The 288358-nt window shown below is 38.2% G+C and overlaps 4 protein-coding genes across 9 annotated transcripts; 2 read left to right on the forward strand and 2 right to left on the reverse strand.

The window, feature by feature from the left end:
* Nucleotides 1-1447: 1447 nt before the first annotated feature.
* PHACTR2 (phosphatase and actin regulator 2) lies at nt 1448-196934 on the reverse strand. 4 transcript variants are annotated; one of them, XM_039869728.1, is made up of 11 exons: nt 196386-196934; nt 59173-59340; nt 34095-34175; nt 30024-30182; nt 24327-24566; nt 20093-20606; nt 14852-15057; nt 13458-13614; nt 9943-9998; nt 4808-4869; nt 1448-2542 (listed from the first exon to the last, which is right to left on the reverse strand). In XM_039869728.1, the coding sequence occupies exons 1-11, from the start codon at nt 196591-196593 to the stop codon at nt 2372-2374; spliced, it is 2022 nt and encodes a 673-aa protein (XP_039725662.1). In that variant the 5' UTR covers nt 196594-196934; the 3' UTR covers nt 1448-2371. The 4 variants fall into 4 exon arrangements, with proteins under 4 accessions (XP_039725662.1, XP_039725664.1, XP_039725663.1 ...); XM_039869730.1 differs by lacking the exon at nt 196386-196934 and adding an exon at nt 141013-141276 and having other exon boundaries at nt 1450-2542; XM_039869729.1 differs by lacking the exon at nt 196386-196934 and adding an exon at nt 88905-89177 and having other exon boundaries at nt 1453-2542.
* Nucleotides 196935-216408: 19474 nt separating this feature from the next.
* Nucleotides 216409-233112, forward strand: FUCA2 (alpha-L-fucosidase 2). Its single transcript, XM_039869732.1, has 7 exons — nt 216409-216801; nt 219686-219873; nt 223106-223445; nt 224744-224954; nt 225184-225374; nt 230985-231093; nt 232348-233112. The coding sequence occupies exons 1-7, from the start codon at nt 216560-216562 to the stop codon at nt 232486-232488; spliced, it is 1422 nt and encodes a 473-aa protein (XP_039725666.1). The 5' UTR covers nt 216409-216559; the 3' UTR covers nt 232489-233112.
* Nucleotides 233113-237882: 4770 nt separating this feature from the next.
* Nucleotides 237883-267008, reverse strand: PEX3 (peroxisomal biogenesis factor 3). Its single transcript, XM_039869733.1, has 12 exons — nt 266701-267008; nt 259057-259188; nt 253946-254027; nt 249297-249340; nt 247950-248074; nt 247600-247666; nt 247440-247494; nt 246708-246876; nt 245067-245137; nt 242892-243014; nt 241096-241192; nt 237883-238709 (listed from the first exon to the last, which is right to left on the reverse strand). Exons 1-12 carry the CDS (start codon nt 266771-266773, stop codon nt 238626-238628), a joined length of 1122 nt encoding a protein of 373 aa, XP_039725667.1. The 5' UTR covers nt 266774-267008; the 3' UTR covers nt 237883-238625.
* A 47-nt stretch (nt 267009-267055) lies between these two features.
* Nucleotides 267056-287255, forward strand: ADAT2 (adenosine deaminase tRNA specific 2). 3 transcript variants are annotated; one of them, XM_039869734.1, is made up of 6 exons: nt 267068-267264; nt 277158-277262; nt 279839-279989; nt 281251-281357; nt 285342-285414; nt 285529-287255. In XM_039869734.1, exons 1-6 carry the CDS (start codon nt 267169-267171, stop codon nt 285570-285572), a joined length of 576 nt encoding a protein of 191 aa, XP_039725668.1. In that variant the 5' UTR covers nt 267068-267168; the 3' UTR covers nt 285573-287255. The 3 variants fall into 3 exon arrangements, with proteins under 3 accessions (XP_039725669.1, XP_039725670.1, XP_039725668.1); XM_039869735.1 differs by lacking the exon at nt 285342-285414 and having other exon boundaries at nt 267056-267264; XM_039869736.1 differs by lacking the exon at nt 281251-281357 and having other exon boundaries at nt 267058-267264; nt 279839-280009.
* The last annotated feature ends 1103 nt before the right edge of the window (nt 287256-288358 follow it).

Here is a 288358-nt window from a genome sequence, read left to right on the forward strand (position 1 = left end):
AGTCACACTCCAAACAAATTAAATCAGGATCTTTGGAGGTGAGACTTAGGTATCAGAATTTTTAAACCTCCCCTGCTGACTGCAATTATAGTTAACATTGAGAACTACTGACATACAGGGTCATTAAAGCCTCTAGTGCTTACATTAGAAAATAAGAAAGGATGAAAATTAATGACCTAGAGCTGGGGTCCCCAAACCCCCTCCCCCACCTCCTCACCCTGGCCATGAAATGGTACTGTTCCTTGGCCTGTTAGAAACGGGCTGCACAGCAGGAGGTGAGTGGCTGGAGAATGAGCGAATCTTCATCTGTGTTTTCGCAGCCACTCCCCAGTGCTAGCTAGCGTCACAGCCTCAGCTCCACCTCAGATCATCAGGCATTAGATTCTCATAAGAGAACCAGTCCCTGGTGCCAAAAACGTTGGGGACGGCTGATCTAGAGAGTTCATCTTATGTTAGAAAAGAACAGCCAAATAAAGTTAAAAAAATTGGAAGGAAAAAGATAAAAGAGCAAAGAGCAACATAGAAAACAAACATATACCAAGGACGATCAACTAAGCTAAAGGCATATCTCATACCTTCTCAAAATATCAATTCTAGGTAAATGAAGAACTTAAATATAAAAGCAAAACTATAAACATTTTAGGAAACAGAATTAGGGAATACATTTATGACTTTGGTATGGGAAAATTTTTTTTAAACAAACAAAATCCATGCCTTAAGGGCACTGTGCTAAATTTAATAAGTCAGACAGAGAAAAACAAGTACAATATGATCTTATTTAAATGTGGAATCTAAAAAAAAAAAAAAAAAAAAGAACCTCATGCCAAAAGAGATCATATCTGTAGTTACCAGATTTGAGTATAGAGGGAACGTACCACAACATAATAAAGGTCATAGAAGACAAAATCACGGCTAACATCATATTCAAGGGCGAAAAGCTGGAAGCTTTTCCTCTAAGATCGAGAACAAGACAAGGATGCCCACTCTCACCACTCTTGTTCAACATGGTACTGGAATTCTTAGCCCGAGCAATTAGGCAAGAAAAAGAAAGAAAGGCACTCAAACTGGAAAGGAAGAAGCAAAACTGTCACTATTTTCAGATAACCTGATATAACATATAGGAAACCTTAAAGATCCATCAAAAAACTGAACAAATAAATTCAGCAAAGTTGTAGGATTCAAAATCAATACACAAAAATCTGTTGTGTTTCTGTACACTGATAATGAACTAGCAGAAGGAGAAATTTATAAAAACAATGTACTGTACACTTGAAACCAATTTAAATAAATAAATTTTAAAAAACGCTACTGGAATTATGGAGTGGAAAAAAAAAAAAAAGAAAAAAATACCTAGGAATACATTTAACCAAGGAAGTGAAAGACCTGCACATTGAACATTATAAGGCATTAATGAAAGAAATTGAAATGCACACAAATAAATGAAAAGAGATATGCTTTACATAGAAAATAAGACATCATACATAGTAGGTGCTTTACAGAACGAAGCCTCCTATTAAAAAGTGTCAGTCAGCACAGAGTATAATTAAATATCTAGTTCTAGCATTCAGACTGGGTGTGATGTGTGTTTATTCAATATCAAATTTTGCTTAGAGACAAAAATTAGAAATCATTTTTGGGATATGAGGAAAATCTTAAAGTGAAGAATTTAAAAACATAGTTGGCAAAATTCTTTGGCTATAGAATGATAGTACCCATAAAATAACTAGTCTTTCTCCATGATAGAATCCTCTAAATATTTCAGTTTTTCTGAACTGTAAGCCATGATATAGATTAGAAGTTGGAAAACCATGCCCCCTGCAGGCCAAATTTGACCCACCATCTATTTTTCTAAATAAAGTTTTTATTGGAACACATACACATCTACTTACTTACATGTTATTTCTGGCTGCTTTCATGCTACAATGGCAGACCTGAGCCATCGCAACAAAGACTCCATGGCCCATGAAGCCCAAAATATTTATTCTCTGACCATTTATAGAAAATGTGCACCGGTCTTGTCATAGATCAATACCTTTCCCACTGTTACATCCCTTTAAAATAATAACTGAGTATAAGTTATATTTTCTAAGAGTAAGGATAAATCATGGCTATGGGAAAGGCTTGCTCTCACTCCCCCTACACCCCCAAAACAAAATTCAGGTTTGAATACAGGCAGGTTACATGGTTACAAGAACTAGTTTTCTCCAGAGACTTAGTTCAAAGAACTACATCGATATTACTAAATCTATCACATAAGTAATCAAAGTCAAAAAATTATTGGGATATTTGCTAATATCTAGTCTCCTAGGATGACTGGCTGGGGATAGGTGAGGATTGGGGCTTTTAGAAAAGCAATAAAATCATAAGTAAATCAGGTCATGGCTAAAGCTACTAGAGTTCTTGCCTTGTCTGCAGGCGTCAACCTGGCCCAGGGCTTGTCTGCCCGGCGATCATAGTCGGGAGAATCGGTGACTTCTACGTACTCATTAAACCGCAGGATCCTTCGAGCTTGTAGCTCTGCCACTGTGGGTCTCAGGCTGAGCTGCAGGAGAAAAGGGACAGAGGGGTGAGTTCAGTAAACCATTTACAACTTCAGGGTGGCTAGTCTTCTATAGAGAGCTTCAAAGTTATAGTGAAATAAGGTCACTTTCAGATATCGGAAAAAAAAAAAAAGAACGCGGAAAAGGCAGCAGCATCTTGGGAGTTTCTAATGAGAACTAGAAAGCGGTGTGCCCTAATTTTGAGACTATAAAAATCATCATTGTTAGATAGGTCACAGTCTTTAGCAACCATCTGTATTATGCTATTTTCCTCAACTTGCCTGTTGTGATAAAGGTGCCTGTCATCCCTGACATAGGGAACATGAAGCGACACAGACACAATAGAAATCCAAATATAGGATGGCTGTTTTGAGGATTGAATTATCAAGACAAAAAGCCTGCAACTTGTAGAAACGAGAATAATAATCTTAGCTCCTATTTTACTAAACTTGTCTATTCAGAAATGCACCAATATATGACAAAGAAATGATCCAGTGAAGGGTATGCCTATGGCGGTCTTCCATGAGAGGCAAAGGATCCAGGCCCAGGTTGACATTTACCCTTGGCCAGAAAAGCTGATGTGCAGGAATAAGGAGTGGGGACTTGCTGGAGAACAGCACTTCAGGGGCCCTAAAACTTAAAATCAGCTGTCGTCTTTAAGATACTTCTAATAATGTGGATTCCTCCTGTTGTCTTTGTCAAATTCAGTTTTACAGTTACATTTATTCTACCCAGCTGTGTATGTATTTGCTTTTCTCTCTTGGTCCTTTCTCAAGCCCAAGAATGAGACAGAGATGGTTCTGAGAAACCAAAGAAACACAGCCCCGGGTTGGCAGGCATCACCTACTCTTCGTTATCGAGGTTTGTGGCTCTTCTGAGTTGGGAGATGTCTCAGTATTGTCAGACAGGTAGACCCAGGCCTCTGTTTTACCCATGGGGTCCATTTTCTTGGAGGTGTGTTTTATCTGCATAGCCTCAACTTTGGGGAAAATTAAGCACAATCACAAAAAATATTTTCCTGGTCAAAAACACACCATTTCCTGGGCCTCAGTTTCCTCTTAAATAAAACCAGAGGCTGAACTAAGTCAATGTTCTAACATTTAAGGCTTTTGAAGACTCTTAGAAGGCCTGGCACTATACCCTGAGCCCCCCTGGGCTGGGATATGGCAACTGCAGTGCCTTCTTGCTTCACAAAGTCCTGGTAGGCACTGGACAAACAAAGGAATACTCTAAGTGGTTCTGTTACGCTCTCAGTTCCTGTCCAATCTATACTGGTAGCTTCTTACTGCCTCTCCAGGGCAGGTGGGGTTAAGGAGGAAGAGAAACCTTTGCCTCTGGGGACTGCCCAAAAGGCAAGTGACTGGTGGATACACAGGTCAGAAACTCGTCATCCAGTCTTGCTCTTCAGGACTATGCCAGTCACAGGGTAGCTATTAGTGGCGTGGGCTGTCCCGCGCCTATGGCAGGGAGCTCTTCTTCTATCTCTCTTAGAATGCTTTTGCTGTGGACTCTCAAGCCAGCCCAGATAAATGTGGGCCAGGTCACACACTTCACTGCAGATGTCATACTTTACTCATCCTGCCTTATCCAGGTGTGAAAGGTATACCTGAAGAATTACTGAACAAAAATTTATAATGAAATATAAACTGGTAGTTTTTCCAAAGACTATCACTATTTTAACATTTACAGGAAAAAGCAATAGCCCTGGTATCAGATTTCTACTTTCACAAATGTGTGGAAACAACTGTCTGAAGTGAGCCATTTGTCAATTTGTGTAACACTGCAGTAGGCAGGCTGGATGACCAAGTTCACTTAAAAAAATTACTCGCCCAGCTCCGATATGGAATAGTGGCAAATAGTAACAAAATATTTATTTGATATATCCAAGACTACATTCACTGAAAGTGTTAGCATTTTTTAAAACTAAACACGGAAATGTTAATAATGGTTATCTCTGAATGGAAGAAATCTGTGTGATTTTTTTTGTTCCTTTTTGCTCTTAAAAATGTTTTCACACAGATTATATGTTACATTCACAAACATTAAATGCACTTAAAAACTTTTGATTGTTAACACCGAAATTAACATATCATGCAACTATAAACATAAACATAATTTACATTGATTTTAATGTCTACGATCAGTTAGTAGACTAATAGAAATAATATTCCTAAATACAAGATTTACATGTAGAGAGCTAATTCACAGTTAAAAAATGAAGTGTATCTCAAAACACACATGATCATTAACAGTCACAGTTTCGTCACCTTTCTGCTGAGTCTGCGTTTAAGTTCCATTTTTGCTTCTTGTTCTTCTTCTTCATTCTTTTCTGTTTATTAATGGGGGGGAGGAGGCATGAACACTTTGTTACTACAAATAATTTTATAATTAGAAAAGTAGATCAGGCCATAATTATTTGACTCTAACAGATATTGATCGCACACTCCACCAACATTCTTAAAAAGTTTCAAAAGATTTTGCAAAAAGATCAATCATTAATGTGTGCGTGTGTGATATTTTTCCTTACAGGACTAGTTTATTTACTCGTAAACCTTTTTGCTTCCTGACTTCTTATTCTATTCTGAAAAAACCACAATAATGCTCATATTTTGGTGAAAGCCTTTCACTGCTGATCGTCTCATGGGCTTATAAGCACAGTTTATCAGAATGCAGGTAAAAATTTACTGTGAATCTGGGCTTCATGTGAAAATCTGAGACATGTCAAAAGAACAAATTAGAACCATGTGATGCATGTTTGAGTTGCTTTTCATAGAAGCAGAATGTAATCATTTCTTTGGACTTTGCTTTCAATGACAATGTTCTGAATGGGGTTATGTTGTGCTGTTGATGGAGATGATTTATTTTCTTGTGACTTTGACTTTCCAAAGTCTTATCTTTTTTTTGGTCCTTTACCAAGTAGTACAATTTAATGGCCAACTTAAATAAATGGCATCCAACAGATGGGACTAAGAGAAAAATGTCCAGAATTTTAAAAGTAATAAACACCCTTTCAAATTTTATTGGTTGCTTATTTGATGAACTTCTCTGTCGCTTCCTGTAGCTCATCATTTGTCTGATAAGTGAGCATAGATTTTACTCTTTGGGTACCAATGCTTACAAAAAAGCATCTTTTAGAAAGTGCTGTTACGAAGTCTATTGAAGGAAAAATCACTCTATAAAGTCTCAACCAAAAGGGTGAAGAGATAATTGTATTTATTTTTAAAATTCAAACAAACTTCTTACCACTAAGATTAATTTTATTATGAATAAAATATCAGCATGCAATATTGCAATATTTGTATTTGTTAGTTGAACATGCTAAATCTCTATTAATTTTTCTTATGTGGATGGGGAAAGTATGTATATTCTTCTGAAATACTAATCTTAATTCATAAGAAAGAGGATGACCACTCTGAATATTGAGACAAAAAGTGAACATAAACTGAAATTATCCTGCAAGAAGAAACAACTAGTTAGTATGCTTTCATGAAGTGCCTGTGAGTGTCAAATAAATTTGGTTATAACTCAGATTTCTTCCTATGAAAATAATATAGGTATTATTTGACATCTTTAAAATATACCCTTAGGGTCAGATAATTACCTTGTATGAGTTAGATAAGGATTGCAAATGATACATAACAGACAAACACCAAATTTGTAGTTCCTGTGAGTCAAACTAGGGCTTTACAAGGTCAGGCCTTAGATGATGATATTAATAAGAAGAAAAATACAATCCTTAAAACATTTTAGTCAATTTTTCCTATATAGTGATTATGTTACATTTAAAAGGTACTTTTAAAAGACAAAAAATTGGATATCTAATAGACTCAAAGCTAACAAACTCTCCAGTTTTCATGAAATACATAAAATGTCATTTCCTTGATGAGAATCTTAGATAATTTTGCCTTATTAAGCATATTGTACATCTAAGTGACAGCCAGTGACGTTTTTAAAAAAAGAAGGGCCAACTGCAGTTAGGGGAGCAAAATAAACAAATTTTACCATTTGGGAATTCTTTTTTAACATCAGGAGCTGACTTCCTTACATTTTCCACATTAGAAATTGTACTTTTAAAGAAATTGGAGGAAGAAGGTGGAGGGAAGCCAACGTGACTGCTCTTCTTGTTAGTCACTGAAAAGTCTCTTACAAAGAGTCAAGGTTATATCTTAAACTAGTTTTAAAAAATTTAGAGGTTTTTTTTTTAATGTTTCTTTCCTTTTTTTCGGGGGGGGCGATTTATTAGAGGGCTAATTATGAAGTCGGATGCAAACTTTTCTGGTCACTTTAAAAAGACTGGGAGAATGTTCACGGAGGAAGTGACATGGCTCATTGACAAATCTTGCCCTCAGTAACTCATCAGAGCAGAGAAGGGGCGGATATTTCAGAATAGCCACAGGAAGCATTTGCCATAAACACACAAGCAATACATGAGGTTTAACAGGGTGTGCACTACAGGAACGCTGCTGAGCTTGAGAGTGTTGTCCAGAGCTTTTGGTGGATGAGTTATAAGAAGTAGAAAAGGCACTGAAATTTCAGTAACTGGAGTATTATGTTCTTGAGTCATCAGTTCAGATAAAATGGGGTTCAAAAGGCCAAACATTTTCTGTGAGTTTCTCTTTTTGCTGTTTTACATGTTTCTGTATGGGTGTTTTTAACAAATGAAAATACATTTATAAACCTACTTTGAAATACATCAAAAAAATGAATCAATGGATGAACAGATATGTGATAAAGCAAGACATGATAAAGTAGATGATAATCGTAGAATATAAATGGTAGATATATATGGGTGTTTACTGTAATATTCTTTCAACTTTTCTCTATGGTTAAAAACTTAATAATAAACATTTCATAATAAAATGTTGGGGAAAAATACAAGCAAAATTCTATAGCCTAATACATTTTTCGCCCTATAAAAGATATAGCTAGAATTATAGTCACAGCTAAATAGAATGAGAGGATCCTTATCTTTTATCCCTGTCCTGAAAAAGATGTTCCATCTACATCACTTTTCCTGATAAGCAAAAGCTGACCTTTCAAGCTCCTAAACTTGCTTTCTATTTTAACAATTTTAAGAAACTGGTTCTAAAATGCATAGCTAAATATAACTTAATATGTATTTTAAAATGCTAGATGCACTAAAATAGGAACAAATCAAGTAAGCTGTGGTACTGGGAATGATACTAAGAAATAAAATTTGTCCTGTGGTCTCCAATTAAAGCTATTAGCATTGACTGCCATCTGACTTATGTTTATTAAACTAGCAATGGGCTTAGGTTGGAGGATTGCTAAATATTTAATGCTGTGAATAATTTCCTTAGTTTGCCAAGAAAAAAATAACCTCATTAAAGTAAGCGTCCTTAAAAATCACATCATGTCACACATAGGCTTCTCTTCAAATAGACAATCATGTTGCTTTTGAATGAAAACTGGCGATGAACACACAAACAAACAAGAGCAATCTATGTGGAAGAACCCAGAGGCAAAGAGGCCTGAGTAAAGTGTCATAAGCTACGGCATTCAGCTCCCTGGCACTGCTCTGCAGAATGCTCTGGACGACCTCCGTCAGTTCTCTTTTCTGCTTCCCTTAGCCATACAATATTATGTCAGGAGATCATAAGCCAGTTATCAGCTTCTCCAGACTGGAAATGTGTCTTTTGTTTCCAGAAAAAGTATGCTTAAACAAACGGAAAAGGAAGTAAATAAGGCTAAAGTCAAATCTGAAGTTGACTTTGGCGTCTCACTCTTTCCTGAACCTCCAGGAAAATGGAGTAGAAAAGCCAACACAGCACTTAAGATCAATGTGTGACAAATTTCTAGATCTATGAAACAGTTCCTCAAAAAAACCAAACACCAATGTGGTTTAGTACTCTTTGTTTCACAGGAGCAGGAAAGGATTACCCAGAATTTGCTCTTCCTTTTTTCTAGGTATTGTATCAGGCATCCAACAAAATCTGTGTCTTAGGAACTTATGGTATACATTTGAGCTTATCTACAAGTTCATTCAACAGATATTTTCCAGGAACCAATTATCAAAAGCCATGAACCTTTTTGGTTCTGTTTTGTTGTCGAAATTAGATGTTGCTACCATCCTATTTTAGAAAGCTAAAATATTTTTTTCTTTTGTAGCCATGACTTTTTCCCTCTACAAAGTGGCTCTTGTACACATTGACGGTCACTTAAGTCCTTTCTTGGGCTCTATTCCAGATATGCTCATGCGTGCGCTCTCTCTCTCTCTCTCTTTCTCTCTCTCTCTCTCACACCACACACACACACACACACACACACACATACACACACACACACAAAGAGAAAAAACATTCCAAGAAAAAAATCCCATAGATTGGCAATTTCTCTCACTGTTCAGTCCTCATTCTTGGGTTGCCTTAGTAATAGCAACTGTAGTATAAATATGCTATTAAAACCCTTCTTGCCTTCAGTAAAGAAAACAACTCAGATTGGAGAACAGGGATCATCCAGACAGGCTAAGCTGACTCTAAAAGCCTGGCTGAAAAAGATTTCCCGCATGCCAGTGGCTCGTGACTATTACAGTACTATCCGGAGCTCTGCCCATCACAGCTTTTTTGATATTTCATACAACAAAAATCTTTTTTTGAAACTGGGTTAATAATATATAAAACTATAGTGGCGCAATTTAAAAATATCCATTACTTAATTCACTGTGGTTAATGACCACATTGATACACTACAGCATGACAAATTGTGTTTCCATTAATTTGATAGCTTTAATATATGAACTTCAATAATTTTAATATGATTGGACTGGTGAGTGAAAAGCAGAGTCAAAGAAAACAGAAGGAAATATAGAATGGGAAAATAAAGTAGGAAAATGAATGGAGAATTGCATAAGTACTGACAAAATATAAATAACTCAAGAGGGAAACAGTTATCATAACAAAGGAAAATGAAATGGATTGAAGAATTCTTTTTACCATAATAGTTTTAAATCCAGTCATTTGTTAAACCTGGCAGCAATCTGTATTATTATTCATCTTTTAGAAATGTTTGATTTATTTCTTTGTGGAATCTCTGTTTTTTTTCTTTGACATGTATTTGCAAGCAGACTAGAGCATTTTATTTTATTTCATTTCATGCTTTGGTGAAAGAATACATGAAATATATTTCATCTTTCTTAAAAATAACAGTCACATCCATGACTGGTCTGGAGGATATCAGGCTCGAAGCCATAAAATGAAACACAAACTTTAAGAAATTATTTTTTAAATTCTATAAATGATGGCATAGACATGTGATATAAATGGGCCATTTCAATCATTTGTGAATAAATAAATATGTTAAGGTTTCCTACTGATAAACAGATTTTCTAGAGGGAACAGGGTGGTAGTTACACAGGCATCACTGTATAGTACAAGATACTCACGTTTTAGGATGTTTCTTTGTTCTAGTTCTTCAGTGGTGGGCCTCTGGCTAAGTCTCCTATAATGACAAAAAGGATATACTGGAGGTTACAAACGAGGCTCCCTTAGTGGAAGACATAAAATGAAACAACAAACAAAGCTATATTTTTTCATGTTTTGAGAAACAAAAATCCATTTTAAACCTACAAAATAAAAGCTGCCTTTTCTGTTAGCATGGAGACTAGAGATTGTGGCTAAGACTGCCAACTATCCCACTGCCCATTCTCCCTTCTTCCTAGCAGAAACAGAACCCCGTGAGTTTTAGTGGTAGCCTCCCAGCTATAGAATTCTGCCTCCCGAGCAATAAGGTGTGGCTCTATGACCAAATTCTTGCAATGGGATGTGGGCGGAAGTGGTGCTTCTAACTGCCACTTTCTACCCTAAAACTGATGGAGTGTGTGTCTCCTTCTCTATCTTTCCTTCTACTGCAGACCAGAACTTAAACGTGGTCATGTTAGCCAGCCTGGATCATGAAGATGAGAGTGTCCATGGGGACAGAAGAGCAACAGAAGGAACCTGGATGCCTAGCTGACTGCAAGGAGCAATGCTCCCCAGCCATGCTGGATAATGCTCCTACCTCTACACTGTTATGTGAAAAAAAAAGAGACATGCGAAAGAGCCAGTTTGGACCACTGCACTTTCTGGTCTCTGTTAAAACAGCTTAGCTTTTTCTCTAGTTAATATGTAGTCATTAGGATCTAAAAAAGGTTGCTGCTCGAGAGTTCATATCAACTCAGAAGATGATCAATCTACACAGCATAGTGTTTTGGAAATGAAATACTGGTTTTGTGATCTCAAATGAATTTCCAATATATATAGTTATCTACAGATACATAGGCTCTTCCCATCTGCCATTAAGACGAGCCAGGTTCATTTGTGATTAGTAGCTACTTGTACACAAGAGCTGACTATTCTAATCACCCTTTAATAACTTATTAGTCTTGTGTACATTATTATTTGTTGTTAATCACAAACAAAAACTTCCTCTGGACATAGGCTGAGTTTTTGCAAATTCAACGAATATAATGAAAGGCCATTTTAACACAGATACTATCAATTCTAAATTTTTATTGCTGTGACAGACACGGTTGGAAGAACTGAAATCAATGATAGTTTAAATATCTCATTAAAAATTTTGTTAAAAGTTTAATCTTCATCAGAGTTACCTTGACATTAACTTGAGTAATTGAGCCCACAAAAGAACCCAGTGAACATCTATACCAGCCAGATTTTGTGCCATCTGTGTACCCAGGTATGCCGTACTACGTATCAGTAATATGTCGTCCTCCAAAGACATCATCCTTCCTCTGTTTATGGAGTTTCCTCCCTCTAGAATGACCTTCTCTCCTCCAACTACTGATATCTCAGGAATGCTTAAAATAGTAACTTGAAGGTGGGTATTTGAACTTTCCTGCAACTGAGAATTAAAGGCGCCTGGTTCTTTGCCCCTATACAGAGGTTATAGATAGATTATACACCTATTAAAGCACTGACCACAAAGCAGTTATAAAGATAATAACCATAGCTCTCATTAGTTCACACTTTTAAAGTCCCAGGTACTGTACTAGGTGTTTAACTTACCTTATCTTGAATCCTCAGAACAATTCATCAAGGTAGCGGGCTAGTTCCCATTTTACAGATGAGGAAATGAGAGATTAATTTACTTGCCAAAGATAACATGCTAATAAATGCAGGAGCCAGGATGCATAACTAGTTCTTCTGACTTAGAAGTCTGTGATTTTCATGTGGCCCCATCATGCAATACATAATTCTGTCTCTTTCACTTGACATAGAGTTCTCTAAGGCAGAACTGTGGGTGATTTATCTTTGAATGACAGTGACTAGATGTGTCATGTTCTTAGGAAAACAATTCAGTCAAAATTACATATTTATAATACTAAAAACCGTGCTCTGTTAAAATTTTTTTATACATGTAGTTTATGTGTGTACAGAGGCTCTCAAACTTTGGGAGGTTGGGGTGTCATCTTTATATAAAACAGACAGAAGAGGTGCTGTTCTGGTTGGATGGGTAGACCTGGGATGAGGGAGTCCCCTTTCATGCAACCTCCAAAACACACACACGCACACTTCTCCACGGAAGCCCAGTTATCACCTCCTTGCGATACACCTCCGAGTATGCAATCCTTGATGAAACGGTTAGACAACCGCTTCTGTGATTATTTCATGGTGTTAACTTTTCACAGCATTCTTCATCAGTCTCGTTTTTGAATGTTTGGTTGGTTTTAAATTGTCAATGCTATATATGGCTTAAAATAAACACTTTTGTAAAATATAGGTTTTTTTTCCTTTGTATTATTTCCCTCTTGTATAGTCTCTCAAGCAGAATTATCTTGTAAAGAAAGACTACTTTATAATTTTTTTCATACTGTTAAGTTGTTCTTCAGATACACTGTATAAGAGCAATCTGCTATACGTGTCCCATTTTCTCATAAAGTTGCCAACACTGGGTTAATTTTTAAAAGTGTTTTACTAGTTTAAGAGACATATAATGATTTAAATTAATAATAAAAAATTTAATTCTATTAAGTGCTTGCTACAATCCAGGCACTAAAGTACCTTCAGTGTAACAGCTCATTTAAACCCTCACAAGCCCGGGCTTAGCCCACCTGTAAAACAGATAATGGCCTCTGGAGCCCCAGCGGGCCAACCCTGCAGGTACACAGCAGAGAAGTCTTCCACTTCCAAGCAAGGAGAGGACTTCCCTCCTGCCTGCTCTGGTGTTCCAGACTGTTCCCGTCTCCCAATTTATGCAGAATGAGAGAAGTCAACAAAATAACTAATACTTAAATATGCTTCAAATGATGATAAATAAAAAAATGAGAGCGTCAGCACTCATTTCTATTAAAACTGCCAAATAGACCTCCAAAGTCACTAGTGGCCAAAGTAGAAATCCTACAATGGCTGGAGGCAGGAAGAGAAGTGAGATGACTATTTATTTGAAGTTAAAAGGGGCCAGTTTTAACATGGGGGCTATGGTTACCTGACTTGGAAGGAGCTGACCACTGACCCTAACTAATATTTTTATGGTACAACCCACAGGGCAGAACCCCCTGGAAATGACAGAAGTGCTAGTGAAGCCATAAAATAGGCTTATTGCCTGTTTTGATGAATCGCATTTCATTCATTTGTTTATGGTTTATGGCTGCTTCGATGTTACAATAACACAGTTGAGTAGCTGCAACTGTGACCTTCTGGCCAGCAAAGCCTAAAATATTTACCAACTGGTCCTTTAGAGAAAAACTTTGTCAATACTTGGATTAGGCTTTAGCGACCTCCGAGCCACTGACTAGTTACCGAAAGGCAGATTCTCTGAGTGCTTCGCCATCCAGGACCCACTTTAAAAGACCAGTTAGGCCAAGTGGGCCTTTACACAAGGAAGTCACAATGACTTCATGTAGGAAACTGCGGGAGGGAAAGTATGCATTCGTCGGTGCTGTACTGAAATTTCAGCAATTACCTGACGAGCTTGGTTCCAATTTGTTGTCGGATTTCCTGCCTCTCTTCTTCAGATGTACGCTGTAAGATGTTTTTGTCCTCTAACTCTTTCTTAGATGGTCTGTTGCCAAGTTTGATAGCAAGAGTATCCCTTCGTCGGATTTTACTTGCCAAAGCACCTGAGGATTGGAAAAGGAAGAAATACAGAGAAAGAGGGTTTTAAGCAAGCAGCACTCAAGGCTGCAGATGGCACAGACTTTAAACGGAGCCCAGACCAAATTCTTTGTCCACATGCAAGAGCGGAATTTTAATTAACTTAAGAAACAGTTTTTAGTTGGATGTAGTTCATTTTGAAAAACTAGAGAACTATTTTTAAAAATCTTGGAGTACCATGAAAAAACTTGCAAGTATCACCTCATCATTTGGAAAATGATATTTGAAGTTTATTTTGCTGAGTTGGCACATCATGGAAATTACTGATTGCATAATGCCTTTCCTTCCTTTTTTCGAAGTCTTAAAAACTTAATCTCTTTACTTATATAATACAGTACATCTTGGTTTTCCCTTTTCTTCTACTCAAAAACCACACTGGCAAAAGTCTGCCTTTGCTACTGTTTTAATCTTACATTACCCAGGAATCCCTGACATCTCCACAGAAGATAGTTAATACCAGATGAATAATAATGATCTTTTTGTTGTTGTTCGGTATGAACTAGGAGTTTGAAAAACTGACATTTAATCATTAATATACTAATAACTTTCCATACTCTATCAATTCAGTTCCACAGAGAATATCCTTCCCAAGTCATTCTGCTAAGAAGATTTTTAAAACATCATACTTTCGAGTTCCATAAGTTACACATAAATGGTTGGCTTTATCCATTTTCCTTTCCTTCTTTCCTAGAAGGCATACATCTCACTTACTGTGGATGAGTGATTGTTTTTAATTCTTAAAAGGTATTTGTCATTCTTGACTCATTCTTCCCTGCCCTCTCTTTAAAGCCCAGCATAAAAATAAGTGAAACCCTCAAACATCTCCAGTGAGTAATCCAGGGAATTCTGCACTGATGTGCTTTATTCAAGAAAGGCCTGGGGGAAGGGCCAGCTCTCCTCATTCTGAGAAAGGCCTCCATAATTAGAAAGCTTCGACCTTTGTACAGATACAAATGTGCATATCGGCCTCAGGAACGAAGACCTGTCCCCTGCCTCCACCCTACAGAATCATCTTTTGGAAAGGCCTGTACATCATCAAAAGCTAAACCTTAAGATATACACATTTCCAATCTGAGAAAGAGACTATGAGAGAAAAGGGAGCACCAGATGTCTGGTTCCTGATGAAGCTTTTGTTCTTTACGAAATGCAGCTAGTTCTGTCCACTCCCCACTTTCCTTTCTACCTCTTGGAAAGAAGCCTTACTTTCTCCACCGCCATCTTCGTCCTCATCCTCTTCGTAGTCATCGTCATCGGTGTACAAGACGGGCCCATCGGAGTCAGAGTCATTGGCACGGTACTCTCTTTGGCCCTCGTCCTCCAAGGCACTGAAGGATTCTAAGGATTCTCCCATCAGCCCGGGAGCCAGTAGCTGAGGTGCTGCCTTTCCCAGCTCGTCTTTGGTTGTGACACTGTTAAAGGCACAGAAACACAGGGGTGGTGTGAAGGTCGGGGCAACCCTGGGGGATAACACCACCATCACCATGAAAAGGAGTGCTAGTTTCACGAGCAGCCTTCGGGCTGCCGAAAGGAGAAAGCAGACAGTGGCCAGCGAAGCCACTGAAATGGAAGAATGCTATGTGTTATTTAATTCTTTGTTTTACAGTCTTCATCTGTACATGGAAAAGATTGACTGGGTGGTGTCTGATATATTTAGTACGTGGATATGGTCAAACTATATTTTGCGAATTTATTTTTCTGTAGCAAAGGGGGTTCAGTGGAAAGAAAAATGGACTAGAAGCTCCTGGATATCTGACTTTGTACTTTTTCTTTGACCTGTAAATCCCATTTATCCTTCAAGTCTCAGTGAAAGCTTTAGCTCCTTCAGGAATCTGTCACTGGCCTTCAGCCTAGTTCCTCATCCCATCTCCCCGCTCCCATGGTGATCTGAAGAAAACCCCAGTGGAGCATGTGGAACGCTGCACCTCAGCCACCATTCACTTGTCTGCCTTCCCGACCGCCAAAGTTCCTGGACAAGTACGACGCACAATGTTTTGCTGCCCAACACCTAGAACGGTAGTGACATAGAAAAGTCTATCTTCTTTCATTGATCTATGAATTAATCCTATTTTCCTCAGAGCCAATGAGTTAACAGTAAAAAAGTCACGTATCCTCCCTGCGCTTAGGTTCTGCACTTGTGAACCCTCCTGTCACAGGATGATATTAACAACATGAGATGGAAAATGTGAGAGCTGAATGGACTCTTTAGAAGAAAGGTGATGTGATCATTTCCTACTGTGTAGCTTGAGTCTGGTTTAAGGTAACTATCCATATACAAAGCTTGCCAATTTTCACAAACTAGAATCAAAAAATATACTTCACATAAAAAATGTATCATATCGAAGACAATATAATCTTCATTTTATGATACAGAAGATCCTCACATCAGTTTCTGATATAAATAGAATCCAAATTTGGATGTCACACTTTCAAAAGGCCGTTTAGTGCAAAACATGTGCTTGCTGTTCTCACGAACTAAAAAAAGCCTCAAACCAGTTCTTTTTATAATAAAAACAGGTAAATTTTGTCAGAATCTGAGGTATTGAAAATTCTACTTTGTGGTTATAAGCCCAAGTGCTCTCAAAATTTTCTTTCACATGCTAGAAAAATCCAACAGCCAAAACTCTTGTTTTCAAAGGGAGAAATATGAAAATTTACTTTTTATTGTGGAAAATATACATAAAATTTGCCATTTGAATCATTGGTAAGTGTATAGTTTAATAGCATTAAGTATATTCACACTGTTGTGCAACCATCAACATCTTCCATTTCCATTTATCTTCCCCAAACTCTAGACCCATTAAACTCTCCAGCCGTCCTCCCCTGGCCCCAGGCAGCTACTACTCTGCTTTGTCTCTATGAATTTTACTATTCTAGGGGCTTCATATAAGTGAAATCATACATTTGGCTTTCTGTGTCTGACCTACTTCACTTAGCATGTCTTCAGGGTTCATCTGTGTTATAGCATGTGCCAGAATTTCTTTCCTTTTTAAGGCTGAATAATATTCCACTGTATGTAGAAGCCACATTTTGTTTATCCATTCATCAGCTGAAGGACATTTGGGCTGTTTCTACCATTTGGTTATTATGAATAATGCACCGATGAATGTAAGTGTACAAATATCTGTTCAAGCATACGTTTTCATTTTCGGGGGGCAACAGACAGAGAAGTGGAATTTGCAGGATCATGTGGTAATTCCATATTTAATTTTCTGAGGAACCATCATACGTTTTTCACAGTGTGAAATCTCACTTTAAATGAGAGAAGATCTATTTTATGAGAAACTTTTTCACATTCTGGATTTCTAGTCCATTGCCACTAGAGGCCATTCTTGTTTGTAGTTTGCCACTGGGGGTGACCACAGCACGTGTAGAAGATATGCCGATGAGTAACACATTCAGAAGAGCAGAACAAAAGATCCTTCAGGGTTGAGCCCTGGTATTTGTATATGTCACAGCTTACTGATCTATTATGTTATCAATTATTTTAATTATATCATTTGTATTTTACAATGTTTTGCAGTTTTCAAAGACTTCTGCATACACTTACAACTGTCCTATAGTAAAAGGAAGGCAGAGAATTTATAGTCTGTGGCACCCAGGAAGGCTATGTATGAGTGAGTTGCCCAGCTGTGAGCGCCAAGTCCAGGAGAACCCAGACTTAAGACTCTTAAGCTTACCTATTAAATGTTACGCTATATTTTATTTTTACTTCATAAGATATATTATTATTATATTATGGGTTATATTTAATGGTAAATATTATACTTCAAATTTGTATTGATTAATTCATAACTTGGCTCTTACATGTCTCTAAGGTTCCAGGACATCCTGGACAATACAGTGCACTCCATCAAAGTTTGTGGAAAGGGACTAAACAGAGTCAAGTCTCTTTTGGATATGGGCTCCGGATGGGCTTATTAGTTTCTGCCTTAAATTGTAGCAGACACACACGTTAATGATGAAGCTGCCAATGAAATCTACTAAATAGCTACTACCACATAATATGTGAATAGAGGTAGATATTTTTGCACATGGCCACTTGTCTCCTTTAAAGTTTTGTTATTTGTATTCCAAACAGAGCCTCTTCATAAGATGACAGGATTTTCACACATTCGTTGACTAAACTTAACTGCGGGAGAGTTCTAAGTAAAGCGAGTGACTAAGAGCCAGAAATTCTAATTCGAATATCCACTTAAAAACAGAAGAAAGAATTTGGAAGGGAATTTGAGAGACTACTTATTCCAGCCTCATTAACTCAAGAGCAAACACAAACCACCCCTGTGGGATGAACTGCAATTTAAGTTTTTTTATTTTGTGGAATATACAGAGAAAAAAAACAAAAAACAAAAAACAAAACTCTATGCCCTCTTCTAGGAAAGCATGGTAGTTACCCTGACAGGAAAATCTATTATAAATACCTCAATGTCTAATCATGTCCTCAGCTTGCTCTCTGATCACAGTGCCAGTGGAAATGGAGAACAGATGCTCAACTCTTTTGTCTGACAATCTTGCACATACTTGGGCTGAAGACGGGTATTAAGCCCTCAGCATGCAGCACGGTGCCTAGCAGAACACAGCTTTCTCCCTAAATGATTGTGGAAGTGGACGAGGCAGAGTCAGGTCACTTTGGATACAGGCTCTCAGGGCTTAAGACCATCTAAGGAATCATTTTACATGTTGCACCTCATTCTTTAGTATATTCAACGATAAACCCATATACTCTCTCTATTATCCCGTATTTAAGATATTTATACTTCCTGGGCATGTGAGACTACGGTAAAAACAAATGTTAACTATAACGTGTTGCCCACTTTTGTATCTTTGGTGCTTAGCACAGTGAGTGGCACACAGAGGGCAAGCAAAAAGATACGCTGAAAGAAAGACCGTTTAGGTCCAAAGGTGGGAATTGATTGCAATGGCGGAAAAAATAGTCACTATAAATAAAAGAAGACATTTGCTATGCGCTGGAAGTATTGGGGATACCATAACTCTTTATTTCAATATCTTCTTTTCCCACAGTATTAACCAAATAAAGTAATTTGCAATTTTGCATTTATTTATCTTTCCTTGGCTTTCCTTTGGATGAAGGTGCTCAAGGTGATAAAAACAAACAAACAAACAAAACCAAGTAACAAACACAAAAGAAACAACAGAAGAAGTGGGAGTAACTACTTTGGAAACTTACAAAATTACTTAAAACAACATGGAATTTGGTGTGCAACTCTGGGTCTGCATTCCAGCCCCGCCACTTAGTAACTGGGTAACCTGAGGCATCGGTTTTCTCATTTATTAACCAGAAATATTTCAGGGAAACTCATGTGAATTAAATAACTGACAGTTCCTGACATTAAGTAAGTATTCAATAGATGGTTATTATCAGCAATTCAATAATTAAAGTTGATATTTTAGTCTCTTGATCCAAATCAACTTAATTAATGTACTAAAAATTTTTAAGTCTAATATGACAAAGACTTTTTTGGAAGAGGAAATATTCAATTAAATGATCTGAATTTGGTTTTATTCTTAGAAACAGAAGATACTGGATCTAAGCCTTCCCTAGACAGAACTGAATATGTCTACCATACTCTGACAGTTGTCCCTTCATACCTGTGGGACAGGTGAGCTACATGGCTTGTTTCCCTTCACGTAGAAAATTGATAGGACTTTATGAATGATTAGATGCAGGAAACGATGGAGCATGAGGACCCTAGGATGAATTACAGGTTTCCAGCTTGGGCAACTAGATGATGGCATACCTGTGGCATACCAGCTTCTGTACTGGTTGCTGGGAATATAGAGGTAAATAAAACACGTTGGCTAGTTCTGTCCCCCAGGTAGGAAAACGAGCTGTCAGAGGATAATAGATGCAATAACCAATTCTGTTTGGATGCCCATTGAAAGGCTTCTCAGGGGAGGTAACATTGGAACTGGGTGGGGGAATTAAGGAAGCAAGAAAGGAGTGTCCCCGAGGTTAAAGGAAAAGGAGTTGGAATTTGAATAGCTCTTTCCTGATGGTCTTTGTTTCCTTGGAGAAGGGGAAGGCTGAATAACTTGGTGACACGAAGGTAGGCAGGAGTGGGTGAGCAATCTGGACACGTGGTAAAGATTTAAAAGAACCACTATAAGGAAAGAGAAGCGACTGTCTAGGGAAAAGACTGTTGAGTAGTGATGAAACAGGCTCTAAATGTACTTGAAAGCCATGGATCGGAAGTGGTATCTACCTGTAGGACCAATGGCGCTATCTCCAGAAGCCCATGGCATTCCCAGGGGCAAGGCTATGAAAAAACCAAGGGTTGGATGACATGGGTATTTATCTAACAATCACTAGATTAAATTATAAAAAGCAAAGTAGGTTCCTTTATTTCCAAGAGAGCGGTTGAGTGATCAATAGCACCCAGTTCATAGGGAACGCAGAGGGAATATGGGGTTTGGACCCCGACTCACCATTTTGCATTTTCTCTGCTAACACTTAAGCCAGTGCCTGAGTGGACAGTGGTTCTGTTTGTCGGCTCTTCAGTCCAGAGAAGCTGACTTGGGTCTAAGGTGGGGATGGCCAGGTCAGCTCCATTGCTGACCAGGACAACAGGAGTGTCCAAGGCACTCTCCTCCGAAGCTAGAGGAGGGGCGGGGAGTGGTGGGGGAGGGGCCACAGGGTGTGGAGGAACGGCAGACTTGGATTTGCCTGTGGTTAGCTCCTCGGTCCCAGGGACAGTCTGCTCAGTTTTGAGACTCTCCACCCTGGTCTCCGAAGGCTCGGACGTGCCAGAAGTGGTTGCATCTGAGGACGGTCGAGACGCTGGCTGCTTGCCAGTTTTTTTCTTGCCCTTCGTGATTCCCACAGGCCCTGTTTTGTTAGAAACCGTCTCCTTTGAAGCTTTGGGATGAGGCGAGGTGGAGGAAGTAGATGGTGAAGCTGATGCTTTGGAGCCAGTTGTTTTTTTTGAATGAGAGGAACCAGCTAAAACAGAGAGATTTTGCATTAAAAGTCAAAGAAGACAACACACTTACAAAATAAACTGAATTGCTATGGTCAATGACAATGTTCCCTTAAAAATTTTTTAAATGTGTTAAATAAATGAATAAAAGAAAACAGACTAGTAATGATAATGGTTTTGGTTTCTGCCGCCTCTCTGCCTCTACTCTAGGAGGGAGCAAGTGATGCTTGAGGCAAAACCCTAAGGGACAAGAGTCCTGTCTTCTCCCTCCTGTCTTTAGCCAAAGGTCAATCCTTAGTGCCTCTGGGCTACCCGAAAAAATCCCTGTAGGCTCCAGAGAAGGGACAGTATCTTGTGTAGAGGACAGACATTGGCAGCTATGTGGAAATAATACAAGGTTGGGTTCATCACAAGTTACACAAGTTCTATGATGTCTTCCTCGAAAAAGAGTGGCCCACATTCAGAAGAGGTGGAGTATGTACCACCAGCTCCCTTCTGGGCCCAAAGCAAATTGTCTCATCTTATCGCTAAAAGAATAAACTCCAAACCAGCTCTCCCCATGGCTCCAGAGAGAACAGCTTGCCAAGCTGGCCTCTACCTCCATCTGCAGTGGCTACGGGGCAGAGTGAAAACAGATGGCCGCATATAAAAGACAAGTCCCCTTCAAAACATCAAAAGGCAGAAAAAATTCTTTTCTACCAAAAAAAAAAAAAAAGTCTAAATGGGTACCATTTGAATCATTTGGAGGGAAAGAGTATCATTCTCAGATCTTCTGACAGCTGCTCGTGTTCCTGGAGGGTCTTTTACAGAAGACGGCAGTGGTCTATTTGCCTGTTTCTGGGTAGGGCTGCCTTCAGCCAAATCATTCTCAGGAAAAGAAAAAGCTAGGTCTCCTTTTCTACAGATCATCAGAGGAGACACCTGTACACTCCCATGAGAGTACACTTTTGTTAAATGATCTGCATGCCCTAAAAGTTCCTCCTAGCTGCGGCTTCTGTTATAATGCTGTCCGTCTCTTCTTTTTCGTGAGGGGTTTAACTGGCTTCCACAGAGCTATTAGAAAATATCTTGTTAGTATGATGAAGCCAATCTACGATGCATGCAGACATTATTGTAAGTCACCTATGGTTATGACTTTATTGACGTCAATTTTGGGGGTCAAGAGATGAAGAAGAAATGAGGAATAGACAATGAGATGTTAGATTTCACTAACTTCGATATACAACAAGAAGCCAGTCTCATTTCATGACAATATTCAGGCTTAAAAGAAGTCTCTATGGCTTAGGGCTTTATTACTTTAGATATACACAATAACTATAATCCCCCTACCCCAAGTCTGGGCCTCTTAATACTACCTTTTTTTTTTTTTTTTTTTACAGTTTTATCTTTATAAACTCTGGTTCTAGAAACAGGTTACCTATGGCTGGCCAGCTGGCGTTAACACTATTTTTTAAAAGTTAACAATCTTCACTTGTTTTATAAGACACACTTATTAAGCATATTCTTACAATCTAAGTCCATTCGAAATTTCTTTTTTCACAACAAAAATGCTAAGAATTTTATGTCTAAACATGTCCAATTACTTTCTTAGGTAAACTGAACAGAATCCCTTCCACATATCAATTCTAATAATTTTTTTTAAAAGAAAATTCTGTCTATTTTGACAGCATGGTTAGCTTTAGCATGGCTTTAGGGAAAAGATAGTTTTTTCAAAGCCTGGAATGTGAATTCAAGCCATGTTATTATAGTTTTTAAGTATCTTTTAAAATGATGGGACTTTGCTGAAATCAACCATGTAGTTTGAGTCATCTTGAATTAAGACCATGACTAAAGAGATGCCACGTCTTCTCAGTTAAGTACTCATGCAGTACATAATACAGTATGAGAAAGAAACATTATAGATTTTGCCTTACTTCACTGGTAAATCAGCTGAACGTGCCAAATAGATATCTGGTTATCTGGAAGTCTATACTAATTAAGTAATAGAGGAAGAATCTAAACAAATAGCTTTTTTAAAGAACTAAAAACATCTGACTGAAAATTAAGAGCTGCATTTGAAGTAACTTCTCCAGAAGGTCACCATTATTCAAATGAAACGTTACCATGCAGACAGTTCTAAATGGTTACAAAAGGAATATCAGTTGGATTCCGATGGAGCATTATCAGCGTCTGATGAGAGGATCCTGGTATGACAAGCTTGTTGGTAAACTACAATGCAGTCCCTGTTTCTCTGTGGTAGCAACATTCTTATATACACTGTGGACTGGTTGGGCCTCTTTCAATATGATGGATAACAGGCTTGTACTATTCTCTTAGGAACATCATGAGTCTATATATAAATCTTCAAATCTCTGGAAATCACTCAAAAATCTTTCACAGAAGTTGTCCCCTGCTCTGGCTTAATCAGCTTTCTTGTGAGAGAAGCAAGACAGAGTCGACAGTGAGCCGCTACCATGTGGGGCATGAGGAAGTGGGAAAGTGTGCAAGGCCGCGTCTTAATTCCAAAGGACAGGGTGACAGTTTGGGGCTTTTAAGAAGTGGATCCGAGCCTGCCTCACTTCAAGCACTGATCCTAGGGTGTGAGAGGCAGTTTGGGAAAAAATACAGACACCACCGAGAATAGATGATGACACGTTGAGGGCAGCTGGTCTCTGAGGAAATGGCCCAAAGGCACTGTTTGCACAGCATTCTGAGACATTTCACTTTAGACCTTATTAGAAGAGACCCAGACACTCAAGGTCAAAGGCAGAAGAGAGAAACACAGGGAGAGAGACATCTATTTACATTCGGAGGTCTATCACACCGTCCACAAAGCCATTTTCTAAATTTGAGCATTTCGGGTATGAAAAAGATCAATACCAAGGCAACTATGAGAAAGTTGCTGCTGATTTTAGGGAAGATAAGGTTTGTTATAAAACAGGAGAATTTTTATGCATAGAAGCCACCCAGCATGTATGTTCTGACTAATGTCCTTTAAAAGCTGGATGACATGGTAGGCTTCTTCATTCCATTTCACTAGAAGAATGAAAGCTCTACTTGGGTTAAGCATATCTGAGTTGAAAGGAAAACTGGATATACATTAGTTACAGTTATTGTAAGTCACCAAAACATCCCCCTGGTGATTTGCAATAGTGACTTGTAACCAACCACTAGGCTGCTTTTCCTTATAACAAATTGAAGTCTTCTTTTACTGTTTGTGGGGGGTGGGGTGAGCAATGAGTATGTAACTTTCAACTCTGCTGAAACAGTAGTGATTGGATACAGAGTGGTGGGGTGGAGCTGAAGCAGATGACAGGTGCCTTTTTGAGTAGGTATGTGGGCAGATGCCAAAGATACAAGTGTCATATTCTTATGCGAAAACTTAAGACATTTTGAAAGAAAACCAAAGCCCAAAAGCCACCCATAGACTTAAAAAGGCAGAAGGCCAGTTGATGTCTCGATAATGTCACATCAGATCATCGCACTCATCAGGCACCCTACTCCGTTTCCTTCTACTGGTCCTTGTGCAGACAGCGAATACTCAGGATGAAAGAGGTCTCTTCACCCCAAACGAATGAGGTCAACTAATCAACTCGGTGACTTTCCTTAGAGGTACCAACAAAAGAATCTCCTAGGCATTCTCCGTGTCAAAGCTGATTCCACTGGTGTTACATTCTGACACCAGACATCATTCCTAGAAAAAGCAATTAGCCCCACCCCAAAGTAGAGCACCCCTAGACTCAATCCCCCGGGGGCATACTCACCAGCCTCTCGGGTCGTGTTTCGGCTTGCTGGCTTGGGTGGAGGGACGGGGGCTTGCTTACCAGGAGCCCTGGTATTTTTTTTAATAGGAGGCACTTCATCACCCTTGGGGCTGGCCCCAGCAGCAGCCCCTTTTGGAAGCACAGGTGATTTTTTGGGTTTAGGTTTGGGTTTAGGCTTAGGAAGAGTTGAAGGAGGTGGAGCAGGAGCTGCCGGTGTTTCAGAGTGGTTTTCAGTGTTCTCTACAAATGAGAAAGTGAACAGAAGCAGACTGATACAGACACACACTATATCAACAGAAGGAGCGAGACACACAGTGACAGTGATACAAACAAGCGGCTGCTTGGCCCTTGGGAACCAGAGTGGAGTCTGCACCAGAGAAAGAACAAAGTTTGGGGTAAAAACAAAGGCTGAAAGCCACATGGGTGTGTTGTCCGGCTGCACTGAACACTCCTGTGATCCAACAGGGTTGCACAAATTACTCTGATGAAGTTATAGTGACGATGAATGTAAATGTCCACCGTCAGGGGCCGACACCAGACTTGAACTGGTGGTTGCTAAATGATGACGAGGACTTGAGTGCTAAATTGAATTAAACAAAACCGAAGGGCCCCCAAGAGTGGCAGATGAGCGTATTACACACATCTCCATGGGGTAAGGACTGACCATGCAGCAAGGACTGTGGACTCACAGTTACCTTTGTCCCCTCTACCAGCGGACTTTCTCTGAGAATTCAAACCCGTTAATCTGGAAGAGATTTGTGCTTTGTCCCATTGTGGTCAAAAATCAGTCATTTTTTAAGCTAAGGAAGACTGTAGAATCTTTTACAGGAAACACAATGCACTGGAGAATAAACTCTTTTCTACTATTAAAATTTTCTCAAGCTCTCCCAGTGCAGTAGGGCAACTTCCTGTTTTGCAATAACTTCCTCTGATCTTCTCAAACAGTGTCATGATGATAGGTACAGAGGGCGGAGAATCCTCTCGAAAATCAAACTTGTTTTGTAATGTAAATTTGCAATGTAAAAAAATTCTGAAAAGACAAAGGTTAAAATTCAGTTTTTAAAAAATTCACATCTAAGTACAGAAATCTCTCACAAGGTTTAAATTAACTGGAAGAGAAACAGAATCAGTCTCTCGTTACTGACAGTGGGGATGTTGAATGTTCATTTATATAGTTATATCTGTATTTATTCTAACACTGGCTGATTGTAATTAAAATAAATTAAAATATAGTTCTGGTCCAAAGAGCTAAGCAGCATTTCTTTAAAAATGAAGCACAATTAAAAAATAAAAAATAAGACAGTGTTAAGACCAGACTAAGCCTTCACTGGATATATCCTCCCGTTATTGAATTATTGAATGAAGAAAGGGTTTTAATATTAGAACGCATCACATTTTATTATTTCTTTTATTTCATTTCTCATGCTAGTTAGTGTGAAGTGAGGACTTCACCCTCCTTTTTTCTATATCCCCATAAATTCACATATATAACCACCATAAAATGATTTAAATTATGGTAGGTAATCAGTAAAACTTTTCTTTTATTCTCCCTCAGCCACGAAATCCACCCCAGTCACTGGAGCCCAAGTTCACCTCTCCTGCATCTAATCTTAATTGTAGCTACTGATTCAACATTTATCAGAGGCTACTTTCTGTTTGCCTTTCTGTTTATACATCTGTCTCTCCAACTAAGTAGTGACTCTCCTAACCTTCCTGGTCTGAACCAGAAGGCCACTTAATCACGAAAGTCAGTTAGGGTTGAAAACAATACAAGTTAAGGCACATCTAAAACATTTTAACACACAACATATAGAGACACTGACACAGGGCAGAAGCCTATTCTTTAAATACTTCTTTACACTATTCTCTGTAAGATTAGCTCCTAGCATAATACCACGCACAGAGATCAAGCCCAGTGATAGTGTCTATGGTGAAGGCCAGTCAAGCTGAACTATAAAACCTGCTATCTTTATTCACACTACAAATCCTCACTTATCTTATCCTCTGACTTTATGGCATATCACAGAGGGATCTTTTTTTCTTTCTGCCTAAGGTTTTAAATTCTAGTTATACCCCCAAAGAATCTAGCTTCTGGGTATGCGAAGCAGGAGATGGTTGACATTTGGGAATGACAGTCCCTACTGGGTTGAAAATGGACACACTGCACGCAAACTCTCGGCCAGCTCCTGGGGAAGCATGCTCCACGCCTTCTTTCTCTGAGAATTCTTACCAATTGTCGGTGTATGTCTGCCACATGGCCAGTGTTTATGTTTACTCTGTGGCGATTCCTAAGGGAATCGCACACAGTATGCTTTTCTGACTAAATTATAAACTCCCTTTGCCTGAACTTTGATATCCCATCAAGCATATGCTTTAAACATGTCTATTCAATGAATGTGACTAATTGGCAGTTAGTTATTAACAACACACATTTATCTGGGAGGTAATGAATTCAGTCAAGTTACATTTTTTATTATGATCTGAAGACGTGACATAAACGGATGAATTCTATGAGTATTATCTTTTCAAGAGGAGGCTAAGAAAGGGCTGCCTATGCACTCTGGCTTGAAAACAACAGCATTTCACACGACAGTCTGTATGGTAGCTGTTTACTATATTTCTAGGTCTGGTTCCTTCCATCACATGAAGAGCTTAGTTCAGTAACACTGTGAGCAAACCCGAGAACTGCATGCATCTTCACTTTGCCTAGAATGCACTTCTGCCCCCATCCTTCTCCTTCAACTGACTGCCTCCTTCTCGTCTCCTGCAAATCACAGTTTGGAAATATCTTCCTCTACGAAGCAGTTCTGGTCTCCGCTGCCAGCTCCCCTGGCTTGCTGCACTCAGGCCTTTCAGAGTACTTGGCATCTTGTATTGCAATTGCCTGTTTGCATGCTGGTCTCCTCGTAGGCCATGAATTGCTTGATGGCGAAGGCCATTTCTCATTCACCACTCTTCCTGGCCCTCCGTAGAGTCTTACTTATGACAGACCTTCATTATTATGTGTGGAACAAATATATTAAGTCACTTCGTTGAACGTCCTCAACAATAACTCAGTAGAAATAAAATCACATAATTTTCAGCCTTCTCATCTTTTATGCCAAGCTATATGTAACAGATTGATGGTCAGCTTTTCTGCCTCTTCTATGTTTAAGGGCAGCTGCTGAGATAGACTAAAAAGAAACAAGGAGCCCTGAAGGCCTTAAGGGAAAAGTCTCCAGGGCTGCCGGAGGAGGCCGAAGACCACTGTACCCAGAGGCGGGTGCCTTCGGGAGCTGCAGCAACACTCACGTATCTTAGGTGGGGCCTAAGAGCAGTGTGCAGGCCACTGGCCATTTGTTTTGTTTTCTATGACACTGATGTTTCAAATACTAAAGTACTGACACACGGTCTTAAAAAGATATAAAGCATCTGGGATTTTAAAGGCATGTGATGTAGTTCTGCAACTATAACCAATTACTAGATGAAATAATGCTCCTGGATACATTTATTTAATGTAAAAGGAAACAGCGCTACATCCCAAGATAAAAGGTGAATTAAAATCGTGGGGCGGTGGATTTGCACGGCAGTGAGCTCAAACAAGGAGTGAGATCAGAAGAGGAGCAGGGGTAAAAGTGAATCTTAGGGCGTTTTTTTTTTAGAATTAAATGGTCTCTTTCCAGAGAAATGAATGGTTACCTTTGTTCCTAAGATATTTTCTATTTAACGTAATACTACGTGACGTGAGTTATGAGTGACATGCATCTTACTCTCCCGAAGTGGCTTCCATATCGGACGCTTCCCCTCACTCTCGGTGTGGCTCAGGCAGGCGCACGGATCACACAGCGAGAGGGAGGCGACTCTGTCTAATTAGCGGTGTGGCAGCATGTGGAGCATTTCCATTTCCTCATGTGCAGAGCAGCCAAGCAAGATGCTATCTTGGACCTTATTTGACCAAAAAGAACTGAATGTACTAATTCTAAATAAAGAATAAGAAAACAAAAATATCTCTCAAATATCCATGGGCCTATGAGGCCTGCCATCATCTTTTCAGAACATCGAGACCTGCTGGTTTAATTAACATAAAACTGTCAGCGACTTTTTATTAGGTTGATAAGAGACATGCTTCCTCTGAAGTCTGGCCAGTTCACTGACTGATACCCCACACGGACCAGACAAGTACTAGAGATGGCACTGTTACGTAATGAAGGATACGATTCTTGAATGTGAAAAGGCTGTACAAGACACAAACCACAGATGGATTTGAAATGTAACAGTTTGGTGAGACAGGACAGTTGGACTAAAAAAATAAAAATAACAATAAAGAAATCACTACTTGCATTAATACTTTCAACTGATTCCTCTTAAAATCCATTTAGGCGTGTTTCTATTTATGTTCCAGGAATATTATCATAAAAATATTAGTTAATTTCTTGTAATCAGCATTCATAAGCTTAGCCAGAGTCCTTCAATGGAACAAGACTGAGTAAAGCCTACTTAATATTAAATAAAGCCAAGTAATAAACTTCCAAGAAATTATTAACAGAGGCTTCTAAAAATTTTAAAGGCTAATTTACATGTCAATAATAAGGGGTTATGGACTTCCAGAGTAGATGATTTTAAGTTACAATGTCTGTAAAATGCTTTTTGTTCCTTTTCTCTTTGAAGGATTTGGATCAAGAACAGAGGAAGGGAATTCTGCTTCCAGCAGTTTCTAAGGGCTCTCAAAATGACTACAGAACCCAAACGGTTTGACAAATTTTTGCCATCCAACACAGAGGCATACATTATGGAAGAGGAAATAGCTTAGTTCCTGAGGATTCATTTCTATGCTGCATGGAAAGAATCTACCAACAAAGCCTTACTTTACGGGAGTTTCAGTTCAGGTTTGCAGAAGTATGAGGCTTGAAGGTTCTTACACCGTGACAGCCATGGTATGAAAATGTAATCAGTCAGTGCCCATGAACTTATAAATGTCCTGGTGGTCCCTGATTAACATGTATTTTGCAGTTATGCAATCTACCATAGCTTATTATTCACTCTAGAAACCTTGGTCTCTAAGGAAGCCTTCAGGGAATGGCATAATTGCCTCTGGCATATTTTGAAATTTCCAGTTGCACAAACAAATCATGGAGCAGACTATGGCCAGTCCAGCAACCCAAATCCCCAGCATCTCTGAGAACTCTTTCTGAGTCTTTCTCACAAATATCTAGAACCTAAACTCGAACCCTCAATTTTGGGTGTGTGGATGCCACCAGCTAAGCTCCCCCTGCTGAAGAGACAGTGCTGGGCTTAAAAAGCCACCTTATTTGATATTTGTCCATGCCTAGCTGCTCACAGCAGCCACTTCTAATCAGCAGAGAAAGATGTTCTATCTGCTGGCATTTTTTTTTTTTTTAAAGAAGATACTGAGAGAAAGCTCCTGAGGAAAAGATAAATTTCCAGATATCTCCAGTGATTGAAGAGGCCATCCTTTCTGATTCTTACCATTAATTAGCCCTCCTTAATAAAAAATTAAATGATGTGCTTAAAAAATGGATGCTATCTACCTGAAAAAAAAAGATCATCCAATTTCTCTTTGCTAGTTATCATTTCTCTCCTCTGTGTTTGCAAATGACCTCTCTACTGGTCTTAAGGTCACCATTTGGAACCTAAGACCTGAATCTTGACACTGAGCTGTGTTGAAGTAGAAGAATAAGGGGTTTCTCTTGATTTTACCTTTCTTATCTTCTGCCTTTTCCTCCAGAAGTGGTGCTTTTCCAGCTACAGAGCCATTACCTTCTTCAGATTTTACTACATTTTCCTCTCGGGTAGGTTCCTCTCCGATGGGTATCATGTGCCCGTTTGAATTTTCAAAGTTAACTGTTACATCTCCATCTAAAATAGGGAAAGAAACACCTAGATGTCTAATTTGATGGCTTTCTTAAAACCCAGTTTTCCAGTTACTAGGACTCCAGAGATCAGGTTCATGTTTCAGGCTCTAGGAATCAAATACATCCTGTACTGTTTCACCATGTTTTACTAAATAATTCATTCAAATGAAAGAGCTAAAAAATCCTGAGTCTTGGGGAAAGGAGCTATGGAGGGGCCAGATAGGTGCTGTTTCAAGACAGTAGGAAGAATTAGCCTGATTACAAATATAAAATATCCCTGAGCAGCGGAGTCCCTCTCTTCTTGTGCTTAGGTTTTGTTGAAGTCAGTACTTAGGAGTCTCTCTTTCATTCAGAAACTGACCCGTAAAAGGAGTAACCTGGAAAATGGAATAAACATTTTAACAAACGCCAAAACACAAGGTGAATGCAAATACACAAAAGAACATGAAATGTAATTACACATACAAACGATCAGCGGGAGATTATGAGAGTTTCTAAGCACCATCATCTCCAAAATATTACCTCTATGCTATGTTAATTTTACACAGTAATATAACTGCTACTCTACATTCAGGGAAAGATGGTAGCAAGGCTAACTTGTATTTCTGTTTTCTTATTTATGGAAATACTAAAATGCACTCAGGTAATTATTATACGTAACTGATCAAAGAGTCTTTAAGTTGGTCTAAAAGTAATTTGAAAACATTAGGGAAAACAATGTGGCACAAAGTAATTACAGAGGAATTTTTAAAAAATCACATCTGAAAGTAAAATTTCTAATATGTTATCTAAATCGGAAATAACTAATTTTAACCCCTGAACTTTCATAATTCTCTCATAGGAGTTTCTAAGGTGAAAGATTTTGCAGAAACTCTTATTTCAACAACCAAAATGCTTGAAAAGATTAGCTCTAATTCATATCTGGAAAATGTTAAGAGGCTTTGCTACCACTGTAAAACAAAAATTAATGAATTGAAGTTTTCACTTAGCAAACTTGAAGAAATGCATAATTAGACATCTAATGCAATTTTGAGTAATCTTATTTTGGCAACGATTATAAAACAGAGACCATCTTTCAAATTTTCATTAAATATGATTGAATGGCTTTGGTTCAACAATAAAATCCACTGGCCTTCCTGACAAAAACAAGCATGACATTTTAATAAGTAAAATGAATATTTTACAATTATATCATGCTGAAAATGCAAAAGCAGTTGTTGCTTAGTCATGTAACTTCCAAGCACCTATAATCGGATTCTGGAATAAAACTAAAACAGCCAACTGAAGGCAATGGCATTGTAAGTAAATCTTAACTATTTCAAGAAAATTAAGGTAATACTTTTTAAAGAGTTTAAGTGAAACCAAAAAGAAACCAAAAGATTCTTAGTTCTTATTATTGAATCCCAAAAAAAATTTGCCATAAAAAAGAATGAGGGGAGACACACTATAATGTCTGAACATTAGACTCAGAAAAAATAAAAACTAATGCAAGAATGGAAAATTCCAAACAAAAGAGAAAACCACTTCTCTACACAAAGATCTTCAGTTTTTAGGTATCCAAATATAAATTTATCTTTGTTTTCTATGACTTTAGTTGGTAATAAAAATGTTAAAGTCATGTTAATGACAATTTAATTCTCTTTTAACCATTATCATATTAAAATTCTTTAGTAAGTTAAATAACTGATCTCTAAATTCAGAGCAAATAAGTTAGAGAGAAAATTAAATAGTTGAGGCACAAGAAGAAACCGGATTATCACACGATAGAAATAGTTGGCCATGTGAAAAGATACTTCGAGGTACGAAATAAAGCTAGTGCATATGAAAGTAACTACAGAAAAAGGAAACATTTTTGTAATAAACAGGGAATTCAAGAAAAAAACAGAGAACTGAAGTTCCTAATAATTAACTGTTGTGTGATTGAGGCTTTTTAGTTTTGTGTATTATTTTAGAATTAAAACAAGTACTCGATGTAGTTTAAGTTTGTGAGTAAAATGTAAGTTCAGCAAAGGAAGGAAAAAGAAGATGCTGGTTAAAGTGAGAGAGGCCCACGTCAAGTCTAAACAGGAGATGTGTATGCAAAGAAAAGAGAAAACTCAGAAGAGTCGTGAGATGACAGTAAATCAAGAGATCAAGCGCACACAGAAGTCAGTAGTTAAATTAGGAGCCTGAGAATGTTTGAAGGCTTTCTCTCTTTCTGGTAAACAGGTATATCTGGGATGTAGTTAACACAGGAATAGAGACAAGGAGAAAATCATGTGCGAATGAAAGGTGAGTGACTCAGGAGGTTAAAAAGTACACCATCAAAGAAAAGGAAAGGAGGCTAGCAGGCAGGCAAAAACATCTATGTGCCCTTGTGTGAAAGCTAAAGGAAAAGACAGAAGTAAAGAACAGAAGATAAGAACCAATTGCCACCTGTTTTTAGAAAAAGTAAACTCTTTCCTAAATTGGATAAAAAGGAGGCCTTTAATCTCTCTAATACTCAGCAACAGTTTCGGTCATAAATTTCTTTATTTTTTCCCTTCTTTATAATATTTCCAAGTAAAAGAAACCAGACAAGGGCACTGACCCACCCCCCCATAGGGGTGACAGTGCAGTATTTGGCTTTCAGTGGATTTTTAATTTCTCTATTGCCTCCGGAGATTAGAGAGGAGACAAATTTGATACCGTAAGCTGACCTCCAAAGTAAAAAAGGTTAGGGATGTGCATTTTTTTATTTTTAAAAGTTCCAGTCAGGAAATAAATAGCTTCAAGGTAAAAGAAAATTAGGGAAGACATAAAATTCATTCATCAAATGGTGTGAGAAAAGTAGAACAGGTTAGAAATTGCCTCAAACTGTGAAGGCTCGAGGAAAATTGTAGGATTTACTTCAGACTTCCCTATTTTCTCTGAAGTAGGAGTAAAACAGTAAAGCATTTCCCGGCTCCATTCTGGAATTATTCAGATGTTGGAAAAAAACATGTCATTTGATTTATATACAGTGAATGCCAAAAGATGTTAAGTTCTTTGCGGAGAACATATATCAGGAAAAGAGAAGTACTATTATTCCAATTCCAATAACAGTATTTCATTTGTTCTCATAAAAGTACAATAATAATAATTTACCCCAGTAAATGTCTGGGGAGAAGGCATGAGGTAAAGCCACAATGTTGCAACAAAAAATTTCTTTAGTTGCAATAGTAGTGGGAGCAATGAAAATGATTCAGTACTATTTATTTGGAGAACTAAACCATTGTGCTGTCTTCTTTTAAGGGTCTGTCTCAGTTTCTATTTCATCTTTATCTTTTGAGCAAGATTCCCCTTTGGAAGGTTAGAGAAAAAAGAGAGGAAGATTAGAGGTAGGGAAAAAATACTTGGAAATAATAACAGTTAGTGAAAAGGTAAGAGACAACTAGAATCAAAGAAATGAAAAGAACGATCCTGGGAAAATAACTTGAGAGACCGCGTAAAGCAGATTAATTTAATTGGCCTATTCATGCCTTATGGATTGTACATTCTAGTGCATTATAAAGGCCAAGAGATGGCTCTCTTTTCTTTTACTGGTGGACGTAGGAAACCAAAGGCATGGGCCAAACTAAAGCTTTGCGTTCATTCAATCACATTAACTTGTATAGAAAAATTGAAGCTCAAGAACAGAGGAGTCACGTAAGCGTTTGTATCTTATCTGCTTCTCTAAGCTACAGTGTACCTTTGTAGATGGTTTTAGAGTGACATGTGGTGAAGGATTCACCAAAAGGGTCATTTAATTTCTTCTCTAGAAGACCACAAAGGCATTCTGAATTAAAGCAGGATTCTTGGAGTTAGATACTCACTGCTTTACCTCCCGAAGACCATGATCATCTTAAGTCTCAAAAGAAAACAAAAGACCAAAGAATGAAGGATTAAATTATTTTAAATGCACGGTTAATTTCCTCACCTTGATCAGGCAATTCCTTAAGAACTCCCCTTCTGATCAGCTCCTGTCTACTTTGTCTTGTGGATATCTTCCTTTCTAATACTTTTAAAAAGAATAAGCACAAGTAAGAATCAAGTCATTGTTTAAAATAATTATGAAAAACATTCCAATTAGAATTGAGCATATTCATTCTGTTCACTTGCAGACTCAAACTCCAGTTTTCCTAGTTGCCTAGAAAAACACGGTGACTGGAGTCAACGTAATTAGGAGAAGGACAACGACTGTAGCCCATGATCTGAAACCCGACCACTGCACCTCGTCTTTCAGTTGATGATGTTCAGCCAAGAATCCAGTCAAATTATTTCATGTCAACTACAGAGCAGCACAAAGGGTACTTCCAACTTGGAAATATTCCTTTCTTTAGTCATAAGGCATTCTAAAACAGGTTTCTATCAATGTGCAATGTATGTAGAGGATATGTATGCTTACATTACACACAAACAAACTTTCAGTAGATATTCAGGTAACCCAGAGAAAGGGACTATTTTCCAGTGTTTTCTCTCTCATACCGTCTATTACAAAAGTCCAACACATCTGATTTCTGTAACTCTTTTCCTTGCCATACTAAAAAATTCTAGAGTATTCTCTAGACACATCCTCTGACATATCCCAAGTCTTAAAAGGATGGAGCTGATTCATGCTTTCACAGGCATGTAGAGAGATGGGAATCGACACCGCTTCTGCTTCTTCTGGAAGAATCTAAATACTAGTTACAACTTCAGAATAGCGCTTAGGAGCTCCGAGTGGGACCTCAGTTGCCTTATATGTGGATAATGTTGGTTCCTGGACCCCATATGTCTGTGTAACTGCAAACTCCATTTCCTACTTTCAGGCCCCAGGAAAGTGTGTGAAATGAATACGTGGTCATGCCACCTAATCCTTTGAGCCAACATTCCCCAAAGTGTATTCTGCAGACTCTCCTTGCCCCCTCCCCCTCCTGGATGCCCTGTTGAAAAAAGCATCTGACAGAGCGATGAAGGGCCAGAGAAGGGGCTTATGGCTCTTTGGGGGAAAAGAAAAGGTACAGTGGTGGAGACTGGGCAGCCACAGCAGGACGAGATTCTGACTCTCCCTACAATTTCCATTCCCACCCTCATAACTTGAAAATCTTAGAAACACCCTGGACAACATAATTTAGAGACCCAAATTAAACCCCATTACCCCGAGCCACCCCCTGACACAAACAGAGCTCATGATAACACTAAGAACATGTTTCTTGGGGGCTGTGCCAAGTGGCCTGAGGCAAGGACACTTGGAAGAGAGCCAGCGAGAGCGCGGGGTGTTCTTGGGCCGGGAGCTCTGTGTGGAGCACGGGAAAGTCCTCGGTGAGCAGTGAGCGTGTCGTAATGCCATGAGCCCTAGGATAGCAACACTCAGTCTCTCTTAGAGAAACTGGAATTTTTTCGCCCTCTCTGGTCACTAGGAATTGTGTATTTCTTTTTAATCCTAGTTGCCAGAAAGGTCCGAGTAAAACTTAATACTTAACACAGATTTCACACGACAATTCATGGGTGAGGTCTGTTTCTCCCTCCTCAGTCGCCTGACTTCATTTTTATTTTATTTATAGAACATGTGCTGTTTGTTCTAAGTTTTGTCACATTTTTATCCAACATTTTTTTTTTTTGGATAGACTCAGAATGTAAACAAACAAGAAAATGAATAAATGAATGAATGAACAGTCAAAAGAATAACAACATTTTATTGGTTCAAATGGAGACACACGCAGCACCCTTTCCTCTTCCTTAGATTACCACCCACTCCCGCTCTCCACTCTCCTCCCAGAAGCAGTGACCGCTCACTTAAAAGCTGGTGATCTCAATGGACAAAGTTAACTGGGTGCAGGGGGCCGGCAGGAGCTGTTCTTTCATGGGAATTCTTTTATGTAAAAAGAATGCCGTTATTTAAATACACCTTCGATTTGTTCAGGCTTTTGTCAAAGAGGAGAGAACCCCTATCAGCACAGGAAGCCAAACAACGACTCCCGCAAGGACACTGTGGGACAAAGCTGGCATGGAGCATTGTCAGCTTAGAGGGACTCTGACCACCGCAGTCTCCCCAGGAATGAGCGAATCCATTCACACTTGACTGAGGCTCTAAGGGGAGGGAGGCAGGCCCTCTGAAAGCAGCCGTTTCAGCCTCCACACCTGGGGGTGGGCCCACAGCTTCCAGGCTGTGCTGCGCAGAGTGTGAGGATGCAGGAGGCAACCGCAAGAGCAAGTGCCACTGGGCCTGGGGATCGGGCCACATCCTGGGAGAGCAAATGCTCTGCCGATTCAGTATACAGTCACTGCGGCTGTCTGCCCCTTGCTCTTTAGGAAAACAGACCTTTCGATCTGCTGCTTCTGTAAAGTGGCCAATAACACAAAAACGGTTGTCAGGAGCTCTGGATTCTAGTACAGAACTTCCACAACAGCTTATGTGACACTGGGCAGTCCCTTCAAGTTCCAGGGCTTCTGATCTCTTATCTTTAAATTGAGAGATGAGATTCAGTGATGCTTACAGAATGACTCATCCAGCTCAGATGTTGTGTGATCCTGTATCACTCATCAAGGCCTTTCTGTAATCTCCACTTTGGGTACCTTCAAAAGCTTTCATTCTTGCATGAAAAAGTCACCAGAGAACCCAGAACATAACCCGTTTTTTACTTCTGCTTTTCTATCTTGGATCCCAGAGGATGCTTTCATTTGAGTTTTAAGTTTTCTGTTGCTTTAATTCTAACTTAATCTCAGCTAAAAATCCCTCCTCTGTTCTTCCTTGTAAATCCTGGAGCTTTGAAGCAGCAGCTTGGTTTCTTGCCAAGACTCAAAACTGACAGCTTTGTTCTTTGGCTCTACCTCCTACACATGGGCCCTGATAGGAAAATGCCTTTGGCTATTTGTTTGGTCTTTGGCTGAGCGCATTTTTAACACATAAAACAGATAACTGTAAATGTGGCCAACGAGAACAAACTGCAGGCGACTAGGCATGGAAGGTATGTTGTTGGGGCACAAAGTTCCAACCGCTGCTCTCCCCGAAGAACAAGTGCTTCACTCTTCATCTTTTAAAATATTTGCCTCCTGTTTATATAGTGTCTGTATGTTTGCAGAGCACATTCACGGGACATTTTTTCATAGGCTCAGAAGGGTTTTGCATTGGAATGAATCTCAGAGGCCATTCCAGTCCAACATGCCACACAAAGCAAGAGTCATTTCGGGAACATTCCTGAGATGTGCTCACCTGCCTGCAAACATTTAGAGGCAGGATGGTCACTATGGCAGAGCCCACCGCAGCTACCCACCACCCTCATTTTCAGGAAGGTATTTCTCACAGGTGCTGAAGTCGCACTTCCTGTAATTCTGCTCCTTACCCGAACCCACGTTCCCCATAACTCTAGACTAGACTGAGGGAAAAAAGCCTGAGTTAGCTCCGTGTTCACTGAGAGCTAGGTACGTTACTGAAGCCTCCTAAAATCTGACCCTAGGTACCGCACAGCTGCTCTATGACTGAAATTCACACGAATCTGTGCAAGAAAAGCAATCGTGTTGGAGGCCTCACTCACAGCTGCAGCAAAACCAGAATACTGCCAGGCAGGAGACTTAGCAGAGCACAGACAGCTGGATGCAGCAGCCAGGTCTGCCCCAGAAAAGTATTCTTCCTCACCGGGTGAGTAAATGACTCATAGTTATTCACTTTTATCCCAATTTAAAAACCACGCGTGATTTTTACACCAAGATCAAGTAAAACCATGATTTCTGTCTCACTCCCTGCACTGGATGAATTAAAGTTCTGACAGTTCATTCCTGATTACAACAGCACACTTTCTTCTTCTTTAAGACGTGAAGGAGGCACGGTCCCTCATTTTCCTGACTTCGTTCTTATACTGTTTTTTCAAGTATTTGAAAAGGATAAACCTCCAAAACTTCCAATAGCTGTCCATGTCACTTTTGATATCTCAGTTCCTTGGCATGGTCTCTTGATGACCCTGAGGCTGGTCCTCCCCCATCTGACTCCTCTCCTTACCACTCTCACCTGGCTCACTCTGCTCCAGCCCCTCTGCCCCTGGCTGCTTCTCACCTGAGACATGCACCTGCATGATGGCCTCTGTCCCTCTCTGGGATATGACTTCCCCAGAACCCACATGGATTACTCCATCCCTTCCTTCAAGTCTCTGCTCAAAAGTTACCTTATTAGAAGTCCTTTCCCTGTACACTGGTGTAGAAGAGCTTGTTCCCCTTCCTGTCTTCATCTATCTTCTTGCCCTGCAAAATATGTCATCGCCTCCTGACATAGGACCTACTACTTTGTGTAAGGGTAGCCTCGATGAGAACCAATCCTCTCTTTTGTTTACTGCTATATCCAACAGTGCCTTCCAGGTTGTTGGCGCTCAGAAACTGTGTGTATTTGTTGAATAACTTAATAAAAGAAAATAGGCTAATATGATCATAATGGTCCCGTTTTTCTGCCCCTTCTCCATCTCCAATCTAGGAGAAAGCAAGTGAGGCTTATGGCAACACTCTAAGAAAAAGAGTCTTCTGTCTTCTTCCTCCTCTACTTCTTGGCTGAGTCAGCCAAAGGGAAAATCCTCAGCTCTCTGTCCTATGGCTCAAATGAAAAAGCCCCTGTGTGCTCTGAAGAAGGGAGGTCATAGTGTGTAGAGGACAGACACCAGTCAACTAACTAGTAGGTTGTAGCACACGACTGGGCTCATCATAAATCACAAGTGATTTATGATGTCCTGCTGGGCATGGAGCCTGCATTCAGGAGAGGAAGCTGCGGCATATGCCACCAGCTCCTTTCTGGGGATGCATGGCCAGGATTTTATATTACTCTGGAAGTATGTGTGAGAGTCAGTCTTGCAGTCAACAAGCCACTTGTGTTTTCTTTTGGCCAGAAAAGAGAGTCCTAATTCCCAATTCTAACACCATTTAATGACGGAACAAAATAAAAGACGATTAAATAAGCGTGCCATGTTATCTTCTTGGTTCTGAGTATGAATGGCCTTACTGTAAAACTGACAGAAACAGAGAACTACTTGTCTTGTGTTGAAACTGTTCTATAAGAGCCTGGTTTTGCTTTACCTCTCCTCAACAGTAGTTACAGAAAACAGAATGTCAAGAAATGGTCTCCTTTTTCAAAAACTCTTCACTAAGGCATAGTTAGCCATTTAAAGCAACAACTACCAAAATGTTACCCAACAGGACATTTGTAAAAACCTTCCGAAGACATCCCAAGAATGTAAGCCAAGATCCCCACCTAAAAACACTCAGGGGTCTGGCCATTTTCTTGTTTATCCGCGCCACTCCCCTACTCCAAAATCCACAGACAACAAATAAGTCAAAGTCCTCAGAACAGCAGGCAAGCTTTGCAACTGGTCTCAAAGAACCCTTCTTCCTCTCACTTTGTTTTTCATGAGCCCAGTGTTAAAGTCAAACTTCACTTCTTAGCATTTCCTAAACATCTCCTGCACTCCCCTCAGCTCCAGTCTGTCCTTTATTATTTCTTCCTCCCAGAATTAGCCTGTTTCCCTATCTCTCTCTGGTGAAATCTTCCTTAGAATTTTAAATTCCCTTCAAATAGCACCTCCTGCGTAGGATCTCACTGTTTGTGTTGGCTAGAATTACAAATAACTCTGTATGCTCCTAAAGCACTTTTAAGTAATAACTTCTCTGTGCCTCGGCGTTCTCATCTACAAAATGGAATAATAGATACAACCTTTCTGGTTCTTTTGGCGATTAAACGAGTTAAAACAAGTAAAATGCTTAGACTAGCACTTCGAGTATAAGCACTTACCAAATTTTTCATTGCTATATGTATATAATTGCATATTCACGTGTTTCTGGTATAAGCCCTATGAGGGATGCTTGTTTATTATTCCATCTTCATAATGTCAAACATAATTTATTGCAGGGTAGATATTGTGCACTGAAGTGTATGTTCTTCTTGTGGGGGGGCGGGGATGAGGAGGAAGTCAGGTCTAGCATCCTTTTCTACTTCCCTTAGAAACAGTCCTCCTGAGATTTAGCCTTTAAGAAACCACCTTCCCCTTAGTCCATGTCATTTGTGTGAGGCTAACTGCATCCTTGGGCTCTAGGGCTCCCAGGCTTATCCAATCAGAGCCCAGTATCTCCCTGGCAATGTTGCTTGGTTCGGAGAGAGGCATGTGCCCAGGTTGTACTCATGAGATCGAGGCCCAAGAATTTTACTTTAACACTAAGAAAGGAAGGCTTTCTCTTTTTCTGGAACTGTTGAAACTAGCTGAATATATAAGCTTAGAGCTGCTAGTCACTTAGTATCCACAAAGGGAGAGCCTAACAAAAAAAAAAAAATACAAAGGAACATAAAACTCAAAAGAAGGACACAGATTCTTAATCATAGCTTCTAAGCACCTGGGTCCAACCATGTCTGAAGGCTGCTTGTCTCTCGGCTTTTCAGTTACATGAACCAACAAATTCCCTGTTTACTAAGCCTGTTATTACTCATCAGCAGTGAAGAGCTCTGACTAATCAAAAAAGATGTTAAATAGATACTTTTTAAAATTGAATTTTCTTCCAGCAGAGGGTAAAGATTCTCTAGGTTTTCAAGGCAGAAATATGAAAGGAGAACTACACAGATCTCCTTTTCCCTCACTCAAGAATTTGAAACTTGACCAGGCCTTAAGAAAGAGGAAGATGGAAAGATCTAAGTCCCTTCCTCTTCTTGAGAAATCAGTGTCACAATTTCCTCCAGGAACCTGATAGTGATCATCCATTTATTTGGTGTTTAGATGGCATTTTTTAGTATTTATTTTCTCATCAATCCTCCTAGTGTTTCTGAAAGATAGGCTAAGCAATTAGTTTTATTTCCTTAAAATAGATAAGAATATTGAGATTTAAAAAGGCTAAATACATTTTCCAGTCATATACGTAGAATCTGGTTGAACCCAGATGTGTCTAACCGAAGCCTACCACTTGCATTCTGCAATGTGAGTTGATAATTACCAAGATTTCAATTTTCCCATGAGAGGTACAGTGCTTTCTAGTTTTCCTTCAAGACACAAGACAGAAGGACAACTTTTAAAAGTTAATTTTAAATGGGCAAGTTTTAGAGGGTAGTATATTCTCATAGTTCAAATTATAAAAGGATACGATAAAAATCCTCACGCTCACTCTGTACCCCACTGGCTCTCACCTTGTCCCCCACCTATTCAAACTGAACCCCCACCCTAACTCCATAAGCAAAATACTTCTTTTATTCGGGTCTTGTGAATCCTTCTAGACTTTCTCAGGCAAATTAAAAAAATTCATTCTAATGTTTTCCTTTTTTTGAATAAAAGGTAGGATGTTTTACAAACTGTTCGGCATCATGCTTTTTCACTGAACAATGTATGTAATGCTTTTAAAATTTCGGATGACAGAGGTGACAGAAAAAGTGGGCAGTGGGAGGGGAAAAGAGGTGATGATCTTTGAACCCCATGCGAACAGCAGCAGCTGAAATCACTGTTTCCAGAGGGGGCAAACTAGGGACAGCCATAGTAGACCGACCCAAGGGGACTCGTGGCTTTTACTCCCAAAGGATGTTCAGGACTAGAACAATGAGCAAGTCCCTGATCCCAGATGGGCCAGGAAGTACAAGTAATCTCAGGAGAGCGATTAGAGGCCAGGATTTGTGAGCTACGTGAAACACTGCTTGTCTTTTCTTCTAGTCTGACTCTTGTAAACTCATGAGAAACAAAAACACATAAAACAGGTGCTTTTGGATTCATCCAGTTCCATGAAAAGTTTCCATTTCTTGTGTGTTTTCATTTCTTGTTCCTTCATATTAAAAGAGAACAAACCCAAGACAGAATGAGATCATAAAAGGGACAGATATTGAAAATTAGGATAAAGATAATCATCCTTAGAGTAATTAAATTCTAACTTCACACTAAGAACAAGCTGGAGAACTGACACAAAATGAATCTCAGCTCTAAATGGTGAAGAGGCTTTTCAAACTAGAAGATCGTAATACCTGTTAGAGAAGAAGCTTCTAGAAGGCCCAGGCTTCTAATTCTGATACCCTTCCCTACCCATGATCTGCTCTAGGACCATCTTACACATTTCAGGAACTCAACGATGTTGATCGAGATGGGATAATATCCCGTTTCACCACTGATTAGACAAATGACAAGTGAGAGGGGATATGATAGAGACCTTAGCAATACTAAACTCTCCTAAATTAAGACATTTCTCATCCACTTAAATACCAAGATTTTATTATCCGAGATTAAAGGCATCTGAAATTATTCAAATCTTACGCCAAATTTTTTGACTCGGTTAATGTATAATCTCGAACAGCCTATTTTACTTAGTTAACCTATGAACAGTACATATTAAAATGGTACCAACTCAAATTAATAGGTGTGAGTAAGTCGGTAAGAAGACTGAGTAGGCATTCTCCAAATCCATGTTTATTACTTTCTTGTACATATCTAATCAGAAGAGGTTTCTTAAGGTGATTAAAATTTGGTTGCCTGAGTATTTTAAACATTCCCCTCCTCTACCTACAATCTTGCCTACACAAGAGAATGTACAGTATTTGTAAAAAAAAACAACAAAAAAAACCCACATTATTTCTTTGGCAAAACTGGTCCAGGCCTAGACTAAACCAGGAGAGATAAATGACACCTGATTCCCACTTGACCCTGCAATAAGAGAACCAAGGGTGAGTGCAACTACAGTTTATATTTTCCAAGACATAATACCAGAAAATGGGGTTTGGGGTCATGTACCTTTTCATTACACCTGAACCTAGAACGCTTAAGGCTCGCTAGCAATGCTCCCTCCCTTTTGGTCACCTCCCTTTCCACTCTGTTTTAAATTTCCTGGTTATTAAGGTGATAACAGGGTCTCATTATTCTTCTTGATGACTGAAAAGGCTAGAAAGTAGGACCCGGATCAGGAACTACATGGTCTTGCCCTTTTAAGAATACATCTTGAGTTCAAAACCAGACCTTGCAGCTCATTAGCAGGCGGCCATAGGCAAGCTTCTAAACCCGCCCACGGCTTTTGTTTCTCATATGAAAAGAGAGGTAGTGAAACCTAACTTGGATGGACAGTAGGATGATTAAAACATTATGTAAAGTGTTAGACACAAAGCGGGGGCCACATAAATACTAGTTCTTTCCTCCCCACTTTCCATTTTCTCCGGTCTACAAATGCGTATCCCTGTGATGACATTCTAATGATATTTTTACCTGAATATGCTATTGATCTAGAAGGCAGCATAGTACAGGGGTTAAGAATGAAGACTCAGGCCAGGTTTCTGAGGTTCAAATACAGGCTATCCCTCTCACAAGTTAGGGCAAGTTATTTAACTTTTCTGTGTCTCAGTTTGTCCATTAGTGACATGGGAATTATAACAGCAACCTACCTCATAGGGTAATTGGGACGATTACAAGCATTTAACACAGCATCTGGCACACGATAAAATCTCAGTAAGGGTTAGTTACCATTATTATTAATATCTGCATATCTTGTTCTTTAAATTTAATCTTAAAAAAATACTTCAAATGAGTAACAGAAATAAAAAGATTTTTCTTAACTTTCATTTGTTAAAAAACACTTTACTTCATATGCCGCACATGTAGCAAATTATTCCAAGGGACCATGTTCAAACTTCGTGGCAGTAGTAACTAAATTGAACTTTTTAGCAATGCATTGAGAAACACAGCAAAAAGAAAAGACTACATAATGGCAGCAATATCTCAATATTAGATTTAAATTGGTGATTAAATTTTAGTTGGTGTCACTAATGTTTTACACTTGATTCGCCTAAGGTTTTCTTTAAAAACAAATTACAGTCCGGGGGGGGCGGACAGGCAATTAATGGGTAGAGAGTTTAAGCTGTGCAAGATGAAAAAGTTCTGGAGACTGGTTGCAGCTCAGTGGTGTACTTCAGTTGAAGACACTTAAAAATGGTTAAGATGGAAAATTTTATGTTATGTGTTTTCTTCCACGATTTAAAAAATAAATTGCAAGACAGTTTTGGACTACATTAATGCTAAGAGCCATATACCTAAAATGAAAACTAGATCACAAGGAATTTTTAAAGTATTTTAACCACACTGATACATAACGTGTTCATTTACTATTCCCCAATGTCCAGTCTTCTCTCCAACTATGCTTTTTATTCTCTTATATTTCTCACACAGCCTCTCATGCCCTGTCTTATAAAAGGTACTAAGGAAACACTTACACTTTGAAATAAAGAACTTCAAGAGTATCCATTTCAAAACCTGGAGAGTCTGGGTTTGGGAAAGCAGTTGAAAAAAACACAGGCTGAAAAAAGTGTTGGAAACCTAGAGAAGCAAACTCCTTTCACCTAACAAAAGGAAATAAGAATTAAAACTATAGTTTATATTCCAAGTGGGAAACAAATCAGGAAAATGTTTAAGCCAAAAAGCGGTCACTTTCCAGGACTTAGCCCTTAGTGATAAAGACCAGATTCCTATCACAGGATGAAAAAAAACAAAACAAAACCACAAAGGGAAATAATATGCAAAGGAAATAAAATAATGGACTTTCCTGACATGAGTTCTCTGACCCAGGCCAGAAGGAATTCTGTAGTACCTATAAAAGTGTTTAAAAGTGGCACCACTCCAAAGGAAAATGAAATTAGGAAATTATCCACCCAAGTTAGCGTTTTAAACCATCAGAACCCCTCTTAAAGCAATACAAACTCACGATGCCTCATGCCAATGAAAACTTTTTTGTTAAAAGATCAATGGGAACATTGCTCCTTTTTTCCACATCCTGCTTAGGAATTAAATGTGACAAAGAAAAAAAGAAAACGCAAGTTAACAATTCTACATTTCATTCTAGTGGGTGTGATTTTTCTTAAAAATGCCATTTATAATCAGAAATCAGCAAAGTCTATAGCATTCACAGCTCTTTTAAGAATGTTTTCATAGAATGCTCAGTGCAAATGCCTTGCTTATCTCAGCTCACTTGCTCTAGAAGAATCTAACTCCCCCTAGGAAGGCTGAAGGCCTACGATTTTAGTCAGCTCTACAGCTTGACAAATTTATACCTAAAGCTCGGAGTGGATGAAACAAACAATATCACATTTTCTAGAATGTACAGGAAGCAAGGAAGTCTCCTCAACTCCATTTAGAAATAAGATTTTATGGTTTATGTTTATTTATCTGTAGAAGGCGGGTCCTGATGATTTGGCCATTCATTGTGCAGCTGGCTATTTTAAACTAGTGATGGAAGGTTTCAATATTTATGAAACCACTAATTTCAATTATAATACACAAAAAGCACTCAAATCATATTACTCTTTCCCATAAATGGGTTTTACCCCTATAATGAATAATAAATGTTCCATAAATAAAAAAGTAGGGCCATAATGATTCTTCTATCCACCTACGTGAAGAAAGATTGAACGAAGAACAAATTCATTCTATTGGGAGGAAAAAAATTAAGAGGAATATTTAGTCTCCTTCATATTTAATGCATACAGAGGAAATTTGTTTTAATACCATAATTCATGTTTAGAAAAACAGAATAAAAGAATTTCTAGAAAGCACGTATGATAAAATTATATATTATCTCTTATCCACAGAATTTCTAATACTCATTTGGTCTAATTAGGTTCAGTTATAAAAAAACACACAGGTACACAAATGGTTGAATTAAAACACAACCCTATCCCACTGTCTTTCTGTGTCAATTGACCTTTAAAAGGCTGCTGCCACACAGAACAGACAGTAACAGTTACTTAAGTTCATTATCCATTCATGAGGGAATGGGCCCCCACCCTGTCCATTAAATTTCGTGAAATATTCATTTTGTTTATTTTGGCTTTTCAAGATTCCTTAAGGCTCTTACTAGCATTCAATGACATGAACACAAAGAAAGAATTGAAAACAGGTACTGTCTTTCTCTCACCCCCTCAAAAATTCTACCACTTTCCAAATCACATTCATTTGCAAACACCCCTTAGATAGGATGGGATAAGGCCCAACAAAAGCACTTCATTAATTTAACAAATATTTACTGAATGCTTAACATAAACCAAGTATTATTTATTCTAGTTGATTTGGGATTTTATCGGAGAAGAAAACAAAAATCCCTATTCTCATGGAATTTTAATCTAATGGGAAGGGGGTCCTGATACTAAACAATAGAAATAACTTATAACTGTTAGAAGGTAAAATGTGCTATGGAGGTTTAAAAAAGTAAGACAGAAAAAGAATGTCAGGGGATCTACTTAACACCCACCAGGATGACAATAATAAAAAAGATAGATAATAACAAACGTTGTGGAGAAATCAGAACCCTCACACACTGCTGGTGGGAATGTAAAATCATGCAGCTGCTTTGGAAAACAGTCTTGGCAGTTCCCCATATGACTCAGCAATTCCATTTCTAGGTATATAACCAAGAGAAGTGAAAACATGTGTCTACACAAAAACTTTTACACAAACGTTCACAGTAGAATTATTCACAATAGCCAAAAGCAGAAACAACTCAAATGTCCATTGACTGATGGATGGATAGAGAGTATGGTATGAATATAGAATAGAATATTATTCAACAACACAAAGAACTCAAGTACCAACACATGTTATATGAATGGACCTTGAAAACACTATGCTAAGCAAAAGGAGCCAGTCACAAAAGGCCACGCATTTATTACATGATACCATTTACATGAAACATCGAGAATAGACAAGCACATTGAGACAGAAAACAGAGCTGGAGGCTTGGGGGGGAAATGGGGAGTGACTGCTAATGGGATACGGTTTCTTCCTGGGATGATGAAAATGTTTAAAGTTGATTGTGATAATGGCTGCATAATTTGTGAATAATACTTATAACCACTGAATTACACATATTACATTGGTGAATTGTATGGTATATGAATTGTATCTTAACAGAGCTGCTAAAAAAAAGAGTGCTGGAGAAAAGAAGAGATTCAATATGGGGTGATCAAGTACCCTAAAACAACACTAACTACAGGAAAAGCAAGAATGTAAAATCTAAGTCAAGATAAAGCACAGATGCTCACAGACACAGCTGAAAGATACAGTGCTTAATGCTGAGATGCTGAGTGTGGCTCCTGAGGAAGGAGTTTGGGGGGCCCCTCCAACTGCTCGGGGTGCTACTGCCTCTATAATGGCTTGTGCAAAACAAATGCTGAACTCTATTTTCACTTTTCACCTTTTTTTCCCTAAAAGCAAAAATCCTCTTTGGATTCCTTTCGGTTAGCGAAACAGAAAAAGCGATGTAGCATAAAGCAAATTTTCAAAAGCAGGAGCTATGAATGTATGTATATACAATGAAATACTACGAGGTCTTAAAAAAGGAAGGAAATGCTTTCACATGCTTCAACATGCATGAACCTTGAGGATATTAAGCTAAGTGAAATAAAACAGTCATAACGGGACAACTATTATATGATTCCATTTATTTGAAATACCTAACATAGTCAAAATATAGACATGGAAAATAGAATGCTGATCATCAGGGATGGAGGAGATGGGGCAAAGGGGAGTTGTTTAATAGGTACGATGTTTCAGTTCTGTATGATGAAAAAGTTCTGAAGATCTGTTTCACAACAACATAAATATACTTTACTATATTGTACATTTCAAAAGGGTTAAGATAGTAAATTTGAAGATGTGTGTTTTTTACCTCAATTAAAAAAAAGTTTATGACACTATCAAGTGCTGACAAGGATTGTGAAGCAACTGGAACTTTCCTATATTGATGGTAGAAATGCAAAATGCTGGAAAATAGTTTGATAGGTGCTTAAAAAGTTAAACATGCATTTAACAAGCGACCCCCCCGAATCTCACTCCTACGTATTTTCCCTAGAAAAGTGAAAACTTTTTTTCATACAAAAACTTCTACATGAATGTTTATAGCTGCTCTATTCATAATTACCCCAAATTGGAAACAACCCATATTGTCCTTCAACAGGTGAATGGATAAACAAACTATGGTACATCCATGACCAAGAACACTAACGATCGAAAAGAACGAATCTCAAAGGTGCTATGCTGAGCAAAACAAGCCCGTCTCAAAAGATTTCATGCTGAATGATTCCAATTTTTATGACCTTCTTGAAACAACAAAACAATAGAGAAGAAGAATAGAGCAGTGTTTGCCAGAGGTTAGGAGTTGGGGCTTGGGGCAGGTACGGTGCGACTACAAAGGACAGCATAGGGGAAATCTGGGGAGTGATGGAAGTGTGGCATATCCTGATTATAACGGCAGTTACACAAAACTATACATATATTACTCATAGACCTGTACACACACACACACACACACACACACACGCACACAGAAAAAGAGAGAGAGAGAGAGATACCAGAGTAACAAATGACCAAGAAAATGACCTCTTTTGAGAAAGTCTTGACCATAAGTGATAGAGAGTGAACTAATTAGTATGTCTACCTCACTCATAAGCCAACCACAGCTACTTCTAAGAAAATCTCAGGAGTCCATCATTCGAGTGGTCAGAGGAGTAAGTACATTTTCCTGCGGACTACAGGCTCATTGGCGCATGGCCACAGTCAGAAAGGCAAGGCTTGGGGAAGTTGTGGAAAAAGCAAAACATATTTGCATGTTCTGAAAGGACTAGGATTTGACACAGCAAGCATGAGCCAGCGCTCAGTGAAAAGCCTCCTTCCTGGGGGCCCCGTGGGATGGGGAAGTTTACAGGAAATGTTTCCAGAGGGGCTGACAAAAACTGACCTCAGGTAACCTCAGGACCTGGGGTCTGCACAGTACAGAAACCATCCCAGCCATCTCTCAGCTGGGACCTCTGCTTTTCTTCTTTGGAGAGAAACCATCCATAGTTGAGCTATAAATATAAACCAGTTTTCACACTAAAAGGGAAAGTAAAAGGAGTTGGGGAACATATCCTTTTGCTCTGGTCTGGAAAAGGTGAAAGATATCTAGAAAAAAAAAAGGGAAAAATAACTCGGTTACGGAAGTTATAGAGAGAAATGTTTTGAGGAAGAAAAGAGGAATCAAAACTACAGTGTAGAGGTTGATGGGAGGAGAAAGGTAACACAAAGGTGAGGGGAGAGATGGGGCGCAGTGCGCATCTGCAGCTGGACAGCAGGTAAGAGAGACGGGAGAGTGGTCTACTACAGGCGCCAAAGAAAAGAGCAAGGACAAGGCCCTTGGGCCCGCAACCTTCCCCCTTTGCTATGGTATCCGTGTGCAAAGGGCAGACCTGGGCTCATGGCGGGGACCAGTGAACATTTGCTGTATGAATGAACAAGGAAGATTCTTCAGAGCCTGCAGGAAGGTCAAACAGTGATCCTTGGAAAGCTCTGACTGTGTGTGACCTGTGCAGCTCATCGGAAGGAATGCTATCTTCTTGAGGACACAAAGGAGGACACACCAGGATGTCTAAAATCCTCCACTACTGATTTTTAAAAACAGGAACAATTGTGTTTCCTAGAAGCAGTCAGACAGCCATCTAGTCACGGGTCCTGAATAAGAAACAGAAAGGCATGGAGGGACAGGTGTTGTTCTTCTCTTCTCTTCTGGCTGAAGATCATGATATATAAAAAGAATGAATAAAGAAAGTGCATAGCCATTTGAATTCACGGTGTCAAATCAGACGAGGTCTGATTTTCTGGATTATAATATTCATACAATCAATCTAAGCCTGTCAAGACATGCAGTCCAGTCAATGAAAACGGAAATGATACTCTGGGTGGAGTGACTGATCTGGCTTATTGAAGAGAACCTTAAAGCAGAATTAGGGAGGGAGGAAAAGCACTCAGATAATAGTGTAAAATCGGGTAGCAGCTGGGACAGAAAACATAGCAGTGGAAGCTTCTGGTGCTTTCAGAGAAAACAGTATCCAAGAAGTGTGGGCAGAATATGAATGGATAAAGGGATAGAAGAGCAGTGAAATAAAGGCAACCTGAGGTGTCAACACAGGAAAGTAACTCTTTGAGGATTTCTGACAACTCAAAAGAGACAGATCTGATACAAAGGGGAGGTCTAACATCGGGCAGGAGCATGTCTACCTGGACACCATCAGAACGGTGTGTGCATGAAGGAAAACACACACAACCTGGCAGGGACATGTGCCAGGGGCCAGAGAATATACAGACGTGAGTACATAGAAAGAACATACAACATGTTTTATAAGGGTAAAACGAATCACCTCGCTAAGAGGATCTGGGTGATATTTTTCTATATACACAACATTCAATAAGCAGAAATGTAATACAAACTATCAAGGGGGAATTTTCATTGCCCTACACATTTGTAAGATACTTCATTCCTACTGATAAATTCTTATCATTTTAATAACAAGATGAATTCTTAAACTGCACGTGATTCTAAACAGGAAAAATATGGTCGAAGTACGATAATAAGAATTTGGGGGAAAGTCATGTTATCTTAGCATTAAAAATAGCTAAGAATGGGAACATGAAATATAGCCAGACCCACGGGCTACCCTGTGGGCTCCATGAGAGCAAGGACCTCGTCAGGCTTGTTTGTCACTGTGTCCCAGCTCACTCTGCATTGGGCCCGGTACTCAATAAAAACTAACTGAATATTCTAGACAATTTAGTAAGGCCCCATGGTGAGAAAATCTGAACTGAAAATAAATCAAGAGGATAAAAGAACTTTAACAAAAGATGGGAGGATCATCATGAAACAATGTGATTAGTAGATAGACATAGATATAGATATATATTAGTGTAAGGAGAGAGTTAGAAAAACTGGAATTTGTTTCAGGTCAATGTAAAAGAAAACTTCCTTAATAACAGAGCTAGGAACTGGGAGCTCAGGAAGAAACTGAATGACTCTCTGTTGTCAGAGCTGCTGGAAACAGGGGGATTCCTGCCCTGGAGACAGACCTAGTTGACTAGTGGGGTCCTTTACAACTTTAAAATCCCCAAGTTCAATTAAAACTCAGAAAGCGAGTTACTATAGTAACAATAAACAGTGTTTGGCTAAATTTGGATGAGTCTTAATAGCATAAGGCTTCAGGTGTATTGTGGCTTAAACTGAAATTCTGTAAATTATTTTGGGAACATTCCTATATTCCAAGTAACCTCACAAAGCACCACTAGCATGTAAGTTAGGGGCTGTCTGAAGACAGAGGCAATAATGCATTATAACTTCAACGTACAAATGCATTTTCTGTTAGACTTGATACTTGGATTCAAAAAACACCAACATATGAGAGATGATAAACTTGGGCTCCATGAAGTTGGCTTTCTGACAGCCTGTCAGAATCTGGCTCTCAGACTTGAATTTAAGAAAGGAAGCCATAGATGGAAGGAGATTTGACTTTGGGTGGTGAACACGCAATGCAATATGCAAATGATGTATTATTGAACTGTACACTTGAAAATTATATAATTTTGTTAATCAATGTCAATCCAATAAATTTAATTAAAAACAGAAAGGAAGCCGTAATAATACGTTTATATTAGAGGGTTACATTCCTTTCCTGGACTTCTGCTCCTCTTCTAGTAGAGTTGTACAGAAGGAAATGCATGTGATTACTTAATAGGATTTCTTGAGTGCTTTTCTTTCCTTCTTCTTTGCTCAAATGTTGCTTTACCGACAAAGTTTCCCTGACTATCCTATTCCGAACTGCAACTTCCTTTTCCACATTCCATATTCCTTGCTTTATTTTTATCTCTCCTCACTTTCTACTACACTCTCTAACTTACTGGGTTTACTTTCTGCCTTCCACCCTCACTGGCATGTAAGCTCCATAACGAAAGGTGGGTTTGTCTCTTTTGTTCCCTTCCTGATCACTAGAGTCTATAATAGTGCCTGACATACAGCTGATGCAGATGCTCGATAAACATTTGAGAGGACACATGACTGTTGCCTAACATATCAGCAAGGAGCTCTGTGTGGACCTGGATGTGTTGTGTGGTCTGGGCTCGGGATGCAACTTCTCTCACTATACAAAATGGGAAAAGGGAGAGAGTCTCTTCTCTTCTTCCAGTATGGTGTGAAGGTGAATGATACATGAAAGCACTTTCATCTGCTCAGTGGAATGACATAAAGTCAAAACGATGTCATTAATAATGCAGCTAGGCCAGTCTTTAACAAATATCACCCTGGGCAAACCCTCGAACTTTGCCCTATTTTCTAGACATATAAAGTAGTCTCTAGCAGCAACATTATGCCTCCACAGTTATAGAGAATAGCATCTTTAATAAGACCAAACAAAATTTTGATCCTTGCCAACTATTTTTCTATGTACACTATGGAAAAGAGGCTGGTCAAGAAGAACCAAAATAATTACTGAGACAAAATCCTTCTTAGAGCAAAAACTCTAGTATATGAAGCAGACCCATGATTTAGGGTCACCTTTCAATGGGCAATACTTACTGACCTGGGTATGAAGTTATCTTTTAGAGATGCAACAGAGTGTGATGGTCAAAAGGACTGGCTATGGTGCCATACTGCTTGGGTTCAAATACTGCCTTTGCCTCCTACAAGGTGTGTCTCCTTAGGCAAGTCATGTGAAGATGTTGGTCTTAGTGTCTTCTTGAGTAAAACTGGAATAACAGTAGCACTTAAACTTCCTAGGTTTTGATGGTTAAAAGAGTTAATGTGAGTATAGTTCTTGGAGCAGGACCTGGCACATAATACCATTCAATAAAAATTAGCCGTTAGTATTATTAGAGAATGAGGAGTATCTTCAGTAAATTAAAGTTTTTACCAGATGACTCTCCATAAATTAATCTGATTAGTAGAAAGCTGGTAACTTGCAACAATGTTATCGAAAAATCTAGACTGCGATTCCTTCCCCATTACTAATGAAAACAAATAAGCCATAATTTTAATGAACATAAGTTGCCTTGATTTTCTTTACTTAGGAGTATAACTTACTTTTAAAAATAAGAGCAAAAGGCAGGGAAGGGAAAACTTCCCTAATTAATTTATCAGCTTATTAGTTGTAATGGTTGTAGTAGTGAGTACAGATGTTTTTGGTTGATATTTTAAATTATTGTCTTTCTCTTTTCCATTATTTTCCAATCTTTAGTTTCTTTTATAAAGTCCTAAAGCACCCAGTGCCGTATTTCTAGTTATAGTGGATATTCAATAAATAAGAGATTCAAGGCACATTTAAGTGTACATACCAGGTACAAATCATATAAAGCACCTGACGTGGGGCTAAGATGAGTGACACATTCTCTGCCCTTAAATAGTAAACTAGTCAACTTTACATAGCAAACTTTGCATAGTAAACTAGGAGCAGACACAGATAAACTAGAAAAGTCAATATGGAGGTGTCACACAGCAGTACAAACAAACGAGGGGCGGTCTGTACGCAGCTGATGCAGAGTCAAGGCCAGGAGTGTCTTCAGAAAGAAAAGGCACGTCATGGCCCTGCACAGATGGCACAGAGGTGGGAGGAAGGTGCTCCGAGGAGGTGGGAGGAACAAAAAGCAGGGCCTGGGGACAAGAAGACTTAGGGCACACTCAGCGAGTGACCCTGTGTGACTGCAGTCCAAGACTTGTGACTAAACAGAGAAAGATATGACAGGAAAGGTCAGTTTGGATTACTTTTTTAAAAATTAAATTTATTGGGGTTAATAAAATTATATAGGTTTCAAGTGTACAATTCAATACCACGTCACATGTATATTACATTGTGTGCTCACCACCCAAAGTTAAATCTCCTTCTGTCAGCATATATTTGACCCCCTTTACCCTTATCTACACCCCTCCCCACCCCTCCAAACACTAAACTGCTGTCCATGTCCATGAGTCTCTGTGTTTGTCTGGTTCATTTGTTCTTTTCAATTTTGAGGAGAGCTGAGAAGTCTGGAATTCATTTAGGAAACGAGGTGGGGTCAGCCACACTCTGAGTAAGACATGACAGGACCCAAGTCCCCCAGAGAGAGTCCCTTGTCATGGCATCGGGATGGTCTATAGGGGAGGCGAGAGATGGGCGCTCTGCCCACTTTCCCCCAAACCCGCAATGACCTCTGCTCTCTCTTCCCACTCCGTTCTCAAACTGTGCCATTCTAGCAACAAGAACCCCAACAGCTGAGGCCTGGGGTATGAGGAGGCCACGTCCACAGCCCCATCTCGTGTTCCACTTTATGTAGCGAGTTTCTGTCCCGAATCATACGGTAACTTCTTGTCCTAGTTACCAGCTTTATTCCCTGGTTTCTTCAAAAAGAAAAAAAAAGAAAAAAAAAAAAAAGGATGGAAGCCCTATTAGAATCTTGCTGATTCCTTTTACCTGGTACCCTCTGCCTGTGAAAACTACCACCTGCCTGGATTTCCCATCTCACTCACCTGTATGCTCTGTTATTCTACCCTACCTGGTGGAACATGTATCATTTTGCTGTGAGGTACCTACTGCTCTATTTGCCTGGCCTGTTACTTGGAAAATTGTTATCTTGCTTACTCTGGGGTTCCTGACAGCCTGTGCCATCCTGAACCTCCTCTGTCAGCCTCATCAACGAGGTCAGGTTCCCCTTGTAGGCTTACTGCCAGAACCCAGAATTCTCCAGAATTCTATAGCTTTCTATAGCTATAGAATTTAATTTTTAAATTTCCATTTCTATAGCTATAGTACAGCTAATACCTGAGTACAGCACAGAGGCCACCTGTGATAACTGAGACAGTGATAAGGACCAGACCATGGGGATGGAGAAGAAAGGCTGATGTTAGAGACTCTACACTAGGAGGAAATAAAGGAATGGTTCTGGGAACTAACCAAATGGAGAAGATGGTAACGGGCAAGGAAGAGTGAAAGAACTCCATGGTTCAAAGCCTGAATGCCAAAGAAAGCAATGTCTACAACAGCAAGGACAGCTGGGGTTGGCAAGGGATCTGTTTTGGTTCGGAACATGTTTGTACACAGTACTTTTCCACTCCCTCGTCCCTCATTCTCTGTGTTCATTCATAGTATTTATCAGTACATCTCACCTCTCTAGCATGAAAGCTCCCTGAGAGCAGGAACCTCGCTAGTTTATTCACCGCAGAACACCCGACTCCAGAGCAGTGCCTGGCGGGTACCATGTTTTCAGTGTAGGGTACATGGACCAAATGAATGAATTTTGAGTTAACACCCAGACCTCAGGCAGTGCTGCCCATCAGGTGCTCGGGGTAGAAGTGCTTGGGCCTTGGCTGGAGCCTGGGTTTAAGAGACGTGGGTACTAGAAGAGAGGGTGTGATGAGGAAAGGCACATTCGGAGAAAGAGAAAGGCTAAGACATGTGGCAAATCCGCCTCGAAGATTTAGGGGTGATAAGAAGGGGAAGAAGTAGGGCAAAAGAGAGAAAGAAAAGTCAAAGACAATCAAGATAATGACACCTTTGGTAAATCGAGGAAGGACCAAGCAGTAATGGCAAGTGTTGAAGACGGTGAGATGAATAAAAATGAGAGCGTAATACTAATATACTAATTTTCATGATTAGGAGGCTTGGAGTAACCTCTGTGGAGTTCTGGACGCCAGGGTGATTGCAATGGGAAGGGGGATGAGAGTGTGGGGAGAAAGTGGAAGCAGCAGATACAAGATGCTTTCAAGATGCTTGGCCCCGATAGTAACAGACGATGCAGACGTTAGAGAAATAACTATGTTAGATGGGGTGTTTGCTTGTATTCCTAGCTTTGGGGAGATGAAAGTATATTTAAAGATACAGAGAGAGGAGCTTCAGCACCCCTCTCCCCCAAAAAGGATGAAAGAAATATCAGATGTGATATTGATATTTTGAGTTCTAGGGATAAGGAAGGGACAGACCCTGGGAGGGCCCTTTCAGTCAGGAGAAGAAAACTAAAGAAGAGAGGCACCTGGGGAAGGTAAATGGACAGGCGGCTATTCTGCCCTAGAACCTAGCAGCCCACAGACTAGCTTAAACCAGAGGTGAGGATACAGGTGACTTTCTGCTTTAAAACATGGCCAGAGAACTTGAAATCGGGGCACAGTCCCAGCCTGTCTCACAGGACAAGACGGTCTTCCAAAACATAGTTGACCCAAGGACCACCAAAGCAGGCTGAGGACAGGATGCTTCTTAACTTCTACCACCATAGGAAATGTGTGATTACAATGGCGTTTATTACAATGGCATTAATAAATCAGCACTGCACCCTATCTACTACCGATCAAAAATTCCTACAGCAGAAGCCCAGACTAGGGAAGGTGGTATTAATCACTGCACAGCGAAACAGAAAAAGATTTGTGTCCATGTGACTATAAAGCCAGGAGTTTAAGCGAAGGAAAAACATAAAAGAGTTACTATTTTTTTTGGAAGGAATTCATCTTCATTCATATCCCAAGATAGTATGGGTCTTGCCTCAGGTATACTTCAGAGTTTGAGAGATAGCACATGGCCTCGGTCATATCCAAAAAGCTAGATTTCCCTGTTCCTGAGATAATTTATTGAAACAGAAAACACATTTTTCTTGGTTATTTCCGACTGCATCAGTTTTCCTCTAGATGTGACATCTTTCCTCATCGTGAAAAAAACATAATCTACCATTTTGTGCTTCCTTTTGTTTTAGGCTTGACTTATACATTCCACAAAGCTCAGCAGAAATTTAAGCCTTAAAATAAACATACATTTAAGGTGACGATAAAATACTTTATAATGGGACACTTGATAATCTCTTATAAAATTCAAGTAGAGCATCAGCAATAATATGGGTTTAAAAAATCATGCAAGTAAATGTAGGAGGCAAATTCATTAAGAACTGTTAACTCATCTACTTGGTTTATTTTTATTCCATTAGTCACAATTTTGATGAAAATTAAAAAAACAAAAGGCATGTAATAATTTTCTCAGGTTTTAATGTAGTTTGGAAGACTTTAGGAACTAGGGATATAGTATCCACCAATAACTTGTTGAAGCTAAATTTTGTATAAAATCCTGTGTGAATTTTAAAAGGAAAAAAGAGAACACAAAGACAGCCAGACTATCCTCGGTAACCATGGGATAACATAAAATAACACTTCAGGCTGTTTAAAATGACTTTTCTTAAATATTCGGGGTTGGTGGAAACATGTTACAGCTTCCCTACTGTTGAAATAATTAAAAGGAGGTGATAAGAGAAGATGAAGCGGTATTTCAGGGTATTTCTTTGTAGCTGTATTTTCTACTTTAGGGAGAGAGAAGTTAGCAGTCCAGATTCATTTTTCATTTTTAATAAACACTAGAAAGAGGCAGACTGTGTGTTATTTTGAAAGAATGAGCAGATACAAAGGTATCTTCTACAAAGGTAGAAAAACCTCTCAATAATGGAGCATCTTCTCTCAGAGAGAAACTGTCCTTTTCAAAACAGGAAACAGGCTGAAGAGGGAATCCAAAATCTTGGCTCAGGTCTTAGCTCAGGCACTAACTAGTTGTGAAAGTCAGGAAAATTCCTTCATTTCTTTGGGCTTCCATTTATGCTAATTTCTAGAATAATTATACTAATACTCTGAAAACTGTTCCTTCATTTTTGTTAATTTTCTTCACAAATGCACCGCACATGTTAAATAGTTTTTAGTCCAGTTTATTCTTTAAAAGGACAAGAAAGATAACTGAAGACACTTCCATCTTCTCTCTGTTACTGTCCAGAACCCTAATCCCCCCCATCTTGGGTAGCCGTGGTAACGTGAAGAGCCAGTTTCTCCAATGCTTAGGAAACCATGAAAGTGAGGCAGTTAAAAAGGCCATGTGTGTCCATTCACAGCTGAAGAACAAGGGACAACAAAGTGCCCAGCCAGGGGTTGGAAGGAGTCAAGGACCGACAACAGAATACGGAACTGAAAACACCCTAGAATTCAACTCATTCACCTCTGTAACCTAAGAAGCCAATTAGAAACTAAAGAGGACTCAACCACCAAGCAATCATTTCCCTCTAAGTCAAGTCTCTTTTCTGTTTCTATCTTTTTATTATAAAACTTTTCCAATATCTACAAACAGAGAGATGCAAATAAACCCCATGTACCCACTGCTGAGCTTAAGCAATTACCAACTTGTGGCCAATCTTCTTTCATCTATATTCATTCCTCTTCCAGGATTATTTTGAAACAAATCATGATTTCTTCTTAAATATTAAGTGCTCAAAGAAATTGTATAGCTACAAATGCATCAGAAACAGTTTTCTTTAGGAAGCTTTGGTGTCCCTAATCCACACACTCACGCTACTTGTGGTATTTCCTATTTTATTTAACCGCTCTTGAACTAAAGGCCAGCTCTTATCTCGGCACGGACCAGGAGGATGTGTTCTGTGACCCTGCACATACAGAGACAATATTAGACTGTGGCGCAATAAGGAATTTTGATGAAGGGACTGTTTTGGACTACAACCATGGAAAAAGCTGAACTTATATCAAGATATATAAATAAAATACCACTAATACTGGATACTTACTTAAATCGGGTTTAATTCTGGCCGGAGATTTAAAGCTAAGCTTCCTCCATGAGTCCATAAAAAAGGTACTAAATAATTCTTAAGGTTTAATGAATTCACAAAATAAAATAACAATGAAATATTTTCACACCAGTGGGGTTATGGCTCCCCTAGGACAGAGTCCAGTTATTTGTCCTAAAGACAGGATGGAAATTTAAAATTAAACAATAAATACAGCAACACTTTTTTTCCATACAGTCATTCACATTTTTCCCACAGAACACATTCGAAAAAGACATTAAAAATTTTTAATTAACAAATAGGATTGTGCTATTGAAACTAAGTAGATAAGTAACAGTGTGTGTATGTGGGGTGTGTGTGTGTGTGTGTGTGTAAATGGATACTTGCAGCTACAATGGTGACAAATATTACTTCCACTTCTAACTTTCATCTTACCTCCCTGCTCCCTGAACACTGGCATTTTATATGAATTTACGAGTATATATATAAAACTAAGAATATATTAGGGAGCCAGAATAGAAAAAGAAGGCAAATCAGAATTCTAAGTTGTTTCATCCTTAAATAAAATAATTTCATTTCAAATATGGATTATTTTTCTGAAAACAAAAAACAAAAACAAAAATAATAAACTCTGCAAAACACAATTTTTTTTGACTTTTTGAAGAATTTAACAAATTATTTTCCCTTCTAATAAAGCGATGATATTCATACCTGCTGAAGTTTCTCTAAATTTGTCACTGGTCTTCTTTTTCCTCCATTTCCAAGGCTTAAAGATTTTACCAATGGTAGAGAGTTTCCCCTTTCTCTTGAAGGGAGGTGTTTGGGAACCTGCTGTTGGGCCATCTGAGTTTGCTATCGAAGCTTTGTCCAGTCCATCAACTGTATAAGGAAAAATAAAGTCAGAGAAAACCTGTAATAAAAGTTTGAAACAACATCGTCTATTTCTCCCTGCACTGTTAATAGTGAACATGCCCATTTTAAGTGGCCTCTCACATGAACTATTTTTGCCTCATTTCCTAGCTGATAGAACTTCCCTGATATCAATCAATAAACCAATCACTCAAAAAGAAATGACAGTCCCCTTAGATCATCGTTTGGGAGAATAAAAAAGAAGCAAGAGACTTACACAATAGGTAGAATCGGACAAATAAGGGTCTGCAAAACACAAGCGAATCCACCTGCAACAACTACACCAATATTTTGTGCAGGAATAGAGTAGTCTAAGTATTTCTGAAATAGGGTGTTCCTCCAGAGGCCAGTCTGACATTCTCAGTAATGAAAATTTCTGTTGTGGTATAGATAAACCTATGGTTTCTCCTTTGGCAAATAAAATTTAGCGCCCCAAATCTAAACGCTAATTTTTACAAAGCCAAAACTATCTTTTGCTTCCATTACAAAAAAAAAAAAAAAAAAGTTTTTGGCTTCAAATAAACTGATAGCTATCATGAGTGATAAGAAATATGTGAAAAATGTGGGTATTGTGTGTGCCAGAACATATCTTCAAATGCTTTAATCATTTAACTAGTCAGAACATATCTTTATATGCTTTAAGCATTAAATTAGTCAAAAAAAGAGGCCTGAAACCTTACGTTGCCTTGCACTATGTTCAAAATAGAAGGAAGACAGTGATGACTTATATTATCCCAACTATCAAATTTTAACAGCAAAAAACTAGAAGCAACCCAGAATAAATTACAGTATTTTTTTTATGCAGTGAAATAGCACTCAGCCTGAGAAAAAAACGAGCAATTAATACATACAAACACAATACATACAAAAACATTGTGCTCGGGCAAAAAAGGGACAAATGAGTACATACTATGTGGTTGTATTTATATGAAGTTCTAAAAGAGACAAAATGAATGTATGGCAAATCTCGCCCCCCAAAAAAACAAAAACGAAAAAGAATAAAAAATTCAGAACAACAGTTACTTCTTAGAGTGAGATGGAGGTAGGAATTAACTGAGAAGCGATGTGAGAGAATTTTCTGGGGCGATGGAAATTCTATCAATAAGGGATGGATTATACAACTCATCAAATGGTATTTATGATACTGTGCATTTCACTTTACATAAAACTTACCTTTTAAAAAGCCCTAAAAAAGTAGCGAAATCCAATTAATAAATACATGCCGAAGTGTTTAGAGGTGAAGTGTACTGAGGTTGATCAAAAACAATAAATGAATAGATATATAGAAGAGACAGATAAATACACAATAAAGTAAAATACAGCAAAATGTTAAGTGTTGGATCTAGGTGGGAGATTTGCTGCAGCTAACTGCATAAGTCTCTCTCACATTCAAAACTTTCCTAACAAAAATAGCAGGAAAAGCAAAACCAATAAAGATGGAATGGCAAGGACTTCTTGCAGAAAGATGTAACAGACTTATTTTTTCCTATTCCTCCTGTGAAATACAAATTAAAAACCTTAGGTGTTATATATAAAACCAACAGAAGAAGACGTTGTAATGTGAAAAGAAAGTAGGCCAACCTGGGACCTCAGAACCCAAGAAACAAGGTGAAGGTAAGATCTCTGGGTTTCCTTTTTGTCTCATATAAACCAGACCTGTAGCTGACGCAGTCATCAATCTGGAAATACCAATGGTCACAGGCCACAAAAGCCTCAACAAAAGCTGCTCTCTCTAGCCAAAGGAGCAGGAAAGGAACAGCCTAGCAAGACAGAAAACTTTTAAACAATAACTGCTCTACTTCAGCCAAATACCACAGAGGAAACTATGACCATCTATGCCAGCAAAGATTGAGTGGGGAAACGAGACTTGTACTCTCACGAAGCTCTATCTAACAGAGAAGACCAAGTAAGGACCTTCACACCTGACAGCTGGCAATGAAGCATCATCTGTGTCAGTGGAGATCATGTGGGAGCCTGGAATTCCAACCCTGTCTGAAAGGCATCTCTCTTCCTCCATCCCCCTTAACACTGGGGAAGTAACAAGCCACTGCCCAGTGGGAATAAGACCATCCCCACCTACTCTGGTGTCGGTGGAGACCACGTGGGGATCTGGAAATCCCACTGTGCCCAACAGAGACATGGAGTCACCACCTCCCCCATTTCTGCCACCAAGTATCAACCAAGGGCAAGTGGGGAACCTGGATTTTCCCTCTGCCTGGCAGTAATGAAGTGGCACCCCCCAGCCAGTTAAAACAAAAGATTCAATAAAATTTAGAGTCTTATCATATAATACAAAAATGTCTATGTTTCAATGAAAAATTATTTGACATACCAAGAGCCAGGAAAAAAAATCTTAAACTGAATGCAAAAAAGAATCAGTATATGCTAATGCCTAAATCTTTATGAGCACTCCTTCTAAACAAATATGATAAATCCTATTCTTCCCATGAGTGAGATGAAAGTTCTGTGTATGGCTCCTAACCCTACTTGACCCTGCCCACGCTGGCCATGGTGCAATAGGCAGAGGGATATGCAATAGACTGATTTTAAAGCTAAGTTAGAGTGAAAAAGTAAAATCCATATTTGTTTCACTTCCACTCCTGTCCAAATGCCTTCGTTAAACTAGGGGCAAACCGAAGGAGGAACCAATGGCTTTTCTTCTTCATTGAGACTTTATGCTGTAGGGCTTAATTGTGAACATTTACATGTTGTGAAATATAAAAGGGCTGACTATTACGAACACAGGAAGTAAAGTCTCCATCTCGAATTCACCTCTGTGGCTATAGACGCACATCGAGTTCTCATTTTCTCTCAGCCCACATTTCTAGTTCCCTGACACTCCATAAAAATTCTGCTTTGGACCTAAACCATTTAAAAATGGTCTGTTTACTCCTGAAAACAAAAATAAACACAGGAAAAAAAAAACACACAAAAATTAAATAATTCCCTAGGTGACAGAAGGTGACAGATGGAGAGATTGAGTGAGGTAGTTGATGAGTGAAAAATGAAAGCCTTAATGTTAAATTCATAGCTGCATATGAAATTAACAGCCATTATCTTTCTTTGTTATGCATTTGCAATTCTAGTCTTTATCTCTGCTTTGGAAAGGGCCTGGGCGAGTGCCAATGACCACAGCAGCACACACACCCCATACTCCTCCCCCCCACTTCCCCACCCCATCGCTGCCCCCCAATGAATGAATCCACCTGTAATTTCATAATTGCTGGGCTATTATAGTAAATTACACTTGCGATTAGAAACCATATGTTGGCACAGTTGGTCAAATTGCCATTGTATTTCTCTTACATTAGAAACATAAAGGGATTGTCACCTGCTTTTGAGTAGTATAAACGCTCTCTTTTCCTGCAAACACCTAAGGTACTGCCAGTGCCATTGATATTTCTACAATTTTTCTTTTGGACCAACTTGCCATTAAAAACTAGCTTGAACTTTCTAAAAAAAAAATTCACAATTCCAGTGAATTCTGCATTTACACACAGATAAAAACAAGTCGCCAGGTAAATCCCAGATGAAAGGCAAAATTTCCTGACTCTTTTAAATGTTAATTTTTACCCGCTATCATAATAAGAGTGATCTGTCATACATCAAAAACTTTCCTTTTCACACTTGAGATCAGCATTTTAAAATATTTAAAATATCATTTAAATATTTTGAAATACAATAAAAAAGAAATAGCCATTAGTTGTTCAAATGCAGGCATTTTAAATGACACAGCTCAGTCTGTTTTCCCACAGAAACAAGCTCACACCTAACAGGACTTCCCCAGCCACAAACTGGTAAGAATTCAGATTACATGCAGGTTTTATTTTTTACTTAAACAGAAATTTATCAATTAAGCAGTTCCCAAGCAAATGTGACTACAGAAGCCAAAAACGAATGAAGCTAGATAATTACCAGATAAAATAAAGTATAGGTTTGGTCAGTCTTCCCTCTGAGATATGAGAATTTAATGACAAGGATTCTTAGAAAAATTAAATCTAATATGAGAGTTTGTAGTATTCTTGTAATATCAGGTAGTTATGTGATATTTTAGATATTTATTCTAGATTTTTCTCTGCACATAATTAGTTCAGCCCCTGAGGAAGTGAGACAAATGTGGCAGAGTATTCTACTTTTCATAATTTTGTAGGTCAAAGGTCATTAAAAAAAATAAAACAAGCAAACCAACCTTTATTTCCTTAAAATATGATTTCTAGGCTATTTTCTTTTTTCTTTTAAAATAAAAAAGTTTAATGAAATATTAAAAGGGTGAAATTATATAATATTCAGTAACATTCAAAGATAAAACATCAGTATCAAATACTGATCATTCCAGAAATTGAAGGCTGATTCCATATTTTAAGAATGAATGTAATTCATTATATTAAGAGATTTAAGAAAAACCGTATATCTCAATAGATGCAGGAAAAGAACAGGACCACATCCAACATCCAGTCCTCGTGTGCACGTTCACAGCAGGAACACAAGAGAACTCCCATAATTTGATAAAGTGAATTTCAATAAAGCTTAGAGCTAACAGCACACTTCATGTTAAAAGATGGTGTCTCCCTGATATCCGGCACTTGCCAAGGATACTCTCTCATCGCACCCGAGCAGGGGACGCTTCAGTTGTGGCCCAGGAGAGTGAGGGGAGAAGGTGACCATGAAGAGAACTCTTGGAAGGGCTGTGAGCTCTTGGAAGGGAATGGTAAGGGAGACCACCATTCAGAGGAAGCGTAGGCATACCTGTGATGACGCAGTACACATGCACAACACCTCTAGGCTACTCTCTTTGTGCTTTTGTCATTTATTATGCTTACATAGTATTATCATTCAATTTTAAATTTGTTTTACAGTTTTTATGTTTCCATTATAATTCTGCATCTTTCCCCTTTAAATTCACAGAACCTATGACATAGAAGCATTAGAGCAGCATATAGAGAAGATTTTTTATTTCCTACATTTACACGAGGCTTCTCTCTCAACTGACACATGACACAGGATATGTGTTGTCATACACAGGGGCGTACATACAATTTCTGGGCACAGAATCAAGTAGACAAGGTCAGAGTAAATGGATGCAATGAGCCATCGCAGATGAGACTGAATAATGGTTTTCAGACAGCTAGGAGCTACCCTGTGTTGAGCTGTCTAAAGGAGATCTTTATTCTCTTGCTCATCAGAGATGACACTGGGTTAGATCAATTCTCTTTTTTTGTGTGTGTGTGGTAAGAGAAATGACTAGTAGAAGGCAAGAGAAAAGGAGCAGAAATATCAAAATGTGTGTCATTACACAGGAGCCAAGTGAAAGAGTCCCAAAGGCCAAAGCTGAAATGATTTGAGCAACAAATTAAATAATGTAGTATTAGGTTATAATCTGAAGTATAAAATAAATATGCATAAGTCCATACTGATATAAATATTAAAGAAATAAATAAATGTGAGAGAGCAGACAAATCTGTAGAGAATTACAAATAAGTTATATATATACTCCCACTCCTTAATAGTAATGGACCAATGCTCCTTCCCTGGGTATAATAAATGTATCATAACTGATAGGAGATGAACAATAGGACCAACTAAGCTGGGAGTATATGAGAACTCTCTACTATCTATGCAACTTTTCTGCAAATCTAAGTCTATTCTAAAATAAGGGTTTCATTTGTTAAAATGTGGCATTAGCTAGCATGGAGGTCACTGAGGATGAGGATTTGGGAGACTCTTAGGGGAGAGGATATCAGCTCTAGAGAAACCTCAGGGCATACTGTTTTTTCTCAACAGTAAAGAGTAAATATGCTTTATAATTGCTCATCTTTCTCTCCAAAATCTCTCCCTTTATTAACGTTTTCAATTTCCTGTATTTTATAACTAAGAGAGTATTTCCAGGTCCTCGAATTGCTGTTTCAATACTTGTTAGCACATGACAGACCCAAATAAGGTAAGTTTGTATTCAAAATCTTACAAAAGGGTAGACAGTGGGCCCAGTTCCAGAATGGCAGCAGGAAGCACTCACTCACAGTTACTGTGAAACCATACAGAGAGATCAAAACTTATGATCCAGCACACGCAATGCACATACATGCACACACACACACACACATGCCACACACGCCACACACACCATGTACTGCTAATATAAAATGGAAAATCTGGGAATAAAAAATTTTAAGTTCTCTATTTCTAAATAACTGAAGCTGAACTGTTTTTAATCATACAATTTTATTTGGGAATCAAAAGTAAATTTAAAGGGCTTAAATTTGTTTATGACAACTGAGGATGCATTTTCTAGCGCATCCATTTTTCTTCCAGAACTCATGGGTATGGGAGAAGAGTGGCACAATTCGGGAACAGACACCTCATAGCTCACAGGGGTGTGAAAGTTCCGATGACCAGTACCCACCGCTGAACTGGCACTGACCCACTCGGTTTCATTCTCTCCTGAAACTGGAAAATTAGTGAGTACTTCATTAATAGCAGAACTAATAATCACTAATGTTTATTGAGTATTTACTGTGTGCCAGGCACTGTCCTAAGCACTTGACCTGTATCCGCACATGTTAATTCTCACAATAGTTCTGAGATTAGTAGCATCATTAGTCCCATTTTTGAGATGAGAAAACTAAGATTCACAGAGACTAAGCATCTATCATGGGCAGGGTGCATGTGCATGCATGTGTGTGTGTGTGCATGTGTATTTACATTCATACAGATAAATAAATAAATAGTTATTGATTAAATTATATGGCTGCATAAAGAATAAATAGGTATCTTCCTCAAGTGACACATCAAGTAGGCGGCAGAGTTTGGATAAGAAGTCAGTTCTGTTTGATTCCTGAGATAGGCGTCTTAACCACTGTACTGAAGCCTGCTTTAACTTGGTACCATGACTCACTCTGTAAGGCCCAGGCATCACAGCCAGTAAGACAGGATGCTTGCCCTTAAGCTCAAGATATGGGGTGGGGGGAAGCAGACACACCAGTGGTCCATGATGCCAGCCAGCTGGGTGGGGAGGCGCCGGAACACAGGCAAAAGCAGAGCAGCCTCGAAGGAAGCAGTAAACTGGGGGGATTGGGAACATTTCACAGACTGGGAGACTTGAACTAGGATCGCAGAGGTGAGTGGTCTTTTCAGTGGAAATCAAAGAGAGAATGGCCTGAAAGTGAACAAACCAAGGACGGCTGACCTTTTAAAGTAATCCCAAGAAAAATGTTCTCATTATCACAGTATTATGTTCATAACAGAGAGATGATACATATTTATTGAAAAAGCTAAAAACAAATTTATAAAGTCATGTCCTTGACCATGTGAAATGAGGTCAATGGGAAATTTAAAAAAAGGAATTAGAGCATTTTTGCATTTTTTTATGTATAAATGTATCAACCACTACTTAAAAATCTGAGAATAATATAATTTTAGAGTTAGAAAAGATCTGAGTTGGCACAGAAGAAAATTGCTTTTGATCAGCTGATAGTTTCAACATTAAGGTAATAATCGTGGCTAAAAATATTTTTTAAATTATTTAGCCATCATCTTTTTAAAATCCAGCATGAGTAAAAGAACAGAATGTAAACAAAAAATTAAATTTTAAAAAAAAGAATAGAATGTGAAAAATGTTGCTATAATAGAGTTAAATGAAGACCTTTTAATCCCCCTAGATGAAGATGGCTCCTATAACTTGCCTCCAAATTTGCCAATTTCCACTCTTCTGTCACTTGAAAGAAACTATAAAGTTCTCAAAAGAAACTTAAAATAAGAACAGTAAAATTAATAACATGGAGCTTCTTCAAAATAATTTTTGAGGTATAACACACATACAGAAAGTAAATGATTCTGTATCTGCAATGACCATCCAGACCAAAGTCTAGTTCATTTTCAGGCCAAGAAGCTTCCTTGTGCTTCCTCCTAATCAGAACCTACCCTCTCCCATCCATTTCCCCAAATAACCACTGTTTTGACTTCTAGCATCACTGATTTGTTTCACTTGATCTTGAACTTAGTAGAATTATACAGCAAATCTTTTGTACCTATCTTCTTTCACTGAATGTTATGTCTGAGATTCATCTAAACACACAAACATTTCAAAGCAAAGCTTCCTAGTTAGTTAAAATATAAGAAATATGCTTTCTCAGCAAGACCTCAGATGATAGAGTACTTGAAAATGGTGAGTTTCATTCACAGTTCTTTTTAGAAAGGATATCATTACCACTTTCCTTACCTCGAAAATGCAAATAATATCTCTTTTCCCTTACTGGGTTTCTGGGAGAGCTAATCTACCTTTCTTCAATCTTTTGAGATTACTCTGAGGCAAGATTAAAGATGGAGAAGTTTGTTTTCTGTAAATAATGACAGCTTTATGTTTATTCTTACTCTGCATATTAGAGCAAATAGCAGTTCTGAGCAACGCATTCCACAGAAACACTGAGTACGAAGCTATCGATCATAAGAACAATTGTGTTTAATAGGAGTTTTACATTATCATATATATGGCATACATATATATATGCCACATGTGTCCCCTTACACACACACACACACACACACATATATATATCTTATATATGAGGAAACTGAGACCTAAGATGTGGCTTCCCAAATCATTTACTTGTGGCAGAGACATGGTCAAGGTCATGATTTTGATCAAGGCCTTTTTTCCTCTCTCTACAAGGCTGTCCTTATTGGAATATGATAGCTGAACTCATGGTGAACCAGTAGCATCTTCTAGTAACTCTAAAAGAGCATTAAGACTCAGATTGTAGGAAAAAAAAAAGTAAAGAATACATTGCATATTCAGGACAGGCAATAAATCTCGGTTAATGTTCTGAGCTTTGACCATCCAATTTGATGGTTAACTGTTAGCCAAGAAGAGAGCTGAGTCTCAGATCCAAGTCTGCTACTTAACTAGCCCTGTGACCCTGAGCAAAACCCTAATATTTCACTGCTGAAATCAGAAGTGGGTTGGCTCCTCTCCAACTTTAAAGATTCTATGATTCTTGCACTGCTTTGTGCTGAGTATGTCAAGCTTACAGGCCACATTCGGACCTATTCTAAGTGCTTTCTGAATATTGCCTCAGTAATTGCCATCCTCTGAAGTAGGTGTTATTAGTATTCCCATTTTATAAATGAGGAAGTGGAAGCCCTGAGAGACCAAGCAACTTGCCCAAGGTCACAGTTAGTGGATTTTATACTTAATAGTTTGCCTCCAGGGCATCCTTTGTATAAAATGGGTCAGAGGGTCATGGGTGGGTATAGGGCTCTATTTTAAGAGAAGGCAAGACATAAACCCCAATGCCTAATAACTTAAATCCACCCCCAACCAATTCCTTGGACTAATCCAAGAGTTGGGGCAGGTACCGTTTTGCTCTCTAAAACAATGCCCAGTGTCATCACAGTCAAGTTACGCTAGGCAGAGCGTACGCTTCACTTGCATTGACTATGGTCATTTGATTGCACGGCATCCTTGTTTACCATAGTATTAATTTTAGAAATTTGATACTATCAGTTTTTTGATTTGTTTTTCTAATAGAGGCAGCCATTATTGTTAAAGTCCCAAAGGGAAAAGCTCCTAAGGACTTCCATCTGTCTGCAAGCACTGACAGAGAATTTCAGAGTTTAAACTTGTGGCTGATAGGCCTACAGAATGAATATGTTTGTGCAGCTGTATGACATCCTGATGCACTGACATGAACAATATCCCTTAGACCTGCTGCAGGATATTTAACAGATTAAATAATGCCACTCGGATCTGGGGTTTAAAGAAACCCTGATTAAGTAAGACAAGGGTCACTTTGCAAATGGAAAGTCCATTTTGATGTAAACAAAAGCATCTTGAGTTCTGAATATCATTGTTACCACTATTAGCAAAGGGTTCCACGAATAGATGTGATGACTGTGCTTAGGAACAGCAAGAAGTTTGCTACAAAGATGAGAAACGGGAAGGGAACCAACTCACTTCCTACCTTCCTTCTCTTCCCTAGCCATCTCCTACAACTATTCTGAGTGTAAAGTGAGGGGTAGGTCTCGGTGTGTGGAGGATGTGCTGTGCTTGTGAAAAGTAAGAAAAAGTCGATACATCTCCAGTGGACAAACTACCAAGTAAAAGAATTTCACCTCCTCTATCATGATAACGACCACTCAGTTTATGCTGAGCACATACATGGGGATGAAACTTTATGGGAGAAGCTGGCGGACCTTACATATAAATTGTAAAATAGAATCAAATGCAACTTCATGACTTTTAAATAAGTGGCTATATGTTCCTTCGGCCCAAAGTATTTAAAATTTCCCACAGAGGATAAATGTAACATAAGTATTATTAAAATAACACAATAAATCTGGACCAATATCTTTAGGTCGAAAGGTGGAAGGATACAAAAGAATCCTGAGAATCTACAGATAATGTAATTAACCCTGTCTGTGTAGTCCAATGGTTCCCTGGCAGTCACACCAAGTTCCCAAGGTTGGTGTCTGTGAACAGAGTTCTGGCTACGCATAGAATTCTGGACGCTCTGCCCAAGGGAGCAATGAACCCTACAATCTTATACAATAGAATGCAGGGTGCTGGGAGAATTTATGTCAATTAGTCATAAAAAGTACTCTAGGCATTCAGATTTATATCCCTGCCACTCGGTAAGAGGTGACTGCAACAATACAGGCATCTGAACTTGGACAGGAGCAGTGAAAATAAATTGGAAATGAAGAATGGACCCAAGGGACATTGAGGAAGAAGTAAGGAGACAGAGAGGTGCCTAGAGAAGTCACAGAGAGCTCCATGACCTATACCTCTCTGAGGATACAGTGATATGTCAACATGACACGGAAACAAGACCTATGGCTGTGTTCGGGCACCATGAACTTCAGGTGTTGGCAGGACATTCAGGGGAAGATGTCCAGCAGACAGTCAGAAATACATTACTGGCATACTAGCAAAAAGTCAGTGTTGATTTGTGATAATATTCCAAACGAAAGCAGCAATTGAGGACCGGAGGTAAACTCTAAGAGAATAATAGCACTTAGGATGCAGTGGGCTTTTCAGAATAAAGAACCTTGGACTTCTTTTGTACTGAGAATTAGCAGGTGAAGGAAAACATTTCATTATTTGTTTTAATTTCACAAAGTGTGGGGGGCTCTCAAGTGTGTTTATGGGCTGAGGGGAAAGAGCCTGCAGGGAAGGAGTGAAGGTCCAAGAGATGGGGACTGAAATCCCTCGGGATAATAGCAAGACCTGGAGTAGAGAAGGACAGCCTGAAGTCCACCTGGTAAATATGAGGAAGTGACTAGGAAGCCAGGAGATGCGCACAGCAGCAAAGACATGTGCAGAGAAACTCAGCGGGATGGCACGTACTTTAAATGAGAATACATGCAATACTGGAAACCAAATGGGCACGAATGACAGTCAGGAGTGGATTGAACATCAGTGGGGAGAGGTTAAGGAGAACAGAGCCTCCATTACAGAGAGTTGCAGGGGAAGAATTGACAAAGAGAGGCGGTTTCAGACAAAATGAGGAAGAGGAGCAAGGTAAAGTCCAAAAAGAGATGAGGATGTAGGAAGATGTGCTTACTGTAGAATGAAGTCATTCATTCTTAATTAGTTTACTGAGCAACCATTATAAACAAGGTAATGCACCTGGGCTATATAATGGTGAGCAAAAATGGACTGTACCCCTACCCTCAGGAAGCTTACAGTCTGTGAGGAAGGCTGACATTATCATTCAGTCATCTATTCCAATATAGAAGTACGCATGAAATGAGAGCACCGAAATGAGATGTGGGTGACTGACGGGCTACACTGTGGCAGCTGAGCAATAGTTCTAGTGACAAGTGTGACATAAGATGGTCTCCAGGTCAGAGATAAAATTCATGGTAAAATCGCTGAGGGTTACAGAGAGTTAGTCTACTTTCATAATGTTGCTGAAAAGGTAGAACTATCCTCTCCAAATTAAGCAGAGAACAATTTAAAAATTGCTGAAAAGCAAAGGATTAACATTCCTCATTTTACACACTCAGTGAGAAGGAGGGGGAAGAGAGAGAGAGAGAGAAAGGAGTAATTAATTCTATTAGTTGTTTTTTTTTTAAAAAATCATTTTATAGTAATGATTTTTTCTCCAACATAGTCACTAAGGAGAGTCCACTGTCAAGATGTTCTATTTTTGTTTCTTTCTTGCAAATGACATACACGTGTTTCGTGACGCAAGGATTCGGGAGGACGAGTCGCACCGCAGGACTTGACTGCAACACCACACAGAGAGCCTCGGAATCCAGTTAGGCCACCCTCGAGCTAACGGGCTTATTCCAAAATTCTCTCCTGATATAATTTTTATTAAGATTTTCAATATTGGCCTGAAGGAATGTTGAATGCAGACTAGAATGGAAAAAAAAAAGCCCTTAACTGAACTTCAGAAGCAGCTAGTTGCAGTGCACTGACTTTTCCAGAAGCTATAAAAATAATTTTTAAATGTTGTTAGTAAGTAGAGAAAAGAAGATTGCCTCTTTAAGGAGCAAGTATATGAATAAAATATTAGCTCTCCCTACTAGATCAGGAGTCCCGTGAAGACAAGGACCGAAAGGGTGTTGTCCCCACCCTGTACCTAGGCCATAGAATGTATTTAATAAATATCTGCAACATGAATAACTAAGTTATGGACAAATGTTTGGCAATAATGTACAAGGCCTGGCCTAACTAGGCTGTGATTTATTTTAGCTTAAGATTTTTCACACAGAGGAAACTGTTTCCAACAGTGCCTTCCTGTAGAATTCCAAATATTTTGAAAGATAATATAACAAACACTGAAGTTTGAAACTGAGAAAACATCAAAGCCAGCAGGAAGGATGATTAACACCCATAAGAATGGTAAAGACAATTTTCTGACAATTTTTTCAGGTGAACAAAACTTACTTGCTGCTTATTATGTAATTTTAAAAAGACAATCAATCAAAAGCAAATAACTGAAAAAAAAATTGGAATCATTTATAAGTGAAATAATCTTTTAAGAGCTTTCTATTTTTATATAGTGATGAGTGGTAAAAATTAATTTTTTTTCAAGAGCTACTTCCCCCCCACACCACACTGACATTCTCTTCTTTCTTCTCTAAACACTTTAAACACATTAGGCATCTCAGATTTTTCTTCAGTCTTCACTTCTTTCGAACTGGGGAAGTCAGAAAGGCAATTTAGCTTCAGGGTAAAGAAAATGGGAAAGGCAAATCACTTAATTAAATTAGAACTTAATCCAAATTGCTTACAGGAAACTATAAAACCATATTTTAAAGCTGAAATCAAATTATTTCACAATATAACATAATTATGGATGTACTGGCACTTCAGACTTTTGATTCACTAAAACACATCAGAAACTAGTAGAATCACAAGGCCCTCTGCATAGTGCTCATGTTGTGGTGGCAAATATCTGACAATAGAACTTAACATGCTCAGTGACTAGGAATCATTCTTTAAGACTGGCTACCGGCACCAGGTGTTTGTTCCAGACAAAACAGAAAAGCACCACCTCTCAAATCTCAACTTTCAACTGAGAATCGACTGTCTCCTATTATACCAACATTAGGGGAGCAAACTCAGATGAAGAGATGATTGACACTTGTGTTGCTCTATATTAAAACTTCCAGAGAAGTAAAAAAAATGTTCGGTTTTATTTCATTTTTTTTTAGCTTATTTGGCACCCTGGTAACACTCTGTACATGCTTAAAAAAAGAGAGAGAGTCATTTTAAGTACATACACAGACCTATGAGTACTACAGAGGAAAAACATGGGCTTTGGGGCCAGAAAGACTTGAATTTAATAATATCTTCCTCCACATCCTAGCTGGTAACCTTGAGCAAGTCACTCACTCAATCTTTCAGTCTTTTCCTCATCCGTAAAATGGGATAATCCAAGTTACCACTTGGCTTGTTGCTGGGACTGGCAGAGATAATATAGGTAAAGGGTCTTACTGCCTCAGCAATATTCAAGAAAGGTCAACTCTTTCCATTACTTCTTTTTTTCCCCCCACTACTTTTTTTCCTACGCCCCCACCGAAGCAAGTGGAAAGGGGCTGTAAAAAGGTTGTGAGGGAAATAAATGATAGAAGTGGATTATTTATGATCTGGAACAACCAGAGTAGTGAAATCTCTTTGGAAGATATTTTCTTGGCCTTTTAGAGGTCTCCAAGAAAACAATCCTTCCCTCCTCCTCTCCGCCCCTGCCCTGGTTCAGTAATAGACTCCCGCATAAAGCCACCTGTGTTCCCCACTGGTCTCAAGACAACTGCTGGGAGATGCTGAGACTAACTAGCACTCAAGGGAAATCACATTATCCTACAGCAGAAATGCCCTGGAGTAAGGAAAAGAACAAAGTGAGAAGGTGGAATTCACCTACAAGAATGGGAGAGAGCAGCTACGACTGAACTTGGCTCCATTTCCCACCAGCGGGGAAGTTGCACAACTTATTTTTACATTTGAACCTGCAAAAAATAAAATAGTAAACAAAAAAAAATGTTTTATTCAAAAGACTGGTTGCTTACTTGGTTAATACAGCACTAAGTGGATCTATTGAAAATCCAGTCATGGAACTTTGAATATCTAGTTGGGCTACTAACTTGTTGCTTTTGGTTTTTTGAAAAGCATGAACTACATAAGATGTGTTGCTATAGCTGCCAAACACAGGAAATTGCATTCGCTTCTGTTTCTAAATACGCCTCATGTCAAAATCTAAAGAGAAAAGTTCTGTTTCATGATCCCATCAACCCCAGACCCTTTATTCAGGCTATCTTTAAATGCAAAACACACCGAAGTCCTCAAGACCCCCGTGACTGAGAATCGTCATCCACTGTTCAGGCTAAGAAATCAGTATCAAAGAGGCCTCGGCTGATCCTGCACCCTTCCCTTTTTCAACTTCTAACAAGAACTTTGTGCTCCTCCTCTTAGTCCCTAGAACTGGAGTGCCCAGCAATAAAGATCAGGATGGACCGACACTGTAAAACCACGAGTAATTAGTCATTAAATCCTTTTCAGTTATTTCTATTGTATATAGTAAGACTTCATTTTTAGGCCTTTGGATATTCGATTTTGAATTTGGAATGTCAGGGACTTGGATCCAAGTGAAGTGTTCTCACTTGGAAGAACACCGATGTCCTGTGACTTTTAACCTTCCTTACGTTGAGTGTTCAGCAAATTCTAATCTGCAAAATGCCTTGAAAGAATAAAGTGACAGCGAAAGTGACTGGAAAGTAACCTCAGAAGTTATTGGAGAGCTTTAAATCCTTTTAAGAGAGGATCTAGGATTGCTAATTCTTATGCACCCAAGTTTTCTGTGCTTAAATTTGGCTTGAGGGAGCTGTCCCATCTAAATTAAGGAATTTTGAACCCAAAGGAGGTGAGTGTGCTTTGGAAGCTCCATCTTCATGTGTTGTGACAAGGTGAGCAAGCCCACCCAAACTGTCCAGCCCAGTGAAGAATTTCCTGAGAAATTCAGCAAGAAATAGGAAGCCATCATTGAAAGCCTGCAACATGTATAGGATCTGATACAAACGTGTTTAGTCACACGTGAATCATCTTTGAATTACCAACCTGACTCAATGAGGCTGCTGCATTTTCTGGCAAGAACATTCTTCTTTTGGCTTTACTTTGACAGGTATTTAAACACTAGCTTTCTTTAGCATCCCTATTCATTTTCTTTCTTATTTTAGTGGCTCTTTGTGCAGGGACATGTCACTGCTGGATATAAAACATATCTAAGACAACGAAAGCATAGAGAGTAAGAAAAATCAAACAGAAAAAAATATATATGTAGTGACATCTGAGAAAAAACATTTCTCTAAATAGAGTGCCTCACATTCAAGGATCTCAAAGAAGATATAAAACCAGTCAGGTGGCACATATGTAGTTGCTGACCACAATGGGATGGATGATAAATATTTTTGTTTTGTTTTTCACACCATTACTCGGTTTGGTGCTCCAATCGCAAGATTATTATTTCTCACACAGTTATGGCAGAAATATAATGTTCACATAGACCCTTTTCTAATTTTGCCCCTTATACTCTTTATATTCTATGTTTTACTTTCTATGTGGCACTGTCTAGTGACATCGGTTGATTCCCATTGCTGAACATCATCTTCAATGTATCCTCTCATTCAAGTCAAAACTACTAAGTACGTGGCATTGTTGGAGGTGAGCAGGGAAGAGGCTGTAATCTATTTAAGGAGTGGAACTGAAGAAACCAGAAAAAAGACAATGGAGCCACTGTGCTTATGGGTCATTGTGAATGAACCTCAGTTTGTTAACTTGTTTTAAGGACACTGTCATGGGCTGAATTGTGTCCCCCGGATTCATATGTTGAAATCTTTAACCTCCAAGTACCTCAAAACGGGACTGTATTTGGATATAAGACCTTTAATGATGTGAATACAGCAAAATGAGGTCATATGGGTGGACCCTAAGCTGACCGGTGTCCTTATAAGAAGACAAAGTTTAGACACAGACATGGGCACATACAGAAGAAAGACCATATGAGGATGGCAATCTGCAAGCCAAGGAGGAAAGCCTCAGATGAAACCAAACTTGACCTTGGACTTCTAAGTCCTAAGTTCTTGGACTTCAGAGCTGTGAGAAAATAAATTTCTGCTGTTTAAGCCATCGGTCTGTGGTAATTTATCATCACAGCCCTAGCAAATACAGACATTTACTGTTGTCTGTAGATCTATTTATTCATGCATTGAAGGTAGAGTGAAAATGTCACACAGCTTTCAACCTCATCTGTATCCCACACTACCTAAAAGAGGGGGAAAGAAAGGTTCTTTAAAGGTTTCTGCTAGGATTACTTTATAATGGCTTTATAAATTAAAACATCATTTGAAAAATGAGAAGATGTGTTTTCTGACATTCTGTGGTTGGATGACTAAAGGGGATTCAGTTTTTACAAAGAGTACAGTTTTAGAATATCTCGTTTGATTTTATTCTTTTTATGTTTTCTTGAAAAAACTGGCAGCCAAATACTTTCCAAGCAACAGAACACTAGTTGCGCACATATGCATACAATTTCGCTTTAGCAGATTTTAGGAAAATGAAGAATTACTCAGTTAGGCCCACAGAAACATTCGACATGAGCTTAGCTAACTCATTCTGGCTTATTTCAAGTTTCCATCCTCAGCTGGCTCCTCCATAGACAGCTTGGCAGGTTAACTTTACAAATGTAGAGGAAATTTTGAAAAACACAAGATCCCTTCAAATAGATAAAATCAGGAATAACAATCTTCAGTCATTCTCTCAGGTTGCTCTTCTCAGTCCTGTGGACTAGTGAGATTGTCAGAAACATTTTTATTCTGAAAAGAAGGTCCAAAGCAATGCTTAGCAGGCCCTCCTCAGGATACCTTAGACAAACACGTCTGAGAAACTTCTTAAAAAGCTTTTAAGAGACCCCAATTAGAATGGACTGGAATTTACTTCACAGTGGGCAATGTACTGCAAACAGACACAACAATGAAAGGAAAGACCCCTGAAGTACAAACAGAGGCGAACATAAAACGCCAAACATTGTCCAAAAAGGAACATGTGAAAAGAATTTTTAAATAAATGATTGTTTCCTTTTCGAGTTTTCAGAAGTTGCTGACCACATTTCTAAATGAGAAAAATGGCTCAGCCTCCTTTCTTAGAAATAAATTTTACTAAAATCTTTCTTGCAGTCCCTGCCACTCATTATTAAACACCTCTTTTCATGGCGTGCCCTGTTCTTTGATTTTGTAATTAGCATGCAGCTACCTTAGATGAAGTTCATGGGGCTGTTCCTGAAAAGGCAACAGAGTTGAAATTCTGAGTCCTTTCTTTAAACAGTAATTACCATTCTGCTGATAACCTCTTTTCTTTCAAATGCAACTATATTAGGCTCAAACCTGGCTATTGTGGGAAATGAATTATTTTGCAGCTTATAATATTAACAAAACATGTAGGAACAAAAAATTCTCTGGCAATGAGATTTTGCCAAAATTAAACTTGACAATGGGAATACCTGCTCGGAAATAAGACATATTATGAACAAATTCATCAAGGCAACGAGTATAGAATATCCGTGTTTTTGAATCACACATTTGTTCACTTCTACTTCAAGTCAAGAGATGATAAGACATTGTTACCGAAGAGAAATTTTCATCTGAAGCCACCTTGTAAAAACTGCTAACCTCCAGCAGATGTTTCTCACCTGAAGAATCTTTTGAATGCTTGCTAAAAATCCAGATTCTAAGACCCCTTCCCAAAAGACTGATTTTGCTGGAATACAGAGCCCAGAAATAAGTCTTTTTACCAAGCATCCTGGTTGATTCTCCCAGCTGGCAAGTCTGTGACATGTCAGTTTGTAATACCCTTGGGATTCCTTCAGGGCCAGTACCCTAATATGGATGACACCCATCAAAATGAAACACACAAAAATACAGGGAAAGGACAATTATTTTACACAGACCTTCGATGCAAATATTTTAAAAATGTTATCACATTATTATCACGGTAAACATATAAGTAATGTATTCAGTTTAAATAGTGTATTCGGCTATAAAACCTTTAAATTTTCATAAAATATTTTTTAGAACATAACAACAAAAGCAAGTCAAAGTTGACTTGTGTGACAATCATCCAAGAAAGTCTTTAAAATTAAGTAAAAGTTGTTTGCTAAAGAGAAAAAAACAGTCTTCTATGTAACAGAGAAATGTTAATCGTGATTAATTTTAAGTGACTGGGTGTTTGTACATATTACAGCAAGTCTACTTGGCTACCGTATGACCTGGCCAAGTTATCAACCAAGGAGGAAGCCAGAATAAAGACATTTCCTAATACAAGTTCTCAAAAAAAAAAAAAAAAAAAAAAAAAAAACAAAACTAAAACAAAACGAAAAACATGCCCCATGGGTTTTTCTCAAAAAGCTACCTGTGTGCTAAAATAAGGAAATAGACACATAAAAAATAAGACCAGAGGCAAGATCCCAGGGCAACAGCTGGGCAGTATGCTTAAAGGAAACCCAGTCCAAATTGGAACTGGTCAAAGACTACAGATAAACTTCTTAAAGATGAACTTGACAGAATAAAGAAATGCTCTGAGCCTATCAAGATCTATGTAACTGGGGAACAGTTTGGTTGTGAGTATATAGGACCCAAACAAACAAAAACACAAGTATGGAAAGCAAAAGCTATGCAGGAAAGAAAACGTAATCATGATTTACACAGGCTTAGCTGTCATGAGCTTTTACGCAGTTACATGGAATACATATGGAATTCCAATCTAATCAAAAGTACACTATGAGGCATGGGAGGGTGGGAAATGTGTGATAGGGTCTTGGGCAGAGGCCAGAGGAAATGGAAAAAGGGAGCTATATCTTCAATTTCCATATTGTGAGGTCAGTAAGAATGCGGCAAGCTGAACAATCAATAATTAGGAAGGAAATCACCCTCGTAAGAGATTAGAGGTAAATACTAGAGAATCAGTTTAAACAACTCTACAATTCTTGCATGTCGCTTACTTTCCATTGAGTTCCTACCACTCTGCTAATATATGACCTGGCCAAATACAGCTATTCATTTATTCAACAGACAGTTTTGGTGTCAGGCATATATTTAGGAATAATAAAACACATTGGGAAACAGGACTGCTAATGTCCCTTAGTTTCTGGAGCTTAGGTTCAGGTGAAGGGAGACAATGAACAAATAAATGCATAAAGATATTCTGAGTCATATGTGCAATGAAGGAAGAGAGAACTGTGACTGGGCGATGGGCAGGCTATTCTGGGGAGGGATGGGAAGGCAAGGTCTCTATGAAGGGGGTATTACTAGAGCTGAAACAAGGAACCAGCTTTGTAAAGAGGCAGGGGAAGAGTGTCCCGGATATCCTGGACAACTGCCAAGGTCACAGGTAAGAATGAGCCAGGCTTGTTTGATGACTGAAAAAGAGAGTGAAGTTGTAACACGGGGGTGGGGTTGGGGTGGGAGGCAAAGTGGTGGGAGATGAAGTCGAAGAGGTGGGCGGGATCAGGGAATCATGTATGGCCTTGAGGGCTGTAATATAAAATCTGGATTTCATTCTAAGTGCAATGGGAAGACACAGGAAGGTTTCGAGTAAGGAAGTGTCATGATTTATGTTTTAAAAACTACTTTAGCTATTGTAAAATTAATTGCAGAAGGTTGAGAACAGATGCAAGAGACCTGCTTGAGTCCACCACAGTTGTCTATGCAATGGATGGCCAGGGTTTGGATGGTGGCAGTAGAGACAGAGAAAAGTGAGTAGACATGAAACACATTTTGGAAGAAAAACAGACAGGACATGCTCATGGATCGGCGTGGAGGGGTCAGGGAAGACTCAAGGATGACTCCAGGATTTCTGGCTAGAATGAGTGGGTGATTAGAGATATCATTTGGTATAGGAAGTCAAGTGAAGCATCATTATGGAAGGTAAAATCAAGTCTTCTGTTCAGACCTTAACCTGTGAGCTGCCCATTAAAGAAAGATTCAAGCAGACTTGCCAAAGAGGCAGTTTGAACCTGGATAGTAAGATGGCAGAATTGCAGATACAAATTTGGGCATTACCCTTCTCCCGTTTCTCTAGCTATCGCCCCAGTAAGGCATTCATTTCACCTTGTTGAACTGTTGCTGCCTACCTTTTGGTCCTGCCTTCAGCCTTCCCTACAAAATCAGTACTGCACACAGCAGGCAGATTCACCCCCTTGAAACAAAGCTCTAATTATTTCTCTCATTTGATAAAAAAAAAAAAAAAAACAGTGGTTCCTACTGCCTGTGACTTACAATCTTGCCTTCCACCCTTTCCCACCTTAGAGCCTGAATTCTTGCACCCCTTTGATACTTTCCAGCTTCCCTGATTTGTCCCCACAGCTCTTTAGGGCTTCCTTCCCTTCCGCCCTTACTTCTGCACATCTCCACTTAGTGCCTTGTAGACTCAGTCCCCTGTGGGTCTTTGACTCTTCCGCCATGGCCTGGCACCTCATACACGATTATTTTCATTTAGGAACTGATTGTTGGATGAAGGCACCACTCTTTCTCCTTCTTAATATCACCTCACGAAATGAGCAGATTTCAGGGATATATCTGCCAAGCACATGCCAGCACAGTTTTCCAGAATATTCTTAAACAAAATATCACTTCAGTCCTTCGTCAGCCAAAATTTCCTTAGTGTCGAGGGTTGGAATGTTATGCTTGCCAGAAGGTTTATATGAATAAAACCATCTAGCTTCTTGAAATGAAAATAAATGGTGGAGTAGTTTATAAGCATAAATGACGATGGTTAGACCAAATTTTTAAAAGTAATGTTATTTTTCCATGCCCTTCTCAGGAACAAAACCCATTGTTTCGTTTTTCGTTCAAGCAGGGGCTGGGGGAATGAGACCGAGAAACGTTTATTTTCTGAAGACTGCTTCCACCTCAATATCACTTTCACGTAAGTTGAGTCCTCACTAAACCAGAATCTTTACTCCTAAGAATAGACTCACAGTCAGCCTGTTACACTAAAGCCCCTCAAGAAAAGAAAACATGTTGGAACCTTTCCTCTATTCAAATTAAAGAGGCTTAATTAGAGGATCAAAAATCCGGGGTTCTTATCTCCTTCCCCACTGCGCTAAGTAGGCAAAAGGTGAAGTCTGACTTGCCCCTTGGTTGTTATCCTGTCAGACTGCTGAAGATAAAATAAATTTAAGCTAAAACTATGTGGACTATTACTCATTAACAGACCTAATGAGCTATGGACCGAAGAGAATTAACTGAAGTTCACATTTTTGCTCATTTTCTTTCTCTCCAAGTGAGTGACATTTGCACTATGATCAAACAGACTAAGAGGAAAATTAAAACTAAAAAGATGGCTCTATTTGAACCTGTATTTTTGTTTTTATTATTAAATCCACAAGAAAAATAAATAAAACTGACGTTTTCCATCAGTTTTTCCGTTGAATTGAAAACCGAGTCTGATTCCATGAGAGCTAGAGAAAAGCTCATATAGTTGTATAGTTGCAGGTTAGCCCATGGCTTCGATTCCAGTGGCGGTCCAGGTGGACGCTGGCTATGGAAGCTCTGGCTTTGACCATGTCCAAAGCGGAGGAAAGCCGTGACTGCCACACTACCGCCACATAAATGAATTTCCCCTCTCCCTTCCTTCTCCTCCCCCACCTTGCTCTCTCTTCTTTATTCATATTTTAAAAATAGAATATTGCTTTAAACCTCTTATTTCACATTTTGTATTATTTATTGTGAAAATCACTTTTCAAAAAATTTTTACATCCTTTTTAAATGGGTTATACTATTACATGCTGTTTGACTATTAGTTATTTCCAATTTTTGCTTTTCATAAACATTGTTCCAGTAAGTGATTATTTCCATCACAATATGCTTCTAGAAATGGAACTGCTGGGTCTAAGTGTATGCATATTTTAAGATTTTTAATATATATTATCAAGCTGTTCTCCTGATAGGCTGTACCAATTTAAACTACTGAAAAAACAACTATCTCCTGGCGATCATTCCTTTTAATCTTTGCTAAATCCACAGGTGATCAATGGCATGATTTTTTTTTTCCACTTAATTTATTCAATGTGCCAATTGGTCACTTATGTTCCTTCTTTGGTTAAGTAATATGGGCAAGTTACTTACCTCTTGCGCTTCAGTTTTCCCTGTCTGTAAATGGGCATGTTAATAGTTACCCTATATGGATGTTGTGGTTAAAAAGTTAATTTGAGCAAGTAAACACTTAGAATAGTTCCTGATCCATAATGAGATCACAATAACAGCCATTAGATATTTTGAAAAATGCCTGTTTATGTTATTCACTTTTTTCCATGAGTTTTTACCTTTTTCTTACTGATTTTAAAGAGGTCTTACTACTTTAAGATATTAATCATTGCTTTCCTTATACAATGCAAATAATTTTATGAACTTTATAATACTCTTTGTCAATTTGCCGATGGTGTTTTCTGCCATGCAGAAGTTTAAATTTTTAATATTATTAAATCTTTTACTTTAAATTAGAATAAATTAGCAGAGATCAAATATTCAAATATAAGAAAAACAGCAAAGGAAAGCATGTTTCTTAATTACTAGTTTGTAAGAAAAAGAACGGATAGATTTGACTTCATAAAAATTTAACATTTTTAATGTAAAAAACAAATGTAAGAGATAAGATAAAGAAGAACATTTACAATATATGATAAACATAAAGCTAATCTCCTTAATATACAGATCTATAAAGAAAGAAAACATAAAATAAGGAAAGGCTATAATAGGTAATTCAGAGAAAAAGAAATACAAATGCCCACCTTCGCTCATAATCAAATGCCCGCCTCATTATGGATCAGGAACTATTCTAAGATATCATTCTTTTATAAATAGATTAACAAAGATTTTTAAACGTTAATTATGCATAACACTGTGGTCATGTACAGTTGCACAGAGCGTTTACTGCACAAGGACATCTAGGCAAGGGAGAGTTGGGACTGAATCTGCTAATGTTCCATTCGTTAAGCCTGAAAACTGCTTCACCAGGAGGCGTGACTTCTATTTCTCACAAAGTATCACATGGTCCTAATGAGCAGCACTGCGAGAGAGTGCAGAAAAAGGAATTCTCATATAGTGGATACAGACATTGATCCAGCCTCTCTGAGAGGAATTCAGGTCTATCAAAATAAAATACGCAAACGTTCTGACCCAGCAATTCCACTTCTAGGATTTTACTGGAACGTTTAGTTCAAGATGTTTAGATAAGGATGTTCATTTCAGCATTGTTTATGTAGTACACACACACAAAAGAACCCAGAAACAATATAAAAATGCAAACGTAAAATACAAAAACATACTGGAGTTATTTTAAAGAAATTATGATATATCAATTTATAATATTGTTTGTTTATGGGATCAAATATATAAATATGGAAATATTTTCAAGTTATATTACATGAAAGAAATCAAAGCCTAGAGCAGAAGTATAATATGTCTTGCTTGTGTTTTGATAAAGATAGATGCATGAATGAAAACTACCTGGAATGCAAAAAAAGTTGTTGAATTATAATTGGGAAGAGAATGAGGGTCCAAAAGGGAACAAATTCATTTTTACCCTGAACCTTCTTGTAAAGTTTGACTTTTGACCATGTGCATGTTATTTTCATTAAGGAAAACACATCCTCTCCATTTTTGCCTTTATAATTTCTTTTTATACAGGGTTTACAAGGAAATGGGTAAATATCCCAGGAAAGACAAATGTAAGGCCCCAACCAAAATATGGAAACCCAGAAACACAGATAGACACAGGTTCTATCATGGCCTATGTGTGATCCTGAATATTTATTTATCCACTTGTATTCTCTTGTCTCCTAAAAATGAGAAGAGTGGCTTTGTCTGTACCTTCAACTCACGTGCTGAGGACAGGCAGCCAAGAGTTGGTCTGTGGCACAGGGGGGTGGGGTGGGGCCGAAGAAGACCTGAAGACAGAGTTACTAGATTCAGACACCACCCTTCAGAAAACAGAACCAGAGTAACATGCAATGCTTGAAGTAAAAAAGAATAAAAATAATATATAGCTCTCATTCACATAATCAGTAATTGGCTTAAAGTAGTCAGGCTGTTCATTGAGAAAATGTGTTGAGTCATTCGTATACTCAACCAACATTTATTATGTCCAATGTGCTATGCCCTGTACTTGGCAATGAGAATACTGGAAATCTTAGCAAAACCACCATATTTGAGAGCATACCTATTTAGCTTGTACTTTGAAATAATGGATTCAATACTCAATACAATACCAGCAAACCAATCCAGCAAAATATAAAAAGTATTATATACCATACCCAAGTAGGTTTTATTCCAAGAATGCAAAGTTAGTTTAACATCCAAAAATCAATTAATGTAATACACTATATTAATATAATAATAAAAACCATTTAATCATATTAATAAAATCAAAAAAGCCTTTGACAAAATCCAGCACTCTTTCATAATGAAGACTTTGCACAAACTAGGAATAGAAGGGAACTTTATCCCTAGGATAAAGGGCATCCATGAAAAACAGCCAGTAAGACATTTAATGGTGAAAGACTGACTGCTTTTCCACTTAAATCAGGAACAAGACAAGATTGTTCACTCTTGCCACATGTATTTAACTTTATACTAAATAATGAGTGAGAATAATTAGACAAGGAAAAGAAATAAAAGGTATTCACATTGGAAAGGAAAAATAACACTATCTGTACTTGCACACAACCTTGTGTATAGATCTTGTATATAGTATGATCTTATACATAGGAATCTCCTAAAAAAAAAAACTATTAGGGCAAAAATGAGTTCAGCAAGGTTGCAAGGTATAGTTTTTATGTATCTATACACTAGCAAAGGACATTCTGAAAATGAAATAAGAATACAATTTTATTTACAATATTATCAAAACAATAAAGTACTTAGGGATAAATTTAACAAAGAAAAAGCAAGACTTATACACTGAAAATTACATTGTAGAAAGAAATCAATCATCTAAATAAATGGGAAGTGGGAAGACATCCATATTTATGGGTTGAAAGACTTCATATTGTTAAAATAGCAACATTATTCAAATAGAGCTACTAGTTCAACACAATCCCTATCAAAGTCCCAAGCTTCCTTTTTTTGCAGAAGTTGATAAGCTAATTGTAAAATTCATATAGAAATGCAAGGAGACCAGAATAGCTGAAAGAATCTTGGAAAGACTAAGACTTATACTTTTTTTGTTTCAAAACTCACTATAAAGCTACACAGTAAGTTAGACAGTGTGGCATATTAACAGACGCACAGGTCAGTGGGAAAGAATTGAGAGTTCAGAAATAAACGCTTATATATATGATAAATTGATATTTGACAAAGGTGCCAACACAATTCAATGAAGAAAGAACTGTCCATTCTGCAAATGGTGCTGGACAACTGAATATCCACATGCAAAAGGATGAAACTGGAACCCTACATCACACCATACATAAAAATTAACTTAAAATGTATCACAGACCTACACGTAAGAGCTAAAACTATAAAAAACTCTTTAAGAGAAAATGCAACTGTAATTATTGACTGTTGGTTGGGCAATGGTGTTTCTTAGATATGATACCAAAAATACAAACAAGAAGAAAAAATAGATAAATTAGACACAATCAAAACATTAAAATTTTGAGCTGCAAACTATAGTATCAATAAAGTGAAAACACAACCCACAGAATGGGAGTATATATTTGCAAATCATATCTGATAAGGGACTTGTATCCAATATATAAAAAACTCTTATAACTCATGATAGCAAGGTAGATTACCCAATCAATACTGAGCAAAAGACATGAATAGATAGTTCTCCAAAAAAATATATAAATGGCTAATAAGTATATGAAAGTATGCTTAATGTCATTACTAATTAGAGAAACGCAAATCAAAACCACAATGAGATTCAACTTCACACTTGCTAGGAAGGCTATAATCAAAAAGATAATAACAAGTGTTGGCAAAGATGTGGAGAAATTGAAACCTTCATATACTGCTGGAAGGAATGTAAAATAGGACAGCTGCTTTGGAAAACTGTTTGGCAGTTCCTTAAAACATCACATAGAGTTACTACAGGACCCAGCAACTGCACTCCTAGAGATATATATCCAAGACAAATGAAAACATATGTTCACCAACAACTTGTACATGTTCATAGCAGCATTATTCACAAATGTGGAAATAACCCAAATGTCCCAAAAGTGGAAATAACCCAAATGTCCATCAAACTGAATCGATAAATAAAATATAGTATATACATACAATAAAATATTATTTGGCAATAAAAAGAAATGAAATACTGACACATGCGACAACATGGATGACCCTTGAAAACATCATGCTAAGTGAAAGAAGCCAGACACAAAAGGCCACATGTTGTTATCTTCCATTTATAGGAAATGTTCAGAAGAAGCAAATTCACAGAGACAGAAAGTAGATTAGTGGTTAATTAGGGGGTGGGGTTGAGAAGAATGGGAAGAGGGATTGATAGTTGCACAATAATGTGAATATACTAAAAAACTGCATTTTACACTTTTGATAGGTGAATTTTATGGTATGTTAATTTTATGTCAATAACGCTATTTTTAAAACTAGAAATAATGGGTCTAACCATGTTTTCAGAAATAATCATTAATGGTCTTTCTAGATCCCAGAGAAAATAGATGTAGCCTTAAGCAGAAAGGTTCAAAATAGCCTGAAATCAAGAGTGAAAAGCAAGCTAACTTGTAGCCTATAATGATGATTCTTACAAAAGCCCAAATGGAGTAATAAGTATCAACGATTGCAGTCGGTGTTACTGATTCCTTAGACTCAAACAGATTTTCCTCCACTATTTAAGATGAGAATCATCTTCATTGTAATCCCTAGCAGCTAGCTACTCTAGGCTTAAACAACTAGTAGATTACTGAAATCAAACAGAACAAGTATCTTCACAGACCATTTGTAAAGCCATAGTTAGACAGCTAACAAGGAGTGAACAAAATTCTTGGAAGAATAGAGGGTTTGACATCTGCAGACTCAACACCAACATGGATATAAAGCCTAAATATGACAACCAAATGTTCTTTTTTTGTTGGTTTTCATTTTTATTTAGAATCTGATGGCAAAACTTCAGGGAAATGGAGTAATAGTAATAGATTTATTAGAGAACCTAAGTGGATATCATGAAGAAATTACTCCACCTTTACAATACCAAAACTTGAATCATAACCACTATCATCTGTTTCCTGAAAAAAAAACAAAATAGAAAAACCCTCTACTCACAATGTCTGGATTGACCACTCCAATATATACAATGTAATTACAATACCATTCCATGAGATATTTCTTTGAAATATCTTTTATGGTCAAGCATAATTCTTTGTCTAAATGACTTTTTGTATAAATAAACTGTTTGATCTCTTGACACGATTAATCATTGTATTAGAAATTATAGCTGTCTGTGTATTTTTTGCTGTACTGGGTTAGAGCTAGGACAATCACATCTCAGCATTCTACTCTGCTTCTTAGTCATCACTTGTGGGATATTTCTTAATTTTTGTAAAGGCAAAATTCACTCTTCTAATAATAAACCCCCAACAATATTTTGTGGTAAAAGAACGAAATTCGAGTTAGCACTTTATCCCTGATATACTGGAGTACTGATTTAATTCTCTGCTTCGCCAGTGCAGAAATTTAAAAATACAACTCTTCCTTAAAATGAAAGAAGTCTCACTGCTTTAAAGTAATACAAAGAAAACTAAGCCTTTTTTTTTGCACAAAACAGTTTTCTAAAATTAAGATCCAAATCAACCCCTCTTCCAAAAATCCCCCAAAAGCCATTAATGTGAAGTCTATAATGTTATGGAGCACTGTTACAACCTTGTTCCTAACAGTAAGGAAAGGTGTGATCTGTTTTGGATTCTGACTTCTCTCCTTTGCAGAGGGGTCCTTCTCTTGGGGCATTAAGGTAAGCCCCAGCAAAGCTTATGGTATTTCAGGGAGTGAGGCTCTGCAGTATAAACAAACCCATGTGGGGAGATAGAACTCTATCTAGTTAAAGACATCCTGGAGCTGATTAAAAATACCTTCATCTGTGCCTTGTCATTTCCTTTCAGCAAGATCCTGTTGATGTTGACAAGATTTTAAAAGTGTATCATATATCTCAAGAATAACAAAAATGGCCCCTTTAAGATTTTCTTTTAATTGTTGACTGAAAAATATCAAAATAGTACCTTACGAATGTATTGCATTTTCCAATCACAAGTAACGCCACCAAAAAGTTGTTTATCTCACACTGGTGGAGAAATGCTAGACGTACCTTCCTTCCCTTTATTTTTTGTTTGTTTAAGAAAATGGAAAAAAAAAACTTAAAACAGGACATTAGAACTCAGAAACGTTATACATATTTCCATAAAACGAACTTTAGCCCTCAATAACTGAGTTCTTGAGATTCGCTTCCCCAAATTTACAGCTTAAATGACTAACATCAACAAAACAAGTTATCATTGGAAACGAGTCTTTTCCCCTTTTTTTAGTAGTTACTAAGTATTCAGCGTTCTGCCAGGATAAGAGAAAGAAGGCAATCAGCACTTCTCCGAAAAACGAACTATAAATCACTTGAAAACCTTGAAAGAATTCAGTTCTGGTCTGTTCAGGAGCCAAGCATAAATATAGAAAAAACCTGTTGGCACGTTTATCTTACGCTCCAAGTTTCGCGTTTTAAAATCACAGTAACACGCAAATGGCGTTTCTGGTAAATTTCAGGCTCAGAAGTAATTCAGATAAAGACCAAAGAAAGGCATCCCCTACAGAAAATGGAGCCTGTGCCTTTAAGGTAAAATCGGCTGGATCCCAAAAGGCATTCCACTTTTCCACGACAAAGAGTTTGGGGGAGCGCTCCCTCTCGGGTTTCTCGGAGGGACTTGGCGGGTTCGGGCAGAGCCAGACGAGTCGAGGAGTCCTCGACCGCCCCAGCTGCCCCGAGCAAGCCCGGGGCCGGCCCGCGCCGCGGGAGCGCATCGCGTGCACCCGGGACTCACCGCTGCTGGGCTGCGGGGACAGCGTAGAGACCGAGGTCTGGCCCATGTCTAGGGTCGCAGGGCCAGGTCCGGCGATCACGCGGCTCTTTTGGTCCTTCGCTCATGGGTCCGCTCGCAGACAGATTTCCAAGCGTTCATTTCCCGGTCTGTGCGGAGCTGCCCGCCGGGTACCCCCTCACCTTCTCCCCCGCGCGGGTCTCCCAGCCCGGCCGGCCGCAGCCGGCGCGGCGGATCCTGCCCAGCGGATGCCTGTCATTCCTCTATGCAGATTAGCTGGGGTCAGGGGTCACGGAGGAGGAGTGAGGGGGAGAGGGCGAGAGGAAGAGGAGGAGGGGGAAGTAGGGGGCGAAGAAGTGGGGGAGGGAGAGTCCTGGACGGGGGGCAGAGACCGGCATATCCTCCCTTACCCCCCCAACCCCCCACCCCATGATACTAGAGAGTTCAGGAGACTCCCTTTTAACTTAAAAGGTTCAATGTCAAATGATCCTTTAGGGCTGGAAGAAAAGGAATTAAAGTATTTAGTCATGGTACTTAATTAAAGAAAATTCGTTTCTTCAGAGGTTCCTTCCTCACATTCTGCTTGGAGCACTGCATCTCTATTAGATGTCTCTTATGTGTGCATTTTTTGTTTTAAAAATTATCTTCCCTTTAACGAATAAAATTTACAAAAACAACGTAGGTTGGACAATAAATCTGAATGATGGGTCTGTGTGTGACATCAATAAAGTATATACACTTTGCTCTCTACCACCAAAAAACTCTAGGATGCTCATCTCTCCTGTATAATAAAAGAATCACTGTGAGAACTATGAGACCGTGTGGTAAAGTATTTAAAATATACAAAAGGGGAAAACAACTAAAACAACAGTAATTCATTTTAGAAGTGAACATTCCCTAAAAGTTGAATTCAATTCTAGTATAATATCCTGTTAAATCTCAGTCTTCTTAAAAATATGAACAAATATAAATACTCTTGGTATTTACAATCATTGATGAGTAATCTAGACCATATATATGTATATGTATGTATATGGCATTAGACTGGATGGTGGTTTCATAAATGTATTCACTTCATGAAAATTCATTGAGCTGTATACTATGATTTGTATACTTTTCTGAATCTATTTCATTAAACAGTAAAAAAAAGTGCAATATATTTAGGTTACTTGCTACAGCTTTCACTTTGTAGGTTTTCCTAAATATTCAACTCAAAACTATAAAAAGCTATATAGTATATTTATTCGATAAAATAATCTAGGATATTTAATACTTTAAACATGAAAATCATTGTTTTCCTAATGTTTGTGTTATTTGCTTTATTATTTGAAAGACATCTGCTTGCCTTTTTCATCATAGTTAATTGACTTGCCCTATTAACACCCAAACAGTCCACCCTCTATTGTGGGAAAGATTTTTTTCCTCTAGAATAATGTGGTCAATTATCTACTTCCCTTTGCCTAATTCACTCCTAAGAAACCCTGCTTTTTTTTTTTTGTAACGAAATATAGTATTAACCAAGATGTGAGTTCTAATTAGGACATTGAAATTAATCCTAATTAAATTTTCTTAAAAATGCAAAAATGTTGTGTTTTGGGAACACATCCCAGCTGGAGGGTTCAGCAGTGACAGTAAACAATTATAATGGTTTTTCCATTTCTTTGCTTTAGGTTGCCTTAAACAACAAGCCCAGGTTAAGTGTTCTCTCAATCTAAATTGAGGTTAGGGAGCTTCTCACTCTTCCATTGATAGAGCTTAATTAATAACAGAGATCATTGATGAGGGAATACATATTAAATTTTGCACATTAAAATACATAAATGTAATGATATTTAAAAATTGACAAAAGTTAAACTTTGAGGAACAATATTTTTGCTATTGTTACTTCTTTTCCTTGAGTCTCTATTTATTCCACAAATTCTTATTTCAAACATCAAAGAGGTACTCTATAATTCTAGTCTTTCAAGATTAGCTAAATCCATTTTTATTTACCTTTTTCAAAACCTTTCATGATTTGCTAGTTAATATAACCTTAGCCTCATCTGGGATTCTCATAATCCCCCTATCAAGTTACATACTTTTCTCTGAAACTTTCCTAGTTCCATTACATGATCTGTGAAGCATGTCAACCAAAACTGCAGTAAGTGTGCGCTAACGTTTCTTCATAAGGGTGGGACAGGTATTCTATTTGATTTCTAGAGCCTCAGATGGGGCTTGGCATTGAAGCAGCCTTTTATCACAGCTAACAAATTATACTAATCAGCATAGAAGAAGTCTACAGAAATCCCCAAATTTCATTTCTAGGTCCTAACATTAAGGTTAGCATTTATCATTTAGCAACGGTATTTTAAGATAATTTTCCCCCAAATTGCCTTACTCTTGCATATTAAGAGCGCATCTGCTATTATTCGGCCAAGTCACAGTTTTCTAAGAGTTCTGTGTGTTAATCCTGTGAGTCTACAGTTTACACTGTGGGAATGTTTAATGTCATCTGAAAAATATGGATATTTCTCTATTATGTCTTTCCAGGGAATTTATAAAAATACTAACCAAGATTAGTGCCAACATCTAACGCTGAGGAAGCTATATATAATTCTTCAGCATTTATCTCATTAGTCTTGCTCTTTGGTCTATATTTCTGAATCAATCTCTTATCCAGTGATATCCTAGTAAATGTTTCAACAGTTTTGTCTCAGGGTAGGGGACAAGACTGATTTGTGATTTGTAGTGTTTGCTGGTTTCCATGACGTGAATACGCCTATAATGGTCAATTCAGCAAGCAGTCAACCAGCTTGCAAAATTTATGTCAATTGGTTCGCAAAATTCCTGGACATTTAACAACTGGCCTGTATGAATTGGCTTCAGCATACCACAAACTTTCATCTCTTATAATATGCTGTCACTAAATCATACCATGACTGAATTTGAGGAATCATTATGTTAAACCTTCCTAAAAATACAGAATGATGGCATCTACTGATTTTTCCACTAGACAGTCTAAATAGTTTTCAATTCCTAAAAGTACCTCGGTGATTTATTCATTTAATTCTGGAAAGAAATTAAATTGAGTAGATTAAATAGACTTTCCCCTTCCTGAAACTGGTTTGCCTTTTGACAAAGAGGTTGACCTTAACTGAGATTTTAAAGCATTCTACCCTATAATACAGATTTTACTTTGTCTAGTATGAGGTAGGAGTTATTAAGCTCACCCATCTGGGGTACTCAGTTACACTTGTATTCCTAATGAATGGAAATCACTATAGCTATTAGATAAAAGTAAAAAGCAGACATAAACCCTAATTTTGGCATCTATTTGTGGAAAACTTTCCTACTAGGTCAAAGTCCAAATTGCAGACATGTAATTTGGTGGCTAGAGAAGCCGGTTTACAATGACTACAGTCACCACTACTAAATCCTGTAACTTAGTTCAGTGCCAGCCTTCTCTAGGTGGCCAAATTTAAGCGTGGACTGGGAGAAAGAATGAGATCTTCTTCCCTGAGGGCACAGATGACAGGAAAACACACTTTGGTGTTGGCTTTGCCCAGATGGTAGATCACAGCAGTGGTGGCCCAGGAAGCAACGGTAGCTGATGGTGGTCATGTACCAACAGATGAAGATTCTCTTACTTGGCACCCTTATTCCTGAACTTAGTCATGAACATCTAGCGAATTACTGACATTTCCCCTGAGTAAAGGGAATTGTAGTCACAGAAAAATCTTTCCTAGTGAAAAGGAAATGAAACTTAGTAATTAAAACTTAGTAATCTTCCAAATAGAATTTTTAAAAGTATATGTTTCTTTTCCAGATATGATGGTCTGAAGAAACAATGGAAATATGCAGATTATCTAAAGCTTCACTTTAGCCAATTATTTTCTTTCTACCTACCATTATCAGATTTATTAAAAAGCAGAGAATTGTCTTTTCTCCCTTCCTCTGTTGGAGGTGCTAGAGGGCAAATTTTGAACTTAGAAGGCTGTTTTAACATAAGAGGTTCTAATAATCAAGTAAAAAAACATATAATACAAAAACTAAAAATTGATGTGCAAAACTTTTTAAGTGTTAAGGTCCTTTTTTTACTAGAACACCTGGTTTTTAAAAACTTTGTATTACCCACAAACTTGGCTACATTTTGTGAGTCAGTTTACTTAGAAAAACATAACTACTAAAAAGCAAATAGAAGTTTTACTATATCTTATATTTTCAGTTAAAATTCTGTATATGTAAATAGTGTTTACTTTGAAAAATATTACTCTACAGCAACTGAAACCAAATATTTCCTATGCCTTTTATTTTGACCATTCTGAGAGATTTTAGTTTTAACATGAAAATATAAACAGACAAAGAAGAATTTTGGTTAAGAAAAAAATTACAACTTTGGACATTCCAGTTATATGAAGCATCAGTAGGAGAGAAAACCACATTCCACAAGGATTAGACTGAATGGGAAACAAACCTGTAAGACAGGCTTTCCTTTCCTATTGTTCTCATATTTTTGTATGATTTATTTCTCGAGTTTTCCTTTTATTGCTTGTTAAAGCTAAAAGGATTAACAAAATACCTTGCCCCAGCCTTTGTGCAGAGGGTGTGGTGTGTCTCACGTGCGCTTACTTAGTGATTGAGCTGGATAGTTGGAAGATTTACTCTGGAAAATAAAGACCTTGAAGGGGTGTGCTGGATTTCCTTTTCTAAAACTTTCCCCTACCCCAGGAGAAAAAGTGTGCAATTTGCTGCACTTCATTTCACGAGAAAAGCAAATTACTAATCTACTGTATACAAAGCTCTAACTTTTATAAAATTAATAATCTTTAATTGACTGATCAAAAATCTATAGGGAACAGTCCTCAAAGACATATTTAATAATTACTGCCCAATTTACAGAATATAATTGCTTAGAGTAAAGTCCAAATCGCTGTTTTATTAACCATCACATCCATCCTTAGAATATAACAAAATGTCAGGCACATAGGGGGCACTTAATACATATGAGGTAAATAAAAGAGTAAGCATTTATGTTACCTCCTTAATTATAGCAACTTGAAGTATGGATGGAAAAAAGAGTCCTTCTAGGAATATGTGTATGATTTTGGTAATATTATGTGAGCTCCACAGCAAGACGATATTAAGCCTGGCAATGACTCTAAATTTCCTTTTATAGGCAAATCATCTAGCCATTCAACCAGAATTCACAGAAGACCTCCCATCAGCCCAGCTCCTCTAATACATGGGCATGAGGATAAGTAAGGTACAGATCCTACCCAAGTGGGGTTCAGTGTATATACAGTAGTCCTGCCTCATCCGCAGGGAATATGTTCCAAGACTCCCAGTGGATGCCTGAAGCTGCAGATAGTATAGAACTCTATATATACTGTTTTTCACACACACACACACACACCCTTATGATAAATTTAATTTAGAAATTAGGCATAGTAAGAGATTACAATAACTAATAATAAAATAGAATAATGATAACAATACACTGTAATAAAAGTTATGTGAATGGCTTTGGGACCATTATTAAGTAAAATAAGAGTTACTTGAATTCAAGCACTGAGATTCTGCCAGTCAATCTGATAACCAAGACAGCTACTAAGTGATTAACAGGCAGGGCATACATACAAACTGGATACACTGGACAAAGGGATGATTTGTGTCCTGGGCAAGACAGAGTGGGACAACTCGAGATTTCATCATGCTACTCAGAATGGCAGCAACGTGAGTCATTAATGTTTATTTCTAGAATTTTTCCGTTTAATATTTTCAGATCATAGTTGACTGTGGTAACTAAAACTGTGGAAAGAGAAATCATGCACAAGTTGGGGACTACTGTACACGGTAGAGCACAGGTGTCGTGGCTTGCAGGTAAATGATTACAGCAATGATAGAGGTCTGTTCTACCAAGAGTTAAGAATGAACAGTGGGCTGTAGAAGAAAGGCTCTGAACTTTATTAATTGCTAAATTCAGTCTTTCCAACACAGAGTCAGCAATTCTTTCTGAAGATGCCTCAAGATCATGAAGTTCTTCCAAAATCGAAGAAAGATTAAATTCTGATCATATGCCATTAGTATTAACTGTATTTGTTTATTTATTGATTAGAGCTTTTTGAGGAATAATTTTAAAACCCTAGAATCTACCCATTTTAAGTAAACGGTTCAATAAATTTTGGTAAATATGTTGCATAACCACCACCACAATTGAGTTTTAGAAAACTTTGAGAACCTGAAAGAGCTCCATCATGTCCTTCTGTGGTTAATCCCCATCCCACCTGCTAGCATCAGGCAACTACTGACCTGCTTTTCATGCTTATAGTTTGACTTTTCCAAAATTTCACAAATGGAACAAATGTGGTTTTTTATATCTAGCATCTTTCACTTAGTGTTTTTGATATTCGTCCATGTTGCTGCATATATCAGGATTTTGTTCTCTTTTGTTCTGAGTAGTGTTCCATTGTATGGCTTACAAGTTTATTCACTTACTAGTTAATGGGCATTTGGGTTGTAACTGTATTTCATTATACTTCTATTCTGTATAATGTAACATTCTATCTATATTATATTATATTATATTATATTATATTATATTATATTATATTATATTATATTATATTATATTATATTATATTATATTATATTATATGTATGATAGTTATTTATAAATAAGAATTCATGATTGGTTCATCATTCAACTAACAAATATTTATTATACATCGCCTTTGTACCAGGCTCTGTTCTAGGTCCTTAGTATATAAAAATAAACAAAAAGTAAAAATACTGTACTCACAGAACTTACAGTCTAATGAAAAGACAGAAATTAAGCAATGAACGTAATAAATCAGTCAATTGTATGGCAATTTAGAAGTTGAAAAGTGCTATGAAATAGAGAAGAGTAAGAGAGACTGGATTGGTGTGCGATAGTCAAGGTAATTCTCACTGAAAAGGTGATAGTTGAGCATAGACTTGAAGGAGGTGACAGAGTTAGCTATATGGCTACCTGAGAGAAGAATGTTCCAAGCAGAAAGACCCTTAACATGAAGATAGGAGCATGCCATAAGTTTAAGGACCTGTAAGAAGCCAGTGTGCTTTGAGTTGAATATGAGACGGGGAGATGAGAAGGGGATTATAACCATGTAGGACTTTGTAGTTGATCATAAGGACTTTGGCTTTCATTGTAAGTGAGATGGGAAGGCAACGACAGTTTTAAACAAAGGAATGACATGATCCGACTTATATTTTAAGATCACTATGGCTTCTGGGTAGAGGATAGAGACAAAGTCGGAAGCAGAGCGACCAGGAGAGACAACAGAAATAATCTAGATTAGAAATGACAGTGGCTTAGACCAAGTTGGCAGAAATGGGACTGGTGAATATACCTGGATCCTGGATACGTTTTTAAAGTAGAGCCAAATTTCTTCATGAGTTGAATGTGGGGTGTAGGAGAAAAGATAAAGCAAGGATGACATCAAATTTTATCTGAGCAATTCAAAGAACAGTGTCATTAATTAAAAGTGGGACCACAGTGTATAGAATAGGTTTAAAGTGGAAAATTAGAAGTTCGATTTTGAGATGTTTAGTCGACATCCAAGTGGAGAATGAAAACAATCCTAAGTGTCATGAATAAAAAATAAATAAATCTATACCTAGGCATGTCCTAGTGAAATTGAGTATCAAGAATATAAAGAAAACAAAAAAAAATAGAAAAGACAGATACTACTTAAAGGAATCACAATAAATCCAAGAAGACAGTAGAATTATATTTTCTTGGTATTACAGAGAAATAATTGTTGACTTAGGATTCCATACCCAGACAAAGAACCATTCACTAAATCAAACAATCCCTCACTAAAAGTGATAAATCACTAAAGGAAATTCTACAGAATATTCCTCAGCAAGAAAGAAAATGAGCCCGGTTTAAGGGTTGGATGAAATTAACAACTGTGAGCACGGAAATGAATAAAATGATGGTAAATTTAATAAACTATTGCCTGTGTAAAATGAAGAAATTGTCAGTGAATTTTTAACATGTTACGGTCTTAATTTTGACCAGAAGGAGGACAAACTAAATTTTTTTGACATTGTTAAAAAAATTTACTGTTTCAAATGATAAGAAAAACACAATAAACAACTACCAAATCAGTAATTAAAATGGGAATTTAAAGTTTCACTAATTCAAATAATGAGAAAATAAAATGAGAGCAAAAATTGAAGACGAGCATGCTAAAAAAGGTCACACATATTAAGATGGTGAGTATAAGTCCAAATAAGTAATTACAATAAACACATAAGGAATATTCTTATCTAATGACAGAGACTAAAAGATTGGAGGGAAAAGAAATCCAGTGTGTCTCTCTATGCTCTAATTTTAGGAGATAAAACTAAAGGAGCAAAAGCTGAAAATAAAAGTATGAAAAATACCAAGAAAATACCAAAGAAAATCGGTATATCAATATCAATAATTGATTAATTTAAATTAAAGTAAAATTAATAAATAGCATAAGTAGACCTAGTATATAATGATAAAAATAATCTAACAAGTAGATATACAAATTATCAACTAGTATGCCCTCGAAATACAAAAAGCAAAAACTAATAGAATTACAAAGATAATTTGACAAATCCACAATAATATGAAGAGATTTTAACATACTGTCACAAAGTAATAAAATGGCAGACAAAATATTTTTAAGATTATGGATTTGAACAATCCGATTGACAAGCTTAATGAAATAGATGTACATAAAGACCTGTACTCAAGAAATAGCAACTATACATTGAGTAAATACTGGGTCATAAGAGAAATCTCAATGAAGAATTCATATTATACAAGCTACAATCTCTGACCATAAATAATTAAATGTATTGATTTCTTAGAAATCTAAGAAAAAGTTAAAAACAGAAATGAAAACCCCTCTCACACATTTTAGAAACTAAAAAAAATGTATTCCTAAGTAATGCAAGGAAATCAGCCTGTAACTTGTCAAATGTTTAGAACTAAACAACAATGAAAGTACTACAGAGCATTTGAGATGGTGCTAATGTGGTGATTAGAGGTGTATTTAAAGCCTTAACTACATTTCTTAAAAAAAATTTAAAAGATAAGAAAGATTTATTTAGGCAGAAATAATATACTCACACAAATAAATTAGGTAAGTATTAAATTAATGAAGCTAAAATAAAGAAGGAAAAGTAAGAAAAAGAAGAGTGTAAGAAAGGAAATAATAAAAATAAAGGCTTAAATGAAATAACTGAAATTCAGCAGAGGTGATTCGTTGCTTTGGTACATTCAGCACCTTATTCATCCACGTGAAAAGCAAGCTTTGACTCAATAAATTAAAAGAATACTCTGCATTTTTGAATGGAAAAAGTAATTGGAATGTAGGCGAAGACAAGTCAAGTTGAACAGAACTACCTGGTAGTTATAAGAACTGGAACATCACTGGTAGGAAGGTGAATTTAAAACTTATTTTGCATTCAGGGAAAAATACTGATGTATCGTCAGTGTTATTTAAACTGCTTCCATTATTAAATAGCTCAGCATTCTATAACTGAAAATTGCTATCCATTGCTTATTTTTGTTTCCTTTAGAGTAAGTATCTCCCTGTAATATTGTTTATTACAATGGTATCTTTAAAACTTCGAATGATATCTTAAGGGAATCCCAAACAAAATCAGTAGTTTCTCATATTTAACAGGCTTAACTTCAACTGTTCTTTACTTTTATGCTTCTGATATTTTAGAATAGAAAAAAAAAAAAGCTATCAGGTTTGTTCCTAAAAACATACTTAGTTTTATTAGAACTTAAATCTGAATCTAAGACATGCCTCCAAGAAAAACAACCCTCTAGAGAAAGTTGTACATATTGAAAAGGCTTTGTAATATAACATGGATTTTCAGGAACTGCAAGTTACTTCTCAGTTAAAGAAAGTTGATACCAATTCCAAAAAGGTGATAAAGATGGGAGCCGAGAAGAGGGATGCGGTAACTTGCAGGTGTTCAGATTTAATCTTTCATCAAAACAAGATTATTCAGGGAGAAATCATGTAATCATGCAGTTAAGAAGTAGACATACAAAACGAGCTGGGAATATTGAGACTTTAAATCTACACATCACTCTCCGAAGCAATGAGGCTCTTTTATTAAAGGATTTTCATTCCCCAACTTCTGTAAGCAGAGGGCTTTAAATTATAAGAAGACACAAGAAAAATTTTTACAAGTTCTAGAGGAGCCCACTACATAATAATAAACAATCTTTATCTGAAATATTTATTATTATACTTTAAAAGTATATTATTCTATCTATCTATCTATCTATCTATCTATCTATCTATCTATCTATCTATCTATCTGTCATCTATTTGGCAGGAGAAAATCCTGTGGATTTTGCTTTGCTACAAAAATTCCACATAAATCAAAACTGACATATATCTCCAAAGAGTTCCCTGTTTTTTCGTGACAGGTGTGTATACAGTGATGTTTCTGCGAATATATACTTTGGCTAAATTTATTAATAAAATAGTCAACCTTAATATACATTTCCCACTTGAATCTATGATTTCAGGGTGATAATTTTTGCTTCGTTTTCAAATTAAATGTTACCCTTTTTCATCTAGAGTTTTTTATCTTTATCTTATGCAAAAGCGCTATGGATATTTAGGTGTATTCCATTATTATGTCGACATAGAAATATCTACTACCTTACTCTGAAAATTGATATTACTATCTAAAGAGTGAGACTTCCTTTCACAGCTGGCCAACGCAGTCGTTACTAAAATTTCACGTCATATTTTCTTCTCATTTTCCTGGGTTTACTTGAAGCCTTGATTCTTAAACCTCTGCTTGGCTCCCTCTTTATTAACATCTAGAGGACTCATCCTCCCTCAGGTTTGGTTTTCACATCTCCATAGGTTAACTGAATTCTCAATATCTGGCCTCCAATCTTCTTACAGCATGTGTTTTAAAAGACATGTCACCTTAGATGTCAAATCTTCTCAGACCTAAACCTATATATTTCCACACCGACCTTCACCATGGAATTTATCCCAAGACTGTTTCCTCATCTGTCTCCTACACTGGGCTGAATGTCATTTGGAGGCCAAGTTTTGTTTACCGTTATAAGACCAGCACAGAGCTAGCACATGGGTAAGTGCTGAATGAATGAATGAATCAATCAATCAATGAATCTGATCTGTATCGATGTACTATTTACATCTGTGAGTACCAGGGAAATAGGAAAAAGAAATTGAGGACGCAGTAAAAGTACTATGCGGTTCACTGTCAGGAGTAGCAGTAAACAGTAGTGTCAACAGAATACCATTTACAGATGAGTACTAATGGAGAAAACAGAATCCAGATATTGCCATCATCTACTGAATACGTACATTTACATTTTCAATATCCCCAATTAAAGCTTTATTCAAGGCCTCCACTGAGATAACTGGCCTATGTCTTGTTAAAAATCGATTTAGGTAAAATACAACAGTGATAAAGCTAAACAGGAATGTTCATTAACATGTAAATTACTGCATACAGGTTGATGAACTGGAGGGAGGGTTCTAGCTTACTCTGCTTTTGGAGGAAGGAAGCATTTGACTAAGGTAATCCAAGAAATGTTTCAGAACATTGTAGGTATGGCGGACAGACACTAAGGTGGCTCCTTGGTATTCACACATCGTGTAAGTCCCTTCCCCTGAGGGTGGATGAGATCTGCGATTTCTTCTAACCAACAGATGATGGCAAAAATGTATGTGATTATGTGGGTGTGATTATGTTATATAAGACTGTAACATCTGTCTTGCTAGGAGACACTCACTCTCTCCCTGGCTTTGAAGAAACAAGTTGCCACGTTGTAAGCTGCCATGTAGAGAGGGCCACAAAGCAAGGAGCAGAGGGCCACAAAGCAAGGAGCAGAGGGCAAACTCTTGCTTACAGCCGACAAGAAACTGAGACCCTCAGACTGGAATTCTGCAAAGAATGGAAGGCTGCCAGCAGTCGCATGAACTTGGAAGCTTATCCTTCCCCAGGCAAGCCTTCCATGAGACCACAGCCCTGGAAGACACTTTGATTGCCACTTTGTGACATCCTGAGACTCTAAGCAGAGGACTTCATAAAGCTGCGACCTAACTCCTAACACAAAAACGGAGAGATACATGTTGTTTTAAGCTGTTAAGTTTCAGCAATATTGTTATACAGCAATGGATAATTAATACACGTGGGAATATAGATTACTGAGAGGAAGTAGAAATTTAATTTGAATTGAAGGAAAGTTGTAGCATGAAATAGGAAGAAGAGACCTTAGCAGCTGAGGAGGAAGCCAGAAGGTTAAGCTAACATTTTGCCCTCTGATGAGTTCAAAAAGGGGCAGAGCCAGAAAAATAGACTATAGATAAAAGCTGAGAAGACATGTAGTTTATATATCAAAATATGTGACTTTTCTGAATATATACTATTTTTCATTCAAAAACATTACGCTGGCATAGCTGAACTGTCTACTCCTACCAAGCATATCTGAATTGCAGAAGCAATTTTTAGGAAGTCATTCAAATCAGTTAGAGCCCAAAGTGTGGGTCTAAGCCCTAAAGACCTGTGATCCATTCTTGACCCTCAAGCAATGATCTGGACTCATATCTGCAACTCTTAGACACCCAGCTGTGATATCTACTGTGTAGTATAATGTATGGCAGTGTAATAATATAGTATAATGTGGTCATATATATTACATCATTCTATCTTTCTAGTTACTATCCCATATTAAAAAAAATATGGACAGAAAGCCCAAGAAGAGTGAAACTACTCATATCTATCTATCATCAACTATTTATCTATCAGCTATCTATCATCTTCTTACCTACCTACCTACCTACCTACCTCCCTACCTACCTACCTAATTTACCTAGCCATCCATCTATCTATCCATCCATCCATCTCCTATCTCCTACTACTGGAATACAGCTTCGTGAGGAAAAATATTTTTTATTGTTGTTTAATACCTTATCTCCTTGTGTGTTGGTGGTAATCAATAAATATTTGTTGAATAAATCAGCTCCAACTTTCCCTAACATTTCCTCATTTGTAAGATGTGGGTGATAATAATAGTATCTACCTGAATCGTTTGTAAGGATTGACTGATGTAACACATGTGACGTGATTAGCACATAGCCTTGCACGCAGTAACTAATCAGCAAAACTTAGTTACTATTAAAGCACATTATTTAAATATACTTTATTGAAGGAACTTATGAAAAAGAACCCAAGTACTGTAATTCGTTTTCAAAAATAGGAGAACCTTACAATCAAAGAGGTTCAACTTCAGGTTAAACGTTAAGTTCTTACTTAAATTTAACCTGAACTTCAAGAATTTAAACTAATTTTGAAATAAATTTGGATATGGCAATACACTACCAAAATAACAAAGGACTTGAAGTCAACAGGTTAAATATGATTTTTGCTATAGTAATGAATATACAATTGTGCCTTTTTGTGTATCATAAATTCTGAATTTGTCTAATCTAAATTCTAACCCAAGCAGAAATCCCTTTTGACATTCCCATCTAAGTGGCCAGGAAATTTTTCAAGTCTTTCCTATAATTAAAAAGACAGTGTTAGTGAGAACATATAGTATTAATGAGAACATACAGTGTGAGAACATACACTGTTAGTGAGAACATATAGTGCTAGTGAGAACATATAGTGTTGGTGAGAACATATAGTATTAGTGAGAACATATAGTGTTAGTAAAAACATATAGTGTTGGTGAGAACATATAGTATTAGTGAGAACATATAGTGACTGCAACTTTTATTCATTGTTGGTGGGAGCGAAAAATGATAACTTGAAATTTGGAAATTTGGTCTGGCAATTTCTATAAACTTAAACATACACCTATCCAATGACTCAAAGATTCTACTTCTAGGCATTTATCTGAGAGAAATGAAAACATATATCCATAAAAAGACTGATTCAAGAATGTTCATAGCAACTACATCCATAATAGCCAAAAATTGGAACAAATTTCCATCAACAGGAGAGTGGATAAATATTCTGTGTTATATCCATCAGTGGAATATTACTCAGCAATGGGACATTGTGTTGTGCTGCTCAGCCCCTCTCTCCCCCCCTGGAAATATAGGACTGATGCCTACTCTGCTGAGAGTGCTGCTGGGAGTCAGCCCTTTTTGGGGGGTGGGGGAATTGGTAGATTCCTTTTGCTAAAACAAACATCCTTGTCCAAAATACCTTCTTCCTGGAGATGCAGCCCACATCCAATGCCTGATCAACATGGGGTAGGCAGATCTTGTCATGACTTGAAACTACTCTGACAGGCCATTCAGCTCCAGCACTCCCACTGACAGGTGAGAATTCTACCATCGAACCATGCACGCACCGATGGCAACGGTCACCTAGAGCTCCCCCTGGGATCAGCTGAGTCTGGAGTTGGGCTGCCTCACAGCTCCTTCTCCTTCTGCTCAGTCCTTCTTCCCTCTTCCTTCGAAAGCTGTAGTTTCCAAGAGGCCTCCTTAATAAATGACCTGTATGCTAATCTTCATCTCTCTTTGGGGAATCTAACTTATGAGAAACTACGATAAACCCAAAAGAATGGATGACCCTCAAAATCTTTCATACTGAGTGAAAAAAACAGACGAAAAAGAGTATATATTGTAGGATTCCATTGATAAGAGTTCTAGGACTGGTTAAACAAATGGATGATGAAAGAAATCTAAACAGTGTTTGCCTCTGGGTAGGGGCTGACTGGGAGGGGCCATGAGGATTTTTTTGTGTGTGGGTGGGGGGATGGGAATATTCTATATCTTGATAGGGGTATGGGTTGCATGGATGTATGCAATTGTCAAAACTCATTGAATGTTCTCTTAAAATTGTACATTTTGGGGCATGTAAATTATGCCCCAATCAAAAAACTGTAAAAAAATAAAAAAATAAACAGATCAAACTTGGTTCTCATTGAATTTATGGTCATCTAACAGTCAAGATATTAAATGCTTCGCTATGGCCAATCAAGTCTCTGTTCACATGGAACTTGGCAGTTAGTTTTTTGAACTGAAGTTTGGAAATTAACATGTCGGTTGTGCTCATATTTTTGTGGACTGCAAAAACTAATAGACACTCTTCTATTTGAGTCATTAATTTAAAATGCTTCTCTAGTCAGTTATAGCTCCAGAGGCCTCATTTAGTATTGATCATTAAGAGAATTTTAGATCAGATTACGAGGCCATGAAATCATAGACTTGTTGGGAAAGACTTGTGATCGCTTGGTTTGCAGACAAGGAAGCTTAGGATCATGGGAGATAAGTGAGTTGCCAAGGTCAGCTGACCTGGTCTAGAGAGGAGTAGACTGATATTCTGGTGCACTCCTTCCAGATAACCCTGCCACAGTCTCTGTGCCTGTGCTCTCCTCTGAGGTCCGCTTACAGAAGGAAACCAGGATGTATTTTACCCTGTGATTTCCTCTTCCCTCCGCCAGTGTTTCTTACTTTTAAAATACTTTGCCCTGAATTCAGCTTATAATAAGAAGTTCAGTTAGTGGAATAAAGGACTCTTCCTTGATCTTGATAGAGATCTAATTTTTGCCATAAAAATTAACAGCATATCTGCTGCCTCTCTCCTTTCTTCAATCTCTCATATGGCAATTTGTTGGAAGCAAGTCTGGCTAAAAGTAAACTACATTTGATTTTCAGTCAACAGATTTGGCCAAGAAACTGAGGACATTTTATTAAAAGTTGCAAAAACCTTCCTTCTCTATGGAGAGATAATAGCTAGTGTGTGATAATAGGTACAAACTTAAGAACTAGGTCTGAAACATAAACAAAAAGTAAATCATAAATGGAAACGCTCTAATGTAATCAAATCTTTCACTCTAGATTTTTCTCACAAATGCCGTGGTGTACATAACCATGAGTTGTAGATTTTTTTTTCATCTATTTTCTCTCTAAGAAACACCCAGGAAAACAGATGAAGGCCAAGAGAATAAATAAGATAGAGGAAATCTACAATTAATGACATATTCTAGCCTCTCTACCCATCCATTTTTTATGGTTATTTTATGATAACATCTTGAGATAGAATTCCCATAGCATGCAATTCCCCCTTTTAAAGTGTACAATGGCGTGCTTTTAGTTTATCCAGAGTTGTGTAACCACCACCACAGTCAATTTTAGAATATTCTCATCACCCCAACAGAAACTCTGTACCCACTGGCATTACTTTTTATTTTCTCACAATCCCCCAGCCCTGGGCAACCAGTAACATACTTTCTGTCTGTAGGGATTTGCCTATCCTGAACATTCATATAAATGGAATTATACAATATGTGGCCTTCTTTCATTTAAAATAATGTTTTCAAGGGCCATCCATGTATCAGTAGCAGTACTTATTTATTTTTATTGCTAAATAATACTCTATTTTATGTATATACTATATTTTCTTTATTCATCAGTTTAAGGGACATTTGGGTTGTTTCTACTTTTTGGCTAATATTAATAATGCTGCTATAAAATTCATGGACATGTTTTTGGAGACCATATGTTTTCATTTCTCTTGTGTATACAGCTAAGAGTAGAATTGCTGGTCATATGGTAACTCTATGATTAATTGTTTGAGGAACTGCCAGACTGTTTTTCTAAAATGCCTGTATCATTTTACATTCCCATCAGCAGTGTATGAAGGTTCCAACTTCTCTACATCCTTGCCAACACTAGTTATTATCTGTCTCTTTGATTACAGCCATTCTAGTGTGAGTGAAATGATATTTTGTTGTGGTTTTGATTTGTATTTTTCTGATGGCTAATCATATTGAGCATCTTTTAATTTGTTTATTGATGATTTGTATGTCATCTTTGGAGAAACGTCTACTCAGATTCTCTGTCCATATTTTAATTGTTATTTGTCTCTCTATTATTGCATTGTAATAGTTCTTTATATATTCTGCATACTAGTCCTTTATCAGACAATGATTTACAAAAATTTTCTTCCATTCTCTGGGGGGTATCTTTTCATTTTCTATAAGGTGTCCTTTGAAGAACAAAAGTTTTTAGTTTGATGATGTCTAGATGACCTATTTTGTTTTTTGCTTCTTATGCTTCTGGAGTCATAGTTAAAAAACCATGGCCTATTGCAAGATCATAAAGATTTACACTTATATTTTCTTCTAAGAATGTTATAGTTTTAGCTCTTACATTTAAATCTTTGGTTAATTTTGAGTTAATTTTTTTACATAGGGCGTGAGGTAGGGTTCTCACTTCATTCTTTTGCTTGTGGATATAGGATTGCCATAGCACCATTTGCTGAAAAGATGATTCTTTTCTCTCATTAAATTGTCTTGGCAACTGACTTATACTTGATGAAAAATCAAATTTCCATAAATGTGAGGTTTTAATTCTAGACTCTCAATATTCTTCCACTTATTCCATATATAAACTACTTCCCAAAATAACTTTGGTACACGAAAAGCTGCATTAATTCTTTCAGGCCACTAGTAAATTCCGTTCTCAAAGCACTATAACAAACAGCTTGGAGATTATACCTTCAGCATCTCCACAGAAGACAAGGGGTTTGGCAGTAGCAGTGCAGAAGCAATTTCATTGTCTCATTCCAGGCAAGAAGGTGAAATTCACAGGCAGGAGCTAGAGCAGCCTTCATTAGGTGAAGGTGGAAAGACCCACTCTCTTTGTAACGGCTTTACCAAAATACGGAGTAAAACCTCAAAGCAGCCCAAGTTTCTAAACACAGGTCAGCTTCCTGATGTGTCCTGTAACTAGCCCTTTCTCCAAAGGATCAAACTGTAATTATATACGGGACACCTCTGAGACAGCTGAGTCCAGAGGCATCCAGGACAAATCCTCCTACAGTGAGACAACGATCACACCTTGTGCAACCAAAGCACGTCTCCTGCTTGGGGAAACTTGCCAATCACAACTTGTACAGGAGAAGAAGGAGACCGCTTCTGTGAACACCTGGTGCTTTTCCATTGTCTGCCAGGAGCTTCCAACTTAAATCTTGCAGGCAATAACATGGTCATCCCTGAGATGGGGCTGGGTGTGATGCCTGCCCGTAGCAGGGCTCGGGCACCATCCTACTCAGAGTGGTTGCAAAAAGCAACTTAATTTCACAGTGCCCTGAAACTATTATCACACATGCACGCACGCACACACACACACATACACACACACACACAAACACATCTCCCGGAACAAACAGTGCAGATGTGACAGCCCAAGTTGAGCAACAGGTGGACGGCGTTCAGCCTTATTTCAGCTCCTGGGTGTGACTGTCACCATTTCTGGTAAAGCCACCCTCGGCTCTGCTTACCTCACAACCAACTTTCTGTTTACACAGGCATCTTGAGGGCTGCTCACCTTTATCGACGGGAATTAGCAGCCCACTTGGATTACTGAAACTCTGAGCTTTGTAATAAGAACTGAAAACTAACCCAGCTTAGAGGGAATCTCTCTGATGGCGGAAACAAAAGCAATGCACATGAGTGTACTCACAATACCAACAGGTAAGTCACACATCCCACGTGGGAAAACCCAGCCTGAGTCACTGCGAAGAGATTTTCATCTGAAAAATGCTGGCTCAAATGCCCTTCGGCTGACCTAATCCAGCAGATACAAGAAGAGAAGCAGGTGCTCCAGTATTTACATTTGGCTCAAGGCTGCTAGCTAATACAGTTAGGTTAAGTTACTTTTCCTTGGAAAAACTTAAAAAATTTTTTCATTGGAGATTTTACACTTAATCACCAAAAAAATCCCAACAAACTCACTTGTGCTGAATAAATACATTTCAGAACATGAGCACATCAGGTAGCTTTTTTTACTCCTTTTTAGTCAAACATCCTGAAGTTCTCTAGTAAACTCTTGGATACACACACACACACACACACACCCTCTTTAAGTATCAATAAGAATCAACAAAGTCTACCAACATTTTAAAGCCACAGCAACAACCTCATTCTTACGCTTCTTAACTGCTCTTTGATTCAGACCCATTTCACACCCTCCTCCCCCTCCATCCTTACCCCTTGGGTTTGAAGGTTTGAATGTTACTGTTTACAAACACACACACATACATGCACGCATGCACACACGCACGCATGCACGCACGCATGCACGAAAAGCTGTTGACTTTGAATGGTGGTTGTTCAGGCACAGGCCATTCGGAAGCCGTGAGAAGAAGCAAGATCTAGCCGGCTTCATTTAGCTCAGAGTTTCAGTAATCCAAGTGGGCTGCTAATTCCCGTCGATAAAGATGAGCAGCCCTCAAGATGCCTGTGTAAACAGAAAGTTGGTTGCGAGATAAGCAGAGCCGAGGGTGGCTTTACCAGAAACGGTGACAGTCACCATCCAGGAGCTGAAATAAGGCTGAACGCCGTCCACCTGTTGCTCAGCTTGGGCTGTCACACCTGCACTCTTTGTCCCGCACAGGCACACACATGCATGCACCCCGATTCTGGGGAGGTGAAGCGGTGACAGGAAGGAAGAGTGAATCCCCAGTCTGCTACCTCGGGAAAGTGAGGAGCTCGATGCCATCTTCCCCTGTGCTAGCTAGCATGCAGTCTTTAGCATATTAGTGCTTTAGAGCACTTAAATCCACTGGCTCTTCACTCTTTTCCATTTCAGGCTATGGCCTAGTGACTCCTGATTCCTTCACAATTCTGTGTCTCTTGTCTTTCTTTTCTTACCTCACTGATCCCAGCCTTCCTTCTAAATCAGCCCTTGCTTTTTCCGTGCCTCACCTTCCTCTCCATTCAATTATTCCCAACTTACAATCAGATCCACTTATTATCCTTTTGTCTTTTGAATTTAATTCTTTGGAGAAATCTATCTAGAATTAGGATGAACTCCTACTAATTAATAAGGTAAATTGGTAGCTACATGAGCTCTTAGGGAAATGCAAATGAGGCCGTAACAGCCTTCTCCATTTCAAAATAGCTACCATTGTCGCCAACTCCTGCCTTCCCAAACTACACACAGGAGGTCCACAGAATTTACAACTAACAATGCACTTCTTAATTGTACATTGTCATGTTATTCCATTATTCTGAGTTTTGTCCATGCCCCCAGTTAGATAATAAATCCCCTGAATGCTCAAAATAGACACAAAATGCAATCGCTCACCAGTTCCCCACTGCTTTCCTCTCTCTCTAAGCATCTCTCTGGGGTACAGCAGCATCCTCTTAACTGCATTCCCTACTTCAGCTATGGCCCTCTACAGTCTATTCTGCATACAGGCAGGGTCAATGAGACCCCATCTCCTCCAAAGGCCAACCCTTCTTTGGGCTCCTATCACATATTAAACCAAAACAAACCAAAACAAGGAAAAACTCTTAAATCCCTGCCATGGCCTACCAAGCCTCCCTGAACTGGCCCTGGCTCCCTCTTTGTCTTCATTTTCCTTCGTGTTCTCCTTCACCCTCTCCTCTTCAGCGACAGCGGCCTTCCTTATGGTCCTGAAACACAAGCATATTCTCGTCTCAGGACCTTTGCACTTGCTGTTCCTTCTGCATTGAGGGCTCTTCTCCCCGAATACGTGCATGGCTTCCTCCTCCCTCACTTTATCCAAGGTCTCCCTTCAGCTGATAAGTCCTCAGGGAGGCCTTCCCTGCCCTACAGTAAGCTGTACCTCCCCAGGACTCTCTGCCTATTCTCTTTATTTTTTTCCATATCGTTTAACTAATCTTAAGCATTTATTTGTTTCAATCAAATGCATGCCCACAAGGGCAGAGACCTAGCCTGTCTTCACCACGGTATCCCCAGAGACTACACTAGGGCCCAGCACTCTGTAGGTGTGAATGAATGAACACCTATTAAATTGTTTCCACCGACTGCAGGAATTTTGAAAGGAAAAAAGGTCACGGGTTAATGGAAGGGTTTGGAATCAGGTTGTTCTACGTTTGAATTTAGCTGTGTGACCTTATCAAGTTTTATAACCTCTCTGGATCTCAGTTTCTCATCTGAAAAATGGAGGTAATATCACCTGCATGAGAAGACAAGGATGTAAAGTGTATATCACAACAGACATCACTTAGTACTCGTTCAATAAGTTGTAATATTTCCAATTATCAATGGTCACCAGTAACCAGTCACCATAGAATGTTCTACATTTTAATGGGGACCTAAAACAATTCTGTTTTGTGGTTTTTACCCTTTAGGGGAATGTAACTGTTGACAACAAGGCAACGATTCAATATTTAGAGCCGTGCTAAAAACATACTTTTAAATTCTTAAGAAGCAAGCCCTACACCACTGTAGGTTCTTAAGAAATGTTGAATATAGAGAATAATAATAATCACAAGGCTGTTATTTTAGCACAGGCATTACAAAGAATAGGAAAATGTTGTTCTTTGCTGTTCCGAAACTAAGCTCTGGCTTACAGTTAGCATGCTGAGCATAACTTCATGTCAAGAGAGAACAAGGCTTTTCTTGCATATTTTTTCAGGCTATTCAGATATTAACGCTCAGGGGGGAAATTCCTTGAGAAATCTGTTGAGCAGCCTCAAATCCTCCCATATACTTGGTTAAATTTAAAGCTGAGGTCAGAGTGCATCTGCCCTTCTTGACAGTTCTAGAAAAGTGGAATTCTAATTATCTTCTCTATTTGTTCCATAAACACAGGAAAGGGAGCCATAGTTCAATGATAAATCATGCAAAGTGGGACACCTTTTCAGCTATACTGGAAGGATGAGGTTATGCCTGAGAAATGACTGTATTATGTTAAAATACATGTATGTGTGTTTGTGTGTCTGCCAAATAAAGTTAATTAGATCTTTGAGGTCTGTCACTCATTATGCTATGGATATTTGGAAGTTATTTAATTTAGTTAAACAGTCAATAGACTTTAAGGATGATATTAATGTTAGATAACGTCTGCTCTATTTAGAGGTTGTAAAGTGGCATAAGTTTTATAATTTAAAAATGATCATTTACTGACCTAGACACTCTAACAATGGAAATGACATTTTGGATTTGGGGCTCTTGGAAGGACCACATCTGAGTCTAATCTTTGTCTCTTGTACTTAGCCTATGACTTCAGACATGTTAGATGCTCATTTAAATGCCTGTTAAATGACTGGAGAAAATACATCTCAATTTAAAAAAAGTATTTATGCCATTGTTTCTGACATGTTTCTTTCTGAATAAATATTTTCCCTCAGTTTTTAAATTAAATTTTTATTATAGAGTACTGTTTTACAATTATAGGTAATGAAACCTTTCAATCACTTTGCTTATGGTTTCTGATATTAGTGCCATATTAAGGAATGACTTTCATACTCTTATGGTATAAAAACACAATTTTTCATATATTCTTCTGGTATTTTTTAGTTTTTACATGTAAATCTTTAATTCATCTGTAATTTATTTTTGTGTGTTGTATGAGGCAAGATGTATATATCATCTCCAAATTGTTGATTACTAATGACAAACACTACTTATTAAAATTTATTTGTTCCTTATTGATTTGAAGGACATTACAATAAAACAAAATCATATCGTATCATATATCTATATTTTCAAAAATGGGAAAGATGGTGAGTTATAAATCCTAATACGATCACTCAATATATTCACTAGAAATTTTTCCTTTCCAATGAGAAGTTCACTCATCAGTTATAAAAACTTGCAAAATGCTTTCACTACATTCACACCTTTCTTTTAGCTTGGGGACGCTGGACCTGTAACACAAAATTAGAAACAGCACTTTCTAACACTAAGCCTAACTTTAAATAAAAAACCCATACCTTCTATTATGAAAACAAAAAGAGCCTAAAATATTCATGAGTCCAAGTAAATGCCATTAAAAGTCACTGGGGTCTAAATATGTTATAATAAAACAAATCGATGACTGTACTACTATGCAAATTTTCAATGTATTTTAACCATCTTCAGCAAATAAGCTGACTTTTCCTTTCAATATAATGGAAAATGTGTGAAAAATAGCTTGAAGTATCAGCTATTAAACATTTAAAGAAAACTGGTTTCTTTAAATTGCATTTTATTTAGAATTCTGTTGAGTTACTTTTCTTTAATGGGATTTTTATTTTAAATTTGAAAACCCTGAGGTAGGCAGATGCTTATTCTTTGATCTGAAATCATGCTGCCTCTAATCTTTTTTGATAATCCAGAAAGAACGTGACCTGAGGTTCTCGTAGGGGCTTGGACAAAGGAGAAATGAGTTATAATAAATTGCTTTTTTCCAGTGCTTTATTTAATATCAATGCATCATGGAACCAGAGCACTAGATTGCTGCTTATAAACTAAATGGGCGTTTTAAGTAAAACACTTAACATTCTAAAGTACTAGATTAAAAATACCTAGAGGATGTTAAATGGTAAGAAAAGTGGTAATTAAATGTCATTATCTGTATCTGAACATTTATGAGCTATATATATTGTGAATTTTTTACTTTTACTTCTGTTTACCTGTAGTGAAACCACTGCTTTGTGTAACTAAATATTAAAGTTTACTGAGGTCAATTATGCTGCTTCAATGTCCATGACTTAGAGATGAATGAATCAATTCATTATAATCAACTGTTATAATCAATTGCTAGTTAGAACACTGCTATAATCAATAACTTAACTTCACAAAGGAATGTTAACAAAATTTATTAAATTCCAAACTGAGCTAATCCAAATGATAATATTTTTGAACTAAATATCAACCGATTTGCATAAACAACCTATTCATAGCATGAAACCACCTACTGTTTTAAAAAATATTTCTAAATTGGGGCACTAAAATATTCTCCAAATAAAAGTGATGTTAAATGTGGTTTGAGATTATATCTATTCCAATATAATTCTGAAACCAACCAAAGTCAGTGGGTAGATTATTTAAGAAATATTTTGCCCTAAAAAAGACCCGTTTAAGTAGAAATTTATATAAATTGCTCACCAATGATGCGTCTGTGAAATAATGATGTATTCATTATTATATATGTAATATATATTATCAATATAGTTAATTCTAAAATAATTTAGGATGAAATCACCTGAAATGTAATCTAAATCGAGTCTTTTTCTATCGTCCTGAGCTGTCTTGGTGCTCATAGATAATTCTCAAGCAAATTAATAGGGAACAAAATGTACTCTGTGTTTGCTAGGAATGTTGTAATAAAATAACCAAACTGAGTGGCTTAAACACAGATTTTTGTCTCACGGTTCTGGAGGCTGAAAGACTAAGAACCAGGGCTCTTGTGAGAAAGAATATGTTCCATGCTTCTTCCCCAGTTTCTGGTGGTTTGCTGGCAATTTTTGGCACTCCTTGGCCTGTAGAAACATCACTTAATCTCTGTTTTTATCTTCACATAGTGTTCTCCCTGTGTGCATTTATCTGTACCCAAATGTCCCCTTTTTATAAAGACATCAGTCATATTGGATGAGGGGCCACTCTAATGACTTCATCTTAACTATTACATCTGCAAGAACCCTATTCCAAATAAGGACATTCGTAGGTGCTAGGGGTTAGTACTTTAACCTATAAACTTTGGAGGGACACAAGTAAATCTATAACACAAACAATCCAGCAAGCCCTGCCCAAACCTGAACCTCAGATTGCAGTAGAGTTGTGAAGATAAGAAGGTTCGAACCCATAACTCAAATAAAATGTTGGTTTTATTCATTTATTTCTGTTAACATAGTCATTTATTGCTCTGGCCAACTGGTCACTCTTTTTTTTAGGTTCTCATAGTACTTCTAAAAGAAAGCCTATCTACAATTCAGACAATAAAGAACAACTCCCTAAAAATAGAAACTAGGTGTAAAGACAATAGGACTTTAAATAAAATACTGTTTATTTTATAACAGGATTAGTACAGTGCAACTGAAGTAGAAAGGACATTCTGAATCAAGGATTTCGTGGCAATCAGAGAGATGCTACAGTGCACCTGACCCCAGAGCATCTGTATACAACTCATCATTCTGTAGCTTTGGCCACACCTGGGGGGAAGTAACACTGTTACCTATGCATAAATCTCTAGGCCTTTTTCAGTACTGCAAGAAGAAAATGTGAAACTAAATTTCATCAAAGCAACTTGTATAGCTTCCTGTGGCTGTCCTAACAAATGATCACAAACTTGGTGGCTTAAAACAGAAGAAATTTACACTCTCACAGTTCTGGAGGCCAGAAGTCCAAAATCAAGGTGTTGTCAGGGCAGTGCTTTTCCTGATGGCTCTAGGGGTGAATCCTTCCTTGGCTCTTCCAGTTTCTGTTGGTTCCAGGTGTTCTTTGGCTTGTGACCACAATACTCTCTCTGTTTCTGTCTTCACATGCCTTCTGCTCTGTGCATCTGTATCTTACTTCTGCCTCTAATAGGGACACTTATAATTGAATTTAGGGCCCATCTTGGTAATCCAGGAAGATCTAATCTCAAGATCCTTAATTACATCTACAGTGACTTTTTTTCCAAATAAGATCATATTCAGGGTTCCGGGATTAGGACGTTAACATACCTTTTTTTTTTTTTTGGTGGGGGGAGGGTAACATTCAACCTAAGAATGTCCCTTGTATTTTTAAAAATGCCTTAAATATTTTTCAAATGAAGCTGCAGTACATTAGTATATCAATAGTAGCATATTAGTTGATAGAACACAGAAATGGGAAGTTTGTTCTGGGGCTAGATCAGGAAGAATACAAAATCCATTAAGATTTTTTAGGCTTTGACCAGTTCCACTAGGTCTTTTACCTTCCAGCCTCATCTCTTGGCTCATCTCCCTTCTATTTCTGCACTTTAGCTAAATGGCAAGTTGTTCTTATGTCTCTCTTCAGGGCTTTTGCCTAAGGATCTTATGCTGGATTCTGAGTCTTCTGGTTAACTTTGCTCACCCGTCAATCCTTTGGGTTTCATTCCAAGAGTCGGTTATCTAGGAAGTGTTTCTGACTCAACAATTCTGCATTTAATGTCTTTCCTATGGATAGTCATAGCACCATGTACTCATCAATCCATATAGACAACTATGAGAATCGATGGAGTAAAATGAGGATATTAATGACAAGTTGTATGCAGTCTAGAAACCACAACATACTATTGTTAGCTAAGTTGACTTTTAATAATTCCATTGTAGTTAGAGAATGTTTTCTGCATCAAATTAGTCTTCTAAAGTTCTTAAAATTTCTTTTCTCTATTTACCATATAGAAAAGTACAGAAAACTATAATGAATATCCATGTTTCTACTATCAATATTTAGCAAGTGTTTCCTATATTTTCATATCTGAGGCCAGTTTTTTTTTTAAAGGAAATAAAGCTTTAGAGAAAATTCTTTTCTGACTTAGTAAATAGTCAATGTTTATATACGTTCCATGTGTACTTAAAAGGAATGCATGTGTATCTATTTGATCAATTAGTTCAAGCTTGTCAATCATGTTACTCAAATCATCTCTATCCTTACTCATGTTGGAGTATTATCCATCCATCAACTGCGTAATCTCTCTCGTGATGATTCAGATTTTATCACCCCAAAACTTAAAGACTTTATCCCCAGAATGATTTGATTCTTTTTGAAGGGGCCAGATATATTTTAGATATTAAAAGTGAAAATAGGTGATCTACATGAGTATAAAACAAAATGTGAATTCAAGATAATAATTCTTTTTGTTTCTTTTCACTTCATTTATAAAGTGGCACTGAATATATTTTTACTTAGGAGTTGGCTTTTTTTTTTTTAATGTTTTGAGCACTGGTAGCTATGTTGGCATAAATATAAACTCCCAATGTGATGATGCTACAGATTAAAATTCTTTTGACTACATAAAGTTCTGTTATGTTTGTTTTAGGATGTTATACTACTATAGGCACATCTCACTCATTAATTTGTTTTAGAAAGACAGCTGGTACTTCAGAGTACTTTGCAGCAATAGTCATTTGATGAGGCATATCACTGATGGCTCATAAAAGCAGAAAGACATAATCTAGAGTTATGCAGTTCAAGAGTGGACACTGTCAAAAAATCCATTCCTAATTATGTAGATTCAACAGACTTTATCAGCCTTTAGCTGAGGCTTTTGATGCTATACAGAACAGTTTTATTTCTTGACACCTAAGTGAAGAGACAATTATAATCAAAGAGATAGTGTCATTCATTGTTGTTGGAGAAGCTACAACCTAAATTACAATTTTGAGATAGAATAAATTATGTAAACTACTGTTTATTAAGGTCAAATATGCAATTGAATAGGAAAATGGACAGAGCAGAAGAAAGGGATTTATCCAAGCTGCTAGAAAGACATATGTACTTCCCATGTGCAAAGATATTGTCTGTGGATTAGGTATTTTTAATATGTTTGAAGGAAAAGTGTGGTGAACCTGCCTAAGTAAACATTCATCTTCTAACTTGTCTGTTTTGTTTTAAGTACTATGTATTTTGTATTTTTTTCTTAAGCTAATATATATTTGAGAGGATTGCTATTTAATATAATTGAAAAATTAACTCAAAATTGGTATAATTATCTTAATCATTGTTTTATTTTTAGCATTTGAGACAGAGACTAAAGTACTATATTTATGTGTGTATACACACACACACACACACACACACACACACACATCTAAATGCCCTGATGCACATTCCATTAGTTTTATGTAAGAATCTATTATAAATGTATACTATAATCTGGGAGTCTTTTTATTTGTTTTTGTTTGTTTGTTTCTGTCACTTATTGTCAGAACTTGTAGAAATATCTTATCAAAATATTGTAATGTCTTTCCTTTTCTAAGATTAACTAAATTAGCTTATCCTTCCTAAAAAAACTGAGAAAAAGATTAAAATATTGGTGCTAGTTTTTACATTTGCAATAGCCTGTTAATTTGTGGCTATAAGATGTCATGGAGACGAGACCATGTTTTCTATTTGCTGCGGTATCTGTTTCCTTTGCCAGCCAGACCCAATGAGCAAAAATCTGTGGCATGCAAATCACTCAGAATTTGCCTGCGGCAATCTGCACATGCCCAGCTGCAGTCATCAGCTTGACACCTTATAATACAGATGCTGCTGGCCTTTATCATCTTTGGCATGAATCCAAGGCTCATTCTGCAATGGAATAGACAAGACATAAATCATCCAACTGGCTCAGTCTTGCTATCATCAGACTCTTTTGTTGTGAACACTTATACAATGAACACAAACTGATCAGTAGCATGAGTCACAGCTGGCTCCAAAACCTCAATTTAAAAATCAGACCATTTCTTCTTCAATAGTTTCTGAGTATATAAATACCATCTTCCAATATACAGAATATTATATATCCAAATAAAAAAAATACGAATTTCATTTTCAGCACTCTCATTGAAGGAACAGAGAACTAAGTGTCCTCATTCTGGCAAGATCAGACAGCACAAAAATATATTTGTTTAATTATAGTCTTTGAAGAAAATGGGGTACATTCTTAGGCTGCAACTTTCTAGAAGAGAACTTAGAATATATATTAATACCATCCTTGAAAGGGGTGGTAATTCAATAATTTATTGTTATTGTTGGATGATCTGCAAGAAAAAAAAAGAAAAATTGTTCTCAAAATCGTTACATAGAGTAAGGTGAACACGGTACTTGGAACTTAAAATTTTCTAAGACGTTTTCTACATGAGATTATTTTATTTTCCTAGTCGAGACCTATTGTCTATACAAATGGGTCTATAGATACATCTGCAATGACTACTGTTTTCTAAAAGTAGAATGAAATATAATTGTCATAATCATTTTATGATACTGCCTCAATAGGAAAAATGTTTGTTTCTAAACCAAGAGTATTTCTATTTCCATCTTAAACCTATATATCATCTTAAAAAGTTCATTAAAAAGTTCATTTTAAAAGTTTGTGTTAACAAGAATTGGACATACACATGCAAAAAAAAAATGAACATAGACACAGATTTTACATTCTTCACAAAAATTAACTCAAAATGGATCATGGCCCTAAATATAAAACACAAAACTATAAAACTCCTAGAAGATAACATAGGTGAAAATCTAGATGACCTTGGGTATAATGATGAATTTTCAGATAAAGCACCAAAGTTGTGATTCATAAAAGAAACAACTGATAAGCTAGTTTTCACTAAAATTAAAATCTTCTGCTTCTGTGAAAGACAACATCAAGAGAATGAGAACACAAGCCACAAATCTCAAAAAAAATCTTCAGAAGATATTTGTTATCCAAAAATATACAAAGCACTCAATAATAAGAAAACAACCTGATTTAAAAAATGGGCAAAAGATCTGAACAGACACCTCTCCAAAGAAATACAGATGGCAGGTAAACATATGAAAAGATATTCAACATTATATGTCATTAAGGAACTGCAAATAAAAACAGTGAGGTACCTTACATTCTTATTAAAATGGTCACAATCCCAAACACTGATAACATCCAATGCTGATGAAGATGGGGAAGAGCCCATCTCATTCATTGCTGGTGGAAGTGCAAAATGGTACAGCCATTTGAGAAGGTAGTTTGATCATTTCTTATAAAACTAAACACATTTTTATCATACAATCCAGTAATTGTGCTCCATTGAATTTACCCATACGAATTGAAAACTTAAGTCCACACAGAGAAGCCTGTACATAGATGTTTACAGCAGCATTACTCATAATTGTCAAAATCTGGAAGCAATCAAGATGTCTTTTATTTAACAGATGAGTGAATAAACTGATACATCCAGATAATGGAATATTATTCACTGCTAAAAAGAAATGAGCTATATAGCCATGAAAAGACACGGAGAAAACTTAAATGCATATTCATAAGTTAAAAAGCTAGTCTGAAAGGCTATTATATGATTTCAACCATATGACAATTCGGAAACAAACTATGGAGGAAGTAAAAATATTAGTGTTTTCCATGGGTTGGAAGGGAGGGAGGGATGAATAGGCAGAGCACAGAGGATTGTTTGGGCAGTAAAGCTATTCTGTATGATACTACGATGGTGGACACATATCATTACACATTTGTCAAAATCCACAGAATGGGCAACATCAAGAGTGAACCCTAATTCAAAGTATAGATTTGGAGTGATGATGATGTGTCAATGTAGGTTTATCAACTGTAATAAACATACTACTGTGGTGCAGGATGCTGATAGTGGGGACAGTCGTGAGTCTGTAGAGACAGGTACATGGGAACTTGCTGTACTTTCTGCTTAATTTTGCTGTGAACCTAAAATCACTCTAAAAAACAAAGTTTATTAATTTAAAAAAGCTAAACATTCAAAAATATTTGTCTACTTTTAGAAATTCTAGTTAAATTATTTTAGTAACTTGGGATGGGTCTAAATAGTTTTTTAAATATACATAAAAATTTCAATAAAATATAGATACCCAGGATAAGGTATAAAAAGTTACCTGTTCTCTCCCAAATAGAAACAGTCTAAACAACAATATTACATGAACCTCAAAGACGGAGCTGTCTCTAGCTGAGTTTTAGCCAGAGAGGAGGGGAACAGAAACAGTTTAAGTTTCTCCTTTTGGTGGTAAATGTACTTTTGCTTCTCTAATTCTGGAAGAATGTTCGTTGAGCATTGCCTTAGCACCAGGTGAAAGACGGGTGATGTGGTTTGGAGATGGTGGGCAGGTTTGGGGAGTGAACCATCTCAGTTCTCTTCTCGGGCTTCGAAGGCCAATCTATGCCAGTGTGTTTCCGGCTTAGTTCCATCACTACTTATTTTCCCATATTAGTTTCAACTTTTCAGAATAAATGGCATTGTACCATAACAGAGATAAATTTATAACCCTAGAAATAAAACAGATTTGATCAAAAAGGCATTGTAGAATAAAGAAAAAATATTGAAGCTGCCATTATTTTTGTTCTTCTTTATTCACTGTCGCTGAACGATGTTTTTTAGAGTGCGGGCACTTTATGAGAAGCTCAGAATTTCTAAGATGTACACAGGATCAGTTCCAAGGAGCAGGCTGCAAACTTGCCTTTGCTGCTGAGACCCAGTTTGTGGGGTTTGGAAAGGAAGCTGGAAATTATAGGTCAGAAACTCAGCTAGATTCATGGCCTTGTCTTTTCCATATTAGAGCAAAACAGTCTTCAATTCAATGCTGTGTGTACCAGATGGGAGCACCTCAGGCCCAGACCCACTGCCCGCCAAGTGGATGGGGCCAGAGAGGGGTCTGAGAACCCATTTCCTTGTGGGAGCTTAAATCTCCTTGAAGTGTCGCCATGCATGGAAAGTCACATACTATATAAAATGCCTTTTTATTAAAGCCTAACATGGGTGTTGCATTTTTGTGTGCAGTTCTTTATTTAATTCCCTGCTTCATGACATTCAACAAGGAAGGCTGGTGTTGAAGGGAGAGAAGAAATGATTTGTGGTATCATGCACTGCTACAGCTTGTGTTGCCTCAAGCAACCATTAGAAACATGATTTGGATAAGGCATCGGTTAAGAAGACCTGTGAGTAATTTATCGTGAGAGAGACTCAGAATGCAAAAGATCCTTTCATTGCTGCTCCAAGTGAATTAAGTATGCTATAGACCTGCTCTGTTAAGTTTCAATTAAACAAAGGAATTTATTCTGCCTTATCAAGAGTGTTGTATAAATGATATTCATCTTCATGATCTTTATTTTGTTTTTGTTTATTTTAAAAAAAATTTTTAAATTATTTATTTTATAAATAATGTATCAGGAATAGGTCCTTACAAATCTCATTTGACCTTTGTAATAACCCCATGAAGGGTTAATGATAGTTGTTTACAGAGTCAATAATAGTTATTACAAATTTTTAAATTTATTTTTGAGTCATAATTAGGGAATAGTTGTTTTAGGTTAGCAATAACATTTGGATAAAATAAGTCTGAACTAGATATACAGTATTTATAGAACTCTTACCACTGCAATTAATTTAAACATGTCACCAAATCCAGGATTTGATATATTATCATATATTTTTTAAATTTCCTCTAAGAACAGACAGAGTTAATAAACTTGACTGTGGCTTTCTAGACATACTTCATTTCCTGAATGTTTGCATCCACACAAAACAAGAGAATTTTTTAAATGACAGTAAAATAAAGACTTTCAATTATTGAATCTTAAATAAAAATATTTAAAAATACTCATCTCGATATTATAAGAAAGACTCAAATCCCACTGTGAAGTTATCTGGGCCATGTAGCCAAGAGTTTTGTCTTCCTCTTGTCACAGAGATTCCCTTAACAGAAAATGCAAACCATAAGAAGGTGAAAATATCTGAGCAGCAATTCTGCTGATTGCTTTTCAGAGGTCAGCTCAGACCATACCGTCTGCTCGCTCACAAAGTCTATGATGCCACATGTTGCAGATGGCATATTTTCCAGGTTGTTCCCAGCAATGAATAACACATTACAGAGAACACTCCAGATGAAGCTGAGCAGCACTCCGAATGTTCCTTTAATTTGAATTTCAGTATTCAGGGCTGAGCATTCTTGTCCTGGACGAGCACACAGCTCTGTTTTGGACTCTCAATAGCTTCTCCTTGGAATTTTTTCCTCCTCTTGGCAGCGTACTCAACAAGTAAACAGCTCCACAGGACTTATGTGCGGTGACACAATACTTCAAGCTAGAGGCCACCTACACACTGGCGCCTACTCATGCCCCATAAAGTGGCTAGTAAAGTCTTCAACCTCCAAGTACCTACAGCTCTCACTAATCTGTATCACCTTCCAGCCCAATACTCAAGGACATTTTGTGGAGGTGCCATTATGATGCCAAACTGTATTTCTCCATCACAGAGAGGTACTGGTTACTTTGGAACAAAGCCCAAGTTACCTAATTTAATATTTAGCTGACTCCTTGCCAAAAGTGGAGCTTGATATAAATTCAAATGCTGAAACTTCACTTGTTTTTAAAAATACCAATGAAAGGAAAATTTAGACTGGTACCAGAAATATATTCTGCTCTTTCTGAGATGGTAAAATTCTGTCTCTCTCAGATGTAGATGGTAACCTTCCACCTTTCTATTTTTCCAGGGACATATCTACAGAGAGGGCATATGATCAAAATGATTTTCATATACTAGGTCTATATTAATACTTGAAATTAGAGAATTTATTATTTCTATGGACATCTTTAAAGGAACTATAAAATTATACACTCCTTCATTTCCTAATGTAATCATCACTGCTGTCAGATTCTACATGGATTGAATTAGTGCTTTGACCTCTGTAAGGCATTATAGATAAAGAGATGAGTGAGGCCATCTCTTCTGCCTTCAAGGATATGCAGTCCAACAAAAGTTTTTTGTCTTGTTTTGTTTTCGTTTTTGCATTTGAACATTTATCTCCTTACCAGAAAGTGAAAGGAAGAAACAGGAAAACGAAACTTTCAATAATCAAAGTAATGTTGGGACCAAATCAGACTTTGATCAAGTGAGAAAGACCAGTGTGGCAGGCTGATAATGCCCCCTTCCCCAATGTTCACATCTTAACTCCTGGAATCTGTGAATATGTTGCCTCATAGGACAGAAGAGTCTGGAGATGGGATGATCCTGGATTATCCGGGCAGGCCCGATGGAATCATAAGAGTCTTTGTAAGAGGGAGGTGACAGGGTCAGAGTCAGAGGGAGAAGGTGCAGATGGAAGAGATAAGAAGATGCTCTGCTGCTGGCTTTGAAGATGGAGAAAGGGGCCACAAGCCAAGGAATGTGAGTAGCCTCTATAAATCAGTAAAGGCAAGAAAATTGATTCTCCCCTAGAGTCTCCAGAAGGAATGCAGTCCTGCTGCCACATTTTGGACTTCTGACCTCCAGAACTGTAAGGTAATGAATTTGTGTTGCTTAAACCACTAAACTTATAGTGATTTGTTACAGCAACAATAAGAAATGAATACAGACACTGAACCGGAAGCTAGATCTGGTTCCCAGTATAGGGACAGGTAATTGATCCTTGCAATTCCAAGTAAGTCTTCAGCACTAGTCTATTTTAAATGGGCTATTTCTTTGAATTTATCTCCTCCCAGTCATCTCTAATTTCATACCACTTTGGCCACATTGGCCTCCACATCATCCTGCCAACAGGTGAAGCATGTCCATCACCATTTGCTTCCTTCCCCTAATGGCCACACGGTTTCTTCATGGATCTGCACTTTCTCAGAGAGGCTTTTCTTCGACAGCAGCCCTGTTATGCCCCTTACACCTTATTTTATTTTGCTTTACATCACTTACAACTACCTGATATGTTTCGTTCATTATGCATTTCCCCTGATAGAATGTAAGCTCCATGTTTTGTTCACTGCTATATTCTCAGATCTTGGATAATTCCTGCAAAAGTGTCAGTGCTCAATGCATAATTCTTGAATACATGGAAGTACTATGTGGGAATTGGTTGCTACAGCAAATAGTGTTGGGGTCATCTCTCTTACTCTGGATAAAGAATATTGGCTCCAGGCCTTTCTTTGTCCTGAGTGTCTAATCTTTGTATACTTATGGAGTTATGAAGAAAAATGAGTGGCAACTTTCATTGGGAATATTAAAAAAGATGTAGTTCACTTTCTAGAGAGTTTTATTTCTGGTGAGGCAATAGGATAAATATGCTGTATTGAAATAATTATTGAGTTAACTTGAAATCTAAGTTCAATACCCTCCTAGTCCTAAAACTAACTCTCTCTCTCTCTCTCTCTCTCTCTATATATATATATATATATATGTATATGCATATATGTATATATGTATTTCAAAATTCTATACTAGCCAAATATATACATATATACTTTCACAAATTCTATATTAGCCAAATATAGAATATATGAAACTATATTTTACAGGCAAAATCTATAACAACACCTCAAGATGCTATAAAGCAAAGGGTAAATCACAGATTTGGCTCAAATTGAGTCACTTTAAGACCCAAGTTATTGCAGAGGATAAGCTAATGCTTATGACTGAGAAGACACCATGAGTTTATATTTTAACCAATGTAACAACAGTTATGCATAATATACTAAATATAATAACTTTACAATAATAAGATTGTTTTTTTTAAAAATCACGCCATAATTTTGAGAGCCAAATGAGTACCTTCTGCATAAAATCAGTCCTCTTATTAGGTGTCTCAATTATTTTAACAAGACTATTATTGCTCAGAACATTTTGGCAAACAAGCACAAGAAAGAAAGCTCAACATCATTAGTCGTAAGAGAAATGTAAATCAAACAATGAGATAATACTTCACATCCACTAGAATGGCTATTATTTAAAAACAAGTGTTGGCGTGGATGTGATATATTAGAACCCTCGTATATTGCTGGTGGGAACGTAAAATGGTGTAGCCACTGTGGAAAACAGTTTGGCAGTTCCTCAAAAAGTAAACATAATGATACCATATGATCCAGCGATTCCACTCCAAAGAATTGAAAACAGGTGTTTCAACAAATACATGTACACAAATATTCACAGCAGCACTATTCACAATAGCTAAATGGTGGAAACAACCCAAATGTCCATCAGTAGATGAATGGACAAATGAAATGTGCTATAGCCATACAATGGAGTATTATTCAGCCATAAAAAAGGAATGACTACTGATACATTATGCAATGTGGATGAACCTAGAAAACATTAAAAGAGGTGAGACACAAAATGTCATATGTTGTATGACTCCATTTATATGAACTATTCAGAATAGGTACATTCCTAGAGACAGAAAGCAGACTGGTGTTGGTAAGGGGCTGGGCAGAGGGAAATAGGGAATGACTTCATAACAGGTTTTTTGGGGGTGATGAAAATATTTGGAACTAGATAGAGGTAGAGGTGGTCATCGTAAAACATTGTGAATGTACTAAATACCACAGAATTATACATTTTAAATTGTTAATTTTATATTATGTGAGTTTTGCCTCAAAAAAATTTTTTTTTAAGATGGAGAAAGACTCTCTTGAGTTCCCTAAGGCCATCCACACAGTGGCATAGCATATTGCCTGTGGCTAGGCGCTCGATAAATATTTACGAAATAGAATGATAAAAAGTATTCATATTCTGAAAGTAAATTTATTTTTTGGAATTGGTCAAGATCATTCTAGGCCATTTAGATGAAGAAGATAGATTATCAAACTGAGTCGTGCCATCTTAGTTTTGAAAATAATAATGTGTAAATGTAAATTGGTAAGAGACTGCTGCCAGAAACTCACATTTCCCTCTGCCTAGCAAACTTCAATCTGTTCTTCAAACACTCCAGGCTAATGTCACCTCCCCTTGGAGCTTTCCCTACCTTGCCAAGCAGAGCTTCCCTCCTGGGCCTTCCACCTAGGATTGTTCCTAGTTATCTAAACACTTCCAGTTCTACAACTTAACTGTCTCCCACAACCATGTCAGCTCAAAAGAAAGCAATGGTTATAATTTATTGACACGCACTTATCAAGAGGCACCACGTTGGCTGGCAGAAGGCTTCACAAATGTTTGTGGAATGACAGAATGAATAAACCAATGAATGACTGAATAAAATTTTGGTCTGGCTTATAAAGTGGCTCAAAGGGCAACTCTAAAATCATAATTCTATACTTATTTTGAGTAATATCAAAATTTTGAAATGAATGTATACTCATTCATTGTGATTCTTGAAAGAAACTCTCCGGCTGTTTAAATTCTGACGTTTTTGCTAAAATCTATCCCATTCTTTTCTAATTGACACACCTTATACATTCTCCCTGGGGTGACTGGTGTGCGTAGCATAGTCAGGCAGATTCTCTTAAGACCAAAGTTTTTCAGAATAAACATGTGCTAACTTGTTCTCTACAAGGGTAAACAACGAGTCTTTGTCATTAAGGAAGAAATGTTTTAAAATTTTTGTAATCAAGCTGCCAGTACAATTCTGCCAGGCCTTTCTTATCTCATGGGAACATCCTTTGATAACAATGCAGTTTTGTGCTAAATTTCAAACAAATCTGGGCCACTGCAGGTTTGTCAGGGGTGGGGACGGCCATGTAATTATGTGCCTTCATTCCGTTGTCACACAAAACAAGATAGAATTCTTAGCATTTTCCTTTGACTTTGGGCCACTTCTTGAAACTCGAAACGGTGTGAAACTTAATGAAGTAGATTGAAATAAGAAAAAATAGTGTTCCCCTGCAACTACACCAAACTGATAAAAAAAAAAAAGGATTTTAAAAAGCTGCACTTACAAATCCCCCGGGTTTTGAAACCCAGTCCCATCTAGACGACTTATCATTGGGATAAAATCCACATTACCCAAAATAGCACTTCCGTCACCCCTGCTCAAGCACCCTGCTTTGCTTTGCTTTTCTTCAGGGTTCTTATCACTACCTGGCATTACATCGCATATTTGTTTATCTGTTTATTTTGTTTGTCCCAATAAAATGTGAACTTCACTGTAGCAGGTACTCGATATATCTTATCACTGCTGTGTTTTCTGCAGCTATCAGAGTGACTGACACAGTAGGTACTCAATTCATGTTTCTTGAATATGTCTTTTATCTAAAGAATATTTCCATATATGATCATTAAAGGAAATAAGAATTATTTTGAAGTAATTCAAAACAATAAGCTTCACCCAGTCATTTTTAACAACTGCAGAATGCATACACTCACTAGTGGAACTAAATCTATTAGAGACACATGGATATGGTATACAGGAAGACATAAAGCAAAGTGGCTATATCTCCGGGCACATGGTGAAGGTAAAATCAATATGTAGCACAGACTTATTTGATAAGTTATCAAACAGTATTTGAATGAACTGTTCAGGTAGCAGTTTAGTTTAATTCTGAGTCACCAAGTAAAACTTTGATATGTCTCAAAATAAACGCAATTCTGGCATAGAAATTATTCCATTCTACTGTACGTGTATGTGACCACTTTTTTAACGAGACAAATGATGCATTTGTCAAGCATTCATAATGGAAGATGAGGGTCCTAGTTCTAGGTTTGCTCTTGACTCCTGCTTTATTATCATATTGTTTTCTCCTTCTCCCATTTCTGCCACTGCTGTCAACTCTTATATCCAATGACCAGCTCAGCTTCGCCTTGCAGGTTCAAGCCTTTACACACTCACCTACTCTCTGGCTCCCTGGCTCAGCCCCTCAGCACCTAATTCCATGTACCCTTGGGGTCCTACCAGTGGCCTGGAGCTTCTAGAAGGCAGTCTGAACACAATGACCCCTACCGGACAGACACGGGATGGAATTTACCCATCTGAACACATGCTATGAAAATAAACTACTTCCTACAACATTAAAAATGACTGACGATATATTCCCAAATTACTTATTTTACCTGTGCAGCTCAAGTCCACTATCAGCATAGGAAGATAGAAGAAAATCCAGTTAAAATGTTCTTGTCGTGATAATATAATACTCAAATTAATTACTTGGTCATAAGAATTAACAAGCTTTCACAGCTAGTTCTGATTAATAAAATAACAAGTTCAATAATAGCTTGTATTGGGGCAGGGTGGGGAATGGATGGGGATGCAGGCCATTCAAACTATTCACCCCAAATTACTGGAGGATGGGGAGCATCTGAGATGTACCCAGGTATGATGTGTCTCACATGGTAAAGCAGTATATGTATTGCTTTTCCAGTCAACTGTTTAAAGCAATTTATTGGCTTTTAAACATTTCTAAAAGCAGTACATGCTTATTGTAAAAGCAAAGCCCAAAAGACCTCAAACAAAATAGAAAAGTATGAAGTAAAATATAAAAATTCCCCTTTCATTCCCCAGGAATTGAGAACTAACAGCTTGGAATATACTCTTTCCAGACATTGCTTGTAAACATGCAAAATGTTTTTATAAAAACAAGACCACTTTTATATGGCATAATCGCATTGTTTTCAGCAATAGTTCAGAATTATTTCTCTCTCATTTGAGTATTATGACTGTTTTTTTCCCCTCTCCACATATTAAGAGCAGGGGATAATGCAAGCATATGATACATTTTAGGTATTTTGAAAAAGAATTTCTCTTTTTAGAGAAGGTAATTGGAAATGTTCAAAGAAAATGAATAAAAAATATTGCTAGACTGAGTTTTTATCAGATTGAAAGCTGGTCCCTTTTTACTTCCCACTTATGGCCAAAGTTGCACATGCCTCATTCCTGTGAAATAATCAAATCCTCTTTGAAAAAAAAAATTTCCTCTAGGTATGTGCCACTTACTTCTTTATGAGATATCAAATTCAATACACTTGTTACTGAAATTATTACATGTTCCATCTTCCCCTGGAAGGAATCCCTACAAAAATATACATTAAAAATTTTTGACTTTGGTTTAATAACAGTCAAACAGAAAAAAAAAATCAAGATTCATAAGAACTATTTCCAGGTATATAAGGATTTTACCAACATCAACAAGCTGACAGCAATGATTTGCATTTTTACAACCAACTGCATTTCCTTCAAACTATTCTTTTCTCCTTCAACTTAAAAAAATATATATGATGGGAATGTATAAATACACCATTGTGCTATGTAGTATATTTTGCAGCTTGGTACCAATGACACAAGCAGCGAGTCAGCCAGTATGTATCAGGTATCTACTGTGTGCCACGTACTGGCCTTACAGAAACCAAGGAGAAGGTAAGTTTGTCCTTGAGCAGTTCCCTCTCTAGTGGGCAGAGTGGACATGCAGGACCAATGATAACACAATGGTACTTTGTCAGCTGAGCTTCAGGGAGTAACTAACCCTGGCTGGGGAAGAAAAATATTTGCAAATGGTGACAGATAAACCACATATCCTGAAAGACAAACAGGAATTTGCCAGGTGAAGGGTAAGGAAGGAACAGTGGGTAGCAAAGCAGAAAAGCAAGAACCTAGTTTCGGGGATGAGATGAAGAGTTTGGGGTGTGGGGGCCCAGGGCCATGTGAGTAGAGGTGGGTGATAACGTTGGTGACACAGGTGGTGGCCAAGCAGATCAGAGTTTTGTGTGAGATCCTGAGTTTTAATTTTATCCTGAAGGCATGGGCAAGATCATTGAAGATTTTGTCAAGAACTAGGAAGTAAATCCAACTGCCACTTAGTCCAAGTAAAATCAATTAAAAAAAAAAAAAATTCATGAACTCCAGCCCATACACGTGAACTCTGGCAAAATGCCTCAGGCCCTTGCTGGGGTCCGTGCACTGTTATTTAGACAAAAGAATAACAATCTCAACTATCTGGTTTCCCAGACGACAAAAGAAAAGAAACAGCACATGTCAATGGTTTTTTTAATTCTACATGAGATGATGGATGTTAACCAAACTATAGGTAAATCCAGTCATTATGCCGGACGCCTTAAACCTACCCAGTGCTGTATGTCAATTACATCTCAATAAAACCGAAAGAGAAGAAAACAGCAGATGAGAAGGGAGGGAAACGGGAGCTGCAACAGCAAGTAAACTGACGACAGCAAAAAGGGGCAGCGAAAGCCGAAGGCCTGAAGACACAGGTAAGAATGCAGGGGAGACAAAGCCGGCCGAGGATGGGGCGCTTGAGACCACCTGTGAGGTAGCCGTGAGGATTAAACGAGTTAATATTGATCAAGATTTAAAATTTATGGACATGCTAAATGAGTGGGCTGTTGCACTTCCACGCAGTGCCAAGTACACTCAGCCAACACGTATATGAAGACGGTGAGGCCCAAGGACATGCCAGTGCGTGGAAGAGGCTCAGCTAGTGTGTTTTCTCCTTTTCTGACTCCGAGTCTAATTTCTTTGCACTGTTCTACACTCTTTCAAATGTTAGAGTATGTTCAATTTGAGAAGGCGAGTAAATGTGACTAAATATATGAAAGACTTGCAATTTAAGAGTGATTCTCACGCAAAACAAAGTAAAATGTTGGGGTTAAGGGAGAGCTGCCTCATAGCAGCTGGCTGCCTGACCCTCTGCTGTTCTGGAGAAAGAGGCTGAACTATGGCAATGAGCTGCCCTTCCGCGCTGGAGGGGTGAGGGGCGGGCTTGCGGGGACTTGGGGTGCATGGGAACTCATCCCTGATCTCTTGAGTTTTCTTTGTTGCCAGGTCACATCTAACTAAATAAGCCAGAATAAAACCCGGGCAGTCCTCCCAATGTCTTCTGTTGACCTGTTTCATGAACAAGCATCTCTACCCTGGTCCCTCTCTCTCTTAATTTGTCCAAATCTCCTCCCAACACTCCAGTCCTTACTCTGGAACTGGATCTCCATGCTCAATCTCTATGGGAAAATGCTAGAGTTGCCTTAATTTCTTATTCTTGTCCTATTCCTGGGAGTTCGTACTGTCCCTTCACTTGCTCCCCACCTGCCATAAAAACATATGCCCTTCATATTATGGTCCCCGAATTAATAGGCCTCCACCAGAATTTCCAGCAGGTTTCCAGTCCCTGATCACCTGATTGCATATCCTAGTACAGACAGCTTCAAGATAATAAATGAGAACAGTTACTTTTCATGGACACTGCGACCAAAGCCACTTGGCTGTCCTCCCCAGAGACGGCCTTTGTAGTCAGGACAAATATAACCATGTCTCTCCTGAAAAACAATATTGCATGCAACCCGAAGGGTAAATTGTGTTTGGCTTTCCTTCTGCATAAAAGTCAATGGGAATCAGATTTGCCATGACCCGTGCCTCATGAGTTGGCAAATGGCCAAGCATTTCCTCAACCAGACATGCTTTTTATTTGTCGATGCAACGTTTTCCATGTGCGGTTAAGCTGTGCGTGTGGCTGCTCTCTTTGAAAATAAATAAATAAATAAATACACTTCTGTGCCTTAGTTTCATATCTGCAAAAGCAGAACTGATCATTTGAAATGTTTACATAATTCACTGGAGAACTGTGAGAAATGAGCTATATTTGTAAGCATTTTTGAAGATGAAAGGGATATTACTAAAGAATGTACAACATTCTTAAAAGAAAATCACTTAATTCTAGTCCTGCATTTAAAACATAGTTTCATGGGGACCTGACTTTGTTTTAAAATAACCCAGGCACCCAAAAGTACATTCAGAGTTTTTTTAGTTTTAAGGCTCCATGAAAATCTTCCCTGGAACTTCTAGGGACAAAGCCCATGTCCGTCAGCATAAGAGACACCTTTGTTTACAGAATGTTAGGGTTGTGATAAAACTGACACAAGCCAGGAAATTTAAAAGTTAACGGTGGTGCTTCCTCCTAAATGTATGCTGCACGGCTCCTGGTTTTCCACACAGTCTGGATTTTCAAGACAAAAGTTGGCTTTAATTTTCAACTCTCTGGCTTTTTTAAATTGGAGTCATTGTCACACGATTATTTAAACAAATGTCTTTGAACTTCCTTGCTTTAAAGCAGTGACCCTTAGGTTAATGAATGTTGTAAAAGGCTTATTGTTTGAGCAAATGAATTGGCTCCACCTCTTCACGTCTGTTCCTTCAGTGCCACAGACAAGCACGGTGGGGTGGGTCGGTGGGTCATGGTGATGACCAAAGTGATGCACGAGAAACCTGATAGTTTTACACCTCTACCATGCTGACTGTTCAGAGAGGTCAGGATTGGCAAGCTTTCCTTTTATTTCCTAATTAAAAATGCCCTTTTACAAGCAGTTAAGCTGTTTGTAAAAATAGATGGTTGTCGAATTTCCATTACTAAGAAAATAACGCCCAAGTAAAAAAAAATGCAAACAGAGGCACAGGGCAGTTGACAAATTAAAGGCAAGTTGGGTGGATGAAGTTCTAAGCGAGTCTCAGTTATCAATAGGGGACCCAGAGAGTGCCTCTCCACAGAAAGTAGATGAAGAAAATACAGACTTCACTGTCCCAGTAAGAGATGCCTCTTCATTTACAGGTCAACACAGGCCTCCAATAGGATACAGGAGAGCCTCTTTGTAAACGGTGCAAGATTACGCGATTCTAAATAATAATGTGCTTTTATCTTGGCAACAATCCATTATCTTAACAGCACACAAGGCAGTAGAAATCTGCTTTGTCTGAGCAGCTTCATCATATGTCCCTGAGACTGACAACGGGTCTCATCAGAAGTACATAATGAATCATCCAGGAAACATTTTTAAAAACATATATAGCTATCTCTTTTCTTCCATGGGAGAGTCCGAATTGTAAGTCTGGCATGGGGCTGGGATGGTGATAGATGGATGGATGGACGGATGGACAGACAATGTTTTAACTCCACGAGTAATTCTGATGGGCTCCCCACTGCTTGTCTTAAATGGTATACGCCCATATCATTTAACTGCCAATAAAAATTAATTCATAGTTTCGATGTAAGTATTAGCACACGATGAAAAGTACACCCCAGGTTTTATTTTCGGCCAGTGTATTCACTTGTCCGCTCACTGAACACATATCTTCTGCTAGGCTAAGCTATATCACGAGATGGGCTCATACAGAAGACAAGATCCCATTCTTGTAGTTGAAGCGGCACACATATAAAATAGCATTATAGTCACCTGATACGTGCTGTAATAGGGGGAGGAGAGTGTTTCACGGGAGAACACTAATTCTATGTGGAGGAATTACAGAAGGTTCCCTAGAGGAGAGGACACTTGAGCTGGTCTTATTCAATGTGAAGGCTTTTTGAGGTGGTGATGGGAGATGCAGCCAGAGCTTTCCATGTAGAAGGATCAACATGTTTACATGATGTGTTTCTGGGGTGTATTGAGAAGTACAAAGTGGCCAGACCATAGTACCTGTACGTGAGTGGACAGGGAGAAGGAGCAGGAGCAGGAGGTGGAACAGGAGGGGCAGTTAGGGTAGAAATACGAGGTGATCCCTGTAGAAGTGATACTATAAGCCAAAAAAAAAAAACCTACTTCTCAGGAGCTCTACCCAATACTGGATGCTTCATTGGTAAAAACATTTAGAGTTAAAACGCTCTGCCAATTATATTTTTTTCAAAAGATCCTCACAACCATGTTAAGTCAAATATTACAAAAGATTTTTGTTTCCATTAAAAGGTGTCAATTAAGTCCAGTGTAAAAAGCCCCATTTATCAAAATACTCAGGAAAGCAAGTTATCAAATCGTCCCTATACTTTAATATTTCAGGTCACTGTCAGTTCAAAATAATCTGAAACTCATTCTGAGACGTGTGCATGTGTGTGTGTGTATTTGGAGGGGGAGCATAAGGTGGAACAGGACCTATTTCTCCATCACTAAAAAGCAGGCCGCCTGTGGTGGGTCACATGGATATAGCAAATATAGCACCGGTGTCTAATAGTGGCTGTGACCCAGCCGCTCGGCACAGATACAGTTAGTGACGATTAAATCATAGCAGTGCTATTTGGGGTCTAATAATGTACCTCTTCTCTTATATACATTTGACAAGGAATGTTTAGCATCTCTTATTAGTTTAAAACTTTACATGTTAAAGTCTCACCAGAAATAGTTTTTGCCACGGTGGCGAATCTTCACTTAATATTTAATTTGCTTGAGATACACTGGAGGAGAAAAAACCTTCCCGACTAAGAAGTAGGTGACTAAACCTCTCTATCACTTTCTTCTTTGACCAGGTCCACATACTCCAAAAGGCTGGAGTATGTGACCCTTCATGTATGTTGTCCACAAGTATTCTTTTGGCTCTGTTCTTTCCTTTTCAGCTAATTTCCTTGGAGGTTTCATTCAGTCTCACAGCCTCACATGCCACATGGAAGCAGATAATTTCCAAGTACAAATTCGCAGCTAGATTGGCTTATGCAAGGAGAAGGAGAGAAAGAGGGAGAGAAACTGAGTTCTTACTTCTACTAGGTAGCTATTTCTCAGCGTCCACAACAGTTGTTCTCGCCCTGTTACATTTTACCCATTAGACGATTCTGGGGGAGTTTTTAAATAGATAACAATATCTTGACCCTACTCCAGGGACTCTGATCTAACTTGTCCAGCTTGGGGCCTACAGAATAGTATCTTATAAAAGCTCTCCAGGTGATTCTAATAGGTAGCTAGAGTTGAGAACCATCACTCTAATTCTTTGGAGGGCACAAAAAATTGTCTATGATGTGTCAACTGCCCTCAAAATGTTTAAAATCTGGTTGGGAAGAGAAAACTCAAATGGAGGGTAATCTCAGATAGACTACCACTATACCACTAAGTATACACTATACCACTAAGTATACACGGTGTGGTGGGTTCTGTTAGAGCCTTGAGAAAATGCAGGGCTTCAAGGCCAGTCAGGAAGACGTCATGAAAATGGGATATGTGCTGGGTCTTGAAACAGGGCTGGGATTGGGTTCAGCTCCCTCTTCCTGTCCACGTGCCACCCCAATCGAGAGCTTTGCAAGTGCATTTCATGCTTAGGAGCTTCCATTCTTGCTTCTTCCATCTGTTCTTCCTATGATTATGCCTTGAAATCATTAGTCCTACCATGTCGTTCCTCTTCCTAAAACCTGAGGCTCCCTGAAAGCTTGTAGAAAAGAAATCAAACCTTAGTCCCTTCATGATTAGCCTGAGGCCCCTGTTGTCCATATAAAATGTACAAGTGTTTATGCAAGAAACACTCATATTTTTTCTTACCCATGTACTGACTTCTACCTAATAGCATATTCAGATATGTAATAAGATCATCTTTGACATTGATCTTTAAAAATGAATCTCCTCTTGGAAAAACCACTCTGAATTAATAGAATGACATATTTGATTTAATTTCAAAACAAACCTATATTACATAGTGACTACATCCCAGGCACTGTGTTCAGTGCTGGGGAAGACACAAAGATGAAGACTCCCCACTCTCAGTGCAATAGGACGACATGAAAAATGCTGGATTGAATTTGGCCAATGTCAAAAAGAGCCGAATTCCAGTTTATAAATTACCCACTTCTTTACTGAGTGAGCTCTTACTTAGCCTCAGTTTCCTCATGTGTAACTTGGGGAAAATAATATTTACTTACAGAGTGATTGCAAGAATCAATGATGTAACACATGTAAAATACTTAAGTTGGTGCCTAGTAAATAGGCATTCAAAAAAAGTAAGCTCCCTTGTTTTCAAGACATTTATATTTAGTTCAACACGGTTTGCCTTTGTTACATGTTTGTGATGCCTTACTTACAAAATAGAATTTAGAAAATAACTTTTTACATATAAAACTCCTATCATCAATTTTTAATAATTCATGTGAAATCTTAGTTTGGATAAATAAAATCTCCATATTATTCTTAGTCTCAAAGATGTAATTGGATTCCAATCATTTCCAAAGCAGGTTTAAGTCCCAGCTCCCTTTTCCATACCTCCTTCATCACATGGTGATGCTAATGACCAATGAAATGCCCCAAAGGCTAGAAACAAAGAACAAGAAGAGGAATCCTGGATATAGATGACACAGATGTTTAATTCCTAGATAATCAAGTTTTGATATGTATGCAAATAAACACTTTGCTAGCTGCCCAAAATGGCTTTCTATACCTGGAAACAGGAGGTTGAGAAGAATACAGGTGAGGAAGAGCAAGGTGAAAATAAAAAGTAAAAATGAGAATGAAGGGATTTTAACAGTGCTTCCGAAATTTGAGCTATCAACCTTATAACTAGGCATCTGCTGGAAAATCTGTACTTAATATGACTAAGAAATACTGCATTTGATATTTCATTTTGAGAATTTGCAACGAGTATTAGCACAAGCAAAGAATTATATGCTAATTATATTAGCATGTTAAATAATCTGTTTGACACTGTTAAACTCAGCAATTTAGCCTGAACACTAAATTCTGTGTGTGTGTGTGTGTGTGTGTGTGTGTGTGTGTGTGTGCGTGCGTGCCCAGGGGAATTAATTAATATACTATGTCAACTAATTTACTATGGAATTATTATGCAATGGAATATAATTTAGAAAACTTCGGTTAGGAAGAGGGTTGGATGATTGATCTCTCTTCTTTGCCACCAGAATGCATCCTTGCTAGTTCTCCATATCTTTTCCAATGGTTCTTCTTGGTCCAAGCAAGCCGTTCCACAAGAATTTCTATGTTATCTTACGGCTATAGAAATCTCAGAATTCATTTTGCCTTTGAAAAGGTAAGTGGTTGCAAAGGGGAAACAAGACACTCAGAACTAGTTCCAATCATCTGGAAAAAAACCTCAAAAAAACAAAACCCAAAACTTTGTTTTAGAAACAGAGACTTTGTCCTGCTTTGCACACTCTTAAATCAAGTCTCTTGGTTTACTCTCAGGAGCTCAAAGTTGTTCTACAATTAGAGTAAAAAATACTAAGGAAATTTAGTGCCACTTTTAGAGTACTTTTATGTTTGAAAATGTTGAGTACTTTTATGTTTTAACATAAACCTATTTTTTCCTTTTGGCCTTTTTGTTTTAAAGAACAGTGATTTCTATAATAATATCATCATTTTGAAAACCAATGATCTTAAAAGCAGATTATTTATCAAATTTTCATCTTTCCCTTGGAAAAATATATTTATGTGAATCCTGTGTGCTTAGAAGTACTTATTTGATGAACCATAAAGTACTACTGTAGCACAGTGGGTTTCACAATAAATTTGAAGGAAAATACTGTAATTACTTATTTTATAGCTAATAAAATATTCAATAATTATTTTTATAATATAAGGGGCATTTCAGAGAATAAAAACGAATTTTTTTCAATTAAAAAGAAAATCTAAATTTTTATTAAGTCCATTCCCCTACCTCAAGGCCATTAATCTCCCACCCTAAGAATGCACACAAAATATATATAAAGTATATATTAATACATGCAAATGTATACATATATATTATGTATGTATATATGGGTAGATAACATTAAATTCCTAAAAAGTGTTATGGTTAACAAAATTGTAGATACTAAGTAGCAATCACGAAAGTAGGAATTCAAGGAAAAAATTTAAAATGTACTAAATATAGTTTTCAAACATAGTCAAATGTCCTAGAAAACACTCATTTCCAAAGCAAATTAATTCACATAAAAAGTCTGCTCCATTAGGTAACCATTCTCCTGAATCACCATCTTAAGTTGTTCGGGAACTTTGCTATGGCAGCCTGAGCCACTAAGTTAGAGATCGTCCTATTAAAGTTTTGAACCAGTTTGAAATAAAATCTTTGTGCTTACATTCGCTTATATAACAGCCTGGCCTTTATCACAATCACTTCAGTGCTTAGAAGCATGTTTCTCTGGGCCTGTTCTTATTGCCATCTGTGTTGAAAAGATTTCAAGAAGCATTAGAAAGTCTCTTTTCTCTACACCACCCCTTGGGATCTGCCACAGGCTAGGGGGAGAGGGGGCAGGGAAGCATCAGCTGCTGTGGGGTTTACTGGACTGAATGAAACGACAAAGAATATGTAAGGTAGAAAAAATTATGAATTGGGGGTAAAGGCCAAAAAAGCAACTGCATTATCTCAAATACATGGTTAGTAAGGAATTTCATGTGTGCACACACGTGCCTATGTGTGTGCTCATATCTGTGTGTGTGTATGCCTTTTAGTGGATTAAAAAGTCGCCATTGAATAGCTACTTAGACTAGTGGGTAACAGAAGTATTTCGAACCCAACAATTCCAAAATGGAACTCATTGTCTTTCCCTTAAAACTCCTCTTATTCTCTGTAGTCCAAGACTATTATCTTAGATTCTCAAACTAGAAACCCCTAAGGTCTGCTTCTATTGGTCTACTTCCCCCTGCCTCCTTATCCACTCATCATGCTCTACTGATCCGTGTCCAATGCATCCCTCAATCATATCCCCATCGAAACACCCACACCAATTTCTAATTTTACTCTTGGGACAGCCACCTGACTGCTCTCTGCTTATAATTGCTCACCTTTCCACAACATCATCTCACTGCTAGAGCCATCCTACTAGAGTATATATTTGTTCATAAAGCAATCCTGCTTCAATTTTTTGATGGTTCTTTTAAATAGCCAAATGCATTGAGTATTACTGTATACCAGCCATTGTACCAAAAGCTTTACACGTGTTTTTTCTTCATAACAATCCTGAGATGAGTGCAATTACTGTTGTCACTTACAGATGAGAAAACACATGGCTACAGAGTTTATATAGCTTGTTCATGGTCACTGGGATGGTAGGTGGTAGAGCTGGTTTTCATCTCAGATTATTCGATGCTCTTGACCACTCCATAGTAAAGCTTTCCTCAGTCTGGTTCCCAAAGAATTCTCCAGTCTCTTTTGCAAGGAGCTCACAGACTATGAACTTTTCACATTCAGTGATTGTACAACAAGGGTCAAAAGACTTTAAGCTATTGGGATGGAAAGTAAGGTGAGGACACAGTGGCTTTCACGGCTGCCACCGCCCCTCCCAAATGAATGTACCTCTTATGACCCACACATGGTAATGGAAATATCTTGATCTCAATCAAGAAAAAATTAGCCCAACAAATGCTACCGAACTTGTGATAATACTCTGTCCCTGTAGAATATGGAATTACATTGCAAAACATTGTTTTTTGGTTTTTTTTTTTAGGTATTAATCACATGCTTTGCCATTTTTTATCAATCAGCTTTGCCTCAGCACCTCTTTCCATAACTCATCCGATGAGAACCACTCGATGAAGGCTAGGTGGAGAAGTTGCAAAGGGACACAAACGCAGGGACAGAATAATGTAGACAGCAGTTGCAGTCACAGACTTATTTTATAAAGGACCTATTGAGTTGTTATAGAACTTATAAGAAATAGTCATATAAAAAAAAAGAAGGATAGATATTGCTAAAACTGCCCTGACATATTCCACACACACTGTTTGATAAATATTTTATTGTTATTTCAGGAAAAGCTTTTAAAGGAATACATAAGCCAGCAATTATGGGGAAGGGATGTCTCCTTCTCAGAGATGGGGAATGTCAGCTCTTGGCTGCTAAGAAGAGGGTGGGCGGGCTTACACTGGCTTGCTTGCTGAAACATGCACCTAGACAACCAAAGAGCCAGAGTGCCAGGTAGCAACTTCCTTATTTGTGAATAACAGAAAGGACACACAAATATCTCCTATGCAGCCTTCTGTGTGATTTGAGTAAATCAGAGGCACTCGGCTTATGTGTACCCATTGTTGTGTTTCTGCCTAACAATTATCCAAACCTCGGCACAGGAAGCCCTGCCGGAAGAAGTCCTCCCAACTGATGGTCCAATCGTTAGGGCTGATGCTCAGCTCTAAATTGCTAGCCTCCGATATCCAGGCCTAAACCCATTTCTGATTAGAAAAAATAGGCAGATATTCAACATCATTATCCTGTTTAAATTAAATTGGAGAAATTGCAGCGCTCCAAGTTAATTGGGTGTCTTGGTAGAACGTTAAGAATATTTTGAGGGGTTTTTTTTTTTTTTCTTTATCAGTACTATCTTAAATGCCTTCCTAATAGTCAATGCAAGTTATTGAAATGTGTGTGTGTGTGTGTGTGTGTGTGATGGATGTTCACATTTCCTTGCTATGAGAGGCTGCTTACATCATCAAAAATTACCATGAAAAGTGATCACTGACAGCCAATTAACCATTATAAGAAAAATGTTATTTCTGAAATACTAAAATAATGTAATTTAAAAGCCTTTTATTTCTCCACTGTATACATACCTACATTTGAGATTTCACCTAAAATTTGAAATGATATTGAAGTTGCTGCTTTAAAAGCCACTCAACACAGTGCATAAATATTCTTAAACATGTCAGAAGCAAAAGTATTTTATTAATAGCATCTAAAAATATAGATAAATATAGGTACAATTCGTGAAAATCATTGTCCCTCTAAGCTACACTTAACCATAAAGTAAATCCTAATCCTTAGAATTTTTTAAACCTACAAAAAGGCTGTTACAGTGATTTCATTCCTTTTCTTACATGGCCTTTAAATAAATACATGAGTCAGTTAAAAAAGGCATTTACTTGAATTAAAGTGATAATTCTGCCAGAACATCAGTACAATTAATTGTGGGTGGCAGAAGTTTTAAACGAGGCTAAATTAGGGATTCTAGTTTATTTATTTATTTTTTACTCTGCTGATGTAATTAGAGAAGCTTCAGTTGATCTTGAAATTGTGCCTTGTCATGGAACATCAAACCTACATACTTTTTTGACAAGCTCTATGGTATACTTTTTTTAATGACTAAAAATATGGGATGTAATGCAGATTCATCAATTCAGTCTCCTTCCTACTACTATAGACACACACACATACACACACACTCCATTATATTTATTCTGTTTTTTTCATAACCCTGAAATTTTCATCCCTAATATTGTAATGTTCCAATTTATTTCAATGCCCTCAATGTCAAAGACAAAATTAGTCATGGAGTTTGATTCCTGGTAAGTTATTTCATGAAAGAAGTCAAAACACTCCGCCTTCAAAATCTCTGCTTGCCTACGCTACCTGAGCCAAGGACTAAAATAGCCACATTTCATAAACAAATATGTTTTACTAAAAACAGGTGGTCTCATTGTGTAGAATGTGTTATAAATGATGCATCCTCTTTGCAAAGCTGACCGTCTCTCCAGGCGCTACAGGGCATTGCTACCAGCTGAGCAACCGAACTAATGAGTTTCAAGAGACAGAATCCATAACACATTTGGAATAATTCTGCATTTAGGGCCATAACACCAAATGGGGAGTAATCCCATAGTGTATATCTTCTAAAAGTTCAACACAGCAAAGAAAAAAGAAAAAGTTCTACATGAAAAGGAATTTTGTGCTAGCTATTTAATCGATATTAGAATAATTCCACAGTCATGTTTGTCTAGCTGTCAAGTAAAGATATTAAAAAGAAATACATTTTTAAGAGGTAGCTGATTGGCCACCAATGTCTATAGCCTACAATTAAAATATCAGAAGATATTGAGACATTTTCTACATTTCATCCTAACATGAAGACTAAGCATCAGACACAAGAATTTGTCTGCTATTACAGCGTGCACACCGTAATGCTGAAAAAAATTATTGTTCAGCTGATTAACTCCATGTACCTTTTGCCACCCCTTAGTAAGTTGTTTCATTAACTATGTGCATTTTTTACTCACTGTTCTCATTACAAAAGGATCAAACAGCACACTTCATGCAGCCTAAATAACACTGTAATCTTCAAAAAGGTGACTGTGAAATTATAATCTGCATTCGCAATTCCTGAACTTCAAGGTAAACACCAATGCCTTGTGGACAATGCAGCGGGGTTAACACATTCCATGGTTCCCGGTCTTGAACATTTAAATGCAGAATAAGACCAACACAGAGGCAAACTCTCTTTAGGGAAGGATGCAGACTGCAAATGAGCCCACAGGGTAGGGAGATTTCATGCCTGTTTTACCTACCGGCATTGTCCATGTCTCAGGAGTGGCGAGGCGAGTTCTGTAGCCTGGCAGCCAGGAAGCCCGGCTCTTCTCCTGGCTAACGAAGCACCCTGCCCTTCTGCTGATTGTCAGTCCTTGCTGGCACACAGAGCATACTTCATGCACTGTCTGCAGGAGACACCGCCAGGAAATTTATATCTCCAAGGATGACAAACAGCCATTAGCTCCATTACGGGCTGATTAAGAGAGACTGAGCCTATCAAGTGGATACTTAAATCCCCTGGGGTTTTCACCTCTGTTCTAAGCAAAGGAGAAAAAAAAAAAAATCACTGCAATGTGGAGTGTACAGCACATTTCAGAAGTGCACATGCTATGCAGAGCACAGTGCTTTTTAAAAGATGCCAGAGCAAACATGAGCAGGAAGAGGCACAGATAATTAAAAGGTAAAAAGGAATCTTTGAAAATACAATAAATTAATCCTTTCTTTGGGGCTGATCTAAATGAGGTCCAGCCTTTATCGCTGACATCACTGAATGACTGGACAACTTTTCAATTTAAAATTTTAAAGTTTTCTTGCTATTATTGTTGTTGGGGTTGAGCAAGGAAGAACAGATAAAACATTTTGAAATAATAACTACTTTTAATATTTCTGCTCTAAATAAATGCTAAGAAGCTGAGTATTGTCATTCCATTTTGGTTAATGACTAGTGTTCAGAATTTCTGCCCACCTAGCCTAACAGAGAAATTCAAAGGAATTTCACTAAATGTCAAGAATAATACAAGAAATAATGGCCAAAAGATGTCAGGGGGCTCTATAGTATGTTATAATCTGTAGCCATCTCAGTAAGGATCTGAGGAGCAAGAAAAATGCACTCACTAATACAGGAAAACCCATTTCACTTCTTTAATTTGGCTATGTAAAGATCACCCTCAAAGACGCCAAGCTGCTTATGATATGAAAGCACGAGGATGGGCAGAGTACTGAAGAAATCATGTGTCATGCCCTGTGGCTGTTAGGACATTAGAATCTGGGGACAGCATAACTCTTCTGCATTTTCTCAGATACAGTATAGGAAAATTTACAGTGGCCTCATTTGACCTATGAGACAGTAAGTCCATAGTAAAGTAAGACTCTACAGGTCTTTTAGTTTGACAAGTTTTTAAAAAACTGCTCTGAGTAATATTGTACCCTCAGGTTGAAAAGCAATTCATTTTTTTAGTATTTCTTTATGCCATTGAAATTTCTAGTGATGAAACAGTTACAAATTATTTAGTCTAGTCTTCCACTGCAACCGCTTCTAAGTGTTTTTGTTTTTAATATAATTTCAGGTTTTCCTATAGATTTGAGGTTCCTTTATTATTTAAGCAAAATACTTCATTTACATCAGTACTAATACAGAAATATTTTCCTTAAATTTGAATTTCTTAATGATTTTGCCCTGACATTTTTATCCCCTTTATTTTAATTGTCACAAAATTTTGAGGATATATCATTCTATTAATATAAAAAAATTCTTCACATTTAAAAAAAATGATTGGATTCCATGAGACTAAAATCACTGTGGCATCTATACCTCATCTACTTGTCCTGATTAAGACTGCCAACTACCTAAAGTGAGTGTCATCAGGAGAAAATCTAGGGCAAACTACCTTTTTAAATTTTTTTAAAGAGAAGAGTTAGGGAAATTCAAACTGTAAAAGGGAGAAAAAACATCATGAACTCTGAGATTTGGGGAAGGAGCAGCTAAGAAGCGTCATCGATTGGCAGTGCAAATTGAATAATATTAATATATTTATATTAACTTTGTACACAATTCAAAATGCGGCTTTTGATTATTTTTATTAAGATAGTCCCCAAATCACAAATGGATTGTGTTCCAAAAGTTTGTTTTGTTGGTCATTTGAAAAACACTTTTCTCAAACATTGATTGGGTTCCAAGGACAGGCAGTTAAATATTGCTTAACTCATGATATGATTTATATCCATAATCTCTTACACACAATTCTAAAATCCAGAAAGTTCTGAAAAACTTAAGTTTTTTTATTTTTAAGTTTGGTTCCAAAATGCATCTGTGTCACAGCCTGAATTGAAGGGATGTGAGGCTATTTAAAATCTTTACTTATCCCACTTAGAGCCAATAATCTTGTTTTGCTACAGAAATTTTAATGTTATAGGCTATGGGAATCTATTCAGACCCTGCTGGGAATGATATGTGATATGCAGTACAGGCATTATGTTACCTTTCTAAAATGCAAAAATTCTGAATTCTGAAATACACCTAACCCCGAGGGTTTAATATGAGGGATTGAGATCCTTCAGTACATTTTTACAATTTAAAAGGGTAGAAAATGATCCTCTCTACTGTTTTGCCATAGGATCCCCTTTCTTATTTAGGAACTCACTCTCTCCCTCCTTCAGCTGCTAAGTCCCCGAACACCTCTAACTATCTATGATATAAGGCAGGGCTCCCCAATCCGTGGACCAGTCTGTAGCCTGTTAGGAACTCGGCCGCACAGCAGGAGGTGAGCAGCAAGCTAGTGAGCAACGCATTCATCGGTATTTGTAGCCACTCCCCAGCGCTAGCATCATCCCTCAGCTCCACCTCAGATCATCAGGCATTAGATTCTCATTAGAGCACCAGCCACTAGTGCCAAAAAGGTTGGGGATAAACAAAGGATGGGCAACATTAAAAGAGTTCTAAAAACAATGAAACTAATGTTGAGTCTATTAGGGATCAGGATGCTTAAAAACTGCATAAGTCACCAGGACACGGCTGCTTTGTGTCTCCCCCACTTGCACCACTGTCCCTACCAGGCACCAGAAGAAGGCAATGTAAGGATGAAAAAGCACAGTGACTAGAACACTTTTCTCAAGCTCCAGGGAGAGTCCACTCTCTCCCGTGATTCAGACCCACAATTGAAAACGTTCTAGTTGAGAAATGCCTGAATATAAATGTTCGCCAGGCCCTTTATAATTGTCCCAGGGATGCTATATGGCATAATAGCAGCATTAATAAGCTGCTACTTATTACATGATTGACATCATATTTTAAATATGGGTTTAGTTACCATTGCTCAGCTTTCTTAGAATCAGACTAATTTGTTTGAGGCCCATGGTAATTTAGAGTGCTTGCATCCAAAATACACTCGATGCTATCCCATCCACAGAAAGAAGGCTATGACTTGTCACCATCTGAGATTTTCAAGGATGGCTTGCCTGACGTTGGCTGTAAGGTGATTGTGATTTCAGGTCTGACTAGCTGAGGTAGCAAGGGCAAGGCTACCAGTGGTACCCACTGCCTTCAAGTGTATTACCAAGCACCTGACCATTATCACATCTTTCTCCGTAAAACTCTATTAGCAACCCTCTCGTTTTCAATTTCAAAGAAGAGAATGTCTTGGCTTCCTAGAAAAGTTCTGCTTACTTCACATATTTCTTAACTTTTTTATGAGATGCTTTCACATGTTGGGGACACAGGCAAGAGCTGATGGCAACCATGCACTGCCTTTTCTGACTAAAACCTGAGCCCAAGTGGACCAAGAGAGGTTCAAACGGATACTGGGGAGAACAAGAGGCAGAAACATTTTTCTAAGAGATGTAACAACTCCAGAATCATAGGCTAAAAATATAATGAAACTAATGGTTTCAGGGAACCAACTGGGATCCTTCTCTACAAACTTAGACTCTGTTCCTTAGAATGAAAAAATTAAGAGAGTGAATGGCCCAAGTAATGATATTCCTTGGTCTGGCAAATCTCTTGGACACCCAGATCAACCCAGCAGACCTTCTCACTCTCTGATTCATCTAAAGAAATAAAGAAGTGCCAGAATATTGACTACCAATTAAGAAGTAGTAAAGCTCACTCCTGGTTCCTTTGGGAGCAGGTTCTGCTTGAAACTTTTTCTGAAAAGATTTTGGCCACTGCTTTTACAAGAAACAGCTATCGGATAGAGATGGTTTCAATGAGCAAAGTGCTTGGATTTATAACTCTCCTAAGTACTGAACCAAATCCCTGAACTATTAAAAAAAAAAAAAGTTCACTAGAGGAAGTATTACAACAGAGTATTTCCAGGAATATCTGGACCAAAAAAACAAAACAAAACAAAACAAAACCATTAGATATCTATCTAATGTTCTATTATCTGGAATTTAGGACAATACTTACTTGACATGCCTGTTTTCAATTATTCCTAACCATTCTCCTTTTGGGATTTCTCTTCTGGTGTCAGAGGGAAAGAGGGGTCTCCTTATTACTCATTAAAGTTTCTTTCTCTGCCCTTGTACACTGTCCTTCGATTATGTCTTCTATTCACACAGACTCAAAATAACATCTGACTGCAGAGGCCATGAACCATTTCAGCATACTCGGAGCTTTGCCTGGCATCTGGACCTTAATGAGCTTCAGCCGTCCGGCACAGTCTTTTGACATATTTGGGCTTTTGGTCAAGGTGATTTGGAGAGTCCATGCTTGGACACCGCCCTTTAGCTCCAAACACCTGGTGATGATAAATAAAATGTTAAATAGGTAAGTCACGGCTGGGCTTGAAAAGCTAGATAACCACTCGTATGAATTAGAAAGAATTAGAAAGTTTTGACCTTTTGACTGAGCACTGACTGAAGCTTCTGCTGAGGCCTGTGCTGCTCAAGGTGCTTTGAGGCCAGGCCCTTGGCTCCTATGTGATGATGGGTTTAAAAGAGCTCCACCTGTGAAAGAAGGAGTCAGAGCCAAGGTGAGGCTCTGCTGGAATGGGGATCCCTGACTCAAGAAAGGAAATTAAAAAAGAAAAAAAAAAAAGGCTTTTGACCTATTTCAAGAAGCTATGGCATTATAATGACTAGATGGGAATGGGGAGGATAACTCCTCATAATCAAGAACAAACTAAGCTCCATGCTGGCTCCCTCGATATTAGATCGTATGCTCCCCTTAAAATAGAGCAGGAGCCCCAGGATGTCATTAGAAGACCCGTTTCTAGATTGGGGAACCAGAGGCAGAAGGTGGAGCCAGCTCCACACCATGAAACTATTAGAGAGGGAGAAAGGAAGCGTCAAAACCAAACCAAAGAAGCAAATAAAAAAAGACCTTCCACTAAAAATGAATGTGCAAGCTGAATTCCAAAATTGTTTCAGATTGCTAAGACTTAAAAAGCAAGTAAATAAAATAGCCAATAAAGCATGATTTCAATATCGGCATCATGGAAGAGTCTCATACAGATTTTTAAAATAACTGTTTATCAAAGAGATAAGTGAAAGCAAGAGATCTATCAAAAACAAATAGAAAAACGTGAAATAAAAAAGGTGGATATGACACGAGGATAAATGGATATAGAAAATAACTTGAAAGAAATCTTGGAAATGAAAGAGATATGACATTTAGACCAACACAGATGTCTCATTAGCAATCACAGATGTCAGAAGACAAGATGCTACACTTAAAAATTATTTCTGAAAGCGAAGCTAAATTACAAGTCTAGAAACCAAAGCAGAATGATATATGCTTACTATTATCCAGATCAATTTATGTATCTCTTGAAGGATTTTTAAAAATAGTTTTCAGCAACTTTACATACACTTTATTATGGCCAATGCTCAAAAAATTATTGAGTCGGCAGCAAAATAACCAGGTCACGGGAATGTGGACGAAGGCATTTATCTGATTTGCTGCTGAGTAATTGGCAAAAGAGAGCTCCTGCCTCCATCCATCAGCCAAAAGGGTGGCCTGTTGCTTAAAGGGCGGTTATAGCTGCTTTTGGATGAGTCTATTGTTATAAAACTAGCAAAGAAAGGGTGCGACATTTTAGTTATCTGGATAGTATTGACAGAATTTGCTCCAGGAATATACGGACTGAATGAATTCTCTCCATAAGCCATTGCTTAGCTAAAAGCATGGTGGGTGCCCACCCCAACCAGATAGCAAGTTCTCCTCAACTGACAGATGGCTGGCAGGTGCATGCTGGCTTGACTGAGAGAAGCCTGTCACCCAAACTCATAAAGATGACTGTCTCTACCAGGCTTTAAGAAAGGGTCAGACTATTGTTTTCTAAGATGAGCAATCAAGGGCTGCCAACTGGCAGTCTAAGCAAATCTGGCCCACTAACATGATCAATTGGTCAGATCTTTAAAGCTTTAGGCAAGGCATATGCTCTCATTTCGCTGAATTCCCCACCACTCTCTATTATATTACATTGAGTTGCACACACCTATATGACCTGCCTGACTCCTGAAAGCATTTGTGCCCAAGTCAGCAGAATGGACTAATGACCTCTCAAATCCCTTCCAGACGCTCTATAACGAAAGGGTGTGACATTTTAGTTATCTGGATAATATTGAAAGTTAAAAAGGTTAGGCTCGGTCTTAATGAGCCATTCTTACAGGCTGGCAAGGGCAACATCACTTTGCAACTAAAATAAGTTTCGTCACGGGCTACCTTTCTAGGATTCATCAAACAAGATATCCTGGGCTCTGGGAGACTTAAATAGCTAAGTATTGCTTTAGTAACAAGACGTTTCTTAACTTGGATAATTCTTTATCAAACATGCTCAATATACAGTCTATGAAAGCAGGGATCTAGCCAGTCTTCATAACTCTGAGAACACTACTAAGTGCTTGGCAGTTGTTTTTAGAATGATAAGAATGACCAGATAAGTGATGCACGGATAAATAAAAAGCGTGGTCCAGGCAAGGCCCATTTTTAATTTCAGCCGTTTCACATTTCACCAACTAGAGAATCCCATCATGCCTAAAAAGTAGTGGTCACTTTTTCACTCATTCATCAATTTCCACCTAATCTCCTTAAGTAGCCCAATGAAAACTCAGTTTTCTCCTACCAAAGTACACTTTGTCATCTATTAGTAAACAATGGGTGAGTACTAATACTTCCTTAGCCTTCAGATAAATTGGAGAAATGATTCTTTTTCACCCTATCTCTTTACCCAGGCACTCACTGAAGAAAGAAGTGGCGGCCACCCTAGTTTTTCATCAACCCAGGACACCTATAGTGCGCTGAATAAACAGAAGATAATCAATAGGTGCCCTCCTGATTTAACTGGGGACTAAGTTCTCATACTTTTCCTACTAAAACCATTGTTCTAAGGAAGTAGGAGATAAGATCTTATCTATTAATTACTAGGGAGGCATTTCACAGGCTTACTAGTGACACCACTAAACTTGGCACAGGTAACAGCGAGTATCAATACCAGCCATCTAAATGGTTCTGGAAAGACTTGTTAGGCCACGCAAACATCTAGCTACAGTCTTGCAGGAGTATAAAGCTTAGTGATTCCTCAGAGATGGTTGTAGGAAATTCCTGGGAGCCATGGAGAAAAAAAAGAGGTAAACATTTGTCTCTGATACGAGTAGCAAAACAAGGATAACAATCAGGGTTTAACCAGGTTCTAACATAACAGCAGGGAAATGGGCCAAGATGGGGAAGTCCTTGCAGTTGTTCTTAAAGAAGTAATTAGCCATCCTCTGACTGCTTTCTCTACCTGATTCACAGTTCTGCTTTCGATTTGCTTTTCCCATTGTCTTTTCATCTGTGTTAGCTTCCTGTTGCCACTGTAATAAACTGCCACAAATTTAGTGGCTTATAACAGCCTAAATTTATTCTTGTAGTTGCAGAGGTCAGAAGTCTGAAATGAGTCTTACGGAGATAAAATTAAGGTATCAGCAGAGCCAAATTCCTTCTAGAGGCTCCAGGGGAGAATCCATTCCTTGTCTCTTCCAGCTTCTAGAAGCAGCTGGCATATCTTGGCTTACAGCCATATCACTCCAATTTCCATTTCTGCTGTTACATTGCCTTTTCTCCTTCTGATTTCCTTGCCTCTCTCTTATAAGGACCCTTGTTATTATATTGAGCTCAAAAGAATAATCCAGGATAAGTTCCTCAAGATCCTTAACTTAATTGCATCTATAAAGTCCCCTTTCCCAGGTAAAGTAACATATTCACAAATTCTGGAGATTAGATGTGGACCTCTTTGGGGGCCATCATTCAGCCTACCACATCATTGTCTTAACAAACTACATGTCACTAAGCAAGTCATCTTAATAAAAGTTCTCTCTCCCTGGGTACTGCTCAAAGATAGACAAGTCCCCCTCGCTGTCCCCCGGGTATACCTGAGATCTTGAGTGTTGGGTGGTAGGTAGAAAATGTGGTAGGTGGTGGGAAGGGTATCAGAAAGGGCACCAGGAGTGGGATACGTGCAAGGTAATTAAAGAGTATTTAGCAGGAGAAAAGAGTAGAGGAATTATAAAGGAGAATGTCAATATAATGGACTTCTAAGACTCTAACTCCATATGGCATTCAAAAAGCTGAGTCCGAGATGTCCCTAAGGCTAACACCAAAAGTGTTTAGGCCCGTGCTAAGAATTTAGATTAAGGATTAAGAATTTAGAAACCTTTTAGCAAGAGCACAGCTAAAACTGTGTCTTATGTGAGGGAGGATGGGGTATCGAATCCCCCAACCCCTGTATCACTGGCTCCCCATCAGGAAATACAGATAGCATAAGAGAAAGCTAAGAGTCAGAACTCTGCAAAGACGACATATGCAATACATCTTATTCTGACCTTGTGCGCCCGCACTTGGTGTGTGCATTGCAGAGAGTAGGGATTTCACTTGATTTTTAGGAAAATCTACAGGTACAGAATGATATTCACCTTGAGAAAAAGAAATCATATTTAACCATTTAATGAAAATGCACAAGGACTTCACTACTTTCCTGGAGGCCAGTATATGTTTTGGTACAACTATTCAAGGTGAAAAAGCAAAGTGACTGAGATACCCTTGACCTCCACAGCGCTCCTTAAAGGAGGGAACGACAATCAGCTCCTAAGTGCAGTTTTTTCATTTCTCAGAGGCTAGAGTGAGTAACTGTCTTCTTGGAAGTCATTCCTGTCCCTCCCCAACGATGGGGTTTTCTGAGATAAAAATGAATGTACTCATCTACTATATAGAGAGTGAGAACATAGGGGAAAACCATACACTAAGAGTAGAAAGAAAGATCTAGAGTCCAGAGCAGAATGATATGGTCTTGATATGGACACCAGGGGCAAAAGCAAAGGAAGGAAGGAAGCAGGAGTGAGAGCAGCTCTGACACCAATGGGACTTGGTGGCGCAGGACACAGGACAGAGACAGAAAGGGCGTGGGCCATCTGAGTGCACAGGACTGACTTGCAGCAAGTCCTCATAGTTGGATGCTGTGATTCTTAGAGAGATTTGGTATTTCTATAGAAAAGCCATTCACTTGATGAAAAGCTACTATGTTATCCACTCAGAAATGTTTGCTGTAAACGTTTATTACTGATACTCTGATCCAAACATAAGATAGCCTCTTTGCTAGAGAAGCCCAGGTAAATGGGAGCCTCTGCAACAACAATAGCTACCAAGAGAGAAACTTGGGAGAAAGGAGGACTAGCTTAGGTAGCCAGCCTCAGCTTGGAAAATGGAACATGTGCTAAAAAGACATGTTATCAAGATTGAGAAGAGACGAAGAATAGAGTGACATGCAGATCTGTTTTGCTGGGGACAGGAAAAGTATTTTCCATGGCCAGTTTTACAGGACCGATCATCAAGATTCAGTTAGCATTTGCATAATGCTATAAGATATCTGTAATTCATCTGAATAGTTAACTTACTAAGTTTGATGACTACTACACTGTGTTAACTTTATATAATCTCTGCAAACTAGATAATTCTCAAATATGCACTTTTTCTTTAAAGTACTATTTTAAGAGCCCCCAGTAGCTATTGCTTACATAAGAAATAGTTTGAACCATGGAAAAACTTAAAAGAAGTCTGACAGGAACAAACTCTTGTCTAAGTGAGTCTACCTATAACCCACCTACTCATAGACAGGAAGAGAGTAGGAAAAGGTTACAGAATTAACGTTAAAATAGTAACATTAGCATGCAATGATTCACCAGTGTGTTTATCTTTAGATGTCTAAATTAAGTAGAACATTCTGGCAACATTCTTTTTCTTTATTCTAACAGCATTCTTTCTCTTTTCGAAAACAACAACCAAACAAACTCCAGGCCTTTTGATGCAAGGCTTCTCTGGAGACTAGAACTAATAATGTAGGGCTCTGTTCTCTTGAAACTTAGATAAAAATTTAAATTTGTAATTTAAAAATGTGACCATCGAAATAAAATACACGGCATGGAAACGTTCAGGTAACATCAGTTTATCAAGACATTCTACAACACTTGCTTTGGGTGCATCCTTGCTCTGTGAACAGCTGAATTAAAAATATGTTAGCTCATCAGTCATTTGAGTCTGGAAACATTTAAATAATTAAGCTCCAAACCCAGTCAGCACCATAGAATGCTAATGACCCTGGAGATGTCCTGGGTCTTGTCTGCTCTGCTCAACAAATCAAAAAGCTATCCCAGAAGCAAGTAAATGTAGCATAAAATCTTCCACCTAGTAAATGTGGCACAAATCTCTCCATTTTGAGTTCGTGCTGAATAACGCTAGACTATCAGAAGCCTATCACCTACACGCCTTCCTTTACTTAATTAGCTTTTAGCGTGTCATTTGACATACTTGCCTTAGTTCATATATATTTTAGTGACCATCATCTAATTGGTCTTATTAATGACCATGAATGTCCATCCGTATTTTGTATCAAATGCGTCACACCTTACGAAGGTTTCTAAATTTGTTCTTACTACAAGAATCTAAAATTTGCTTGCTTCTAAGACCTGATTTGAAAAGGTGACAGAAAAAGACTGACTTTAGGAAGCCGTATGTTATTCATAAAATCATTACATAATCGTTTTCATTTCAGAATTTCTTCCCTCAGCTGATGTGTTTGCAAAGCAGCTCTTCTCAAACGAGCGGATTGGAAGAAGAGAGGCCCTACCATGTCAGACATCCCCAATTCACCCCACTGACAGCCTGGTTAATGAGAGCAAAGCAGGGCCAAGCACTTTGTAGTGGCTCCAACACAGCCTCCGTATACGGGAGCAGGAGCCAAGCCCGACTTGCCCAGAAGTGCAGGCTGCTGGCTCCACACCAGTTGACAGCAAGCTCTAGAGAATGCCCACGTGCCAGTCAACTCTGTCTAGCCAAGGCCAACGCTGAGGCAGAAGCCCAGGCTTGCTTCCTGGACTGTAATCAAGTCAAGGGCTATTCCTATTTCGCTTCCTTGGAGGCAGCAGCGACACTCCGTTTTCATTTAGAAGAGAATCGGGGGCGTTCAATCTATGCCAACCTCTGGGTCTTGTATCCAAATTCCACCGGAATAGTGGTCCTGGTTCTAAACATAGAGTTAACCTTTAATGGCTTTTCAGGTGAACATTTGTCAAAAACACACATATATTTTACAAAGTGATTCAAACACTCACTCACTGAGCACGGAAGCAAGCCGGCCACTGAGCAGAGTGATGGGGGCTCAACAGTGAACAGGCTGCTGCTCTGAGACGTCACAGGGGGGCGGAAAGATAAGGTAAGTACAAGTGTACAGACGGAAGTCCATGTCTAAGTATTTAAAAGTTATAAAATCAAGCTAATAAGCTATTAAGTAAAATATGTCCTATTCTCCAACCTTAACAAATACACCTTTATAATGACCTAGAACATGGTTGCACTGCAAGCTGGCTTCTGGTCTGAGGCCCGCCCTTCTCTGCCTATCCTCAGGTTTATACCCACACTGTGAGAACTGCATGCTACACTCATGTTCACATGCAACTGCTGTCAACGCATCCCGCAAACAGCCACCCCTAGGCCACCCCTGTGATCCAGGGGCAAAATAGCCAGCAGTTACCGTCGGCCTGTGGTTTCCTCATACGGACGGGCCTCGGGAAGCAGCCCAGCGGGCCCTGGCAGTGGGCTGGGGGCTGTTTGGACCAGGAATTCCAGGTCCCCAGGTACCTGAGGCATGGCCTCAGGTACCTGGGGACCTGGAATACCTTACAGTCCCTGACCTGTAAGGTAACTAGAGGAGGCCCACATGGGGCCCAGAGCGGGGTCACCCTGTGCCTGAGTGTGAGGCAGCGCTGGGGCACCATCTGCCTGTACGGGCATCCTCTGGGGAGGCTTTAATCCCATTTGACCTTCTCGGTCCTAGGTCAGAGGCCCATGGAGGTCCCTGCTGTGTCCTGTCTCCTTCTTGAACTTGCAGCCTCCTCAGCTCTGTGGCCTCTCTGTGCCATGTTCATGCTCTCTTGGGCACCCAGAAACCTTCTGCTGCTGTCACATATCTCTGGGCTGGGAAAGGTGGCCCCGGTGCCCTCCCGGTCCCACAAGGTTGTTCTCTGCTCTTGTGCCACACCGAGGGGTGGGAAACGTGACGGCACGCTCAGGCGACCGGCCTGGGACACCATGCAGATGTTTCTTTTCCTCTCTCAATGGGCTTTTGCAGGGTCACCCCGGAAAGTCCTGAATGTGTCTGAGTCTGTCTGCCTCCATAATTATCCTTAGACAAGCTTTTTCTAGTCTTTTATTTAATGCCAGGCCTAGGCTTTTGAAAGCCAAAAGCCAAGAGTTGGCTTCACTGTTCTCTGCATTCTGTTCTGTCACCCTTTCCTAAGGAAGTGAATGAGGAATATCCCAGCTGCCTGGGCTAAGGGAGATGTCACAAGGCCAAAAAATCTGTTAATATTTCAAAATATTATCTCCATAACTTACATAGAATTATCGTAAAAAATGCTGTCATTATATACAAATATAATTATACTGGCTCACTGACAGTGGGACGTAAATGTAAGTTGTTCTGGTAGTGGGTGTGGATTTATTCCATTTCATCCCTGTTCTCAGCCAATCAACCCAGTGACAAGCATATGCACTGGCAAGATGACCAACTATAGGGGACAGGATGAGGCCACACAACAGAGCAAATTAATCCACCCACACGAAGACATCATTATAGACCCTTCTTGTGACCTGGATTTCTTTACCACAGTAACCTCAGCTAAAAAGACACAAAGCTTTTTCTTTCTTAGATCTTCAGATATAACATATAACACAGCTTGTTCCTGTTACTAAATAAATAAACAATGAAAAAATAAATACCATTTGAAAGTCGTTGAACTCCTGGAGGGATATTTAAACCTAAAAAGTTTACTGAATAGTCTTTGCTTGGTGCTATTTCCTTCCTTTCTCTCCTTCAATAGCACCCACTTGTGATCGCAAGTGTATATGGACTGTGCAGCCCAGAAAACTGTAATTAGCTTCCTAACACCAACTTTATATTAAGTCATAGAAATAACATGCGGGAGATGGAATGCTATGTTCTTCTTAATTAGTGTCTTAAAATAACAGATGTAAGCAGCCGCACACTGATAAGACATTTGCTCCAAAAGTACATTTGGAGTTGGAGACCGCCACTGTCCTCTGAACCATTCAACCAGAAAAACTTATGTGAAAACTATGAGGGTTTTATGAATGTGGATCCTTCGGCTTCATGGTGATGAGTTCTTGAAAGGCATCACCAGCACATTTAAAGTTTTAATATCTTCCCAAATACAAGAAAGATTCCATAGTAAAAAATCAGTTTTATGAAAAAAAAAAAAACAAAAAACTATAGGTTTTAATGAATGTAAGACCACCCAAAATTCCAGTTCTTATGTAAATTACATCTACCTTCAAATAAGTAAATTTTCTTTAATCACTAAGCACTGGTGAACTGATTAGTTTTAAACTCTGTTACCATGAATTTTAATTGCTGAGCACAGAGTTTTAGTGACTATAATATTCTGCAGTAAACTCAACCTGGGCATGATTATTATATTTTTAAACACATTGTTAGATGAGGTTACATTTTGTTTAGGAATTTTCCATCTACTTTTATAAGTTATATTAGTCTGTCATTTTCCCTTCTGGCTTCAGAACAGGCTGGGATGTGTTTCATCATTTTCTGTAATATGAAGTGGTTGGTATAATATTAGTATTACGGGCTGAATTGTGTTTCCCAAATTCATATGTTGAAGCTCTAAACCCCAGTGCCTCAAAATTTGAAGATTCAACCTTTAAGGAGTGATTAAATTAAAATGAAGCCATTAGGGTGTGTCTTAATCCAATCTGGCTGGTGTCCTCTTAAGAAGAGGACATTTAAACACAAAAAGAGACACTAGGGATGCTGGTGCATAGAGGAGAGACCATGTGAGGACACAACAAGGCAGCTATTTGCAAACCAAGGTGAGAGGCCTTGGAAGAAACCAAATCTGCCGACATCCTTAATCTTGAACTTCTAGCATTCAGAAATATGAGAAAATAAATATCTGTGGGTTAAGCCTTCCGGTCTGGTGTTTTGTTATCACAACTTTAGCAAAGTAATACAATAAAATGACTTGTTCCTTAAATCCTGAGTTGAACTCACTAGTCAAATCTTTTGGGTCTGGTGAAACATTTTGATCATTGATTCAAATTAGTTAATAATTAGAGGACTTTGTAATTTTCTATTTCTTCTTGTGCCTGTTTTGGTAAGTTAAATTTTTTAGGAACTTGTACATTTAATCCGTTTTCAAGGTTATAGAAATCAAATTGTTTAAAATATCCTCTTGCTATCTTTTAATCCCTGCAATCTCTACAGGTCTGTTGCTTTTCCATTTCTAATATCGTTTATTTTCGCTTTTCTTCTCTCGCTCATGGATATTTCCAGATGTGTCATTTCCATTAGACTCTTCAAAGAACCAACTTTTGACTTCATTGATTTTCATATATTTGTTTCTTGTTTCATTAATTCTTACATTTATCTTTATTATTTCCTTCCTCTGCTTTCTTTGAGTTGATTCCAGGAAAGTCTTATTCTGAAGACTGATATTTGGGAGGTCTCCTGTAAATTAGTGGTTTCCGAACTCTGCTCTGCAAGTCTCTGTGATATTTCTTGGTGATGTCTCAGACATTACCTGTCTCCCATTGAGAAAGCTCAGCTATTTTAACCAAAGCAGCTCTACTTTTATCAGTTTTTCATATAAGACTACCATAAAGTTTGAGGGGAAATGGTTGCATTTTTTAAAAAAGAAAATGTTTTTAGACATTTGAAGACTACTGAAGGACTGAGCCAATGAGGTCTATTTCTCCCATGTCATGTACCATTAGTACTTATATATGGCACAGATTTCTATTGACAATGTAGTGAGTTACTAAGTACCAATTTATAGCTAGGAAAATCTCTCCATATCTGTCAGTGTCAGAACCCTTCTAAGTTGGAATCCTGTAATTCTATCTCCACTTATAAGATCAATGATCTTAAGTATAAAAGGATTTAGAAGATCTTTCACTGCCAGTAATATTTAGAAATCGTGCTGAGTATTGGACTAATTTTTTACACTAAGTAACCCTTAGAGTTCCTATGGGATGGATGAAAGAATAGTGTTTCTCAGTTTCAAAACAACGCTCTTGCTTTCAAATATTTCATTAGTTTGTTGAATATCTCTATGAAATAGTATTCCAGCTTTTCATAAATAGACTCCACACTTAATCTTTTAATTCAATCTTGCATGAGTTGCTAATAGGCTTTTGGTACAGTTATCTCATTAGATCATGGCCTAAACTATTTCATGTTACTGAGAGATGAGTTAAAAATAACATCAGATTGTATTTTTTTTAAGTATAAAGCTTTGGATGACATTAATTCATCTAATATATGTCTTCGATTCCATGAACAGAAATAATTTATATGATCGGGTGCAAATAGTCTATGTTTCTTTAATGTGCCGTATTCATTGTCAATTAATAAAGTGTGGTTTCTTGGAAAAATAATTAAAAACTCAAATGCTATAGGACTGAGTCTTAGTTACAACTCTCTCTTTTTACACTTGCAGCTAAATAATTTGATTTAAAATTTAGAATAATTATCATGACTTGCCGCCGTGGCAAATACATGATTATCTGTCTTCGTGCAGATGATGTAAATTTCACAAACCAGGAGCAGTTAATTAGCTAAACCTGCTAGCTAATTACCATCAGGAAAAAATGACTCAACAATAACAAAAATCTCAATTGCTGATTGGGACAACCTTTACTATTGTAACACATGGTGCTAAACATCGTTGAATATGTGTATACTTTCAGAACTTTTGAGATAGATAGATAATACTTCATGATGGACTCATGTCAGGTCTACTCACAATCAGACATGTCATGGTCTCTTTGAGCTGCGTGGCCGATTAATACTATTTACCTTAAAATTATACAAAATAAAACTTCTCTTCCATTTTATATGATGTAGAAGGCCCAGGTCTCACCCAAGCACATGATACAGTGTTTCCAAGGTTTATGTTTCGTTTTAAAGAAAAAAGAATCTGTTCTTTCCATGGCAGCATGGAGCCCCAGCTTAAAACTCCGTTGCTGGCTCATCCACACCCCCGTTTAAACATTCAGGACAATATTAATTCTCCAGTCAAATCAACATTTGAAACAAATGACTTAAGAAGTCTCATTCTTTCACATCATTGTAAGGGGCTGGGGGACAGTCACTCATGCAGTTCATTCACTCACAAACATTTTTTGAGCACCTATCAGATGCCAAGCCCACCGATAAGCGGGGACGAATCCTGCCTTGATGGAGCTTGCTTTTTAGTCCTGGTTCTTCTCTTTCAGAACCCAGTACTCCCAAGAAGGTGTCCTCAGCCTCCTGTATTGCTCCCTGAGCTTTAAGGCACCTGTGCTGTAACCTGTTTGGTAAGAGGCTCTAGCAACTCTGGTTCTGAATCCAGTTCCCCACTCCTTAAGCCCTAGGTTAACAGTGAACCTGGTTTCCTACTTCCAATGTGTTGTCCCTGTCCTGTTTGCTAGTTGGTTTCTACTTTGAACAAAGATTTTGATCAAGTTAAATTAATCTTACCCTGAGACTTAGAGCTGGCTTCTAACCCCTTCCTGGGGGCTGGCATCCTGCTCCAATGGACGGACCTGCTTCCCGACAGTACTTAGCTGGGTTTCCAACATCCTCCCCACTCAGCTTCCCTTCCACTGTGCTCCACCTGCATCTTGGTGCAGATGTGGTTCCCGCCCAGCTGAGCCCCACTCTCAGCCTCTGCAGCCTGTTAAGACTCTTTCACAGGTTCCCCTCGGTATATAGGCTTAGAATCCAGGCCTGATCCTGCCTATCTACCACGCATAACTGCTGATCACATAGTCATGTGTTTCTCCCACTTAGGTTATGATGGGCAAGTCTAGAGAAGTGGGGCTTCCTTTATCTGGGCATTCCTCTGGTCTGGAAGCAGGAAATTTCTGCCCCTAACCCAGCCAGTCCCTCTAACCCTATACTCATCCTCCTCATGAGAGTGGTGGTGAGTATGATCATCCAGTCTGACAGTCACTGGGCAAGGTTTCATTGGTGACGAGGTCACTGTGCCGACAGACAAGACACATTTGCCCATTTCTTATATCATGTAGTAGAAATTGACCAAGGATTGTTGGATAATTACTTCAAACCCTACACATTATTTGAACCTCCTGAGGTTTTCCAGTCCAGATGAAACGCTGCCTTAGGGTCCCCAGGGAATGACATCAAGTAAAGGCAGCCTCTTCTGGTACCATGACTAGAGGTAATGTGATGCCTTACTTAAATCAGGCACTGCTTGTTCCGCTCTTTACTTCTTTTCCTCCAGAACTGAGGCCACTTGATCTTCCCTTGAAGTAGTAGCTGGGACCAATTGTTGCTATACAGTGGAGATACTCGGATGCCTCGTCCCATAGTCTGAGATTCAACACTAAGCCACTTTTCCATTGATCTCTGTTCATATCTGGGCCTCCAACTTTTGTCCCAGCTACCCCTTACCGCTTTGACCCAAAGAGCGGATCTATCTGGACTCCAATTCTAATAACTGGCTCCTAAGGCTAAACCCCTTGTTTGATTACCTGCCTACTAGTGTATTTTTCCACAACTGGTTGTTCAATTTTGCAAGTTCCCCACCCCAAAGCTTTGAAGCTTAGTCTGGAAGCATATGTACTTAGTACATGTTAGAGGCAAAATATTGATTGATTGATTGATTGATTGATTGACTGATTGAAAAATACCTGGACTACCACAATAGATGTCAGGCATCATACCCAGAGTGGGACCTAGAGTAACCAGAATTCCTTCAAAGAAGGACTTCCAGGATTCTGAGGGGGTCTAGAGGGTAGGCACTGTGTCTTATTGATTAATCTCTACAACTCCTCTGCCTAGCACCACATCTGGCACCCAGGACGTTCTCATAAAAATCTGATAAAGGAATGGATTTACAAATGGCAGTTGAGGCCCTTTTAGCCACTGGCAGATGCTCTCCCTGAAGCTACCTGTCTCCCTGCCAGCCTATTTATTAGCTCTGAGGACCTCCCACCCCAGGACTTCCCACTACTCGGCTGCATCAAACTGCCCTCATTACCATCTCCAGTGAGAAGCATTACCCTGAAGGGAAGAAAACTAATCTTCAGTTTTGACCCCCTACTACTTAGCCAGTCTCTTTACATGTCTGGCTTCATTTAATTCACATTACAATCTCCTTGAGGTCAAGAACCATGTCTTTTAAAAATTTGTATCCGTAGCACTTAGCACAGTGTTTGAAATGTATGAAGGTTCAAATTCAAGAAACACTTGTCGAAAGAATGAATTAAATTGTACAGCCAGATTTTAACCTGCTACTATCTACTTTAGCCCATGCTCTTGCCATTATGACATGCTGTCACCTTCCAATCAAGGCAGAGGTGCCTTACGGCTCTGTTAGTTCTCAGTTCGATGGTATTCATATTCTACAGTTCTTGCCCTACTTTTGTGATTGAGCAAAGTACAAATATATCATTGTGTCACTTGGCAACTTTGGGATAAACCTTGGGAGTATAAACCAATGTTCTACCAACTTCAAAAGTGAGAAGGATTTATTTTTCTCTGTAGATGGTTCTGTGCAGAGGACAATGTGAGGATAGCTGCTAGCGTGCATTTTTGTAATCCATCTCTGTGTGGTATGGCAGGTGTTTCATTAACTAAATCTGTTTAGTAAAAAATATTGAATCTTCTCAGTTCACAGAGATGGAAAGATTGTGGAGGAGTGCTCTTTGTGGCTACTGTGAGTCATGGTGAAGTCACTGGCACCTAAGTGGCCCATATTCTGACTCTTATGGCATAAATAGTTGATACATAATTGCATTCAAAGGCAGAAACAGAAGTTTACTAACTCCTAAATCCTCTGAGAAATTTTCATATCCAGAATAGAAAGATTCAGTATGGTGTTTCTAATTCAAGTATGTGAATGTCGACTGCATGTTTTAAGTGCAACAGAGTTTGAAATTAAAGTCTATCTGTGCAAGCTATTATTTATATATTGCTATACTTTAATTCCTTGTGGACTTTTCTCTTTCAGCTGAATCCTTCAACAAAATCTTGGCAAGGCCATCGATTTTCCTATGCCCTTTCTTCCACTGCTGAATACATCAAATACCTATTTAAAGAAAATAAAATATTTTTGTTTAGCTAGATAATTTGGAGAGCTGGACATTGCCATATTTAACAAGCAGTTTTTGATCTTGCCCTTATCCCTTAATATTATATTATAAGCACATTCCATGTCATTAAAACTGTTCATAAATATGAATAATACTTTACAATTTCTATTTACTTATTCATTCCTTTATTTTTGGATATGAAGATTATTTCCAAGGTTGTTTGTTTGTTTGTTTGTTTGACTAATATAGGTAACACTATGATGAAGATCATTATCTATCCATATCTGATCCTTCTTTACCAAAAAGTTTCAGAAGTCAAATTGCTAAATTAATTAATTAATTAATTAATTAATTAATTAAAAGTTTTTAAGGTTTTAAAACCTTTAACAGCCGAATCGTGTTCCAGGTATCTGTCACTGAATCAAATTACCTGCCTCCTCTCCTCCTGCCGGTATCTATTGTCTGTACCTGATAATTCAGAACTTAATTTTCTGTTACTTTATTTCACTTCTGATTCCTTCTCCTTATGGCTCATTTCCTAGTATATTTTGTAATTTTAATTTGTGAGCTCACGTTCAGTTGAGCATTGTGTGGAGTGGCACGAAGCTTGGGCTGAGGTTCCACTGCCGGAAAGGATTTGCTTTGGATTGTACAGGTACCCACAGTGCTCTAACCCAGATCCACTTTAAGTTATTTGTTTGGCCTGGCATTTATAGACCTAAACAAGTAGCATAAAAACAAGGCCCAACCTGCATGAAGTTGGAACTGTGGTTATGAATTTCTATGGAAGGTCTTTTTTCATCCACAGCTTAGGAGGAAGGAAAGTCTCATCTCCCTTTAAGGACATTTCCCCCCACTAGTTTTCCCTTTTACTAAGGTGCAGCCCTTTCTCCAGAATTTATGTCAAACACAAGATCCCGGAGCCAATGCCCTGGAAGCTGCCTTCACGTCTCCATGTCTAATGGTGGAAACCAGCTGTGTTCACTTAAAGGGGACTCGGTGGTCAGGCAGATGAGGGGAGAACGGCTCATTACGGTCATCTTCCACCTTCCACTCCCACTTCCCAGGTCAGTGAGAGCCATTCTCAGGGCTTAGTCTATAGTAAGTGGTGAGAAAGCAGATGACCTCATCCCCTGTCCACCTGGAGACTAGAGAACTTCACCCACGGCCCCGGAACGTTGATAAAAATTGGCAGTGGCTTCAGTGTCGATTTATGACGCTGGTGTCCAACTCCCTCTGGCTTTGGCCCTGAGGGATTTCTCACTTTTTTTTTTTGAAATTTCAGCTAGACATTTAAAGGGATATGTCTATTTTTGACCCTCTGGTTTGCACGTACTCTGTAATGGAAGAGTTTTTCAGGATCTCTAGTCTGCTTTATTGCCATAAGTGGTCCCATCTATCGCGTTGAGACCTCTTGTCACTCTCCTTCGGTTTCCAGAAGTGTGAGCACTCTCTTCACTCTGGGCCACTTCAGCATTTATGTGGGTGACCTTTCCAACGCCTTAGCCTCTCGATTATTTGAACTTCTCATGTTTAGTGACCTTTATCTTCCCGTTCCTTCAGCCACCCACACTATGGGCCTTTTTGACCCCATCAATGGCACCACCTTTAAAACATTTTAATTCCCTCATGTTACTCTTGAACCACAATCTCTTCTATTTCCAATATTCTTATTCAATATTCTTCTTGTTCAATTACTTCTTGACCCATGATTTTTTCTGTCTGCTTATCTATCATCTTCAGTGGTCCCTTTCCTCCCTATCCAGTTTATAGCCGAGACCATACTTCACCACTCTCAGTCCACCTCCCTTGCCCTACTGCCCTTCAGTTGCATCTGCCTGAACAAAAAAAATAAATTTTGTGAATCCAAGAGTCTGCCTTTTTTACACCTTCCCCTGAGCTGCTGGGAAAATCCACACAAGCCATGTAGATTGTGTTTCTTATATTCAAGGTGTCTGGTTGCTCTCAACTGCTTAGCAATTCCTTTAAGTCTCCAGAGGTAATTCTCTTTTCTGTGATAGACAGCGATCATTTCAAACCATCTCCAGCAAACTGGGACTCTGTCCACAGCCCTTGCAGAAGAAATGGAAGCCGTTAGAGAACTCTTGCTTTTCTGCTACCTGATTCTGACCTAAACACATTATAGTAGGCTGCCTTTTAAGAGGGTCCCTATTGATCCCCACTGCCTAGTAGTCACACTCCTGTGTGATCCCATCTCTTTGAGCCTGGGCTGGACCAAGTCACTCCCATCCAATGAACAGAGGCCAGCAAAAGTGACGGGATATCACTTCTGAGATTAGGTCACACCGAGACTAAGACTTTCATCTTGTTTGCCTTCTCTGCTTTCTCTCTGGCTCGCTCTGCCATATTGTGACCTGCTCTATGGAGAGGCCCAAGTGGCAAGGAACTGAAGTTGGCCTCCTGAACAATTGCCAGTGAAGAACTGAGGTCCTCAACCCAACAGCTCACAAAACACAGAATCCTGCCAACAACCCAGTGAGTGCACGTGGAAGAAGATCCTTCCTGAGTGAAGGATGGAAATGACTATCAGCCCTGGCACATATCTTGGCTGCAATCTGTGAGCATTTTTGAGACAGAGGATCCAGCTAAGGTATGCCTAGATTCCTGACCCACATAAAAAACAAAAACAAAAAACAAAAACAAAACAAAACAAAAAAACAAAAAAAACAGACGCATTGTTTCAAGCAGCTACCTTTGGGATAATTTGTTACACAGCAATAGAAAGTGAATATGCACACCCACTCTTCCTTCCTGCCATTCCTCTTGCTGTAGTGATGGAAGAAAAGCTTCTCCTCTGGTCTAAAGTAGATTCCATTATCAGTAGAAGGGGTCCCTTCCCCTCTCATCCTCCCAAGTCTTGCCGTGTCCCCCACAAACGAGATTCTTCTCCAAGATCTTGCCTGACTTGTGGGCTCCTTACTCTTTCTCGTTACACTTGTCCACTTGCCTCTTTCTTTGCCTCTCTTTGCCCTGAGAGTATAAATGAAGTGAAGGCAAGAGCTAATCCTTTCCACTGTTTTATCCTCAGTTCCCACCATCATCCTGTGAACATAGACGGCCCTTGATAATAATATGAATATGTCATAAATGAATATTAAAAACACTTTGGGGGAGATACTCTAATAAAATTTATTTGGTCTTGGTTAGCACTACCATGTCACCTGCTTGAAATGGTAATGGTAATGAAAACCTAGTTAAAAACTATACATATAAAGTCATTTGCTGAAGTTTTTGCTGGGTTTTGTTGTTGTTTCCTCTAAAAACTCACCCATCCCCCAAATGAAAATATTCTCTTTTCTTCAACTAGGACCTCCCTTGGCCAATAAGGCTCCTTCATGCAAAACTTTCAAAGGGTGCCTTTTCCTCTTGGCAGCTTGCCCAGCTTGGCAAGCAGTGTACAGGCTGGATTTCAGGCCGTATTCTTTCCCATGGCCATGCTTTTATTTCTTGAACAACCTACACATCCTTACATTGCTACCCTGCTCAACCCTTCTCACGGGAAAAGTCTAGGGCCAGGTATTTGCTCTCTCAACTGCTGGGCTCTCTTGCCTCCCTGAAGAAAGTCAAGAGCCGACGACAGTTGAATTAAACTAAATCATCCAAGAAGAGGGGAGATGGAGGATGATGCTTTGCATTGAAAAGGGAGACCAGGTAAATCTGGCTTTGACTTCCCTACTCTGGACCGTGAGGATGGCAGGTCTGGGGGCTCATCTTCTGCAGCCACAAGCCCCACATGTGACTGCAGCGGTTGGTGGAGGAGCAACAGCAACGGTAACCACAAAGCGCAGAGGACAGGCTCCTTCCCCTCCGTGTGTGCACAGCCGCTGATGTAACCCACTCAGGGGAAGGGGCCTGGCAAGTAGACTGAGGGTGGCAGTCTCACCAGTGCTGGAAATAAATGAGGGATAGAGTGTCTTGCAGCAGACTTGGATTAATTTAGAGAGATAAATCATGAGATCTTACTTGCAGTCTGTTACATAATAACATTATATCTACATCCATGTTTCCCTCACCATACTTCATATGTATCCCTTGTTTCTGGCTGCACTTTTTAAACCTTTGCTGAGGCTCTGATTATTTCATATTCAAGCTGCTTAAATAGGTGCTTCATGGCCCTCCCAGCAGCTCTCCTCTCTGATATTTTCCCTCACCTATTATGATTACCAGATTAATCTCTTATAAACATGACTGTTCGGGATATCACTCTGGTACCCAAACATTTTCAACTGCTCCCCACTGTTTAGAGGCTGTAGTTCAAAGTCTTAGCCTGTGGTTCAAGGCCTTGCACAATAGAGTCTCAATATATCTGTTTGGCTCCATCTCCCTTCCCCTAACCTGTGATTCCTGCCAATCTGAAAATTCACCTGGAGCTTTGTCACCTAGTGCCTCTGTCCAGCCCATTTCTTCTGGTTGGGTTCCCTCCCCCCCACTTTTTTTTAAAAAAATCAAAATCTTGAACACATTAATGATTAACACATTAACATTAAAATTTTCTCTTCCCTGAAAGCTTTTGGGAACTCCTTTAACCCTTAGAGTCCTTTTCTCATCTTTCATATTGTTTTTGATCATAATTTCATTTCCCTATGTTATGTAACATTTTATTTCAAAATGCTGATGCCCTTGACCATGAGTTCCTAGGGATGGGAACTAGAAGAAGTTGTCTACTTTTTAGTTTCTTCCACATTGCTTAGCAGAGGGTTTTGCACAAAAACAAAAAGAATATATTGGTTAATTGATTGATTCTTTCTTTGACCAGAAGATCCACCATTACAAAATTCTTGGTGGACTTAAATATGACTTTTTAAATAAAAAATTATTTTTACATTCCATTCAACTTCTTAAAAAAAAGTTCACCTAATTATAATGTTTAATCACAAACTCTGAAATGTACACCTTATCAAAATTAAAGGACCAAAATATATAATCTGACATAGAAGATTTTTGCTTTGTGCATGTGTGTGGGGAGGGGGGGGGTATAATGTTTTAAGTAGAATATACCTGTGTTACAGAAAAATTGGTCCTCCTCAAAGAATTTTAGGATATTAACTTTAAAAAGAACAAATATTACCTCTTGTAGCATATATTTTAAAACTGAAAAGCTAAATATTAGAAATAAACCTTTCACTTGAAGCCATTTTGGGTAGTAATGAACACTATTTTAAAAGTTAATAAATTTAAAATCTTAAACATTTTGTTTTCTTATACTTTTAAGCATAGGCCCTTTTCAAATGAGTATAATTCAGCGAACTTCTTTTTTCAGTAATAGAAAATTACCCTGTGACTTGTAAAATATGTAATCCAAAAGTACAGAAGAGGAGAGCCCTTCTGAGCTGTCACAAGAACCTAAGGTCATACAATAGCATCTCTTAGTAGTTTCCCCTGGGTGTCATATGACTTAGAAAGAAAACCAAGAGATTCAGGCTTGGATTGCAAAGCCTATCACAGAGTAATCTAACGTGAAGACAGCAAGTTTGAAGATGCTCCAAATTTCTAGCCAAGACAAAGAAAAACCCTATGGACGTATACGTAATAACATCTACTTTAGCTCTGTTGGCCATCAATTTAAAAGACATTCAATTTAGCCAAGGGCATTGGCTTTCTCTGACATATCTCATTTCAGAAATAAGATTATGCCCCATTAGCTGTAAACAGTGACTCTTAAAAAGTTTCTAAAAACTTTTTGAACATTTGTTCACAGACTGGACACAGACTGTTTTCTCTAAATTGAAAACAAATGTCCACTTAGAAAGACTTAATGTACTTAAGAATCAATTGTATTCTGAAAACAATTTAGCCCAAGAGGGACTGGGTTTTTATTTAACAAAACAGTCCAATAATGGTTTTAATAGATTAGACGATAAATAAACACTAAGTAGTTAAAAACAAAAAGTAATTCATCTAATATTGCTTCTCAAGAACTATAGTACTTTACAAGAGAAAAAAATTAAAACCACACAGTTATAAGTACATCTGTCTCTTGAAAAGACGCTATTAAGTGCAAATAGGGTCTCCTGTGTCTAACGGACAGGACATTTGCTGATCAGTATAACCACTACTCCATCTAGTGCCCAAACTGCAAACAACACCTAGGAAGAGAGTTTTCTCCAAGTCCATCTTTCTAAATGCTATTTTGCAAACTGGTGTTTGAAAAGTAGTTTATTACCAAGAATATAAAAAACAGATTGTTTATATATAAACTATTCATCACTATAATATTTTCCAGTTACATCTAGCCATTCTTCATAGATAAAGAAGAATCTGGCCAACTTTCACAGGTCCCTATTAAAATGTTAAGTTTTGCATTTGGGAAGAGACTTTTGTGTGTTTTATTTTTAAACACCATTCTATTAGTGAAAAAACAAATGGCAGAAGGCCAGCTGTTAGATTTAGAATGGAAATGAAATATATCTGTGGGAGACAGTACATCATCTTTTGTGGTTCTTTTCAATACTGCTATCAGGTAGGTCCTGATTTGTTAGGACATGTTTAAATTTTCAAATTTTATATTTTATAAGAATAAAATTTCATTATTTTATAAATATTTATAAAATAATTCAACCTAAAGAAAATACAGGTATTCAGAAAAGGAAATTGCAAGGAAACTCAATATCTCTTTTGAGTAGAAAAATATATGCAGCTATAATTTGAAATATCCAGTTGAATTCTATAGGAGCTAGTAGGTTGAGAGTTATAAAACCCGCTTGTGGAGCTAAGAGAAGATACTTTAAATGTAAACATTTAAGATAGTATAGAAGACAGACCCTAAGGTGACATACAATTACTTCCCATCTCCTGATGTCCATATCTTTGTGAAGTCTCCTACTCTTGAGTGCGAATAGGACCTGTGACTTGCTTTTAGCTAATAGAATATGGCAAAGTAGATGGAACATCACACCGTGATTACGTTATACTCTGTAAGACTCTGAGGGAGAGATTCTCCTTACTGGGTTAAGAAAGGGCGCAGCTACATAGAAAGAGCCTGGCAAAAAGAGCAGGGGCTCTCAGCTATCCAGCTCCAGGAAATGGATTCCATCATTACGATGAATGAGTTCAGAGTCAGACTCTGCCCCAGTCAAGCCTCTGGATGAGAACACACCTTGACTGACCCTGAGCAGAAAACCTATTTGAGTTGTGTGTAAGCTCCTGCCCCACAGAAACTGACTTGTTTTAGCTGCTAAGTTTGTGGTATATCAGTATGCAGCAACAGAAAACCGCTACAAGTAGTGTGTTAAATGAAATTCACAATTCTGAAAACAGTTACTGAGAAAAAGACCCAGCTCTGGGCCTGGCAGAGAGGAGGCCAGAGAAAGAAGTCAAATGGATGTGCTATGTCCTCTACAAACATCAGAAAGGCAGATAACGGTTTAACGCACAGTTCCCAGTATGTCACAATCTATTTGTGGGGAAATGGACATGTAATTAACTATGATTAATTAAAATAAATGTTAATGCAGGTACAAATAACATGACTGAATGCACATAAAAAAGTGTATCAGTAGCGATCTTTACAAGCCACAGAAAACCCAAATAAAAAATACTTAGCAAAAAGAGGAGGGAGGATGATGAATTCATTGATTTACAAAACTGAAGTCTGGCGGTAGGTCTGGCCTCAGGTTTAGTCATACCCGTCCTCGAGGCTCCTAATTGTGCCACTTTCACACTTGGGCACGCTTTCCCCATGTTGACAGATATGACCACATGGGTCATAGTATACCATCTGGGGAGTTCCATGAAATACCGAAGAAACTTTCCTTCCATAAGCCCCAATGAAAGTCTCCATGCATCTTGCTGGCCTGAGATGGATCATGTACACACCCTCCAACGAAACTCCACACTAAGGTTGACTAGCCAAAGCCAATTAGAGTCTAGCCCTGGAACAAAGAACGTATCATTCCATCTAAGCCATGGAGGATAATGCATATAGAGTTGGTTTCCCCACAGGAAAATTTTAAAGTTATTGGTAGAAGTCAAGGGAAATCAATCCTAAGGTGTCACCAAGAAATGTTGACCACAGGGCTCTGCTAATTCTGAGTGGGAAGGCATAGATGTAATAGACAATGAAATACATACAACTTAAAAAAAATTATACATACACCTGAGTGAAGTGTATATGAGAACTCTAAGTACTAGGTTTCCAGTAGTTTGGTAAGTATAAAATTCTTTCAAATTAGAAAGTCAGAAACATTTCATTTTGTACTCTGAATTAGACGTGACAGAGATGGAGCTTCCACAGATTATAGAAATTATGTTAAAAATAAAAAATAGATTTATAGCAGTAAGATTTATGAATTTCAAAAGAAAATAAGCCACTTTTGGAGCCTAAAATCAATCTCTATAAGAAATACTCCTTCTTCCTCTCCCTTTTTCCCTCTCTCTCAAAACAAAATAAAACAAAACAAAAAGTGATTGGAATACAGTTGATGGAGGCATTTAGACTCTCTAGTTTCAGCCAAGAAATTTTCCGGTCCACCTCAGTGTTGAGCTGTATATATTGATTGAATGGACTAGAAAATGGGTGCAAGGGTCAGAGAAACAGAGATGCTATACCAGGAACTCAGCAAAGAGCAGGGGTGTCAGGGTAAAATATGAGGAGAGAGGAATTTAAGCCAGAAAGGAGCTAAATTGCAGAAGAGAAATATCACAGGAAATTTACATGATGGAGAAAAGAAATTTTTTTGGGCAACAACAAAGTCTGAAAGCAAAGAAAAGTCTAAAAGATATTGACTCTGTGGTTAGGTGCAGAAAAGAAAGAAAGAACCAAGAAAGAACTAGCAGATCTTTCGGTGAAAACCCTAATTGTGTGTCTTCCCATTTTTTAAACTAAAGGTAACAACACAGAACATGCTTTTTGTAATCTGACATTGGCAGATCAATGTGTCATAATTAATTAAGTACTATAGATGGTAGGAAAACATCTAAATCTTTTACATAAACATCTCTCACAAGACAAATACTAATTTTCAAGGAATATCAATAGAATGTTAAAAACATAATATTAAAACAATATTGAAACAAGGGGTCCTAGGAGAAATAGCTGATTTCAGGATGAGGGCAGGGGACACAAGATGAGCTTGGAATATCTTCCAATGCCAGAAAATAAGAATGTACTGTAAAAAAAAAAATAATGGGAGCACTTCAAAAGACACAGAAGCCAACTTGAACAAGTTCTCAACAGCCAATATGCAACAATTTGGGCAACCAAATAGGTAATAATAATAATGGATTGTAACTCAGAATAAAATAAACATCCATGAGTCCATACTGATAGAAATAAATAATTTCATGAATAGCTCAGAAGAGACAGCTCTTTCTTACAGTGGAATTCCAGTTAATAAATGTAGAAGGAATGATAGAAGTAGAAAGTCATCATGTGGCAAGCACCACAATGACAATTGTTTCAGGCAAGAACTGTCGAAGGACATTGGTGAGACAAGTTGGCTGGATCTGAGTAAGATCTGTAGATCAGTTAGTATTTTATCCACGCTCATTTCCTGGTTTCGATCATTGTAGTATGGTTTGGGGAGATGTTATCATTTGGAAAGCCAGGTGAGGGAGTACATGAGAACTCCATGTACTAGCTTTGCAACAGTTTTATAAGGCTAACATTATTGTAAATTAGAAAAGGTTTTAAATGTTATGACAAAAATATGGTAACAGTTTGCCTCTTCAGGTCTCAGGGTCAGTATAATAAACATCAATCATTGCTTTCAGAGCCATATCGCTTAGGTCAGGGAAATGGTCCTGAACCAGAATTTTAGAGGAAGCGGAAGGGCACAGGGGAGGGTTTTTGTGGACTTAGAAAGGCAACCAGCACAGCAATAAAGCTGACTGCCAGCTGCTACAAGTACTTGAAATGACACTTGCTCAGTCAGTGCTGAGGTTCCCCCACCAGAAAAAGTGGATAAATCCACTAACTCTCCACTTGACAAGCACCTCTCTCTGGTCACCATTTTGTTGACTCTTTTTCCACTGTAGATATCTCGAAAACTGATGCCAAATTGATTAATCTCCCTAACAATATGTGGGTCTTAGGGGAGCAAAGGGGACGAGGGAGAAACATAGGAGAGCAGGGAGGGGCTGACACACCTAGTGTGAGACCCTGTCACCTCCTCAGGATCAGCTCTGGTAGCTGTACTAAAAAAACCATAAAAATATCAATGAATAGGAAGCTACTGCTAGAACATCTTCTTGGTTACATTTAAAATGAAATATATGTTACCCCATAAAAACAATGTTTATTGTTCACGTCACTGATAAAGATGTAACCACTCATCTTGCATTGTAATATCCAACATAGCGAGAGAAATCAAAGCAGCACACCAGCCAGTGTGACAATGAATACAAAGCCATTGTGGTTAGAGCCCAGGGGATGGCAAAAAAAAGGAAGAGCTAACGAGATTACACTTGTGACTTCCATCAGACCAACAACAACATCTCTCTTCTGAATATCAGCTCAACGAAACTGTTTTTAAAAGGTCAACTATGCTCACACATTTTAAATTCTTAAATGACATGATGCCACTAATGCTGGTCTTTGGTGAAATCCGATTTGAACTGACTTCAAACAGAATCTCTTAAATACAGAGAAGAATGAAAAGAAACATTGCAGCTGAGCTCAAAGGATTGGATTGGGGCTTTTATTGTTTAAGTTTCTGAATAAGTAAAATTATAATATCCACCCATTCCAATACATTTACTGACTCTTAACACCAAGCATCGGGTGTCAAAAATGAAAGTCTCCCTGTCCGGTAGAGAGCTTCTTTAATAGATATTCCATCAGATAAATGATCCCATGCTGTGATCCCAAGCCCTCGGTCACGTGACTGCCATCTCTCTGATTCTTGCCGTATCTGCATGCTGATTATACTTTTATCTCTTGGACATTTCTCTTTATATCATTTCATTTTCTCCAAGGTTATTTTAAAAGAAATATTTATGTAACTACTATGAATGGAAAATGAGAATTGCGTGCCATAAATAGAAGCAAATTATAAATGTAAAGAAATATCTAAAATACAAAGAAGTCTACCTATGTCTCACATAAAATTATCTCACATGCCGCTAATGGTATACATGGTAGAGTCTGGAAAATGCTTTGATATAATCTAAAAAATTTAGATACATTCTAAGGATTTACTATCCACATACAGGAAAGGCTTAAAAATCAAAGAATAGGTTGAGGCAATTTTATCACTGAATTGATGCCACCAAAATTTATTTCTCAACTTACACAAAGTCTTCTGTGGAGTCAGATAACAAGAAGGCTGTCCTCATGTGATGACTAAAGGTCAAAGCTGATGGAGGCTTTACCATTACGTAGCTGCAATATCCTGAATCTGTGCCCTTCTGGCTAATATGAGGGAAGAAAACCTGAAGAATTAGGCACGAACTTCTCACTGCCTCAGCCCATACGTGACCCACGTCTTTAATCATGCAGCCCTGCCAGGGCAGCAGGAAAGTGCAGCCATGTCTCATGGACATGAGTGAGCACGAGAAGTCTCTACCAAATATGGGTCGGGAAGATCAAGGGGATTAGTCCAGAAGAAAACAATATCCAGAGAAATATATCTGGGAATAGAAATAGAGAAAGAGCTGAGGGACTAGACCTGAATGATAAGAGGTATCGTCAAATCACATCTGCAGCTCTGATTGATAAAACCCCAAATGTACACATTGATCACTTACCCTGTAGAAATACTGTAATCGCCTCTTCAATGATTAGAGAAATGCAAATGATTATTGTATTTCCTACATAATTTTCCTCGAATCAGGTCAACACAGATATACTGGACTCCTACAACATGCAAGAAACATGCTAAGCTCCAAGTACATTCTTCTAAAATATCAAAATAAAACGGCATGTGAAGAATTAGAAGATTTCAGAAATCTTCATGAAAATATCAGAAGCACTTAAGATTTTCAGCTCCATTTATAATTAGAGTAACAATTCTTCCTGTAGTTATTGAATTCTGGATTTGACACTTCGTCTATGCTCTAGCAAGCAATTCTCCACCGCTTATAAACAAGAGGGAAGGGATAAGGAAAAGAGTACATCTTCCAGAAAGGGCAGCTTGACAGCTATTCACTGAGTCCCCACTCTGAGCTAGCGCCTGGAGCGCAGTCTGAACAAATGTGTTCTCTCTCCTTGGCTGTCAGGCTCTGCTTTCAAGAACTGAGTGCTTTGATCAACAAAGAGAATGACAGTTTCTACAACTTCACTTACTGCATCTAAACATAGACATTAACACATTATTTCTGAATATTAATTGAGTTTACAAAGGCCCTATAACTTCATTATTTCACTTCATCTCTGTAACAATCCTGTGAATGAAGAGATCCTGTCCCCACTTAGTGGAGGAGAAAACTCGGAGGAGTTAGGGGATAGGCCATCGGTCATACTTCTAGTTAGTGGCAAAGCCTGGCGTGGGACATAGCTCTCCTGACTCCAAATGTTCATTTACTACCCATGGATTCATCTTTTTACCAAGAAAGGATTCCTTGAATATTACGAATCTTCAAAAAATTAAGGTAAAGGAAAAGATGTAATAACTGAAGTGTTTATGATATTATGATAGATGAAAAAGAGTAAAACTGTAAACGTGATTACAATTATGTGAAAAGATATACAGTGACTGTACCAAAATTCTCTGATGGCATTGACAGTGCTGTGGGGATTGCTAAAACCTTTGTAAGGGTAAGTTTGCACACAGTGTCCAATTCCACCCTGTCCTCAGTTACGAGAGCCACCAAACTCCTCTGGGCAGGCTTTAAATGCCAGAGGTTGACTTCAGCCTGGATCTCGGCTAACAGAACCCCAGACTCAACTATGTAGATGTGATTAATTTAAGGATCCTGAGAAGGGGAGATTATCTAAGTGGGCCCAATATAATCATGAGTGTCTTTACAAGAGGAAGGCAGGAGGATCAGAGAAGGGAATGTGATGACAAAGCAGAGGTCAGAGCGATGCACCCTGAAGATGGAGGGAGGGGCCCGAGTCCAGGAACGCAGGCGGCCCCTCGTAGCTGGAAAAGGCAAGGAAACACAGTCTCCCCTAGACCCTCCAAAAGGAACACGGTTCTGCCGACACCTTGATTTTAGGATTTCTGACCTCCAAAACTGTAAGATAATAAATCTGTGGTGTTTTAAGCAACTACGTTTGTGGTAATTTGTTACAGCAGGAATAAGAAATGAACCCACCAATTGTCTACTCAGCAACTCCCCTTGGGTGTCCGCTAGACACCCCAAACTCCACGTGTCCAAAAGTGAACTCCTGATCTTCACCCCAAATCTGCTCCAACATCCACAGCCTTCCCACTTCCATCCTGTGGCAATTCCATCTTGCCGCTGCACAGCAGCAGAGCGAAGCCTTTAAAATCGAAATCAGGTCAGGTCGCTCCTCTGCGCAGGACCCTAAACGCACCACCTGCAGTGAGCCCACAGGGTCCTTCCCTCTGCCTTCTCCCCAGCTGGCCCTGCGGCAACCACATGGCCTGGAACCAGCAGAGGGTGCTCCAGCCCCGAGGCCCTCACACCTCCAGTGCCTGGAATGTTCCTCCTCCAGTGACTGCTAACTTCCTGCTCCAAGCCTTTATCATGTGTCACTATCTCCATAAGGCTTACCCCGCCCACCCCAGTGCAGCCACCTGCCCTCCCTCTGTCAACCTCCCTCTGGCACTCAAGTTTCCTTTTCTTGCTCTATCTTTTCCTTTTGCTGTAACACCGCTCACTCACATATTACATGGTACACTCATATATAATGTTTATCCCTTGTTTTTGGTCTCGCCCTGCTAGAACATAAGCTTCATGAGGACAGAGAACTTGGTCTTGGTTTGATTCACTGATATATTCAAAGTGCCTTGAACAATGCATGTTATATAGTAGGTGCTCATTAAATATGAGCAGAATGAATGAATGAATACCTGAAAGCCGATTTTACCTCCACTCCAGCCACTCGCAACCAGAAAACTCCTCACACACCTCTACCGACTTGAGTCGTCATTCTTGCTAAAAGACTCTGCTGATGGCAATCTACGTTTGACACCATCGTCCTTCGAGAAAAGGTGGGCAGTTCTACTGGTGATCACTCCGCACACATCTGGACAAAAACACCGATCGATACATTTCCCATTATACTTCCCACACATAAGGGCTTTCGTTTTGCTGGGGTTGCAGTGACTATTTTTAGAGCCTGTTACTGTTCGTGACTTTGCCCTTTAGGTTCTGCCAAAGCCTCTGCTTCTGATCAGCAGCCCTTCCGAGAACTGCCATCTGATGGGTCAGTGGCATTGACCAGGCGCCTGCCTGGGCGCTGTGCCCCACACGACCCAGACACGGCACAGGCCTCAGCATCAGCGCTCATGTGCTTCCTCACGTCCCACAAAAATTCCCTCTTGTTTTCTAACTCTTCCTAGAAGGAAATTTTAAATACAGGCTTCCTGCTTTAATAAGTTCCCATAAATGTGCATGAGAGGTAAAAATGCTAAATCCCAGCAAAAGATTTACCTGACATAACAGAAGGCTCGAATCCCAGGAAAATGGAAAAATAAAAACCACTAATCATGTTATAACCATTTATTTAATTTTCATTTTATTTAATTAATTCAATTTTAATTGAATATTATTTGATTGTGTCTGTGTGTGTGTATATATATATGTATGTATATATTAGTAAAACATAGATTGAAAACTAAAAGTAACCAATGAAATTTTCTAAGCTTACTTGAAACAAAACTTCATAGACAGAAGTTTCATTTAATGTTGGGAAAAAGCACTTGCTGCTGATAATTTTGCAGAAGAGAATACGATGCTGACTTTGATGGAATCATTGAATTTCCTAAAAATAATGTCAAGAGAAAGAACACAGGTTTTCTTCTCTTGATAAAGTGTCTGTAGTGAGTTGTATCCCATTTAACTAGTCTTCATGCTTTTGAACTACTCTGTACATTTGTCTTTGGAACATTTTACTGCTGATTCTTTCATCTATTTTTCCCCTACTTATTTTGTTTTTAATTGTGGTAAAATATACATAAAATTTACCATTGTAACAATTTAACATGTACAATTCAGTGACATTAAGTACATTCACACTATCTATTTCCACAACTTTTCATCAACTCAAAAAGAAACTCTACCTGTTAAATAACAACTCCTTTTCCCCACTCCCGCCCACCCCTGGCAATTTATATTTTACTTTCCATCCCATGAATTTGTCTATCCTAAGTATCTCATGTAAGTGGGATTATACAATATCCACCTTTCTGTGTCTGGCTTATTTCAGCAGCCTTGTAAATCTAGCCCATTAGCCGGTCGACTCCTTTCTCCCAAGGGCTGAGACCCACACCCTGGGGCCCAAATGGCGTCCACTACAAAATTTCTTCCTGAAAGTTCTTCTCCAAGCACCTCCCGCATTCAGTTATTCAATTAACAAATATTAATTGAGCAACTAATATTCTAGGCACTCAAAATAAGAGTTTTAAAGAAGACGGCAGGTCCCTGTTCTCACAAAGATTAGTTTCTTGTGTGTGTGTATGTGTGTGTAGGGGAATACAAACAAAACTCAGCGAGCTAATTTTGGTCAGTGGCATACTCAATTATGAGGGGGGAAAACAACACAGTGGTATGGACGAGGCCAGCCAGGCAGGTGGGGCTTGGAACTGGCCTCAGGTGCTCGGCCAGGCTTCTAGCAAGAGCGCTCTGAGAACCGGAATGTCCTCACCTTCCACCCCACCAAATTCACCACACATGGCCCTGGTAAATGTACATAATTTTGTCTTTTGACCACAAGCTCCTCCACAGAAACCGTGAGCAGACTGAGGGTGACTCAACATTTCTTTTGGATGAATCGCCTATAAATGTCGTTTTCTCAGAACTGCAGAACTAATATCGGACCCGAGTTATGAAACACATTTTTAATAGTAACTAGTATTAAAAAGGACAGGCCACATACTACTAACATTCCATGTCCAAATTAGATAAAAATAATTTTTTTCTACATTTGCTTTTTTTAATCTCCGTATGTAATAAAAGCAGTAGTACGTAAATAATGGAAAAACTTTTAATCATTTTCCTTAAGGGCAATTCCTTCCTTCCTACCCAGTCTTTGTCTGACATGAGGTCACCCATTGCTTTTGGTAAGGCCCCATTGTGGAGCAGTCAGCTTGAAGAAGTAGGAATCACAGCTTTTACCGCACCCTGGAAATGCAAGAACCCCCTGCTGGTGATGGAGGGTCTGAGGGTCTTCAAACACTCCCAGCTCCATGAGTTCATAAGCACCCTATGGGTGACCTGGTTGAACAGCACTGGAATGAGCCTCCCACTGCTGGCACGGCACAGCTTCCTGAAGTGCTGAGACCGTTGTCACACGGGTAGAGAAACCGTGCTCAGAGAGCCAGACTCTCTGGAGAGAGGCAGAATGGCTCAGCAGCAGCACGGGCATCACGCCAAGGCCAGAAGAAGGTCAGCGCTGCCGCATCTCCTCCTTCTCCAATCCTTGCCTGTGTTTGAGGGTTGCTGGGCTTGGGCCAGGCTGGCTACCAGCTAAGCCTAACAGCGTCCAAGACCGATTAACCCAGCTCGGTGGCCAGGGTCAGGAGTCTGGCCAGATCATCACTTAAACCTCCCTCCCCAGAGTCCTAACTGGTCCTAAGCCTGGAACTCCTATCAACTCCTGACATCACCCTCCTCCCACCCACCTTCATGTCTCTCTCTCTCTCTCTCTCTCTTTCTCTCTCTCACACACCCACACTCACACACGTGTGCGTGCACACGTACCTCATGTTTTCCAATCATCCAGAGTTTTTTGCTATTTTCCATGGTCCCTATACTCCCTTTCATCTGTGACCCACACTGCTTGCCTTGCCTGGAACGACTCCCCCCTGCCCACCTGTTGAGTACCCCCTTAATCCTTCACAACTCACCTCAGGGATCCACCACCTCCTTTGCATGACTTCTCTGGACAATTCTAGTTTAAGTCGGGTCTCCCGCTTATGGTACCCCATTTTACATTATGTTGAAATATAATGGAAATGAACTAGTCAGGTCTGTTTATGCCACAGAAATAAGCTCCTAGGTACAGGGACTAATGATATCTTTTTCATTTTTATGCCTCTAGCACCTTCCACATACTGGATGCTCAATCAGAGTTGATCAAATGAATAAATGGATAAACGGTAAAATCAAAGAGAGCTCAAAGTAGTTGCCCCAAACTGAGTTGGGTTTCTGGTCATTTTTAATTAGCTACTAGTTCCAAGGTTTGTAAATGAATTAGCCTATTTAAGAATTGAATACCTGCTTCAGTTTCTAATCAATTAATAAATTGATCAGACCAATCAAAACTGTAGGGCTCTTTTAATAAATACAGAAATTCTGCAACATACTTTCCCCCCAAAATTTCTCTTCATAAATAGCGATTTAATTAATGGGTTGATTTTAATTTTTAAATCCCAATGAATTATATTTTAATAAATAATACTATGTAATAGTTGCTAAAAAATGTTTAAAAAATCAAGTGTTCATTTTCCTCAAACAATTCCCACACGTACAAGAACTGTATATCATGTTAATGTTTTAATGACAATCCCCATAATCCCTGTCCTAATTTTTTTTAAGTATTGGGAAATAACAGGCAACATTTGCTATATGGTAAAGTAAGAGAGGGAGAAGGAGTTACTTTACATGCTCATGAATGAATTATGTTCAATTCCTTCCTCCATTGTCTCTTCCTATTTCAGACCAGGGAAGAGTGAGGGGTGAAGGTGGGAAGAGCAGATGTCAGGATAGAATTACCATCGACATACACAGTATCACAAACTAATAAATAACTCATAAACCTTCCGCTTCTCCCTCCCCTCCCCTTATCCTGACATTTTTTTCGTAGGATCGGAAACAATTTCCAAACAGGCTGTTTTTATGCTAGAACCAGGGGATTCCGACTCTGAATTCGTAGTGGCCTGGGAGGCCTGGCTGTAGCTGACCCACTTGATCAAGATGCAAATAAAAAGCCGACACCTGCCATGAGGATGTTTCAGCCTGGGTCAAAAATCACCCCCAAAGGAGGAGTACGGTACAGGGACACTCGCTCTATCGGGACTGTCATCTGTGTGTTACGGCGAGAGGAAGTCTTGCTCCCTTTCCAGGCTGTCTTCACAGACCACTGAGGATCAGATTCTTAGATATCAGAGTTTCGTTCCTTATTTGGCCCAGCATCCCTCCACTCACCCCATGTCTGGTAGAAGACAAAGATGGGCCAGGAGGGGCTGAAAGGTACTATTATCTACTTCTGAATGCCAACTGTCATGCGTGACCCTTTTCTTTCATTGGCCTTTGTAACAGAGGGACCGGGGGAGAGAGAGGCCTAAGCCACAGCCATGCATTCCAGCTGCTCAATCATCAGAGACAAGTTATGTGCCACCAAGCTACCTGACCACTTCTGGTCCACGGCTGGCAGCAAGGTCCTGAAATCCTCTTCAGAGGTCTAGCCATCCAAACATACCTGTTTACAGAAACAGTTTCCAGTTCGGAAACAAATAGTGTTAACTGGATTGTGTAAGAGAACCTCCATCTCTTGACATTGTAAAAAAAAATCAGGATGCTGCAGAATTCACTTACATATCATCTTTCCCTTCCTCCGCCCAGAATATTACTAAGAAAAATGATAAAGATGATAAGTAGAAAAATAGTGAACTTCCTAATTCCTCCACCATGTGGCCTAAAAGTCAAACTGAGCATGGAGACATTTAACTTGCTTCTTATAGTAGATCTGACACTCGTAACTTATTAAAAGCCTAGTACTATTCCTCCACATGAACTTACAAATTTAATATTTCTAATGCAGTTAGAATATGTTTATATGGTAAAGGAAAGAAGCTGATGAAAGGGAGATTTGGACATTTCAGAGAAAAAAGTGTAGATATCTTTCTTTCTCCCCATAATATTGTTAAACGCAAGTGCAATTGTTAAAAAAAAAAAAATTACCACGATATCATTTCACACCTAAAAACAATTAATATTAACTCCTTAATATCATAAACTATCCAGTATAACTTTTTTGCGCAGTTTGTTTGAATAGGAATTCAAATAAAGTCCATACATTTTGATTGTACAATATTTCCCTTAATTCTCTTTTAATCAATAGGTTCATAATAAAGACCTGGGACACGAGGTAACAAGGAAGAAGCCCCTGAGGCAGCACAATGGGTGGGCCCGAGGGGAGGCTCAGAGGGAAAGCACTCCCACAGAAGAGTCTCCTGAAGCAGGTGAGGTCGAATGGATATGAGGGACCCTACCCATCCTTCACAGGCGGTTCTGAGGAAGGACTGAGAAACACAAAAGCAGCACTAGGGAAGGATGCTTCCGGCAGCTACGTGCAGACTGCACTCATGGATGGAAGATGGTTCTGAATGTGACCTATTAAAGAACATGACTCACGTTTCCACTCACGAGGTGTCAGCTTTGTTTCCATCACAGTTGAGGCAGAAGAAACTATATGTCTGTGCTGCCAGGATGGCAACATGCCAACCTGGGGTGAGGGGTAGATATGCAAAGAACTGGTGCCTTCAGGCATGAGACAAGTTAGACAGCTAGAACCTGGAGGAGCTGAGCCAGGCCTGCAAAGCCAGTTTGGTTCTTGGACCACCAAGTCCCTTTGCAGTGGGAGGGCAGTCTCACCAACAGGCCACATCTCTCGCTGCCCACGCTGCCTCTGACACTTCCATACCTGTCTCCTTCCTCCTCCCCCGATCTCCAACCCAAGTGTCTGTTCCCACAGACATGAGGGTGCAATTAATCTGATATCAGGTTTCCTGCTGGCATGCCCAAACTTGGAACTAGAAGACCTGGATTTGAGTTCTGTCTGGCATCACTGACTGTATGATCCAAGGCTATTTATCTCCCTCTCACTTCCCTCATCCTTGCAATGGAGTAAATAAGGGTCCAACTAGATGCCCGAGGTTATGAGGATCAATTGCGATATCTTCTCTGTAATACTATATAGTGATGACGATGACAACGATGACCATGTATGTAATTTCCATACATATGAATGTGAATGACCATTAAATGGCCTTCATCCTTCAAGTAATGTTTATTCTTTAATAGGTAAAGTTATTAGACCAAATGAATCTCTTATAGGTAAACTCTATGGAAAATGTATTTTCAAGGGAAATGCTAGGCCAATTCCTCTGATCCCTTTAAATGAGGCTGGGGCTAGTAAGGCACTTTTATTCTGGCCTAGCATTTATTTCAAAGACAAATGTGATTTCTAGGAGGAAGGAAGAGAGGATGTCTTTGGCCATTGTTCCCATTATCTGCTGGCCCGCTTTTTATACCTGGCACCCAGCAGCACTGGAGATGCCCAGGCTGAAGGTTCATACTTAATGTATGAAATAAATACATTTAAGAACTAAAGTCCAGAATACCCTGGGGTTGGTTGGATTATATAATAGCTGGTGACACAAAATTCTGTGTTGAAAAATTCTCTAATCAAACCTGAGGAATTTGGTAATTATCTACAGAGAACAGAAACCTGCCTCAGGTCCCTGAAGTAAATTGCTTTATCCATTAATTTCATAAACATCTTGAGTTTTCATTGTCCCTTCTACAACAACTTCAGTGTAACACTATAAATAGATTAATTGCTAAGAGTAAAAGGTATGGATTCTTTCCTTCTTTCCTTCCTTTTTTTCCTTCCTTCCTTCCCTCATTTTGCCCTTTTTAAAATTTCCCTTTTTAAAATTAATTGTGAAATATTAAAGAAAAGACATCAGTTTAAAAAAGAACCCTTTTAAAAAAAAACTAAATGTCAAAGTGCCCTAAATTCTTTTGTGCCTATGATTATATTGTATGACAAGAAACCATTCTTAGGTGATAATTAGATTTTATCTGCAAATGGAAGTGGGAGGATGGGAGTAGGTGGTAGCATCAACATTTCACCAGAACAAGGCAATTCACATAATTAGTTAGGAAACACAGACACACAGACACAGACACACACACACACACACACACACACACACGCACACACACACACGCCACACACTCAAACAGGTAACTGGGGTGACTATCTGATCAAGTAAGTTCTGACACTCCAATGAGGTGGCTGTATATTTAATTTGCCATTCTATGTTTAGAAACTTAGGAATGCAAACTGAAGCAAGAGGAAAAGCAGAAAAGAAAGTAATAAAATCTCTGTTGGTGACCATCACGGTAGAGAAAAGAAAAACCAGAAAGACGACCCTTCTCTTTTCCCACAAGTTTTCACAGACGGTTATATTGGTTTTTGCGGAATAAATACAAGGACCGGGGGCTGGAGGTATTGAAATTTAGCAGCATTGCTGGTGTTAAAGCAATAAGACTTTTGGCTCCAAGTGACACCTTCTGATCTGCACACAGAAACTTACTTCAGGCAAGGTGGTGTCCCACATTTTAACTCACCCTCAAGAAAATATCCTGAATTTCACAGGCATTCACAGGAATCTGACCTGATTGTAACTATCTTCTCTTCTGTATTTTCCCCTTTGGTTAAATGAAGCTTTGCAGGCCCAAGGCAAACGTGCAGACAAGAGCAAAGCAGGAAGCCTCCCACACTACGAGGGAAGATAAGAATCAAAGACGCAGGAATGACTTCTACTGAAGGGCATTTCAAAGGCAATATAGACATATCTGGTACATTTGTAAATTCTCTGTGTGTGTTTATCAATATGTACCTGCACACATCAAAACTGAATTTGTTCCTGAGAAACAGAAGCTACTGAGAACAAAGTGAAAGCAACTGAACAGCAGAAAATATTTCCAACATATACAACAAAGAATTATTACCCTTAAAACACCAAGAGCTAAGAAAATAATGTGACAGAAAAGTAGGCAGAGATTACATATAGGAAGGCCACAGAGGGAAACTATACCAATGGCTAATAATATATTTCCCAAGTTCAACGGTGATCAGAGAAAGGTAAATTTAGAAATACAATTTATACCTCTTCAACTAGCAAAAGCTAAAACATGTTAATAGTTTTCAGTCCTGGCATAGGTGTGAGGAAGCAGGCACTCACATACACTCTGCTAGGGGTGTAAATTCATACAGACTTTAGAGAAAAACGCTGCAGTAGCTATTAGATTTTAAAAACGAATAACCTTCGATTTGGTAAACTTCTCATGGAAACACACCAATCTATACAGAAAGATATATATGTCCAAGGTTCACTGAACATTGCTTGTAGTATCAAAAGTATAGGAGAAAATGCAATGTTTATAGACAGGGAAGTGTTTATACAAAATATGATACAGCTAGACTGTAAAATTTTCTCCAAACTTTAAACCGAATGAGGTAAAATCATGAATATTGACATGAAAGAATGTTCAAGAAATTTTTGAGTAAAAACTGCAGTTTGCAAAGATTATGCATAGCATAATCTCAAATTCGTGAAGGGAGAAAAATTATTCCTCTATATTTCGGTGTTTCCATAGAAGTGGCCAAAAAGGACACAAGCTGAAGACAAGTGAGGTTGGTGGGATCTAAGAGGAATTCCACTTTTTCTTTCATACATATCTGGAGCAGTTGATTTTTTTTACAATTAAGAATGTAATATTTTAATAATGGAAAAAAGTACAAACTGAGTTAAGTGGAGAATTGTTGTTTCGGTTACACTTAAATTTCAAGCCAAATGGTTGAAGGTGAGATGAAGACCTTCTGAGGGTTGTCGATTAGCTTAGCAGCTTCCACAAACTGTCAACTTAAGAGTTTCCACTAATTTGCTAATTACTGTCCATTCACTAAAGGAAATGGGAAAGAAGAGGCAGACACCACAGTCCTGTCTGTGGATTCACTCTTAAGTTGATGTTGTATTCACGAAGAAGTTATCTCCCCAACTTCGCTTTCCACATTAACTTCATCAGAGAACATGAGACCCCTCTGTCCAAGCCCTCCATTGACTCACCATCTCACTCAGAGAAAAAGTCAACATCATTAAAATGGTCTGCAGGGGCCCGTGGCCTTCTCACCTCGCTGAGCTCACATCCTACCCCTCTTCTCCAACTCGTTCCGCACTTAGACACAGAAAACACTCCTGCCTCCTTTACCAAACTAGGCTCTTCCGAGCCCTCTTCCAAGCTCTGTTCTTAACTAGGCCTCAACCTTGACCTATAATTATTTGAACAACCATTAACGCAGTTTGTAACAGCTCAAGGTCGCATCCCTAGAATGGCTGTAACTCCCCTCACAGAGCCTGCCTGAGAAAACTCAAGGCTGCCAAAATAAATTGCTACTTGTTCCAACAACACCTGAAGATGGGACCTCTGTCCCTCAGCCTCTGTGGGTCGGAAGGAGCCTAACGTCAATCAGCGACAGTTAACGAATCCAGATAAGTTTCACATGGACCAACCCCACTTCCGGCTTTTTGTATTTTTTCACTTCCCTGAGTTTACTGACCTCCCCCACGTCCTTTTCCTTCATTCTCCCGTTAAAATGCCTAGTCACCTGTGTACAAATTGAAGTTGAGTTCAGTGCACACTAGAGTCTTTTCCTTATTGCAGTAGTATATTAATGATTAAAATCTGACCTTTCCACTTAACTAGTGTCCAGCTTTGTGTATCTTTGATATTCCCCACAATAATGTAGGCTCCATGGGCTGGATTTTGTTTCCCACTGGCACATAGTAGAGACTCACTAAATACCCGCCGAGCATCACTGATGGATCAACATTTGTACATGATTTTAGTCCCTCAGCCGCACTTCCGGGCTGGGGTAAGCGTGTCTAAGCTCGTGGATGAAATATCATGGCTCACTTCATTTCCTGAATACTTGGCACCTGACAGGTGGCTGAATATCACAGGTTATGCCAGTCTTCCTAAACTTATCTTCGATTTGTTTTTAATCTTGATAGAGCACCATCTGCTACGTGCTTAATATCATCCGTAAACATACACGACCAAACAGAACACCATGCTAACGAAAGACTACTGAAAAGTGCTGGGTAAAAAGTATTTGTTTCAGAGGAAGACTTTCCTTGTGGATGGTTATTTCCACCACTCCCCACCCTTTATTTCCATCCATGGTCCTGGCCCCGAGACTTCGCTTCATCTCCAACTTCCCTGGTTCCTCTCTGAGTTTCCATTCCCGGGACTTCATTGAAAGTCAGTGCTCTAACCTTCCTTCAGATGCAATCCAATGATGTCTTTCGGCGTTCACTTTTCAGGGGCTCTTAGGTGATTTCAGTGCTGCTAACAACCTCATTTACCATCCTCTTTCTCCTTTATTCTCATTTATTTTCAGCTGTGTCTTCCCACCATTTTCAGGTGACTAGAAAGTCCCAAGTATGATCTGTCCCTTCCAATAAATGCTTTAGAAGAAACTATTATGGGTGAGGCATTATGGAGATTACGAAAATCTAATATTCAAATGCTGCACTCGAGAAGAGGGGAGACAGTCTATCCTCGTGAAAAGTTAAAGTTTGCTGCACAGTGCTTGCTTTAGTAATTATTTGTTGAATGAAATGGTTATGTAGGAAAATTCTGGTGATATCCAAAGCGTAAGAAACTGTCACATGACTGACACAATCACTAAGTCAAAGTTCTCCATTTAGAGCCATAGCCTCTCCCCATTGTAGTTCTTTTCACTTCTGTAGGGTGTTTTCCACGGATATTGTAACATCAACCACAAATTATAAAACTAACTTATCTTCTCACTGCATCCTCAAACCTGCCAATTTTCTAACATCATCATAATAATCAGAGACACCACTAACGTTCTGATACTGAAATACATCTTAGCATCTTCAGTCTCTTTAGAAGGAGATCCATGCCCAATCATCACTGCTGGAGTTTTCCCCCTGCCCTCATTTCTATGATCACAGCCCTGGTCTGAGCATCAATAACCTCAACTTCCATCTCCTCAGCTTCTCCCTCTCCTACTCTACGAAAGGCATCACAGACACTGAGAAATGAAGAATTAAAACTTTTCTAAGGTGTATATTCATCTTTGACTCTTGTCTTTACATATTTTGGGTAATGCCATCTTTTTAAAAAATGGACTTGAGTTTTGAGTTTTTAGTAAAGAAAGTGTTTTAATTTTTAGTAAAAGAAAAAAAATTCTGGGTGAAGGTGGTCAAAAGGTATAAACTTCCAGTTGTAAGGTAAATGAGTTTTGGAGATGTAATGTACAGCAGGGTGACTAGAATTAATAATATTGTACTGTATATTTGAAGGGTGCTAAGAGAGTAGATCTTAAAAGTTTTTATCACACAAAAAAGTTGTAACTGTGTTGTGATGAATGTGAACTAAACTTACTGTGATCATTTTGCAATACATACATAGACCAAATCATTATGTCGTACATCTAAAACTAATACAATATCATATGTCAACTATATCTAAAAAAAATATTCCACCTCTATCTCTTAACCTTTCTATCTGAAACCCTGTAGATACTAGACATGAAAAGATTTACAAATAAAGTCCCAGGAGCCCATCCACATGGGCACTCTTGAAGCAAAATATCCTGCATAGGTGGAACTTTTAAAGGCTCCCTGTTTCTTAAATCTTTCATAGCTTCCAACTCCTATAAATAATATATAGTAAGGTTCACCAAACAGGAAAACAAGAGTAGACTTTAAAGCAGGACAGAAGTTTCCATGGATGGAATTTTAAGACATGAGTGCCAAAGGAATCCGTCTTTAATATAGTTGATAAGGCCAATAAAAGTTATCTCTAAGGCTTGCTGCTCAAAGTGGACCAATGGCATCTGCCAAACTTTGAAGCCTGTTAGAAGATGCAGAAGCTCAATCTCCACCCTAAACCTACCAAATTTCAAGGAGATCCCCAGGTGATTCATAAGCAGAGTAAAATTTGAGAAATGCTACATCAGATAATATAACTCTGTTACCTAAAACAGTTGTGACTCAGGTGAGAGGTCTGGTCAACAGGCCATTATAGTTGATTAGAGTTGTCCATTGATGCACTGAAACATCACCCCAATATCCATTTGGAGAAAATGGTAGACTTGGTGCTTTCTGATGTGGCTGACTAGGACTCTAGTTTTTCTTCCTTTCTGGGGTGCCCTTTGTTGACTGTTGACTATTAACAGAGCAGTGAGGTGATAATGGCTGTAAACCACAGCCTGGGATTAAGGGCTTCCTTGATGGGGCACAGGGACTAGCTGAATCATATCGAGACACCTCCACCCCCAGTACTCAGTAACATTTTAACACAGGTGAGGGTTTGCAAAAATGAACATCAAGGGAAGCCTAGGAGGAAGAGGACTCAGAGAGCAACAGTTAAAGTTTGTGTGTGCAGGAGCAGGGAGGAGTGGGAGCCAGGCAGCCCAAAGGGGGAGGTGAGACAGAGACATTTGCACACAGATTTTGATGTACAAGGTAGGGTTTTCTAGCAGCAGAAAGTTAAAAACACCTCTTTCTTCTTCTGTAGCTGCTTAGCAGCTGCCTGGTCTATCTGATGTATTCCTGGGCCTAGGCAAACAGCTCCATCTTGCCACTGCCTGAGACTGTGAACTTCTATCAGATCCCAGGTCTTTGGAAATTTGTCAGCTGACTAAAGAGTAGTTAACCAGTGAAAAACTGCCAATCTTGATCTGGATAATCACATGTGACCTAATGCCAACTCTAAACCCTTGCTATGAAACATTTAATCAGATCAGGCCCGAGGAATGCCATACCATACTCCAAAAAGCCCCAGAAGCCACAGTCACCATCTGGGAGAACGTAATCCCCAGAGAACAAGATGTGGACCAGCCTCACTGCCACGGGGGTGCATTTGGACACAGGCCTGGTCTGCTGCATGAGGACCACCGTTAATGCTCTTACAGGCATGGGGACATCTGGTAAATTACCACTGAAGGCTGAGTAGAAACAAGAGAAGCCCCATGGCACCATGGTTGTGTGTGCCCCACACCAAGGTGTGGTGGTAGTTGGGTAGCCATCCTGTCAAATGAGCGAAAGAGATGAATGTCTCTTTGTGGCTGTGGCTTCTCCTCTGTATTCTTTACTCTCCTGAAGCCACAGATCTGCTCCTCTGTGACCCAGCCCTCAACAAGTACCCCCACTCTGCACCTCAGCCAGCGACTTCCATCATCCTCATGGTTCTCGAGGAAAACTCCTCCTTCCCCACTGTGCTACAGAACATCCACTTCATTATAGACACGTTTTCTTACTCTATATAGTTTGCTTACTCCCCACTCCCCTTTTTTCTTCTTTCTAACCTTAACAGGCATTTGGCTGTTCTCAGTGACATTTTTTGCAACCCAGAAGCCCAGGAATTTCTCAGCTCGCCAGCCCTCTGGCACACTGAGGTAATGGATACCTTCGGTGTGTTTTCCCATTCCTCCCATTTCTTATCTAAGAACTATCCTCTCCACACCTACAAGAATACATGCCAGCAGCCTCACTTGTCCCACATAATGGATATAACTGGTTACAGGAATGGCTGCCTGGCCCAGGCTGGACATCCGGAATTGGGATCCGAGAGCACTGAGGAACCTCTCTGCTGGCTTGAAATGAAGATGTGTAAATTTAGAAATCCTGAGGTAAACATGTGCTCATAACAGCAGAGAAATCTGGTATGAATGGGTGGATGGGTGGGTAGATGGGTGGATGGATGGATGGATGGATGGATGGTATTTGGATGGATACGGATAGATGGATGGAGATGGATGAAAAGAGAGATGATAGATAGATAGATACATACATACATACATACATACATACATACATACATACATACATACATAGAAAGAAATGATAGATAGGTCCATCCCTAGAAAGAAGAAGTGATGGAGAGATAAAGAGAGAGTGCCCTCTTTGTCCACAGGCAACTTACCAGTTCCTGGTTCTAGGCCCTCATGATACTCAACTCTACTTTCTGGTTTGGCACTACTCTTGTATCCTTATTTTTAAAAACTCTTCTTTCACTCAAACAAGGAAATCTCTGTCACTGGCTATGAAAATTTGTTAGTTTTGATCAAGTTCTTTTTATCACTTAGTAGTTCTCTCATTCGTATCTTGCTGAGTCTCTCCCACAAATGTCACGGTGGCTTTCTTTAATTTTTTAATCTCACAGTCGCTATGTTAAGAGTCCAAACTGACCTCTTTGGTTAGCATATGCTGACCTTGTATGATTACATATTTTTGGGGTATAAAGTATTAATATAAAGCCATCTGAATGACTTACATATTCAAATGATTATTATTTCTACTCAAATAATCATTTTGGGAGACGATAAGTGTATTCCCAAATGTGGTCACTATTCCGGCTATCTCTGGAATGCCACTTCAAATCTTCCCCTATGACAGTAAATGTACGTCACCAAAAGGTAGACATGATTTTTAGAAAGAGCTACAATTGTGCCATAATCAGGGCAAGTGAATAAAATGAGGAATCAAACCTTTTAGTCAAAAACTTTTGTTAAGCACTGTTTTACCCAGCAAGATCATAACTGGAATAAACAGATACTTTTCCAATAGGACAGCTCTAAGAGACATTTATTTGAAGACATTAGTTCTATTACATCTGTTGTGTATAAACTGCATTCTTTATCACTATCATATCTGTCACCTTCATCCAGGCATCTGGAGTAGAAACCAAATATTCATAATGCCTAGTAGGTTGGAGAAGAGGGATTTAATATGTGTTTGTTATTGATGTTTAGGGCACTGTATTACTTAATAAGAGGTATACCTCTAAAGAAGACATGCCAAACAGGTAGTAAAAACATACATGAGAACAAAAGAAGATTAAAGACCAACACAGATGACCTGAATCATTGCCATAAATTAATTATATGTCCCATGCTTAAAATATGTAAGCTGTTGATGAGAAATTGAAGCATCACACTTATGATATTCCTGCCCTAGCCACAGTTCTGAACTCTGGATATAGATAATGTGCTTTTCAAGGTGCAAGTTTCTTCCTGTTATGAGGGATAAGCAATAGCTATTTTTTCCTAGGCCTTCACAGAAGTATCAAGAAACTGCAAAGTAAGCTGTAATAAATGTCAAGCTTTAGCCAATAGGTCACAAAACGAGCTTGATCTCAGAAACATTTATAAGGCAAGCTGGTGCAACCTACTTCTTTGTGCAAATTTCAGCTAGTGTGATCAAAGATAATGAGTCACCCCGTATGGTATTTTAAAAACACTAAAGCTGCTTCAGTGTTTTTTTCCTGAACTTAACTGTAACTGAAACTACACTTGTACTTTGAGACAAGATATGGTTCTCATGCATGAATTAAACAGCTGACTCCAACACTGAGTAGTTTTAGGTCGAAAGAATGCACTTATATAAGGATAAATGAAGTGTGCTAGCCTGTAAGTCCTGGAGCTCAGAACCCCATTACAGTTCATCCAAATTTGTTGTTTGCCCTGGAAACCTAAAGTGTTGGGCACACCTTGAAATGGACAGACAATTGGCTGTCCATTTTGACAGAAAGACCTTTTGATAGAAAGAGATGTTTCTTCTGATGATCTCTCTCATAATGGTACTCACACAGCACAACATGAGATTTCCTCCCTGTTGGTGGCGGTCGGAGTGAGCAGTTTTCTATGAGGGGTGATGGATATACACCAAGGTAGCACGCAGTAAGGAAGAGAGCGTGAGCTTTGAAGTTATAAGAGTTCGAGTGTTGGTTCTACTACTCCCTGCTACCTGAGAGACTTAGGTGGGTTACTCCACCTTTCTGAAGCCAGGTTCCTTATCCACAAGGTGGAGCTGATATATAGTTATATCACAGAGTTGCTATAGAGATGAAATGTGATAACACGTGTAATAATGCAGATCTTTATTGGCACAAGAGTTCACTTGCTTCTAATCCTTCTCACGTACACTCTGGCATCCAATACTTGGCGCTAGCATCCCAAGAAGGCTGCAGAATCCCTGTTACTTGGATTCCGTCATCACCAGCTTGAGCCTAGACTGATATTCACTAATTTCCTTTCACAAACTTCTGTACATGTCATAAAGTGACGTTTGCCCCACACCCCTAAAGAAGCTGTAATTATCTTCTGAGAGACTCTTCAAAAATACTCTGGTTAGTTGCTTTTTAACTTTAAAACATTTGAAAAATCATAGCTTTTACCCAATTTTTCTTTTTTATATCTTTTATCACTTTACCTAGTTTTTGATATATAGATACTTGATGTCAAAAGAGCTGACTTAAGTAATTTATGCATTAATTCTGTAAATATCTAGTAAGTACCTAGTATATAGTAGGCCCTGTATTAGGCACGGAGAACGTAACAACAAATAAAACATACTTTCGAATTTCAATGATTTTACAGTATGAGGAAGGAGACAAACCCATGCATAATTTGAATATTCCACAGTAAGTCCTACAATGAAAGTATGCAAAAAGTGCCACCATTTACATGGCACTTAAAGTTCAAGAGCACTCTTCACACATTTCAGCCTCACAAAAATCCTATGAGCTGGGCGTTCACTGTTACTAATCATTTCCAGGTCAGATAGAAGGAAGCCAATCAGAGGGAGGGGAAATAAGTTAACCTTAGATCACGTGGATAATAACCATGATTTGTCTTAAAGCTTGATTGTGCATGTTCTCTCCATTGTCCCTCAGTATCATCAGAATACACTAGAACATACCCAATCGAGCTTGCAAATGCCTTATAAATGTCACCAAAATTGTTCCTCCCAGGATATTCAGACACAGAAACCTCTCATTCTCTGGCCTTGGCCTAGCACCCTAACCTCCCTTCTCTCTCTTCTTCCACAGGAACCCCACTGAGAGCCACACAAACTGCTGGGTGTCTTCCAATGATGTCGGGTGGTTTCAGAAGCTGGAGCTTAAAATAAATGCAGAGCTTTGTCTTGGTGCTACCACTGAATTACTGATGCACCCAGAGTTTGCCCAGTTCAGGTGTAATTAGCAATCCATGTATCCTCTGGAAACAAGAACAAGAATCATCATCATCATGATCAACATGATCATCATAATCAGTCATTTTTTTTAGCATAATCATGACAATAACAATGGCTTATTAGATCCCTAGACATGCTGCTGTGTCCGGCCTGCTAAACCTTTTCTTTCAGTCTTACCTCAAAGTTGCAGAATCACATCCTCTTACCTCTGTACACCCAGTGCCTAGAACAGTGACTGGCACATAGTAGCCCTCACCTCAGTAAATATCAGTTAAATGAATGAATGAATGAATGAATGAAAAAAATTGCCCTGGCTCGATCCTTTCTAAGTGGCCACAATGGCACTGCGTGATGACTTCACTCTCCAGGCCACAACTGGTTTGAGGTTGGGTGGGTATCATCAGATCAAGAACAGACAATCCATAGGCTTCATTGTGACCTATGACCTATGGCCTGCTATGAAATGAGGAGGCCCCTGTGAGGGCAAATCTGTTCAGATTAGAGAGTAAGAAAGCTGCTCAGCAGAGAGGCGAAGAGAAACTCAGGTCAGGTGAGACCATGCCATCCTAGAGAAAGCACTAGAGAGATATAAAGGAGCTGGCCTCTAGGATTGCCTCAGTTCCTGACAACTCCCTAGTTTCAGCTATAGATAAAGCACAACCTGACTTAACAGGTACAGCCTTATTTAACAGGTGAAGATGATTTTTAGTGTTCCGGCCTCTGCTACAGGGTATCAGGTGAAGATGAATTTTAAAATGTGCCAACTTCGGGTTCAGAATCACCATCGGTTTATATGAGATAAAAGGCATATATCTCATATATACGAAGCTTGACCAATGGTCGGCTCCTAGCTGGAGAGAAGCCCATGGCCTTTGGGCAAAGAAATAGGTTTCCTCTTTGGGGGAGAGGGAGCACACGTATGTCCATGCTAGGGTGCAGAGCTTGACCAGGGCTGAACACAGGCTGGATTTGAGCCCCCCTTGTCCGCTCTGCCCAGCAACCTTTTGAACTGCCCAGGCTGCCCCACCTTTCCTGAAAGCGCGGCTTTGCTCTTCTGTGAGTAGGCAGAGGCAGAAAGTACACTTACAGCCAGATGGTCTTTGGTAAAAAACCACTCTGGGTTAAGTGAATGGAAAGTGAGCAGGTATCTGTTGTTTCTGGCCAAAGGGGGCTCCAGCCCAGTTGTGACTGCCCCTGGGGACCTAGCCACAGCATTATGCTTTGGGACCAATGGCTGAACATGTAAGCATCAGTTCCAAGAGCTATAACATTGTAGGTCAGTGAGAGGCATTCTGTGAACATTGGCAAGGTGTAGACAAGCAAGAACTTCCCTCAGTGGGACAGGTGACCATCAACTGCAGAGCTGGTCTTAGACAGCAAGTGACTTTATGGCAGTGGCCAGGCAGCAGTGGGTAAGGAATGACAGAACATCCAGTTTTGCTAGATGTTCACTTCCTCGTCACTGAATACACCAGAAATGAAAGACTTAAGAAGAAGATACTAGATTTGTAGTTACTTGTACACCTCTATAGACCAGGGCAAAAAGATGCTGGAGGAATGAATCAGGGTACCAAACATCTATATACATCATGCTGATAAAGTGGTCCATTCTCTCATACCTCCCTTTTTTGAGGTGGCTCAAATGATTCTCTGCTCCGTGAAGCTCATGCAAGACTAAGTCATCACTTGGCCTCCTTATGGCCTGAAGGGTTCAACACAGCCCTTCGCACATGGTCCACAGTCAGTACTTGCTAAAAACATGCAATAGCGATACACCCTGGATTGTGTCCTAAGATTCTAAACTCACTAAACCATGAGCTTATCAGAAGTGCACGTCAGAACCCATTGAATATATTAAAGTCTCTAGTGAGGAAACAGACTGGTCGGAAAATAAAGAGAACACCTGTCCATATACCATGAAAAGCTTGTTCCTGAATTTTATTTTTAAGAAAGATAAAATGTCACTATATTTATAAAGAAATATGAGATTTTTAAAATCTGGAACTTTTGTTCAATTCTAGAACTGTGAGTTCAAAAACCATGAAGCAAAATCAATCTGGGTTTTCATAAAGCAAAAAAAAAAAATCTCAGTTTTTATAAGCTCAATAAAAGGGTTTACGTATCAATTTCAACGTTATTTAAATTACATTTTTTAAATGCACTTACATGAAAATATTTAGTTTTCTTCACATTTTTTGAATGGATTTTAGAATATGAAACAATGTCTTGCTGACAATGTGCATGCATTTTTATCAGGTGAAAACATAACTGCTCACATCACAAGTTAAATAAAAGTCACTGAAGTCTGAGATGCTTTTCTTGGCAAAAATCTAGTAATAAAGCACAGACTGGGAAAGTGGATTCTCTAGTGCTATCCCCACAGCATCAACACAGCGCCAGCACAGAGCAAATCTTTAAAAAATATTTCATATTGGAATGACTCTTATTGCCACAGTTGGCAAAATTTTTGAGGCTGAGTTTCAAGTTTTTGTTATTCTTCTATGGGAGAAGGGTGGAGAAGCAGCCAGGGTGGGAAGCGGGGTGACAGATGGGGGTAGCTGGGAGCGGACGGTTTTTCTGGAGTGAGGTTCTTCTTTGACGGTCCGTACAGAACACCTTCCAGTCTTCTTCCCCCTTCTCTCCTCCCTCCCAGCCACACACCACGATGTCCCCTCCCCCACTGACATTCTCCCCAAGACTCACACCCAGTAGATCGACTCATTATTCAAAATTAACCCTTAGGAAGGACTTATTGACAACTAGGTGGAATGAAGAAAAGGAGTGAGAAAAGCCATGTGGAGGTGGTAGCAGTAGGAGAGAGTGCCAACAGGGACGTGAGAAGGTACTAAAACTAATTCATCCACCTCAGGCCAACGCTGGCCACAGTATCACAATCCATAATGGTAGCATATACACCACAGGATAGCGGTTGTCAAACTTCGCTACACACTAGAATCAACTAATGCCAAGTTGCACCTGATGCCAATTAAATCAGATTCTCTGGGGGTGGGACCCAGCCATAAACTGTTCTGTTGTGGTTGTGGTTGTTTTTCTTTAATTCCCCAAGTGACTCCTATTTGTAACCAACTTTGAAAACAAGTATCAGAGAGTCATGCCTCTCAAATGTGAATGAGCCTCTAAGACAATTCTGTTATTCCAGCCCAGTCATCTGGCTGAATCTCGATCCATCCAGCATGGCTGCAGAGGCTCCAGGATTCTGGGGAAATACTGCATCAGTGAGGGACCAGCTCACTCGTTTTCTTTCTGATTCTAAGAAATGCAGGAAGCTCCTGGTCACGTTTAGCCTGCTCTTAAAGAAATCAAAAGCTCAGTTCTGAAAATGGAACACAGTCACGTGGAAGAAGTTCACTCTTTTACACGTGGGTCAGCTTCCCGGGGCACAGGGGACAACTCATCTGAAAGTTGTCACTTCTTAATATCCTTCAAGGACACACAGAAGACACAGAGTTCTTGAAAGTAAAATAATGTTGTAAAATGAAGCTCATAGTTCACATGGTGTACATTTTGAACACTCACATTTAAAAGGTTTTTACTGCCCTGTTTCTGCATATATGTATCTTAATTTCTATCTATTAAAATGAAAAATGATAGATAAAACAAGCTATGCTTATTTTATCTACCAACTGGTCTTATCTTCAGCTGTCTCTTTAAAGTCATCTAAACGGTTCATCTCTGTAAAAAACAATCAAGATTATTCACGGGTTAAGTTTAGTTTGGCCAAGACATAAAAAGCAGGAGATAAAATACATTTAACTTAATGCTTTTCACAATACAAATTCCAAAGAAGAATGTTCACACAAGTCTCACGACCTACATTCCACTACCTGTACTGAACAATTCTGACCGGCTTTATCCAGTGGGATCTGCAAAGTCAGATCAATAATACTTTGATATTTTCTAAATATACACGTCGTGTAGCAAAAACAGTATCACAAGAATAAAAAAAGACAGGGCTTGGATGAAAAACAGAGCTAGCCAGCTGGGGTGCAGTCAGAGACATGGAAGTGTCTTTTTTGACCAGGAAACTGGGCCTCAGGTAGAAACGAGATTGAATTGGAGCTAAAAAGGCCTGAGCCCAGAGCACAGAGCCTGGAGGAGGGTAGTGTGCAAGGGCCTTTCGCTGCTACGGGTAGTTTTGATGTGTTAGTTTTATTTCCAACTTCCAGCTCCTATGCATCCTCCCTAGACTGCAAATAAGAAAACAGTATGTGGAAACTTAACAAATCTGGTGGACTGTTAAAAGCAGTTCTATAGTTCTTATGGGGCTCTGTTGCAAAGCATTTTAAAAATGATTCATTATTTAACCCTCATACCCTCTCCATGTGGTAGTTCCACACTCTCATTCCCACTTTAAATACCGAGAGATGAGACACAAGGTTAAGTGATTTGCCTCACGTTACACAGCAGGCCGAGTTCCTGGTTCTGCCTGCCTGGGTGCACAGGACCTGCGCACCGCGCAAAGGGGAGCCAGGGCGCCAGCCCGGGAACAGCAGTCGGGGCTACCGCCGAGGTGCTGGCTCCAGGCTTTGTCCAATAACAGTGAAGGACCAGATGAACAAACAGCCCAGCAACTCTCAGCACCACCTGCATGGGTTTTTACAGGGAGAAAAATCTCATATCCCCCCGTCCTCTGACCAGCAAACCACCAAAGAACGCTTTATTTCAGAAGCGTGAGCAGTTGGGTTTCCAAGACCTGCATTGGCCCAGCCCCCAAAGTGAGAGGACCGCACCCTTCCGAGGGACCAAAGTCGCGCTCAAGACCGAGAGGAGGTTCCTCTTCCTGATGGCCAGGCCGGAGCAGCCGCAGGAGCGCTCCCTAACCCAGCGGGCTGCACGCTCGCGCCAGAGGGACGCGCGCCCACCGCGCGCACCAGCTGCAGCCTGGTTCGAGCATCTGCGGCGGAGGAACCCGGCCGCAGGCAGCGGAGGGAGGCGGCGATGCGCGGAGTTCAGCTTCGCCTTTCCCCTACCTGCCCCAACTCCTCTCCTCCCTCCGCCAGCCTGCAGGACCAGTGCCCGAGGACGCCGCGGGCTGGGCGCGTCGCTGCCACCTGCCTGCGCCCGCCCTTCCCCGGGCCCCGGCCGGCCCCCCAGCACCCGGAACCGCCCTTACCTGAGCCGGAGATGTGGACCCGGAGGGGGCGGCCCCTGCTCGAACAGGACGACAGGTCGCTCTGGGAGCGGCCGCGGGGGCTCGGATCCCCGGGCAGCCTGCGCAGAGCTGGCGGCGGGACAGACGCCTCGGTCTCAGGGGCTTCGGCCGCCACCTGCCCCAGTGGCTCCCCCGGGGGCTCCGTGGGGCTCCTGCCCGCCTCAGCCATCGGCTCTGGCGGCGCCGGCTCCGGGCACGGGAAAGGCCCGGCGCCGAGGGCTGCGCTGCCGCGCGCGCCGCGACCCCGAAGCAGCGCAGAGGGCAGGGAGGCTGGACGCCGGGCGCCGAGAAACTGGTCGCAAGGGCGGGAGGAGGAAGAGGACAGAAAAGTTTGCACAGGAAGGAGCCGCCTACAGCCTGTTCTCGCTCCCGCGGGCGAAAGCCTCTGGGCTCGGAGCCGGTCCGCCCTCCGCGCCCGCGAACCTGCCCGGCTGCTCCTCCCCCAGGGCCCTGACGCTGCCCTTAGCAGGATGGCAGCAGTAGGGTCCCCTCTGGCTGTCACTCAGCCAGCAGACCTCAGATAAGTGTAGTTTGAGCTTCAGGAGCTAGGATACAATGTCAGGGTTCACAATGCCATTTCCATAGGGTGGGGGGAGGGCTGGGAGGAACGCAGGGTACACACACACGTGAGCCGCCCTGTGGTGGAACACAAATGATCATACCCATTTACAGATATGAAACTGCAGGGCCAAGGGGCACTGGCCTTGCTGGTGGACTAGTGGCAGATCCCGGAGCCCCTCAAGTCCAATGACCTGTCCCTCTCACTCCTGGCCTTCAAAGTCCTCTCTCCCTCTTGCCCTATTCCTGGGTTTCTGTCTGCTGGGTAGAGACAAAGGTCATCTTTAAAAGCCTAGTCTTCCAAGAAATGAATAAATAACACAGATGTAATGTTTTATAAGGAAAGAGCGCCGAGAAACTGGTCGCAAGGGCGGGAGGAGTCAATGTTTTATAAGGAAAGGACAGGTCTCGCAGCTGCACTGATCAGAAGTATCATAGTTGACACTGTGCCTTGCAGGGGTTTGCAAAATGGGCAGCGGTGATTTTGCTGGTTCAGCTGGTGATTTCACAGCCTAAGCTTTATCAGTTTCATGATTAGGCCCCCAAGTTATGACTTGCCCAGGATCAAAAGTCTGTAAATCAAGCTCAGGAGTCACCATTCCTGAAAGCTCAGGGCAAGGGACGGAGGTCCCTGGGTTCACTTGCAGGCCACAGACGGGCAGGAGGAAGAGGAGATAGGGGGGTGGTTGCAGCGGGCGCAGGGTTAGCAGTTAACATTTATCGACACGCCCATATTCCAGGTGCTATGTCAAACACTTTGCATATATTATATCTTTTAATAAGAAAAACAACCCAAGTAGAGGGGGTAAGAGAAAGAAGGGACAAAAATAGTGCGAGCTGGAGACTGCATTAGTACCCAGAAGGCCTGTGCAGCAACTAGGTGGTAATAATAACAACAGCTCACTCTTGACAGTTTAAAAGGGCTTTCACCTGTAATTGTCACAGCGACTCTGGGGAGAGTATGATTATTTCAGTTTTGCTGTGAAAATTGTCCAAATATAGGTCCATTACCACAAAGTCAGCCATGTTTATGCAATATCTCCCACTTTCCCACCTGTTTAAATTTACACTACTCCAAATGTTACTTCGCTTTCTTGTTGTGTCGTTTAGAACAGAAGAAAAAAAAAAGTCTCTGCTTCACAGCATTGATTTGCATTGTTTTAGCAAGATAGGTCAGCGATAGGATTGAAAGGACATTTATATGGATTTGCCACTTTCCGTGAAGAACTCACATTAGATTGCAAGGTATCTCCTAGCATCATTTGCTCTCCAGTGTGTTGTGTTGCTCATTGCTGTCTGTACTCCTGACGTCCACTTCCTCAGCAGTTAGCTCCTTTTGCAAGCTGCCGTCTCTCTGGGGCGCTCATTCCTGTTCCTTACACATGAGTCTCACCCCATTTCCCTCTCCCCATTGCTAATGACATGAGTGCTCCCACCACCCTTCCAGGCCTCCTGCCTCTCTCCTCTCCGGTTTATTCTCTATGCCATCTCTTCCGAAAATAAATAAGAAATTAAATACTTCAGAACACGTGATGTCTTTCCTGGCTCTTGTGCACTTATTCAGCAATTAAAGCATTTCACTTTTATTCAAGAAATACATATTTGAGTGCCTTTTTGTGGGCCAGGTACTGTGCTAGGCGCTCCAGGCCCTCAAGGAACTCCTCAAAACAACATTCCTCCATTCATCTTCCCTTCACAGTTAAGCTTCTAGAGAGAGTAGCATCCAACATCACCTCCTAATCCCCTGTTCTTATAGTTCCCCTTCCTCATTCATTCTTTTACTATCTGCAGTGTGACTTACGCCCCAACTACAGCATGGAGCTGCTTTGGCCAAGAGCACTTTGAGCACCTAGTTGTCAGATGTACTGGGGACCTCTCATGACTTAATCTAACCCTCACTGCAGCTTTGGACACCCTTGACCGCGTGCTCCTCTTTTGGGTTCTGTTTCCCTGGTTTCTAGGACACTGACCGGTGTTCGTCCAGCCTCTCTGCCTCCTTGTTACCCTCATCTCAGGATCTCTTTTTTCCATTTGTTCTTATCAAATGTTCCCCAGAGGTCGAGCACTTTTTACACTTGACGCATTTTTTTTCCCAGGAACCCTCACCTTCGGCTTTGAATTTTGCACAGATGACTCCCAGATCTCTACCTCTAGCCCAGACTTCTCTCCAGGTCTCCAGATCCCAATGTGCGGCTGCCTACTGAGCTTCTCTTTTCGATGTTTCCTTGACACTTGGCAGCCGGCATTCTCAGAGCTAAACTCCTCCTTCTCCTCCGCAAACCTGTTCTATCCATTCTCCATCTGAAATAAACATCTCCAGAATCAGTTTCCTCCTTGCCCTTCCACTGCCACTTCTTCGACTGGAAACTTTATCTTCTATTTCCTCTTACGGAGAGGAACTCTGCCTCTAGGTTCACTTCCTTCCACTCTGCCCCCATCTCATTCCTAGAATAAGCTTTCCAAAATGCTCACAAGACTTTGCTGCTCCTCCATGTACAGCCTTTCAAGTATCCATGACATATATTCAAGGGTATATTCCTCAGTTCGGCATGTCAGGACCTCTCTACCCTGCCCCCAGCTCTTTCCTTGCTTCTGTTTTACCTAGTCTGCTCTCTGGCATACAGACCTATTTGTAGTTCCCTGTTTCTCTTCTCACAGTTCCTTTGCACCCTATTTCCTCTGCCTGCACCATCATTCCTCACCTTGCCTAACTGAATGACCATCACTCATCCTTCGAGCCTCAGGTCACGTTTCTCTCCATCCACGAAACTTGCCTGACACCTCCCAACCTCCAAGCCAGGCAACAGCTGCTCCTGAACAGTGCCATAATGTCCCGTGTGTATCTCTGTTATGTCACTTTCACACAAGATTGTAGTTGTTGGGGTGCTAATCTGTTTCCCCTACTCCCTGTGAGCTACCTCAGGACAGGAAGGACCCAGACTGGCCTTTGTTCTCCCGGCACTGCTGTGTGTTGAATGAATGAATCAATGGATGCAATCTATTTAGGGAGACAGACATTAACTAATAATGACCTGGCAATTCAGGGCAAGTGGCAAAACAGAGATGTACATGGAAGGTGCCATGGGAACCCAGAGGAGCAGGCTCCTAACCTGCCTGAGGGGAAGGATCAGGGAAGGATTCTCAAAGGAAGTGGCATCTGAGATGCAAAGGCACCCCAGGATGCGGGGGCACCTGTGAGTACACAGAAGCTTGAGGAAAGAGCTCAGCAGGACGCTGTGCTGTGTGGCTGGAGAACAGGAGTCCCTGGGGACAGCTAAATTTTGAGCCTGAAAAGGTGGACAAGAAGTGGATTAGGATTCATTTTTCAAATCCCATGCTTGTGCCATCCTAAAATGATTAGACATCATATTTATGTGGGATTTCGTTTGTTTCCAGTTCTGTTTATCCTGTCTTACCCCTGCTCTAAGATATTTATTTCCTTAGAAATGTCCCTTGGCTTTGAGGACAATAGTGTGTGGCCAGCACTTAAAAATGTAAACCATTAGACAGACTGACAAAAAGAGAGGCATATAGTTCAGTTTTTCAAAACAAGTGTTTGTACATGCTATTTGTTTGCTTATCCAGCTATTTTCATTAAATATGATTTCTGAAAGATAATAAATAAAAACTGAATATGGAAAAAGAATTACTTTTAATCATGTAGTAACAGTGTTGTAACAAAAAAATAATCTAATTGTTTTACCATTTTCTTTAAAATTATGATTTATTTAAGATGATAAGGGACATCAATGAAAATGTATTAATTAATTTCATTTATCATTCATTTCATAAATGCAAATTTAGTCTGATCTGTCCATTAGTGCTTGGAACACTCTGCTCTCAATAGGAAGATACGGCTGTGGGATGGAATCTATCTGCTCTGTAGCCAGTGTCTTCCTCCTCCCTCACTGGGCCATGTGGGCCTCTCCTAAAGCCACGATCAACCTGGAGGGCTCTTTGTATATTACAGTTTAACTTATGGAAGAAGGAATTGTTATTCAAAGACTTTAACACATAATGAAAGGTACTGGTACATTTTAAATTAGACATGCTAGGGAGCTGAAAGATATTTTGTAATTGATTGGTATTTCACTGCATGGTAGTCTTTAGATATGAATGGTTTGCAAAAAGCTGTGCTGCTCGAATTAAAATTAAACTTCCTAAAGACATTTCTTGAAGACAATACCAATGCCCTTCTAACTTAGATTACTTTCATAATTGTAATTTTGTTTTGCTGTATTCCCCTTCCCCCACACTTATACAAAGTTTCACTTATCAGACTTTCTATGTAAAACACACACACATAAATACAATATAAGTGTTTGTTTAGGAAATACTATTCCAAAGTACATGGCATTAGAAGTGAGTGTCTTTCATGAACAATTTTGTTTCCTTAATACAGGTTGATAAAATCATCACGAATGAGAGAAGAGGGATCAAAGTAATATTTGAAAAGAACTGGCAGAGATCAGAATGGATGATACATAATCAAAATGAAATAACAGAAAGACGAGAAGTTCAAGTAATAAACAGAGCTTGGTAACAAAGGAAACGAAGATAAAGAAGCATAATACAGTAAAAAGTAGGCCTGCATTTAAGGTCACATTAAAAAAAGAAAAATTAGCAAAAAGAAACTAATTTCGATGAGCTCTAATGTTTCTTCTGCTTCAAGATTTGATGATTCTATAAACATTTTTATTTGTATTCATTGTAAAATTGAAGTTGAAATTGTTTTATGAGAGAGGCCAAAGTTGGGTCATAGTTTTGGGCCAAATGACTATTTCTCTCTAGGGTACTAGGCTACAAAAGTAAACATCTTCCTCCCCTTCAACATCACTCTCTTTCATCCTTCCTCCCTCCCTTCCTTCTTCTCACTCTAAAAAGAGCTACTCTATCTTACTACGCCAGGCTCTGTGCTAGGCACAGACATAAAGGAACTTCTCAAAGCTCAGACTATCAGCCAAGGAGGCAGGAGTGTATGGACTCCAGTGGAGAGACGATGGAGTGAATTATTGACCTTTTTGGATGAGTCAGGGAAATTTCAAGGGAGTGGACACAAGAAGGGGGCCATAAAAGTGAGTAAGGATGATGAAGGAGAAGAATCAGGAAAAGCCTCCCAGGCAGAGGGAATACCACGTGCAGGGGCCCAGGGCGGGGAACTGTCGACAGGCGTAGGGAGGTGAGTCTGACTGGAGCCTTGGAGGAGAGTGGGGAAGTGACAGGATATGAAACAGAGAAAGAAGGCTGGCAAAAGGTCTAGCAGAGTAGTAACAAGATCAGAGTTATCATCTTTTGCTTCAGTTTTGATACCTAAATTTGATACCTAAATGATGCATATACTTAATTTGTTGGATTGTTTTAAGGATCAAAAAATGATGTACATAAAGTGCTGAGTGTAGTGATTGGCATATACTGGGAGCTCAATATGATACTCTAAGACATTTGAGATACACAGTATATTTCTTGATTTCTATAAATCGTACCCAGCTCAGTTTCATCTACAAAGGGTGTCCCAAAGACATTTTTCAGAATTCCTTTCTTCTCCTTGGATCAAACAAGAACTTTAGTGCTTACGGCTTTAGGAATATAAAAGGGGACTGTCTTAATTCTTAGTCCAGTGGTTGCCAAGGTCAGCAATAGGTTTCTTCACCTAGATTTCCAAGGCATCAGCATGTGGTGTTCAGGACATCCAGTCCACACAGAAACCAGTCTTCAGAGACTGTGTGCTAGAGCAGGCGCTAAGGTACCCCTCACTCAGATGTCCAAAGTTGGGACATACCCAACACACCTGAGAATTGGGTCTTCCTCAATTCAACCCCCAAAACACTGAAATCGATTGTTAGTGGGAATACAAAATGGCACAGCACTTTGGAAAAAAATAACTGGACAATTTCTTACAAAGTGAAATGTACACTCACTCTGACCCGGCAATCCAATTCCTAAGTATTTACCCAAGGGAAATAAAAAGTTATGTTTTTGCAAAAATCTGAAAGCAAATGTTTATAGCAGCTTTATTCATAATCTTCAAAAATTGAAAACAACTCAAGTGAGCACATTCATATAATGGAATATTACTCAGCGATGTAAAAGTATGAACTACTAAAACATACAACATGGAAGAATCTCAAAGGCATTGCATTAAGTAAGGGAAGCCAGACTCAAGTGAATTCATACTGCATTGTCTCACTTCACTGATATCCTGGAAAAGACAAAAGTCTAGGGACAGAAAACAGAGCAGTTGTCAGTTGCTGAGAATAGAGAGAGAGAATAGCTTTGGGGGCTGATGGAACTGTTCTATGTCTTGATTTTGGTATTGATTACACAATGGTATTTGTCAAAAGTCATAGACTTGTACACCAAGAAGAGGGAAATTTACTGGTGCAAATCATATCTCAAGAGAATAAAAAAAAAAATCCCCACCTAATTGTCTTCCTTTTCTTTTCCTTCGGAGACAATCTAGCCTAGTTCCCTTGAATGGCCAAAAGATTCAGTAGGCAGAGACCTGCGTAGTGATTGTTCTGTGCTTAGCAATTTCTCTGGTTTGGAGGCCTTTGACTCACACAGAAAAACATGAAAGACGTTCAAATGCTATCCTATGGCTTCCAGGAAGCAAATTCTACCTTTCTGAAGAGGAGATAAAATTATTTTTTGACTTCTCTTGATTCGACTCCAGCTTCATGGGGGTGGGAGGCGGCGCTCAAACAAAATAAAACAAACAACAAAACAAAACAAAACAAAACAAAGAACAGTTTGGTGGTCCTCTTTAGGACTTGGCAATTTCCGGTTTGTTTTTTTCTAAGCTTGAAATGACAGAAGCAGGAGGAGTAGATAAAAATTACCTTTAATGTAGCGGTCCACAACCCTCATTTGGCACCAGGGACCAAATGAGCATCTAATGCCTGATAGTCTGAGCTGGAGCTGAGGCAGTGATGCTAGCACTGGGGAGCGGCTGCAAATACAGATGAAGCTTTGCTCTCTTGCACGCTGCTTAAGTAAGGGAAGCCAGACGGATGGCCACAGACGGATAGACAGACGGGGTACCAGGATGAGTGGGTGGGGGGGAGTGGGGAGTAGGGCCTCCCCCCTGCTTTAATGCCTTGATGAGACTGCCCTGTAAAGAAATAAAACAATGTAAGTTTGATAAGTTTTCTGGTACATTCTATCTCAGAATAGCATTCCATCACAGGATCCATTCTGAAGGCAGGGTCTGTGGGAGTGAAGGGTGCGAGGTGGACTGCAGGGGCTCACAGAGAAACAGGGAGGGCAGCAGGGGAGACTGGAAAAAAAAAAGGTGAATAAACAAGGTCATTTCTCATAGGCATAATACTTTGAAGAAAATAAATAGGGTGATCTAATAGGAAACAGCTGGAAAAAGGGGATCCTTAAGCTAGGATGGTCAGGGAAGGCCTTTCTGAAAATGAGACCTTCGTACATACCTAAAGGTTGAGGCATCATAGGTACCAAGAGCACAGAGGACAGTAGGACAGGCTGAGAGGCCAGCAGATGTGAAAACTCTGCAGGATGAATGAGCCACAGAAAGGCAGTCAGAGAGGCTTGGATGTAATGAGCAAGGGGAAGGAGGAGGTATAGGTGACACAGAGGGGTAAAGGAGGGACCAGACACTCCATTATCCAAGTGGAATGAAGTCAAAGAAAGATTTTAAACAGGGGAATGCATGATCAGAATTACATTTAAAAATCATTCTGGATTATCACTTTTTTAGTGCAAGCACTGATGGATTGGAGGTAGGGGAATGAGGGAAAACAACAAATCAGGGATCACTCCAAGATTTTTGACTCAAAAATAGTGTTACAGTTAGCTAATTCTTTCAAAGAAACAGAAGTGAGGAAGGCTTGTCTTTTTCAATATTTTTTAACATAAAACAGAGCTATAGAAATTAAAACAATGTGGTGTTGGCATATTAATAATTGTTAAGACTCATTTAATATGTGCAGTGTACCAGACATCATATTAAGTGTTTTAGAGGTTTAACATAATTAAAACATGTAAGACAGGTACCTATTAGCACTATTTTATGGATGAGGAAGAAAGGCACAGAAAGGATAAATAAAATGATCCAAGTTCCAAAGCTCATAAGTAGTCTGGTTCCAGAACCCATGTTCTAAGCACCACTTTACCCATGGCTAGGCCAATGAAACAGAATATGAAACCCTAAAAAGAACCAAATGTAACTAAATCTTAACAAATCAAAGGGAAATAATCAACAAACAGTGTTTGAAATGTCTCCAAAATATTTGAAAACTTTTTAAAATCTTCATTTGACACATTCACTAATAAAGATACGCTACATACAGACAGATTCATGAGTTAAATGTTAAAAAAAAAACAACCCACACGAACCGTAAAAAGTTGGAAGAAAATATGAGATAGAAAAGCACTTTGTAGAAATTAAAGAAATCATAAAGAAAAAATTAATAGGTTTGACTTAAAAAAAAAAGTATAATGTAAAATAATCCAGAAACAAAATAAAAAATAAATTGCTTTCCAGAAATATTGTATCCAATTATATATAGTTCTCAAGATTATATCAATTCATAACCATCATACTTTGTCAGCTTTGGCCATAATTGACAAGAAACAAAATAATAAACATTTGTTGTTATGATTATCATTTTAAAGGTTTGGTGACTTTGAACAATTGTTTGATTTCTTTATGGGCCATTTGTATTTCCTGTTTGTGAAATGATTGTTCATACCCATTCTCTGTGGGGATTTTAGCCTTATTGATTTGTATGAACGCTTTAATAGATCAAGAAGAGTACAATGTTTTTTCATATTTGTAGAAAATGTATTTGCCCAGTTTGTCGTTTACCTTTTAGTTTCTATTTGACTTTTTTTTTTCTTTTGCTATTTAATGGCATTTTTTTTCTTTTTCAAGTCACTTGTGTATACAGGAAAGCTATTGATTTTTATATCTTTGTAACATAGTACCTTATTGAACTCTTTTTAGCTCTAAGAGTTTTCAGCTGATTCTCTCTTGGGTTTTTTAAAGTCTGCAATAATATCATCCACAAGAAGAAGGAGAGAACAGGTGAGGAAAGGAGGGGATGTATTTTCTCCTCCTTGCTAATAATAAAACTCTTATTTAGGCTCGATATCTTATTTTTTAGCCAGAATTTCCAGTAAATTTGGCAACAATAAATATCACAGTTTTTTTTTTCTTTATTCCAATGGGAATGTCTTTAGAATTTCACTCTTAAGTGTGAAGTTGGCTCTTAATGTGATATAGATTTAATGATTATCTTAGGAACCATCTTTCTATTGTAAGGTTTTTGTTTTTCTTTTTAAGGACATATTGTGGCATGATATCATTCTTATCTATCAAAGATGATAACAGAAATAAAAGCAAAACTTTTAACTTTGGGTAGAAAGTATACGAACAACATCATATATTCAGTTTGAGGGCAAAAAAATAAAATCCTCCTTGACTATTTTCTCTGTGTTGTGGACTTTTTAATTTTTTTACTAATCCCTTGATTTTCCTTTGAATAATACTCTTCATCCCTTAAAAAAACATATTCATTGAAGTTTAATTTACATTCAATATATCATATCTATTTAAATGTATAATTTATGAATTTTGACAGGTAGACACACTGGTGAAACTGTCACGATCAAGATACTGACAATTTCTATCACCCCGAAAGAATCCTCCTTCTTCTTTGTAGTCCATCCCTCCCTTTGCTCCCAACCTGCTTTTTTGACATTATGGAGTAGCTGGCATTTTCTAGAATTTTATATAAATGGACATACTATATGAACTCTCTGTGTCTGGCTTCTTTCACTTAGTTCTGGTCCCACTTGTAGAAAGGTAGATGTTGGCCCCTGAAAGGTCAAAAACTTGGTACTGCTGTAGGAAGCCTTCCTCAGAATGAGCTATGGGGCCCTGTGGAAGCACTGAGGATAATCTTCCTTCAGGAAATTAATGACCAGCTCTGAAGCAGTCATCAGAGACGGTTAGTTAGACCTTTTGTGTTTTGAGGGTTGTTTACAAGTAAAAGCGTTCCTACTCCAGGCATTTAGTTCTTGTTCCTTGGGACGGAAAGAACAGATGTTCTGAATCCATTAGGGCTCAGACTCCAGGAACAGTCATGACCCAGTGCCCCTGGACTTCTGGAGATGGCCATGTTGTGTGAACTGAAAGGAATGAGCTCAGAGACATGGGCATCCAGGCACTGAGAGAGATGGCCACTCGTGTGAGCCAACATTGCTAACCATGGAGACTTATCACCTTGAACATCCAGACATGGATCCCAAGGCCCTCTGGGAGATGTGCAAGCCAAAAGAAGTGACTGTAGAGAGCTACCACTTTGAAAACCCAGGCAAGGGCATCCTGGGAATTTAGGGAGCTCATACATGTGTAATAGTTTCTTATTGTGGCTCTAACAAATTACCGTAAACTTAGTGGTTAAAAACAACACAGATTTATTATCTTATAGGTCTGGAGGTCAGAAGCCCAAAAGGGGTCGCAATGAGCTAAAATTAAGGTGAGCCGTGTGCCTTCTGGAAGTTCTAGGGATAATTTCATTTCCTGGCCTTTTCACCTTCTAGAGGCTGACTCAAGACTCTCTGACATCTTCAGAGCCAGCAATGACCAGTCACATCTCTTTCATGATGCTATCCTTCTGGTTTTGACTCTTCTACATCTCCTTTCCCCCATTTAAAGACCTTTATGATTGCACTGGGCTCACTCAGATTATCTAAGCTAACCTTATTTCAAGGTCAGCATGTTAGCAACTTTAATTCCACCTGCAATCTAAATTTTCTTTTGCCATGAAACATAATATATTCTCAGGTTCTGAGGATTAGGAGTGGACATCCTTGCGGGGGGTCGGGGACGGGTCGGGGAGAGCATTATTTTGCCTAACACAGTATGTCAACTGAAAGAGCTAACTACAAAGAACTACCTCTTTGAGAACCTACATACAGGCATCCTGGACATGGAAGAGACAGCCATCCATATGAGTTCAGTGAGCTAGCCATGGAGAGCAGTCCCCTGTGGGAACCCAGACCCAGTCATCCTGGGCACTCGGGGGGATGACCACGTGTGGAAAGTAAAGAGTATGGGGGCATCTCCCTTGTAGAACCCAGGAATCAGTCCCAAACGCACAGAATCATCTGTTCAACTCCACAGGGCAATTCACAACAAATTTCATAATCAGCTAAGTGGGCAGCAAGAAGCAGGGCAGCTGTGGATGGTTCAATGCCAGTGCTCTCCCCACTGGGATGTGAAAGATGGATTTACTTCTTTTTGAATATCAAGAACACCCACAAGAGTTCATATGGAAAGGGGGAAATATTAAGCTTTCTGTCAAGAAGATAAGTGAATACTTGAGGCAGAATTAATGAAAAACAAAACACAATGAACGAAATATCAAAAATTATATTATTTAATTAAATATGGACAATATCAATCCTGCACTTAAGGAAAAAAAAAAAAAGGTAAATGAAAAATTCCTGTCAATTCTGAGGGTGAATCCGTACACGTAAGATTATGTTTCAAAATTTTGGGTAAAAGTAAGGCAGTCCAGTAAGTTCCTCATTTGTTATGTTGCTCAGTAGCTGATACATAAGGATTCAGATATGGATCTTGCCTTCGAAAACAAAGATTTTATAGTATTTTCTGAAAAACTGTAATGATTGCTCCATTTTTCTAATCTCATTTTACTTGTTGATGAATAACTCCATGGCATAAAGTTTATTTTTCTGTGAAGAAAACTGGAAAAGCATAAAATATAGAGAACAAATCTTATACAGATATTTGAGGGAGTCTTTTACATTTCGGAATAGACATTTCAGCAGTCCTGTGGTCAGATCATAATATGGGCTTTACTGATCTTCACAGAATGAATGGAATTCTTTTTGATAAGTTTCCAAGTTGTCAATATCCATTCAGGAATGAAAAGAATGTGCTGTTAAGGGAACAAAAATGTGGCCCCCATTTGGAGACATCAAGGAATTGCAGTGATGTGTATCACATCATCTTTATTCCTTGATAAGATACTCTACAGGTAATATGAGAAAGGTGTCTCTGCTTGGTGCCAGGCAATACCATCTCTTCAGATGAGCCATCACCTCACCACTGCACATACTTGCTTCTCTATTTTGACCACTGTGTCATGGTACAATCTTTGGTAGCTCGGTAGGTCTTACCTACCGCAGTCTCACAAGGAGCTCTGGTCCCCTTATGAGACGATTACAGCAGTTTCTTCTTGTTGGACTCCATCTGCAGGACTGACCCTTGATATCCTTAACAGCTTCGGCTACTCTGGTGAATAGCCCTCAGGGCTCTAAAATAGTTAAGATCCTCTGCCTGCCTCTTCTAAGTATTGCTTGAGGCTTCGCTAGCCTTCCTTACAGGTCTAATCCTAAGATTTTAGCTTAGAATACCCGCCTCCCCCTAGTACCCTCCCTCCCATTACTCAAATGCCCCAGACAACTCTTACGTGGCAGACTTCATCATTGTTTATCTCTGTGGATCCCTTCTCTCTTCACACTGGACTCTGGCTCTTGAGGAAAACAGAGTTCTCCGAAGCTTATTTAGGGCAGGTTTTATATCCTGGATACCTGACCCATGTGGTTAGCCTCTGCTGGAACCCTATTTGCTCCCATAATTAACCTATTTATCCTAGAGACTTCAGTTAAAATTTTAATTCCTAAGGGAAGCTTTCTCTGACTCCAAGACTAGATTGGGTCCCATGCCATATGGTTTCATACTATTCTATACTTCATAGCATGTACCCCAATTTTCAGTATTACATGTCAGGATCATTTGTTTAGTGTTCATATTCCCCACTAGAGAGCAAGCCATATGAGGGATAGGACTGGGTCTGCTTTGTTGCCATTGTAACTGCTGGGCCCGGCTCAGTACCTGTCACAGAGTAGGATCTGAATAAATATATTTTGACCTAATAAAATAAAGGAGTAATGACTAAATGAATACAGTGTTTTCATATAAATAATAACCAGAGTCCAGGCAGCTCTCCTCACTTTAGCATGATGGTTAAAAACATGGGTTTTAGTCTATTTAGGCAATTTATTTACTCCCTCTGTGCCTCTTGTCCTCATCTGTAGAATAGGGATAATTAAAGTACCTTATGAAGATTTAATAAAACCGTATATGTATATACTGTGTATATGACCAAACACTTCAAAGAATGCTCAGCATATAGCAGCATATAGAACCTTAAAAACACACCTCTCTGAGATCATAGAAATTTTTATAATCACCACATTCAATTGTTGCTATTCTAATGTCCTTACCCTGGCTCCCATTAATATAAATATTTCATCTAATCTCTTTGTATATTTTTAGTGTTTATTATCCTGTGTCTCTAAGTTCTCCAGGGCTGACTTATCTGTCTAAGCAGTAGGCACAGTGCCCAGGGCACACAATACTTGTAGAGGCCCACGAAAATGTTTTAATGTCTTCTAAAGTCTGAACATAGTCATGGTGGTGGGGTGGGGGGGAATAGAAATTTTTAGGTTAAAGAAAATGTTTTAATATATAATAGTAATATATTTGCCTTTATACCAACATAGTCATAAGCTATACTTTATACACACATATTTCTTTCTTTCTTTTCTTTTTTTTATTTTGGAGGAGGAAGAGCCCAAGAAGGCAATGATGCCCCGGGGCCATGAACGCCAGGGTGCAGCCAGGCACTTCCTACCCTGACGCTCTGCATCAGAGCCTTCGCCCTTCAGTTAATAGAAATGAGAACAAAAATATCTGTGTGGCAGCGTCACAGCTTTCGGACACCATGTGCATAGTTTATGGCAAGGGCAGGCTGCTCATCCAGAAAGGACATCCCAGCAGTTGGTAATCTTTCTATGCTGCTTCTACCTTCACAAAAATAAATGCACTCGGCTAGAACGGGGCGGTAGAGAGGGCTGTGCCGGGCTCTGGTCCTCGACCGCGCACTCCCTCCCACCGGCTCCTCAGCCCTGCGGCTCCGCCTCGCCCACAGACGCCCTGCCCACATCCACTTCCTTTCGCGTCTCCCTCTGCGTACTCACTGTCCACTCTCTCCCACGCCAGCTCATCCGCATGCTCCGAGGAACTCAGTCTGCTCTCCTTCCCCTCTGGGCTGGTCCCCTGTGTTTCTCACGCCGCTTTGTTTCTTAGCCGTTCCCTCTGATCCCTCCACCTTGCCTCTCCTCTCTTCTCTTCACTTATGATTCCTGCGCATTGTCTGCTTTTCTTTGCCTTGTAGTTTCTTTTCGATTCCAATTTCCGGCACTCTTTGTTTCTCCTGTTGCTTTTTATTTTATTTTTATTAGTTCCCTGCTCTTGTAAATTTTTTAAAACTTATTTCATGTCTCCTTTCTCCCTCTTGGCCAACCCCTTTCAGTCCTCTGTTGCTTTCTTTTTTTCTTTTTTCTGCTTCCTCTTTCTCCGAGGACCTGGCCCCTTCCCTCCGACTCAAAATTTGACCCTCTGCTCTCGCCACTACGGCCCAGAGGAGGTTGTCCCCCTCAGACACAGGGCCACCGGAAAGGAGACTGATGTGTGACACAGACCTCTTCTCCTTGAATTGAACCTGCCTGCACGGGCACTAATTAGATGGCTCATCTTCCAATGAAGACATTGGGAAGGAGTGAAATAGAAGACAAATGTATTGCACATTCCGATGCTTAGCTGCCCGCCAGACTTCTAAAGTTACCTGGTGGCGCCCACTGTCAGAGGAAATGCGGACCCTTGTTTGCTTTACTCAATCTGCTTGCCTTTGCCGACCAGCGTATGGTCCCTCTCCCCCCACTCGCATACCAGCTGGTTGGGGGCCAAAATTAATTGCTCAATCTGGACTAAATATAGACAAATCCTGTAAATTAAACAACCTCCTTTGGATAAAAATGCTCCAAATCTCAAAGGCTTTCCTAGACCCCACTTCTCCCTAAAGTGGCAAGGGCCTGGGAGCAGGGAGGGGCAGGTGCTGTTCTCTAGGCACTGAGAAGGAACTGGTGCCTCTGCCTCTTCTGATCCTGGGGTACCGACACTTGTCCTGGCAGTGTTCCCAGGGGAGACCCGTAGCTGCTGTAATTCATGATCTGGTCTCTCTTGGGCCCGCTTTGGCATTCACTGGTATGCTGGGTTATAACTGCGAACCCCACTTCCTTGGCACAGACACCTGGCCACAGGGAACCACTCAGGCCACTTCTGGGTGTTGCGTATATCACTTGAGTATCAAGGTCATCAGGGAAAGCTAAGAAGCAGCCTCTCCTTTCACCTAACAACACGGTTCCACCCAGTCAGCCTAAGAGGCTTCTTCTGGAACCTTAAATGGGATTCAGGACAGAAATGCCCCATCCCTTAGTCTCCCCTTTTTCATCTAACACCCACGATCATATACACTTGGATGAGGCTTAATATGTGCTTTGCATAATTTAATGCTCACAACCACTCTATGAGGAAGAGATACTGTTATCATTCACATGTGATAGGTGTGGAAACTGAGGCACAGAGATGTTGAACGACTTCCCCAGGATCACACAGTCTTGTGGCAGAGGAAGGACTGGGTCTGGGCATCTGGCAGCCTGGCTGCAGAATCTGGGTTCTCAGACTCTGTGCTCTCTGCTTTCCTGCCTCCCCTGAACCCCATGGCCTCTTCCCTCCATTCTTCCTTCTACTCCCTACCCCCCAGCCAGTAAAAGGCAGGATTTTATTTCCCCCATTCCATATGCTAGTCATACCATAAGCTGGTTTATTTACCATATAAAGAATAAAGTGGGTTCAGTTTGTTTTGAACACGTTTCTTCTACATTTCCAGAGAGAGACTGTGCGTTGATATCAACTGTGAGGCAAATGTTTCACTTATTCCATTGTCCACTTCAGAGGAATTCTGGTAGCTGCTGAAACTGGTTGGTGGCAGTCACCCAACTCCCATATGAGATATAGAATGTGTCCCTGAGAGCTTCGCTCAGATGTCAGCTCCACCCTCAGTGGCTAACGATATCCCCAAGAGACAGCAGTGGCATGACTTCCTCTGGTAGCAACAAAGGAGTTGGCCGGGGTCGCCTCCGGCTCTCTCCTATCCTCAAGTTCAGGAGCAGTGACCATGGCAAGCACCCCGTGTACCTGCAGCTGCCCTGCCTGTGGCTGCTGACCGTGGTGGCTTCACAGCGAGGTACAACTGGTGCTGCAGGGACAAAGATCTCATCCTTTTATTTTCTTCATCTGGCACCTCACAGTGACCTCAGAGAAATAGGATGGGATCAGGGATCCACTGAGGCCCAAGGCCCCCCCAAAAGAGCCATGTGCATCTGGGGAATCTGTCATTTCTCAGGTATCTGGATCTTCTATCAACGCCTTTAATTACAGAATTTAAGCCTTAATGTCGTGTGGTTCCATTGCTCAATTAGCAGTGGCTTACGATGCAAAGGCTGCAGGTTTGTAAAGGATTATTTTATAAATGTGAAGTGCAATTTACTGCCTGTAGGTCTTTCCATAAGTGACTATGTTTTAAAATATTTCATAGATTTCATTATTTCAGTCATTTAACGAGTAAATTTGGAGTAGAATCTCTTCTCCTTCTTCATTTCCAAATCTGTTTCTCATTTATTCCAAATCCTACATGAATGGTTTCCCGCCTGGTATTCTAGGATTCTTATCTGTACTCAAGGGCACTGAGGAAGGCCTTTCATCTATTTGCAGAATTTCCTACAGAAATCGTAATTTTATGATAAGGTTGTACTTACTTACTAAAAATCATTTCATTTCCTTCACGTAAAATGATGAATGACCCCAGTGGCAGTCATGCAGATCAAAAGGTCTGATTAGCATTCATCAACTGAAATACATAAACATGTAAATAAGTTATTTTATGATAAAATAAATTGGTTTAGAACATGGAAATTTTCAAAATGTGGGGTTCACATGGGGAAATGATGCTTGATGAGAAGGCAGGGCCCGCTGCTTCATTGTGACCCAGCTACGTCTACTGTCCCTTTGAGAGTTCGAAATCTCATTGTCCCTGTGAAAAATGTCTTATGTACTTATTACACAAATCTCTGTTTCAAAGGATGTCAAAACACAGTGACTAACAGGTCCATCTTTTTTTTTGTTCAAATGTGCTCACAGGGTTCAGTGGCCACTGAGGTCTTCGATCATTCTAGGATCGAAGTCTAAATAATAAAAATTGTCACCCACTTTACCACTAACTGGGGTTATTGCAACTGGCAGTGCATGTTTAGTGGATTCCCTGATCTCTCTCTTCCAGGAGACCCTTGCCATGGGAAGACTGTAGGCTCATATGGCACAGCCGTGGACCTGGGGAGCCACAGACACTGCATCAAGAGGGTGAATGTCCTTCTACCTGGGGTGACAGTGGCAGCTGCTGCTCCCATGTCTTTGCAGAGATGGGAAAATGAGGGCAACAGCTACCTAGTGTCATTTCCTTCATTAACGGAAATCCCAAAAGAAATTAAAAGAGAGTTTTATTCATATATGATTTGCAAACCAGGGACATAGTCCTCAGTATAAACTGAAATCATGTTCCGAGATGAGAAGGGGAAGAACGGGGCTTATTTTAAAAGCCCTAAGTTATCAAAGAGATGGGTTGCTAGGGGCGACAAGACCACAAGCTTACATCATTCATTTTGGATTGGTGGAGGCAACGGGACTTTCAACGGTCGGCTGACTCAGTGGTCAAGCGAGTGGAACTGTGAGATGAGAACAGTGGGTAGCAGACGATTAGGCGTTTGTCAATGTCCTGGCGAAACTGAGGGTCCTTACAACTTGAATTAAATTGAATTAGCTCTAGAAATCATATCTGTCTCTCTCTACACGCCTCAGATACCCAGATTATCTCCCCCAGATAATCAGCAACCCTCGAGGCAGCAGAAGGCAGTTGCTCAGACGAGAGTAATGGTCACACGGCCTGGACCTCTGGCAGGCTAAAGATAACATGTTGACCTAAGTTATGTTTCAACTCCTGAGCCCTAAAGTGGCATGACTCCGGGCTACCTTCCCATGAGACCAGACGGAGGGAAGCTGGAAAAGACCTTAGCACTGAACTCAAGACCTGAAAAAATGATTTCTCACCCTTACTGCACCTCTGACCAGTCAGCTCCCAGGCAATTGTGAAATCCTAACTCATGATGTCTTGTGATTTTGCCCTATATAATCTGTAACCTACATGCCGTCAGGAGTTTGAGCTTTTGAGCATCAGCTACCCGTTCTCCTGAATGGTGCCATTCATCAATAAAATAGCCAATATTTCTCCACTGCAATTCTCGGTGTTTAGTGTTTGGCTCTGCTAGTGCTGGGCAGACGAATTTTTTCTGTTCAATAACACTAGTTCTGGTTCAGGCTTTAGCACAAAAGCTTACCAACAGAAATTAAAAGCACAGAGCTGCAGAACTGTTCATTCTGCAGGCAGTTTCCAAGTTCAAGGAGCAGAGTCGTGCTCTGCAAGCAGCCTCTGAGTTCTAACTGCAAAAATCCAAATGTTGGGCCACAAATTATGACATTAAAGTTCCTGTAAGTTCTCACCTACTTCATCCTTTCATAACACTTAGTAATTAGAACCTTAGTGAAGGACTTAACAAACATGCTTTGAGCACTGCTCCATGCCAGGTTCTGCTTTAAATGCAGGGGCTGCAGAAAGGAAGGTCACTCATTATCCTTGTCCTCAGGAAGCTCCTGGCCTAATGAGAAACGAGATCTCTGTCCTAACTACAAGACAATCTTTGAATCCCTTTATTAGAAGTTGGACGAAGATGTTAATAGGAACACAAAGGAAGAACTTTCTGGTGACAGAAAGGTGGGAGGAGGTGACATTTGAACTGGCCCATTGAAGAATGAGAGAGGGTTTTGTAGGAGCCAAAGGGCTGGGGATCCTGGATTTACTCTGAAACCATAAGAGGGGGAGACATGAGCTTTGATGATGTCCCTTGATAATCATTCCAATGTTTTGGCTTCTTTTCCCAAGCCTGGAGATTTCTTAAATATTCATCTTATTGGTTTCATTCCTCTTAGATCACCTTGGTTTCTAATGCAATAATTCTCTTAGTTTGCTGCCTGGACCAGCAAACTAAGGACTTGGTTAAAAATGTAAGCTCTAGGGCCCAACCTGAATTGGAAACTCTTGGAATTTCACCTGATACAGACTCAGGCAACCAGAAGCTGAGAATGATCTGGGTTGTTTTCGGTGCTTTTAACCTAGAAGAGACAGGATGACTCGCTCGAGGTTTCTGCCTTGGCCTTTCAGGTCCATGGGTTGCCCTGCCCTCTCTTGACGTTTTTGTAACAGTCGTGCAGTTGGAGGAGGGAGGCGTTTTCATAGGTCCCTGAACCAGATTCATTTTCCCTTCAAAACTGGTAGAGTGACCGGGAGCCTTAGCTAAGCAGCCATAGGGATGGCACTGGCCTCCTCCCGAGATGCAACGGAGCCCTGCAGCCCTCCTGGGGACATTCTGCTCCGGCGCTACTCCCATTCCAGTGGGGGAGGGTGTCTTTCTCCTAGACAGCTTGGTCAGGTGACAGTGGCGGAGCGAACTTAAGCAGAGACGCGGAAGGACGCGAGCGGGCCGAGGGACGGAGGACGGCGCGGGACATGCTGCTCCCAGAGCTGCGGGGGGTCCCTCTCCCGCCGCCGTCGCCGCCGCCGCTGCTGCTGCTGCTGCTGTTGCTGCTGCAGCCGCCGCAATATTCTGCCCGCGGCGCCAAGCGCTTCGACCCCACCTGGGAGTCCCTGGACGCCAGGCAGCTGCCCGCTTGGTTCGACCAGGCTAAGTTCGGTATCTTTATCCACTGGGGCGTGTTCTCCGTGCCCAGTTTCGGGAGCGAATGGTTCTGGTGAGTGCACCTCCCTCCGTATTCTCTGACCCTGCTTTTGTGTCCCGGCCTCCAGCCAAGTCTCAGCCCACCGCCTTGGCCTGGTTGTTTTGCTTCCTTGTCAGTTTCGTCTCCCACTGTTTTAACCGCGTTTAGAATTTCCAGTGTTAAACGTATCATTTAGTGTATAAGCGCTTCGTCCTGGATGAGCACTGACTTTTTCCTATGTGACTGCTGTTTTCAGACACTTAATGTGGCCGGCCCTGGCTTCTTAGCCTCTGGATAGTTGCACTTATCAAGTTGTAGTTTTCATACTACAGTATAATCATCGACTGGTTAAACGAGCAGAAATTAATCAACTTGTGTAGAGTTAAATGATGTGCAGTGAAGCTTGGGCCTAAACTGTCCCTTGATACTGAGACTCGATGTTCTATCAGCTACCTGCCAATTTTGTGTGGTTAAACAAATTCATGAGTATGTGAAATATCTGTTCATTTGGGTGTAAACTGGCTCTCTAATGTCAAACTATTACCATGGGTGCCTCTAAAAAAATTTTTAAAAAGGTTCTAGAATGTTACCTTAATTTAAAAAACCTTAATTATTAATAGACTATATGGACGATGCTGCACAAATTACTCCTTAGATTTTACCTTGAGACCTATATAAAAATATGCATGCAATCTCTTACAACTATGAAGTGTTTCAGATACCTTTCCTAATTAAATATTTCAGGTATTAAATTCCTCAAGATAGAAATGTAATCAAATATATGTGTTGTGTATATGTGTGTGCATATATATATTCCTAAGTAAAATAAAAATGAGTTTATTAAAATCTACTTTACATATTATGTAGTGTACATCAAATTTAACATATACTATATATAGTAGATACAATATAGAGTATACTTAGTATACTTTGTAACATTTTCTACAGATTAACTTTCTACAACCAGTAAGTATTATTAAATTAGGCCAGTCGTGTAAGCTATGGAGTACTATTCATCTACTCTTTTGAAATCAATTTGTTGTAAAACAAGGGACTTTCTTCTTACACCATGTTTTACTAAACGTATTTACTTCAGGATATTATAAATCTTTCTTTGCAAGTTTTGTGCCCTAAGGCATTTTGGGGTTATTTTTGAAATGTTTCAGGTTAGCTAGGTACATAAATTAACAGTTTTTCTTATTTTATTAAACATAATACATATTTTAAGTTATCATTTTGTTCAGCCATGAAGAATAAGTAAATATACATTTGATGCTGGAAGAGGATTTGACGTTTGTTAATTGAGACTAGTGTTCTGCCCAAAACAGCTAGTTTCGAGAAATTTTATTCTTTGCAATTGTTAACTTTTCACTTTCTACAAATGAACACAGGGTTGTTTGTTGTGACCTAGAACGATAAAGATATTTCTTAAACAAAACAAAATAAAGGTCTGGAAGTACATTAACTTTGCGGAAGTTTATATAACATTTATGGTTTCTCTCTGTGTGCTTTCTAAACCTCTGCTCCCCATTCCAATTGACTGGTGGGCAGTCAACAGTAGTGATGAGTATATCTGACTATCCTTAATGGTAATTTAAAACCAAATATAAATGATGGACTGTTGAGGTGCCCTTTTTCATGTCTATTAGTATGAAATTTGAGAAGTGGCTCTAGACAATATAGAAAATGTAGGTTCAAATTAGACTATGCTAAGAGAAAAATAGGATAAATCTCTTAACTTTGTTCAACTTTCTGACTCCCAGTTTCTCTTCTGTAGTTCAACTTATAAGGTAAAAAGGTGTCATGGGTCAATTCAAATACTTCCACTTCAAGGTCTAGAAAACCCAAATAAAATGCGTAATAACAGGCTTGTTATCATACACAAGGAGACATTTAGAGGTAGTTGGCTCATTGATGAAATCAAAGACAGGTTCTTTCTTTCATCCTCAGTCTGTTGACTTGTTCCTTCATGGTCACATGACAGCCAGGCATCACTTCATACAACCTTGTCTAAAAGCAGGAAGGCTGTTTTTCCTTCTTATTAGAGAGGAAACCATTCCCAGAATCTCCTAAATTGACTTTCCCTTAAATTTCATTGGCCAACATGGCTCAAGTGTCTATGTCGAAGCTGCAGTGGAAGCTGGAAAATTACGAATCTGACTTTTGAGCAAACAAACAATAGTGTCTGTGACATATATCTTTAATGAAGTCTCAGCAGAAATAACCTGATCATCTTTGGAGATGTAGTGTTGATTATGAGTCTGTTCGTCCTGTAGAAATATTCTTACGAAAGGAGTGGCAGAAAAAGTAGATGGGCCAGAGATGTGGCTTGTGACTTTTTTTCTTGAGAATAGTTACTGCTATGTTTATCTAAAATGTATAATTATGTTTTCTGGTGCAGTTTTCCTCATGAAGCCTTGCTTAGGAATGTAGGCCCCATTGTGCAGAATAAATACATATAATAGTAATCCTTGAAGGTTGAGTCAATATATTAAAATAACAGCATCTTCTAAATTTTACTGTTGCATCCTCCCACATTGATTCTGTGCTAGCGAATATAATAGATCCGTATTATGTTTTAGACACATAATCTTCCCTTTGAAGCCTTCTTCACTTATGTTACAAAGATACATACTACATGCTACAATCCAAAAGTGGAGAATCAATAGCAAATGGATGGCTGGGTTGTCTAGAATGTTCTTGTTTATGAGCTGAGTAGATTTCACAGAGGGATAGATGGAAACGAGAGGAGTTTGGGTTTACATAAGCTTTCCTTGAAGTAAAGTCAGATGAATGGGGAAATAAGAAAGGGTCTGGGTAATATTTGAGTGAGGGGGAATTAGTAAAGGGATCTGGTACAAGTATTTCAAATGTTTCTATGTATGCTCTTTACGTGCTGTTCTGTTCCTCCCCTTAGGTGGTATTGGCAAAAGGAAAAGATACAAACGTTTGTGAACTTTATGAAAGATAATTACCCTCCTGATTTCACATATGAAGATTTTGGACCACTATTTTCAACAAAGTTTTTTAATGCAAGCCAGTGGGCAGATATTTTTCAGGCTTCTGGTGCCAAATACATTGTCTTAACTTCCAAACATCACGAAGGTAAATGCAACATCTATGACCACTGACAATGGTTATTAAATATAAAGTAGTATTTTTGGAAGAAGAAACTAAAGAGAGGTCATTCACATGAAATCTGAGTTTTCTCTTAGGAGTAATCTTATGTGATTACTGATATTTGCTTATAATTTAAGGGACAACATGTTCCCCCAATTAAGAAGCATTAGGGATGCAGGAAATCATACCCTCCACACAACAGAGAAAAAAATTAAAAAATGATCACATTTTGCCGTATGCATATTTAACAATGTTTTCAAAATTTGATTAAAGTTGTTTGTAGTGGGATGTGGGTTACCGGTCAAAATATATAATTGGAATTGCACTCTTTCCTTAACTCTCTCTCTCTTTTTTTTAATGCCTATAGCATCTGGTAGTCCTAGGTGGTCTCCCATCCAAGTGCTAACCAGGATCGACTCTGCTTAGCTTCCGGGATCAGACGAGATCGAGCACGTTCAGGGTGGCCTGGCCGTAGACTCCTTCCTTAACTTTCATTCCACATCTGTAATGCATTCTGGGAAGGCACCATGGGGGTTATGCCATTGCAGTCTTGCATCATTACCAACACACATGGCTGTGCTTTTGGCCAACTCTTAGATGGCCCAATGGTGGAAAATTTGCTAGTGTTGAAAGTGACACAGATCCCCTGAAAGGAAAAGGACCCCGGAACTGTAATTGTGCCCAGAAATATCAGAGATGGGGGAAGAATATCTGAAAGGAATATCTGAAAGGAAAGTATTAGTCAAGGGTCTCCAGAGAAACAGAACCCACAGAAAGTAGAATAGATATAAAGAGATTTATTACAAGAAACTGACTCATGGAGGCCAAGAAGTCAAGACCCAGGAGAGCTCTGGTATAGTTCCAGTCTAAATCTAAAGGCCTGAGAAGCAGGAAAGTAGATGCCGTAAGTTCTAGCCAAGTCTGAGTCCAAAGATAGGAGAAGATCAATGACTCAGTTCAAGGACAGGGAGAGAGAAAGAATTCTTTCTTACTCGGCTTTTTATTCTATTTAGGCCTTCAACAGATTGGACAAGGCCCACCGCACTGAGGAGGGCAAGCTGCTTTACTCAGTCGACCTACTCAAATGATTCACTCATGCAGAAATACCCTCATGGAATAATGTTTAACTAAATATCTGGTCACCCTGTGGCCCAGTGTAGTTGACAGACAGAGTTAGCCATCACTGTGGTCCTACGTCAATAGAATTGTTTCCACCCATTACCATTACAGTATTTATAAGATCAAAGAAATGTCAAGAAACTATTATTGTCTTAACTTCATATTAAGTCATTTCACAATTTCCTCTGTATGACCATCTTTGCCTTGGAATAAGAAATTTTGCCTCACTGTTTTTAAGAGTGGGGAGGAGAATAAGAAGGAAGAACCAAAACCACAAATCTGTAATTATCTTAGAACATTTTCCCCTTTGGCCACATTCTAGTGGCTTAATAATTTCCTCCTAATATGTTTCTCCTGCTTAGATGAATATTTATGAAATGTATTTGCTTGTGAACATGTTGATTTCTTGCTCTAGGAACTTGTGCCAAACTGTATGGCATGAAGTATTATATAGTGAGCTAACTGAGAAACAAAACAAAACAGTTCTTAATCACACTGTGAGGATAGATGATGAAGCTCACATTTATAAACTTTCTAGGACCCATGTTGTCAGATGTTTCCATTGCTTATGGAAAAGACCCTGCTGAGCTTGGCTGAGCAGGAAGACTGCTGTGCAAGCTTCAAGTGGTGATACTGAACTGAAGACCCATGTGGTTTTAGCCCTGCTGGACATTAGGGCCTGTCAAGTTGAAACATTTTGAATAAGACTTTAAATATCTACACTGCTTTGAAGCTTACCACAAACATCGTTGGAACAAGCGTGAGCTCTTTTAAAGGCTCTAAATGTACATTAAATCTCACCTTAAAGGTCAAAAAAAAAAAAAAGCTTCTTAAAAAAGAATCTAAAGAGTGTGTTCATCTTACACTTGTCCTAATTTACAGGAGTAAAATGTTTCACCAAAAGCACCTTGTATTATGTCTATTCTCAGAGATTCTTTTAGATTTCAGTGGGATAATAACAATGTACCTATGTTCCTAGGCATTAAATAAAAATTTTGAGGCTTTACATGATTTCTTAAGTATTTCATTTTATATATTGCTTCTAATATTTTTATATAAAACAACTAGCAATCTAAATGCAAATTCCTTTTAAATATGAATTATTTCAAAGTGCTTGTTTAATGGTAGATGTTATTTTTCTTACCCATTAGTTGGTAGATAATTCACTTTTAGGTAATTTAAAGAGCAATATCAAAGTCTATGACTTTAGAGTAAGAGGAGATTACAAATGATGGGTATTGTATTTTAAAATACAGAACTACTGAGGAATAGGGGTTTCTGCATAATAATGAGCTTAACTGAAATTTACATCTAAGAATCACATACAATAAAATAAATAATCTTAAAACCAGGGAATATACTTTAATCATAGCTGTAATTTGCTAATGTTGACTGCTGATTTTGTTTTAGACCCAGTGTTAGCAATTGGCGAGGGGTATAGCAGAGAACAAGCAGATATGATGCTGTTTCGTCAAGGAGCTTATATTCTAAGAAGGAAAATACAGAAGATAGATCAGACTATACAGACCTATGGGTACCCTGAGAGTTACTTTGAAAAACCTCGGCATATGATTTCACTTATATGCGGAATCTAAGGAACAAAGTAAATGAACACACACAGTGAAAACAGACTCTAGATACCGAGAACAAACAGTGGTGATTGCCCAAAGGGAGGCTGGCTGGAAATGGTGAAGGGATGAAGAAATACAAATTGGTAGTCATGAAATAGTTATGGGGACGTAGAGTACAGCATAGGGAATATAGTCAACAATACTGTAATGACTATGTGTAGTGCCAGGTGGGTACTACACTAATTAGGGGATCACTTCGTAAATTACATAAATGCCTAATCATTATGCCGTACGCCTGAAACTAATATAAAATTAAATAAAATTTAAAACTTCGGTTCTACCTTGTTTAAATTCTCATATAAAAGCAGAATACATACTATAAAAAAATTGCCATAAAACAGTTGTTGGTAGAAGCAGTTATTTACATGTCATGTGCATGATCGAATTTCTTTTTGGCATTTGTACAGGTAGAAATTTACTAAAATAAAATCTATATGCTTACATAAGTTTTTAATATAATTGTACAGGCTTCACCTTGTGGGGTTCCAAGTACTCGTGGAACTGGAATGCTGTGGATGAGGGTCCAAAGAGGGATCTCGTTAAGGAACTTGAGGTAGCTATTAGGAAGAAGACCTCCCTGCGTTTTGGACTGTACTATTCGCTTTTCGAGTGGTTTCATCCGTTCTTCCTCGACGATGAATCTAGCTCATTCCAGAAGCGACAATTTCCAGTTTTTAAGATGTTACCTGAGCTCTACGAGTTGGTGAACAAGTACCGGCCCGAGGTCCTGTGGTCAGATGGCGATGGAGGGGCGCCAGACTCCTACTGGAACAGCACAGGTTTCTTAGCTTGGCTGTACAATGAAAGGCATGTATGCTGTTAGAGTTGTTATAGTGACCTTAACGTGCCTAATACATGTATACCATTTCATTCTTTTGCTTCTTGAAATACTTCTTTTCATGTCCATGTGTGGTATAAGGGAAGAAATCATTATAAATAATGCTTATTGAATATGCCGGTATTTACTCAAGGTAATCAAGAATTACAAATCAGAAGTCAAATACAACTCAATAGTCTGATTTTGAAATCAGACTAAAAATCAAGGAATCCAGAATTTTGAAGACATTAATTTTGTGGGTCCCCATCTTCATCTCCTGTTCTGGGACAACGCTTGTTTACTCATGACTGTTTCTGATTCTGTGCTTTTCAATTCCTCTAATTGCTTCTTCTTTTTATCCTCTTACCCTTTTGATAATCTTTGCTGCCCAATGTCCTCCTTGTCTGTCTCCTTTATTTTCTTAATCGTCAGCATTCTCACCTCTTCCTATTTCCTATTGCTTTCTAGCATGTTCTGGCTTGCCCCATTAGAACAGGCAGTTCCGACTGAACTCCTCTATGAGGTATAAATTATATGGAACAAATTTATATTCATAACTAGAAGGTACTTGGTATTGTGTTATGAAGTCAGGGAGTGTTCTGCATGTATTCTCTAGGCCCACAAAGGGTGCACATACAAATATTCTAGAGAGCTCTTGATATTTAAAATAGCATTTCTCCAGGTACTCCTTCCAACTGGAAAGATTGGGAGCCATCCACTTAAATTTGTGAATCAGAACTGTCCCCTCTAAGTACAGAGATGCAGGAGGCACCACCCGCTATGATAAATAAAGTTGTGGACTTATTTCATGCCACAGTTGACTTTCCTGAGAATTTTCAATACTAGGCACAATTGTAAGAAAGAGAAAGGCTAGAATGTATATAAGATAGTTCAGTCACAGGTGAGAAGAAAGTCTTGACTGTAAATTCAGTGTTGGCTATATCATCCACAATATGGAGGGAGCTTCAGATAATAGTGCGATATTTTTATAAGTGCTGTATGTGCTGGGGACGGGACTAGGTGTTTTATATGTTATTTCTGTTCTAATAATAGATGAAGTAGTTGATAATTTGGAGGACTTACGTAAAAAGCTTAGAAAATGACAGAGACAGGATTGGATTCCACCCAGGTCTATTTGACTTCAAAGCCACAGACTTTGTGTTATATTAGGCTATGGTGAATTTTCAGGAGTGGATTTCAGTCAGATCTCTTTGCTGTGACATTTCCTTTTGCGCAAAAAAAAAACAACTTTACTTTTTGTTTATAAAAAGTTTACTTTTCATTTCAGCCCAGTTGGGAACACAGTAGTCACCAATGACCGATGGGGAGCTGGTAGCATCTGTAAACATGGTGGCTACTATACCTGCAGTGATCGTTATAACCCAGGATATCTTTTGCCACATAAATGGGAAAACTGCATGACAATAGACAAGTTTTCCTGGGGCTATAGGAGGAATGCTGGAATCTCTGACTATCTTACAATTGAAGAACTGGTGAAGGTACAATAAAATGTCTGATAACTATTATGGTAATATTCTTAATAGAGTGGGTGTGTGAATTAATTTTTATAATTTGTAAGGCTCAATGGCCTATAAAGACAGGACATTCTTCTGTCTTCCATGTTTGTTCTCCTAGTTAGTAACTATATATCCATGTCTAAGTCTGTAACATATTAACACATTGACAAAGGAATTATTTTATCTAAGAACTATATTCTTAATTTTTTAGCAACTAGTACAAACTGTTTCATGTGGAGGAAATCTTTTGATGAATATTGGGCCCACACACGATGGCATCATTTCTCCAATTTTCGAGGAACGATTAAGGCAAATGGGGGCCTGGCTAAAAGTCAATGGAGAAGCCATTTATGAAACGAACACTTGGAGATCCCAGAATGACACCGTCACCCCAGATGTATGGTATGTTATTCTTCTTACCAAGTACTATTTGATAGAGGAAGGCATTTAGAATTTCTCCAAATACATACATACATATATATATATATATATATATAGTGAGAAGTAGGCTAAAAAAGGAAATTGGATAAATGCTTATCTACACAAAACACTTCTTAAACTTTATTTACTATAAAGAGAAGGAAGGAGAAGAAATTAGCATGTTTTTGAATACTAACTGTTTAGCAAATTGAGCTTAAATCATCTCTAGATATCTCCTAATGGTGGATAAATTACAGTGAAAAGTAGTCAACTCTTATAAAAATTATAAGCAATCCAGAAAAGTGAAAAACACTGAGTGGTTAATCCAAAAGAGAGACTTCTATTTAGTCATTTAAGTAAATTCTAACTTTTGCAGAAAAATATTAAAAATCAGCCCAAATAACATTATTTTAATTGATTAAAAAAACTGTAACATGTTCATATATTATTCAAATAAATCTAAACCTGAAGTTTCTTTAAAATTAATTATCTTTACTTGCTAATTTTTCTTTTTATGGTATTCTTTAAAAGCTCTGTCTCAAACTTCTCTCTGAGCTCTGGAAGTTTCCATGTGCCAATGTCATGAATCAGACTCTGCATATATGCTACTTTCTGATGTGGAGTCTTAACATATATATAAATAAGAGTAGTATGAGCGAAGCTCTAAAAATTCACCTTGCGTAGCTACTAAAGTGAGTATAGCCTAATCAAATATAAATCAAAAGATTAGACTAAACGTTCTTTGATCTCATTTGACTTATGACTTAAAAAATTATTTCTCACTGAAGAAAATAAAGTAATGGTAGTTTTAGAATGTTGGGCCTGGGAGAAGCCATAATGAGAACTCAGTACCGATCCTTCATTTTACAGAGGTTAGTTAAATCTGGTTTTGGAATTTTTTTCTGTGCTTATATTTGACTGTGACAGTGTCGAACCTGGGACTTCACAATTATTAACCAATATTCCATTAGTTTTTCTTTTACTAAGTAAAGATAAAAGCCAAGATATTTAACAAGGCCCCCAAACCCCTGTGTCTGGCTCCTGCCAGCATCACAGACCTCAGATGCCCCTGCTCTCTCCTCACTGTTAAGAGCTTTCACCCTTGGTGTCATTGTTTATGCTTCCCTTCCTTGCAGCAGGCATCCACAGTGTCATCATAAGAAACGTCCAAAACTGTAGAGAATTTTTATGAGTTTATTTCAGCCAAAACTGATGACAGTTGCCAGGAAGCAAGATCTTAAGTGCTCTGGAGGACAGTTTTGCAGCTTTTATGGATTTGAAATTGAGGGAATAGAAGGAAGACTACATGGAGGTGGGAGAAAGCAAGGTGGGGATTGGATTACAGGACAGTTAACAAGATCATGTGCTCTGTAGGGTGGTTGAGTTTATTTCAAAGGTGTGTTAACCTAGATGCACTAAAGCACTGGACAGGTCTTGCTTAAGGCAAAAGTAAACCTTTAACTAAAAAAATTATATGTCTAGGGTGTGACTGCCCACCATGACCTGCCCAGTTAGGAATTTATGATCCAATCATCTTGTGAGGTTACTTTCCATAGAACCCTTTTTCATCCACAATAGACTCCAGGATCTATTCCTAAAATCCTTCCAGATTTTAGCCCTGGTTCACTGTCAGTGACTCCAGATCTACTATACAGAATTCTTATTGATTTTTAATATCAGTTCTAATTTGCTGGCCCTCAGTCCTGTATCTTTTCTCTTCCAGGGAGCTTGTTCGTTCTACTCTTGCTACCCCTTCTTTTGGTCATACCTCAGACCTGAACCACCTACCAGTAATTGTACTCCTTCTGTGACCTCAATTTGAAGCATTCTACTGTCTAACCTCTTATATTTCAGCTCACTCCACGCAGCATTTCAGCTTCCAAAGTGTTCTGTAATCCATTGATTATACCATCTTTGATCCTATCATGTTTTATCTGTCCTTCATGTCTTACTCTCTCAAATTCTTTTTTTTTTCCCCTTATCCAGGTCAGATTATATAGCTGGTACTTCCATTGCATATTCCCTCAATTCCTTAACTTTCTCTCTCTCTTTCATACTCATTAAAATCTCAACTTTGATTAAATTCAGCTCTACTTATTCCATACTGGTCCCTTGGCAGCTACACACACACACACACACACACACACCGCTCAAAATATTCATTTTTGGCTTTAAGGCCAACCCTTGTGAACTGGATCTCATCACATATTTTCCACTCAAGGATGCTGTTTCAGTGATTCTCCCCCATTCGCTTCTCATCTTCAATTTTCCCTCTTTATTAGATACTTTCTTAACGCTATACAAATATTTCTTTCATCTTAAAAATGTACTCTTTCGATCCTACTTGGATGCTACCTTCCCATTTCTCTCATTTCCTTTATAATAAAACATGTTAATTCTTTTTACTTGATATTTCCAATTTCTTGCTTCTCTCGGACTCACTCTGGTCAGGCTCTGCCTATGACTGCGCGATGCCACGGTTATTGAGGCCCACAATCACCTCTTCCTTGCCAGATCCAGGGGTGGCTCCCAGACTCTCTTTTCTGAGCTTATGGCAGCATTTGTCTCCGTTGATTGTTGTCTCTCCTTGTCTTCATTTGCCTGTGGGCTGCTCCTTCTTAGTTTCCTTTGCTGGTTCCACCTCAAGTTCCCAATCTCTGAATCGTGAAGTGCCTTGAGGCTTAGGCCTTGGACTTCTAGTCTCTATTTATTTTAATTCCTCAAAGGGATACCACCCATTTTAATGGCATTCAATGCTTTACTGATGACCTCTACAATGCAGACTTCTTTTCTTGAACTCCAGACTCCTAAATTCAACTTCCTAGTCAACATCTCCACTTGGAAGTATAAGGATCTTAAACCTGTTAAATCTAAAACATATGTCCTAATTTTAAAATTGTGCTTGATATTACTTCCACCTACCATCTTTCCCATCCTGTTAATGGCAGCTTCATCCTTTTAGGTGGTTGTCAGGCCAAAAACTGGTGTCCTTAACTTCCCTTTTATATCCCACAGCCAATCCATCAGCAAATATCATAACCTCTATTTTTGAAATATCCACATCTGACCACTTATCCTCTGTGTGGCAACTTTCCTTTTAGTCTCCATTGTCTTTTCTCTAGATGACTTCAGTAGCCCCTTGACTGACGTTTCCATCCTTATCCCTTTATTTGCCACAGAACTTTTTAAATAATAAATCAGGCGATGTCACCACCATGCTCAAATTCCACCAATGGCTTCCAGTCAGAGAGGCTTATCAGGTCCTATAAAAACTGGCTCCTTGCTGTCGCTGTGCTCTTGTCTGCTGCTGGGCCACCCCTCACTTTCTCTCCTTCAGCCGCTCTGCTCTCCCTGCTGTAGTTTCGGCAGGCCGTGCGCACTCTTGCACTGGGAGTTCTCTGCTTGCTGGTCTCTTTCTCTAGCTACCCACATGCTGTCCCTCATGTTCTTTAGGTTTCCTCAATGCCACCTCCTCACAGAAGTCTTCCCGGACTATTCCCTGACTATTTAAAATACTACCCCAGATCCCTCCTTTCCAGCCGAGCATGCTCTATCCTTATTTGCCTTCAGTTTTCTCCATAGCACTTAATCATCACCTGACATGCATTCATTTGCTCATTCTAATTTTCCCCACTACAGTGTTAGCTCTGTGAGGACAGAGATGTTTTCAATGCTATGTCTCCAGTTCTAAAAGATTTCAATAACTGTGTTGAATAATTGAGTGAAAAAATGAACAATTTCTGTTTTCTTTATCTAGACTGTACTCTTTTTACTTTTTCCATTTTTTTTCTCATTCATTCTTTAAGTCTCAGATTACATGTCACTTTCTTGGAGAGGCTTCTTGCTGATGATGTAATCTAAAAAAATCCCTGTGTTATAATTTTTCAATTTCCTTTTCTTTCATAGTACTTACAGAAACTCAGGCTTTTATATTATTTGTGGGATTATTTAATGTCTTCCTCACTCTAGTCTAAGTTCCATAAGAACAAGAACTCAAGCACGTGGTTTTCTAACACCAACCACAAAACTTGGCCCAGCACTGACACATATGCATCAGTTGAATAAAGGAACATGGAGATTTGAATTAAGGGTGGAAAGCCATCTGCTCTTGCATCTTCCCCTCTTCACTCACCTACCCTGCCTATTTCCAATTCTATGAGAACAGTCCGATGAATGTTATGGCGCAAACAATTCTGAGACCCACAGAGCCAATTGAGATTAATTATGAGCCTTTATTAGCCGGCCGGCGACTGACTCTCTACCACGCAGGGCTAGAGGAGATCAGCCCTGAGCTTTCAGAGCAGGCAGCTGATAAAGCTCAAGACCATATCCTGGTGGTCCCCTGAACAAGCCAGCGGATTACAGAAGTGGAAGTTGGCTTTTAGCATATCTTTGCCCAGAACAACACCCTTAATTAACAAGTAAATGGATTACAGAAGCAGACATTGGCCATCTACATATTTTATACAATACACTTCCTAAACCACACACCAGCAAGTAGGACAACTTCTGATATCTAAAGATATTTCTTCCCTGTAGCTGACTTAGCTAGTTTGCTCACTTGAAAATTTTCCACCCTTAACAATGAAGAGCAATAGTAGAAAAATCTTTGTTCTAAGAACTTTTTGGTACTGGGGAAATGGGGGAAGAAGGTGCTGTGATATTGTTATTTACAACAAGAAATGTGTTTCTGGCGCAGAGTTCCTAGAACTCTTAGAATTTCCCAAACGATGAGAGCTATAAAGGGTTCTTTTGTTATGCTAATGAGACGACTTTTGAGGCACCACAGGATGGGGGATGGTCGCCAGGAGACCTAATCCTTTAGAGGTTTGAAACTTTAAGTCCTACCACAGATCTCCAGAGAGGGCGGAGGCTGGAGTTTTAATCAATCGTCATTGGCCGGTGATTTAATCAATCATACCTGTGAAATGAGGTCTCCATAGAAATCCGAAAGGACAGGGTTTAGAGAGTTTCCTTCCAGGTTGGTGGAGGTGCTTAGAGTAGTGTGCTGGAGAGGGCATGAAAACGCCTTCCCTTTCCCCATGCTTTGCCCTGTACATCTCTTCCATCTGGCTGTCCCTGGGTTGTACCTTTTTATAACAGACCAATAATCCAGTAGTAAAATGGTTCTTGATTTCTGTGAGTTGCTTTAACAGATTAATTGAACCCAAGGAGGGGGTCATTGGAACCTCCCATCTATAACCTGTTGGGGTCAGATGCCCAGATGTCAACTTGGACTTGTGCTTGGTGTCTGAAGTTGGGGGAAACAGAGAGTCCTCTAAGACTGAGCCCTTAATCTGTGGAATCTGACACTATCTCCAGGTAGACAGTGTCAGAATTGAGTTAAGTTGTATGATCCCCAGATGGTGTCTGAGAATTTTTTTTGTGATATAGGGACCTGTCCACACACAATGGAATTGGTATCAATACCCTTTGGGTGCTTTTTACATTACCATTGGGCTATTTTCCCTTCCCTCCATTAATGAAGACCTGGTAAATATTTACCAAACGGAAGTATCTCTGTAAATAATTCCAGACCTGACCCAAAAATAATGAGAAATATTACTATGCCTTTTCCTCCTTTAATAACAGGTATACAACCAAACGTAAAGAAAATTTGGTCTATGCCATGTTTCTCAAATGGCCCATATCTGGACAGCTGATTCTTGGCCAACCCAAAGCTACTCTGGGGTTAACAGAGGTAAGAGGGAATTTTGTCTTCACTGTCCCTTTAAATTGTTGACTAGGATATCCTGATCAAAACGTAGCTTTTAACTTTACAGAGAGCCTTATATATGTTCCTCTTATTAATCATAAGAGTAATTTTAAAATGAACTTCATCGATGATGATGTTTGGCCAACACCTGTAAAAATTTTCTTTTATTTCCCCCCAAAATGACTTATAAAGCAGCTACATTATCTCCGTGCATATCAGTGTAAAATATTCTTTACAATTATTCTATGTTGTTCAGGTTCACTGTATGCATCTGAAATAATGCTTTTCATAAAACTGGAATTGTTATTCCTCTGAATAAAAGTAATATGTTATGGCCCTCCTATGTCAAGTTCATACAAATTTTTGAGAAAGTTAAAGGTTAATATAACAGTTGTAACCACTAGGTCTGGTATTGAGGTTTAATGCCAGAGGCTGGTATTAAATATTAGGGGGATATATTTCGCAGTTTATTTTTAAGAAATCAACAAGTTCCTTAGAGGTGAGTTGTCCATGTTTCTCCTTGCATCATTTTTTCATATTTCATTTCTAACTCCTGTGGTTGATCAGGCAGAAAAGAAGACGGAGTTCAAATCTGATGTTTAATTACAGTTTAGTGGCCTGTGTATGACATTATCTTTTTATTTTATCAATGTTCTCTTTGGCCTTCATTAATACTGTTATTTAAAAGTTCACGGGTTTTGCTTTTATATGCTCTACATGACAAGCAAAGTTTTCTGGTTCAAAATAACTGTAGTTATATAGAAAACTACTTTTTAAATTCACTTAGTATAAGACTAAGGATATAAAACAATTATAGTAATAACTGGTCACAGTTATGTATGGTCGATTAGTGGGTTACTGGAAAATTTGAGGAGGAAATCTGGCTGGATAAGGGAGAGGAGCCTTTCTCCAAACATTCTGTGTGAAAACTTAATTTGGGCAGTTTAGTTCCAGAGTCATTTTCCCTACTCTGACACTTCAGTCAGCCTTCACAGTTCTTCTTCTCCAACTCCTGCGCATTTTTATTTGAGAATATAGGAACAAGAATAAAGGCATAAGACAGACGTATGCACTCTTTAATCGAGGGTTATTAAAACAGCTTGTGAACTACTAGATAAAAGTAAAAAATGAATCTTCTGTCTACAATGCTTGTTTAAGAAATATCAACCATTCCTCAATAAAGTAGATGAGTCAAAGAGATACATTTGGAGACATTTGTGTGTATGTTTTTAATTTCAGGTTAAACTACTGGGACATGGACAGCCACTTAAATGGATCTCTTTGAAGCAAAATGGCATTATGGTGAAACTGCCACATCTAACCTTTCATCAGATGCCCTGTAAATGGGGCTGGGCTCTAGCATTAACTAATGTGATCTAATGTGCAGGAGAGTGGTTCATTTTGAAGTTACATCTAAGACTAGAAAATATCAGGTTTCTATAATTGTCGCATATGGAGAAAGCAAATGTAAAATGGGCCAAGAAAAGTCAAGTAATTATTTAGGCAATGCAGCCTCTTTTCTCCTCTTACTCTCCATTTTTTTTCCACCTAAATTACCCATGTAATTGTTTTAACTCTCCAGTGCAATCTGTGAAGGGGTTTAGAACAGGCCTCGGCAAGATGTGCCACTTCAGCATGTGAATTATTTTGAGCAGAAGGCAATCGAAACTCTGCAAGCTCATGAGAAATTTTATCTCTTCCGTAAAGAATTTAAATTTGGGGCCATAATAAGACTTATCACCAGAAGTAACTTTTTAGGACTTATCTACAGGGCAGGGCAAAGTTCTAATTACGGAACATCTGATTTTCTTATCCTATGAATGATCTTCCTCCTCTATGAAGCACCAAGGCACCTTACCTCAAACTTAGCTCAGAATGCCACGTGTATCTCATTTTAACTTTCTGCCTCTGAACCTCTCATGTATGTGGGGCCTCTGAACTTGCTCATGTATGTGGGATTCCCACATATATGCATGTAATTAAATTTGATTATCTTCAATTGTTTATCTGTCTTATGTCATTTTGATTAGACCAGTAGGAAGAACCTAGAAGGGTAGAGGCAATTTTCTCCTTTCCCTATGTTTGCTATTGAAGTCTCTTCACATTGAATTTAATTCCAGCTGTGATTCAGAGGTGGAAATTTTTGTTTGAGTAGCTAGGAATTAGTGTTGTTAAGGACTGAATTGTGTCTCTTGCTAAATTCATGTTGAAGCCCTAACCTCCAGTGCAGCTATATTTGGAGACAGAGCCTTTAAAGAAATAACTAAGGTTAAATGAAATCATAAGGGTAGGGGCCCTAATCCAATATGACTAGTGCCCTTATGAGATGAGGAAGAGACACCAGCGATGCAAGCACACAGAGGAAAGACCGTGTAAAGACACAGTAAGAAGACAGGCCATTTATAAGCCAGGGAGAGAGGCCTCAAGAGAAACCAAACCCAATGGCACCTTCATCTTTCAGCCTCTAGAAATGTGAGAAAATAAAGTACTTTTGTTTAAGCCACCCAGTCAGTAGTTTATTATGGCAGCCTGAGCAGACTAATACAAATGGTAGGTTTAAAATAAATTTGGCTTACTATATATTTCCAATGCTTACTATAATTATTTTTATTAAAAAACTGTCTTTTTTTCCCTTTTGATAATAAAACTGATGTATATTCAGCATAGATATTTTAAAACATACAGAAATGCCCAAAGGTAAAATCACTGTTCAGATCAGCACTATCGATATTTTAGTATGTAGTCATCCAGGTTTTTTGGTGGGGTCAAGAAGGTTATGGGATTAGAGGTGTGGCCTATTTTTGTAGGTGGGCTAATTTGAGGTCCAATTTAATTTAATAAATTTGCTTCTTATATTTGCCTCCAAGCAAACTAAAGTTGAAAACTTAATTGAAAATTAGGAAATCTTTTCAGATTTTCCCTAAGAATAAAGCAAAATAATTAAGCAAAAATGATACTGATTTTTATGTAAATTTAAAGAAACAGTGATTAACTGTTGATTAACTTCAACAAAAGGTGTTCTATATTACCAGATATTTATTTGAAGTGCTGCAAGTTCCGTTTTGTCACATTAATTAAATGCAGATATCGCACTGTTTAAAAAAAAGATTCGAATAGAAAGTGAAATAGAATATAATTCATATTTCTTAAAATCATGCTAAAATTTAAAAAAGTGTTTTAAATTACTCATTGTTGAAGTTCAAATTTTGAAACCATGCCAAAATATTTACATGAATACTTTAATATTTATAAATCTCTATTAATATTTTATTAGAGATACAATGTGGACAAATTAACAGCATCTCAAACACTAGACTAAGAAAAACAAAAAAAGGAAAAAAACCCAAACAAACTCTCATAAACAGTGTTATAAGAATCTTAAAAGAAAGGTCATTTGTTTGCTTAAAGAAAGTAATTTTGAGTCTAAAACCTATCAGTGGGCACTTAAATTCCTACTCTGTCAACCTTTACCCTTACACATTGAGAATAAAGTAGAAAAATGGAACTATTTAAACAAATTCTAGTTAAATGTAGAGTACAGTTAATGAGAAGCTATGATAAAGCTAAATGACAAAATACAAACCATCAACAAAATGAAAGATACTGAATGGGAAAAGATAATTGCAAATAATCTGATAAGGGATTAATATATAAAAATATATAAAGAACTCATACAACTTAACATCAAAAGACAAACAATACAATTAAAAAATGGGCAGAGGACCTGAATAGACATTTCTCCCAAGAGGACATACAGATGGCCAACGGACACATGAAAAGATGCTCAACATCATTAATCATTAGGGAAATGCAAATTAAAACCACAATGAGATATCATCTCACATTTGTCCGAACAGCTATTATCAATAAGTCAACAAGTAACAAATGCTGACAAAGATGTGAAGAAAAGGGAATCTTTGTACACTGTTGGGATTGTAAATTAGTGCAGCCACTATAAAAAACAGTATGGAGATTCCTCAAACAATTAAAAATAGAGCTGCTTTATGATCCAGCAATTCCATTTATGGGAATTATCCAAAGAAAACAAAAACACTGATTTGAAAAGATATGTTTATGTATGTGTGTGTGTGTGTGTGTGTGTGTATATATAATCTATATCTATGTTCATTGCAGCATTACTAGTAATAGCCAAGATATGGAAGCATCCTAGATATCCAGCAATAGATGAATGGATAGAGATGTGGTACACACACACTCACGTACACATTATTCAGCCATAAAAGTGAATGAAATCTTGCCATTTGCAACAACATGGATGAACCTAGAGGGTATTATGCTGAGTGAAATAAGTCAGAGAAAGACAAATACTGTATGATCTGACTTGTGTGTGGAATCTAAAAAAACAAAATAAACAGAACAAAACAGAAACAGACCCATAGATATAGAGAACAAGCTGATGGTTGCCAAAAGGGAAGGGATGGGGACATGGGATTAAATTTCTTTTTTTAAATGACAAACTAGAGCTCAGCACTCAAGAGGCACTGAAAAAATGTTGTGCTAATAACCAGACATTATATATGAAAACATGACACCAATTTAAGGTATATTTTGCTTTATATGAAATGTACAACTGGGTCTCATAAAGGGATTTAAACTTATACCAGCAAATTCTTAGAACAATCTGTGGTACAGAGGGCAAGAATTATAGCAAGGATAATTAAAAATAAGATCTCTCATTATCTATTTAAAGCCAAATGTTTCTATCCTCCAATTAATCCTTTTCCTAGAGTTACTAACGGGTACAAAATTGCCTTATTTGAATTGTAGTAACTTTGGTTTTTCCTTTAATGACTAGAGAGCTATTGAAGATAAACTAGATTGTTAGACTGAATAGTCGACACTGATATCATTTTAAATATGGACATCATTATGATGTTTTTGTCTCATTTTCTTATGAGTGCCCTATCAAAACAACACAATTACTCCAAAAGTTCAGGCTATTCAAATAAATATGAATTAAGATGACAGAAAACAAGACAAATGTTTTGCCTTCTGTTCAATTTTGTAAATATAAGACCGTTAGATCTTCTCTAACTTCCAAATAAATAAAATAAATGGTCATATCAAATTTTAATATATATACACAATAATAAACACATTTGTACAAGTTTCAAGGAGAAAAAGTATCTGTTTTAAGTAATCTCCATTTAATCAACTCACTAGGTTAACTGATGCTATTTCCTTGGACAAGCAAACTTATGACTAGAGCAAGTTGCAGGCTTTCAGTTAGTAGGCTTTGGTCTGGCATATCCTTCACTGTGGTTTCTACTTGCTGCAAAATGTTTACCAAGGGTTAGTTTTGTTATAGTAGGTTGAATATTACTATTAGTGAATAATATTATTGAATATTTCCCCCAAATTCACATCCATCAAGAAGCTCAAAAAATAATCTTACTTGGAAATTGTCATTGCAGATGTAATTAAGGTAAATATTGAGATAAGATCATACTGGATATGGGTGGGTCCTAAATGAGAATATCTTTATAAGAGACACAGACACAGAAAAGATACCACATGAAAGCAGACAAAGATTGGAGTTACACTGTTACAAGTCCAGGAAGACCTGGGGCCACCAGAAGCTGGAAAAGGCAAGGATGGATTGGAAGGATTCTTCCCTAGAGCCTTCAGAGGGAGCATGGTCCTGCTTGCTCCTTGATTTCGGACTTCTAAGAGCCAGAACTGTGAGGGAATAAATTTCTGTTGATTTAAGATACCCAGTTAGTGGTGATGTGTTATGGAAGCTCTAGGAAACTAATAGGTACCAAACTGATTATGCCAGTCGAACTTTTTATCATGATTACATAAACTGATGACATAGTGCGAAGAGTTGTAGTTTCTGTGAAAATCAAGTTGAACAGTTTGGACAGACTAAATAAAAGTGTGTTATCTTTTTTTAAAAAAGTTGATTAATTTATTGGTGGAAATATAGTAAAAATCTACAGGAATTCTGTACGCATTTCATATCTCTGTAATGGAATGCATGTGATCTGTAAAAGAAAAACAATTAGAGAACACCTATAAGCAGACCTATACTGAAAAGGTAGAAAAGGTTTGGTTCCTACATTACATAACTGGCAAATAATTTTTATTTCAAGTTAAAGTATCTAAGAATACATGTGTTATTGATTGATTTTTTATGATATCCTGCTTTAAATGACTTTTTGAATTAACCACACAACTAAGGGTTCCAGACAAGAGGGCTCCTACTATACTATTAGAGGACAAATTTTTAACGTCTAAGGCCAATTAGCTTCGAATACATTGGTTTTTACCTTGTCATCTCTTTAATTGCTGTAACGCTACAGATGTAGATGGTTCCACATGGTAATTTTCAGCTGATCAGCTTTCTCTCTTCCAAGGCCACACCTAGTTTGGGCCTAGCTTCTTGGCCTTAGAAGAGACTTTGCAATTCATTTTCTACTACTATTGAGCTATATGTTATGTTGGAGGAACATAAAATGAAGTTACTGAAAATATTCTTATATTACTGAAAATATATCTAATGTACTGATGATATATGATTCATTTTTTTCTGCCCTAATTATCCTTATAAATACAGCACAATAGATTTACTAGAGACAATGAATTATTTCTTTTCAAAAGAAAATGCTATTTTTTCTAAATAAACAAATTAAAAGAAAGTATCAATTCTATTATCAGTGTGAAACTTGAATACTGGCATTTTCCCAAAATAACAGCAAAAATGCTGTGGAACAAATACATTAATGGCTATAAAGTATTAACTCAACAAAATCATATTTTACTAAAATATTTTATTGTAATAAGATATCCACTGTATTCAAAATCAATACAAAGTAAGTTATTAAAATTATTTACATACAAATGAATGAAACTATGTAGTTAATAATGGCTGTGAATAAATAGCATCAACACAATTTTAGCCTCTAAATCACTATGTAATTTTCTAAGGATTGTTAACAATAGTAAAGGAAAAAAAGCTGACCATGGTTGTTAAATTCACTGATTTCCATAAAAAGAAAAGTCCTTCGTCAGGTATATTTAAGACAAATAATTTTTCCTTTGAAGAGTAACTGGAAAAAAGTCTGATTTACTCATGTATACTGCAGTCCAGTGAACTTTATGATTGGATAAATAGCATATTTTCCAAACTTCACCCTACTTCCCAGAGTTGACCTCAGTATTAATGTCAAAGTATGCTGAATTTTGTATTATATATAAAAAAAGTATCTACATTGGTTTTCAGTCAGTTTGGAACTAATATCCATCATGTAATATATTTCTCATATTTGTGCTGTGTACATTCAGATACACCCACAAAAACTAGTCTGTTGATGACTTTAAAAATATACTATGATGACAAATAAATTTGTTTTATTACAAAATGAAAAGCTTAAGAATATATTTTTATTAGGCATGTTGGTAACAAGTCATTACCCTATATATATTGTTGACTTATTCAGTATATTTCTAAAAGTAAATAAATTGCAGTGTAGTTTTTTTTGAAAGCAAAAATATCATTTCTCCAGTTGTTGAGGAGTACTAAAAGCTTCGTAGACATTAGCTGCAAAGTCTTTCACTTGCTCCATCATCAATAGATCCTAGCAAAGATGAAAATAAAACATTACAGTTTGTAAAAAGTATGGTTAATTTGAATTCATTTCTGCAACCAAGCAACAAATTTAGCTCTAAGTTCTGTGGCATTAAGGCCAAAAAGAAAACCATTTAATGAAAGGGCTATTTTTTTCTAATAATAAATTCTAGGACATATTTATTGTTTAGTTCTTATGTGAGGGATGGTGGATATGGTAATTATTCAAGCGTGACTTTGAGAGGAAGACCCCAAATGGTCTTCAAATGGATTTTTGTGTGTGCCAACTGCTAGATAAGTATCTACTGAGTAAATGATTACAATACTAAAGATACAAGTCTAAAGGTACTTTTGCTGGAAGCTGACACGATGTGGTTGAAGTATATTACCTTCTAGAAGATTTAAATAATATAGTAGTATGTCACATATACACACACATAAGCCACTCATAGGCACTTGAGAACAAGGGTTCTTAAGGCACTTATGAATGAAAAGATAAGGAAAAATTACATCTTTTTTTTATTAACCTTTAACTAAAATCTAGCATCTCCTTCAATCATGAATGTAAGCAACAAAATGACAGTATTAGCAGAACTTGTGAATTTGCCTTCAACAGAAATCAGACATTTTCATATCATATAATTGCGGAAGTTACATGAACTGCCATTAGATTTTATTTAATGCATAAACAAAGAAGCAATATTGCTACATTATAAATTTGATTTTAAAAAGTATTTTGAAAACTGTATGTAATTGGTTTTCTTTAGAACCTATGTGTTTTACAATACACATTTACAGATAATATGCTTAGAAGGGGTCCATAGACTATATCAGATTGTGAAAAGATCCATGCCACAGAAATAAGTGCCCCTGTGAGTGGCAGAGAAACAGTAAGTGAACATACCCTTTGTGTTCTCTCTTAAGCATCAGAAAACTCAAGTGAGCTTTAGACAAGTCTTGATCTCAACAAATTCATGGTTATTGACTCCGAACACTACTTGGTGTTTTAACTCATAGAAATCACAGTTAAAAATTGGTGAAAGTCTTGTCAATTAATAGCGTAGTATATAAATTTAATCTATAGTCGGTCTCACTAAAGAACTTTGTACACATTAATATCAACAATATTTTTACTAGATTGAAACCTTTTGTTTTCATTATCAATTATACAATTTAATTAATGGAAAACATAAATTTCTTAAGAACTGGTGACGCTGGTGATGCTATATCATCGGTTGTATTGACCACTTGTCTGTCAAGATAAGATGAACAGTCTACTGATGAAGCCAGAGACTTTATGAAAGACAAAAATAGTAAAGATAAGGTTTCAATGTTAGTAGTTACAACTTTTTTCTCACACTGATATACATGTGAAAATTGAATTAAAATTTAATTAAAAATTTAAAACTAAGTTTTTAATATAAAAAAATTTGAGCTTAAATTAAGTTTAAAATTAAGTGAGATGAAATCAGCTTTATTCATTCTTTCTTCTGCAATATGAATGTCTAACTCTCATGGGTGAGAAAGGTGACAGAGAAGACTGAAGAGAACAGTGAGAGAAAATAAGCATGTGAAGGACAAGTCATTGATACTATACAGAGAAAGGAAGAAATACAACCCAAGTCTCAGTGCTCTTCATGTTTCTGAGTAGACAGTCCACAGAGAAAATATTCTAATTTGTCTGAGACAAATGGCACTGAGAAGATGCTGTGTTTACACTTAGGCCTAGGGTCTCTTCTCACTGCAAATTATTGTAGTAGTTTGGAACTGAGATGTATTGCAAGTAATTTTTTATATATAAGTTTCCAAGTTTGCAAATGACACAGAAAAAAAACTTATGTGGATTCAAAGTTATCCTTTTAATACATCAGTCTTAATGCATTTTAAATGCTTTCATAAGAAAGAAGATAGAGTAATAGGCAGTGAAAATTTTAAATAACTTACTATCTATGCAGATTTTAGTGAGATTATTGATGTACTATTAATAGTTATAGTTATTTATTATTAAAATGCTTTACTTTTCCACAAGTTTTTTTGGTTTTCCTCAAAATCTGAGGAACAGTATCACTGATCTGTCTCAAGCCTCAATATTCTCACTAGCACAGCTTAATGCAAAACATTAACATTAAATTCAACTGACCACTAGAATGTATTGGGGTTAAATGCAGTCTAACAGGTGTTGGACTATAACATGGGGAAAGGTATTCCCAAGCTAATACATTTGCCATGATACATTAGGACTCTCATGAGGCACTGTATCACACTCCACATGTGGTTTAAAGGTTTTAATTTCTTTGAACAAATATCACAGGACAGAAATGTAACTTTATGTTAGACAAACAGGAACGCAACCAAAAATACAATCTGTTTATAATACCCCAAAGCTTTCTTCTTACCTGAACAAAATGACTAGGTGTTTCACTGCAAACTGAATGGATCTGTCCATTTATTATTGGAATTATCTTAGCTAAAGGCAGGCTGACACTGGAAAGACTAAAAAATCATCACAGTAATAATTATTTTCTGAAGTTTTCACATAGGTATTTAACATTTTAATTATAAAATTAATAGCTATTGAAAAATACAGAAATGTATTAATAAGAAAATAAAAATCACACATAATGCTACCATCTAGAAATAACTATTACTGGCTATTACTGACATCATGGTTAATTTCTTCTAGTAATGCTTATGTTTTTTTAGCACACAACTATAACTTTCCAAGCAAAATTGTTTTGAATTTTTATTCATATAAGCATTTTTTAAATCTTTTTAAAGTTCTTCTGAAGTTTTTGTCTGTTTTTAAATGATTATGTAGTAATACATCCTCTTTGAAATTTATTAGGTCCCTAGAGTTAGAGATCTAAGTTTTTGCCTAATTTTCCTTAATATAAATGTATATCAACATGGTATTATTGGACCAAAGGTATGAACATTTTTAAGGTTTAAAATGTATATTGCCAAATGCCTTTTGCTTCCCCAACACTGTGTGAGAACGCTTACTTTATCATGCCTTCTTTTTAAAATATCAAGCATTATCTTTTTCTTTATCTTTCTATGTCTGATAGCTGAAAAGGTATCTCACGGTTTTGGTCTGTATTTCTCTTAATTACTAGCAATGTTTAATGTTTTTTTCTTCTACTGCAGTAAACGGTACCATTATTTATCCGGCCGTGTAAGCAGGAAACCTAAGCATTATCTTTGGCACTTCCTTCTGTATTCTATATCCAATTTCTCCACAATCCTAAGTATTTCTTTTTTTTAATCCTAAGTATTTCTTAACTGTCTATTTTTCCCCATTGCCAAACCTAGTCCAAGCTAAGCATCATCTCGTCTGCTGTAGCTATAATCTTCTAACTTGTAAGTGTTCAATAAACATTTGTGAGATGAAAAAATGAACGTAATACGTGATTCTGTATGATCGTTAAATGATTATGTGCAACATAATGTGTGATTATGACAGCTAAAAAACAAATTTTTATGTGTGGATTATAGACTTAGGTTTAGTACATTAAAGATTATACTTCGTACATTTAAATCCGAGGCTAGACTAGAAATTTCTTTTTAAATATCATGAAAATGCTGAAGCAATGGTGTCTAACCAGTATGCTGTGCTGAGGTTTGATGCAATGCCTAAAAACAAAAAGGAAGGAGGGAGGATTTATGTATTCCTGAAGAAATCAAACATTATATTCTTACAATCAAGGCTGAAAATGAATAAATTTATGTAGTTGTAAAACTATCAGATAATTCATCAAATGAGAATCTACAACAAGAATGCGTGGTTATTATAATGACCAAAGTATTAAATTATGTAGGCCAATAATGGCTTACAGTACTGGAATAAAATGAGAGAATGCATTAAACCTTCAAACATTTTTAGTTGTGTATTCTAAAGAGTTTTAAAAATCCAATAATTGGAATCTGGCCTGTAGAAAGGTAGTTTCACAACTTAAGCACTTCTATACAGTGGCCAAGTTTTGAGAATAAATGAAAGTTTTAATACTGAATCTAGAAGGAGTTCTACCAATGAAGGAATCACTAGTTTAACCAAGTTTAATTTGTTGAAAAATTAGCATTAAAATTTATCCTCTAAGATTTTTTTTGTTACCTAGAACAAAAAATAAACACAATCAAAATACTATTTTGTTAGAGTAATCATTAGACAGATAACATTTTTATGTCATCTTACCTATTCATGGAGTTACCATGTTGTAGGTCCTGTTCAGTAGGTCGAAAAAACTCAGCCATATTGTCTAGCAGTCTACTAAAACCGCGGTTTAAACAGGTATTCAAAACTGTACTAAAATCTGGACTACACAAAAGAAGAAAGATAAATTACTTTTCAGATTCTCAATGAAAAAGGATAACTGTAGCTATCTTTGACAGTCATCACTACTTCTAGTCACAATCTAGTTTTTACATCCTAAAACACTATAAAAATATATCAAGGGGTCAATCTTTAAGAATTAGTATACAAAGTGGGCTTATTATTTAGTGCAACACAAAGAAAATATTCATCCATTTCTCTAGATTTTCTTAACATTAGTTACCATTTTGTACAAAGCATTCTTTAAAAAATATCAATAGTATTACTATAATGCATTCTTAAAAAATATCAATAATATTACTTCTTTTGAGGAAACTCTTGAAGAGAAATCATCTTATAGTCACAAGTTATTGGTTTACTTTACATACTCCATCATGAAATCTCAGTGATTTAGAAAATTTTATTATCCTGTATAGATGAAGAACTGGATACTGGAGGATGAAGAAATTTGTCAGATGGTATGTAGGTAGTAAATGGGGGAGCTTGAATTTGAACCCAGGCCTTTTTGATCTTAAAGTTCAAGCTCTTTTTGTTATACTATATTAGTACTTCACAAAATCTCTTTGCTATAAAGAATATGATATGTGTACTATGACAGAAAATGCCTAATTGAACAGATTAGTTCTATCTTTGAAATGCAGAAATCTTAATCCAGACCAACTCATGGGAGTGGAGGGCTAGGACTATAAATCTGGGAATTGTTAGCATAGATAGTAAAGCAATGGGAGTATGAAACGAATTGCTTGGGGCAGTTGAGGATGAAATAAGAACAAATAAATACCTTGGAAACACTAATATTTAAAGGAAAGACAAACACAGAGGAACCTAAGAAGACATGATCTGAGAATTGAGAGAAAAATGAAGGTTATACTGCCATGGAAACCATATGAGAAAAAAATTTCAAGAAAGGCTTGATCGACACTGCCAATTATCAGAGAGATGAACATTATAGGTTGATTGGATTTGGCAAAAGATCCTTGATGACCTTTTCTACAGCTTTGTAGAGTGATTTGGTGGAAACTTGAATAAGAAAAAAAGGGAGATCACTATTGTAGAGAATCAAGGGACTAGAACTTGATGGATTCAGATAGTAGATTCAATAGCTGAGTTAACCTAAAAATTTGCTGATTTTCTTCAAGATCATGAAAAAATATTATAAGCAGAAGATGTAATTTCCTCAGAAAATAAAAATAGAGAAATAGTCTTAAAGTATCTTTAATTTAAAAGAAGATTTGATGTTTTAATCACTTAAGATAAAGTGGGAAGGAATGGTATTACTACTCAGATTTTATAATGATAAAACTACCTAAAAGAGTTTAAATGGCTCAACCAAAGTTGAACAGCTAATAAATAGGAGAGTCAGCCTTGAACTTAGGTCTTCTGGTCTTCTAATGCATGAATTAAAATAGTAATAATTCAGAGAAGGTGTGAAATTTTTATGAAAGTTTTAGGAACATTCTAGTCTATCCTGAAAGGGTGAGGGGCAGTAGTTCTCAAAACTGAATATGCATGTGTGTGTGTGTGTGTGTGTGTGTACATGAAGATGAGTTGGCGCTGGATAGCTCTGACTCTCAAGATCATCTCTTTGCAACTCTCCATGTCAGCATTGAGTGACTTCAAATTGGTAGTCAGAACTACTGTGGCTACAATTTTTTTTTTTTTTTTTTTTTTATTAACAGAGCTGGTTCTTAAACATTTACTATTTACTACTATACACTAAGTATACCAGAGTCGTCCTTGAATGCTTTTTTTCAAAATATAAATGCTATCTTCCAGTCCCTCAACTAGTATATCACAATCTCTAGGCTAACGAAGTAGTGGGCAAGGCATGGGTATCTTAAAAAATCTTTGCTTCCCTCCACACCTTAATAAGAGAACCACTAATTTAAGTAGGAAATCCTACCTAAAGGCAGAACAATAGATATGAAATTTAATTTTAACAAAATATTATGTTGACTATGTTGTTCAAGGAAGACTAAAAAATGGTCATAGTACGTTCAAAATAGAAACGTTTTCTGTTACATGCAGTATACCTACCTCTCCAACATGTCTCTAGTTTCATTGAGTAGTTTAATAGTGGTGACATCTTTAGGAGAAAGCCCATAGGCCTGTGAAAATAAAATGCCATACCTAAGATTTCAGATATTAGCACAGGGTTATGATGAAACCAGACATATTAATAAATGCAAGAGTTCAAGAAATCTAACAACAATAAAAAAAAATGTTAAACTAAAAAACTGTAAAAGTTCATGTATACAGGTAAGAAGTATTTAAAATATGAGTCAAAGTAAAATTATACTTTGTGAGATCTTTATTTATCTTGGACACATTTCTTGGACACAAAGAAAAAAAATAGTCCCTGTGGTTGCAGAGGCCTAGTCTTTTTCTTTTTTCATTGGTAAGACATTTTATCAGGACATGTATGTGCCTTTTTTTTTATCAATTTACTCTAGTCTGGGGCTCTGTGTGTTCTTTCGATTTTGAGTTTCATGTTTAAATTCAACTCAGATAAGATCTGGTCTCTCTTTATACATTCTTTTGAATCGTCTTCTTTTTCAGTTCTACTGTTGAATTTTAAAATTTGGAGATTATTTTATCATTCCAGATGCTTTTTTAATACTCTTATTGCATCTCCTTAAAATTCTAACTTGTAAGTTTTCTCCTATTTCTTTCATTAATTCTTTCCCATCTTTTCTGCTTGTTCTTTTTAGCCTATATCCTACAGAGATGCCTTAAATGGGTTGTGACTTATTGCCTATTCATGAATGTAGGGTCTTTTAGCTTCCAAGCAGGTTTATCTCTGGGATGTTTAGGGGAGGGAAAAACTTGTGGGCAAGATATGACATAGCAGTCTCTGTTCTCATGCTGAGGTATGGCATAGAGGTCTTTCTGGTCTAATAAGCTTCTCTAGTTGTCAAGTGAGGGATTCTTTCCTCTACAGCAAAGAATGGGTAAAATCCGTTCATATATGAAAAAAACCAATAATTATTTTAAAATGAGGTATATAACCTGCAACCTTTGGCACTTTTATTATTCTTAAGCAATGAATAACTTAAATCACAACTGCCTGGGACACACCAGTGTGTAGCAACAGTGTGGTGGATAATTGTTAGGTTAGGCCTTCTTTGTTTCTCAACTAAATGAGTACAACTTTCTTCAGTCCATTTTGACACTGCCATCAATTTATTTTAGAAAGCAAATGTGATTGTGATACTGGTCTGATTAAAATTTACCTTTCTCTGTCTGTAAATTGAAGTTCAGACTGTCTTGGCATATGAAGCTCTTCATGATCTTGCCCCAACTGTCAGCTCTATCTTCTGCGACTTGATCTCATAGAAATACGACCTAGCCACATGAACTAAATTTGTCTCCTGAGTTTCCCACCTATAATGAATATGTCTTGTTCATTTTATATCCTGATCATACATCATAGTATCTGTCACATAACTAATACTCAATAAAAATTTGCTGAATATCTAAAATTACATTTCTAACTAGAAATCAGTCATATCTGAAGTTTGTTTTCTAAATTAATGGGATTTTATTTAAATTATTGAACTATGTCTTTCCATCACTTACCTTGCAAGAGATTCAGAAATCTAAATTTTTAAGAGACAACAAAAAAATTTTTTTAAACATAGAATAACTGGTTTGGTTAAATGGTTATGAATCAAGTACCTGAACTGCTAATGGAGTTTCTTCATCTGGCATCATATAATGGCATAATAAAGATTTGGATCCATCTTTATTAATCCAAGAAGAAGATTGATGCTGCTCAACGAGATTTCTGATTTCTTTTAGTTTTTGCTCCAAGTCCAAAAGGGACAAAGAATGTTTAAGAGAAACACTAGAAACAGAGAAAAGGAAATTGGGATTAACTGAAACTATATGACACAGCTTATGAAGACTCTTTTCCTAACAGGTTACTATCTGAGATCCCATTTCACCCAGTAAACCTGAAACTGCTGATGTGAAATCATGAGAGTAGATTAAGAAATCAGCCATCAGTTAAGGAACATTGTTACAGAACATTGTTACAGAAAAATCTTGCTGCAGATTTTGCAAGAAAATCCCCTTTGTAATTATAGATATTAGAAGTATAAAAGGGAGATAAAAGCTTCAGAGGAAGATTTTAAAGCAGGTCTTTTATCTCATGACTCAAATATTTTGGTTTGTTTGGAAATTAATCATTAAGCACTGAAACATTCAAACTTTTCCCTTAGTATCAAAAGGCTGATACTGATGGCGGAGATAGATTGCAGAATTTGGTATCCAGAGCTGTGTCTGTATTAGGTTACAATTTTATGAACCAGCATTTGTCAAGTTTCACTAGCTTCGCTAGAACAATTCTAATTTTTCTTTCATTCATCAGAATAAGGAAGTTAGAAAAGCCAAAGCTAAATGCCTCACCTTCCGAAAATCTTCTGCACAGCTTGCTTAATGACAGTGATCAATTCTGTCAGACCTGTTAAAAGAAAACAAACATAAAGATTTGTTTACTTTTTAAATTCCTCCATAACACAAGTGAACAAATAACAATTACTTTACAGATCATAAACAAGAATCTTACCATCTCCAAGGAGGTGCTGAATACTTGATAAATATTGCTGCTGGACATCGGGGGGAGCGAGAACTGTCTGTACAAAATAGAAGTAAGGTTATATTACCCAATATTATTAGTAAATAATATTTTCAGTTTCACTTGAGCTGAGATTTTTTAGGACCTGGAATAATGGGCAAAATAATATTCTTTAATGTAACAAAAAGCCTAGTTTCAAAATATGAAAAATAATAAAGTTTACAATCACATGAAATATAAAGATATTTATTTTATAGAAATTATCAGAAAAATAATATTAGGGTTAAATTGTGAACCTCTTGAAACAAAGGGCAATATTTATTTAAGTCTATTAAACTTACGGTGCCATTTTTGCCAACTGCTGCATTATCCAGGTAAATATATCCACCAATAATGTTCAACTGGACTCGTAAAAGAACGACCAGCATACAAGTACTATATACAGCTACAGTACTTCTCGTGAAACCTTCATAGAGAAAAGAAAACCACTTGGTACTATTATTAAAACACAAACAAATGTGTAACATCACAAACTTTTCCTATGGTTATTTTTTCATAAGATGACTTTAAAAATACATTTGTAACTGTTTTAAGTACAAAAATATTATTAATTCCATATTTCAAAATCTGTCTCCTTACAACTTTTTAATGTAAATTAGGTATGATCTCTTAATTGAAACAATAACCAATATATTGAGCGAAGGGTTATATATTTATTAGCTTTAAAAGGAAAACAAAAAAGGACTGGGAAGCACTAACAATTACAGCTTCAGAATTCTGATTTGTCCAGGGAGCTAGCTCAGAGTAAGGAAGAGGGCTAAGTATGGAAGAACTCTAGTCTTCAATGGCAGGCAAAGGAGAATGAGCCCATTCAAGGGCTGGAGGAAGATACAGAAAGATAGGGGAACATCTGGGGATGAGGCTTCACAGCAGCCTAGGACAGACTGTTCAGAACAGAAGAGAGAATAAAGGTGTTGACTGTTCCTGTAAGGTCTAGCAGGAGGAAAACATCCACTGGATTTAGCAACACAGAATTTACTACTGAGGCTTGCAAGACATGCCAGGGTGCAGACATGGGAGTGGAAGCCAGCCTACCGTGTGGCAAAGACTGAGTGGGAGTGAGGAGAAGGGAATGTAGGTCTCTTCGGTATTATACAAGAGCTCTGAGACTGTGCAATAGCTGAAAGGAAATACAGGATACTACAAAGGTTTAATTTATTTTCAAATAGGCAAAGCATGATTCAGTTGATAAAGATTAGTTGAGTGAATGGGAAAATGTAGGAATAGCTGATAATATGAAGTTCTAAGACATGGGTATATATGACATATATATATGCCCCACAGCAGCTCTTTATTTAAAATTTTTATCATTAATGATAAAAATTTGTATACAATAGCAAAGTAAAGTTACTATCTGGGTTGGAGTAAAAACTTCCTTTAAAGTATAATATTGCAGCTATCAGTACCTAGTGTAGGCATATGTAGTCTAGGGCAGGTTTATATATTACCCTAATAATAATAATAATAATACTGCCACCACTAACATTTACTGAGTGCTTTCTATGACCAGACATTGATCTACTTGCTTTATAAGAATGATTTAATCTGACAAAGCTATGAGGTAGAGAATAGTCATCTCTTTAGAAATATTTTAAGAATGTGCTATCACACAGAATATGTAGGCTTACTTATAATCTTCAGATCCTCCCATATTTCTAGCTTGTTTGAAGGCCTAAAGAAAAAAAAATCAGAAAATATGAGAATATTAATCAGATAATCTAACAGAAAACCCTGAACTTTATAACTCTGTATTCGATTATAGTTTATTACAGAGTAACTACAGAAAACAAAGCACACAAAATATAGTGTGAAAGAATTGTAATTTTAGTAACCAGTGATGACATCATTTTAGTTGGGATGTTGGTATATATCTTTCCAGTCTTTTCCCTCTTTTTGAAGCATATGAATATATGTATTATAAAATCATATAGGAAAAGCAGGAAAATGTTTATTTCTTTCCTTCATTTACCATTTTAAATATAATGAAGTACTAATCTTGTAATCCTTCAAAGGTAAATAATGAAGTATTTTTTATTTTAAAGTATCATTACAAACATATAAATTTAAAAATATATTTGATATGTTTCAACCCTCTGTAGTTACAACTCTTATTCATATTCAATTTGCTCATCTTTGACCAACGAGGATTCTATTCAGGTTGGTTCCTGAATCATTCTGACATGACCCCATTTAGCCTTTGGTAGCTTCCTTGCTTACTGACATGAAAAGCTGCTATGGGTTATCTTGTTCATTTCTTGCTGCAGACCTGACATCAGCCATTTTCCCAAGAGTCCTAGATCCCTGTAACGGCAAATGGCAGCTTTCGATTAAGGATATTCTTTGCCACTGGGGAGGTCATTATTTCTAAGCCTTTTCAGTAGACTAAGCTAGTAAGTGTGTGTGTGTGTGTGTGTGTAAACATATATTCAAAGAGATAAAATACATCATGAATTAATACTGATTCTTCTAATTTGAAATTAGGACCACAACAAGGCTTTTAACTTCATGTCATTACCATATTTCTGTATTTCTTTTTGCCAACAGTAGAACTGAGTGAAATCAACATAATTACTAATTTGCTTAATCCCTCACTATGCACAACAGTCTCAGAATAGCAGTAACAATACTGAAAAGACTGTTTTTGCTTTTCAATTCTGTGAGCTTTAAGAGCATAATCCTGCTAAGAATATACAGTCAAATTTCTGTTGTAAAGTCACTCGGCATGGTTTCTCCTTGTGGTTATACCACCAACTAGATACACTTTTAGGTTAATTTGACTTATTTTACCATCATTTTTTAGACATTAAATATAGTCTTATAAGTATGTAAAAGATTTATATGGTCCCAAAGTTAAATTTATACAACACAGTATATTCAAATAAGTCTGTTCTTATCCCCCTTTATTCTCTCCCTTATTCACATGTTATTATCAAAAATATACTTTAATTTGCCATTGTTTTGCTTTATATAAGTAAATATGTATTGATATTCACATCTTCCCCCTTCGATAAATGGTAGCATACTTTACACATTTTTATCTTTTAAAATATATATAACAATATATCCTGGAGATCATTCCATAGAAATATAAAGATAACAGCTATCTTTTTTTTTTCATAATCACGACATACTCCATTGTGTAAATATGCTACGTGAATAGAGTTCAGTGCTTTTCAAACCATCTATGTGAAAGAAACAGTTTTTTTTCTTATTTCCAATCTATCACAGACCAATACTTTTGTAAAGTACAATGAAAGTAAATTACTAGAAAAATGAAATTTAAAAACCCACAAAGGTATACAAAATACAAACCCATATTCTTTATCATTATATTCAGAAATAAATTTACATTTTATAAGAAGCTGAGTTATTGCAATTGTGGGATATTACTGGCTTATCTTTCTTTGCTACTGAACAGACTCTAGAGCTTTGGTTAGGCCTTTCCTAGATGGCACAGGTTCAGAAGATAAAGGAGTAAATCCTACAAGGTACCATTGCAACCTCAAGCTGATGTTTAAGTCTCATGGTGGAGTGCCATATTTATTCTGATGAAATTGAAAATTCACCAAAATTCAAGGGCTGCGTATTTTAATGCAGGTAAATCACATTTTCTTTTGAATGTTACCTGAGAAAATTTCAAAGTTCATTTAATAGACATCTAAAGGAAACAAGAAAATAGCAGTTCCCCAAATTTCAATATAGAAAGTACTTAGTAGCAACAGTCTGTAAAAGGGCAAATTAAGTATTTGTCTTGAAATTGTATTTATTTGGGGTGACTCTAGTAGGAGAGGACAGAGTTATAACCACACAGGACATTTTTTCATGTTGATATTCACCATTATTAGACCTTAAAAGCAGATCTAAATTTAGAGTTATAAGATGAATAAGTTCTGGAGACCTAATGTGCAGAATGGTGAGTACAGTTAATAATAATGCATTGTATATTTAAAATTTGCTTTAAGTAAATCTTAAGTGTTTTCACTACACACACACACACACACACAAAAGGTAACTAAATGAGGTGATGGATATGCTAATTACTTGGATTGTAGTAATCATTCCATATGTATGAATTTTAAAAATATGAAAAAAATTCACCTTATCTTTTTAAAAGATTCCAATTCCAAATCTATGTAGAACAGAGAAAAATACTTTCTATTTAAAGATTCCTTTCAAATAATGTCTAATGAATCAACTCGAAGTTAAAAACAATGAGACTCTTTAATGACACATAAATATCTATTTAAGAATTGAACAAATCCTTTTGACATGTTCTACTTCTCTAGTGATGCAGGATGTTGAGGATTCTTTGTCACTGAAACTTCACTCCATTATCAATCTTCAATGACAATGCCAAGTACTGAAAACAGTGATCGATGTTTATTTGCTATTATAAAACTGACAAAATATGACTACCGAATCTTTTATTTATTTCTGATTAGTTATTATCATAATTAGTTTACATGAGATCTTAGTTGACTGAAAACTAATACAAAAGCAGTCATAAGACTGAAGGCCTTATTTAATAGACATCCCCGACCCCAAATTGCAAACAGTAATTTCAAATCAAAACAAAGGTGAGAAAAAAAGAACATGAGATATTTAAAGGGAAAGAGTGAATGAGAACTGTTGCCCATCTTAAATTCTCAGGGACTTAAGAAATTTTCCTATGTATTGAGTAAGGAAAGAGGAATAACACCTTTTCTTTAAAGCTGTCTGGGATTAGCCATAAAAAATTAATCCCCGTCTTCTCTAAACTCCCACATTTTCTCTCCCCATTTTGCTTTTGCTTTTTAACAGAGATTAAATATAATGTCTTGAATTATAATTTCATCTACTTCCTCCCTTGGATGACAATGTCTTAAAAGGAAAGAGATCTTAATTATCTTGAATTCCCCTAAAATAGGGAACATAGGGCCTTGCAGGAAACAGAGTCACCAGGAAGGAAGAATGCCACTATGCACATTTTGTCTGTTTTTATGTTGCTTTTATAAAAGTGCTATTTACTTATTTCACTTGTCTCCCTAATAAGACTAAAACTTAAGGCAATTAAAATATATATCTTTTCTTTATCCCCTACTTATGTACATGTTTCTTTATCCCCTATTTATGTTCATATAGGTGATAATTAAGCATTTATTTGAGAGTAATCTGCTTATGTTTCTTCTTCATATAATTATATGAACTAATTTATAAACTGAACTTTACACCTATAAGTAGTGGTGAAAGTGTGTCCACTTCTAAGAATGATGAAATTTGAGAAGAAAACTCTTTATCAATAGCATTATATAATGAGATAAAAAAAATCCCAAGTACAAAAATCCATTGTTATATTGAGAGGTATTCTTTGAATACTGAAAATTTTCAAAGAAATTTTCCAGCTTGCTATTTAAGCTGTCTGAGCAGTAAATTCTTATCTGCAAAATGGAGATGATAACATCTGCCTCACAAGGATATTGTGAAAATTAAATGGAAACATGTATGTAAGGTATGTAGCACTGGGCCTGGCACAGAGAGACACTCCAGAAATAGCACTTCTTTCTCTCTGGTTATTGAAGGATGATTATAAGGAAGGCAAATACTTTCATAAGGTCACAACGATTAATATTTACTTATTGAAACCATTTCCTCCAACTTGTTCATTAAAATAAGCCATTTCCTCCTGGAAGTCTTCTCAAACTAACACAGCATCACACTGAATTATGATACTCCGACATATAGTTCTCTTCACGTACAACAAGGTCCTATGTGTGAAAGTCCTTTGTGCATAGTAAACTGTCACGGTAAGGTAAATTACCATTATTGTATACTTACATCATAATTGTACTCCATTTTGTAAGTAATATAAAATTTAAGTTCACAAACTTTATTTATCTAAAATTAACGTTCACAAGCTTTACGTATTACACTGTAAACTCTTTATGAAGCACAATGTTTAACATAACTTAGCTTCACAACATCTGGTTCAGGAACACGTTCCATATGCACGCAATAATTAAACTCCTGAATAACATCAAAATGATATAAGATCTATTTATATGAAAACCAGAATGCATATAAATATTGTTGACCAAAATATTCTGTGCAAGGTAAAACATAAATAAATGTACAAAATGTGAATTCAATGATATAGTTAGTATTTTTTCTAAATAAGTCTCTATATTATAAGCTTTAATTAGAAAAATTAGAAAACAAAGATATTTGGAAAGTATTTCAGTTGATTATATCAACTTTAAGTGCAGTATATAAATGAAAAAATGCTGTTACTTGCATTTACCTGTTTTTTAGCAGAGCTGTGAGGCTCTCAGAATTGAGTTGCTGCATTAAGGCCTCTCTCAGTGTTGGAAGCATGGACAGCACTGTGATATGAACAGAAAATAAAGAAGGTCACAAGTAATATGACTGCCCTCACTGAGAAATGAAAATTGTTTTAGGCTATATGACAGGACTAGCAACTAATAAGGGTTGGGAAGGAAGTTCAGAGCTAGAGTTTTCAAAATATTTTTAATAATGGATTACAGACTAATAAATCATTTATCTGCTTATGTTATAATACTATGACCACAGCAATGAAAACAAGTACACGTAGAAGAAAGAATGGGAAAAATTATTTCCAGAGGTTAACAGTGGTGGTCTTTGGGCTTTAGATTATGAATAATTCTTTTTTTTTTCTTGTTCTCTTCTGTACTCTTCAAATTTTTTTTATAATAAATGTTTATTTCTGATATACTAAAATGATCAAAAACATTTTTATCTTTAGCTACACTTTCTGCTTCACATTTTATTTCTAATTTTAGAAAAAGGTTTGCTTATTAAAAACTACAAAGCAATAAGCATTTATTATAACCCAGAATAAAGAGCATCAGGCTAGGAATGAAGAGTTGCTGAGCTGTAGTTTTGGTTCTGCCCATGGCTGTTGCCTTTAACTTCCAAGAATAACATAAAATAAGATATAGCACTGTACTGAAAAAAGATTGCACGTAATTTGTAGAAGCTGTTTTATTTATGGCTCTGTGTATGGTATAAGAAATTTTGGAGGGCACATACATAAATTCAAAATGTTTCTAATGTTAAATAAGTAATGATAAAATGAAAAAATATCAAAAGGTCATAAACACCACATTTTAAAAGGGAAAACTTAAGTTTACGATTTTTACTTCTTGACTAGGTGAGAAATATTAATTACAAAATCCATATTTTTTAATAGAAAATTCAGTTTTTAATCTACTCTAGACAGTTATATCAGTACTGTACTATGTAGCTTCAGCTTATTTCCTTAAACTGTATGATTAAATCACCTAAGTTATTTACACCCTTAACTAAAGTAGCAGCTCAGAGCCAAATGAATATAAGGTAGCTAATCTCTCAGTGTACTTGCTATCTATATCTAACCCTAATACAGTATGTTACCTTACCAAGAAAAAGCAAGGCTAAAGTTCTACATTCAGAAAATGGAGTTAGTAGGGAACTAGTTTAAAAATTATGTGGTGTAATGTAACATGATTTGAGAGGAATCTTTTCAATAATTTTTCTGAGAGATAAGAGCTTTACGTTTCAGCCTGTTCAACCAAAGACAAGTCTATTCTTCTTTTCTAGTAACCTGTATTAACACTGAACAAATATGTCTGTATCTAGCTGAATACAGTATTCGTGTCTTCTTTTAGCCATCAGGTCTCCATGATAAATATCCCCAGTCCAACCACAAATCATGAGGTAACCTTTCACCTGCCATGAATCTGTGTGGCCCTGAGCAAGTTACTTAATCTCTTTGTGCCTCAGTATCTTCATCTGTATACTGAGGATAACAATGAATCTACCTTATAGCAGTGGTCCCCAACCTTTTTGGCACCAGGGACTGGTGTTCTTATAAGAATCTAATGCCTGATGATCTGAGGTGGAGCTGAGGTGGTGATGCTAATACAGATCACCATATGGGGAGCAGCTGCAAATACAGATGAAGCTTTGCTGGCTTGCCTGCCACTCACCTCCTACTGTGTGGCCCGGTGCCTAATAGGCCACGGAACGGTACTGGTCCATGGCCCGGGGGTTGGGGCCCTTGTCATATTCAAAAGGATAGAAATGTAATCATATAATTTATAACTCCATTTTCAAGGCATCCAGAAAGCTCATTTGGAAAGTTTTTCAGTGAATCTATATTTCAGCTCCTAGTAATCACCATATTTTATCTTTAATTGCCTAGCATCAGCCATTTATTCATTTGAGGGTTGTGATGGCCATGGAAATGTGCCCCAACATCTTCTGCTTGCAAGAACAGAGTTAGCTGACAGCCCCAGTTGCTACACCTTTGGACCCATCACCATGTCTGCAATGCTCACAGCCAACGAGAGTGCTCAGTGGGGATAGTGAAGTAGATCCACCCCTGTGGGACTCTTCCACCAGGGAACTCTGGCTTGAGGACACTCTAATGGCCTGCCAAAACTTTCTTAGAACTGTGCTGAGGACAGAGCCTCATCTTACCTAATCTTCCTTCCGTCTTCCTTTCCATTCACAAGTCAGACCTGCACTGTGGTCTAAAGGCTTTCCTTGCCTACTTTTGCTCCCTCCCTTTTATTCTTTTGTTTTTTTTTAAGAATTTTTTAGAGCAGTTTTAATTTCACAGCAAAATTGAGAAAAAACAGAGACTTCCTGTATACCCCTACCTCCACCCATCACAGCTTCCTTCATTGTGAACAACTCCCACCAGAGAAACATCTATTTTTAAAATATTCTCTTTTCACAATATCTATATTAAACTCTATTTCACTACTCAAAGAATTCCATCTTTACTGGAATACATCAAAGCAGACACACTTTCTAGTTCTTCAAGATCAAAACCTCTCCATTCTTTCCTCATACTAGACCTATAAATATCTGGAGCTGCCAAACTTTATCTTTTAAAGTCAAGAAAGAAAGTTCCATCAGTCATTTTAATAATTTGCTTTGTGGTTGCTCTGTTCCAATTAGGGACTAATGCTGTCTAAAAACCTTAATGAGCAGGTTAACTGTTAATAACACACTGAAAAATTAAAGTCCTCAAATGTCCTTATCTTGTCTCTTAGATAGGCAATACCATTGTTATAACATTATAGGAACATACACTTCTTTGCTGTATTTCTGTTTTCAAAACCAAGAGGAGATCCTTAATTTTAGTCACTATGGCTACTCTGAATAAAGTCATTCTACCTGGTTTTTGCCTCACCTAGAGCACAGTATTTTCTTTTTATGCTTGCTGTCCTTATTGCAAAATTCTTTCTGTGTGGCTTTTGCACTGATGTCACTTAAGCTCAATACATGTCTACTCCTTAGATATTTGCTTTACAGACACAAAGGAAACACATCTTACTTTCTATCAGATTATCCCTCTTTTCCTTACTACTTTCCTCGTGCCCCCTCATGTCCTCTGCAGGCACATGCCTCCTCTAGTGACTTCGACCTTAAGGAGACTTGCTCTAAATCAAGGGTGATGTCTCTAGTAATGTATATATTATTTCTTCAGACTCTGAAGCATGTGTGAGAAAAGACCCCTTTTCATGACTGAAGAAGATGATATATTATGATTTCCTCTCAGTTCAGACATCAAATTCTTCCTGAATCCTTTCTTTCTGCCAATGTCGGTTATCTTCTATCAACTCCAGCTCCACCTTTGGGGATCTCTCTGTCCTTGCTAAAAAGTCTATTACTAATATTTCTCAAATTTCAGTATTATTAGAGCCAGTAAGGTTAAGTTTCTGAAGCCTATTTCCCCAAAATACAGGATTCCTGCCTCTCCTGTATTCTTCAGAGTACTTCCCCCACATAAGCTCTTGCATATCTAATCCTGTCTTAGCCTCTGCTTCCCAGAGGACCCAAACTGACACATGCCAAATTAAGATGCATTTTGAGACTCTAGGACCTACCTTTCTCTTCTGAAAATTTGAGTAATATCCCAAAATAGACTCCTCTTATTCTCTAAAAATTCATTAAAATGTCCTTGGTAACATCACTATATGGAATGCTAAATATCAATTTAAATAATTATGTTATTTTAAAAAAGTTATTTACTATTATATGCCAAGCACTTCATATGCATTATCTCATCACATTCTCATAAAACATTTATGAAGTGGGTTTTATGATCATCTTTTTATAGAGGAGAGAACTGAGATCTACATCTGCCCAAAGACATAAATAATCCAAGGCAAAACTGGGAACTGAACCTGATCTGCCTCACCCTTGAGCCTGGACTCTTACTCACTGTGTGTTATCTGAGTTGTCATTATATACCACGTTTATGATTACTATTTGCTTTACAGAATGACATATTATTTCAAATGTAAAAAAATCATACTCCAGCTGTAACTCTGGATGTCTTGCAACTCCCTTAATCTCAGCCTCTTTAGCTGTCAAAGAGACTGAACTAAAAATAAAGTCCTCTGAATAAAAATTCTACTTTTAAAATTGAACAAGGAGAACCTACCTTTAAAAATTCTAAGTTGTTCTTGAAATAAATGTTAGAGAAAGGAAAAAGCTTTAAATGATTAAAAACAACAACAACAAAAAACCAAACCAAAACAGGTTTGACATGGATTTAAAAACTAACTCTTTAGAGTTATGCCAGCTACAACATAACACCTTATTCTTTTCAAATGATTTTGTTATGGCATTCTCCTAGTGGGTTTCTAGCTCTGGAGGTTAAATTATTATCACTAATTATCACCAACTGAGTGTATACTATTGTACTGAATCCATAGGTCTGTAGTTGCCTACCGTCAATTTAAAACGTAACTCTTTACTATGACAGGTAAGGCCCAATGGGATCAGGCCTACCCCTGTAGCCTTACTTCCTATCACTCTTCCATTGCTCATTAAGCTCAAGCTACACAGCATTTTTGCTGTTTTTTCAATGTGCCGAGCTTTTAACCACCTCAGGCATTTTGCATGGCTCCCTCCATTGTATCACTTGGTTTTTCTCCAATGTCACCTCCTTAAAGAGGCCTGACTCTCCTGATTACTCTACCTTAAAGAGCATCCCCACCCCTCCAGAGCTTTATTCTCCTTATAGCACCCATCACTACCTAAAATTATTTATTTGTTGGCTATCATCTTTTTCTCTTACTAGCACGTGAATTCTGAAGGTCTGGGATTTTGTTGTTGTTCACATTCTGCTTCCAGTACAGGGTACTCCATATGTTTGCTGAATTAATAAACAAAATGAATGAACAGCATTTATATTGTATATTAATACTGGTTTTTAAAATCCACATTGATGTATTTCAGTTAAATTATGTAATAAATACTTGCTAGATTTATCATTCTTCTTTTGCCTTTTAACTTGGTTCCAGAGGTATGCAAATTAATACAAATCATCAAGTAACTTTATACATGTATAAATATTTCTCTTTGTCTTACCTGTCATATTGCAAGTCCTCTGGTTACTCTCAAAATGATACTGTCGTCGTGCTTGGGCAATGTATTCTGCAGCTTCCTTTTCTTGCATTTCTCTGATTTTCTTCTGTCCATATTTCCCCAAGATATATACTCCTAAAATTATATTTTCAAAACAAGCTAGTATATAAATCAGTTAATTAAGAGTATTAAAAATTCCAAACAATATTTTTAACCTGGTTTATCCAAATATAAGGCTTATATTAGTGAAAAGCTAAAAATTACAACTTTTAAAAACCTAAATTAAAGAATTATGTAAGATTGTGACCTAAAGAGAAGAAAAGATTGGCATTTTAACAGCCAATGACAGATGGATATGTAAGAACTAGGTCTGAAGAAACAGAAAGGAGTTACATCTACAATGTCTAGCAATGCCTTTCACAGTGAAGTGGAGATATTCTAAATGACCAGCAACAGGGACTCGTTTAAATAAATTATGGTCCATCCACACAATGGAATCTGATGTAGCTATTAAAACACACTACTATACGGTTAATGACTAAAGGAGATATCCATGTTTTATTGTAAGATGATAAAGTAAGATCCTGGAAGTTTTGCTTTTTAATGTAAGCAGATACACAGAAAAACAGATGGGTTTTATTGTCTAACATAAAATAAACGATGATCATTGTTGAATAGTGGGATAGCAGGTGATTTTTTCCCGTTTGCTTCTCTATATTTTCTTCAATCAACATATAATACTTTTAAAAAATAAAAGACACAATTTTTAAAAGAATAAAAGAAAGGTACATAATCAGACTTTGAAAACCAGTAACAAGTGAAAAAAGGAAAAAGCAGAGGGTACAGCAATTCCTAAATTATAACAATATAAAAATATAGGTGAGGTTATGTGGCCTATAATTTACTTTAACACATTTCATCAGACAGTATGATCTAAAGGTGTACATCTGGTCTACACCCTAGGGGCAGTCAGTTGTCCCAACTGGGAAAGTGACTACTCCAGAATGGTTAGTTAGCACTTGATAAAAAGCCACATTAGGAGGTCTAAGCACTTCAACTAACTTTTATCTAGTATGATGAATAATAGAAATGGATTTTCATAGATTAAATCTAGTGGTATTTAAGATAGTGGGTCAGCTAAAACATTTTAGTAATATTCACTTGAACAAGAATACATAAATCTAACGAGTCCTTTACTCTTAGGAATGGCTTAGCCTCAGATTCTCAGCTGCTAGTTCAGAGGATACTTACTCAGGGGAGTTAACCAAATGGCTAGCAGATATCCTACAGCTAGAATACTGTTGCATTTGCTTCAGGGAAATCTTTTATGCATGGCTCTGCTATAGCACCAAAAAGGACACTGGGACTTCACTGAACTCCTAGAACAAATTATGATACTGTTTTATCTATGCTTGATAGCAGATGTTTTTATGTGTGCCAGAATTTCATTATAACGTGGCAAAAAGGTTAAAGGAGAACGACTAATCCTCACCTACTTCCAACTGTCTGGGCCCCCCAATATCTACCAAAAAGAACCTAAGAACTGTGTATAACCTAAATAATTGGTTTTGGTGTCTGTCATGGATGAGGAGGAGGCGGCCCTTTAGGAACTGCAAAGCGAAAACGTATCCTGAATTATTTTCACTAATATAAGCATTACAGATGAACTGATAAAGTGTTATATGTTCTTAAAAATAATAGTTCATTAAAAGGGTATGTTCTAAAAATAATTAGACAGAAATAAAGTATGGTTGTCATTATGTTTGTATGCAAATAAATGTATTATAATCATGCTTAAAGAATAAATAAAAGTTCTTGTAAGTGGCTTTACAGCTACCTTTCTTGTAATCCATCCTCAATAAACTGATGACAGTGCCACAAAACCAACAGAAGAAATTGACTTATGTTTCACAAAGTAACCCTCTGACAGGCGACTGTTACATACAACTACTCAATGAATTGCTTGTATTTTATTTGCACAATAGAGTGCTAAAAGTTATGTGTCAAATTATTATTTCTCAAATAATAATAATCAGTATAAAATGAAATGCTGCAATAATTCCCTTTTCTGGAATAATAGTAAATTTGACTGGTATATGTGTTTTCCTATAAGAGGGTCCACTGCTTTTCAATAAATTCTCAACAGTGTCTGATAAAAGTTTTTTAGGCACTACTATATTTGATTCATAAATGTAGCATAATTTAACTAAGTCTAAAAGAAGAAAATGAATTGTAATGGGTTGAACTCTGTTCCCTCCTTCTCCCTCTCCCCCCCAAAAAATTCCTATGTTGAAGATCCAGAACTTTAGAAGGTTACCTTATTTAGAGATAGGGTATTGACAAAGGTAATCCCCTTAAAAAGAGGTCATTAAGGTCATCCCTAATCCAATATGACTGGTGTTCTTTTCAGAAGAGGAAATGCAGACACAGATGTGTGTAGTGAGATGATGTAAAGACACAGGGATAGGAATGAAAGGGGGCTGTGTAGTACATCTGACTGAAAGTAACCTCATAGGGTGTTCTGATCATAAATTCCTAACTGGGCAGGTCATGGTGGGTGGGTCTTTATGCCCCAGGCCTATAAAAAGGTTTATCTTTGCCTTAAGCAAGCACTGTCCATTGTTCTTGTGCATCTAGGTTAACATTCTTTTGAAATGCCAGAATAATTCTCTCTTTTAGGCACCTCAAAGGAGTAAACACCCTGGAGCGAGCACATATCTTGTTTACTATCCTGTACCTTGCTTTTTCCTATCTTCCTGTAATTGTCTTTACATTTCCTGCGTAATTCCAAATGCATAAAAAAAATTGCAAAACTGTCATTCTCCAGAGCATTTGAGATCTTACTTCCTGGCATGTCATCAGTTTGGCTCAAATAAACTCTTACAAAAATTCTCCAAAGGCATGGACGTTGTTTACATCTACAGCAAAGAGATGGCCATCTACAAGCCAAGGAGAGGGGCCTGGTACAAATTCTTCTCTTCTCATATAGCCCTCAGAAGGCACAAATATTGCCAACACATTGATCTTAGACTTCTGGCCTCCAAAACTGTGAGATGATAAATTTCTGTTGCTTAAGCCACTCAGTTTGTGGTACTTTGCTATGGCAGCCCTAGCAAACTAATACATGGAATTAGGTCAAAGTCCCATAATCCACTATTTTCCTTGGTTAGCTCTGAAATAAGTTCCTATATAAAAATGTAATTTATCTAGGCTCTCATTCCTCAAATTCATAAATTCTGATTTTGTCAGATTTGTCTCCCCAGGAAAATAAGAATGAAAGAAGAGAAATAATTAGCTAAATTATGGAGCTCAGGATCATCTGACCCTGACTGGCTACCTGAATTCTGGCCTGGAAGACAAGTAGCTACTGATGGTTGTGGCACCAACTAGGTAAGTTTAAGTAAATCCCTTCTTTATCTGGGTCAAAATTTCTTTATTCATAAAATGAAAGGATGGGATTATATAAGCTTTAAAGTTTCCTCTGTAGCTATGACCTTATTTATGAATAATGAAGACATTCACTACATATCTCAAAAAATAAATGTAAAATGCTTTGAGGTTTCCTTTCAGAATACTGCTGGTAAAGCAAAATATCTTCTAGTCTGTCCAAATTATATACTTGAATTTTAAAAACCATTTCGCAGTCTCCTCTTCCTGAAAGAAAATCCCTATAATACAACTACTTCACTAGGTTGATAATTTCTATAAAAATTTGAAAAATGATCTGATGACATAGCTCTCAATCCAACAGACCGCCAAATTCTGCTATTCTGACTCTTATTTCAGAAATATTTTCTTACTGTTGACACTTTAACTCCTTTACCACTCTTTTCTTTCAGATCCTGAATATTAAGTCACTGGAACTGGTTTAACAGCTTCCTAACTCTCCTTTTTGGTTTCTAGTCTCACACCTTTCCAGTCCAACTTTTATATGCAAAGTGATTTTCTAAAACTTAAATGTGACTACCTTATTTCTGTGTTTAGAATTCTTTAACACCCTCCGTTACTTCTTAATGTGGATTCTCTGTTCCATTTACATCAGAATTACTTGAGGTACTTGTTAAAAATGTGGCTTTTAAGGAAGCTCCTTGAAAACATCCCTAAATGTCTCATATGATGCTGTATTCCCAATACATAATATTGGAATACAATGGGAGATCAATAAATATCTGCTGAATGAATTAATGAATCAATGAACTGCACTCAACCTAAAAAATCAGAATCTGGGAAAAAGAATTCTATAATTTCACTGAGCCCCTTAAGTGATTTTTATTCATACTAAAGTCTGAGAAGCACTGATAAACAGGATAATGTCCAAATTCTGTGGAACGGCACAGTAAGGTAGGCCTTTCACAATCTGCACTCTAGCTAGTTCTCTAAATTCATCTTTTGCCATCCCCATTTGTGCCCTGGGCTTAGCCATAGTGAAATACACTTTGATTCATCAAAAGTAATGTCTCTGAATCTGCTGAACAATGCTTTTTCCTGCTGTTCCCCCTTCTTCTTTGCTAGCTATACAACTTAAACCAAGTGGATTCTTGAGTGAAGCTTTACCGACGCTTTCTCGTTTCTTTCTCCTCTACGCTCCCGGCTCGAGAATAGGCACTTATTCTCATTCAAATATTTGTTGAATGAAAAAAAGTTACTAAATGAATGCAAAACTTAAGAGACCAGAAATTACAAGAATTAAGATATAAATTTTAAGTCAATGCACTGGAATTTTTAGAAATCGGCAAGCCAGTAAGTATGAATCTGGTTGTTCTCTGTTCTGCAACACTTTGTCTAATGTGTTCTTAGGCACTACTAGAGGTGTTCAATACCCTTTTGGGGAATCTGTAAGTAAAACTATTCTGTAATAATACTAAAACGCTATTTGCCTTTTTTGTTCTCATTCTCTTGTGAGTGTACAGTGCAGTATCCTAGAGAATACATGACATATGATATTGCAACTGACTAAATGCAAAACGAGATGAGAATCCAGCTTTCAATTAAGCCAAACAGTAGAGATTTGCAAAAATGTCAAACAATGCCACTCTTCTAGTTAAAAAAATATTATGTTATTATGTAACGGGTTTACTATTGTTATTTTAAAATTATTATTAGCTCTTTAGAGTCCTCAATTTTTAAGTGTAAAGGAGACCTCAGGCCAAAATGTTTGAGAACCATGGTTCTATTCTTTGCATAAATTGGTCAAATTGTACAAATTGGTCTAAAGCAGTTACTCATCCAAAATGCAGGAAATTTCTACTTAAAAAGGCCTGTAACTCAAAAGCTTTTGCTTAGGTTTTTCCCACCACTGAATGGCCAAACCTCTTTGAGCACACATGTTGATATTTTACCTAGCTATTAAGCCTGTCAAAATGTGTCACTTCTTTCATTAAGTCCTTTTCTGATTTTTTATAACCTTATATGCTATCTGTCAGTTTGATCTGTATAGCATTTTTTTCCGGCTCTCTTGTTTTGTATCTATTTTTTTGTATTTTAATTATTTGTATACTTGTTGCTATGTTCTGAATGTTTGTACCCTCCTTCCCCCCGTTTATATATTGAAATCCTAATGCCTGATGTGATAGTACTAAGAGGTGAAATCTCTGGGAGGTATTAGACCACAAGGGTGGAGCCCTCATGAATGAGATTAGTGTTCTTATAAAAGGGATTTCACAGAGCTCCCTAGACTCTTCTGCTATGTGAGGATACAAAAAGTCTGGAACCTGGAAGCAGGCCTTCACTTAACCCTGAGCTTGGACTTAAGACCTCTAGAACTGTGAGAAATAAATTTCTGTTGTTCATAAGCTGCCCAGTCTGTGGTATTTTGTTATAGCACCCTAAAAAGACTAAGACACTTTGTTTTTCATTCTTATCAGACCATAAAGGCCATAAAGACAAGTGGTATAGTGAGGAAAGAGAATGTGCTTTGGGATCTAAGACATGTGGATTTGAAGTCTAGGTTCCTCATTACTACCTCTGAGACCCTGAGCAAGCTCCTTAAATTCTTAGGAATCTAGTTCCCACATTTTTGAATGCGCATAACAATAACTACCCTGTTGTCATCCCCAGTGACTAGAAAAACTTAGCAGATTGCCCACCAAATAAATGGTAACTATTACTATTAAAAAGCTCTATATATCTTCTATTTCTATCACATTACCTTCAATACTACAGGTACTTGATAAATATTTCTTAAATTAGATTAACTGAGATGTAAGACATCATAGGAAGTAGGAAAAATACGAGGCTCAAACAAATGCCAATCATGGTCATCATTTACTTTTTTCTTTTCTGTAACTATTTCTTAAGTATACTCTTGTTTCCTCTATGATTACTTCTAATCTACTATTAGATAGTTCCATGTGTGAAGGGGTATGCTAGCCTTTGAGATTGCTAAAAAAAAAGATTTTCTTTCCTTCAGCGGTGGCAAAAATACTTTAGCTTCTATAAATAAAAGGGACTCAGTAGTCTCAGCATAATCTAAATACATATTTCATATCAGTGGCTGAAGATATCGGAAAACACATTTTATCTATAAAGGATTTCTCAAAAATGTGATAAAAATTAACATATGTTCACTATCGAATTATGATATAGATCTCAGACACTAGAAAAGACTTGCCCCATCAACGAGAAGCCTGTTTCAAACTTTCAAGAACCAACAGATCTGAATTATCGATGCTAAGAGTATGTTAATTTCCAATTGTTTTGGGGCAACAAAATACAAGAGAAAAGCAACCAGATCCTTTGGGAAACTTCTATTCTTGTTTTATTTATTTATTTTTTAAATAATTCTGTAACCAAAACATGTAATGGTTTCTTTAAAAACTCAAATTCTAAAAATTCCTCAACATTCCTACATTTTCTTTTCCTATATTTCACAAGGCTCTTTATTCTCTCCTTCCCATCCCTGCCTATTATGACATGACTGCTATATGAGGGAAAACTTTCAAGATTATTATCTGTTTTAAAATCTCCTCTCAGCTTGTGCAACTCAGTAATGTCATCTAGATGGGCACTGATCCCAAACTTAAAGATCCTGAAGATTTCACAACATCCAGAAAGCACTGTCTTACTGCATAATATAATGCATAGCTTTGTATTCTAAAATAGCAGAAACAGAGCTAAAATATTAGTTTGTGCTTTTTGGGGGTCTAGTATGTCTTCCAGTACTTCTGTACAATTGTGTTGTTTTCAAAAACTCAAATTAACTTTAAACAACACTCGAAGTGCGGGCTTTACGTGACTCTCTTAGATAATGAAACTTCTGGGAAGGGTGAATGCCAAGCAAAGTACGGGGAGTGCCAAACAGAAAAGAAGAATCTCACAGGAAAACAATAGGAGAGAATTAAAAAACATGTGTCTGCGAGAAAATGGTGTCCTGAAACAGAAACTTAATTGTGGTGAGTTCTACCAAAGTACTGAGAAGAAAGGAGAGAAAGAGAATAAGGGGCAGTGTTAGGGCAAGGCGCACAAATCCCACATTTGGAGAGATGTAAAGAACCTTGGAGGTTTGTCACCCGGTTCCCCTCCGACGGCTGAACGAATGCCCACTACATATCCTGGCCTGTGGTCACCTGGCCTCTATATTTTAGAAAACAGTCATCTCTCTCCCACCCCCTTCTCCCAATGCCCCTTTCCAAGAACGCTGTCACCCACCTCCGAGGACCGTGCCCAGGAAGATACATTTCTTTTTGTGATGTTTCAGAAAATTCCACATAGATCTCAGCATCTTCGGGCCCTGGGACTGCGGGCTGCCTGTGCTGGGGGTGGGGGTAGGGTGGTTCACCAGGAAACCGTTTGTCACCTGGCCTGGACGACCCGGCAGGACCGCTGTTGTCCTGGTCGATGCTCTCCAGAAATCACAGACACGACTTTCCGCAGACACTGTCACCGGAGCGGGAAGGGGGCGTGGACTACAGCAGAGCAGCTGCGCTTCCTGTTGCTGCCGCCGCGCCGCGGTCGCCGCTCACAAGTCTGGGGCACCCAGGTCCGTCCAGAATTACTTCCCGAGTGCCTCACTGTTCGACTCCGCCGGAAACGGCGGCTCGCACCGGCCGCGTTCCGTGGCCGGCGCTCTTCCGCCGCCGCGGCCTCTGGTGTTGAGCGCGGCGACCCTAGGGTGGTATGGAGGCGAAAGGGGGACTCACGCGGGCTTCTGGCGGCGGGTGCTGGGTGTCGGCGGAGGAGATAGAAAAGTGGATGGAGGCGGCGATGCAAATGGTGAGGAGCCCGGGAGGTGGATGCCGCGGGTGGGAACTTTCTCTGGCTCTCATCCCAGCCGGCTCATTTCAGCGAACGTCCCGGTGCTTTCTCGTCACCTTCATCTCGATGGCGCTCATAGTTCTCTGAGTAAACAGCTGGCTTTACTGTCCTGAAATTTTCTTGAGCTCATTCTCGGAGTGTCTCTGAGGAGGAAGAGGAGAAATACAGAAAGGCTTTTTCACTGGCATGAAGTATGCACCAACTACCCCCATTCAGCTGCTGTTGTCACAAACGTGCTGCTTCCCCCTTTTTTTCCGTAGACACATTCGCAAATCCGCGAAGTGACATTATTTTGTATTTATGATCCCTTGAACCTATGGAATAGAAGGAAGGAAGGAAGGAAGTTGAGGATATTTCTGGCAGAGAACAGTATAAAGCCAAGTTCCTGTAAAGCCAGATTCTACCATCCATCTATCGTCCATCCATCCAACCATCCAACCATCCAACCACCCATCCTTCAGCTTTCTGTCCTTGTACTTCCGTCCCTCACTTCCTTCAAGACTGTTGATTAAGGAGGACTCTAATCAAATCTGTGTCATCCAAGCTTTACCCACACTTATGTGTACCAGCGAGCTTTATAATATGGATAAGTATGTTTGAGATATATATGTAAATGTATATAAATACATGCACACACATATATACATATATGACATGCCTTTCGGTTCTACATTTCTCTAAAGCTGCTGTAAAAGAAATCTTTTTTCATACATGATTTTGATTATAATCTTCCTATCATAGTGGCCTCTGGTCTCCTATAGTTAAGTAGCTACATAATTATGTCTTCATTCACTTCACAAGTGTTTATTCAGTGCAGTATGATTGGCATTGGGGATTCAACACTGAAACAGATTTCTGCATTTTATTTGTTCTCTTCTCACATTATTTTCCCTGCGTTCATGGACTATTGCAGCCAAATATTCTCTAAGCTGTGATGCATTAAAACATCTACCCGTTTGTTTTGGTTACTAACATAAACTTGTTTCTCATACTTTTTGAAAATGACTTAAATTAAAAACATTTTATATCACAACCCAGTAAACACACATAACTATAATTGAAACAAAAGTTTCACAGAACTGTACTTAACCTTCTTATGTGTAGTTTTCCTGTTTCTTTTATTGCATTTTGAAAAAAATGCTAGTCATGATTCATTAACTTGATTTTATGACCCATTACTTAAGCCCACCTCAAAATTTATTTCCTTCATTAAACTTACAGAATATATAACTTTCTGATACTTTAATTAATGTTCACATATGCATTGAAATTAATGGTAATTTGTATAGATTAATATGGATTTGTCTCGAACTCTTTTGATGTTACTAAATTTCTCAAGTTAGAGACAAGGAGTTTTCACGTGTTATCAAAATCTTTCCTTCCCACAAATCCTTTCAACATTTCAATATTACCGTATGCTAGGCAGCTTTTTAATAAATAGTGAGGATGACAATAAATGCACATGAAGGTTGAGATATCTTGGAGTAAGCTGCATTTGTATCCTATGTGAGATCTGGAGGGCAGATGATATATGATTGCTGAGAAGTCAGAATTTGTGGTGTTTTTTTAATTATTAGTATTTGTTTTGGGAGCTCTCCTCAAAGTATTTATGTGTAGAGCTTGCTTAGAGCAAATTTTTAGAGATGATACCAGAGGATACAATAGTGGTTTCAAAAACAGCTAACTTTAATCAATCATTGAGTTTTTCCACTTTGTGCATCATACTTTGATATTTTGGGTCTTTATTTTCATTTAAGCATCTTTTGGTCCTAATATCTTGGAACATTTCATCCCCCTGCCTTGGCACTATTCTCTAGACTTCTGGACTAAATACATAAGTAAGTCCTTTTTACTACCTTTTGTTATGAACTTGGGCAGGTCACTTCATCCTCCTAGGGTTTCATTTCCTACTCTATAAAATGAGATGATTGAACTCCAAGTAGTTTCTAAGATCACTCTGGCCTTGGCACTTTTTTCTCTTAATTGGATTATAAACACATAGGGGTCTGGTTACCTAGTTTACGTACTCCTCCACAGAGTTCAGGAGCCCTTTATTTAGCACTTGTTTTTGGTTTTGGCCTATATATGTTTTTTTCAGGCCTTAGACAAAGGAGGAAAAGTGCTCGCCATAAACCTTTTGCTTTGTTCAACCTTCCCTTCCCACTAAAGAAACTTCAAGTCTTAAATTATTTCTAAGAATTGTTGAAGTAGTTTTAAGTGTATATTATGTATTTCTGAGAAGAGTTGAAGATTAGATCAGAACTAGAGCTAGTGCCAAGTCTGGAGAAGTTACTCTCTGATTAATATGTACTGAGGAATTTGAAAGTGAAATTTCCAGTATGCATGTAAAAGGGAGGATATTAGCATCCTTATAGCATTTGTACAGACTAGACGTATTTGTATGGGTAATATTAATAACTAGAATGTTTGGCTCTGATGAGACCAGGCAGGTGGATGCAGCCAAGTCACACAATTTCTGGGTCTTTCTTCATGTTTAAAATTAAGGCATTGCTTTAGAAAGTTTGTATCTTGGTCTATGATTGTAGTATAAAACATAAGCCTGGGTTATAAAAGGAAGGAGAACAGTATTTTAGAAAGCTTAAAAATCTATTGGTTTAAAATGTCATTTAAAGTTAGGCTATTCAAAAATAAATACAACCCTATCAGTCTAATAGATACAGCATTTTTGGAAGGCAACCTGGCATAATGTAATTAACAGCCTCAAAAAATATAGCTGTCATTTGACCCAGTAATATGGTTCTGTGGCATTTACCTTAAGGAAATAGTTTAGAATGATACAAGTAATGATTGTTATTTCAGTGTTAATTGTAATAGCAGAAACTGAAAGTATTTCATACCTTCAGTAAAAGAAAATGGTTAAATTGTTGTTTTTTACTCTGTTAACTAATGTACTGTTTTTAAAATCATTATGGATATTAGGTATAAACATAATATTAAATATCACAACTGTATGTTATGTTAACCATTAAACAAGGACAATACAAATTATTTTATACTATACATGCAAGAATAAGTAACAGTGTTATACTCTTGTGTCCCAGACACAGTGCTATGCACAATGCATCATATGGGCCATAACATATAAGCTACACAGCAGCCCTATGAGGTGGATATTATTACTGTCCTCATTTTCAGATGGGCACATTGAAGTTTACAGAGTTAAGTAAATTCTCCAAAGAGCTGGTGAGGACGAGCCATGATTTGAGCCCAGCTGTTGGTCTTCACCTCTGGCCTGCAGTGTGTTGTGTTTGGGTGCTTACTGCTCTTCAACATACGCTTTGCTGGATGTCTCTGCCTTTTCAATTTCATTGCCCTGACTACTGTGTATTGAGCATCTTCATTAGACATTTGGATTTTTTTTTCTTTTGTGGATTGCCTAGCATTCTTTGCCCAATTTTATTATTAGCTTTGTTTTTTAAATCACATTGTAGGAGTCCTTTGCATTCTATAGCTATTGCTCGAAACAATTCACAGAAGCAATGGAGATTTAAAAGGAAGTTCTTCAATTGTTAATTATAGTGAAGAATTTGAAACAATGTAAATGTCAAAAAAAAAAATAGGGGACCAGTTAAATGATCATAAACATTCGTACAGAGGAATACTATCCAACCTTAAAAAAATGTGCTGAAAAAATATTACCTATCATAAAGAAATGTTTATAATATATTTTTAAATGAAAAGGCAGACTGATGAGTTTTACATATATATATATTATAAATCCATTTGACATAAAAAAAAACTACAAATATGTGAATGTGTGCATAAGAAAAAAACCTGAAAATCTTCTGTCGCAGAATAATAACAGTGATCCTATTTTGAGACATTGGGATTATGAGTGAGTAATTTTATTTTTGATATGTGGATTTGTTACCCCCAAGTTTTTTTCCTTGAACATATCTTAACTTTATAATTTGGAAAAAAGAAAGATCGAGTCTATACACACATACATGCTTACGTACATACATATATACACACAAATAAATATAACGAGAGAGAGCGAGTGTGAGCAAGTGTGAGGGGAAGGAGAAGGCACGTTTTCTAGAAATTGCATATTATTGTAGTATGCATTTTCTGGGTGCCTAGTCAATCAAGCAGAGACACTTATCCATTTCAACCAATGTGGTGTGATTAAGTATTCCCTGTGTTTTAGGGCTTGTGCTGGGTGCTAGGTCTGCAAAGGCGAGCAAGGCAGGCATACCAGTGCCTGGATCGAGTGCTTGCCTCCCATGAGCATTCTGTTTAATTGGTGAAATTAAGTTGTGCACAGATGAAAAAGTTAATAAGTAAACATGTGCAGGGTTCAAAATAAGAGGCAGATATAAAGCACTATCAGGTAACTGGCGACAAAGTCCTGAGAAGGTCAGTTGAGATAAATTTTAGATGCTTTCTGAATTTTAAAAGGAAAAAAGAGGTGGGGATTGTTGGAAAGGAAAGGAAAAATTGATCAAGAGGAACTGTCAGCTACAAAGATAAGGAGGACTTTGTCTTGGACCAGGAGTTGATCTAGCTGTCTGTGTAGAACAGGACTTCCTTTCCTGGGGCCCATGTTTTTGGGGGATCTAGAAACCCTGAAACAAAATGATGTGCATGTGCCTGTTTCATGTGAGAGAGTCCAGAACTTTCATCAGATTCTCAAAGGGGATTTTGGCTCCAAAAACGTTAAGAACCAAGGACCTAGAAGAATAATAAATGTTGGGCTGGTTCAGTTGGCTGGTAGGGAGGGTAGTTGGGAGGCTCTCAGTGCCAAGTTGAAGAATTTAAAATTGATAGAGGGAAATCAGAGCTTCTGAGTGTCATCAGCAGTAACAGTTGTAGTATAACCTTTTGGATGTTATTATTTTCTACCTAAGAGTTCTGGTTAAATAGTCTTTTCTCCTACTTTTTTTTTTTTTTTTTTTAATTTCATAGGAAATATATCTGGGGACTCATCAAGAGTCTGTGCCAACTGCAGTCTGTCCCCAGTTTCCCTCGCCTTCACCACCACCTCACTAGAAAGTAGTTTATGGGAATGATGGCTTTAGAGAAACTGCAAAGTCTCTCCATCCTGGAGCTGTCATCATCCGTGACCAGCAGGCCCTGACCAGGGCAAAAGATATGACATTTGAAGACTAAATAGAAAACAGTGTTTGGGCTGGGAAGAACAGAGATTTCATTCTTCAGTTTTAAAGCTGATAATTTGTTAATTTATGGAAGACCAAGTTGCCATTTTAAATAGTAATTGAGCCTTGGCCTCTCCCGCAGAAGATGAGATGGTTAAAACCTCCCTGCACACATTTCAGATCCGTTTTGCCCGAGCTCTTTTGCATTCATAGAGAAATGGTCAGACTTGGTGGAGGAGTCAACTCTGCATCTGGTAATCTGCACATGAGAGGTGGAAAGTAGAGTAAAAGGAGAAAAATTTGCTAGAAGGAAACAGTGAAAATGCAAAGGAAAGAATGAGAGGCACAAGCCCGGTCACCGGAGGTCTGGGTGGAGAGAGACTGCCAGCCCTCTGCAGCTGCCTCCGCGGTGTGGCCCCAGTGTCTTCCAGGTGAACAAGTCAGGACTTGAAACCCCATTGAGCAACATGGGTTCTCCCCATCCTCCCTCTCCTGTTTCCTCTTGAACTAGAGCTGCTTTGATCTCAAACACTGATAAAGTAGCTGATCAGTGTGACTGGAGTAGAAATTAGAGGCAGAACAGTGGCAAATTGCTGAGGAGCCCGGCACCTAGTAGATGCTCCGCAAATATCTGTTGAACAAGTGAATGAATGGAGCCAAATTACCTGGGCTCTAGTCTCAGCTTCTCACATGGGCAAATTCCATAACCTCCCCATATCTTAACTTCCTCATCTGTAAGATGGGGCAGATCACTGAACCTATCTCATAGCATCATAAACTAAAATTCTTATAAAGTGCTTAAAGTAGTCCTGGGTCAAACTAAGTTTTTCAGTAAATTGTTGAGCTCTTCTTTGCACTCTCAGAATCAGAACACTTAAGATGTAGCCATAACAGTCTGTTGTGTTAGTAGCTAGACATTTAACCTATAAATTAGTCACCCTTCAAGCCACTCGTTTCATATCCACCATTCTACACAAATTGACTCAACATCGCTGACCTTTCTGTCTCGGCCCAGTTTTTTCTCAGGTCTTTCATAATACCAGACACTCTGGTCTTCTTCCTACCTTACTAGGCATCTCTTAATCTATATTGTAAAATACTTGTTTACGCCACCTTTATTTTTTAAACTTTTCATTTCAGAATAATTATAAATTCACAGAAATTTGCAAAAGAGTACCCTTCACCCAATTTCCTCCGATGGTAACATTGTCCATAACTGTAGTACAATATCGAAATCAGGAAAATGACATTGATACAATCTGCAGAGTTTATTCAGATTTCATCAGCTTTATATGCACTTGTGTGTGCATGTGTGCATGTGTGTGTGTGTGTAGTAGTTCTGTGCATTTTTTCACGTTTAGTTTTAATTGCCACTCGAACTGCTCATCTCCACAGGTTCCCTCATGCTACCCTTTTATAGCCACCACCCCCTCCCAAACCCTAAACCCTGGCAGCCACTAATCTGTTCTCCATACCTGTAATTTTGTCATTCTGGAATGTTATATGCAAGAAGATGTACCCTTTTGGGATCGTTTTGGAATTATGTATTGTATGAACGTAAGTTTTCATTTCTCTGAGTCAATAAATGCCCAAGAGTGCAATTGCTGGGTCATATGTTAAGTGAATGTTTATCTTTTAAAGAAACTGCCAAACCACTTTCCAGAGTAGCTGTACCATTTTATGTTTCTACCAGTGTATGAATGCTCCTGTTCCCCACAGCCTAGCTGGCATCTGGCATTTTAACTTTTCATTTTATCCAATTTGATAGGTATGTAGTACTCTCTCGTGGTTTTAATTTGCATTTTTGTAATGGCTAATGATGTGGACATCTTTTCATGCACTTATTTGCCATTTGTATGCCCTCTTTAGTGAAATATCTGTAAATATCTTGTGCCCATTTTTTGACTAGGGATTGTTTGGGGTGTTTTTGCTGTTGCATTTTTGAGAGTTCTTTACATTCTTTAGATAATAGACCTTTGTTTGACATGCGATTTGCAAATATCTTCTTCTAGTTTTAGCTTGTCTTTTCTTCCTCTTAACTGGGTGTATGCTTCCTGTGGCTTCTGTAACAAATTGCTACGAACTTGGTGGCTTAAAACAACGCAAGTTTTTCTGTGGTAGTTCTGGAGGCCAGGAGTTGGAAGTCAGTTTCACTGGGCGCCCCCTGGAGGCTCTAGAGGAGAATGTGCTTCCTTGCCTTTTCCAGTTTCTAGGGGGACATTGCTTTCTTGGCTCATCTCTTCCGTCTCCAAAGCCAACACCCTGTAGCATCTTCAAGTCTTTCTCTCTGCTCCCATTGTCACATTGCTTTCTGCTTTCTGTGTCATCTCTCTGCTTCTCTCTTATAAGAACATTTGTGGTCGTATTTAGGGCCACGAGGATAATTTCCTTACTTCAAGATCTTCAATAAATATTTGTTGGACAAATAAATGATTTGGCTGTCATGTGTACCCAGGGTTATATGTAGTCCTAAGCTTATTTTAAATTACTTTCCTTGTGTGATGATTGCCTTAATTGTACTGATATTTAGCATCTTCATCATCCCCAGCTTTCAGCCCTCCTCCTGGCTGTCCTTTTTATAGTAGCCTATCATACATTTGTATATTTATTTGTATGTATTCCCAAACCGTGGAGCTCTTCAGAAGTTCAAATTTTACATAAACTGGTCATGCTTTAACCATTTTTACAGAACTGGGACAGAATTAGCCTGTAGGTAGTTCGTGACACAGTTCTGGAGAATATTGCTGCAGATACTGCCTCATTACATCTTTCCATGCCCCAGCTCTATTTCACCGCTCTGGAGGAGGAAGGAGAGGTATAGTTTGTTACCACTATATACCTCTCCTTTTACCTCTGTTGGCCAGATGAAAAGTGTCCGTTGAGTTTGCCTCAAGAAGCTAAGGAACCCATGTTAGCATTATGGTTGGAAGTTCTTCCTATTATAAATAAAGTAGAGCTGGGAGTAAGAGGCTAGTGCAGGAGATGGAACACTGTTTTCAGCAGTGCCTCTAGCTTTGCACCGTATATGCCCTATGGTGTGTACACATACCTAGACTTCAATGAGACTCTAGTTTTCCAAAGTGTCTTCCGGCCTGCCAAAATAAGAAATGCCATGCCTTTCTAGAAACAACTGTACTTGGATTCTTTTAATTGTAGTGAGATAGAAGTGATTGTACACTAGCCCAAGGGTTGCACCTTTATTCTCTCTCAATGGCTTTATCAGAACATGCCCAGATATAACCTGCCTGCTTTTGCTTTCTGGTCTTAAAAAGTATTCTTTAACTGTCCAGGGCCCCAGAGCTGGTGAGATTCACTCAGCAGAAGGGCTAGAAGAAAAATGGGCTGCTGATGATAGAGAAGAAGCTTTGCGAATAGAATAATTGGCTTGCCATTCCTGGGGTGGCGGTGATAGAATTATTCCTAAATTTATTTTTCACTTGCGGTGTACGTTACATATAGTGAAATACACAGGTCTTACATGAACTGTAAATATCTGTGTAACCCACACACTTATCAAGATAAGTTTTCACCATCCCAGAAAATTTCCCTGTGGCCCTTTCCATTCAATTTATACCTCTGTTTCCCTGAAGCAACCACTGTTCCAATTTCTATCCTTGTAGTTTAGTTTTGTCTAGTCCAGTACTTCTCATGAAAGGAAGCATACAGTATGTGTGCTTTTGTGTTTAACTTTTTTTACCCAGCATGTCTGAGAATCATCCATGTTTTTGTGTGTCTCAGTAGATTGTTTCTTTGTATTGCTGAGCGGTATTCCATTGTGTGAATAGAACACGATTGGTTTATCCATTCTTTTGTTGACGGACACCTGCGCTGTTTCCAGATTTTGATTGACTATTACAAATCAAGCTACTATGAACATTCTTTTACAGGTTGTGTGTGTCTATATATATTCTTTTTTCTTAAATAAATACTTAGTAGTAGAATTTGTTCATAAGCTATGTGTATGTTTCTTTTTCAAGGAAACTTCCAAAATATTCTCCAGATGGTCGTGCTCCTCAGCTTTTCTTGTCTCACTTAGAGCAGACATTGTGCGCCCAGGGAGGTACCAATCTGGCTGCCTTTATGCTATTGGAACTCTGTAGTAGTGAGCTCTACTACCTGTAAGGAACTGGGCCCCACAGCAGGAGGTGAGCAGTGGGTGAGCAAGCAAAGCTTCATCTGTATTTGCAGCAGCTCCCCAGCGCTAGCATCACCGCCTCAGCTCCACCTCAGATCATCGGGCATTGGATTCTCATAGGTGCACCGGCTCCTGGGACCACTGCTCTAGAGAATATTTTCTGTCATTTTTAGAGAAACAAAGAAAATAAGCAAGGAGAATTTCAACAAGGAAAATATTTTAATAAAGGATTTATAAATGTTATTTATTCTTCTACCTCTTTGCAAATATATATATGAAAAGGTGCATAGACCCTGGCAATTTAAGATCAAGAGTCAGTAATAGTCTTTTAATCACCTCTGCTTCTAATGAGAAAAAAAAAAATCAGAGAGCTCAGGACCTATGAAGGAGATTTGTTCCTGAGTCTGCCTTAAATGGACACAGCAAAGAAAAACACACTAAATACTTGAACCGTATTTGAGAAAAGGGAAAGCTCAGCTGCATTTCTTTGTTCTAGTTTTTATACATATGCTGACTGCTCATGCTGCATGTATTTCTTTCCTATAGTTTTTCAAGTATCGAACATTACTTCTTAGATTTTCTCCTTTGTCTTTCAGGCCAAAGAAGCCCTAGAAAATATTGAAGTTCCTGTTGGCTGCCTTATGGTCTACAACAATGAAGTCGTGGGGAAGGGAAGAAATGAAGTTAATCAAACCAAAAATGTATGTGAGTTGAATTGCAAACAAAGCGCACTAATGGTGGGAGTGGAGCCAGTTTATCACAGCTGGAGAAAAGATAGGTCTATGTTATGCCCACAGGTATCAGTGGAAGGGTAGCTTCCCTAAACATCTTTTTTTGAATGGCCTTCTTTCTGATTATAAAAGTGATACACGTTGACTTTTTAACTATATAATCTTATTAACTAATATCACCCCAGTACGTTTAATAATAAAAAAAGGAAAAAAATTTTGGAAAATTCAGAAAAACTTGGTGAACCAATAAAATCTCTGAAGCTAATTTTCTATTTTGTGGAGATTTACGTTAACACTTGTATGAAACCTAAGAGTCGATTTTATTATGTTGAAGTGTCAGTACAGAAGAAATGAGCCTATCTCCATTTTAAGAAAATCTAATATATGAAAATTCCACTTTACAAAACATATCAACTTAACTCGTATTACATTCTTTAGTACCTTTAGGTCATATGTTCCTCCTAGTAAATTAAAAAGCCACTCTCAATTTATAACTTTGGAGGTATAAAAGTATGTGTAAAGAAGCTATTCCTACATCAGATAATTCAGTGGAATATAGTCTCCACTACCTGCTGTCTCTGTACTTACCTGTAATATGTACACTTCAATAGCTTGCGTGACTTTTAATTGTAGTTAGGTTGAAAAGTTCATGAATTAGATAATACTTCTTGAACTTGATATTACAACAACATGTCACAGTAAGTATGAATGAAGTATATATTTTATGATTATAAGAAGTACTAGCTGGACTCAAGAACTCAAAACCATAACACTACTCACTCACACAGATTTTGATCTTATCATGTGATCTTGGGAGCCAGAGAATAAGCCTGTATTGGTGCTGGTCCTGTGTGGACCTTAAAGTTTATCCATCACATCTATGAAAAAGAAAACTGACATTTAGCAAAACACATGCAAAGTGGGAATCCAGATTCACAGAACAATTATATGGATATCAAAATACCTCTGAGATAAGTCATCAATATTTAATATAGCAATTAGTGAAGATAGAGATACTTATTTGGGAGTGGAATTTTATATTTTAGATAATTGTCATATCTTTGTGTTTGTATTTTGTGGTTTGATGTGATTTGTAACATAAGAACTTTGAATATTCTAACAGATCCATCTAACTGTTCAATCCAATGACCTGTGTTTCTTCTATACATTGAAATTAAGCTGGATTTATTTTGGCATTCTCTGTCCTATAGAAGATTACCCTATAATCACAGTAAAGAAAGACTCTTGACCCCGAATTAGGAGACCTGAGTCCTACTTTTGGCTTTGGTGCCACCACTACCCCCCTGTCACCACCACCATCACTGGGCCAGCTGTGTGTATTTAATGTCCTAACTTAGCTTCTTATTCTTCAGGCATAAAAGAGAAAGTCAGCTGAAATGATTCACTTCAACAATTATTCATTGAGAACAATAGGGAAATTTGATTTAGTAATTCCAAATCTGATTTTTAAAAAGTTGGGAAACCTTTTGTATAAGCGCCTCAGTTGGTTCTGGTATGCCACCAAGTTTAAGAAGCTCTTCTCTAAAGTACCTGCTAGCTCAGAGTTTGTAATTTGGCTTTCATGGCGCCTTGGGCCACTGTGCCAACACTTTCATGCTCTGTCCTATGTCACAGGTAAATGAGCGCCTTTTTGTTTGCCCTACCAGATTTTATGCTTGTTGAGGAGACTTTTTATCCCCCACAGAATTTAGCACAATGGCTTGTACATGGTTAGTTGATAAATGCGATGATCATGAATATTAAAAATAATTTTCACATAGCACAGCACATATATAGCATTACATGGCATGTATTTCCTGTAATTCAGATTGCTTTAAGGGATGTAGAGACCAGTGTCTTCCATTTTACATATGGATAAACTAAAGCTTACAGAAGTTATGTAACTTGCCCGAGGCCACATAATTAGTAATGTCACCATCAGAATTCAAATTTAAGTGTGGTCGATTCCATATGCCGTGTGATTTCTCCTATACTCTGCTGTCTCCCATAAAGTATTTGAGACCCAAACCAAATCTCTGCTTCTCTCTAGAGTCTCCAGGTTATAAAATCTTGTCCCCCCCAAAAATGTAAGTGCTGACATTCTAGTAACCTAAATGTAGATTTGCTTATGGTGAGATCAGTGACAAACTTGAAAACACATTTGAAACTGGAGCATGTGCTTATGAAAATTTCCAGCTTTCCTTAAAATATTTAGAAACACTAGATACATCTCTTTTTTAAGACTTATCTTTTCTGTGGCATTTTAACTGAAATTTAACTGAAAGAGTGTGTCCCAACTTTTCAGGTACTTAAATAAATATATAGCATAATTTGTATGGCATCTCAGATTAAATATCCTTTGTTGGTGAGGTTATGGTACTTGAACTGGGAAATATGTTGTCAGCTGCTAAGGGTATCCTGAAACCTTTATTTGTTAAAATGTTGGAAGAAACAGTAGGCGCATTTTTCATATTTATTTTTGAATATTTATAAAATATAGTTACGTGTAGTGAACAATGTCATCTCAAGCCCCTCTCTGTTTTCAGGCTACTCGACATGCAGAAATGGTGGCCATTGATCAGGCCCTAGATTGGTGTCGTCAAAATGGCAAGAGTCCCTCTGAAGTGTTTGAATGCACTGTGCTGTATGTCACCGTGGAGCCATGCATCATGTGCGCAGCGGCTCTCCGCCTGATGAGTATCCTTCAACTTAATGTGGTAACGTCTCGCACCCTCCTATGAACTTGAAAATGGCCACACATGTAACCCGTTCCTGATGTATGAAAGCAGAGATTTATGAAATAAATTCTAGGAGGTGCACATTATAAAATAGACTATCCTTTGGCCAAAAATTTTTAGAAAAGATTTTTAAATAGTAAAATTACCTTTTTTTTTATGTCTATAAACATATAACTATTAAGTAAACTAGAGAAAAGAAAAGTTTAGAACTAATTTAAAGTGTTATGAAAGGATAAATTATAAATTAAGTTAAAGTAGATTATAAAACTGTGCATAGGAAAAGGTCTGAAGAATATACACCTAAGTTTTGCCTTTGGATAATAGGTTAAAGGTGATTTAAAATTTTTCTTTCTCTGTCTCTATATTTGTATTTGTTTATTTTTGCCATGAATACCTCTTATAATAAATGAAAAATTTTAATTCACAAGTCAATAGAAAATAAAAAACAAACCAATCATTTATGATATTATCATTGTAAATAAGTGGGAAATTGATAAAGTTACAGCTCTTTGAATCGTGTCTTTTACAGAGCAAGTGGCATAAATACTGAGTGCTGCAAGTTAGTCTCTAAAGATCTTTAAACAATTATTTACTAATTCAAAAACTCAGTTTTATACTCGCATATTTTTTATCTACTTATTTTGTTATATACGTGTGAATCATTTTATCACTTTAAAAATAATGTGGAGCATTTTGAGTTTGTTAAGATGTACAATCTCTACTTTTTAAAGAGGGGACTTATGTCAACAGAATTCTCTCCTCATCCTGCCTTACGGAATGGCTCAGCTTCAGTCTGTTTTGAACTGAAGCACTGGTTATATTTTTTCTGGGGCAAGAATAGGAAATAGTCTATTATTTTTAAAAGGTGAAAATTCTTGGATTAAATTCCTGCCTCCTTTCTGGCTCCAGTTTTCTAATGAGTCCTAAAAGGTGATTTTGTAAAAAGCAGATCAAAGAACACCAAACTGTAAACATTTAGAAACTACACATTTAGTTTTCATTCTGTTTGCAATCGTGAGATGTTAATTTCGAAATCCGTTAAACCTCTTTCTTTTGTGTAACTGCACTTAATAATGTTTTAAGCCTAAGCCTAAACTTAATCGTTTTTAAGAGTAGCATGAGGTTTTTTTCTCCACAATAGCTGGCATAGACCTACCCTAGTTTTGTCATGATACACACTTGAACTGCACATTCTCTGCATGACCTTAATTCTGCCTTATAAATCCCGCTGGTTGTCTATGGCTGTCAGAATGAACGTTTTGGTGGTTGTGGCTCCGTTTTGGATATTGCCTCTGCTGATTTACCAAATACCGGAACACCGTTTCAGGTAACATGAACTGTTATGCTTTTTCTTTCTTTCTAATACTTTGCTCTCATCAGAGGCTTGTGAGTGGTTTGTGTGTGGTGGGTATAGCAGATAGGCTCTCAGGAGTACTGGTCACGTTCATTTATGTCTCAGTGTTAGATGACAGACCGTCATTTCCAGGTGAGTGCCTAGCTCTCTTAATGAACCAGCCTTCCTTCACCTGTGCCTTCAGGTCTCTTTGACGCCATTACCAGCATTGGCGTTTCTAGCAGTGAGTGTCCCCGGCTCCAGGCTTCAACAAGTATGTTTGAAGCATGCCCTCGGCAGTGGCAGTAGATGCTATTTACAGTGAATGCCATATTTTTGCACAAATTTAATCTTTTTACTTGATTGCCACCTACTATTTTTGGTGTCTAGCCATCAATACCTGTATTTAAATAATTTTATGTCCAATGTTAAATAATTTTAACGTTGACGTTTCTCCCAGACCCAAGAATCCACATTGCTTTCATGTTCTCTTAGACAGTCTACTTTCCCTTTAATCTTGCCACTTCTCCCAAAGTTTTATGTCTAGGGCTGTGTGTAGGAGGAATTTATATTTTAGCATTTGGCCTGTAGACACATATGTTTTCAGAAACTTGTTTGATTGTTTTTCTCACTAAGACGTGAGGTTAATCCTAAAGGTGTTAGGCTTTAAGGAGAAAAGGATTTAACAAATGCTGGACATGGTGGGCAGTTAACTTCAAAGACCTCAGATCTTCTTAGGAGAATATTAAGTTCTTATCAGGAGCTACATTTGGCTGAATCCCGCTGAGATCAAGTTTTGGAAAATATTCCGAGTTTTCCTAACTGAATGTTAGCTTTCCTAACAAACCCTGTGCATTTGAGAATAGACAACTTTTAACATTATGTCAGAAAAAAAATTGTAATAGCACGATGAGAGTAAATGATACAATTAGCTCGATCATTAAGAAAATCTGCAAAATGATTTGATTTTTCCAATCACTTTTATTAGTAGCTCAAATTTTGTTTACACAACTCTTTGCAAGTGAATTGCCGACTCTACTTCAGTTATGAAAAAAAGACATAAAGAATTCCTCAACGGTTCCAGACAGAAAAAGATACAACCTTGGATATCAGACACGGGTAGAACATTTCTCTCCAACACGTCAGTGACATGGAGCGTACAAACACAGTCTTCTCCTACATGTCCCTGAGCGGAGTTGATCTGCTGAACCAAAAAACAAGTTCATTTGCAGCGTGTGTACCTGGCCAAGTTAGTTCCATGGAATGAATGGCCATGTTTTAAAGCCATATCTCTAGGTTTGCTGCCATATTATTATTTTTTAAGTGTTTTGAGATTCTAAAGAAAACAGTGATAGCCCAGGCCTCTGGATGCTGTGTTTTCTTCCTTTATTTGGCTGAGTCAGTGGTGTGTGTGGAGGGTGAGGAGCATGGGTTGGGGAGGTGGGATGCTGTTTACATACTGCAGAATGATAGAATTCTTTTAGTGATATATTATAGCATTAAAAAGTTCCTGGGAGATCTACAAACTATTTTTTCAAAGAAAGTGACGATTAATTTATAGTATTTACCTGCTCCATTAAAAATTATTTTGATAAGAATTGTGCTTTTTATTAAAGCCACAAATTGATAGCTATAATGGGTACTTGAAAATATTACCTTAGTGTCTCAGAGAGATGCAATTTCCTTCTCCACCTCAATGGGCCTCATTCCTGACTGCATATTAGAATTTAAGCTCAGTCCTCACCCCAGACCAACTGAATCAGAAACCTGCAGGGAAGGGGAACATTGATATTTTTTAAGAGAACTCTCAAGCGATTCTACTGAGCAGCCAAGGTTGAGAACTGTGGCTCTAACTCCATGTGAGGACTACATGAGTGCTTGTGGGAGAGCGAGAGGAGAGGTGGGAGCTCTCGGGAGCAGGAGCACAACACAGCAGGAAGAGGAGGGGACTGACCAACGATGATGCTTAGAATGATGAAATATCTGAAATATCGAGAAGTCAAGGGAGGAGAGAGTTATGAAAAGAAGCAAGTATAGTCCGTAGTCTCTACGACTGCTGATAGTGGAGGAGGATGCAAAGACCAGTATTTTGGTCAATAAGGACCTTTGAGATATCTGAGAAGGCAGTTTCAGTGGAGTCCTGTGAGCACAAGCCAGCAAGGATGAGGTCACGGAAGAAATGAACCCTAAAAGTGATGGTCACGATTGTGGAAAATTCTCAGCGGGGAACAGGGTAGCATCTTGCCTCGGGGACAGGGTAGAAGGAAAGTTATTGGTTTTTTTTTTTTTCCCAACTTTATTGAGATATAATTGACATATAACATTGTATAAGTTTAAGGTATACAATGTAATTTGATGCATGTATATATAACAGTTAACATCCTTCACCTTGAGTAATTACTATTTTCTTGTTATGGTGAGAATATTTAAGCTCCACTTTCATAGCAGCTATCAAGTATACAATATAGTGTTGTTAGCTATAGTCACAATGCTGTATCTTAGATTACTAGAACTTATTCCTCTTATAATGAAAAGTTTGTACCCTTTGGCCAGTGTCTCTCCATTTCCCTTACCCCTCTGCCCCTGGCATCTACCATTCTACTCTCTGCTTCTAAAAAGAAAATATGGGCTAAACACACACACACACACACACACACACACGCACGCACGCGCGCGTGTGTGCGCGGAGTATTATTCAGCCATAAAAAAGGACACCCTGCCATTTGCAACAACATGGATGGGCCTCTGGGGCATTGTGCTAAAGTCAGACAGAGGAAGACAAATACTGCATGATCTCACATATGTGGAACCTAAAAACACTGAGCTCATAGAAGGTTGCTTGTTTCCATGGTGAAGGTTTATGTAGGCTTTGCAGGCCCAGTCAAGAGCCCACTGAAGGCACAAGAGAAAGGGAGGCTCATTCTGAGCAGTGGACCATGCCCACTGGTCCCTCTGAGCTGGTGCTCGTTGATTCCTTGCTCTTCTGTGTGCTGCTTCCAGATATGCCTCCTTGAAATCTCTGTTCATTGTATCATTTCATGCTCCTCAGAAGGGTGCAACATATCCAGTCCAAACTCCTGTGACAAACCTTCAAAGCCCCATATATTTCGAGCTTCTTTTATCTCTTTAATTTCTTTCCTTATACTCCCTTAATAACCACTGTTCTGCCCCCATCAGCTGGTTTCCTCACACACAACCTACGCTTATTCTTACTCTTCCTGAAATGTTCTGCTCAGTCTCTTTAAATATTCTCTATCATTAAGGCAAATTCAAGTTTCAAATCCTTACTGTTATCACAATTTCTTATTCTTTTATATGTTCACATCTTCTCTCTAGTTAGATACCAAAGATAGAACAAACTTGAGCACCTTGAAAAAATCCTCTGTAGTAAGGAATAACAAGGTTTTTTTTCCATAAAAAAGAGCCTGATAGTAAATATTTTAGCTTTGGTTAGCCTCTTATGTCTCTGTCTCATATTCTTCTCTTTTCTTAACAACCCTTTAAAGATATAAAAACCCTAACTGACCACTTTTAGCTGTAGACTGCCGACCATAGCTGTATAGCATCAAACACTCAATGAGCCACCAGTAAACGACAGCAGATAAAAATAGCTAATGCCTAATGAGCACTTATGTGCCAAGCATTTAACGGGTGTTATTTCATTTAATCTCATTTAATCCTCACAAATCCTCCTGGGTTAGTTGCTATAATTACCTACATTTTTATATATGAGGAAACTGAGGCATAGAGAGTTTAAGTGTCTCACCCAAGTTCATGTACTTTGCAACTTCAGTAGTATTTGATTGAGAAATAATAATTAGCTGATTGAGAGTGAGGTCGTCATTCCTTACTCGTGTTCCTCATAGCCACCAAGTATATTAAGACCATCTGGAAAATGTTTATATAATTATGTATATATTGTTGTTTTATGGGATATGACACACATTTTATTCATTCTCAACTTTCTCGTTTTATCAGTGCATTCGTGGGTATCGGGCTGAGGAAGCTGTGGAAATGTTAAGGAGCTTCTATAAACAAGAAAATCCAAATGGTCAGTTTTCCCTACTGTATATAATGTACCTCACTTAAAACAAATCAGTACGAAGAGAGTCTGACAGGGTCCCACCTCTTCTTCTTCTCTTTGTTTTTCCTGTTCTTTTCACAGCACCAAAATCGAAGGTTCGGAAAAAGGAATGTCAGAAAATCTGAACTTGTTCTCCTGAAGGACTAACGCCCCTGGACAACGTTTCTGGACTGCAAGCTGGTGACATCATCGAATCATATGTTTTATACTGTCCTTAACCCATGGGAAAACTGTCTCTTATTTTTTGCTCTAAAGGAACAAACTAGCACTTTAAAAAAATCTGACAGTTGTAGCACCTAGGAAGACAAGGTGCTGTAGGGGTAAAAAAATAAAAATAAAAAATAAGGGATTGTAAACTGACAAGGCCCTTGCAATCTGCGAGGTCAACCAAGGGTTGCCTCGCCTAAAAAACAAATTAAAATAAAATAAATTAAATCTGACAATTGTAATCAACAATTAGCTTTCCCACAAGCTGAAAGAACATGTTAAGGGGGAAAAGTAAAGATTGAGGTTTTAGAAATTAGTCAGCAGTGCATGCACTTCCTGCCAGAATCATTATGCCTAGTCCAGGAGAGAGTTGACTCAGTGAGTGTGCATCCAGACTCAGTTACCTGGCGTATGTCTAGACTGGGCCATGCCACGCTACGGACACCTGCTCTAGGCCTGGCGTTTCAGAATCATGTTCTTCATTCTTTGCAGGCACTGTGTTCTCCCATGGTGTTAGGACCCGTGATGTCTTTGGAAATTGTATGTGAATTGTATACGTACAGACCATGATTATAGGGTCCATGGAACTGATTTTTTGCTTTTATAAAGCACTTGGAGAAAAGGCATGTTTTAAAAATAAATGCTTAAGTGCCATTTTTAAATTATAGCATATTGCTATAATAAAACCATAGTTATACCTTTTTTGAAGATGAATGGTCTTAAAAATAAAAGATAAAAGTATAAATAGGACAATTCCTTCTTTATTATGGAGCATTCATTCAATCAGTGAACAAAACAAAGAATCCTGCCCTCGTGGAGTTTGTATTCTAGAAGGGGGAGACAGATAATTAACAAAACAGATTATATAGCATGTGGTAAGGATTATGGCAAAAAGAAAAAAGAACAGGGGAGGGATGGGTGTGCCATTGGTAGTGGGAGGCTGGTTGCACAATTAAGTAGAATGGTTAGTTTGATCTGAAATCAAATACATTTCTTTCCTTTTACGAAAATCCAGATATATAATTTAAAATCTAAACTTGTAAAATGTGAACACAACCCTGGAAAGGTTATGCACGGCAGGAGGTCCCAGATGTTCATCCAACCGAGTGCAGTAAGAGTTGGTGCTAATGAAAGTGTGCTTGGCAGAGCCCCGCTGCAGTGCACCCTGTCTGGCCAGAAGGGGGCCTCGCCGTTCCACCGGAAGCCCAGCTACGGGCCCTGGACGGCAGCAACTCCGTTGCATTTCATTTCTTCAGTGAATTCATTTCCTTGATGCAAAGCATCTGTATTTGTTGGTTCTGCCATTTGAGCGATGTCTCTGACTTGTTTGTTTTGAATTACATTACAGGCTGGAATGTAATTGTGGTGAAAGTATTTTTATGTTGCTGAGAGTAGCAGCTAATCACAGTTACATGCTTCAGAGGATTTATAATTGCTTGGTTTTGTGCGTGCATGTTTTTAACTGCATTTGAGAAGTTATATGGAGAAGAATATGTGTGATTTTAAATCTGTAATAATGTTTCATGTAACTTCTCTTCAATTTCACCTGCTTTTAAAATTATCCTCTCATTAAATTTTAGTGCTTTGACTAGTTTATCCGATTTGCACTTGGTCATAATTCATTTCTGGCTCCTTATGCTTTCCTGCAAGCAGACTTCATTGCACTTATTGTATTTATGTCATTTTCTCGGGCATTATTTGTAGACAAAAAACCTGGAATCTTCACTCTGGAGAGTACCATCAAGTGAGTCTGTTTAAACATCTTATGCCAAGTAGACGTTTGTTAAATTATTGATTGAAATTTTTGGGAAAATGAATAATAAAGGTAATATCTAAGATAAAAAGCCAAAGAAAAAATAGTATATGAGTATTTTAACCCAGAGATAGTCACTACTAGAAGGATTAAGACAATAATAAAATTGTAAATAGAGAAGAATAGAAAAGACCTCCCAATATACATATGTTCTGTCTTTGTTGTGTTTTGCAGGATGGATATTTCTTAATTCCTAAGCATGGCTGAAAATTTAAATTTTGGTTATGACCTTTTTGATTCTCTCTCCAGCGATTAACTTATAAAAAAGTTTCTTTTAAAGTTTTGGTCTTAGGCACAGTTTCCTCCACAGTTTTTTGGGGAAATCAGTTTAGACTGTATGTTGCAGGTTGGAGGTCGGCGCTTCCAGTGCCAGCACAGGACAGTGGGGGCGGGCCGGGGAGGAGTGTAGACATTAAGGCTGCAGGATCCTGACAGCAGCTTCGAAGTGGTGGTGAGGAGCTGTGCATGTCTGATGAGGTGATCCTGCTTCCTGAACACCACAGTCTCCAGTTGCTCAGACATGGCTTAAAATAGTAAGACGCTCTAGTTGAAAAGATTGATTCCAATTGATGGATACTGATAGTGCCCACAAGACCAGCTGAGAGACCTGTTTTGTGTTTGAGATAATTCTGAAAGTTGCAGGATGCAAAAAGGTTTTAGAATCTGGGTCCTGTTCAGAGAAATTAGTGGGAAATGATTGCATCTAATTTGTTAGAGTATCCACTGTTTGCTGGTCTTTGCAACAGACTCTGCTGAGAATGGGTAATGCTTTGGCAGGCTTCAATCACTGATAAAAGATCATGTTAAAATATCTTTGCTCTTTTTTGTTACTGACTCAAGCATCTCTTCCTGTGTTGTATTTGGAATATCATAGAGAGAAAGTACATGGCC

This window comes from Pteropus medius, unplaced genomic scaffold (genome assembly GCF_902729225.1).
Source record: "Pteropus medius unplaced genomic scaffold, Ma_sr-lr_union100, whole genome shotgun sequence".
Taxonomy (NCBI): Eukaryota; Metazoa; Chordata; class Mammalia; order Chiroptera; family Pteropodidae; genus Pteropus; species Pteropus medius.

Coding starts and splice junctions, on each gene's coding strand:
- FUCA2 (XM_039869732.1), top strand. CDS start 216,560: ATGCTGCTCCCAGAGCTGCGGGGGGTCCCTCTCCCGCCGCCGTCGCCG. Junction 224,955..225,183: donor CAATTGAAGAACTGGTGAAG/GTACAATAAAAT, acceptor TTAATTTTTTAG/CAACTAGTACAAACTGTTTC. Junction 225,375..230,984: donor ACCGTCACCCCAGATGTATG/GTATGTTATTCT, acceptor CTTTAATAACAG/GTATACAACCAAACGTAAAG.
- ADAT2 (XM_039869734.1), top strand. CDS start 267,169: ATGGAGGCGAAAGGGGGACTCACGCGGGCTTCTGGCGGCGGGTGCTGG. Junction 277,263..279,838: donor AAGTTAATCAAACCAAAAAT/GTATGTGAGTTG, acceptor CTCTGTTTTCAG/GCTACTCGACATGCAGAAAT. Junction 281,358..285,341: donor ATACCGGAACACCGTTTCAG/GTAACATGAACT, acceptor TCGTTTTATCAG/TGCATTCGTGGGTATCGGGC.
- PHACTR2 (XM_039869728.1), bottom strand. CDS start 196,593: ATGGCTGAGGCGGGCAGGAGCCCCACGGAGCCCCCGGGGGAGCCACTG. Junction 59,341..196,385: donor GGTCCACATCTCCGGCTCAG/GTAAGGGCGGTT, acceptor TTCCTTATACAG/TTGATGGACTGGACAAAGCT. Junction 4,870..9,942: donor ACAAAGAAACATCCTAAAAC/GTGAGTATCTTG, acceptor ATTAATAAACAG/AAAAGAATGAAGAAGAAGAA.
- PEX3 (XM_039869733.1), bottom strand. CDS start 266,773: ATGCTGAGATCTATGTGGAATTTTCTGAAACATCACAAAAAGAAATGT. Junction 247,667..247,949: donor CAGTTGGCAAAAATGGCACC/GTAAGTTTAATA, acceptor TATTTTGTACAG/ACAGTTCTCGCTCCCCCCGA. Junction 241,193..242,891: donor CATGGTAACTCCATGAATAG/GTAAGATGACAT, acceptor ATGATTTTTTAG/TCTTTCCAGTGTCAGCCTGC.